Source organism: Amia ocellicauda, chromosome 1 (genome assembly GCF_036373705.1).
Source record: "Amia ocellicauda isolate fAmiCal2 chromosome 1, fAmiCal2.hap1, whole genome shotgun sequence".
NCBI classification, from domain to species: Eukaryota; Metazoa; Chordata; class Actinopteri; order Amiiformes; family Amiidae; genus Amia; species Amia ocellicauda.
Window position 1 is genome coordinate 53702447 of NC_089850.1, and position 288358 is coordinate 53990804.

Consider the following 288358-nt stretch of genomic DNA (forward strand, 5'->3'; position numbering starts at 1 on the left):
GGCCTGAGAAAATGGGGTTGTGCTTCTCCGGCTCCCATCTCACCTCACCCACATCCTCCAGCCACTGGACAAGACAGTGTTTGGTGAAGTCAAAAGTAGGGATGCCCCGATATGAAAATTCTGGGCCGATATCCAATATTCATATAATAATATCAGCCGATACTGATACCAATATTGTGTTATTATTTATTGACCTATTGAATGAGAGCAGGTCGGGGGGAACTGCATTGCAGTTCATGTGCGTCATTCATATTTTGTTAAAGCTACAAGAGTTGAACAAACTGAATGCTTAGTTAGACACAATAAAAGCAATACCATCAGACAGAAATTTCGGCCATTTTAATAGCCAATATAGTCATTTTTTGCCATTTCAGCCCGATACTGATCGGTGGTCAATCAATCAGTGCATCCCTAGTCAAAAGGTAATGGAGGAAAGAACTAATGCTGCCATTCCCATGCTAGCAGGGACAAAATTTGAAAGAAGGAATTCCCTGCGAAACTAGTTGTGATTTCCACGGCTCTCAAGCCAGAGAACATCATCAGTGGCTTTGAGAGCACTGAAATATTTCCTGTGAGCCAGAGAAGTATCCACAAATCATGCTCCTTTTTCTGAAGCACCTGTGCAGACTTCCACAGCCCCATCAGCCCCGGCCCCAACCCCAACAACCAGCACACCAGCAGAGCAAACTGCCTCTACAAGTGCAACAATTCCATGTGATGGAAATTAGTCTCAGATAATATAAAAATACATTTTTAATTGGTTAGGTTGGTTATTTGAGGTCTGAATTAAATAATTAAATAAAATGCTTAATCAATACAATTTGAAGAATCTACTGTTAAAACCCTTGTGGGCTTAAAGGGAACATATGTACCCTATAAGCTCATTCCAGACTTTTGACTTTTGCAATTAAATAAGTTAATTTAATTTAGTAAATTTATTAAAAAATCTACCACAAGTGTTTAGATGAGAGATGAATATTTGATTTAATACCCACTTTATTGGAAAGCAATTCACATATCTATAAGAAAACATGTACAACTTAGATTTTGGTGGGCGTAATTGGGTCACTTGTCAGACCATTGCCAAGGTAAAACAGTCAAGTATTGACAATTCGAAATCCATCAAGTGTTCAGATATTATATACGTAACATATTCTTCGAAATAGGTTTTTTTTATTGAATTGCTAAAGTCTGCATAATGGTATGCTCGCACTTTGTGTATTTCCAAGAATGAACAACTGAGTCATTAAGGTTTAATCTTTGCCTTGTGATGAAAGACAGCTCTTCAAGATTTCCCAGTCCTTCCAGGGACTGTCAGCATGCATCAGTGAATCCGACCACAACCATTCTTCTCTAACTTTGAAAAACTTTGAGTGCCTCAGCACTTATATGCCTTAGCTTGCCATTTTTCCATCTGATGTTACAAATCCATCACTCAATGCTAGCCAAAATATTTAGTTTAGAAGAAAAAAAGAGAGTGAAAAAAAACATTTGCAGCAAGTATGAGCAAGGTCATGTCACTACCAAAACAGATTCTATTTTCCTCCCATCCAAGCACCGCCCTCCATTCCCTTGTGTGCTTCTACTTAGTCTGGAATTGAGGAAGGGTTTAATAACCCATAGACATATTCCGAGGTAACATACAATTAACAACATATAAACATAATCAAAACGGGTTAAAACATCCCTACAAAATAAATACATTTAGCCACAATATAGAGCAAGCAAACTTCAATAGGAACCTGCATGTTAATTCGAATACTAGGCCTATTGCTTTCACAGCCTTTAGCATTAAAGACGTGTTCCCTTTCCACAGTTTAGTCTACAGTCCAAATGTCAGGTCAGCAATGAAAGGCTAAAATAATTCAGTCTGATCAGGAACCAACATTTAAAGGTTTTTAATATAGGGGTCTCAAACTACTATTTAATGTGCATTTCTCTCATTTGATTTTAATCATTATAATCTCGATTATAATCACATTATTTCATCCCTACTGCCTCCTCTCACCTGCACTGCTCACAGGTTGTTTGTGTGTCTGTTTTTATGTATATAAACATACATGCATTGCTTGTATTTTATCATTTTTTTAATAACCTCAATAAAGATAAATACTATCCAGCTGGCTGCTCTCTCCCACAACAACCCCATTCCTTGAATTGTATGCTTCAGTACAACTGGAAGGTAAATCCCCTGCAATGTGATTGAAAGACGGGAATCTTTAGCTGGAAAACTCAATGTCTGAGGTAGACCGTACATGTGAAAACAGGTCCGTAAAAAAAAAAAAAATGTGATTTATAATTTGTTAAGCATACATTTTACCCTTACCACTCTCAAAGGATTCCAATCCTATTTGTAAGCAACATTCCATGGTATAAACTAAAGCATTAATATATTTCACCTTCTTCAATTTAAAAGCCTGCGAAACAATACCTGGAGCTGGTATTGCCCATTTCCACTGACAAAAACAGTCAAAAGGACAAAGGGTAAGATTATTAAAAAATCAGCACAGTCTACTGTGAATCTACTGTGCAAATTCCAGAAAAGCCAGACACACCTGTCTCACAGTAAAAAATGTGGCCAGGCCTCTACAAATGTTTCAATGCCATCATAAAATACATCCTGATACACCCACCTGCACAAGGACAAGGCTTATTTATACCATCTTTGAGAGAGAGCGGTGAGTTAAAAGCATCAACAATTCTTGGATATTCAGAATCCAAAATGTTCAAATCAACTGATGAACTGTGAAACTCTATCATATTATATTAACTCTACTCTTACTCAGTGCAGGCCTCGCCTATATAATTTGGGAAAATACAAAATTTACAGAAGATGCCAAGTTATAATATCAGTGTCATCTGCCATATTATGACATAATATGACACGAAGGGTTCATCATGTTTGTTTTAACTGAACATCTGAGGTCTTTTACACAATGGGCCCTTGATTTGTACTTAAAGTCGTGAATAATATATAGGTAACATACAATATACAATTAACAGGTTATGCACAATCTACAGTTAAGTACTTAACAACTTTCAAACAATAGGTTGAAAATATCTTAAGATGTTGACTAGGGATGGGCAGTATACAATTTCCAAGGTATGATAACCGTTGGGGGGAAAAAACGTATACATTATGCAAATTAAGTCTCTATAGTATAAATCTAATATACTTAGAGAATAAATAAATATGTTCAACTTCACTCTACTGTCACATTAAAATATGAAACTTGCTATACTTTTACAGCTTTAAAGCCAGGGAGTGCCCCCTTTTTACTCTATTAACACATTCTGACTTTGCTTGAAAAAATCTTTTGCTGCAGGCCTTGTCTTTTTTTTATTTTTTATTAAGCAGACATTTTTTTAATACATCGGATTAATGTTACGTTGCATATAAATCTAACGTATAGAAAAGGTGTATTAATCAGTAAAGTGCGGGTTATTTGCAACGAACCCGAATTTTGAACTACTGTCATATTGCTTTAAAAACGAATCAGTTAATTAAAATATATATACACAAAAGACAATTCTATGGCAAGCCAAATTATCATTTACAGATATCTGTAATTCATTTAAAGATATCTTCAAATATTTAGAGATATCTCTAAATCATTTAAAGATATCTGCAAATCATTTAGAGATATCTTTAAATCATTTACAGATATCTCATTTAAAAGTACATTTAGAGATATCTTTAAATCATTTCAAGATATCTCTAAATGATTTGTAGATATCTCTAAATCATTTAAAGATATCTGCAAATCATTTAGAGGTATCTTCAAATGACTTCCTGTTCATTTAGAGATATCTGCAAATCATTTAGAGATATCTTCAAATCACTTCCTGTGGGTTATAATTATTGAAACGGGTTCGTAAATATATTTCATTATTAATAGGGATTCCATAAACCCAGAAACTCACGAAAATGTAAAAAATATATATATATAAATGTGCTGCCAATAAAACAATAAAACATACTACCAATAATAATAATAATAATAATAATAATAATAATAATAATAATAATAATAATAATAATAAACTCGGACCGGAATTTATTTCCGAATCTGCCGAACTTCTTGCCGCATCTTTTGCTTCATTTTAGATTCTCCCTCCCTCCGGATTTCACTTCCAGGTCTTTTTGGGAGGATTATCATTATGTTCTGTTAATGTTTAACAATTTTTCTCTATATTAAACATTAATCCGCCATGCCCTTATTGCTTAGTCCTTCTAGATTACCTTACTGTTTGACCACTACTTTTGGCTTAATAACAACTCTTTCCTCTGGGTGTTGACCTGTATTGTTATCCATATCCATATCCATATACATATAACCTACATATATAGAGAATTATACTAAGTCAATACCCAGGGTGAAAGAGTTGTTATTCAGACAGAAGTAATGGTCAATCAGTAGAAGGCAGTAGGCTCAGTCTGACAAGCAATTTCCCTTCAACAAAACACATCTGATGTTCATTTTGGAAGTGAAATGAAGGACATTTTATGTATTTCATTGAATTTCATGTCATTTTTGCAGACAGCAGATCAATGAAAATGATCATCAAACACCTCAGAAGTTATTCAAACATGGTTATTAATGACAATAAAGAATATATTAATTTATATAGATGACATAGATACATTATTGATATACAGGCCTATTACACAGATATAGAAAATAAATAGAATCCAGCTTGATATCCTTCATAATTTATTACGTTTTTTAGCAAAGAAAATACAAGCTGTGAGTCTTCAGGCATGGTTTACGGCAGTACCTGAAAGTGGATGGTTCGAAGCATGCTTGGTTTTTCCTGAGTACTTATAATTTTTATTGTTTTACTATTGTTATTATTTACATAGCCTTCATTGTCAATAACAAAAAGCAAATTTACTCAAGATGATGAGAAGCTGGAGACAGCTGGGAGTGTCATGCATGAAAGATAATGTGTCACAAGCCAAAGCACTGAGTATTATCTTTGGAAATCTTTATTTGACTACTATGTCCAGTGGACGAGGTGTTGAAAGATTTACAATCTGGTTGTCCTATTACAGTTACAGTTGCAGAAGGTTCAGTCTGTTGATTGTATGAGACTGTAAACATAGCATATTTATGTATCACTTTGATCACTAAAGACTATGTATGTTGGTTGGTAATTACTTTTTTGGGTAGGACAATATCTGCATTGCTTTTATGCTTTAATCAAATAATTGGTGTCACGCATAGCCTACATATACATATAAATATCCACATATATATTTTCTAAGTTGTCATTGTGGTTGTTGTTCTAATTAAATCCTAACAGAAAGCCATCAATCATATTTCATGTCAGTTGCTTTCTCTCTCTGTAAGTGATGAATGATGTTGCACAGGCACCCACATAAACACATTATATTCACAACAAAGGTATTCATCCAGATGCCTGCATTTTACCAGACACTCCGTTTCATTGGTTTGGTCACTGATTTGTATCGGTTTAACACAGGGGAATCACATTATTTTTTTAACGTGATCACATTTTGTACAGTGTTCTCAATCCCCGAAAACAACTGCAAAAAACGTTTGCAGACAAATGTATGGACAAACAGACAGTCAGCAGCTGTGTTTCAGAGCTCAATCAAACAGCCAGTAATAACTAGCTCTGGAATAACCTTCAGGGGAGTGTCCTTGTTTACATGTTTCTAAAAACCATTAAGATGTGCTAACATACAGTGAGGGAAAAAAGTATTTGATCCCCTGCTAATTTTGTATGTTTGCCCACTGACAAAGAAATGATCAGTCTATAATTTTAATGGTAGGTGTATTTTAACAGTGAGAGACAGAATAACAACAACAAAATCCAGAAAAACGCATTTCAAAAAAGTTTGATTTGCATTTTAATGAGGGAAATAAGTATTTGATCCCCTATCAATCAGCAAGATTTCTGGCTCCCAGGTGTCTTTTAAACAGGTAACGAGCTGAGATTAGGAGCTCTCTCTTAAAGGGACTGCTCCTAATCTCAGCTCGTTACCTGTATAAAAGACACCTGTCCACAGAAGCAATCAATCAATCAGATTCCAAACTCTCCACCATGGCCAAGACCAAAGAGCTGTCCAAGGATGTCAGGGACAAGATTGTAGACCTACACAAGGCTGGAATGGGCTACAAGACCATCGCCAAGCAGCTTGGTGAGAAGGTGACAACAGTTTGTGCGATTATTCGCAAATGGAAGAAACACAAAATAACTGTCAGTCTCCCTTGGTCTGGGGCTCCATGCAAGATCTCACCTCGTGGAGTTTCAATGATCATGAGAACGGTGAGGAATCAGCCCAGAACTACACGGGAGGATCTTGTTAATGATCTCAAGGCAGCTGGGACCATAGTCACCAAGAAAACAATTGGTAACACACTACGCCGTGAAGGACTGAAATCCTGCAGCGCCCGCAAGGTCCCCCTGCTCAAGAAAGCACATGTACAGGCCCGTCTGAAGTTTGCCAATGAACATCTGAACTGGGTGAAAGTGTTGTGGTCAGATGAGACCAAAATCAAGCTCTTTGGCATCAACTCAACTCGCTGTGTTTGGAGGAGGAGGAATGACCCCAAGAACACCATCCCCACCGTCAAACATGGAGGTGGAAACATTATGCTTTGGGGGTGTCTTTCTGCTAAGGGGACAGGACAACTGCACCGCATCAAAGGGACGATTGACGGGGCCATGTACTGTCAAATCTTGGGTGAGAACCTCCTTCCCTCAGCCAGGGCATTGAAAATGGGTCGTGGATGGGTATTCCAGCATGACAATGACCCAAAACACACAGCCAAGGCAACAAAGGAGTGGCTCAAGAAGAAGCACATTAAGGTCCTGGAGTGGCCTAGCCAGTCTCCAGACCTTAATCCCATAGAAAATGTGTGGAGGGAGCTGAAAGTTCGAGTTGCCAAACGTCAGCCTCGAAACCTTAATGACTTGGAGAGGATCTGCAAAGAGGAGTGGGACAAAATCCCTCCTCAGATGTGTGCAAACCTGGTGGCCAACTACAAGAAACGTATGACCTCTGTGATTGCCAACAAGGGTTTTGCCACCAAGTACTAAGTCGAAGGGGTCAAATACTTATTTCCCTCATTAACATGCAAATCAATTTATAACTTTTTTGAAATGCTTTTTTTTTATTTTTTTGTTGTTATTCTGTCTCTCACTGTTAAAATACACCTACCATTAAAATTATAGACTGATCATTTCTTTGTCAGTGGGCAAACGTACAAAATCAGCAGGGGATCAAATACTTTTTTCCCTCACTGTATGTGTTTCAACTGACATGAGAAAACTTGTACAAACATTTCCTGGTAGACAGTTAATACCCATGAAACAAACAAAACAAAACAAAACAATGAAAGGGGAGAGAAATAAGAAGACTAAGAAGAATATGAATTGTGTGCTGACAAAGAGAGAGGAGGAAGGCTGACTTGGAAGGAGGGATTCAGAGGCACTTTCAGACCGCTCTTCTTTTTAAAAACAGGCCCAGGCATGTCACCAAATTGCTTCAGCTTCTTTTGATATTAACATCATAAGAGGAAATTCATGTTTTTATATTATTCTTCATGAATTTAATTGAATGAGTTGAATGACAGACCAATTTATGTGCCTTATGGCTAAAGAGAAAAAAATGTTTTTATTGAACTTAGCAAATGTAATTGTGTTTATACTAGGGCTGTCAAAATTAACGCGTTAATAATGCATTAACGCAAATTCATTTTAATGGCACTAATTTTATTAACGCGTGATTAATGCAGCACACATTTTCTGTTTGACCAAGGGCCTAGCCCGTAGTTGGAGAAATGGAGATGCAGCCATAGCGAGCCATAGACAGGAAAGGATGCAGCAGCAAACAGAAATGGAGAAAGAAAAAGGTCTTCTGAACGGAAAATTCATATACAAAACGATGTCTGATGGTTCTGTCGACAAGACAAAAGTTGTCTGCATTTATTGTCGATGTGAATTAAGTTATCACCGCAGCACGTCGAGTTTAAAATATCACTTGATGGTGAAGCATACAACTGATGCAGAGAGCTCTCCTCCCCCTCGCCAAAGGCAGACCACACTAGATAATTTGCAGCTCACCAGATAATAGACTCACCACTGCGATTACTAAATGGGTGGCTACAGCATGTGGGCCAGTTAATATAGTGGAGGACGAGGGTCTACTTGAAATTATTCGCATCGCATCTAACGATCATACATATGAACTACCTTCGAGAGCCACCGTTACAAGCATGATTCACAACTTCTATGAGGAGGCGTTGAGACAGACAAACACGCTTGCGCTCACCAGAGACTACTGGACTTCCCTCAGTAACCATAGCTACCTGGGGGTCACAGCACATTATTTTGACACACACTGGAAACTTCGGTCACACGCTTTGACCGTTATGAAGACAGACGAGAGGCACTATGCTGATGTTTTGCTGAGCACTTTCTGCAAGTAGCCAGACAGTGGAACATTTAACTCAAAATTAGCACACTGACCACTGATAGTGCATGCAACATGATTGCAGCGGCCAGGCAGCTCCCGTTCCAGCATATGCCTTGCATTGCACACAGCCTCCACCGAGCTATCACAGTTTCGCTCCAGAACAGCCTGTTTGACAGCGCCTTGGCAAAATGCAGGAAGGTAGTGGGCCATTTCAAGCGTAGCCCAGCAAATGCAGCCCAGCTCGAACAGCAGCAAGTTGCACATCTTCAAAAGATAGAGTCACTCACACAGGAGGTGTCAACTAGATGGAACAGCACCTGGGAAATGATAAAGCGTGTTCAAAGAAATCAAGAACCATTGAGAGATGCACTGGCCCTACATGCAAGCAACATCAACATGCCAACAGCAGCTGAACTGGATAAACTGAAGAGGTTGGAGACTGTGCTGGAACACTGCAGGTAATTTATTGATCCTCTCATTTATTATGTTTGTTTCTCAGACAAAGTAAGGTTGTGTCAAAAGTGGGGATGTGTGTGTGTGTGTGTGTGTCAGTGAGAGTGAGAGATTGAAACACACACCTATAAATCATAAATAAATAGAAACTGATAATTGGATATTTTTTGTTTTTTCCAGAGCTGTATATGCATATATAACTAAGACAATTATATTGTTAGAGTGGATTTCTCTGTTGTTCTGACGTGTCTCTGACAGTGTGTTGTGTGTGTGTGTGTGTCAGTGAGAGTGAGAGATTGAAAGTGAGTGAGAGACTCATTATGTCTAACTAAAGTGCTTTTCTCTATCATTGCAGGTATGTGAGTGAACTTCTAGGTGGAGAGAAGTTTGTTTCTTGCTCAGTTGTGCTGCCTGCGTTGTGTCATCTATCACGTGTGATGGAGGTCTCAGAAGATGACCCAGCATACATGATTAAGTTTAAGGAAACTTTCACAACAGACATGGACAAACGGAAGGAAAAACCAACATCACATGGCTGAGGGTTGCAACAGCACTGGACCCTAGGTTTAAGGACCTCAAATGTCTGAGCAGGGCTGACAGAGCTGAGATGTGCCTTGCTCCAGGAGAGGGGGGAGGGGCTTGCACAGTGAGATAGACCAGTGACAACTGAGCCACCTAAGAAGAGATCATGTCTCATGTCTGTGCCAAAGTCTTCATCTAATGATGAAGAGGACTGTATTGAGAAATGTGTGGAGCGCTACAAGGCAGAGCCCTCTATTGGTATAGAGGACTGTCCCCTGCAGTGGTGGTCCAAACATGAAGGGGCACACAGTGAGATGGCCTACCTTGCACGCAGATACTTGCCACCTGCCACATCCATACCTTGTGAAAGATTGTTTTCACTCTCAGGGCATGTTGTTCAGAAAAAGCGAGCTGCCCTGTCATCTGAAAATGTAAACAGGCTTGTCTGTTTGAGCAACTGGCTCAGTGCAAAAAAAGAGAAGTTCTTTGAAAAAGATGTCTACCGTCTTTGAAGCATGTCTATGTTCTTGATGCTCTATGTTTAGAGTGGTTTCAGTAATAATAAATGTACATTTTGCATGTTCAGAAGTGAGCTGCCCTGTCGTGCGAAAATGTAAACAGGCTTGTGTAAGTAAATTGTTCAGTGCAAAGAAAGAGAATAATGGGAACCTGGTATTTCTATGTTATTTTTTTCATGTGTCTAATAGACATGAACAAGTTCTTTGAAAAACATCTATGACCTTTGAAGCATCCATATTTGTCCATGCCCATGTTGATTAGAGTATTAAAAACTTGAAAAGTATTAATTTAAGGTACATTTAGAACAGATAAAAATGTGCGATTAAGTTGCGATTAATCACGAGTTATCTCATGACAATCATGCGATTAATCGCGATTAAATATTTTAATCCATTGACAGCCCTAGTTCATACCTTTTCTTGAGTTCTGTGGTGCAAATAATACCCATCTAATTATTTAGATGAATGCAACTTTGTCCTGTGATGTCATTCTCTTGGGGGGGGGGGGGGAGTATAAGAGATTGAATCAAAATGTTTGAGCAAAAAGTGAATGTTGCAAAGTGGGGTCAATTACTGTAATTCTTTCTTCACAGCCAAGCAGAGAGTAACCCAATGTCATACCACTTTGAGATGCCAGAAGTGTCATGAGTAAGACTCAGATTCCAAGAATGGCAATGAACAAAAGACATTTAGCCATTAAGAGCTCAATAAAAACAATAATTGCTGATGCTGCTGTCATATGTGGCAAGTGCATCATTCCAAACAGGGCATGGAATGACAACTTGCATGTGTGTGGCATTTAATTGCAGGTTAATATAGTTTTTATACTGAAATTTAAACCAAAGAACATGTAATTTCAATGTCAACATACATGCAGAAGTAAATTCAGGCATACATGAATAAAATATATTCCTAACTACATGATGAATGAAAATGAAGAAGCCACATGGACATTCTTAGTGAAAAGAAGAAATGTAAAGAAGCTTGTTTTACATGAAAATGTAATAACCTCAATATTTGTTTTGAATCTTATGAATCTGCATTATGTAATATGATTGAAAAGGCACCTTACATGTGAAGACAATATGCTACAAGTTTTCCATATCCCTACCTACTTACTTTACATACTATCACTAATGCATAATACAAACATAATGTATTACTACTCTGATTAAAATCTATCTATAATACATATGCAGATTTTTTCATGTAAAAAGTACTGTCACATCCAAAGTATCTTCAGATACATTTAACTGTAGTTTGATGTTGGTGTGTTTAATTGAAGACTTTCCCAAAACAAAAACAAAAGTTACTTCAGCTATGAATGGTAGGCTATATTTTATTGTGACAGAAGAGGCATTTGCTCAATTTGCCTGGACTTGTCCATGCCTTCAGAGTTCAGTGAGCTTTCTGCCTCAAATTAACAAAGAGTCTTCCATTATTTTTTCATGTTTAACCACATAAATATTTTCTTTGCATATTTTTTAAAGAAAGCAAAAAATCTGTAGCCAAATAGCAGCCTAGTTTTATTTCTGTTGATTTTTGTTTTGATTTGGGTTTGGTTTTATACTTGAGTGCAGCAAAGGAGAGAAGAAAGACTACGTGTCTGCAAGTAGCAGATGAGAATCCAAATTGAAAGAACATATGAGTAGATAAAAATATTTAAAAACAAATCCCAGTGGATATTATGGTTCACTGGTATGGTTGTTGTGCTTTCATTTAATTGATAATGGTAAGCAAATTCTCTTGCCAACAAGAGTAGGATTTTTATGTTATTGCTATTTCATTTGCGTTTGATCAAGTCATCTACCTGAAGACATAGAAGAAGAATGCAATAAAGAGGAAAGCTTTGAAAAATGGTTATCTAACCTTGAGCCAAGGCAGATTCTTCCACTGAAATATTATATCACCGTTAGGGAATTTTATGAAAATGCACCAAAATAAAATGTAAAAGACAGAAATAAATCAGTGTATAAAAGTTTAAAGTAAACCCTTTATATATATATATATATATATATATATATATATATATATATATATATATATATATATATACACACCGATTAGCCATAACATTATGACCACCTGCCTAATATTGTGTAGGTCCCCCTTTTGCAGCCAAAACAGCCCTGACCTGTCGAGGCATGGACTCCACTAGACCTCTGAAGGTGTGCTGTGGTATCTGGCACCAAGACGTTGCAGCAGATCCTTTAAGTCCTGTAAGTTGCGACCTCCATGGATAGGACTTGTTTGTCCAGCACATCCCACAGATGCTCAATTGGATTGAGATTTGGAGGCAACTCCTTGAACTCACTGTTGTGTTCCTCAAACCATTCCTGACCATTTTTGCTTTGTGGTAGGGCGCATTATCCTGCTGAAAGAGGCCAATGCCATCAGGGAATACCGTTTCCATGAAAGGGTGTACATGGTCTGCAACAATGCTTAGGTAGGTGGTATGTCTCAAAGTAACATACCATCTACGCTGATGATGCCCAGATCTTCCAGTCTTTTCCCTCTTCTGACCCTCTCATCCCCTCATGCATCTCTTCCTGCTTGTCTGCCATATCCGCCTGGATGCACTCGCACCACCTCAAGCTCAACCTCTCCAAATCAGATCTCCTCTTTTTCCCCCACTCTTCCTCACCTTCTGCTGACCTCCCCATCTCGATCCCCTTGGAATCCACCACACTCTCTCCTTCTTCTTCCGCTAAAAATCTAGGAGTCACCCTTGATCCTGCGCTCTCCTTCTCCCAGCACATCACCACGCTGACGCGCACCTGCAGATTCTTCCTGAGCAACATACGCCGGATCCGTCCCTTCCTCACTGACTACTCAACTCAGCTACTCGTCCAGTCACTGGTCCTCTCCCACCTGGACTACTGCAACTCCCTCCTGGCCGGCCTGCCTGCATCTACTACCCGCCCACTCCAGCTCATCTAGAACTCTGTGGCTCGTCTGGTGTCTCTCTGCCACGATTCGTACACGCTACTCCACTGCTCCGCTCCCTCCACTGGCTCCCGATAGCGGCATGCATTCAGTTCAAGACTTTGACCCTCACCTACCGCTGTCTTGACCACACTGCACCAAGCTACCTTCAGTAACTCGTCTCTCCATACATCCCCTCCAGACCACTGCGCTCCTCCAGTGCCAGAAGGCTAACTCTGCCTCCTCTCCACTCTCCTTCCTTCCAGAGCCGCTCCTTCTCATGCCTGGCCCCTAAGTGGTGGAACGACCTGCCCACCGAAGTCAAACAGCAGAGTCCTTGACCTCATTCCGGCGCTTACTCAAGACGCATCTCTTCTGACAGCACTTGTAATATTAGTCCTCTATCCCTGCTAGATAGCACTTCAGCTTATTATGCTCCTCGCGTTCTTGATTGTTTTCCTCCTTGCTCCCTTTCCCGTAGCCCTCATCTGTAACCCTACATCTTGACAGAACTTAGCTTTCACCATCCAGGATGTAGGAAGTCTCTTACTGTACTTGTGTAAATTGTAATTGGAATTTGTAAAATGTATTATTTTGAAATGCTATGTTTTATCTAAGTTGAATTTGTAATGATTGATGCCTTGTACTTCTCTGTATTTTTGCACTTATGTTGTAAGTCGCCCTGGATAAGGGCGTCTGCCAAGAAATAAATAAAAAAAAAATAATAATAACAACCACATGAATTGCAGGACCCAAGGTATCCCAGCAGAACATTGTCCATAGTTCATTCTTCCCATAGTGCATCCTGGTGCACTGTGTCTCCAGGTAAGCAAAGCACACGCACCCAGCCATCCACGTGATGTAAAAGAAAATGTGATTATCAGACCAGGCCACCTTCTTCCATTGCTCCGTGGTCCAGTTCTGATGCTCACGTGCCCATTGTAGGTGCTTTCGGCAGTGGACAGGGGTCAGCATGGGCACCCTGACTGGTCTGCGGCTACGCAGCCCGATACGCAACAAACTGCAATGCACTGTGTGTTCTGACACCTTTCTATCAGAACCAGCATTAACTTTTTCAGCAATTTGAGCTACAGTAGCTCGTCTGTTGGATCGGACCACACGGGTCAGCCTTCGCTCCCCACGTGCATCAATGAGCCTTGGCCGCCCATGACCCTGTCGCTGGTTCACCGCTTTTCCTTCCTTGGACCACTTTTGATAGGTACTGACCACTGCAGACCGGGAACACCCCACAAGAGCTGCAGGTTTGGAGATGCTCTGACCCAGTCGTCTAGCCATCACAATTTGGCCCTTGTCAAAGTCGCTCAGATCCTTACGCTTGCCCATTTTTCCTGCTTGTAACACATCAACTTTGAGGAAAAAATGTTCACTTGCTGCCTAATATATCCCACCCACTGACAGGTGCCAGATTATCAGTGTTATCAGTGGTCATCTGATTGGTGTGTGTATATATATATATATATATATATATATATATATATATACATACATATATATATATACATATATACATACATACATATATATACATATATATATATATATACATACACATATATATATATATAATCCCAAAAAAAATACAAATAAATACATAGTAAATAACATATATTTGCAAATTTGTGGACATGTTTTTGTCAGTGGTGAATCCGGTAGCAAAAAGTCTGAAATGCTACACTACATTGTGTGTGTGTATATCACTACAATAACCATCACAATCACATCAGCCTATATCGACCCACTGCTGGATGAAGGCCTCTAAAAGATGATTCCACTTTCTTCGATCTGCAGCTTCTCTTTTCCATGTCACACCTGCAAAGTATATTATTTCATGTTCACATCTTTTATGTGGTCGTCTTCCAGGTCTCGTACTTTCAATGTGTGTAATTTAACTTCACTGAGTCCTGTTAGAGCACAACACGGTGTATTTTTCAAAATGTGAGCGAGAAAAACAAAACACCCACAGATCCGAGCGTGAATCACGTGGTCTGCTCACGCGCTTTGGAAACTGTCGCCAAGACGCGACTTTGGTTGTTAAGCTACGGGGTCCTTTGCTCACCCGTCATCGCAGGGGATGTTTAAGCCGTCCAAAAGCTGCCTGTAAAAAAACATAACTTTAAGCACATTTATGTCCCTCTAATTGGTTAAAGAATCGTATATATTTGTTCATCCACAAATGTTGTATAATTATGTAAAATATAGTAATAGTAACCACATATTATCCATTGCTCAGTGCATTTTCGTGCCGTGCATCTGGCGAGACGTGCGCAAGTCATCTGTTGTTGTGCTCGGGAGAGTGAAGTTTCCTACACAGGTTCGTTTTTCTACATTTTCCTTTACAAAATAACACATATGTGGCTCGTTATTCTCGTTATTCCGTGCATATAAAACTACAAAAAGTTACGTTCATTTATTGTTTAAAAGAAGCTTTATATTTTGGACATGACTTGACGGACATGACATGACCGTTTTTTTCCAGTTCAGAATTAAACACCAGTTACCTGTTGTGTACCTGATGGTTAACAAGTGGGAAGGAGTTGAAAAAACACAACTGAGTTAATCTCATATACAAAGCCAGACTGTGATTTAAGATATTTATGTTTGCCTAATATTTTGAATATTTTTCTTGTTAACAAAATAATCTAATGTCTGTAAATTACAATCTGATACTGTGTAGCATAAAGATAAATCTCTTATTTCTCACCATACGTTTAATATTTTCTGACTTTATAATGCTATAAAGCTAAAGAGTCTATGGCTTCAGTATTGCTTATTATTGTGTGTTTGTGTAGTGTGGTCCTGAGACCACTGGCTGTCAGTGCAAGACGCTAGTAAAGCAGTCCTTAATTAGACACACAGGTGTTTTAACTTTAATCATGACAGCTATAGATAGTACTGGTCCAGGGGTTAAACATTGCCTACATGATCTACAAGAATGTCGATGTGTACATAGTATATGCTGTAATACTTGTAAGAAATGGGAGCAGTTTGCTATAATTAAATACAAGCACTCGTTTAAGTTCCACAAGTGGGACGAATTTAACTTTAAATACTAGTAGTACATTTATAATAATTGAACTGCTGTGATGCACTACATTTCTCTTTCTACCAAGGTTGTGTTGAAAGTGCACTGCGGTCATGGAGAAGTATCATGTCTTGGAGATGATAGGAGAAGGCTCCTTCGGGCGCGTCTACAAAGGACGGAAGAAATACAGTGGCGAGGTACTCCTGTGCAAAACGGGTGTGTCTTGTGTGTCCAAAAACTAAAAGAGGACATCAGTGTGTTATGCTGTGTGTTGCACATTCCAAATTTTATCGAGCATTTATGTCTCATCACCATCGTTCCTGTATTATGAACACCACCACTATAGCCTATCCCAATTACTGCATAGCTCCAATCCCTGTGAGCGCCAGTGCAGTAGGCACCTCTAAATCCTGTTCTCTTTACTATGTTTTCTCATAGTTATTTACGTTTATTTCAGATATACCGATCAGCCATAAAATTATGACCACTGACAGGTGAAGTGAATAACACTGATAATCTCGTTATCATGGCATCTGTCAGTGGGTGGGATATATTAGGCAGCAAGTGAACATTTTGTCCTCAAAGTGTTAGAAGCAGAAAAAATGGGCAATCTGAGCGACTTTGACAAGGGCCAAATTGTGATGGCTAGATGACTGGGTCAGAGCATCTCCAAAACTCCAACTCTTGTGGGGTGTTCCTGGTCTGCAGTGGTCAGTACCTATCAAAAGTGGTCCAAGGAAGGAAAAGCGGTGAACCAGCGACAGGCTCATGGGCAGCCAAGGCTCATTGATGCACGTGGGGAGCGAAGGCTGACCCGTGTGGTCCGATCCAACAGATGAGCTACTGTAGCTCAAATTGCTGAAAAAGTTAATGCTGGTTCTGATAGGAAGGGGTCAGAACACACAGTGCATCGCAATTTGTTGCGTATGGGGCTGCATAGCTGCAGACCAGTCAGGGTGCCCATGCTGACCCCTGTCCACTGCCAAAAGCACCTACAATGGGCACGTGAGCATCAGAACTGTACCACGGAGCAATGGAAGAAGGTGGCATGGTCTGATGAGTCATGAGTTCAAGGTGTTGACTTGGCCTCCAAATTCCCCAGATCTCAATCAGCACACCTTCAGAGGTCTAGTGGAGTCCATGCCTCGACGGGTCAGGGCTGGTTGGCGGCAAAAGGGGGACCTACACAATATTAGGCAGGTGGTCATAATGTTATGGCTGATCAGTGTATATATCAATCATATTATTGTGCTGAGTTATGCAATGCGTTACTTCAATTAAGCAGAATTCAGGTATAATGAAAACCTGCTTCCAGAAATTAATTTCCTCCCCACACATAAGGTACCTTCAATGCGAACCAATACTGATTCTCTGGCGCATAGTCCTAAAACTTTAACATCAGGTTACATTTACTGACTGTTTTCAAAGCGATGAATAACAAACGCCCAAAGCTTAATAATAATTTGTATTTCACTTATTTGTTTTGTTAAGAGATCTATGTGACACTGCCCTGCTTCTTTGTGTTTGCATCTTCACAGTAAAGTTCCTCTGTTCCCAGGTGGTGGCTCTCAAGTTCATTCCCAAGGTAGGCCGCTCGGAGAAAGAGCTCTGCAGCCTCAAGAAGGAGATTGAGATCATGAGGGGGCTGAGGCACCCCAATGTCGTCCTGCTGCTGGACAGCTTTGAGACTAACAGGGAGGTAAGGCAGCCTCATTCTTACCACCCAGTTATTCGCATTTACCATTCCGCTGTTGTTTATTTTCATTTACTCTGTATCTTGCATCAAGACTGAGACCCCAACGGCAAGTGAAACCTCGCCAAGAAAAGCACTTAAAATATGCATGTCTTTCTCTAATTTACACTAATGGAATCTGGGACTACAGTTTTAGTTTAGTATAGCCTTGGTCAGTCAAGGACTAAGGCAAGTCTTTTTCCAGATTCACACTTGACCTGGGGCAAAAAATATAAGGCTCTGAAGCTGTGGTGGCAGGGAAAGTAGAGTTTCATGTACCTGGGGGCCCAGATGTAATTTAGTTATTTTTAGTGACATTAATGAACCATCTAAACACAAATGTCAACAGGGCCCCCTTTTAGGCACTGTTTTCACATAAGTGAATTATCTGATTTTCATCATATAAGAAAAATATTGTAAAACTATTTTAAATTAATGGGAAGTAATGCAATAGGATGATTGCTTGACAGATTGAGATCACATAGTAAAGTTGACAGTGAAATTCCCCACTTTATTGTGGCTTGACTGGTATGGTAATTCCATTAAATAAGAGCACTTTTGTTATATCTGTATGATGTTGAAAAGGAAAGCATTTTACGCATCAGATAAATATTTGAAGATCGAGACAGCGGTATTGCTGCAGCGATATGAGAACCTCATCTGCTTGTTACTTGCTGTATTTTTGTGTAATAAACTATCCGCTCTGTTTAAGTTCAATGAATGGTTCATTGGTTTGCAGTCAGTCATTCGATCAGATAGTCCAACAATAATACAATGGTGCGCTTTTGGACTTACAACATAGCCTTAGAATAGTTTCAATAAAGTGATGTTGATGTTATCCTGGCTTTTATTTGTATAAATTTGTGTTTTCTTAATATTAATTACATATGATTATTATTATTATTATTAGGGGGCCAAGCAACGAAGTTGCTGGAACCCTATTGTAATTGTTAGGATTATTAGGCTTCCATGCACAATGTGCTGCACGAAACTTGCAAGTGTTGTAGACACAACTTATACCTACAAATGCCGTGAAAACTACACGTGTCGGTCACATGGTGCCGCCGCCATGTTGCGATTAGAGGCGAAATTGTGAAATGCTACAAAAATCTTCTTCTCCAAAACCAACGGACACATGCATATGCCACTTCATACACATGTATACCTTAAGGCCTACTGTTACGCTTGTTCATCAGAAGTTGCTTGGTCTCACGCTTTGTCCGCCAGGCTGCGTTTTCTGATTCAAGCTTTGGTGCCTTCTACTCCATGCCACTTATACCCACTGTGCCACAAATTGGTATGCATGAGACTAGTACAGTGTTCTACCAAGGTTGTTAAAGGCGAGGTGCCCCAGTGGGTGCTGTGGGCCAATGAAAAAAAACGTATGCGCCGCTTCAGACAAGTTACACATTTCCTGGACACTGGAATGCAGTACGGACATGAAACTCTGCACATGTGTGTATGCCTCTGCCATGAAGAGAAAACCAGAAAATGAAGTTTGTGGGGTACACGGTTTAGCCGTAATGTTGGATTTAACATGAATCCACGTGCGAATATGAAAACGGTTACTACTCCAGAACGATAAAGCCCAGTGCCCTGAAACTGTGCATGTATTACATAGATACTGTAATCTATCAAATGTGCAAAAGGCAAGTGACTGCGTGCAAGAACATGGCAGCCACAAGCAAATGACTGAGCACGTATGCATAATACGTGTATTTATAAAAGCATGAAATTTGACCCCAAATAAAAACCATGAGCCATATTCAAAAACTCACCAAACTTGGCACAATTATAAATTACAATGTTATGCTTGATTGTGGTGAGTTTTGTCACCAACGGTGAAACGGCACACTGGTACCGATGTTGAAGGCCATGTCACATGCAGCAGTGAATATCTACAGAACAGTGAATCCTAAGGTGCTTAAATTTTCAGTGATTAACACTAGTACAAACCTCTGTCAAATCTGAAAAAGCCAAGTAGATTGGACAAGAAACATGGCTGCTATACACCAATGAAAATGACAGCCTCAACCATATACTGACATTCATTATGTAGCCCTCTACCTCGATTATGAGGACAAACATGGAAATTGCATTCTGTATCTTCAATGCAGAAAACCTGAAACATTCAAATGTCCATAAAACGCTTATACATGCATGAAAACTCACGAAACTCACAATGTGTTGTAGAAACCACTTATACCAACAAATGTTGTGAAAACTTCACATGCTGGTGGCATGGTGTTGCTAAATATTGTGATAGGAATCTAAATTGTGAAATGCAACAAAAATCTTCTTCTCCAAAACCTAATGACACATGCATATGCCACTTCATACACATGCAAACTTTATGCCACACTATTACGCTTGTTCATCAAAAGTTCCCCGGGCGCATGCTTTGTCCGCCATGTAGCATTCTCTGATTCCAGCTTTGGTGCCTTCTAATCCATGCCACTTATACCCACAAATTGGCATGCATGACACTAGTACAGAGTCCTACCAGGAGTGTTAAAGGCTAGTTGTTGCAGTGAAAACCATGGGTGCTGTGGGCCAATGAAATAAAATGTACGCGTCACTTCAGACAAGTATCACATTACCTCTACACTAGAATGCAGTATGCACATGAAACTCAGCACCTATGTCTATGTCTGTGCATTGAACATAAAACCTGAAAATTAAGTTTGTGAGGTACACGTTTAAGCCGCAATGTTGGATTTATCATGTGTCCATGTGCGAAAATGAAAACAGCTAGTACTCCGGAACCCTAAAGCCAAGTGCCATTAAACGTTGCATGTATTACATAGACACTGCTATCTACCATGTCTGCAAGAGGCAAGTGACTGTGTGCAACAACATGGCAGCCACAAGAAAATGACTGTGCACATATGCAAAATACACATCTTTATAAAAGCATGAAATTGATCCCAGAAAAACCTATCGGCAAAATTCATAAACTCAGCATATTGTGTTACAATACACTCACCTAAAGGATTATTAGGAACACCTGTTCAATTTCTCATTAATGCAATTATCTAACCAACCAATCACATGGCAGTTGCTTCAATGCATTAAGGGGTGTGGTCCTGGTCAAGACAATCTCCTGAACTCCAAACTGAATGTCTGAATGGGAAAGAAAGGTGATTTAAGCAATTTTGAGCGTGGCATGGTTGTTGGTGCCAGACGGGCCGGTCTGAGTATTTCACAATCTGCTCAGTTACTGGGATTTTCACGCACAACCATTTCTAGGCTTTACAAAGAATGGTGTGAAAAGGGAAAAACATCCAGTATGCGGCAGTCCTGTGGGCGAAAATGCCTTGTTGATGCTAGAGGTCAGAGGAGAATGGGCCGACTGATTTAAGCTGATAGAAGAGCAACTTTAACTGAAATAACCACTCGTTACAACCGAGGTATGCAGCAAAGCATTTGTGAAGCCACAACACGTACAACCTTGAGGCGGATGGGCTACAACAGCAGAAGACCCCACCGGGTACCACTCATCTCCACTACAAATAGGAAAAAGAGGCTACAATTTGCACAAGCTCACCAAAATTGGACAGTTGAAGACTGGAAAAATGTTGCCTGGTCTGATGAGTCTCGATTTCTGTTTAGACATTCAGATGGTAGAGTCAGAATTTGGCGTAAACAGAATGAGAACATGGATCCATCATGCCTTGTTACCACTGTGCAGGCTGGTGGTGGTGGTGTAATGGTGTGGGGGATGTTTTCTTGGCACACTTTAGGCCCCTTAGTGCCAATTGGGCATCGTTTAAATGCCACGGCCTACCTGAGCATTGTTTCTGACCATGTCCATCCCTTTATGACCACCATGTACCCATCCTCTGATGGCTACTTCCAGCAGGATGATGCACCATGTCACAAAGTTCGAATCATTTCAAATTGGTTTCTTGAACATGACAATGAGTTCACTGTACTAAACTGGCCCCCACAGTCACCAGATCTCAACCCAATAGAGCATCTTTGGGATGTGGTGGAACGGGAGCTTCGTGCCCTGGATGTGCATCCCACAAATCTCCATCAACTGCAAGATGCTATCCTATCAATATGGGCCAACATTTCTAAAGAATGCTTTCAGCACCTTGTTGAATCAATGCCACGTAGAATTAAGGCAGTTCTGAAGGCGAAAGGGGGTCAAACACAGTATTAGTATGGTGTTCCTAATAATCCTTTAGGTGAGTGTATGTCACTTATGACAGCAAATTTATTCAGAACTATAGCCTAATATAAGTAAATTGTCAGTGATAACACTAGTTGATGAAGCCAAGTTGATAGGACACAAAACCTGGCTGCTGTACACCAACCAAAATGACAGCTTCACGTCAGCCACATCATGACATTCCTTATGCAGACCTCTACCTCCATCATGTGGTCATACTTGGGAATTGCATTCTGCATCTTGAATGACTCAATGCAAACTTTACATATATCCTAGAATTAACTGACATTGAAATACACATTTCAAGTGACAAGAGATTGAAAACCTCAAATGTATACCACAGTGGATTAGAATTGAAAATTACACATTTAATAACACATGCATTAAAACTACAAAATCCCTGCTCATATCTGAAACCTACTGATACAACATGGAAGCCTTAAAAGTTGCATGCAACTTCTAGTTATTATTATTATTTTTCCGCTGTTTTTTTCAAAAACATATAAAACCCAAACCGCTCGACGAAAACTCATGAAACTTCATACAGTGATAGATGGCTATGTAGTGCTATGCCATATGCAATATGGAAGCCATATGTCACATGGTCTGGTGGCCATAGTGGCTTAAGTGACACATTGTGGAAAATCTATAAAAATCTTCTCCGAAACCGCAGACGGGACAGATGTGAAACTTGGTGCGTGATGTTATGTTATAGCCTATATTCAGATTTGTTCAAGACAAGTCGATAAGTCACATGGTTTGGCAGCCATATTGGATTGGCCAAGAATCTTCAAAGATCTTCTTCTCCGAAACGGTTGGTCCCATTGATACGGAATTTTCTACACGTGACCTTGGCTAGCTCCTCTATCAGATTTGTTCAAGGCAAGTTGATTGAAGAAACAAGATGGCCGCCATGAGCCAATCAAATTTCAGAGATGGTCAAGTTGGAAATAAATGCATATGGTGCAGTATGGAACTATGTTAGAATGTATTGGACTGTTTAATACTTGACAGGATTGATCCCATGAGCAATATGGTGGTCAATGGTCATTATTATTATTATTATACTTATTTTTTCTTCTCTTCCACCATAATATGTTCAAATCACTTTTGAATCGATGTCTAAAAAGTCACCAAACTTGGCATGGATGTAGGAGTCTATGGCATGGTCACTCGACCACAAAATGGCACCATCATGTAACAAGGTTTGGCAGCCATCTTGATTGTAGTCCAAACAAGAAATGTCAGTTTTCAAACATCGTTTTCTCAGGAACGGTAAAGAGTTGAGATATGAGACTTATAGTACATACTGCGCTAATGTTAGTAGTTGACTAATTAGTCAATTAGTGTTTACTAATTTATTATGATACCAGAGCTATTTATATTATAACTAATTTAATTAAAAATGATACATTTAAATCAAATCAGGGTAGTTGATTTTTTTAGATTAATACTGGCTTGTACTTTAACATATTTGACCACAAGGGGGGGAACTTGACCACGAAAACCGATTTTGTCAAAATGTGCCTTCATCTGATTTATATGATTAGGAGTCTGAAACCATACATTTCTTGACTGGAATCACCTGGAAGCCTCAATAGTATTATTATTATAATTGATCTGCCGTTATTTTCAAAAGCTTATAAAAACAATACACTTGATACAGTGATACACAGCTGTGTACAGTGTTGCCATATGCAATATGGAATCCATATGTGAGATGGGCTGGTGGCCAGTTTGCTTTAAGTGACACATTTTGGACAATTTTCAAATGTCTTCTGTGAAACCACAGGTACGATTGATGTGGAATTTTGTACACATGACTTGGGCTACATCCTCCATCAGATTTGTTAAAGGCAATATGATTGATGAAACGAGATGGTAGCCATGAGCCAATCAAATTTGAGGAATGTTTAAATTGCATAAGGTGTATAAATGAGTAAATGGTACTGTGTAGATGTGAACTTGGCCCCCTGCATTGCTGCTTGCAGCTATATTATTATTATTATTATTATTATTATTATTATTATTATTATTATTATATTAAACCATTACCAGAATAACCACAATAATTGATAAGGTAGTGTGGCACCGTTTGTGTGGGGTGGGGTTCCACAGTGCTGCGCTCAGTAGATAGGCGGGATACAGTCACACCAAGAGACAGCAGTCTGGTGCAAAGTGAAGTTATTACACTGCCAAAAGTCATTTCTTACTGCAAGATTATTTTTTAAAATGTCTTCCCTGAAGATCCATGGGCCAGTAGTTTTTTTCTTGGTGAATTCTTCTTGGCTCAAGAAATGTATTCTCATCCCTGGTTATGTCAATTCCTGTCAGAATTTACTTGCAACAAGACATTATTTATTGTGTCCAGAAATTATTCCAATGAAGCGAGTTACCCGATTCCTTGAAACGAGATTGGTTTCTTCTATCAAGAGAGAAAGTTCTTGCAACAAAAAATGATTTCTTGTGTTCAGAAATTATTCAAATTACTTTTTTTCCTGAAAAACAGTGCTTTCTTAAAACTTAAAACTAAGTTCAAAAGACTAAAATCAAAGGAACAAAATTGAGGATGCAAAACAAACACAAAAAACATCAATGGGATGTATTAAATTGAAGATTTCATTGATTGATCCATCAAAATACACATTTTTGATAATGTACATACTGGCGCAGCATCTCACTCTTTTTCAAGTCTGTTGGACCAAATAGTCCTCCAGAAAAGAAATTCCTTGCTTGTCGTCTTCTCTAGAGCAAAGAACAAACCTGTTACTCCAACATTAATACTATTTATTTTAAATAAGTGGCATGCATGCATGATTAAATTATGTAACTGTAAGATGTCACAATGTTACACTGCCAGACGAGGTACAGTATAAGACAGGGGTGGCTAACCCTGGTCCTTGAGAGCCGCAGGGTCTGCAGGTTTTTGTTTTATCCAGATCGTTAACTGCTTAATTGAACCAATTATGGGTCTTAATTAGGCAAAATGTCCCTGTGTTCAAGATATCCATTGATTGGTAATTAAGAGAGACCTGAAAATCCTGCAGGATTGCGGCTCTCCAGGACCAGGGTTAGCCACCCCTGGTATAAGATAAGTCCTCTCATGCAGTTTGTGTGAGCAGACGGCAAAGTTCATTCAACTTAAGGCTTATTTTATATGAGACACATTACACAAAACATTGTATCTATATTATTGAGTTGTTAATCCATAATAGGGCTAATATACTAATATGTTTACGTGCCATTATGGAGTTCTGCATTGGAACTAAATGTGTTACTTCCAATATCATTTTATGAAACAGAATTCAAATACACCATTTGTACATATAATTACATAACTCGCAACAACAATATCATATAAAAACACTTTCACGAAAATTAATAGGTTATTGACCTCTGTGTTATCCAATTATCTATTAGTGTTTTCCGTTTTTCGAAAAATTAATTCAAGCATGCGTTGGAAGTTAATTACTCCCAATAAGGTCTGCAATCACACTAAAGTCATTTTGACAGCATTTTGAGTGATCCAGTTGTGTAGAGATTCAGTGCACACACCTAATCGCTGATCGTTGACCCGCCATTGTCATTAGGTTTTATTTTATTGTTTTATATCTGGAAAAATAACTGTCTCACACGTGCTCTGAATGATGTGCGTGAACCTGTCCGGAGCATGGCGCAAGTGTGTTTCATTTGTTATGTTTTCGATGCTTTGACATTGAAAGTGCATGGGTCATATAAATAATATACACTCACATTAACCAAGTTTTCATAAAACGTGTGATATATAAACCAATGCCCCAAAAGTGACCACCACCGACTATTGATTGCCAAGGCACAAGTACAGAAACTGCAATTTTAACTTGATCCAAAATGCACATCCATCATTAGTATATAAGGAAACTTTACATATAGAACATTTTTCTCACGTTGATTTAACATTGATCTTTGTTTCGTTTTAAAAGTGTCAAATATTTTTTGTGTTTGTACTGACTTCTTTAAACATGCTTTCCTTTTATTTTTAACCCCTTGTTACATTTACAATCAAAATTATTAATTTTGAAGTAGATATTAGATTTGTATCCGGATGACTGAAACATTTACTGCAGTAAACTAGCTCTTATTGTTTATTGTGCTGCTGTTACTGTATGATGATTCTTGAAATGTGTATATTTAGTTTATTCTGTAAGTCACCCTTGGTAAGGCCATCTGCTAAGAAAAATAAATAAATAATAATAATAATTGAATAATATCACCTGGAACTGAAGGTACTGTTTTACGGTAGATTTTACTTGCTGTAAGAAATGACTACTGTAATTAAATTCAGTTTCTTACACCAAGAAAACACAAGCTGTTTTAACTTGTGTGAACTGATCGAAATAGATATGTTTTTCTTGTTACAAGAAAATTCTTCTTCTGGTAAGAATCTCAATAAATCTCCTTTGGTAAAATTCTCAGACGAAGCAAAATCAATATGTTTTCGCTTGTGCAGCTAGAATATCTAAGCATTTTTTCTTGTTACAAGAAAATTCTTCTTCTGTTAAAAATGTAAAGAAATCACTTTTGGTATCACTTTTTTGCTGGTGCATGAACTCAAAAGATAACCAAAACCCAAACATAAGCCTCGCTATTAGTTAAGCCTACCTCACCTCTTGAGGTCCCAGCACAAACACAGCAACCAGTCAAAATCACAAATCCTTAGTCCAAATGCGGAAGTTTATTAAGGTGTGCTGGATATCTGCCTAATGCCAGGCCAATCAGGGGAGTCCTGTGGATCAGCTGCTCCCCTAAACTGATTAAACCTGCAAGGCTTCTGGGGGATGAACCTCTGTCTTTATAGTTGGATTTTCCTGGTGGCCATTTTGTGCCACTCCTGACACTTCACCACGGTAGTTATTAAAGTACCAAGATCATTTGCCTTATACCTAACATTTTATTTAATTCTGACATAACCAAAACTAACATTAGCTTTAAATAACATTTCAAATTCTGTAATCATATGACTTTCTTTCAATAGGGCTGGAAAGTTGTTTTTATTCAACAAACCCTCATTTACTTTTTATGTTTGGTCTAGCTTTAATGCAAAAGGATGTTTCTAATGTATTGCACAACATAAATACGCTACTTACTCATTCTCCATCTCTTTTGCCCCGTGTGGTCTTTTGCAGGTGGTGGTAGTGATGGAGTATGCCGAAGGAGAGCTGTTCCAGATTCTTGAGGATGATGGGAGTTTACCTGAGAGTCAGGTGAGCAAACAGTGTGTGTGTTGGGGGGGGGGGCTGAGAAGGAACAAACCTAAAAATGGCTAAATAATCTGCAGCAAATAGTGAAGTTTTGTGAATATCGGGCGAATAAACTGGATTAACCATGAAACTCTTTTATCTGCAACATAAGCATTGCTTGACTATTTGCTGATGCACCACACATTGTCCTGTCTCCTGCTCCTGATAGAAAATATATTCCCTCACATGAACCCTCTCTGCCTCACCTGTAGGTGAATTTGGTCAAAGCCTAGTAGATACTCTTCCCACTCTTTCCTTTTTGTTGTTGACTGACTAAGACAAACTGCATGCCATTTCGCCTGCAGCTGAATTGCTGGTTGTTTGATCAGAGTGCTCTGATGGAGGCGATACTAAAGGACGAACATTCTTATGTTTTTTCAGGTGCGTGAGATAGCCTGCCAGCTGGTATCTGCGCTGTATTACCTACATTCTAACAGGATTCTTCACCGTGACATGAAACCACAGAATATCTTGCTGGGGAAGGGTGGTGTTGTCAAGCTGTGTGATTTTGGGTTTGTGTGTCTTCTGGCTGAGCGGTTTTGTTTTGCAGGGTCACAAGATCTGTTCGGAACTGAACTGGTCTTGGAAGATTTATTGGTGCATGAATACTGTAATGGTGTTCATAGATAATATATTTATTTTTACCCTTTTTATGTAGAGTCTCTCTCCACTAAGATGCTTGGAGGGTAAAGCAGGATATTGTCAGCTTTGGTCCAATAAAGTCAGAAGCAGCTTAACTTATGAAACCCATATCTGTGACATAGAAGGCCCGAGTCAAACATAATAATAGTAATTCTAACACTGCAAAGTGAGGTATAAGAAACACACAGGTGTTCCCTCTAAACGCACAGCACTGGTAACCATTAGATGTACGTTGACCCCCTGCTTTTCTGCCCCCTGCCAGATTCGCCCGGGCTATGAGCGTTTCCACTCTGGTGCTGACCTCCATCAAAGGCACTCCCCTGTACATGTCCCCCGAGCTGGTGGAGGAGAAGCCCTATGACCACACGGCCGACCTCTGGTCACTGGGCTGCATTCTGTACGAGCTCCACACGGGGGCGCCACCCTTCTATACCAATTCCATCTTCCACCTGGTGCAGCTGATCGTCAGGGATCCGGTGAAGTGGCCCGAGAGCATGAGCCCTGAATGCACGGTAGAGTACCACTGCTCGAGCACGTTGCAAAGTGATGTAAACCCTCAGTAAAAGTAGTACAGCATTAAGCCTCCCGTGGTGGGAGACCCGGTCTTTTGGTGTAGAGGGCTTAAGACTGTACTGTGCTGGAGCCGCTGCGGTGCGGAGCGCTCGTAGGGGCGCCGGTGGTGCACGGTTCGAATCCCGGGCGGGGAGCTGCATCGGCTACAACTGCACGTACACAGGCGCGATCGCAACCACAGTCCTGTTCACAGGCACACGCACGGCTGCCACGCCTGGTGTTCGCCTCACCTTGAATGATCGCAATCTTCTGCATATTATTTCGGGAACACCTCTGTATAGTCGCTGCATGCTACAGCTTGCAGTGATAACTCATTATTCACAACTCTGCACAACTGAGGGTGTTTTCCAGTATTTGGTATGATTCCTATGGAAGTCACAGTTCTTTTTCAATAAAAATTATCTGGGACACATTATTCCAGCATGGATATGATATTTATACTTGACCATGAAGTAAAAATAACACTTGTGATCCCAAAGGTACAAATTAAACTCCCCTAAACTGTTCCTACATTGAGAAGTCTATATACTTTTCGAGTTACCTGTGACTAATCTGTTCTGCTTATTCTTTGTACAGACATTGATTTTTAAAACATATCCATACATTGGCTGCTTGATTTCTGTTTCAGAGTTTCTTGAAAGGCTTATTGACTAAGGACCCCCAGAAAAGGCTATCTTGGCCGTTCCTGCTAAAGCACCCTTTCGTTACAGAGGGGGTCTTGGGTAAGTTTCTATGTTGCCTCTCCATATTGTCTCTGCCTGTCTTGTGTCCTTCCACTGCCCTCCCCAAATGTCTGACTTGCCTTGTTTTTTAGACTAGTCACATATGGTGTTTTTCTCCTCCTTGTGACTGTCCTTGGCGCAGTTCTGTCAGACTCGGGGTCAGACAATCCCCTCACAGAGCCTCCCAGTCCGGATGTGAAAGCTCTGAAGCTGCAGCAGATGAAGGAGAAGGCAGCGCCTCGCAGTGGAGAGGGGAGGTTACTGCGGAAGGCCAGAGAGCAGCAGGACCGAGGGAAGCAAAATAAACTGGTGAATTCTGCTACACGTGCATACATGTATACATATGAATAAGATACTGTTTTGCAAAAATACCTGAAAACAATGCTAACTTTTGGTTTTCTTATGTTTTCACCAGACTGAGTGTCTCGTGTTTGTTTTGATAATAATTATGAAATTATGTAATCTTTTATGTCTGCTAATTTATCATTTATTAGTGTGCATGTGGTTTAACACCATTGTCATCATTTTACTATAACCTTTACACTTCCCTGATGAGATTAACCCAATTTGGAGTCAGATTTTTGTTGTTGTTGGCAATCTAATTGAAGTAAATGGATAGTGTTTGACCATTATCGTTATATGTTCCCTTTTTAGGGTCTGTCTGCAAGTGCGCAGATGAGGAATATAAAAGAAGCTGATTCTGAAACAGCACGTATGCAGGCAGCCCCAGATCCAGGCACACCATCCAATAATAATCCTGACTGGACAGTGGATCAGACTGCTGTTCATCCAGCAGTCGAAGGGTATGTTATGTTACTTCATTGAACCCTTAATTAAAGTAATGATTTCCTTACATTTTTTAAATTGTGTAACTGATAAAAAGTTGGTTCCTTAACCACTTCAACACCATGCCGTACGCACGTACATCAAATGAAAAACCCTCACACATTACCATGCCGTACCTGCGTACATCAAGATTCTTATTCTATTTTATTAACGTCTTCTCAATCCAGTGTTTCAGGTTTCATTCCCAAAGGCAGTGCTCATACTGTACAATGTGTATTGAAACCGGGAAGGGCGATCATGTGATGTTTTTATAAAATGTCGTTAAGGTTGTACCTCTGCACATTCTAGAAGTCTTGTGTCTATTGCGACAACCCATTCACCTTTTACAGTATATAATGTAGATGAAGTTTTATATTTATATTATTGCTAGTTTTATTGTTAGTTGTACTTGTTTATTTGTAGTTTATGTAGTGTTTAGCAAAACCTATACAGTGCTGTGACAAAATACGTTTAGAAAACAGTGCTGAATACAAGGCAGTGAAGCAGCGTCTGTGGCAGCCAGATCCATCACAGTGCTGGACAAAACCCTGTAGCGCATTTGTAGAGCATCCTTCCAAGTTTATTGTATTGAACATTTCAGTAAATTGCACAGAGCAAGCAGGTGATGGCACAGGTTTTGATAGTGACTGAGATTTAGTTGATAATTTACTGTTAGTTTTTATAGCATTTCAGTGCATTATTTTCATTTGCATTTCAGTGTATTGTTTATTATTTTCATGAGTTCCAGTGTGTTGCGTATTATTTTTTATTTGCATTTCAGTGTTTTGTTTATTATGTTTATTTGCATTTTTGTGTATTAACTAAAAGGTTTTTTTATTGCATTTGCATTGTTTTCTTTGTTCAAACAAAACAAATCTTGTATTTATCTCTTTACTGAACATAGATATATAGTACACACATCGAAGGGTAAATGAAAAACACATTTTGGTAAAAATTGTTGTATTTCATTCATCATATATTTACATTTTAAAGCAATTTCAGGTGTTAAAACATTATCATTATTTTCAAAATCTGGTACCTAGGAAGGGGTTTCAATTTTTCATCTGGAGTTGAAGTGTTTAATAAGATAAGTTCCTTATACAATTGTATATACTTGACTTAATATACATACTATTAAAATAATGAAAAGGCTCTGATTTAGGAAATTATTAGTTAAATTAAGAGTTCAATTGAGAGCTCGGTTAGAACAAAAACCAGCAGGGCAGGGGGTCCTCCAGGGCCAGGGTTGAGAACCACTGAAATATTTGATCACAATACAGTGACGCTCCAGAATTAGTAACTCGAATATAACCGTAAAATGTTCATGAGGCGAGGGCTGTGAACCTATTTCCACCATTGTTAAATGCTTGAGAACAACCAAAATATATAATTGGGGTCTAATTGTTTCATGCCATTTAAAGAGGCCCAGGTGTGGATGCAGCTACAGTCTATCTCCATCTAGTGTCTCTGTTGAATAAGACAGGTGCAGAATAATTTCCAGGCATTGAAACAGAATTGGGAAAGACAACTGCAGTTGCACAGAAACGCCTCAGTGTGTCGCACTGTAACCAAATTGGAAGAGGCAAAAGAGGCCCTTCAGCTGAATGTTATTTTATTTTTATTTTTTCTCAAATGTGTTTTTCTCCAATACATTTACAGGGCACATTTTTTAGGCAGATTTACTAGATAATATTTAATACAAATGTAATCAAACTCACTTCTTTCTTGAGCTTTTGAAGATGACAGGTTTGGTTGAGAGGTCTTTTTCAAGTCTCTTTGGGGGATCAAGAACAGGTGACTTTGAGTTGAATCAGTGGCATTTAAGAGAGCTCTGAATGAATTAATTGGTGTGAAGAGCACCTTAGCAAATGCATGGGAACATGTCTGACAGCAGGGCGATCTGGTTATGTGTGTCACACTCACAGGGAAGGTCAGATCAGCAGAGATTTTGCTCGGGAGTTTCCTTCTGTAGAAGTGGGCCCCCGGCAGGTCACCCGGCGTGAGAGAGTCTTCAGGGACAGTCTGGGGTCAGTCAGGCTCGACACAGAGGTCAGTGCTGTTTTCTGCTCATTGCTCAAGGTCAGGGTCACAATGTCAAGTTCTTTACAAGTTCTTTAGTTGATTTAGTTATGTTTTTTTTTTATTATTTATTTGCAATTTCCTATTCAAAAGATCCTTTCCTGAGATTGGTTGTTTCAGACTTTATATAACTTGCTTAATGTGATCTAATGTAACAATTGTAAGTCACCGTGGATAAGAGTGTCTGCTAAGAAATCATAAGATTAGTTTGTTTTGAGGAAGATCCAGAAATGTATTGTTAAAAATGTATTTGTATAAACAAATATATACAGTACTGTGCAAAAGTTTTAAGCAGGTGTGAAAAAATGCAGTGAAGTAAGAATGCTTTCAAAAATAGACGTGTTACTGTATTATATTTATCAATTATCAATTAACAAAATGCAGTGAACAGAAGAAAAATCAACATCAATCTACATCAAATCAATATTTGGTGTGACCACCCTTTGCCTTCAAAACAGCATCAATTCTTCTAGGTACACTTGCACACAGTTTTTGAAGGAACTCGGCAGGTGGGTTGGCCCAAACATCTTGGAGAACTAACCACAGTTCTTCTGTGGATTTAGGCAGCCTCAGTTGCTTCTCTCTCTTCATGTAATCCCAGACAGACTCGATGTTGAGATCAGGGCTCTGTGTGGGCCCTACCATCACTTCCAGGACTCCTTGTTCTTCTTTACACTGAAGATAGTTCTTAATGACTGTCGCTGTATGTTTGGGGTCGTTGTCATGCTGCAGAATAAATCTGGCGCCAATCAGATGCCTCCCTGATGGTATTGCATGATGGATAAGTATCTGCCTGTACTTCTCAGCATTGAGGAGACCATTCATTCTGACCAAATCCCCAACTCCATTTCCAGAAATGTAGCCCCAAACTTGCAAGGAACCTCCACCATGCTTCACTGTTGCCTGCAGACACTCATTCATGTACCGCTCTCCAGCCCTTCATCGAACAAACTGCCTTCTGCTACAGCCAAATATTTCAAATGATGACTCATCCAGAGCACCTGCTTCCATTCTTACTTTACAGCATTTTTTCACACCTGCCTTAAACTTTTGCACAGTACTGTATATCCTCCACCCTATATACTACAATGCAACATTATCATTAAATCCTTTTTTTGTTTTTACTAAAATGACACAAGGTCTGTTTCATTTTATTTACAGTTTGACATTTCACACTAACAGTTTTAGTTTGACAAAATTTGTTGATGACATGTCTTGACCTGGGAAGAGATGGGGATATTAGTCTGAGAGAGACAGGTGAATGGGTGTTACACTGTTTAACAAAATAAAGATATAGATGCTAATAAAAGCTAAATATTTGGGTAATATATGAGTCTTTTTGTGGCAGAACATTGTGATGCATTCTAAAAAGTAACCTTGTTCTCCTACTGAGCAAGTGTTACACTGTTTCACCACTGTGTGACTCTCTAACCCCAGGAGGTGGATAGCGATGAGGAGTGGCAGCGGCTGGTTGACACCACAGAGCCAGGGAATCAATTAGACTTGGTCTCATACCCGGCCTTGATGCCCCGCCTGAAGGAAAGGCTGCTAGGCTCCAGAGCCCAGGTGAGAGATGGCTTTCTGTCACCTCAGCCACTGAGTGGTCCCTCTCCTTTTGTCTGTCTGATTGTGCGACTGGCTTTCTGTAAAGAACTAACTTCATTGTCATTGGCAGCATTTCCATGGAAAAGAAATGGCAGTTTTTTCCCCTCATGTTGTCTTGGCTGTACATTTGAGCGAATGTTGTGGTATGCAGTTCTGATTTATATAACGGCTGAATAACTAAATTAATCGTAATATACAGGAAAGGATATTTAAATGTCTGTCTAGTAATACAGGAAAAAGTAACTCCTGATATCAAGAGGAGAGTTTCATGAGTTTAAATGAAGATTCCTGCATTTGGGTTTGTGTATCTGTGTATCGGTATCAGGTTCTGTGTCTGCTTTTGTGTCTGTTAGCCCTTCTGAGCTTTTGAACATTTGAGCTTGAGAGCAAGCTTATGCAAAGTAAATAAAAGTAAACAGAGTAGGATTCCTGCATTTTAAGATTAGGGAAAGTGGTTGACCCTGCCCTTAGAGATACTTCGCTTTTGCTTTTGCTTTATCTAGAAAACATTTTCTTCCTCTTTGATGTATCTTGTGGGATACGTGCGATATGTGCACACTCCCTCATACAGCTTTTACTTGCGCAGCAAATTTTCAATTGTGTGCAACCTCAGCCATTCAGTGGACCTCTCATTTGCTCAGCTATTGGCTGGAATGCTGGAGGGGGCGTGCCGGATCCGTCCACCGCTCAGAGTTCTGGGTAACTTGCTGTTAGTGAACTCTGACCCTGCGCTTCTCAGCCATATGGTGAAGGAAATCGATCTACCTCATTTCCTACTGGATCTGATTATGGAAATCCTGAAGAACCCAGCAGTAAAGCAGGTTAGGAGTAAGCCTACTCTCTTTTATTATTATTCTGGGTGTCCATTCATTTATTTGCGCAAGCTTTTATCATATGGTGAAGGGTGGTTGAGATTTGGGTGGTAAAACACAGGGCTTACCTTTTCTTATTTTCACAGCAACCATGGTGTGTGACAGTGGTGGGAGACCTAATGGCTACATTGGGTGTGTACTGGGACAGACACTTCAACTTGGAAACAGCAGGACAAAGGTGCATTTAGAATACACAAGTGTATGGACTGAAAAGACAAAATCTGATCAAGAGTGCATACTCTATTTATGATGCCTCTAATTAAGTTTGTACAGCATCGTGTACTTCACAGTAGTAGCTCAGCAACCATCTGAACCATTTAAAGACCCTTTCCTCTATTCACTCAGGTTAGGAGATGGTGCTCAATTGCTCAGTGCAGTTCTGCTTCATCCTGACCTGGCTCCTTTAATGGTGAGTATCTTGTCCTATTTGCCCTGTGTGATTCTCTACCAGACTGCTATACTTCAGCTGATACACGTGGTTATTTACTAGAGATGTGTCTCTCTTTCTCAGCCTCTTGCTGCCTCCCTGCTGGCTCTGCTCTCCCATCACGGTGTTCCTCTGGAGCTCAACAGTGACCAGTTTGTGACCGCCATGGAAAAAGCTCTCTCCTCTCCAGTGGAGGTGCGTGTGCTACTAGAACTCCTTGCAATCTTCCAAGAGGTCTAGAAAGTGTCATTTAGGCACGAAGGCAAATGCATGGCTCACTGGAACAGTGAGCTAGGCACTCAAATTGGCTAGCTATAGTGCCAACCCTGATGTTACTAGCATTACTTTGTACCCCTACATTTGAAGTATGAGTTACATAGTACATTGAAATGAATGTGGATGAATGTAGGCCATCAGTGAAAGGGTTAAAGACAGATCCATGACGGAATGTAATGGCACGAGGTGAGTTTAATCTCATTTCTCAGAACGGCTGCCCGGAGGCATCACAATTTGCATTAGGCCAAATATACGGCTGAGTTTTTACTGAACAAGGTAGTTGAATATTTTCCATTCATGTGGGACTGGCGCTTTCTGAGTGGGTAATGACATGGAACGTTTCGGTTGACTGTACGGTCCAGATAACCCTATCACAAGAAAGTCAAAAGGGTGTGTGTGTGGTCTGCATGAGTAGATCAGTCTGTGTGCACTGACGAAAGTTCCACCCTAATGATTTCATTTGGAGATTTGATGAATCCTATGTGTCTGTAATTAATTGTGCTTCCCTGTCTCTCAGCTGCGTGTCCCTCTGCCCCGGGGCTGGGGACTTTATGATGGCCTCGTTACTCTGCTGTATCAGGCTATTTGTGAGGTCAGTTATCCAACACGTGCTGTATCATCCAACACCTGTATTCTATAACATCATCTCAAAGTGAGTCGTGGGACAAGAACAACCGAAGAGATACAAATTGGAAAGCACCACAAATTAAAGAAAATTGGCTCTGTTCTGGTGGCAACAAATAAGCCTTTTTGAGTCTCAATATTCTTTACTCAAGCAGCAACTTTCAGATATATTTTGATGCCTGAAGAGACCCTTCATCTGCTCATTACACGTACAGTTAGGTCCATAAATATTTGGACAGTGACACAATTGTCATAATTATGTCTCTGTACACCACCACAATGGATTTGAAAGGAAACAATTAAGATTTAAGTGTAGACTTTCATCTTTAATTTGAGGGTAGTTACATCCAAATTGGGTGAACGGTGTAGGAATTACATTCATTTTTATATGTGGTCCCCCCAATTTTAGGGGCTCAAAAGAATTTGGACAAACTAACATAATCATAAATTAAAGTGTGAGTTTCAATACTTTGTTGCAAATCCTTTGCAGTCAATGACTGCCTGTATTCTGGAACCCATAGACATCACCACAGGCTGGGTTTGTTCCCTGGTGATGCTCTGCCAGTCTTGTACTGTAGCTGTCTTTAGTTCCTGCTTGTTTGGGGCAACGCTTGGGGCGTTTTGCCTTCAGCAAATGACAAGCATGCTCAATTGGATTCAGGTCAGGTGATTGACTTGGCCATTGCAGAACATTCCACTTCTTCACCTTAAAAAGTCTTGGGTTGCTTTCGCAGTATGCTTCAGGTCATTGTCCATCTGCACTGTGAAGCGCCATCCAATGAGTTTTGAAGCATTTGGCTGAATCTGAGCAGATAATATAGCCCTAAACACTTCAGAATTCATCGTGCTGCTTTTGTCAGCAGTCACATCAATAAATACAAGGGAACCAGTTCCCTTGGCAGCCATACATGCCCATACCATAACATGCTTTACATTTTTAAATCTGCTTGAAGCCTTTGTTTATCTGTTGGTGTGATGCCCTGTTTTAACATTTGAATGCTGTTTCTCTCTCTCTGTCTCTCTGTGTGTCTGTGTAGGGTGATATCTATCCTGTACCTCAGTTTCTGGACTCTGCTCTGTGGCGCCTCCTATGGTTGAGAGTTGGTGCTGCGATGGAGGAGACAGCATCACAGTGGGACAGTTTTTCACTCACTGGTAAAAACTGGCCATTCTTTAGTCACTAATTATTAGTCAGATCTATTTTACTGTCGAAGTTTAATTTGACTGACAATAAAGTCTACATGGCTGAAAACAAATACATTAAGACATTCTTTATCAAGTTTTCCAAATCTAGCCTCTAATTCGATGGAACATACTCAATATTTTTGTAACCATTAAACTGCTTAACCCCTTTCTAATCCTCTCTTCTACCACAGGTTTGCAGGTCTTCCTGTCCCTCACTCTGTTTGTCTTCACCAGGGAGCCATACCGTTGTGTCCCTCTGTTGGCCAATAGCAACACAGTCTGTGTGCTCACCCTTGCCCAGCTTCTCACAGTTGATGGGTCTGCCCTTTCTTTCTTATTTTACATATACATGTAGTGCCTGTTAATTATTTTGATATTTTGTTTCAATTGATGGTTCCAACTTATTATTTTGCTTCTTATATTTTAAAGAACGAAAACGCTAATAAAATAAATAATAGGGTTTATTTTTTATTGTTAAAAAAAGTTAAAAAGTGTGTAAGTTCAAAATCACATTTCCCAGAGAAAAATATGACTCATTTTGTTTTATTATTACGATAACTCAAATTAAGACTGATTGTCCCCACAGTGCTTTGTTTGAGGATGGATCCTCTGCACAAACGGACACCCACTCTAGGGGTCAGTCTGCCTCCAGTGCAAACAGCGTGTCAGTGATGACGTGTCACCTGCTGTGTTTCCCATTCGCTCTCGATATCCCTGGCGAGACGGTGGAGGATCTCCTTCTGTCGTATCGCCGCTGCAATGTTGTGCCCCATCTGCTCCAGGTCAGTACTTCATAACTCTGTCATTCCAAGGACAACAAGGGACATCCTTTGGCAACTGAATCCAAAATGAAAAATAGACATTACCTCTTAATATGGACACAGTTGGAAGGTGGATAAAAAGAGAACAAATACCTTGTAATATTGAAGATGCTGACAAAGAAGTTAAATCTAAAAGGTAAGAAAGGAAAATGGAGTTTCTAAATGCTCTACATTACAGCTGTCAAACTCCCATCTCCTCAGTCCCAGTCCTTGATTATAGAGTGTTTTTCTTTCCTTCATGTATAATAAATGAATGGCATTGAGCAGTAGTGTAACAACAGCACTATGTTATTTGTTTCTCCCCCAGCTCTCTCTCTCACTCCCCCTCTCTCTCTTGGAGGTCCCGCTCTCTTTGCTTTGCCGTCTCCTTCTCAGCGACCCCCAGCACTGCATCCCACAGTTTATAGCAGCTGCAGAGGCCTGGGGCTTTTTCATTCCCTCCGCAAAGCCAGAACAGTGCGGTGCGAATGGCCTCGGAGGTAAAGCAGCAGACGGCAAGGAAAGCGGGGCCAAGGACAGCCACGACCAATCAGAAGCCAGGACGGCCAGCTCCCTCCTGGCGTCTTTCCTGCAATCGGAGGCCCTGTCAGGCTCTGCCGTGGAGCTGCTCTCCCTCGTTGGCCAAGCTGCTCGCTGCTCCCTCTGCCCTGAGCTACCTCAGCTCTACATCAACCCCTCGCTCTTGAGGATGGCCTTCAGACACCCCGACAACAGGGTCAGAGCCGCAACCTGCAGCCTCCTGGGAAATATCAGCCCACTGGCAGCCCACACCCCAGCTGGCCAACCGTTCCTCATGCTCTTCCAGGATCTCATCGGCCAGCTTCAGGACCAGTCACTGCAGGTCCGCAGGGCTGCCTGCAGGGCCGTGGGCAATTGGCTAGTTTTCATCGGGCAGGCGGGCGAACAGGCCAAAGCACTGATCGTGTCTGAAGCGCAGAAGGAGAATGGCCAGTCTGGAATGAAAGCCTACAGAGTGACTGGCGCAACAAAAGGCAGAGCAAAGGGAAACGGGAGTAAAGATCCAGCAGACGCCAAGTCAGGCAAAGCTTTGCCTTTTAGGGAGGGGGCCGACCCAGAGATGGAAAGATGGGCGGAGCTTTCCCGGGGGGCGGCGATGGTGCTGTTGCCTCTCCTGTCTGAAGCGGACCCTGTGATTCGCCGGCACTGCTGCGCTGCCCTGGGAAACCTGGCTGGCACCGGAGGGGGCGGGGCATTGCTATTGCAGTTCAACGGGCCCCGTCTACTCCTTCAGACAGCATGTACCGATTCCCACCCTGCTGTGCAACAGGCAGCCATCACTGCCCTCCGCTTCTTCAGCCAACATGACGCACTGCGGCAGGTGAGAGCTTTAGTATAGATTTCTGTCAAGGTATAGCAAATACAGATTTCATGTAGAAACAAGAGCATCACAATGTCATTTTTAGCACTGGCTAGTATCAAGTAGTTGTCAAAGCAAGTAGGTTTTTTTTTGTAGATTCATAACCCTTTTGTGTTCCCTCTCCTGTGGTTGTCACAGGCCCTGGTTTCTCTGGATGCTAGCGAGAAATTGCGCCATTTATCCCAGCATGCATCACACCAGCGCCACTGTCATTGGCTCATCAACAAGCTCCAGCCGCCAGTCAGTGCTTAACAGTGACAAGCTGCATTTCAAGAGAGGAAAAGTTTGTAAAACATTCAGATGGCATGTTTTTGAAGCATTTCCTATTGAGATCAATATTTTTTTTTTTATGAAGAGCATTATTTATTGGATCAATAGTACATGTTTTTACTTTTTTATGATTGTATGAGGTTTTCAATTTATATTGTAATTCTCGAAGCAAAAACTTTTTTTACTGTTATATTCAATAAAGTGATTATTTATGAATCTTACATGTCTGTGTTCCAAATATGTTCTATAAATGTAAACATTCAAGGGGGAAAGCATAATTAAAAATGTGAGCAAATCAGTCATTATTACATATATATAATTTATATTAATTGGTATCCATGTCCTATAATCTGTAGAGAGGAACATAAAAATAAATTGATTAAAGCAAATTAATGTTGGATTAATGTATGCAGCATTTGTTAATTAATGAGCTTTTGTTACCTCTTAAATAATAAGGTTTATCTGAACTGTTGTCGGGCATTGAGTGTATTTCCAATGAAGATGGTTGTGCAGATTAATATTATTGTTATATTATTAGATCTCATATGGCAGGCATTACCAGGAATAATGACTTATCAAAACAGGCAAATGTGGTTTGACATAAGAAAGTGTACAAACGAGAGGAGGCCATTCGCCCCATCATGCTCGTTTGGTGTCCATTAATAACTAAGTGATCCAAGGATCCTATCCAGTCTATTTTTGAATGTTCTCAAGTTTTCAGCTTCAACCACATCGCTGGGGAGTTTGTTCCAGATTTTGACGACTCTCTGTGTAAAGAAGTGTCTCCTGTTCTCTGTCTTGAATGCCTTGAAGCCCAATTTCCATGTGTGTCCACGGGTGCGTGTGTCCCTGCTGATCTGAAAAAGTTCCTCTGGTTTGATGTGGTCGATGCCTTTCATGATTTTGAAGACTTGGATCAAGTCCCCACGTAGTCTCCTCTGTTCCAGGGTGAAAAGGTTCAGTTCCTCAGTCTCTCAGTAGGACTTTCCCTTCAGACCTGGAATAAGTCTGGTTGCTCTTCTCTGAACTGCCTCTAGAGCAGCGATATCTTTCTTGAAGTGTGGAGCCAAGAACTGCACACAGTATCCAGATGAGCTCTAACTAGTGCATTGTACAGTCTGAACATTACTGCCCTTGTTCTCAATTCTGCAATTTTGACAATATACTCATGCGTTACTTCTAGTTCTATTCCTCCCATAGTGTAATTATAGTGGACATTTTTATTACCTGCATGTAATACCTTGCACTTGTCCACATTGAATTTCATCTGCCAGGTGTCAGCCAACAACTGAATAGTCCCTTTGAATCGCCTGTATTGCTGAGATTGCTGCCACCTATTTTAGTATCATCTGCATATAAACACCTCCTGCTCAACAAAGTCATTCAGTCCGGTCATTGTGCAGGTTGACTGCCAGACTTACATTTACACTGTGTAAGAAAGTTGAGATGAAGATTTTCCTCTTGCTTCTGGGTGAGTTTAGTTTTTTCTCATTTTATAAAATGTTTTTGTGGTTGTTATTTTGTTACCATGAAAATACCAATGCTTGTACAGGTGTTCTTGATTTTCAAAAGCATGTTCTAAAAGAGACATATCTCATTCATTTCTAATCTAATCTTTTTCTTTTATCCTTCTTTTAAGAAATGTGTAAATTCCTGAACTGTGCATCTCCCTTAAACTATAGTACATATTTATACACTTGCACTGAGACTTCCACTGCCAGTCAAAGGTTTTAGAACACTTCAATTTTTCCAGTTTTTATTGAAATGTATGCAGTTTAATGTCTCAATGTACTCTGAAATTAAAGCATAGAACAAATAATTAATTGTAGATAAAAAAATAAATAATTAAATCATTTTGTTTTACAAAATGTATCCCCTTAAGCTGACAAACCCCTCTGATACCCTTAAACGGGCACCAAATCCGTGTGCTTCTCTTTAATCCCATGTGTACTCTTCACTGTTGTGTTGTTTATCAAGTGTTTGGTATCCCATGAAAGCTGAGACTGTCAGCTTTCTAATGATGTGAAGCATTCTCTGTCTTTTTGGTTTGCCATTCTTAAATGGGGGGTGGGGTGATACTTGGTCTGAGTAGGAATACAAAATCTCTATAATATTGACAATTATGACATATTCTGGAACCAGACAGTCTACTGATCAAAACAAGACCATCCATGTTTTGGAAGAAACAACACACACCCATAGAGAGCTCACAATGTCAAGATGGAAAACTGTTTACAGTGTACTAATACACTACAATTTTACATAATTGAATCTGAATTTCTCTGTGTTTGACAGAACAGCAAATAATATATACCGTCAGGTTGTTCTGCAAAATAATGAATTTTAAATAAATATTTAAAACATTTAAAAATAGACTGGACTGTATCCTTGCATCACTTAGTTATTATTGGACACCAAACTAACACGATAGGCCGAATGGCCTCTTCTTGATTGTAAACTTTCTTATTTTCTTAAGTGAAAATATGGAAGACTTGTAATTTGCCAAGGTGAAAAACTGATACAGAAATATGCATTGTATTCATGTATATCCAATCAGTTGGGCACTGAGGGTCTCTGACTTGGAGAGGTATAAAGTATATTTATTATTATTATTAATATTATTATTTATTACACATTTAATTTCATTCTCAGTGCTCTTTACAAGTCATTGCCATGCAGCAAGAAGATATCATTGCATCAACAACACTAGAACTTGGTTTGATTCAAGAGGAAACTGTACCTCCTGCTTTACAGACCTGATTACTGTCACCGAGAGCAATAAAGACACGTTAATCCAATGTGCAACTACAGCAACCTGGACTGGATTATACTTGGTAAACAGCGACTGGAAGTGGGTTAATGGAGATGTAGTTGGAAATGTGGGTTGGGCGACCACTGAGCCAAATGGTCAAGGGTCTGAAGGCTGTGTGTGCTATGACGGCTCTGGCCTGAGAGATTACCCATGCACCAAACTAATGCAATCTCTTTGTTACGAAGGTTAGCTTTTCTATTTGTTCATTTCTATTTGTAACTCGTGGGTTTATAAGACACACATGTTTATATCACTTCTGCTGTTGTCCAAAACTGAAATATTCTCATTGAATGTGGTTGGCTGCATTAGATTTGGGATTTTTTTATCAGACTAGGAGAAGCATTTAAAGTAATTGCCATTTAATACCATAGAGTGCCCCTCACCTTTGGAATAGTCTGCCGATTCATATTAGATTATGTGATAGTATTGAGTCTTTTAAATCTCAGTTGAAGACTCATTTTTATTCTGTTGCTTATAACTGTTCGTAGATTTACTCTTATTGTCTTGACTTTTATTGACTTTTAAGTTTAACACTTTGGTCAACGTGTTGTTTTTAAATGTGCTATACAAATAAATGTGATTGATTGACTGATTGATAGAGTGCCATAGACAGGTTGCAAAGCCTGACTGATGTACCCAAATCACTTCATGTATGTGTTTAAGTGTACAGAAAGTGCATGCATGATGCATAAATATTTGTATAAACCATTTCATATGAGTTGAAGTCACCCACACATGGTCAGAAGATGTCCAGGGCAAGAGACTTGTTTCTCAGCCCCTTTGAATTTTGGCTTGTTTCAAAGATATTTATCTTAGCTGAACTTCTGCTGTCATCTATTTTTTTTCTTTTTCCTTGTTGTTCACTTAGATGATTACACTTTCCATGTGTCGGTAGCTGATGTTGCAGTTTCTTCTGTGTCTCTGAGCTGGGATCCAGTACCCGGTTCTATAGATCATTACAGTATAAATGTCACTGGAAGGAACAATGTGAGTTTCAAGACCTCTAATTCCTCCATTCCTGTCAAAGCCTTGCTGCCCGGAGGTCTGTACACAGCTACAGTCACACCAGTGCGATGTGGGCGACATCTCCAGTCAGCCAATGTGTCCTTCCACACAAGTAAGAGGATCACATAGTTTAGTTTTTCCCTTTAAACCACTAAAATGATGGCTTGTAACATCCAATTAATATTTGTGATCTAAAGGTTTTTGGCTTTGCTCTGAGAAAACCCATTCAATCTGCGTAATATAACTTTATCATTTGTAATAATTATTATCATCATATCATTATCATTGTACAGGAATGATTCTACTTTAATAACATAGTTACATTTAATAAAATAGGGATGAATATATAATATCCCCCAAAAGCAAGGCAATTTAGTGTCCATACCTAGGGACTAGCCAAATGTTTACAATAGCACAAGAAGTGAGTCTGGGGGGGAGCTGGACCAGTCCGAATGCATCAATGGTACATTTCTATGAATTAAACATGTAACGGAGACTTTCTTCTTTTGTTTTAGTGTACTTTCTATCCTGGATATAGTCCAAAATCCAATCCCGTTTCTAGTCTTTACTGTCATTTTTGGCAAACAATTATGAATACTTTGTGAATAGCTCTGCAAATCCATTTAAACATAGACATGTTTTACAAAATAAAACTAAATAATCTCTATATCTGTATATTATCTGAGGCTAATTTGCTTAAACAAATGAATGTATGTTGTTTATATCGATTATCTTTGCGATGGCTGTCGGAAATTCAAAACTAATATGCAAAGCCTGTGATGGTACAGCCACCAGTTCCACACCAGTACACAGTTGATGTCTCTGGAAGGCTTCTCCTGTCAGCTGTCTTTCTCTGCTGCAGCTCCCTCACCCCCTGGAGAGCTCAGAGCAGACCTGGTGGGGAATGACTCGGTGTCCCTGAGTTGGGGTCAGCCGGCCAACATGGCAGGGCTCCCTTACACCTACCTTGTCAGCTTCCTCAGCCTATTCTGGAGTCACCGGGGCTCTGGCACCAATCAATCTCCACCAATCAAAGTGCCATTCAAAACCTGAAGCCAGGCTCCCAATACATCTTTAATGTGTCTACCCTGCAGGACACTGGGTACATAAGTGAGCCTGTGATGCTGTCTGTCTACACAAGTAAGATTTTTGTTTTTCCCTGCATAAACAAATGACTCTAAAAGGCACGTACAAGTATGAGACATGAATGGTGACATAAAATGCATGAATAGTGGAGCCATACATTTGCAGTGTCTCACTGTATTTAAAGGTCTGCATTTCTCTCACAGGGGCCCAAGAGAAGAGCATGTTTCTGTCTTTCATCTGTACATCTGATCAAGATCTATGTAAAGAAATGGAAAAGGTACAAAATCAGGTCTGTTTCATATTGTACACACTATGGGTCAGGGAGCTGTGTGCACGTGAAAACAAATGAATGCCTTAAGCAGTATTATACATTCTGAGGCTTTTTGAGTAAAATGTCAGTTCTTATAATGCATATTGTTATACTGAATGTTATCGATCTATATATATGTAATTTTTAAATTTAGTTTATTTCTCATTTTAATTGTTACCAGTTAAGAGGTTGTATAATATGGGGGTCATGTTTCACCTATGAATGGAGAAGGAGAGACTACAGGGTGGGAGTAATTTCAGGGTTTCTTTTTAAATGATTCATGTGAAAGATTAGCGTGAGGAGATCTTAACAGGAATGGTCTGAATGTGTATTACAGGTGAAGGCCATTATTGTGAAGCAGCTGTCTGGAGTGTTTTGGAAACTGAAATGGAAAAAGTGTGGGGCAGCCAATTAGAGTGGGAGTTTAAAATTGTATCTGGGATCACAACATAGAGGAATGTCTTTGAAAAGCTAAAAGATTATCAAATTTTGATCTCAATTACATTTTATTTTATTTGTCTTGTTTCTATACAGTGGAAACATACATTAATGTATTTTTCTTGTTGTTCTTCATACAGGTGTACAGATTTGCCTCAATAAAAAACATCTTTAGTAGCTGCACTACACCTGCAAACCTGTAATCAATTAATATTTTATTTTAATAAACTTATATTACACTATAAACCAGCACCACGTATTAAAGCTTAAACACACAAATTCAATACTAAACCCCACATTTTAAATTGAAATCTTGCATCTAGTTACAAAACTGTACATTGCTTATAACCTACATTTAATATAAATAATAAATTCCATGAAAAAATATTGGAGTGATTTTTTATAATTTGTCAATGGTTATAGTAATATAAAGGACACTGCATTTCACACATTAATGTTACTTCCAGAGTGTGGAAATACCAACCCACATTTGAAAAATCACTGCAGGTTTACTGTTTTACAGTTCTTCAGCATTTTCTTTTTTTGTGTGTTGTAATAAAACTCTTTCTGGTTACATTGTTTTTAGTCCCATTTATATTTCCAAAGTACAGAAATTTACAGAAACTATATATATATATGGATGTTTTTCCCTTTTCACACCATTCTTTGTAAACCCTAGAAATGGTTGTGCGTGAAAATCCCAGTAACTGAGCAGATTGTGAAATACTCAGACCGGCCTGTCTGGCACCAACAACCATGCCACGCTCAAAATTGCTTAAATCACCTTTCTTTCCCATTCAGACATTCAGTTTGGAGTTCAGGAGATTGTCTTGACCAGGACCACACCCCTAAATGCATTGAAGCAACTGCCATGTGATTGGTTGGTTAGATAATTGCATTAATGAGAAATTGATATTGATAATGAGAAATTATATATATATTTTATTTATTATTCATTTATATGTGGCATTATGAAATAAATGTGCCTTGAAATAAATAAATGTGGCATTATGATATAAAAGTGCGTTGTATTTCAAGGCACTTTTATTTCATAATGCCACATTTCCATTTACTATATTCAAATGAATGGGGCATGGTTATCTCACAGATTCAGACCAAAGCAACAGCACCAGAACAGCACTGGATCTGTATGCAAGCTGCGCGGACAATACAGAAGACATCGGTGGCTCCGAGATGCCCTGCTATCCTTAGCACATCAAACTGAGCAACATACTTTATCGGCGGATACTATTTTGGCTCGTATTGAAGGCTTTTTTGAAATACTCGGGCGGATAAGTGCTCTTCAAGACATAGACATGGATGGATCCATCTAATTATTTATATATTTATATTTACATTTATTAATATATGTATTGTCTCATTTATTTATTTCAGGATTTATTTCATAGCCTTATTTATTTATGTATTTATTTATGTATGTATGTATTTAATATTGACTCAAATGGGATTCCATACTGCAGGAGCAGAGGGAAGGACTTCAATTAAACAAAGGATAAATATAGCACTACATGGCTATAGAACAGTATCAAAGCATAGGACAAAAAATATCTACCTGAAAATAATGGTTTACCTAGATCAATAATAATAATAATAATAATAATAATAATAATAATAATAATAATAATAATAATATTTCTTAGCAGATGCCCTTGGAGCAAGAGCAATACAAAGTGCAATAATACAGGTCAGTTCAAAGCATAATTCAATTTATAAATTCCAATTTACACAAGTGTATAGGAAAATATACAGTAAACAAAATATAAGTCCTACATCCTAGATTGTAAAAGTTCATAAGTGCAGACAAGGTGTGAAGTCATAGTTAAGAGCTAAGGGAAATAAACAGTATGAGTACTAGTAATGCTAAAACAAGAAGTATGACGAAAAGTTGTATAAGTGCAATTTTACACAAGAATAAACGACTAAATTTCAAGTACAGTCTGAAAACAGGACAAGCACAGACACACAAATACAAATGTCTTCTTTCATAGGGCACAACAAAGGAGGCAGGGCAAGTATTTTAGGTGGAAGCTCTGGCCGTTAAAGCCATTAAGAACTAAGTAATTAGCAGTGAAATATAGGAGACACGCACAAGATGAATTGCTCATCCAATGCGCTCTACTCTCACACCACCAAACCCACCACTGTTTTCATGGGACGCATGCGCGCAAGCTCCTTCGGGAACAGTAGGACTTCGCCGCCGCCAGAGGGAGCTGCACCGCCCATGAGCTGCAGGTAAGTTTTATCAATAAAATCTATATTTAGGTCTCTTCCCTGTGGGTTTCGGTTTTCTAGACTAAGGCAGAGGCAGTGCAACACCAGAGAGGAGGCACAATAATCTGAACCCAGAGTGGGTCTTGACATGGGCAGCAGCAAAGCTCAATCAACTAGAAGAGCAATTGATGCTCAAAACTTTTTTTTGTTTTGTTTTTTGTTTTGGTATTATTGTTTGACATTATTCTAGTCAAATACAATGAAATTGCTCAAAACAATCTAAGCTTGTTATATATAATGCAGTATAACACATTTGTTGTTTACATGTATTTTGCATGATTTATTGGTATATAACCTCTGCCATGTGTGACAATAGCATTATGTACATCACCAACCTGTTAGTTCATCAATAACATCAATTGCTGCAACTACATTATTTTCAACCTCTGTTTTTGCGTTATGGTCAACGGTCTCAGTTCTTGGTCAAGGTGGCTGAACATGGCTGTGTTGTGGGTGAAAGCTGTGCTGTTTAATGGGAGCTGGTGTATCCAGTATCAGACGCAGTTAAACATCATGAACAAACCAAGAATCATTACAGTGAACCATTGCAGGGAATAAAACAAGAACACACTTCCACTCGTCATAAGAGTGACATGAATAATGCAAAATACGGTCCATAATAAAAATGGATAATATGCAGCTTCAGCAGTGTGGTTTTGCGCTAGAATATCTTTAAATAATGTAAAGCTGGTTTATTGCATGTCAACACACTGGTCACTGTCACACGAAAACCAACTAACCGTTAATGCATCAACTATCACTGACCATACAATGCAAAGTGTGTGACAGCTGGACCACAAGTCATGGGTTATTTTTGTGATTCATTCGTTTACAGAGACGCTGTGCAGAACGCATGGCCAACAGTGTGGATGCACTGTGGTGCGCAAAACTGATTGCAGACCTTCTTAGCTGGATGTAGAAGTCCAATATCTCGCAACACATCTATCATACAATCAAAATGTATGAACACACCGAATCATGATCACCTTCCTATCCGACTTTCAGTGCAACATGTCCAGTACTCAGCTGTTCAGATGAATAAAACAATGTAATGGGACATCTTTGGAAACCGTGCATGCTTGCTTGTGTGAACTCGATGCATAGAGGATCTCTGCTGTTACTGTGGAAGTGGACCTGCAAAACATTGGATTGGCTCTTGAGTATCAGCGCCCTCTACAAAAACACCTTAGAAGTGTTAGCGAAACGGCTGCTTTAACATCTCCTAACTTTTAGTCAAGGTGTATTATAGTTTAAAGACTTCTGAATAATAATAATGGATATTGTTAATAGTAATACTAATAATATATTGAACAGCAACAAACTGCTTTTAATAGGAATTATCTACTGAAACCTAACATTTATTATTGACACACTTGTTTCCAATACAATAAAATGTTCAGACCTGATTACTACTAACATGACATCTCCATTCTCTTCCCAGCTGTGCTGCAGGAAGCCTAATTGTAAATTCATGCAAGTGTGTCCATCTCTGGAGTGGGATGCTGCAATACAGTGTAATACAGATGCAGCACGTGACTGATCCCTGGAAACCATGAGGTATCCCGGATATTAGACACTGCAGTTTGTCTTTTTTTCAGTTGTTGACTAAAGGGGCAGGGCTGGGGGGGGGGGGGTGGCAGCTCAGGCTCCTGTGGCAAGGACTCACGACACCATAAAAACACTGATTTCAGGCCAAAACTGACCCAAAAGGGTTACAGCAGTGGCCTCCAGATTCCTGTGGTTCAGGGTAAAGTACCGAGAAGTGACATTTGATTATTCAGCCATCCCACATTCACTGTTACAGGCACTCCCCCTGGCAGCCGCACCTCAAACTATCTGTCCTGTGAGGCTGTTAGCCAGTGCTGTGCGGTTTTATTGTGGGTGTTGGAAAACCTCACCCATCACCTAGCAGTTAGCAGCACCAGTGTTTCAACAGAGTCTAAGAACCTGTTTTCAGTATTTCACATTGAGGGAGCTAGGACATGATAAATAAATTTGTTTCTGTAACACTTGACACATTTTGCCAACCTCCAAATATTTTATTTATACATATCCTCTCACTGAGTCTCTTTACAAGAATGCTGGTTTGGAAAAGGGAAAGGGTATTTAATATATATGAAACCTCTGCCTCATTTTACTAGAGCAGACCAAGTATCCATAAGAGCTCTAAAAAAATCTTGTTCCACTGAGCCTTCATAATTACTATCAATACACCCATAATAAGGATGTGATGAAGACAGATTTAAATTAATAAAAAAGCCCATCAAACTTGGCTCTTTATAATAAAAAATAAAATACAAGACACATTCAGTAGTGCAGACAGAAGTCACTTTATTTAGATAACAGAAAGGACACAGCTTACACAAAGCAGAGATACGACGCAGAAAAGTTTAATCAGCTCCAGCACAAAAGTGGACTGATGGCGCCTCTCTTACCCTGTTGTAAAAAACTAACACGTGTGAAGCTGGACTATTTGTGAGAATTAGAAACCTCTTGCCACAAGCGCAGAGCAATGTGACGGGAACAAAACAGGATACATCAATGTAGAACTAGCTGATTGTACATCGCAGAGATGTTTCAAAGCAGAAGTTGAAAAGATGCAGCGTCCCTCTTTCTGCGCGAACGTCACATGAAGATAAAAGTTCTCGAAACCACATCACGACAAATCGAGCACCAGGTAAATTACAATTCTGCATGAGGATGTTTTAAATGGCTTCTATAGCATTCGTAAGAATAACAGGGAAAAAAAAAAGCCATAGGTTACGCAGCAGATGAAACAAAAGGGAAGGTGAGGCTAATCATTATTTGGGCTGCAATTTATCATAATATAGATGTTTCCAAAGCCAAATGTTCTGTAAACTGCTTTGGTTTGTACTCTGTTGCTGTAATGGAATCTTACTTCCTGCAGTATTTGTCACAACTAAACAGGACCTTTAATAGTCTCTTCAATTTCCCAGGAAAAAAATATTATTTGCATAGCACCAAACTAGCAGTCTACCATTCAAGCTCCATCCCAACATTAAAAGTGTCACTACAAAATGTCTAAATCAGCTGATAGCCATGCTGCATAGATCAATAAATTAAAATAAAAATCAATTTTCAATAAACCACTGGACGCTGCATCTTCAGAAGCAAAGCTACACTTCAGCACTTCACAAGCTACCACACAGAAATATAAAAACATTACCTGAAAAAGACCTAGAAATGTTTTGTTCATATATTTTTTCCTGACCATAGTTCTTAAAAAAAAACAGAAGTGTATTCAAACACAGTTGTGAAAATTATGAAGGAGTGATTGTTTTTCGCAGGTACAGCAGGTGGTAAAGCAGAGATTAAAAACGAGAGATAAAAAAAAAGAGGCATCAAATGGATGGGAGCTTTTTCCCCCCAGTAACAAACTGTCACTGTAAAAAAGAAAAGAAAAAAGCCCCCCTTAAAATGAAATGCATCAAGAAACATGGAACAGTCTTAAAGCTGGCCATAACGAAAGCTGCTGTGTAACAGTAGCTCAAGTTGCATTATTCAGAAAATGTGTTGCTATGGGCGGGAGTCATTTGTACCATGCAGAAAACAGTTGTGAACACTTTCCTCATTTTCCACATTCATCTTTGCATTACTGACATGCTCTCTAAATTTAACATGCATTGTCTACTTAAGCAGTAAAGTGTGTTTGAATAACAGTGAATAACTTTAAATGCTATTTTTACTTTTTGAGAGATTATACAAAGTATACAGTGCACATACATACACATAAACACACACACACACATTTATATATATATATATATATATATATATATATATATATATAAATGTTAACGTTTTTGTTAAGTTGCTGCCCAATGACTCAACAGAATGTTTTGTGTATTTTTGTACTTGCGTAAATTGTATGTTTTTTTTTTCCTGTAGTCCATAAATGGAGGAATAAGAAATGACCAATCATAAAGCAGTCAGCCAATCATGAAAATGAGTAATTTCAAGTTATTTCACCTGTAGGATTATGAGCTTCATAACTGCAACCCATTGGACAGAGAGCAGCCAATCAGCGGCACCCTGCTGAGAACATTAGTCATAGAACAACAAGACAAACAAAAACATTTACTCCTCTGGCAGAGTGAAGGATTCGAGGACCGTGTCACACACATTTCAGAATGACAAAGGTGACAAATATCACAGTGCTTGTGGACATGATCAGCTGGTCTTTTATTATGTATATAGAAGTAGATATTAGTGGATGACATCAACTGAAACGCTGCTAGATTTTCTTTGCAATGACAAAGAGAAAATAATCATCTAGTACTACAAAGAAAGAGGAAGAGACCTGTCAATGCTAATAAGATATATATATATATATATATATATATATATACACACACACACACACACACACTTAATTGTTTCTTTGATAGCTGGTTTTAAAAGAGGATAAAGAGTGGGACGTTGTTTGATGGACATCAGGCGCTGGGTTCATGCTTGAGGCGCTGGCTGCGGGCCTTGTAGACCTCGATGAGCAGGTCTTTGACATACTGGATCTCTCTCTCCACAGACTCGGCCTTGTCTCGCAGTTCTCGGTTCTTCCCCTCCAGCCCCCGGAGCTCCTCCTCCAGGCAGTCCAGCTCGGCTCTCTTGCGCTGGCGATATCTGCACAGGAAAGACCAAGGCCGGTGATGCAGCTCTGACACGCAAGCACTCAAGACAAATGCATGGCAGGTAACAGAAAGGAGTCAAAGAAGACCGCTGACCGGTCACGAAGAGGTAAGCATAGACGCACAAGGTGATGGTCTTAGTGCTGTGATGTCACTGAATGGTCAATGTGAAAAAAAGGCTTCGAAAGTTTAGGTCCGGTCAGTTATGGGGTGTTACAAATAAGTCCACCTCAGAGCCCAAGTATTTAATGGTCAGTAAATACAATTTTCCAAGTTCCTTCTTGTAAGTGCAGAGTTTTGGCACTGCCTGTCATTACTGGTTTGTGATTTTCAACATGACTTCCATTCATGCTCTAATTTGGACATGGATGTCACAAACTACACACAACGGACACATGCAAGACCCTCTTGTTGTCCCTTACCTGTGAGCTGCAGTCTTGTTCTGGTCTCTCTTCTTCTGCTTGCGTTCTCCGGTTGGGGCTTCAGGGGCAGTGTCTGGCTCTGGCTTAATGTGACAGGGCTCCTCTTGCTCCTCTCTGTCTGCTCTGTGGCTGGGAGATCCCCCCTCCACTCCATCCCCGTCTCCCCCCGGCACACACTCCCGGGACTCCTCTCCCAGGAAGCCGGGGAAGCAGAACCCATGGTGCTGCTCTCCTGCCTCTAAACCCCCTGCCCTCAAAGACTCGTCTGGCCTCTCCAGAAAGCTGCTATAGGCCTCCGCTGTGGCTGTGACCTCGAGAAAACATGGCTTGTCTTCCACCTCTACCAGCTCGCCGGCTCTACCGCGGTGCTGCACCTCCACCTCCATTCCATCTTCGCTGCCACTGACCTCCTTCAAACCATACAACAACTGGCCCTCTTTCTTGTGGGTCGCCTCCAGTGAACCACCAAGGCAAAACCCACCCACCACCTTATCTCCATCGGTAACATCTTCTGTGAAACAGTAATTCTCCTCCTCTTTCAGCAAGATGGTGCTTTCCCTAACTTCTACTGCACTACCCAGGCAATATTCCTCCCCACCCACCTTGTTGTCCCCTATAAAGCAGTAGCTGACTGCCACTTCTGGACTACCTGAGAGATTTCTTTTGCAACTCCAGATGCTATTCTCCAGTCCCTCGTCTACCCTTCCACTATCAGAAGATCTCTTTCGACTACTATGGCTGCCTGGACGACTGCAATTATATGGGACTGGTCTAGGCGTTTTGGGACGGCCAACTGGACCGCCGCAGAAGCTCAGCAGATCAAGCTCCCCAGTTGCCAATGTAACGAGCAGTGGGCTGGATTCTGACTGGCCCGAGTTGTAAGGGGTATAAGGCAAATGATAGTAAGACTGGGGGCTTGCTAGGAGAGATGCTTTGTCAGATTTTTCCAATTTCTCTGCTTTCTCCGATTCCGATTCAGACAGGAAGTAATCCTCCAGTTGTGCCAGCTCTTCCTGCAGCAGAGAGGTCATGACCTCCAGGTCAGAGGGTACCTGGACATCATGCTGGGGGGGTGAGGGAGGGAGGGAGGGGTTGGGTGAGGGAGAGGAGTGAGAGGGAGGGAGGTAAGAGGAGAAATCCACTTTTTCAGTCATCCAGTCGGTGAGACCATCGCCTACAAAAATGGGAAAATATCTTATTACATTCACAGCTTGGGGTAAAGATTTTTTTCTAGTGTTTTTCAATTTTGCTTTCTGACAAAAAACCTATACTGGCAAAAAACAAAATAACAAAATTCTGGTATCTAAATCCCAACATGCAAACTAATTAATTTAATCCTTACAAAACTAAACTGGCAAGTTTCCTGGTACAATCCTATGTCCGAAACAAACAATATTTAAAAGAGTAGATACTTACAAAGAGTAGCTTAAAAGAGAAGATACTATAGATGCCTTAGGCTACAAAGAATACGTGTTTATCATTTAACAAAACCTACAATCAAATGAAGTCAATGCATTACCAATACGTTTTTTCAAATTCGCTGCATCAGGAGAATCAGTATGCCGCAGTGGCGTTCGTACCTGCAATGCGCAAAACAAAAACCCGTCTCACCAAAACTCACCAATTAAGTGTTGGTTCTCAGCTGACTCCTCCCCCCTCCATCCCTGTGATTGGCTGATGCTAGCCTGTGAGGGAGAGAGAGCGAGGGGGTCTGTCGGGCAGACGGGGGGATTCATTTTCCAGTGAGGAGCTGATGTCGCCAACATTTCGTCTATTTCGATTTAAAATGCCAAACGGGTAAGATGCACCAGAGCTGAACTGTTGAGCCACGATGGACAGAGTGGGGGGAGCATTGTGAGACCTGAGAGTGAGAGAAAAAGAGTAGATTAATTAATTGGGGAGGGGGGGGGGGGGTTTGAGGGTTCCACTTCCCCATGTGGTTGACCAAATGGAAGAAAGTTGTTGATACCCATCTTCTTACATACCAGTATTCAGTAGACTATATGTTGAATGTACAACTTCAGAAATTTGAGTTTTAAAAGTTTTTGAAGTATGGTAGCTTTCACTCAATAAGCCAAAGACTTTTGACCTTGATCAATGTTCAATGTATGGTCTTATTTGAATTGACTGCAGTAGACTGCTTTTAAACTGACTAGTCCCACTTCCTATTATATTCCTCTCTCTGTAAATTAGATACTATTGGATAATGAGAAATAGTAGGAAACCAGAGCTGGAATAAAATATAGAAAATTAAACCATTCCAAGCAGCCATTGACACTGCATGCCATTAACTTTATTAGTACCCTCAAAAGGCATTACATTATGGTCTTGTCAGTCAACGGTTCACTGTGGAACCAAATCACAGAAGGTCAGTGTGCTCTTCACTTTCTTAAATTACTGATCGGGGGAATGAGGGGAGGGTTGAGGGAGGGCTGCTCCCAGTCCCAGAGAGATCCCGAATCATCTTCCCCACTCTCACACATTTAGGGCATCTTAACTCTTCCACAGCAAATCTGTCCAAACTGGATTTTCACGCAACTGCAGGAAGGTGTGATCAGAGCTCTCAGGTGGGGTGAGGTTTCATAAGGGATGTCACACCATTTCCCCCTGAGCACCAGTTAAGTTGTGGAGCCTCTTGCCTTTGCATACAAATCTCCAGTTCTAGCAGTAACTGGATGGGCTGTCAGACTGTAATAGTTGATCTCGGGTGCATGAGGCACTCCAAACTTTCTTTCCTTGAGGCTTTCTTTTCCCAGCTTCTGTAGCCCAAGCAAGAGCATGAGACTGAGCTCACTTTCTACAAGCACACGTCTATACATATAGACACAAACTGATACATAAAATCACAGAATTGCCAGAGTGGAAGCAAAGAGACAAAACAGCAACATACAGCGAACTGACAGTAGAGGGAAATTAACTTAAAATCAGCAACAAAGACAATAATAATAATAAAAACAACTCGGCAGAAGGAAATGAAGAAACTTAAAAGACAAACTACATACTCCAATAATATTCGTGTTATTATTGGCAATAGTATAATGATTTATGTTTATGGATTTGTATTAATAAAGATCTCAGTAGTAGGAAAGGGAAAGGTAGATTTTCTACTTTTTGTTCCCTTTCGTAACTGCCCTCTTACGCAAAAGTCTGACGCTGTGTAATTCGACACCGTGCACATCTGTACAGAGTGACACTGACAGCCAGGGGTTCATGACTTCCGTGCTTTCTTTACACACACACACACACACACACACACACACACACACACATTTAGGCTGTAATACATGGTAAGCCAAGACACCGGTGAGATCCTATAGATACAGACCAGAAACAGTAAAAGTACAAAGCCAGCTGCGTTTTAATGCCAACATCTGTAAACAACCCATTGTGACACTGTGCAGGGCGCACGCTGTGAGTTACACTGACCATGTGACAGCATCAGTAAAACGAGAACAACAATCGCCACCACAACAATAGTACTACAAGTTTGAAAACTTTTGCAAAACACAAAATCTTATCCAACAAATAAACCAAATCCAAACAAAACACAAAATGCACCACCTCATTCAACTGACTGGCTACATCAAACTCGGCTACTTTCTCACTCCAGTGTCTCCCGTTACTTGTATCTTGCTCGAGCAGAGCGCTCAGCACAGTTCAGAAACTTTTCCCCAGTTCGTACAAAGAAACACATGCATGGTCAAATATACTTACTCCATTCTTGCTGGAAGTTGTGTTAGTTTGTAAGGGTGCGTTGCAAAAGCAAAGCACGGTTCTCTCGGGCGACGATGCTTTCAAATTAAAAAGCCATTTTTTCCCACGGACAATCCGGGATAGTTTGGGAAGTGCTGTGCTGCGGTGCAGGGAGAAGCGCGGACTGAAACTTGTTTGAATGAAAGTAGCTCCTCACTCACGCCCAGCAACCCACCGCATCACCCGGGGTTTGCAGAACAGAGATCCCTCCGCCGTCACTGTCAGATGAGCGTATTTGGCGAGACGTGAGTGTGATGTTTGCATGCACACCGAAAAGGCGGTACTCGCCACAGAATGATGCAAATATTATTCAACTTGAAGCTAGATGCGACTCATCGTCCGTTCATTTTCTTACAAGCTGTCACTATCCTTAAACGATGTAGTCAGTGGCATGCAGTAGTAACAGACTGCTTGTGCAGCAAAACTAGGATGGGTGGAAGCGGTTCAGTTTGTCGTGCATTGGGAGCATTTTAAACGAAAGGGAATAAAAAACAAAAAAAACACCCACATCCCCACATCAAACAGAGAGGACTAGTTAACTTCCACAAGCGAGGAAGGACACCACATTTCACCCGGTAGAAACGTGACTCCTATTGCAGCCCTGTTGCATCAGCTCGCCCGGGACGGGAGCAGATTCGCTGGCTGTGGTTCGGCTGTCGCCCCGCCATTGGCTGGGCTGGAGGCGCTTGATTGGATGGCCAGTGACAGGCTTGGCTCCTCATGGGAGGCCCTGTCAGGAGGAAGATTAACCCACAGAGATAAACACATGTCTGAGCATTAACCCCTTCTGCCCACGTGTTTAAAGTAAATATACCCCAGTGAGAAGCACCTGGCTGTCCATTTATGTGCTATTATTACAGATGCTTAACATGTTTTGAATTGTGGAAAATTGTGCCACTTATTTTTACTTTACATACAAGCATATCTTATTTTTAGCAGTTGCCTAATTAGTGCAAATACAGTTGATGGAATTGAAAGATGTATTGGGATGACGGCTTTGGTGCTGCCAAATCTTTAAAGAAAGGAATAATAATATTAATTAAATAATAATATTGCAGAAGACATATTGTATCACACAGTAACAATAACACAAATTCACAAGACAAACACTGGTAAAGACTCAAATTTCAGTTCAGTTCAATGTTCAGTTGTCTGATCCCCATGTCTCATGTGTATAAGAACTTGCCTGGAGTTATGTAGATCTGGGATCAATTCCCAGCTTCCCCCTGCAGTGTCACAGTATGTTATATACACTGGTTTGTTTTGCATCTGCGGTGATTTAAGTATTTTTGACCGGGATCATATTGGCTGAGGTATAGTAACCTGAATTAGTTTGACTTCACTCTAACCCTCAAACCACAGGGAAATACCAAAGGAGAGATATGTAGAGTGAGTCATGCGGTTAATGCATATGTTTTATTCACTCAAAAACACTTGTTAATAAAATATTTTAATTATTCAATTAGGGAGATGTATTCTTGAAATACTTTAATCAATGTGCCAATGTTATGACATGTCAAATCTTACTTTAAGTGTTTGTTTGTTTGTTTGTTTCTGTTACCTCAGATTTGTATTGTGTGAAGGATTTTTGGCTTGAGTCTTCAGATTCAAGCCAGAAACGAGTCCCTCAGTTGCCAAGCACTTAGGGCTTTTTACTTCATTTAAGCTAAGGGCGCGATTTATCTTCGAGCATTTTCACACAAGCTATTTTTTTATTCCACGTGAATTTGAATAATTAATAAGGTCATGATGTAATTAGATTAGTAAATTACTAATACAAGTGTTTAAATTTTCATAGAAAATGACAGCACTACAGTGATTGTAAAAAAGTATTGCATCCAAATTGAATACTGCAACTCAGGACTGTCAGGTTCAAATTTCACTTCTGTGACACACAGTGGGTGCTTCACATGAAGAAATATTGTTACTCTTGACATTTGAGGAAGTTAATGAAACTAACTCAGATCACAGAATCTGCTTCTGTCCCATTATGTGCCATTTCAAGACAGTGGCAATTTTTACTTTGTGCTTCTCACAGGTGGGTAACATATGCTAACTTGTGGTTTCTTATCAGCTACAAGTGCACAACACATGTGTAGCAGAGGCATCTAGTTGCGCTCAGGTATATCTTATTATCTCAAAACTAACACTGTAGTCTGACTGGAGTTGCTATGCAAAGAATGTGCCCCCTCCTCTTCCTGAAAACCCAAAGCTGATTGAAGCAGCTACATCTTCCTGTTGCTATAGTAATAGTGAACACTGCCCCCTATTTTAAACATATTTTCTGGTTGCTGTTGCTATGGCATTTGCAAAGCATCCCTCTTTGTGTTTGTCATGTACCTTGCAACTTGGAGTTTTGTGCTGCAGGTTGTGTGCAAATCTCCCTTCTAAACCAACCTGCCACCACAAGTAACCTGGTTACATGAATCTGTTGGACAGAAATTACATTTAGTTCTTATCCATTGCGTAAGTTGAGACGGATAAACTTCCCATGCAATAGTGAAGCCCTGGTGTGCTTTTAGTTCAACACTGACTCTTCCAGCAGTTGGTGTTTAAACGCATAATTGAAAAACTTCAAAAGGGATAACTCCATTATTTATGAGGCTATTTTGTGAATTCTCTATGCCAATTCCCGAGTTCTATCACTGCACATTTAAAATATCCACATCAGTCTGCTGGCTTTATAAAAATAGATAAATAAATAACAACAATACATCAAATCATGGGTACATTGTATACCATACACTTCACTTAACTTCATTGCCGCATGATTCTCTTTGGCATTGAGAGATATAAGTATGTCTGTATGTGTGAAAGAGAGAGGGTACATGCATGAAAAACATTCCATTACCACCGTGAACCCCGTTTCCTGTCATTGTACCATACCGATTTCAGCACGGAAAACCTGCTAAACAATGTTTTTCTTTTTTCTTTTTTTTTTTTTGCCAATAACAAGTAAAGTCAGGCAGCTCTGTTCAGGATTTATTAATGCATAACCTGATGCAACAGTCTTGGCCACCCCAGTAATGGAGATGTAGACCTCTTTAAAGTTCACAGTGTCTCTGAGGAATGAGTTGAGTGCTCTCCCTCATCTCCAGCATAATTAGACCTTAGGGACCTGTCTGTGTAAAGTGAGAATAACACTGCCAGGGAATGATATGAGCCTTCACTGCTTGTTACTGCAAAGTGCCTCTGTTCTTTTCTCTTTCTTTTCAGAAATAATAATTGCATTATAAGATTTGGTAACATGGTACTTATAAGACACTGAATTAGTCCAGCTTTGTTTCTGTTGAAGCCTCAAGAAGAACCTTAAATAACTTCAGCTGATTAAGAATTAGGGATAAAGTCCATACTGTTATATAATCATGTTTGTACTTTGCACCATTACCATATCTCGGGTGGCTTTTGGAAAAACACTTTGGCAGAGAACATCATTTTACAGTGCTTCCCAGTGCTAGACCAAATCAAAACTTTCACCTGCCTGAATCGCAAACTACCAAGCTGTACCCTTAGCATGTATGGATTTATAAATAGTATAAAGTGGTTTCTAACAATAATATGCAATTCCCAGGTAGGTCAAAGTTTTGATTTGGTCTAGCCCTAGAATTGTTAACATGTATAGTGTATTCTTCTTTTTCACATATGCTTTTTAGTTGTTGCTTATTTTATTTTATATGAACGTTGAATCACAAGTCATGGCCAGGGAGCAAATGGGGGATTCACAAAAATAAATTGACACATTTAAAAAACAGTGTTGTCACCAAATCCTGCCTCACTTTTTAAAGTGATCTGGCTGATATACTTCTCTCTTTGTTTTTCATCTTGACAGGTGTTTAAACTGTATTGCTTATAAGTGACATGGAATCACTTTCAAGACGTCAAGATGAATTCATGCAGAGGATGCGTCCTGAAGGTTGGCATCTGTTTGACAAGCAGCTGGAAAAACTAGGAAGAGACTCCTGATGGACAGTAGCTTCTTCATGGGGATTTTCCTTGCTCAAATTCGAGACAACTCCTTAAAAGTCAGCCTCATACCTTTGATTATATATATATATACATATACACTTAAAAAAATATATATTTTTTTAAGTGTCAGAATGTGAGCAATGTGAATGTGAACAAACAAACAGGTTGGGTCAGCTGAGCAAACATTTGATGTCACTTGTATAATTTCCACCAGTAGATTTCTTAATCCTCGCCGTATCATGATTCAGTGTAAAGAGCATTGAGATAATGTTGGTGAAACAAAGGCCCACTTGTGAAATAAACACTGAATGTGGCAGATTACATGCCAAAACATTCCTCACACATTTGTGGTCACGACAGTTCCCCATTTACATGCAAGTTTTTTCTCAAACAATATAATTCATAATAAAATAATGTGATGTTTTATTTAAATATGAAAGAAAAAGAAATGTTGCACTCTATAGGATATGTTAAAATCATGGGCAGGGGCTTACCTGGTATGTTACGCATGCTGCACAGAGATGATGAAAGAGTAGGCTGCAACCATGTGTCTGGGATGCAGGTTGGCTTGCAGTTAAAACTATTAATGTTGTCATGAAGAAGAGGATAGTAATAATACAAATGTTATTACTATTATTGTAATGATTATGATCTAATAGCAGTGGAAGCAGTATGTAAAAAGCATTATGTGTAATAATTCCCATTATTGATTTTCTAAGGCTATATAAGCACGATAGCTACTGATGGTGAATGGGAAGGTACTTGATAAATCTTGTCAGAATTAGACACTCACACGACCTGTTCGAATCATATGATAAAGCAAACAAAAATAAAACATAATTGGCTGTATACCTAAAGCACTCTGTATTGTTTCTGGGTACACAATTAAAATTGCAAAAGGCTATATACGTAGATTTACAGTGGATTGCATAAGTATTCACTCCTTAAGGACTTTTTCACATTTTGTTATGTTACAATCTGGAATGAAAATTTGCTTAATTGGGATTCTCTCCCTTTGATTAACACCACATCCACAACACCTCGAAGGTGCAAAATATGTTTTATTGTGACACAAAATAAAAATTTAACATAAAAAACTTAAATATATTACTTGCATAAGTATTCACTACTTATGCACAAGTTAATACTTGGTAGAACCACCTTTGGCAACAACTACAGCTGCAAGTCGTTTTGGGTAAGTCTCTATCAGCTTTGCACATCTTGTAATTTTTGCCATTCTGCTTGGCACAATTGCTCAAGCACTCTCAAGTTTGATGGGCACTGTTGATAACTGCTACATTTAAGTCTTTCCACAGATTCTCAATTGGATTGAGATCTGAGCTTTGACTGGGCCATTCAAGGACACTCAGCTTCTTGTTTTTAAATCACTCCAGTGTAGCCCTGGCTGTGTGTTTTTGATCATTGTCTTGCTTTGTCTCTTGCAGACTGAAGCAGGTTTTCCTCAAAATGTTTCCTCCCATCTATCTTGACAAATTTCCCACTCCCTGCCGATGAAAAGCATCCCATAACATTAACATGATGCTGCCACCACCATGCTTTACATTGGGGATGGTGTTCTCAGGGAGATGAGAAGTGTTTTTTACTGCATTTAAGCTAAGGGCAAGATTTATCACAGGTCAATTTTGGTCTCATCCAACCAGTTGTTGAAGAATAAAGACTTCAGTTGAAATTTAGGTTCAGAGTTATCCAAATCACTTTATTGTTCAAGCAATCGCAAGGAGAAAAATCATGAAGTAATCTGACAGAGATTCCCCTGACAGTTCAAGATGTCTCTGCATGCAGGTGGGACCAAGAATCCAATAAGTATCCTCTCTTGTAGTGTCCCAGAAATACAGTTATACCAGACTGTTAGCAACAGTGATACAACCACACCCTATTATAACCCTTAATCGCACATATTCTATTATATATTATAGCCTTTAATCAACACCAATCAAGCACCCGCTTACACTTCGCCGAACATATCAGGTAACTGCATACACATAGCCTCACTGATGGGGGCGATTTTTGGATTCTGCTAATTTCTTTCACTGTACCGACAGGAGGGACTGAAGAACTTCATGTCTTTCCCTGTGTGCCTGTGTAAACAAGGTCACTGTCTCACCGTCTTACTGTTTGGTCTGATAAGAACCAGTTTTCACCAGCAATTTGGGCCTGATACATCACATGAGCCCCCCCATTACGTATGCCTAAATTTTACCCCAGTTTGACAAGACAGTTGTCAGGCAGAAACTGAATTTCCACTCATCACGGGACAGATATGCAGGCCCTGTTACCTTTCTCTCCTGTCTGGTCTGCATAAAAATGTCTGTACTATGTAAGTTGTCTAATTCAATCTCGAACACCCCTTCCGTTCAGCTGCTCTTATTAAATTCCTTTTGATTGACCATGCATCCCTCTCTCTCGATTATTTGGACTCTTCAATAACTAATGACATGTTGGTTTTGATTACAAGTGTATTTTTTCTGTATTATACATGTATACATTTTTATGTACTGTACATACAATTTTTTTAATACAAAAGATTGATTTTGTATAATAAGATGGAATAAATAAAATCAAGAAGAGAGTGGAAAGAGAGTGTTCTTTGATTGAGGAAGTAGAGGAGGTCTTGTTGCTATTGGACTGATTGGTCTGATCAGTGCTCACTTTATCATGTTTCTCCAAAGTATACTGACACTTCTGTCACACACTTTTTTCCTGTGCACTTTTGCAACAAGCACAATCATGCTTTGTTTGTGCATGAGACGTCATGAATGCTCACTCATAGCACAATTTAAACTTGAATGTAAATCCCCCATTGACTGACTGTAGTGTGTGGTGTGAAAGCTGTTTGCCAAATTTCTGGTGTAGTAATTTCATGGTTTCAGGCTACATTATTAACATCTCTGGTGTATAAGGCCCTGTCCAACCAGTTGTACTGTTTCTATAACTTTGTATTTCTAATAGTTGTAATGTTATATTTCTAATAGTACTGAGGTTTCAGGAATTGTATCTGTGTAACAGAAGCCCAGCGGGTTCAGCTTTAATTTGTTGACAATTAACAATAGCATTTATATTCGAGAAGAAAAAAAAAATGTAAATACCTGCAGAAAGTACACAACAACATACGTTTTGATGATTAAACATAAAGACTCTTTCAACTTATGCAACTGATCTTTTCAACTAATAAGGTACAGCTCTTTGCAGTATCAACAATGGCAGTGTTCAATGAAATGTGAACGTGTGAACGAACATGTCTGTTTCTTTTATCTTTCTTGCTCAGTGAATCAAAGGTGAACTTTCCAGAGAGAACATGTAAAGCTTCTGGCTAAGATATGCCTTTCATTGGTATTGATTATGAATGTCTGAGTTTGATGGGTAAGCCTTTAAAAATAATTTTCTCAAAAACATTTGGTTCCTCCCATTGGAGCAGCGTGAAAGCAATTCAAGTTTCTCTTTCAGAGCTCTACTTCCCTTTCTCAGGAGGCTTTCTGAGGTGAGTGGTTCAAGGCAGTAGCCGTCTCCCAGCCTGCGTGTGTGTGAGTCAGAGTTCTGCCTGCAGTTAAGGACACATTTATCTGGTAAGATGGAAACAGCTTTTAAAGTGAATATTAAACTGCATGAGTATTTGTATAGAACCTTTGGATGTTTGGGCCATCCATAATTAAATGTAAAACTTTCTAGGTCTTTCTAACTGGACTGTTTTGTTAGCTACATACTGAGGACAGCAGTAGCAGTTAGGACTCTGAAATGGAGGATCGTAAGTTCAATCCCAGGTGGGGGACACTGCTGCTGTACCCTTGAGCAAGGAGCTGTGCGTAGAATGCTCCAGTAATAACCCAGATGTATAAACAGGTAATGGTATGTTAAAATGGTATGTGATGTATTGTAACACCCTGGATAAGGGTGTCTGCTAATAAATATAATATCTAACGTATTGTCAGCCACACTAAACAATATATATTATTGTGTCTTTCTTTTTTATAAGAATAAAAAACTTCTACATACATTTATACTTAAAAATAACAAAACCTAAATCTAGGAACTACTGGGAAAGGTTATTTCTAAAAAGTGAAAACTATTAAAAACAATTAAATAAAAGAAAACCCACAACCCATTCTGATAGAAATTCCTCAGTACACTGTTATTCCAGCAACAATTTGAGTATTTAGCCTAACACTGTGATAATGCTCTGTAACAGATTCATTATTTGGTTATATGTGAACAGTACCTATTCAAGGCATAACAATGAATGCCCTTGACTTCCATTTACCTTGGGTTTAGTCCAAGTCGGTGGACTATGTATTATTATTATTATTATTATTATTATTATTATTATTATTATTATTATTATTATTATTATTATTATTTATTTCTTAGCAGATGTCCTCGTCCAGGGCAACTTACAATATATAAGAGCAGTACAAAAGTGCAATAATACAGTACATGCCCAAAAGTGTGTGGGGGGGGTGATTTCATCTTGTAAATCTTGTAAATAGCATCTATGAATGATTCCTCTGCCGACACCTGTGCCAGTGGTCCAAGTAAAACATTAACAGAAATAGAGGCACAGTCTATTAAATAATCTCCCAGCCTGTTGTACTGTAGGTCATGAATGTCTGAGATGGTTGCTACACCAGCTGACTTTCTATGAGATGAGCTCAGTAATTAAAATAATTATTGTTTTAAGGTAACTTTTTCTAAACTAGGAATATACTCCATTGACTAATTAGGGGTACTTTTCTTATCAAAGTCCTACACAAGTTTAAAACATTGTTTAATTCAAGTCCCCAGGATAAAAAAGAAAGTCATGCATGGGTTTTATCAAGAACATAAATGCTTCAGTTAGTTGTTTTGGTGGGTGGTATTTTCTTTAGGCCTGACATATTTTGACTATATAATTTCCTCTTTTAAGACTTTTAACTTAACAGTAAGAAAAATAAACTAACAAAAAGAAAAAGACAGCATGCTAACCAGATTTTAAGACTTTACTTAACATGACACATACAGGATAATTACATCCAAAGTATGTTTCTATTATTTCTCTCAGCATGTCTTGGGAGGCAGTATTTACTTCAAGAGCAGTAAAAACATTAATTATGATACATATATTGCAGAATGTGGGAAATACACGTAACCTAGGAATGGTGGCAAAGCCAGTATATATAAGTCAATTCCTCTTTGCTACAAAAAAAATCTCAGTCTGAAGAATTCACGGTTGAAAAAATACTTAACTACTGTTTCCATGTGTTAGGGAAACAAGTTTAGTTTCTTTTTGTTTTGCTTTTCCTTGAAACATGTGCACCACACACTACAGTGAATGGGGGATTTACATTCAAGTTTAAATTGTGCTATGAGCGTGCATTTATGACGTCTCATGCACAAACGAAGCATGATTGTGCTTGTTGCAAATGTAAAAAGAAAAGTTCTTCACATTGAAATTGTGTAGCCTATATGACGTTCTTCTTCTGCATGTAAAGTAAGCCTTGTCCGAAGTAAAGACATTGGAGTGCACCAAGCAAACAAATCTATTTTATTCTCTTAAAAGTTCCCCCCCCTGCAAGGAATTCAACCTGTTCATAACTTCATACTGTGAAAATACGATGGGGATCACTGGAGCGCTAAACTTGTTAATCTTTTACAGCAAAGAATCACCTCCTCCTCAAGTCTCCTCCTAAGTTTGGAGTTAAAAGAAAAACACAAAATTCTGAAACAAATATATTGCTCCTCTGGAAAAAGTTCACCAAAGGAAAACCAGCAACATTCCTGCAAGGGAAAATACGTCATGAACAGAAGCCTTATAGGAAGATGATCGCTTTAGCCATGAAGGGCCATAACACTTCAAGGGGATTCAATTCAGTTCTTGAAAATCCTGTAAGGAACTGACAATCCCAAAAAGGAAGAAAGAAAAATAATAACTTGACTCATAACAGAGAAGGATCTTCAATACAAGAGTGTTCAGGACCGATATTAGGACAAGTTCATAGCATCACACAAAAAGAGTTGTGTGTTTGGAATTGCTTACTGCAGTGTTGAATCTGGACCTCCATGAAGCGCCCTAATGAGGCCCTTGAATCAGAGAGGTGCCAGTCGCCAGTTGCCCAAAAGCGTTCTCTGGTTTGGTGCCATTCACAGCGCTTCACTTTTTCCACATTTTGTCATGTTATAGCCTTATTCCAAAATGGATTAAATTCATTATTTTCCTCATAATTCTACAACCAATACCCCATCATGACAACGTGAAAGAAGTTTGTTTTAAATCTTTGCAAATGTATTAAAAATAAAAAACAAAAAAAGCACATGTACATAAGTATTCACAGTCTTTGCTCAATACTTTGTTGAAGCACCTTTGGCACCAATTACAGCCTCAAGTCTTTTTGAGTATGATGCTACAAGCTTGGCACACCTATTTTTGGGCAGTTTCTCCCATTCTTCTTTGCAGGACCTCTCAAGCTCCATCAGGTTGGAAGGGGAGCATCGGTACACAGCCATTTTCAGACCTTTCCAGAGATGTTCAATTGGGTTCAAGTCTGGGCTCTGGCTGGGCCACTCAAGGACATTCACAGAGTTGTCCTGTATAGCCACTCCTTTGTTATCTTGGCTGTGTGCTTAGGGTCATTGTCCTGTTGGAAGATTAACCTTCACCCCAGTCTGAGGTCCAGAGCGCTCTGGAGCAGGTTTTCATTAAGGATATCTTTGTACATTGCTGCATTAATCTTTCCCTCGATCCTGACTAGTCTCCCAGTTCCTGCCGCTGAAAAACATCCCCACAGCATGATGCTGCCACCACCATGCTTCACTGTAGGGATGGTATTGGCCAGGTGATGAGCGGTGCCTGGTTTCCTCCAGACATGACGCTTGCCATTCAGGCCAAAGAGTTCAATCTTTGTTTCATCAGACCAGAGAATTTTGTTTCTCATGGTCTGAGAATCCTTCAGGTGCTTTTTGGCAAACTCCAGGCGGGCTGTCATGTGCCTTTTACTGAGGAGTGGCTTCCGTCTGGCCACTCTACCATACAGGCCTGATTGGTGGAGTGCTGCAGAGATGGTTGTTCTTCTGGAAGGTTCTCCTCTCTCCACAGAGACATGCTGGAGCTCTGTCAGAGTGACCATTGGGTTCTTGGTCACCTCCCTGACTAAGGCCCTTCTCCCCCGATCGCTCAGTTTGGCCAGGTGGACAGCTCTAGGAAGAGTCCTGGTGGTTCTAAACTTCTTCCATTTACAGATGATGGAGGCCACTGTGCTCATTGGGACCTTCAATGCTGCAGAAATTTGTCTGTACCCTTCCCCAGATCTGTGCCTCGATACAATCCTCTCGGAGGTCTACAGACAACTCCTTGGACTTCATGGCTTGGTTTGTGCTCTGACATGCACTGTTAACTGTGGGACCTTGTATAGACAGGTGTGTGCCTTTCCAAATCATGTCCAATCAACTGAATTTACCACAGGTGGACTCCAATCAAGTCCATCTCAAGGATGATCAGTGGAAACAGGATGCACCTGAGCTCAATTTTGAGTGTCATGGCAAAGGCTGTGAATACTTATGTACATGTGCTTTTTTTGTTTTTTATTTTTAATAAATTTGCAAAGATTTCAAACAAACTTCTTTCACGTTGTCATGATGGGGTATTGGTTGTAGAATTATGAGGAAAATAATGAATTTAATCAATTTTGGAATAAGGTTGTAACATGACAAAATGTGGAAAAAGTGAAGCGCTGTGAATACTTTCCGGATGCACTGTATAATGGGGGTATTTCTGGGGAAGTTCATTAACCATGAGCAAGTGTGACCATCCAGTGATATGAATGTTGTTTAAATGTAAACAAAACAATTGTACAAAGTGACAGTAATAATAAAAATGATACATTTATTTCAGGTTGATTCCTTATGCCATGGCTGTGTTGAATTGATGCTGCGATGCAATCATTCCTAAGCCCAGCTTTGGTTTGTGTTATTGTTCTTCTGAATGGATTGATGACAGGTAATTTGAATATTAGATCATACTCTGTTTTCTGAATACTATTACTACTAATTACTTATTAATAATCATTTTAAAATTGTACATTGCAGTTTGTTGACTGATACCTTTACAGAGCTCGTAGTTCACCAGTTACAGGGTTATGCTCAGTCTTTTGACCCAAAAGGGAGAACACAATACTGTAACTGTACCCACAAAGTTACTTCCCTTAAAAGTCACTTAAATTAAAGTTTAAACAGTAACCATACACATGTCCTGCCCCCCCCCCGGGCACAATGAAGCTGTGGAGTACATTCAGTCTTCATCTCTCCCTGTCCGTGTCTCTGCAGAGGGCAGTGAGGCAGTCATTGTGGCAGAGGTTTGGAAGTCAGCCGCACTGCCCTGTCACTTCCCCCATGGGAGCTTCTCCAGCAACAGCTGTACAGTCACTTGGAGCAGGAAGATCGGAGATGGAGTTAAGCACTCTGTCTATACCTTCCACAATGGGAAGAGCACCAGAGAGCACCAGACAGAGGCTTACAGAGGCAGGAGCTCAATCAATGAAAGCAAGCTGGCAGACGGAGATGCCACCCTCATTCTGAAGAATTTAAGCGTCCCAGACGAAGGGGAATATGAGTGTTTGGTGTTTATGAAGTCGAAAATGCAAAAGACAGTCATCGTACAACTTCGAGTAGCTGGTAAGCTGTATCCCAGTCTCGAAAGTGTATTTAATGCTGGTATGAATAGGAAGGAAGGGGCCCTCTGGTGTTACTGTTACTAAACTTGTTACTGTTATTATATTCTAAAATTGAAGGGAATTTGACTTTTTCAAGCTCTTCCTCATTCTTGTGCCCCTTTGTGTGCTCTCTCGCTCAGCCCCTTTCAGCCAGCCCTCAGTGTCCTGTGAGCACTCCTCTGGCCACAAGCCAGGTGAAGCAAAGGAATTTACCCTGTCCTGCAGCTCCGAAGGGGGATACCCAAAGGGACAGCTGCTGTGGATACTGGAGAACCAAACGCCCATCGACAGCAGCTTCTCTGTCCACTCCTCAGCGGACGCTGCGGGTCTCTTCGCTCTGCACAGCCAGCTCTCCATCTCCAGAGCACTCAGCAGAAACCTCAGCTGTGTCCTCCTGAACCCCAGCCTCCAGCAGAACCTGTCCACTCCAGCTGTGTGTGTCCCACCCACCACAGGTACCTGTGGCCTCTGCTAGCTATCAGATACTACTATCCTTACTATTACTGTCCATACACGGTGGGTTTAATCGTGGCGTTTCCTTCACACACACAGAAGAGGCCTAGTGTTTGTGTTGGTCAATTCAGCCATTCTGTTTTTCATTCCACCTTGAACTAATTATACCCCTCATTAAACCACTCCTCTTCATGGTATATTTTTACAGTTTAACATGGTCTTACTGGTGTAATTGTAGCATAGTTGTTCAGTGGTCTCCTTCACTGAGCTTCGCAGCGCACTAATAAATCATGGAATTGTACAGTAATCATGGTATTCCTATGGTCCCGTGTAGTAAAGCAATGTGAGGGCATGTTAAACCTGTAGGAAGCTCCTCTTAAACTATTCGATATCCATAGTAAAACCATGTTAAAAATGCAAACTTATCTGTGGTGAATTTGCATAGGGGTAATTAATGCAGTTGATAATGTAGATATCTGAAAACCTGCTAAATTTTTACCCTTGAGTACTGGACTTGAAAATCAGAGTTTTTATCTGGAGGGGTGTTGCACACGCAGTTATTATGAAATAACGGGTCTCAGTGAATTCCTGTACGAGAAGGTAATGCTGTAATGATGTCAGGGCAGTTTGTTTTGCACAGAGAGGGGAAATAACATGGGCTCTGTGCCTGCGGTGGAGCTTCAACACAAGAGTCTGTCCTGCTCACACTGCTGGCTGCAGTTAGCAAATAGTTGGAGATCCTTAGTGAGGAATGAAGCACTCACACATAGTTAATCTGTATGCTGAAAACATTGAATAGGCATCTTAAGAGTGTAATTCTATACTTGTGCTGCCATCTAGTGTGTACCTGCAGCAAAATACAATCATGTAAACTGGGTGCATGTAAGACATGAAGGAAGGATTTTCAAGGGATGACAAATCTTCTGTCCTGTGTGTAAATTTGAAGACGGCTACATTTAGATTCATACATTATGCAACTGGCCACCCTGGAAGATATTATGTTATGTAGGCTACATACACATGCATTTGCAACTTGATGTATTATCCTTTTTACATGTTGTTTCTCTTCTGTTTATATGCAGGAGAAATAAATGATGTGTAAGAGAGAGAGAGGGGTTGGGGCTGTTGTTTTCTTCACAACAAGCGAGAGTGTGGATGGACTGGGGGGCCAAGGAACGAATCGCAGTGCTTCTTTCATTTTGTGTGTTTGTTAGCCACATAAATACGCTTAAAACAGCAATTACAAATATTGAAATAAAATACAAAGTCCTGAGTGAAGTTAGATTCAAATTCCACTAACAGTAAGGGTTCTCCTGTGGAAGCCTTCCTCTATGGACATGGTCTTTAAAAGATAAATTAATTTTAATTTAATTCTCCCTTTGTTTTTTTACTAGAAGAAAGTATCCAAATGAAAGAGAGGCAGAGACTGGGAATCTTGGTGTCTGTCCTGGGTATTGTGTGCCTGTGTCTGCTGCCATTGGCGTGTACACAGGTCTCTGCTTGCATCCAGAAGAGCAATGGCCAATGACTTCTGCTTCTCAAAACCGGGGGATTTAATCACTGGACTGGGTCACTGCAAGACACCAGCTGAGCCTAAAGAAAGAGGATGTGGTGGGAGTCTCACTATGGATGTGGAACATCCTGAGGTCCTTGTTTAACATGTTTGTCCTGTTGAACACATTTAATGTGTTTCTCCTCGTGTTTCTCCTCGACAAAGCCGAACCAGACTGCCTTTGTTCCAAACCACACAGACCTCGTGCCGTGTGCTGTTATCTGAGCCCGAAGCCAGAGAGGCCTCTCTGCGACGAAGTTCAGATAAGTTTAACAGTTTGGAGTTCAGGATTCATGACATTTGAGAAATCAATTAGAAATGTTAATCTGTGATTCATAACTCTAGAATGTGTAATATCATTTAGTTTTCTTAAATATAAATGTGTGTTGCATTAAACTGTTTTGTTGATAATTTTAGAAATAAAATCTGTCAACGCCGAGAAATATCTTCACATTCCTGTTTAACTGTTTAGTCTCAAATTGACACAAGTTAATAGACACCAGATTATAGGTGGCCCTGCCTATCCTTAATCATTGAATAATAATCAGTTAAGGGAAATTGTGGTAACAAGTAATGATAGGATCTTTCTCGGCACCTAAACATAAATGAGACTGATATACACTCACCTAAAGGATTATTAGGAACACCTGTTCAATTTCTCATTAATGCAATTATCTAACCAACCAATCACATGGCAGTTGCTTCAATGCATTTAGGGGTGTGGTCCTGGTCAAGACAATCTCCTGAACTCCAAACTGAATGTCTGATTGGGAAAGAAAGGTGATTTAAGCAATTTTGAGCGTGGCATGGTTGTTGGTGCCAGACGGGCCGGTCTGAGTATTTCACAATCTGCTCAGTTACTGGGATTTTCACGCACAACCATTTCTAGGCTTTACAAAGAATGGTGTGAAAAGGGAAAAACATCCAGTATGCGGCAGTCCTGTGGGCGAAAATGCCTTGTTGATGCTAGAGGTCAGAGGAGAATGGGCCGACTGATTCAAGCTGATAGAAGAGCAACTTTGACTGAAATAACCACTCGTTACAACCGAGGTATGCAGCAAAGCATTTGTGAAGCCACAACACGTACAACCTTGAGGCGGATGGGCTACAACAGCAGAAGACCCCACCGGGTACCACTCATCTCCACTACAAATAGGAAAAAGAGGCTACAATTTGCACAAGCTCACCAAAATTGGACAGTTGAAGACTGGAAAAATGTTGCCTGGTCTGATGAGTCTCGATTTGTGTTGAGACATTCAGATGGTAGAGTCAGAATTTGGCGTAAACAGAATGAGAACATGGATCCATCATGCCTTGTTACCACTGTGCAGGCTGGTGGTGGTGGTGTAATGGTGTGGGGGATGTTTTCTTGGCACACTTTAGGCCCCTTAGTGCCAATTGGGCATCGTTTAAATGCCACGGCCTACCTGAGCATTGTTTCTGACCATGTCCATCCCTTTATGACCACCATGTACCCATCCTCTGATGGCTACTTCCAGCAGGATAATGCACCATGTCACAAAGGTCAAATCATTTCAAATTGGTTTCTTGAACATGACAATGAGTTCACTGTACTAAACTGGCCCCCACAGTCACCAGATCTCAACCCAATAGAGCATCTTTGGGATGTGGTGGAACGGGAGCTTCGTGCCCTGGATGTGCATCCCACAAATCTCCATCAACTGCAAGATGCTATCCTATCAATATGGGCCAACATTTCTAAAGAATGCTTTCAGCACCTTGTTGAATCAATGCCACGTAGAATTAAGGCAGTTCTGAATGCGAAAGGGGGTCAAACACAGTATTAGTATGGTGTTCCTAATAATCCTTTAGGTGAGTGTATATATAACGAGAAGTTACCTGACATAAATACTAACCTGCGTAGTTATTTAATGTCTGACTAACAATACTAATGAGAGACTCACCTTTGTCTTACTAACCGGTATTGTAGTCAATGTGTTTATAACCTTTTTTGTTTAACGATTTGTGTGTTATATGCGATCCCATGGTCTTTGATTTGGTCACGGAAGTGATTTGTCTTTGATTTGTTGATCTAGAGTTGAATTTTAATTAGTTTTTCCCTTTTGTATAATTAGTGTAGTGCTACATTTAGTCTTTGTTTTTGAATAAATTTGACAATTTATATCTTTGGAATTGGTGTCTGCGTCCAATTATTACAGAAATTGAGTTCTACAAGATTCCAGGATTTGTGACAAGTTGATACTATAAATTCACTTCTTTAATTGAAATGTATAAGTGTACCTTACGCTACATAGGCCTTGAAATATGTTGTACATCTTTAATTCCAGGCAAGAACTGGAGAACTCGGACATCTTAATTAGAAACATTTATTTCAGAATGTTTTTTTTTTTTTCCCCCAAGAACTACAAAGCATGTTAAAACAAGCAGCAATCTTTTTAAGAAGATAATAGTGGTTCACATTTCCACCAAAAGCCTATATAAGCCCATTACAGGAGAATAGTCAGATTCAGTTCTGTTTCAAGATTTTCATCTTAAATTAAATGACATTTGCATATCTGATCAATTCTAACAAGGTGCTTTTAGAACAGTCAATGGAATATCAACTTTGGTTGTTTTGTCATATCAACTGCAGCAGCAACCAATATCTAGACTGAAAGATCTCTGGTTTGTAGTGGCATGAATGTTTTTTTTATTTTTATTTTTTGTAATCAACAAATATCCATCAGATAAGTACAGTTTACTCAGAGCTGCAGGATTTTCTGTGTGAGTGTTTCCCAAACTTGTTCTGAGCCTCCTTCCCCACTCCCTGGCCAGGAATTCAACCACTAACTTTATGCAAGTTCCTGTAAATGTAACTGCATCTTTTCCAAATGTAATTTCCAGCAACACTCTGTCCCCCCCACCCCCTCGTCCTGTCAGGAGTTAAGCAGGGACTTTTATCCTTTACTTTTTCACAGGTGCTAAATTCCTCCTGCGAGTACTGAATGTATGCCTCTGGTGCTTGGGAAATGGGTTCAGCATCAGTATTAGCTCATGTTTCATTTTTGTATGGGGCAGGGTGCATTTTTTAGATCCTCAAACTGAAGAGCACTACAAACTTTACATGGACAGTAAATGGAAAACTTCGGAGTTGTTTTTTCAATTTTATAATTTCTGTATCTTTCTTTTACAGGTGCCAGAGTCTGTGCCTGGGTACAAATATGCTTCTGACATGCAACCTTACAAATGAACATTTGTTTCAGACCTGAAGTCACTTCACAAAATATGCTGATTCAAGGCTGAACAAGGCATGACCATAACATCACGTAGAAATTCCTGGATTCAGCCTCCCAGGTCTTTCATTGACTGGAAGTCAGTCTGCATATGTCATCTGGACTAACATTTTTCTGTATTATTATTATTATTATTATTATTATTATTATTATTATTATTATTATTATTATTATTTATTTCTTAGCATACGCCCCTTGTCCAAAATATCAGAGCAATACAAAGTGCAATAATACAGTGCAATACAGTACAATACAATACAATAATACATTGCAGTTCAGGCATAATACATTTTACAAATGTAGTATTTAGAATTTACACAAGTGTATAGGAGATACAGTAAGGACTATATAAGGTCTTACATCCTAGACTGTAAAAGCTGATAAGTGCCGACAACATGTTAAGTCAAAGTTAAGGCTAAGGGAGAGGGAGCATAGGGGAAATCAAAATGTGCTATCAAAAAAGTGCTATTAATGCAAAGGCATGACAAACTTTGTATAAGTGCAATCTTACAGGAGAATGAAAGACTAAATTACCAGTACAATACACAAGTACAGAATGCGTGCCGGTATCGGGAGCCAGTGGATGGAACGGAGCAGTGTCGTAGCGTGTGAATCGGGGGAAAAGAGAATACCAGACGAGCCGCAGAGTTCTGGATGAGCTGGAGCGGACGGGTAGTAGTTGCTGGCAGGCCAGTCAGGAGGGAGTTGCAGTAGTCCAGGTGGGAGAGGGAGGCCAGATTCGGCGTATGTTGCTCAGAAAGAATCTGCAGGTGCGTGTCAGCATGGTGATGTGCTGGGTGTAGGAGAGCGCAGGATCGAGGGTGACTCCTAGGGTCTTAGCGGAAGAAGAGGGTGAGAGTGTGGTGGATTCCAAGGGGATCGAGATGGAGAGATCAGCAGAAGGTGAGGAAGAGGGGGGGAAAGAGGAAATCAGATTATGAGAGGTTGAGCTTGAGGTGGTGCGAGTGCATCCAGGTGGAGATAGCAGACAAACAGGAAGAGATGCGAGAGGGTCAGAGGAGGGGAAAGACAGGAAGATCTGGGCATCATCTGCGTAAAAATGGTAAGAGAAACCATGGGATGCGATGAGGGGGCCCAGAAAGCGAGTGTGAACAGGAGCGGTCCCAGGACGGAGCCTTGGGGTACGCCTGTGAGGAGACGCCATGTCACTTGGTAGGTTCGGTCGTTGAGGTAGGAGGAGAACCAGGGGAGAGCAGTTCTAGAGATACCAAGGTCAGCGCGGCAGGAGAGGAGGATGGAGTGATCGACAGTGTAAAATGCTGCAGAGAGATCACGCTGCTTTACACCTGCAATTGTGAATAGTTTAATCACAAGAGTCACAAGAGACTTGTGCAAAGTGAGGATTCCAAAATCAAGCAATCTTTGTGTGGTGTAGTGCCCTTCCCAGTGTTACCTTTACACATTGGAATCAGCACAAGCTTTTGCAATGAAGACAAAAAGTAAAGTAAACCATTGGGCACAGGAGAGAAAAACCTAATACTACAGGATGACAGACTTATAGGAGAAAATACATCTCTGGGTGTCCCCAACATAAGGCCCAGGCCTACTAGTTGACTCCCCTCCAGGCACTGTATCTTATCAGAAGGACAATTAACAAAGGAGGCACCAGGAGTGCACTGAGTGCCTGTGGAACACCTTGTCCAGAAAGGTAAATATCTTTACCATCTCAAACCAGGCGGTCATGATAAACTGGATTGTACTGTCACAATCCTGATTAATCAGTTCAGTTTGAATTCAGTGGTGGATATAGTGGGAATGTTTACTTTGTCCATTGTCTAATCAGAGTGCTTAATTAGAGTAATTTAATTAAAGGTGCTGCCAAGATTTAAAAAAAAAAACTACAGTACAAGGAGGTTTGGAGTACTTTGTAGCAGTTTCAAGGAGGCAAGTTTCCATATAAGATCTCTGGATACAATTCCAGCTTTCTCCTCATCAAGTTATCATTAATCAAATTAGCAGTGCTCATGTTTTTATGTTTGAGCATATGCAAATCACCTAAAATGCTAATTTTCAACACAATATAGGGCTAAAACTACTTAGTAAACTTGTGGCTCTAAACAGGCAGTATGTAAGGTTGTCACTTTACCGGGGGGCATCGAAAAAAAAGCACCAAAAGTTTGTCTCCTTTACTTCTTTATGGAATTTGCTCTATCAGCTTGGTAAGTTTAGTATTGATCCATATATTCTTCTGGCTTGTTTCATTCCTAATGTCCCAACCCCCCACTTTCCCCAGGGAGTGGCACCCTAAGAAATATCACCTAACGATCACTTTAAATGTGGGACACCCCCCAGGGAAGATTAGCACTGCTATCACAAGCAATTTGAGAAGCATTGAAAACACACACCTTAAAAAAAAATCCACAAACTGGAAAGACCAGGTGGAAATAAGTAACAATGTTACAGAATATATTAATGACACATTTGTATATACAAAACAGAAAATGTGACAGATACTCTGTTGCATTACAGTTAGACATAACTGGGTTTGGCTCCTGTGTTTACTTCTGGATACATGTTTTTATGTGAATATGACAGTCATAACAATAACAATAATAAACTCTGCGGTAATGGATTTATAGGTCCAGGTCCTGAATGGTGTCAGACTTGTGAAATCAGCACATTCCCCATCCGCTGGACACAGGGGGGCGGAGCAGGGCGGAGGCAGCGCCACTGCAGGGACAGAGAGAGAGAGAGAGAGAGAGAGAGAGAGAGAGAGAGAGAGAGAGAGAGAGAGAGAGAGAGAGAGAGAGAGAGAGAGAGAGAGCAGTGGGAGGTGCAGCCCCATAAAAGCAAGGGTCCAGGCGCAAACTGGCCATCTCTGCTCGGACAGAGAGACCTGCGCGCTTCACCCGGTCTCCGCTCCTCTGCGCACCGCGGCACGGTCTTCAGGATGCTGGGCGCGCTGCTGCTGGCGGCGCTGGTTGCGCTGGTTGCGCACACTGCCTTATCAGAGCCGTGAGTGCCACTCTTGCGTTGGCTCACAATTAGTTGTAGTTGGGGTTTGGTTTGTTGGTGTTATTTTTGGGGTTTGGATTGTTGATGTTATTGTTTTATCTTCATCTTAACATGTTTTTCTTGCACGCATCATGTTTTGGGAAGAACTAATATCACTGCGTAGACTGGTGTTTATATATTAGGTGTGCATTTAGAACATACAAGCAAAATCAAATAAACAAACAGTTGCTTGCACACACATCGATCATACAACATGCTCTTAAACTAGAATTACAATGTCCTTTAAATGTTTCAAATGTAACTGGAATTCGCATACTTTTCAAATTTCTCATTAAGCTGTTTATTATCCGTATTTGTAAGTATATAAACCTGTTTGACCTATCTACTGTGTGCAATACAAAAGCACAATATCTGACATAAGTACTTGCACTGCACATTCCCTCGCCCACCTTCTTAAAAAATAGAATATGGTGATGCATCTTTAACAAACATTGGTCAATGCACTATACTTACCAATTTTGTTTTCCAATGTTTGTTCCAGACACGCAAAACAGCGTCAATTCCCGTTAAACTTTGCCTGACCTAGAAATCAATGCAGTGGCGCTCCAAAGTTTACTGTCCTAACTGGAAGCTTTATAGGCTGTGTCAGGGTTCAGCAATCTCTGAAAAAGACTGAATTGATAAATACCTAAAGTTTAATTAACAATGTTAGTGGTTATATATGTATATTTAAACAACCATGTAACCCTGTAATTTAAACTAAAATGAAAAAGTATATAGCATTTAAATACAATCCAATGTTTTGCACAACAGACAAGATTTCTGTTACAAATATCGTACCATAGATTCCTATGGTAGGAATAAGAGCAGTTTAAAGTAGTGTTGGATGTCTTTGACACCCTGTCTCTGTGTATATATCAAACCAGAGAGCTGGTGATGGCTCAGGGAGGCTTGGCTAGTATGACTACCCTAACGGCGTGTCGTCTGTGATGATGGTCATGTCTGGGTGTGGATCCCTCCTGATCCAGTGATAGCTTCACAGCCATCAGCAGCTCTGCAAAAGTCAAAGGAGGATGCATATTCCTGTTATTACATCGCCTAGTGTTTTAGTGGATTTGTCCTGCTTGATTCCTCTGGGCTTATGTCTCCTTTGCTTGATAACAGTTATGCTGACTTACAAAGTATAAAAATACAGCCTCTGAAAGTACTAATGGAGGAGGAGGAAGCATTTTTGAGCCTCACAGCTCTGGACAGACCATGAAACTCAGTGATGTAAAGTTTCCATAGGTTCTTCCTGCTAGGACATTGCTCGCTGATTGGCTTCTATATTACTATTATTAAAGTAATAAATATGTCTATAGCCACCTTTTTAAGTGTTCATTTTAAATTCAGTTTGCCGTAGCTGCTACAAATAAAAAAAAGTCCCCCCCGCCGCGCCCTTATGAAAAATACAACTAGTACCTGAGGCATGCATCAACAATGGCTATTGCACATTTAAAGACTATAATTACATTCATGGCTGGAGGTTAACAACGATGGTAGTGAGATCAGTCCTGGGAATTAACTTGTATCATCCCCATGGAGGACAGTTGCCAATAAATTATCTTAAGATCATAAGTACAGTCTGTCACTCAAATGAGCGAAACTACAACCTTTAATTATTACCTTAAAATGTATATATAAGAATACAGTGTTTTTTTGTTGTGTTTGTTCATAAAAAAAACAACACACAAAACAGATCAACTTAGATGCTCTCTCTCTCTGTCACTCTATCCATCTCTCTCTGATATACTCCATATCTGCTGTTATTGCTCCCTTGAAAGGGGTAGCTAATGGCGAAGAGCGAAACTCATTACTAGTCGAAACAGTCTTTTGAAAATAGCATCGATTGTTCCCGTGTTTTAATTGGTTGCTCTGTCATTCATCAGAGAGGGGGGCATATAGCCAAATATATTGCACTGGAATCAGTGGAGTGTGCCCATTCAGGGCTGAAACAAAAATACAATGTGCCCTGACTACAGAGCAGACTGTCACAAAGAGTGGGCAAACGAGAAGCCGATTTGCCAGTCCCTTTTCTTAGCTCTTAATTGTTTTTCTGGTAGTCAAATTTATTTAGCCTTCAAACGATTTTTTTCAAGTTAAGGCAGATGCTCAGATGTGTGTCATGATACCACACACTGATAGTTATGAAAACCACTTCCTTTTAGAAATGGTTAATTCCTATTATGGAGAAAACCCGTCAATATATATATATATATATATATATATATATATATATATATATATATATATAATCAGGTGCAGAGTAGTTGAGCTAAGGCTCAACAGAGCAAAAAGGAAAATAAAGCAACCCATTGAAATAAACTGGAACTAAAATATATATTTTATTAACACATGCACATGGACATTTTATTTTAGCCCACTTAAAACAATGGCATCTCACTTTGGCTCCACAGTGTGTTACACAACATGGGAATTTTATTCAAGAAAGAAAGGGAATCAAATTTGCATATTTATATAATCATCTTTGTTTCGGATTTTTTCCTTGGACACATTCCCTGCTGTGCTCTGTTGTAACCAGATTCTGTGTGAAAGTGTTTTGTGTGGCGTTCCCTGTGAGAGGGTCAGTCGAAATGCAGGGATTGATTGATTGAAGAGTGTGGTAATTGTGTGTGCCTGTATGAGTTCACGTGATTTTTCCATTTTAAGTAGTGACCGTGTTATATACAACATCTGGACATGAATTCGTCAACTAGCAAACATTGACCCAAAAATTTGGCCTGTGTCATGAAATTGAGCCTACTAGGAGTTGACTAATCGGCAGCATTACCCTCTAAGCTTGAATAGTCTGATCATTCTGCTTTCCACTTTGTCTGTATATTTTAAAGCCTGATTGATGTGCTAATTTAATCTATGATATAATAAGAATGAAGTAATGATTACATTAACTTTGACACTACTAAATTCATGCTGTAACATTTTAGGTTTTTGATGCTGAAGAGATTATTTTTATTGAGAATTGTTTGTTCTGTGTCATTGATTTAATCCCCACCCATCTCTCTCCCCTTCTCTTGTAGAATCTTCATGGTGACTTTAACCTCCCAGGCCATAGGGGGCTCCACAGAGACACTATGTGCCCAGCTACTCTATCCCAAGGGGTCCCTCTTATTCACCGTCACTCTGGAGACAGAAAGCAGTAACATCACTCTGCTGGAGGAGCAAGTGAAGGCGAAGGAGTTTTATCGATGCCTTCCCTTCCAGGTGAATTGAGAGTGCGCCACAGTCTCCCAGTTTAACCTGCCATTGTTGGGCCAAATGCACTGACTTGGGGAGCCACACCCCAATGAGTATGGTGATGCTTCTTCAGGCATCTTCTCCCCAGAGCTGCTAAAGTCTGAACCCCAACCCTAGCCAGCGGTAAAATCTCAAACAAGGCCAATACAAATCTACACCCAACTGAGAAAAGCATCCCTCACCTGAATGAAAGCCCAACTTTATTGTGGACTGTAACCCTAATCTGAGCCTGGACCAAAATGTAACCCTAATTCATTTTAGTGCATAGTTTTGCTCAATTACAGAAAATTATGCTCTGTAAACAGCCTACATTTAACTGTAAAACTGTTCTTACCTCCAGCTGTATCCCAAATTAAAATGTAACTCGGGGCCGGATTAAATCAAAACTTTGACCCACCCGCTAATAAAAACTACAAACCTTTACATCATAGCGGTTACATTTATGATTAGAAGTGGCATCTTACTAAAAACTGAGTACAGTTCTGTAGTTTTCTATTATTGCACTTATGTTTGTAAGTCACCCTGGATAAGGGCGTCTGACAAATAATAATAATAATAATAATAATAATAATAATAATAATAATAATAATAATAATAATTAGCGGGAGGGTCAAGGTTTTTATTTAATCTGGCCCTTGGACATATTTTTCTAATCTTTTGGATAAGCCAGATATGGCAGTTAATTTGCCTATTACCCAAATAGTAATTTTATGCTGAACTGTGATACTGCTCCAGTTTCAACTAAATAATCTATGTGTCTGTGAAGGTTGCCCTCAATAGCCCCTGAATCAATGCCCATCTGTTGATTCAGTGCAAGGCTGTTAAGTCAGAGCAGTTGAACTTTCTGCAAAAGAATTTAGGACTTGTCTGTTTTTTCAAAAAAGCTTTCCCGGCATAGGGATGTGATTTTAAAATGGTACTTTGTTACTAGTCTTATTGACTTTTTGTAATGACTCTGTATTCTTTACTTTTATCGCGGTGGTAACGGCTGACATTTAAGTAGAAAATGCAAGCTTTTGTTAACAAATACAAACCTAGAAAAACTGAATACAAAACAGTAAAAAAAAAAAAAAAATCTACCTGTAATAAAACAAGGTACTTTGCCTTTTGCTGTAAAAGTAAGAAATCTTGCTGTATTGTAGCAAAGTACCTGGAATTCCATAATGTTTGCAGTGAGTGCTCCAGCTTTCTGTAAGTCAACAAGTTCTACATTACTGAGGGTAGACTGTGGTCAATATTTAGTGAGTTCTACCTTGAATAACAAATATGAACATGTACTTTTGTTTGCAAAGCCCCAAAGAATATTGCAATCTGGCAATGATCCTGAAGAGTAACAGAAATATATCTGTGTAGGTGCGCAAGTAATTCATCTGCAGTGTTTACAGAACAGCAGAAAAATTGGCCTTGCGAAATGTTGTTTACCTGGGAGAGAACAATGCCCACTTTGACATTAGTTAAAATTGCTGCCTTACGAGAACAGAGAAACACTAACTACTACTTTATCCTTATGAGTATTAAAATGGTTCCAATTAATTGCTGTATCCTTTAATGGAGCTCAACTTCAAAATGAAATGAGAAGAAAATGCCAGATGTCTGAAGCAATTTAATTTAATTGTGTCATGTTTTCCATCTCGTTGCTCTCCCTCTCATCCTCCTGTTCTCTCACACCTAGGTGCCCTCAGTGACTGTTGATACTACTGTCACCATCCATGCCAGTGTCCAAGGAAATAAACTGCAGATGCACAACCAGACAAAGTTCCTCATTTCGCCCAACCGGCCAGTCACATTCATGCAGACAGACAAGCCGATCTACAAACCGGGACAGACGGGTAATGTCCACTTCCAATCCAATCCAATCCAATCCACTTCTTGTAGAGATCTGGGAGATTGTTCTCACACACAAAATGGCTCACACAGTCCATTATGGATGCCAGTGTTGTGGAATCCACAAATATCTCCGCCTCACGTTTCCAGTTAAACTTCATGACACAAACCAGTATTCATGATGAGTTTGCAGTAAATACTATGACATCATTAACCACTTTGCTGGACATTTTGTAGTAATGTTCCACACAGGCCACACACACAAATATTGTTTGGTTAAAAATAGTCTATCCATCTCTTGCACCCTGGTTTTCAGCTGTCCAGGCTCTTCCACAGTACACTGTTCGGGTGTGATGACATTACAACAACTTAAGTACAAGTTTAATAATTCAACACAAATGCTAAAAAGTATCTAAAAGCCCAGCTATGTTTGTATGTGTTTCCAATTAAAATGGGATGTTGAAGTGATTGAAAACCAGCATCAAAGTGTGTGATGAGCGATATAGTGACAAAATGGTATTCGAGGGTATTTTTTTTTTCTTGTAATCAGAGATTGTCTGTTTTCCTTAACTTGTCCAATATCCTGAAATCATTGTCCACAACAGGTTGTCCTCCAGTTTGTGTGAATACCTATAGCAGATCTCTAAGCAGACACTGATTCTGTTTGTGTTCCTTTTCAGTTAAATTCCGTATCGTCTCACTGGATACAAGTTTCTTGCCCATCAATCAAGTGGTAAGACAAAATTATTTGAATTGGTTTATGAAAAGGGATTGATGTCTCATTAGCCATCTCATATCTCAATGGCTGGTAAAATTACAGAGAAACATTTATTTTCTACTAATGCAGAACAATGGAATGACCGTTATTTAAAGTTTTGTAAATAGCAAGTATTTACAGACAAGGGAAAGGGACAGGAGTAATGGAAATGGGCAGAGCGGAAGAGAGGAAGTCATGGAAGGGTTTGAGGAAGAAAGGTGGGGGGAGAGAACTGAATGCAGGACTCGTCAGGAAGGGAAAAGGACCACAAGACAGCCAACTGGAAAGGGAAAGGGAGAAAAAAGAAAACTGTGGAAGAGGGGAACGCAACCGAGAGGGTTCAAATCACAAGCGGTCAGAGTTCAGTCAGATAGGCCTTGTTTGATCTGAAGGCCATAGCAAACAGCATCCCCAAGGCCTGGATTATGCAGAGATAAGTGGGAGTGGGTGGGTTGCAAAGGACAGAGGGGGGGGGACTGACTGTTATGCAATATGATATCAAGAGGAGCAGGCTGACGATCTCTTAACTTTCTTTTTTCTTTTATTTTTTCAGTTCCCCACTGTGGAACTTCAGGTAAGAGACAATGTTGCTCGAGCTTCTCTTAATCCCCCACCAACTCACACACACTAATAAATAAAACCAGTATATAGAGCACAGTCATTTCTGATTTCAATTTACAGGCAATATCTGACTTTGCATTAAATCGAGGATGTAAAGCAGCAAATTAGTGTGGTGAAATTATTGAGTAAATTCACTCATTATACTGCAATGTATTTTTCTTTCTGTGTCTGCAGTCCAACTGTGCAGTGTAAATCTGAAAAACAAGTCAAACATTAACTGGTGGTATGGTGAATGATTAATCAAGCATGATGTATTCAAAGCTCCCAGAGACAGACTATAGCGCTGTGCTGTCACTGAAATCCATGCACCTGTGAGAATGCCATTTTGAATTTGATTACACCATTAGTCATTTGCAATTGCAGGGTCTTGTAACATAATTGTCTTGTAATGAGATTGCAAGAGACCAGTGATACTGGTATCTGTGATAAGATCCGAACATCTGACAAATCTTCAAACCATTGTCTCCCTCCTCCCCAGGACCCCTCCTCAAACCGTATTGCCCAGTGGCTGAACAGATCCTCCACAACTGGGATTTTGGATTTCTCCCTCCCCATGAGTCCAGAGGCAATCCAAGGATCATACCATATATCAGCTTGGAATGAGAAAAATGAACAAATGGTTCATTTGTTTGAAATTAAAGAATATGGTTAGAGCACATACACGTCAGATGATTTGTTTCTTTTACTCTTCAAACCATTTCAGTTGCTCATTAAAGTGATAGCAATCATTGCATACCACATTATGTATTTACGAGAAGTACCAGTACACATGGAAAATGCAGTCCTCAGTGTGAAACCAGTTTGATACGTTCTCCTCTTTCTCAAATGACGTGTCAAAGTGGAATAATGAACGTCTGTAGCAGTTTGCCAAGTTTCTGTGGTGAATGAATACACCTCTCCACCTCTCGTCCTATTTTCCAGTTCAATGTATCAGTTGTGTGGGGTTTAGTGTTGAACACTTTGTTTCTAAAGTCTTCTACAGTTTCAGTTCTGAGAATCTGCAGGAAGAAAAGGCACCGAAATGGTTCAATGAATACAAAATATCACCGTAATACATACACTGTGTAATTGTTTTTTTAAATAAAAAGTAGTATTAAAAAATATACAAAAACACATTCATTTATTGATATATTTTTTTTCTTTGAGATTTCATAGGTTATCCTGATTATATTTGCACTTATGTTGTAAGTTGCCCTGGATAAGGGCCAAGAAATAAAAATAATAATAATAATCTCAGTGTTTGATTTATTTTACGTTTTGTTTTTTTAATGTTTCCTTTTTAATTGACATGCTGTTTTTTTTTCCATAGGTATAATTGTAAAACAGCTTTAACCCTAACTGTAATTGTCTGTTTTCCATTCAGTTCTACCCAAATATGAAGTTAAAGTCAACCTCCCCGCGTTCATAACCATTCTGGATACTGAGGCCCCCTTTAAAGTCTGTGGAAAGTAAGTGCAATGAGGCTTAACTAGAATCATTCAAATTCATCTTTCATTTCTAGAGCTACTAAAGTACACTGCCATCTTTCATGTCACAGTGAAGCTTAGGGAAACTACAGCAGAGTCCTTCTGTATTATAATATATGTAGTGATGTTGGATAGTATTTCCCTTTCTCTGTGTTCATGGTTTTCTTTTCTTTTTAGGTACACTTACGGGAAGCCAGTCCTAGGGAACGTAAGAGCGGAGGTTTGCAGAAAACCGTATCGGTATTACTGGTTGCCAAATGCAAACGAGATTTCCGATCTCTGCAAGAAGTTCGACCTCACTGTAAGTATCTCTGATGCACATATGGTGGCTGTACATGTTTTTCATGTGATATGAGCAATTGTTAGAGAAGTTTAGGGAAATTTAGACTGGAACAGACATGACATCATAGCACACGTATGTTTGTCAAGATGAGCCGCAAATGTAGCTGTTAACCTTAAATAGTTAATATCTATGAAAACTCTAGCCTAATACATCACCACATATTGCTTAGACTATTTAAATAAAATGTCCATCTGTTTTCTTAACCTTGTTTATGTACACGTTTGTAAACATATTCGCTTAACAGAATCCCTTATGTAAGCTTGCATTTCTAAAGGAGGGGGTGTTCTGTCCTCACACCTGTTGTCTGTTTGACATCAATCCCTGCTGCTAGGTCAGTGCCTTTCTCCAGAGCATGAGGCAGTGGAAGGAATTGTAAATGACATTTCATTCATCAACTGCAAGAGACCTCAAAAGACGGCAGTGTCTTCAGAACCACAAGCTGACTTTTTGAAAGGGATTTGCATCAGGGATTTTGGCTGTAGTTTGTAAATCTCCAGGATGTGAACAGCAAGAATAACTAGTTTGATTTAGAGATGCTTGACTGTTGCTAATTTGCTTCTGATCCTTTGCCTAGACTGACAAGACTGGCTGTGCCTCAGGAATAATTGATCTGTCAGGCTTTGCACTGAATAAAACTGGGTACCAAGATATTTTCGAACTGAAGAGTCAGCTGGAAGAAGATGGGACGGGTAATGCATACTGCAAAATGAACTTGTATTGTTTAACTTTTTTAACTTAATTGTCAATGACCCATCTTCAGAGTTTCTTTAACACTGATTCAACAGGGAGAAAATAGTAAAGATGCCAAATAAGATACAGGGTGGGTGAAAATTTGGTCTGCCACATTTCTGTTGGCTGAATCAGTATTTACTGAACTCTGAAACAATAATTGACACATAATTGAACTTGATGAATCTGCAAAAACTAAAATGTGTTCCCACTGAAGACTACAGCTGAAATCTTGCTGAGCGTGAGAAACCACTGTGTCCAGCCCAGGTCATTGTGATGTGTGCTTGTGTTGCTGTAACAGGAGTGATACTGGAGGGCAGTGGCAGTTCCACGTTCACCAGCGACGTCCTCAACATCAAGTTTGAAAATCTAGCAAAGGCCTTCATGCCAGGTATCCCCTTTGAAGGAAAGGTGAGAGCACAATGAATCTTTATAACTATTTCTGATTCTTTAATTTAACTTGGCTTAATAGTACACCATTGCCTAAAATATCACTTTATATTAAGGAACAACCTCTGGTACAGTTCTAACTATCGGTGGTAGGAGACTTATGCAGTTATTTTTGGTAATATAGTGTATGATCATATTGTATCTTCACAGATCAAGGTGACAAGGCCAGACTCCTCACCTGTCGCCAGTGAGCTCATTAAGTTGTCTGTGGGCCAGAATCCTGTTCCTGACACCATGAATCTAACTACAGACAGTGACGGATCCATCGATTTCTCCCTGGACACCTCATCTTGGAAGCTGGAGTCCATCAGCCTCTCGGTCAGTGTCTTGCTCAAACCCAAGGTCACTCCTTTGCCTTAGCTCCTTCTCTTTTTATTACTTTCTCTCGGCCCTTAAACTCCAAAACAGGATAAAGACATGTATACAGGAATGTAGCCATAAATGGAGAGAAATACAATTGTCTCGGATTCATGGAATTAAACAAGTAGGTACTTTCCTTTCATACCACTGCCCTGTAGTAATTAATCTGTATTTGGTTGCAGGCTAAGAGCAGCCAAGAAGTAAGCTATCCGTATGAGAGTGGAGTACGGCGCCCTATGTATGGGACTGCCTTTGCTCTGCTGAAGCCCTTTTATTCCAAGAGCAACAGCTTTTTGAAGATCCAGCAGGCCGACGGAGAGCTCTCCTGTGAGAAGGACGAGACAATCATAGCCCAGTATATCATCCAAGGGGAGGAGCTGAAAAATGGGCAGCATTTCATTGATTTCTTCTACCTGGTGAGTGCCTGCACTCCAGGTGGGATTGCCCTGCCTGCTGTGCGCTAAGGCCTATGTGTGTGTGGGGGGGATCTTTCTCATGTCTCCCATTGCCCTGATTTCATGCCACCCCCTCACCTTCTGCCTTCCACAGGTGATGTCCAAAGGAAGCCTGGTACGGCACGGCCGAGTGGAAGTGGTACTGAGTAAAGAAAAAGGTGAGGCTCCTTCCGTGTTGAATTATTCCTCACCTTTCATGTTCATAGCATAAGCAAATGAGACTGTGTGAGATGAGGCCACTAGGACACTTACTTCCTGTTGGTCAGCATTAGCTGCACAGCTGGGTGGTGTGTCCAGTGAGTTCTGTCACCTTTTTAAGACAAATCGCCAGATCCAGTTCCTTTTGACCTGCATGTTGGGAGCTGTTCTTTGAGCTCTTCCCAGCGTTCTGCAGCAGAGATGGCGTGAGCTGCTGAGCATCCTGTCCGGCCCCAGTGTCCTGAAACCGGAACCCTCTTCACATTCTTTGAAACTTCAGAAGCAGCACACTTGTCTACAGCTCTGTATTGACTGCTTTGAAGAGTGTCCATCACCTGCTCTTGAACTCAGAGTATTTGCTCACACTTGTGATTCCAGTGCAAATGGGGGAGCTGTCGTTCACACTGAAGAGGACTGAGGAACTTGCTCCTGTCGCCCAGGTTGTGGTGTACACCGTGCTGCCTGATGGAGAGGCAGTGGCTGACAGCTTTGACTTTGCTGTCCAGAAGTGCTTCAAGAACAAGGTGAACGTTGATGTGGAAAAAGCCTTTCTCGACTAAATGGCTCTGTATAAAAAATACATATTCCTGTGTAGTGTTTCTATCTCGAATCCATGCAAAGTTACTGTTACGCAGTTGAGAACCTGGGAAAATCCATCCCTTGCACGGTTTAACTCTGAAAGAAATAAACTTTAGTTTGATCTACTTCTATTTCCTGATGAGGCTTTGGGCCTTTCTACCAGTTTCATCTGTGTGTTGCATGTGCCATTGTAACTTTGGGCTGTGCTTTTTAGATGATTCTGTCTCTGATGTTCTTTACAGTAATTACCATAGCATGGACTCTGGATTTAATGTGCACAGAAACAGAAAATAATCTGTATATATTTGTAATTCTCATGACCGGCTGACCTCTGACTCTGTGTTTACAGGTATCTTTGAAGTTCTCCTCCTCTCAGGAGCTCCCTGGTGAGCACACCACCCTTGACCTCCAAGCCGAACCTGGGTCACTGTGTGCTCTGAGGGCCATCGATCAGAGCGTGCTGCTCCTGAAGGCCGAGCAGGAACTGAGTGTGGATTATGTAAGTGCCCCCCCATCCCCGATTGTGTTAAACATTTTAACAACAGGTTTGACAAGTGAAACAGAAAAAAAGTAATTTCACTTTCTAAAATGGTCTTTTTTCATTTGCTCACCATGTAATGGCTCTCTTCCTCTCTCTGACAGGTCTATGGACAGCTACCGGTGCAGAAAATGTCTGGGTATCCATACCGTGCAAATGAAGAAGACGTATATCAGTGCTTTCCTCGCCCTCTAGCTCTGCAGAAGCGCTCCCTTTTCATGCCTTACGATCCTAAATACGATGTGTATGGCATCTTCAGGGTAAGAGTGTCAACTGAAACATGGCACCAGCTCGAAACATTACCCCAGGCGCACTGTCAGCAAATCTCCAAACTTAAATAACAGAAACATCTTTCACATTTCTACACAGGGGAAATAAATTGGCTTTTTACACATTTTTTACTTAATTCAGTTTATTTGTGCAATGTGGTCATAGTTTGTGTATTTTGTTTCCTCTTTCTTGATCCTGTAAATCCTCCACCATGATTCCTCTCATTTCGAACCTCAGGACGTGGGTGTAAAGCTCCTGACTAACTCAGATGTGAAGAAACCTTTGGAATGTCTCTTTACTATGTGGCCTGAAATGCATTTTGCTGCAGCACCTGGACCTGCTCTTGGTGCGTGAATTTATTTTTAACATTTTTATCAGTCCTTGTGTCTTTTTGTGTCTTACAAACATAAACCAAGTTCTTAAAATATCCACAGTGCACTCTGTGATTACCGTTATATTAACAGAGCAAGACAACACAAAGAAACACCTCCGGAATCCTGTGTTTTAACTGGAAACAAAGAAAAAAAATATCTAACACAAAAGCTGCTTTGTGAATTGTGTATGCAACCTGGAAATCTTTTGGCCTCTGATGTTTATTGTATTTTGTCTTTCCCAGAAGACGCCTCCCCTATGGCCTTCCTGGACACTGTCCCACAATTAGGTAGTAGCCTACCAGAGAATTCAACTCCTAAGCAGACCGTCCGCACGTTCTTCCCCGAGACATGGATCTGGGACCTCGTTTCAGTTGGGTATGTTGCATTGGTGACCAAACAGATGCTTTTATCCCTAAATAATGTTGCATGTTTTTTTTCAATCTGGTACAAAGCTAGTAATCCTGGAAGACTCTGTTACAAGAATCAGTGTATAACATCCCTTGAGGGGAAGGTCACAATGCTGAGCTTCATACAAGGGAGGCCTTTTAATAACCTGGCCTATTTTGCTGGAGCATTTTTATTTGTTTTTGTAATTCCAAATAAACTCCCAGTTGGCATTTTAAATTACTCTTATGTCTCTGATTGTATTGTTTCAATAGAGAGTCTGGTTCCGTGCAGATCCTTCAGACTGTGCCGGACACCATCACCAAGTGGGAGGCAGGGGCATTCTGTACCTCCTCGCTGGGATTCGGCCTGTCTCCCTCCACTGACCTCACTGCCTTCCAGCCCTTCTTTGTGTCTCTGACCCTCCCTTATTCAGTCATCAGGGGGGAGGTGTTTGAGCTCAAAGCCACAGTCTTCAATTACCTGCCCGAATGCATCATGGTAAGGTTATGACATTGGTGCTGACGCTAGGTTTGTTTTTGTTGGTAGAGGCATTCCTAAAGTTTTGAACACAGCTTGAACACTGTGGTTTGCTTGGTGTTGAAGCCTCTAGTTTTGATTTACAGTCTCAGCATTACATCTGTTTTATTTTTCTTCTAACGTGCTCAACATTATTATTATGATTATTTCTTGGCAGACACCCTGATCTAAGGTGACTTGCAATCTACACAATTAACATCTTCAAGGCATTACAAAAGTGCAAGAATCCGTATCAAACAGTACAAAATACAATACGCTTACATCCTGGTACAATAAGCAAACAAATACAAACTTAATACAGTTAAGTCTTAGGTATGTGGTAAAGGGAGGGGTCGGCATAGAAGATGCAGAAAAAAATGCTAAAAATACATGCGTAAGCAGGCGCATAAGGAGGCAAGGTTTAATAAAGTGCATTATAGCAACAGTGCTGGGCAGCCCATTAGATTAGGCTGCTGTATTACAGGTACAGTCTGAACAGATGAGTCTTGAGTAATCGCCGAAAGGTGGTAGAGGACTAGGTGGGCCTGACTATTTTAACTGAAGCACTGAAACGCAAACAGTTTTTTAAATTTAGTTCAAGGCTCTCCTCTTAAACTGACATAAGTTACATCAGCTGGCATACTTCTAGAAGCTGTGATATCCAGTGGCTTATCGTGCTATGTCCCAGAAGAGGGATTTTGAAGAGCTTGTCACTTGCTGAAAATGGAGTGTTGCAACATGATGTCTCCGTAGTGCCCTTTGACTTGGTTTCTTATACCAAAAGCAAGAAATACCTTTTCTGTGTCTCAGTAGAATGAAGCCATTAAGAAATCTGGCTGTTCAATAGCCCTGATTAGCTCTGAATTGTCTGTGATGTGAGAGGCAAACAAATAAAAAGGCAAAAAGCTGGGAAGGGCAAGATTCAGAAGTCAAATTTTCCAGTGACTCCCTTTCTGTTGCCTGTTTTTGGTAATCTGGAGCTGACTAGTTTTTCCACCATGTCTTGCACAGGTGAAGGTCAGTCTTGCAGGGTCACAACAATTCAAAGCCCAGGACTGCAATGGCTGCCAGTACACTCTGTGCCTTTGTGCCGAAGAGAGCAAGACTTTCACATGGATGGTCACCCCCACTGCACTCGGTAAGACAAGCACTCCTGCCTTCCCTATTTGGGGGTGAAAAAAAATGTTCAGAGCAGCACAGTCTCGTGCTGTGGTGAAGTGCCTTCTCTAGGGTCATAGTTCAGACATCAGAGCCCAGGTCCAAGACCCTCCAGCAAATGGTAACCACCAAAAGCTTGCATCCCATCTCAAAGGCTGATAGATATAGAGAACCACATTTTTTAGCCAGTATTCACTGCAAAGTTATACAAGCCCATCTTCCCAGGTCTGCTGTTACAGGGCAACTGGAGGGTGGCCTGCAAACTGCCAGGGATTTGAGTTTTTCTTAATCCTCAGCGCATTATAAAGTGAAACAAGTTGTAAAAATTGGTCCATAGCTGAAGGCCTAGAGATACGTAACATCTTTGGGCATTCTTGCTAATTAGGCCTTTGTCCCAACTCCAGGTCAAGTGAACATTTCGGTGAGCGCAGAGGCTCTGCAGACGGAGGACCTGTGTGGTAACGAGGTGGCCACTGTGCCAGAGAGAGGGCGCATTGACACCGTGATCCAGTCACTCCTGGTGGAGGTAAGGAGCCCAGGCCTGGCCACCACAACCACGAAGGAACTCTGTTTCAAGGGGAAAGACGCCTATGACTTCAGTCATTTTGCTGAACCTGACACTCAAGTTCAACGGAATAAGTGAACAGATGGGGAAATACAAGCTGAAGTTGATAATTTTTGTTGCATTGCTGTATTTTTGTTTGTGACGTTTGAATGTTCTGTTATTATTGACGGAGGTTATCTAAGTGCTTTCGATGACAAAGCTGCTTTCTCTTTCTCTCTGACATCTAGGCTGAAGGAACCGAGCAAACAAAAAGCAACAATGCTCTTCTGTGTCCTGCAGGTGATCATTTTTATCTTTCTTTTTAACACTTGAGACCATGAGACCTGCCTTTTGTAAACGTGAGAAGCTCTACTTCAGACAACTCGATAATTGTGGACCATTGTTGAACACGGTTTAAAATCCTGTTGTCCACTGAGAGTTTGTAGACCCAGTAACACTGATCCGACACTTTCCAAGCCATCTGGGATTTTCCAGCACTGCACATTTTAGCCAATGACTGTCTTTTTCCTTGCAGTGTAGCGTGAGCTGGCCAGGCTTTCTAACTCAAGTCTATGTGTATCTTTGTTTTCCAGATGGCCCTGTGAAGGAACATATTTCCCTGAAGGTCCCAGACGTAATGGTGCAGGGATCAGCCAGAGCTTCACTGTCTGTGCTGGGTAAGACCTCTCTCCTTCATCCTGGTTGGAGGCATAGATGTGGGGCCTAGAGGGAGTCCTGGGAATGAAGTTGCCTTAATAACATAAAAACATAAAAGAGGGACATTGCTGATTTTTTTCACAGAAGATGAAAAGAAAAGAGCATCGAAAGAAACCAAAATAAGAAATGTCAATAGGCTGCAGTCATTCCAGAAAGAGGACTTACACAGAGAAGTAGAAATGCTAAACCAATAATGAACCAGCTGGATTCATAATGATGGCTTGGAGATATTTTCTCTTGAATATTGCAGTGAGGGCTGGCCCCCTTATCGCATAACAACATTTTCAAATTGGTTTACTTTTATGGGAATTAAAAAGCAACACCAGAAAAAATGGTACAAGTGTTGTATTGACATCAAGGCTCCCTGTGCTGCCCCTGTAGGAGACATCCTGGGCCGTGCCATGAAGAACCTAGACCGCCTGCTAGCCATGCCGTATGGCTGTGGAGAACAGAACATGCTCCTCTTCGCCCCCAACATCTACATCCTCAAATACCTGCAGAGCACTGGCCAGCTCACGGATCAGATCAAGAGCACTGCCATTCGCTACCTGGAAGGTGGTGAGTAGACAAGGGGCCACGAGGTTGAAGGTCATACAGGGGTTGCAGTGTAGTAGATGGACACAAGTCCTAACATTTATGAAGAGAGCCTCTAGACATTTTGCATGAAGCAGAGATCTTGACCTTTCTAGAGTGTTTATTTCCTAGGGGCATCCCAAGTTCAAAGGTCACATATCAAATGTCAAAAGCTTTGCTATGCTGATGAATGTTAGTGGGAAGCTACTGAATTTTGACCTTTACGTTTATAATCCTTGACATTACCAATCTGACAGTTCTGCTGTTTATAACTGTCATCTGACTGTTTGGATGGATTTTATAGACAGGTTAGAAAAATAAAACACTATTGTAACTCCTGATAATCTACAGGAGCACTACAGTCTGTGCGTAGGATTCCTTTGTGCTTATTTTCTTGTCTCTGTCCCTCAGGTTACCAGAGAGAGCTAAATTATAAGCACGACGACGGCTCCTACAGCGCATTTGGGAAAAGCGATGAATCGGGGAATACCTGGTCAGTGTATTCAGACAGACATGAACTGTTGACTGCAAGTCTTAACAGATAACCTGCCCACTTTATTCTCAGCCTCCAGTCAACACTTTCAGTTCCATATTAACCCTTTGAGGCTGGGGCTACAATCGCAGTTTAATGTCGGGAGCCACTTTCTTACAAATTATGAGTAAAAATTTGATGTGTTTGAAATTTTGTGGGCAGGTCAAAGTTTTGATCAACCCCCAACCTGTATTCTTCTTCATTCAGGCTGACCGCATTTGTGCTGAAGTCTTTTGGCAGTGCAAGGTCCTTCATCTTCATTGATCCCGCACACATCTCGGAGGCCAGGTCCTGGCTCAGTAAGCTCCAGATGGAGAACGGCTGCTTCCGGTCTGTGGGGAAACTCTTCCACAATGCCATGAAGGTGAGTCAGGGGCAAGAGAACTGGACAAACTGCTGGGGGGCGCACACGAGATGAGAGAAAGCATAGTTTTTACTGTGAGGTAGTCAAGTATTTGGTTTTACTTTAATAATCCAGTTCCACGTTTTCCGTATCACCATAAGCTTGAGTTGCAAAAGGCAGAATTCAATTGCCATTACCAGTAACTCTTTTCCTCTACATACCCTTTGCAAAGTGAAAACGCCATTAATGCAGTTCGTTTCGAAGAATAGATTCTGTGTACTTGTAATGATCAGGGAAACGGGAAGTAAAACACATTAACATTCATTCTCAGAACATTATCCTTCCCAGAAAAATAGAAAAAATACAAAATGGGGAGGATTGTTCTGTTGTATGACTCCTGCTTTATTGTTTAGGGTGGAGTGAGTGACGAGGTGACCTTGACGGCGTACATCACTGCTGCCATGCTGGAGCTGGACAACAACCTCACTGTATGTATATCCTCCTGTCTTGACGCTGCATTGCCTCAGCAGAGCCCCTAAAGGGGTTTGGACAGGTCTGCTGTGAAGGACACCTTTCTGCATTTCTTTTTACAGGATCCCGTTGTCCTCAAAGGTCTGTCCTGCCTGAGAACTGCCACGGAGAACCTTACCAGCACCTATGCCACGGCCCTGCTGTCTTACACGTTCACATTGGCTGGAGACGAGGCGATGAGGACCACACTTGTCAAGAAGCTGAATTCTCTGGCCAAGACTCAAAGTACTAGTGCCACCATATTTATATAGTTCATATAGACACCTTAGAATCATAGATTTCTCTGGACACACCTGCAAATGATGATAATTTTATTAACTGTAACAATAGTGATAATAGTAACAAAAATAATTTGCACAAAAGCCACTGCAGAACTGCAACCCCTGACATTTGTTCTGTGTGTTGTAGGTAGCAGTCTGCACTGGACACGCTCTGAAGTGGAAGATAAGAGTACGGTGGACTCTCTGGACGTAGAGATGACCTCCTATGTGCTGCTAGCCTTGCTCTCTGGTCCCACACTCCCAGACTTTGGCCTGGGCTACAGCTCCAGCATTGTCCGCTGGCTGGCACAGCAACAGAACCCATACGGTGGCTTCTCCTCCACACAGGTATTACCCCTGCCTCTCTGCATGTACCCCTCTTGCTGCCTGCTGCCTTCTCTCTCTCTCATTCAGAGACATGAGAACAGTGAAACATGCATGCAGTCAGAGAAGCTATCTGAGTCTTATCCTCCCTTCTCTTCCCAGGACACCGTGGTGGCTCTCCATGCACTGGCTCTGTATGGTGCCGTGACTTTCAGTCCAGAAGGCTCCAGCACTGTGACGGTGCGCTCAGCCGGAGGGTACCAGCGAGTTTTCAACATTGACAACACCAACCGCCTGCTGTACCAGGAGGAGGCGCTGCAGGAAATCCCTGGCGAGTACAGCCTGGAGGCCCAGGGCAAGAGCTGCGTGTTCGTACAGGTCAGTGCTGCTTGGATGGGGGATCACTGTGGTGCTCTGCAGGTATTTCTAATTCAGTATCCAGCAGATGTGACATGCAGTGGTTAGGAGTCTCATAAGAAATCTATATATTACAAAACAGATTGTGTATATTACATTTTCTATTACAAATGCCTCCATCTTTCTGCTTTCACTTTTTTTTGTGATAATAACAATTAACAACAAATGAAGGATGGGAACACTCAGATAGGATACATTGGAAAAGCTCTGCTGCTAGAGGAAGTGAACTCTGAAGAATGTTGCTTGAACCGATTAAAATGTGTTTGAGTGGATTCCATTGTTTTTTTGTTTTTTTTACTAATTCTGTGTATTTTTGTTTTGAGGGTCTACGCATGATCATAAGCAATTTAATGACCACAATACAAAACCTAAGGCTAATAAACTTTTTCCATCAGGAGTTGTTCCTAAAATGTATGATCACTTGGAAAAGATGGTAAACTGATGGTAAATCACTTTTAACCCCAGGGGCACCTCCTCTACCCTGCAATAAACCCAACAAACAAAATTCGAGGGAAGGGAAATCGTGGACAAATGCTAAGTCTGGCTTTTTTTTTTTTTCTCACATTTTTTCCCTGCCTCTCCCTTGCCTCTCAGATCGCCCTGCATTACAACATCCCTCCACCTCCTGACTTCTCAGCTTTTACCATTGCGGCGAAGGCGGAGGGCGTCTGCAATGGCACAGGAAATAGATCCCTGAATGTGTCTGTAGCTGTCAAGTGAGTACATACCCTTAACTTGAGGCCATTGTCCTTTGTGCTGGCTCTCACTGTGTTTCTCTCCACACGCTGCGGTCCTGTCAGCTGCTATTCATTTCCCTTAAGTATTCCAGGGGATCATTTACACAATGTATATTGAGCCAATTTATTTTCTTTATTTTCTTCTCTAAAGCTGTATCTATGTAATCTTGTAGTACAACGCTACTATGCAGTAATTTATATTGTCAAAGTGTTACAAAAAGAAAAACTGCTGTTCGTGCTCCAGTATTGATGTCTTGGTTGTGAATAGAGGCTGTAAGTGTTGGTTCCTTAGGATCCTTCAAGAATCAGCTAGATGAAATCCTTCATTAAATGGCAATAAGTAAATGTTTCTTCCTCCCTTCAGGTACAATGGCAAACGCGAGGAAACCAACATGGTGATCATTAATGTGAAGCTGCTGTCAGGATTCGTTCTGGACAAAGACAGTCTTGCATCTGTGAGTAATCGTTGTGCTTCTTTCTCATGAAGCTTGGTGTTTTTTCTGTGAATACTATTTCCTCTTGCCTTCCATTCTCCCTTCCTCCTGATTCCATGCTGGTGGCAAGATGTGGTTCCACCTTCTGATATACGGCACCGCTGTTAGTTATGGCAGAAGAAATATAGCAATTGTTTGGGATTAAATGTGCCATTGAAATGTATTCTCAATCATTCGTTTTGGACTGTGTGATTATTAAGCTTTGTGTTCGCAGAAACAATCTAGCTACTGAGGAAAGAGATTGCATCCTTTTATTTAAATATTGTATTCAACAGCAGATGTCATTTTATGTACCAAATTTTCCTGAGCAACACTTATTGTTTTGGTTAAACATCTTCATTTCAGTCCACTCATTTATTTTAAAAACAAACATAAAATTGACTTAGAAGCATGTTTTTATTATTTATTTATTTTATTTTGCTGTTGGAGTGTGGGTACCCATGACTATTGAATATAGTTCTTAATAAAATGCAAGTATAGCAACAGATTTGTTTTTCTACTTGTGTATTATTGGCAAAGTGTTGGAGATGTTTGAGTTCAGTTCCATTCCTTCTGAGGGTCTTTCTGACATAACTTCCCCCCCGCCCTCTTGCTTTGCAGCTGCGAAGTCAGCGTTTTGTCAAACGAATTGACACCGAAGAGGGACATGTTATCATCTACCTTGATGGGGTAAGTTCATGACCAAGCCTCTTATCTCTGAAATGATGACATCACAAAGCACTGGTAAAACTGCAGAATTCCCATCGGTCATTGGTTCCAATCATTAAACACCACATTGTTCCCCCAAAACCAGAAAACATGTTAATTACTTTCTAAACTGACAGATAGAATTAAGTAAAAGCAAGGGGCTCTTCAACGATACTGATTATTTTTGGTACTTATTATAGCGGAAACAGAATAATTTTCTATTGTGCGTCACAAAACGTCTGATTTGTGATTCCCTTCCCTGCAGCTGGTCAGGATGGCACCCCAGGTGTACTCCCTATCTATACTAGAGGACGTCCCTGTACGCAATCTAAAGCCTGCTGTTGTGAAAATCTATGACTATTACCAGACAAGTAAGTGGCAATGCAAACTAACACCTGGTCAATGTTGAAAGCTTTTTCTTGTCTGTTTAAATTTATTTTAAACCTTTTTTTTTTAAGGAAACTAGCTCCTCAGATTGGAGTAAAACACCTTCTATTTAAAAATAGCGAGGGTATATATTCACCAAAATTATGCTCCCAGTTCCGTGTCGACACAGCTGTAGTGGTTATCACAGACACATGCATTTCAAATACAGAATACCATGAGAGAGTTACAGTTATACATTACATTGACGATGGAAAAAAGGACTACTGTACATTTTTGTTGCTTGGAGAGATGTAAAAGGCAAGAACTGAGATTATGCTTCTGATCGATCCTTGATGATTTACTGACATTCTTCTGACCTGAATATAATTTTTACTATGTTAAATCTTTCCAAAACAGATTACAGTATCCATATCAACAGTTATTAATCTTCTAATGTTCTTTTCTTTACAGGTGATGCAGCCGTCAGTGCGTACAGCTCTCCTTGTGCTGAAGGTAAGTGAGCTGAAGGACACCTTGCAATCCTCTCACCAGAAAACGCACCATTTCAGCATCGCACACCTTTGGAATTTAAAATTGTTCAGATTAGTATATCTTTGCTGACCTACAGTATACATATAGCAAACCACCTTGTTTAAATAAAAGCCTTTCAACATGTCTCTGGAAACTTTTATGCTCTGTGGACCCCCTGACATAGACACTGCTATTGCCCCAGGTACAGAGTTTCATACGTTTTCCTCGGGGAAAAGGGAAAATCCATTAATATATTTCAGTGTGGGGACTCTACACTTCTGAATAATGAATAATAACAATGGATAAATAAAAGAGAATGGTATGTTTAGTTTCTTTTCTTCCTTTTTTCAGAAGACACAAAGAATCAAGTCTGAAGAAGGACTGGCATCTTTTTCTTGTTCATTATGATCTTCCCCCTTGATTGGAAAAGAGGATGAATTAAAATGCTTTTAGGTGCAAAAATGAAGTGTATATTTTCTTAGCTGGAATCCGTAATGCTGTATGCAAAACTGACACAGCACTTTTAATATAATCATTTTTTTAATGTTTACACAGATTTATTTTAACTGATTTGTCTATTGCCACTGTCTTAAAATCTTTATCAGCACTGTGAATAAAAGCCTGTTTTTCGGAGGGAAAGAATGTTCTCCGTTGCTTTTTTGCTGGCATTTACAATGATCGTGAATTTCAATGAATGTGGGTAGAGTCTGGTTGTATAAAGATATTGGTCAAGGCAAAATGCTTGTATATGGAATTGTTTGCACTGAAATGCAAACAAAGAAAAAATGGTGTGCAATCCCTGGACTTCAGGCTTTTGGAGTCTTCTGTCCAGTGTCCAGTGTAAAGAGCTATGAGTTTCACTCATCTATCTTACAGTTTATACCTCATTTCTCATTGCACTATTTCATCAAGCAAGACTCCATGTCAATTCCATTACCCTGCAAAGCATGTAGAGATACAATAAGGATTCAGATTGCATATAAGGTTCTTTCATCTAATGTTTTAGATACGTTTTTTTGTTTTGTTTTTCCCCTGCAATTATTTTTAAACAAGGTTAATTTCAACCACCTTTTAAAATGATTATATTTCTTGTGAGTTCAAAATTATAGAACTATTTTATTAAAGCAAACGTACTCCCAAAGCACAGTTAGAGCTGTGGCACGTCTGAGTGTTAGTGGCTTTCTATTTAAGGTAGGGGTTCAAATCCTAGGGAGGGTCATAAGCTGTGTAAATAAATATCGCTGACTAGGCTACTGTGTCATGTGTCAGGTCTGTCAGAAATGCTTTATATTCCAATAATATTGACTATTGTCCTTTGAAATGGCCCTCTCATTTTTAACACTATTTCTCTGCAAGTAAAATGTCTACTGAAAGCTGAAGATGTCCAAACATCACCCATGGAAGCCATTGGTCCTTTTATGTAATTGACATCATCTAAAGGAAAGAAAAACATAAAGGGGAAGAAAGTATTAACAATTTGGCTATAAGAGTCTGTGCTGCTTAAAGAAACAAGGGATCTACTTTAATTTATCTAGGTATAAATCCAGACAAAGCAAACCGAGGATTTAAAGCATTCTCTTAGCAGGTGAATTGGTTTCCCTCGTTTGTAGCAAATACTGATTCATCAATACAAACTTACACAGCTGTTCTTCAGTGTCAGTCACCTCAATCACTATCACCCTGTCACGCCCAGAAAACACCCTCAGAATAATTGTTTTATGCACCATGAACATTTACTAAAAGAACATTTTAAGAGGTAGATATAGATCTGTTTTGACTTTACTACTACTATTGGGTTTGAGATGGTGAAAGTTACTAACTTCTCTCCAGTATATTACATTGTAACCTAAAATAGAACCTGAATCAGAGCCTCGAGGAGGAATTAGGAGGGGAAGAAACCAGGCCTGTGATAACACTTCACAACATTAAATGGCTATTCAATAATCTTCTACATCATGGTAAAATAAACAAATTATTCTCTTTTTTTTCAATAAAAAAAGAGAGAATGTTCATGTACAAAAAGCTTGTGTGTTTATAGTTCACATTAATGCCACACTGATTTCTCCGTCTCCCCCACGCCTACCTGACACCTGCACACAGGGTGGACTGGCCCCTCTCTCTGGTTCAGAAGAGTGGAGTCCTATAATGAAAATGATTTCTGATGTATCTTAATAAAGCACTCATTATTCATTGTGTTTCTGACTCTTCCCCCTTTAAATAATGACAACAGTTCAATAAAAAACTACTGTAGTAAGTCAATAAAGGCTTTCCACATGTGTTACTCCAGCACAAAGAAAAATATATCCCTAATAAGATACCCATCATTAATTAACAAGATTATCAACAATTCTCATCAGGGTTGTTGTGGGAGAATAAGATGATAATGATATAAGACAGATTTAGTTTTCTCCCCAACAAGATTTGTTTTCATTCATTGATTGTTATAAAATACATTATTTGGAGTCTACTTCCAATGAAACAATTACTTATACAGTTATTTGAATTAAACTGAGTGCTTCACATTCATGCAAGAGTTAGTGAAAACAATGCGTGTAGCTGTGCAAAGTGTAGATGTGCAAATGCGAATATATAATTATTTTAAGTTTAAAGTGTTTCAGAAGATGGAATATACCAAATACAATGACAAATTGCATTTAGACTAATTTTAACTATTTCATATATTGTAGACTTTCAAAGAAAAATAGTTTATTCATCATATAAAAACCTGAGAAATACAAATTTCATTTTTTTGTGAAAGATGGCTCCATTACCATGGAAACAAAATCACCACAAGGGCATTGATTGGTTAATTTCAGTCACATGATGAGGTACATCCTGATATTTTGGTCAAGAAGGGCCCCAAAAGGACCCAAAATGGTTGGACCAACCTAAAGGCCAGCATCAAAATCGGTCAATCATTTTTTGGAAATAACACCTTTAAAAAATAGTGCAAATCACAAAGACACAAAATATATTAAAATCATTGTGTAAAATGCTCCAGAAGTCATGAAATGCATATTTGGTGTCCAGCACATGCCTGATTAAAACCTTGTCACAGCAATTTTTTGCATAATCAGACCTTAATGAGGCCACAATATTTAAATGTATCCACAACACGCATATTCTCCTCACTAATTATTTAACTTAGTTTGAAAAGTGCATATTCTCCTCCCTAATTATTTAAATCAGTTTAAAAAACACATATTCTCCCCCTAATTATTGAAACTCCACCTTATTACCTTTATAAGGCTCTCATTAAATACATTATTGTATCATCAGCCAATCAGAGGGCTTCTCAGGAACCTCATATTCGAATATATTTTAATACATCCATATTAATTCATGCAAATTAACCAAAGGACCCTGGAATTGTCTAAGGACACCTTCTCCTGTTTGAAAACTGTTAGCATTCAGAACAACAAAACATATCTAAACACAGTCTGGTTTAATACATATTTATTTAACAAATATACAGTGAATTATTAGAGCATTTTATGTCATTGGAAAAATTTGTTCAATCAGGCACTTTTGCAGCCAAAGGTATATAAGTAAGTGCCAAAAGTTTCTTCCCCATGCCTTGGAAGGGAGGTATGTATGTCTTATGGGTTACGCCACAATATCTATTGCTAAAATGTATATGCTTATATTTTTGTGCGTTTCCTCTTAGTGAGAATTTGAAATATCTGCAACATCCAAAGCTTTATTTGATAAATGAGACTCTTGGTGTAATCAATTAAAATTTTAGTACAAGTAATGGAAATTTCATGTTCACATCTATTTCTCACCAGAGTTGTGAAATCCTTCTGTAATGTGAGTCAGTGAACTGGAAACCAGTTACTTTCCATTTCAAGGTAAGTAACTCTCAATCTATGAAAGTCAACCCATTTTGAATGATTTTAAAATGTGTATATCTGGTTAATGAAACTGGACACTTCATTTAGGCTAGAATAGTTTCCACTTCCAACTGCCCTCTAAATCTGTACTGCCCAATTCACTATGGTGGAAAGCAGCCTCTGAATGCAGCTCCAGGTGTTTGTTTGGGGTGTGGTAGTTACCAAGGTCATTAGTACTAATTTGCATAACTGTCCAATTCCAAATCACAATATGTACACATTCCTTTTGAGAGGGATAATTCATACATTTGCAGTGTTCTATTAATTTGTACTTTCAATGCTCAATTTAATAACGTTTCTTTCCCAGGAAAGCTGCAGACTCCTGTACCGAAGTGGGCTGGTCAGCATGCTGTCCCCACATAGTGAGCACTGACCACTAATTAACTGTTTTCTTTAAATAAACCTCTTCCTGCTTTACTTAGGGACTGTGTAACTAGTCATGAAATAAAGGTTGTCCAGGCAGATGTTATGACTATGCCTTGGTTTACTGCAGAGTGAATTAAAGAATAGAGCAACTGCACCCATGCCTAATAAGGCTGATTTGGGGAAGCTGCAGTCAACCAAGCATACAGGTTACACATGTTGAGCAAGGAGTCCTAACATTCACGGTGACTGGCTAGTTCCCATTAATCATAAAGGTCATCTGCATGTTTTCCCCAGAGACCAATTATCCAATTTCTACTACGTTCAAGTATTACAATCCACTATTGGACAGGGATTACCAAACAGGCCTGGGAGGACCCCCTGCCTTATTGGTTGTTCCAGCTGAGCTCTTAATTACGCTAACCATACATTGCATTGTTGCAAGTATAATCTGGAACTAAAAACCGCAGGGCTTGGGGGGCTTCAGGATGGGTTTGGGAACCCCATTCAAAATTCCCTTCCTTTATCATCATATGCAGGTTGTACTGCAAATTTTTAAATTACCCATCTTGGTGCATGTAACTACTGCATAAATATCTTGTAACACAATTAGAGTTAAAGATTGAAGTCCACATAAAAATTATCATTTAACTTTAAAACTATAGCCACACTGACCAGTTCTAGTACTGAAAATTGTGTTAATCCAAATTCAACTCATACAGTGCATGGTTATAATAACAAGTCTTTTTCAATAAATGAATGTAAATTAGGACTTTATTAATAATCAATTTAAAGAAAGATGCTTTCACAAAACTATATTTCCAGATGGAAATGGGTGAGCATTCATGATCTGAATCCAGAATTTATTCCTCCTGATAAACTTTGGATGTTGAATGTTGGTGTTTCAGGACTTTGAAACAAAAAAATAGAAATTAAAGAAAAAACTAAGCAGACTCACCATTTCATTTTGAACAATGGCACCTTCACTATAGAGTCAATGATTGGTTAGTTTCAGTCACATGATGAGGTAAATCCTGATATTTTGGTCAAGAAGGGCCCCAAAAGGACCACAAATTGGTGGACCAACCTAAAGGCCAGCATCAAAATCGGTCAATCATTTTTGGAAATAACACCTTTAAAAAAAAATTGTACAAATCGCAAAGACACCAAATATATTAAAATAATTGTGTAAAATGCTCCAGAAGTCATGAAATGCATGTTTGGTGTCCAGCACATGCCTGATCAAAACCTTGTCACAGCAATGTTTTTGCATGATCAGGCCTTAATGAGCCAATAATAATTAAATGTTTGCACAACTTGCATATTCTCCTCCCTAATTATTTAAATCAAGCTAAACTCCACCTGTTTACCTTTATAAGGCTCATTGAATACATTTTTTTTCCATCAGCCAATCAGAGGGCTTCTCAGAAATTTCTTATTCTAATATATTTCAGCCAATCAGAGGCCGGACCATAACATATTATGCAAATAAAACAGGAAAAAAAAGACCCAGAAATTAATTAAGGAATCTTTGTCCTGCTTCAAAAATGTGGACAATAAGAAGTATAGTTACATTTAATTAGGATTTATTTATAAGATTTTTAGGGAAGTATTCCCTATTTGTGTTAGTATTGAGTTAAATCTCTCATTCTACTTAAAAACATTTAATCTTCATGATTCTAACCAAAGCATCCCATACATATTTACTGTAAACACAATGAATATACTAGATACAATTAATCTGAACTTCAAAAATTGTTTTATCCTCCTGAAAACTAAAGTCTGTTTCAGTGAACAATGCAAACATTAAAACTTTTTTTCCTATATATATGTTGCAAGAGGCTGTCTTTCAATCACTGGTTCATTGGGATAATGCTAGGAACAATGTACATTTGAACTAGATTCTCTGTGATGTGTATGTACTTATAGCTTCTTTAACTGTAAGACTACAGAGAAGAAAGGAATCTTTGGCCTAAATAAGTAAGTAAAAAGCACCCTGTGAACTGATGGTCAATAATTCTAAACCTGAGGCAAAATCATCTGGATAAACACTAAAGAGTAGTGACAGAAGCAAAAGAGACAAAGTTCTTTTTCAGATTTTTAATAGACCTGATAAAATCCATATTGTCCATACATAACAGCACTGCCTTTAGCAGAGTAGGTACCATAGACATGACATGGTCCAGGGTGATGAGGTGATGAAAGGATGAACAGTGTGGAGGCTGTGCATTGGGACCAGCTGTCTCTGTGCGAGTGTGAAGGGCTGGAAAGGTGGTGCCCCCCTGTGGCCGGCACAGCACACTGCATGAGGAGAGAGAGAGAGAGAGAGAGAGAGAGAGAGAGAGAGAGAGAGAGAGAGAGAGAGAAGAGGGACAGGAACAGACTCCCTGTACATCTTTCAGAGGGGAAGTCAGAGAGAGGCACTGGAATTCGTGCAAACGTAGTACAGAGCTACAACAAAACAATACCAAAATAATGCAAATAAATACTTCTGGTAATGCATCATGGCCATTTACAGCTTAAATAAGGAAGATTACACACATTTTGATTCTGACCATTCCACAACACTTTCACAATCCTTAAACACTTTAATTTGTCTACCTTTAATGAACTGGAAATGCACAAATTGTTCTGAACCTTTTTAACGGACTGAGTTTAAAGGCTTGTGAGTGTCAGACCAAAACAAGAACTGTCTTCAGAGCTCACCAGCAATGTAGTTTACAAAAACTACAATTACCAAGAGCGAGCCCCTTCTTCCTGTAATCTCAAATATGCATCTGCATACGCATCCAGGCAACGAGCGGCAGGAACAAAATAGAAGGTATTTATTCATTGCTTCTTTTATAACTGGTCTATTCCGCTCTGATCGAGTTAGTGATAACTTGAGTTAGTCAAGCACATGGTTATAAATTTGTATTCTGTTCTTCTTTCTTTTTGGAGACGAATTCATCTTGAATTCACAGGTTGATGAAGAATTAAAACTAGAAATACTCATTGGCTTTTTACACACAAAAAATCGAAACAGTCAAATGTCCCCAAAGGATTGTTTGAACAGAGAAATTGCAGGCTCTGGCTCGATTAAAATATTCTTTGCGCGCCGTGTAAAACACACTTATAAATGTACATATTTAGTCATATACTGTGAAGGTTGGTTTCAGTATTTAGGGGAAGGGTGGGAGTTAAACTGAACAAGCTGGACAAAGTCCCTTTATGCCCAGATCGTCATCTGTACCGCAGTGTGCTCGGGCCGTTAGGTACCACTGCTGATAAAACACAATCGAGGGGTAGATAGAGGTTTGATATTGCACTATTATTTTGATAGTAGTCCGAATATTTTTTAACCAAACCCAAGAAGCCCATATTTATCCCTCTGTTCAAAGTCGTCAACAGAATAACAATTTTACTATATAAAAAAAAAAAAAAAGAAATATATATTTATATACATACACATCATAATTCCAGCAAGCTTTCCACAAGTTTTACAGTCAAAAATTCCCTGGAGTGTTGAATATCAAGGCACAGATTTCCAAGAGGGTCCAGCAGAGATCTCTCCCGGGTGGTGACAACACAGTCCGGTACCATTCTGTCATCGTTTGATTGGGTCTGTGAAAAGAGCCGTGCACTACCCTACTGCTGCTCAGGCTGGCAGTGATAAGATGGAGGGACTGTGCCAGTTTGGGGGACTAAGTCTCTTTGTCTTGGGATGGCAACTTGGCACGCTGACCCTTTTTCTGTGTCAGGGTGTGCTTAATGTAAAGTGTGTGTGTGTGTGTGTGTGTGCACCCTGTGGGTATTTTTTACTCTTGGCAACATTTGCAGATTGACACAGTGTTCTCCGACACGCTAATCCGTTCAGTATTCCATAGGAGCCAATCTCCATACGTCAAAAAAACAGGACAGGGTAAATGGCACATCCCTGAGGTCGTGCCTGCTTTGGTAGATGTCATCGTCCTGCTTTTCAAACACACAGGATGTTTGTTTTGTTTGTTTGTTTTTATTCTCCCCCCCAGTAAAAACAGTTGGCTTTTATAAAAAAGAAAAAGATCAAAATTGAAATTGCAGGTTTGTGAACGATACGGTAAAACACAATGGAGTCCAAGATTTGGCAACAGATCAATTTTTGTGTTTTCTGTCTATCTGCCTAAACACCATCCAGATACTTGAGTATAATTGTCATTTGGCTATATCCCAGTTTTTGTATAAGAAAAAAAGTTTAAATAATTGATCACCAACAAACTTATAAAAGAAGAAAACAATACAAGAACACTGCCACTCAAAATGGGTCCTTTTCTTGAGACAGACCGTTACCGGATCAAACAGTATTTCTCCACTGGCACCAGGACCGAGGCCTAGCTTTTAGCCACAAAGCCTGGATTGCATTTTATTCTGTGAATTTGTGTGTGTGTGTTTCTTCAGCTTCCGTAACTGATTCTCCATTTTCGATCCAGGCAAGCCGATAGAAAAGGAGCATGGATGATTACAAAAAACAAGTCTCTAGTAATTCATTGTGTAAAGATAATATTAAAAATATATATAAAAAAAAAAAGACAACCCATCCAGAATTTGGCCCTGAATCTGAGAGCAGTGTTAAGTCACCGTCAGGTATCTCCCTGCTGAAACAGAATCCCCCGCTGGGCGTGCACTGGTTGACACTGGTTCGTACTGGGCTCCCCCCACTTCCGGCTCAGTTCATGAACTGCGTGTAACCCTCGGCGCCTGTTACAATGACGTCCATCCAGATGCGCATGGCCTCCGCAGAGGGGGCCACCATGTAGTAGAGTCTGTCGTGGGTCTTCACACAGAAGGTCAGCGAGGGGTTTGGGCTCTGAAATTGAGAGAACAAAGTGTCCATTAGCCCGGGCTCAAGCCACATTCGGCCCGAGCCTGTTCCCTGGTCAGCGTTACAATTCCACAGCTCATTTAACTTGGGTGGAGAAGTTAACTGCACGTGCAAATACAGTAGCAACCCAAACGTCTTCATCAAAAAATAAAAAACGAACAGTCCTTTGTTGCCTTAGTAACATGCCACTGTAGCTATTCATTAACTGCCAAATGCTTGTGCATTTCTGAACTTCTCTGTGGATGCAATACAGAGAGAGAGCGAGAGAGAGAGAGAGAGAGAGAGCGAGGATAAGCCAAACTGAAAGACTTCAGTTCCCAACACGCATTTTGCCAGTCTGCCCCGCAAGCCTGCTTGTAAGGAAGGACACATACATCACACCAGGTACCAACCGAGCGCCAGTCCGGCACACGCAGGTGGTGCAGACTTGGCAGCGGCCTGTTCTTACTGTACACTCTGAACCACAGCAATTTAAAAATCAGGACAACACAAAAGTCACAAACAAAACAAAAACACATGCTCTTGCATTTTAAATGATATATACACTCCTTTTTTGTAATAACAATGATTCATACATTTATCTTTGACTCTCTTTGAATTCCACAGCGAAACCTAGAGCATTCTCTCCTTTCAATAACACAGTAAACAAGTCGCAAACGCCAAGAAACATCACAGCACGCAAATGCACAGTTCACTCGTCACTATGACCCCGAGCTACACTGCCGGGAATGGTGTTTTACACACACCTCTCTCCGAAACTGAGGTGGGAGCAGCTCTGAGATCTGCCAAGGGAAACAGGTTAGACAGTGAAACTACAGAGAGATGTCACAGCCACCCACAGACAACACACTGCACACGCAACACAGCTAGCTCTACAGTATCAGAGAGTCGAGTCCCCACCAACTTAACCCAAGACTACAGCCTTCAATTAATTGTTGTGCGGTATTTAGCTGAGGAGGTACTGTCATATGCATGTGTCGTATTCCAAGCTACCATCTAAAAACACGACTGACATCCAAATTCGGAACTGACGCTTTCAACTAATTGAATAATTAATGTTGACTGAAAAAAAAAGGAAAAGCACACTACATTAGCAGAGAGCATTTAATATGAAATCCAATATGCTGTTGGGGTGGGATGCTTAATATTTATATTGCTTAATTTGTCATTCAGTCAAGCACAACATCAGTAAACTTGAAACTTACAGCACAACTTGTGGATCTAGACTGGAGTGTGTGGGGGAAGTGTGTTATTTTCCCCTGTCATTCACGACTGAAACACAGTGCAGCAAGAGCACGTCACCCTTTACCCACAGGTATACCGTTAATATGCCAGGTCTGATTCAACTAGCAGTAAGCCTCAAAAACAGCACTGATTAAGTCCTGGGGAATCTCGAAACCGTGCATGTATGGCGTTTCTAACATAGAAGGGTGGCATACGGAGAGCCACAGAGATGGCAAGGAAAGCCTGGGAAGCACAAGGCCTGGTTTAGGTTTCCCCTCATCCTAAAACCTTACTGACTAGTGCTTAATCCGAGAAGGGAAGCAATGTTCTATTTCTGATCTAACCAATACATTTAAAGGCTTTTGCCCACAGATGTAGATAGATATCCATCACAGAAGATATGACACACTGGACAGGGATGGACAGAAAAACACAAGACCTAAACAAGATCACAGTTTCAAAGCAATGCCAGCACATCACGTGTCCAAAATGGCCCAGAAAAAACGTCTTAAACGGGTTATAAATGGAGAGGAACACGAACTACAGAAAACACTATTCTGTGATTGTATTTCCTCCACGCAACGCTGGCTTTAAAATCTTTCCGTTTCTCCTCAATGGAAGAATCAGAACGTTTCTCCGGCGGACTGACTTATTGAGTGCGGCTTAGCATTGCTTTGTTATGTGCGGTCTTTCAGACAACGTGATACATACATTGGCCAAATTCAGGTTGAAAAATCCTTTCTGTGAAGCCAGGCAGTCAAGGTAATGAATGAATGAAGAGAGGAAAAAAACAAAAGAGATAAAGAATGATAGAAAGAAAGACACATAAATGAAAGCCATTATAAAAGGTAGTGATAAATTAAAAGCAGCACGGTAACAAAATAATGGTAATATGAAATAAAATATGCTTAACAAATTATGAACACAATTATGATAACAGTAATAAAATGTAAATACAGATTTCTAAAATGATTTGGAGAGTGGGCTGAATGACAATATTATACTTTCTGCATCATAACAGAAAACAGGAGACACTTCTTCACACAGAGAGTTGTCACAATCTGAACAAACTCCCCAGCGATGTGGCTGAAGCTGAAAATTTGGGAACATTTAAAAATAGACTGGATAGGATCCTTGGATCACTTAGTTACTAATGGACACCAAACGAGCATGATGGGTCAAATGGCCTCCTCTCGATTGTAAACTTTCGTATGTTCTTATAACTGTGAGAGAAGATTTAGGAATGCTTGGTTTTTAGGGACTAGTCATGTCCCGGATATATACATACTGGACATGAGATTTCTGACAATGCTGAACTGTAAATGCTCAAGTCTGATTGACAGGACCAGCCCAGCTTAAGCACAGGCCAAAAGGACACATTGATAAGACATACCTTAGTTGCACTGCGGAGGTGATCATAGTAAACTTCCTCAATGGCTTGGAAGTAGATGACGCCTTTCAGTTTGGTCTCATGTTTGTCTGGAGGGAGAGAGAAACACAGTCACTGTTAGGTCTACACTTCAAGGGCCAGGATAAATCAAATGACCAACAAACTACTAATATTAATCTCTATATGAGCTAAAATAAACCACGAATGAAGCAAAGACATACCTCCCACTCAAGACCTATCAATAAGCACCAGGCAGAAGGACTTCAAAGACCCGTCTCAACCTTACCTACGTAATAGGAGAATGTCCTCTTGAGGCGGTCGAAGACGAACCAGCGCTTCTTCCAGGACTTGATCTTGCCGCCCATCTTGACCAGGTACCCCTTGCACATCTTCTCGGTGAGGATGACCTGGTAGCAGGTGTCCACGCTGTGCCCCGAAGACTCTATGTGTGTGCGCAGGTCGAACTCCTCCTTGCGGATGGGCAGGTAGCGAGTCATGGGCCGGGCCTGAGCAGGGCAAGAGGTAACGGTGACGATTCGGGACAAACACCATGATATGGACTTCCTGAGATCTGGGAACACAGCTCTTGGCTTGGTGGCCAAGTCTTGCTACCAATCTTCCCTGGAATATTTCACATTATTGTCAGATCTTTTTTTTTTTTTTAATTAAATAATTTCCTGCTGGAAATAATCAATTAAAAACCTACCACATTTTAGGCTTGAACAGACTCCAAAACGTCAAGTTAGGCCCATGCAGTTCTAAAAGTGATTTAGGTCGCGTAGAAAAGCAACACGGAATTTACTGGGCACTGTAGCCACGCCTACTGACCTGAGAGAGGTTCTTCTCCCTCATCTTCACCTCCCTCTCCACCAGCTGCTGGCGATGCACTGTCTCGTCCTGTAGCCTCTTCTCAGCCTCCTCCCGCCGCCGCCGCTCCTCCTCCAGCATCTGCCTGCGTGCGACAGTCTCCCTCTCCTACACAGACAGAGAGAGAGAGAGGGGGGCGACAGTGAATCACAGCCCTTCTAATTTAGATCCCAATCCCTGAGACACCAGGAACCCCAACCCTCCAGCCTCCCCCTCAGCACACCCAAGCTGCCCAGGCAACTCACCCTGCTCTCAATGAGCCTGGCTTTCTCCAGCTGAGCTTCCTTCAACATCTTCTCCATCTCCTCAATCTTCAAGGCATCCATCCCACTGGCACTGTGGGGAAACGACAGAGAGAGAGGATGAGAACCGAGCTCCTTCGTTTAGCACAACCTTGCAACACCTTGGACGATGCTGCAAGAAAACGGCCTGTAAATAGCCTGTCACACAGATCTACAGCTGCAACAGAGATTAGATTCCCCTGCCTCTAAACACTATTTACTCCTGGAATTGATCTTTTACTGCCATATTAAGGCCTACCTATTGCAACATTTAAAAGTTATTTAAATTTTATTTCTCCATGTCTTACACAGTTAAGATTCAGAATTGTGCATAAGGCTATGTCTGAACTACATGTCCCTACACTCACTGAAGCCTCTCTATGCACATCATAAACTCACTCAGAAGTCATTCTTCCCACTAGTGGCTTTCGCATGCTATTCTGAGCTGCGCGTGTCCTCCTTGCAGCAGCTCCAGTGTGTGCTGAACAGACTGGTGACGGCCGTGACTGCGGTCATGTTGCCTCTCTGTTCAACTCAACGCTGACTTTTTCGTGGCATGCGAATCCCGCTGCGACACAAGTGCTTTTCCTCTAGCCATTCATTATTCAGCCTCGCTGTACTCATCTCAGACCAGATGTCGAAACTGAATTAGAAATGAAAACCAGTGCCGCTGTCCTCATGTTTACTTCCTCTTTACATCATTCGCTCTTATCTCCTCTTTGCCCCTCGCCCAAACAGATGGGTGGCTCTTCACACCATAAAAAAAGCCAGAGCCTCGACAGCTTGGAGACCATGACGCCACTTTCTGTACGTCGCTGTTTGTTTAGACAAGGAGAGCGTCAGGTTTCTTATCTCTCTGTGCTTCAATGCGTCAATGCAAACACCTAACCCCTCCCTGCACTTTCCATCTACAACATGCACAACTCTGTTATCGTAACTAGCACACAAGCATGCCCGTTCCTCATCTCTCATTCCCTCTCTGTCTCTCTCAAAGCATAGCTTTCAAACAGACACTGAGGACAAAATGAACCCTGGGTAACAATCAGCACTATTCTTTGTTTCTCTCTGAATAATAGTTTACGTCCACCCATTCTATGACATTTGTGATAAGTACAACTCCATTTCTGAGTCTGGGATGAATACTAAATATCCATAATACTTGGACTTGCTAAACAGTCAGTTAAAATTGAACAGCGATATTTTAATATGCCCAGTTCTTTGTGATGAAGATTTCATTGAATAAAACATTTATCTTGTTCTCCAGAAAAATTATGTGCTTTTTTTCCACCAAAGAGAGGTGTGATGTGGTTTCTGATGGGATTAACGTGCGATCTGAGTTCTCCCGTGGAAGCACAAGTCTTTTCCTATTTGCTTATTTCTCCTGTGAGTAATCGTACTCTAGAGTTAACAGATATTTTATTATTTAGGCCGTTGCAGATAGGAAACACTCTCTGTGGCCTAATTATTGCAATACATTCTGTGGCTAAATTACAGCCGTATCCAGCCTCCAGCACGACAATTAACCAAACCAAAATCCTCACAAATACAGGGAAAAGAGTGAAGACATCCTGTGCACTTCGCAAATTAAAGACACAGCCCTCTGGAATTTCCAACAGAAAGAGCAAGCGGGCAGACACTAAACTATAGAGCTCTCTGATTACCAGCAATTCAAGGATATTACCCTGCAAAACTGTTCACAATTACAAACTGACCAACCACAGACTATAGACCTTGCTGGCTCTTTGGTGCACAGCTGACCACACAATTAATAAAACAATAAAATAGCCTGAAGTTTGATCTTAACAGATTAAACATTATGGTCATATTCAAATCAGAATACCCTGCATGTACAAAGTACTCACTTCCAATACCTTCAACAAATCTCAGCAGAAAGACACAAACAGTGGGCAAAGATATCCCAGGTCCCAGATACCATAGGAACCGATTACAGCCTGTACTGTTCGTCACCTCACATCTGCAGAGGAATAGCTAATGCAGTAGGACAATTTGCCATTGTAAATTAAAAAAGCACAGCTGTGAAACAACCCTGTGTTGCCTCATTTGATTAAATCATAATTTGTCTACCAGTTAACTTGGACAAAAACATCAGTGAAATAAATAAGTAATCATCATTGTCACCCACATTATAGAACACAATCTGAGCTGGTTAGTTTGATATTAATATATAAACAATCAAAATCTGCTTGCATGTGGTGTGTTGCATTACTGCACCATAGACAGATGGCATAGATTTCAGAAACTATTGACTCCCTGTTTTGGAGATGTTAACTTTACTCCCAAATCCCAGACACGCCAGCAATCCACAACCCATCCAAAAAAAACATCTGAGCTTTCAGACACACACCCACATACATTGAACACCTCACGCACTTACACAAATTCCCACAAGTGCATTCAGGAATATGCTGCGTCTACTTTGTTATGCACCAAAATCCAGGCACTTTTCCCAATTAAAGGGAATGTTTCTAGAGACACATGCTGAGCAAACTCACTCACCTGGCAGCTACAATCCAGTCTGCACTAACTGACAAAACCATGTCATAAAAATCAAGCTTGGCTATAATAAGTGCTGGTCCCACCCTCTATGTTAGCTCACGGAGTGGTAAATTGGGAAAACAGGAATGAAATGCTTGGCAGAATAAAGAAGAGTTGCTTTGATTTCTGATTTCTCCTCCTTCCCTCTCCCTCTCCCCCACCCTCCTGCTCCCTCAGTTGTTCACTGTAATTTGCAGGTGGTGGAGGCATCCAAGGGATGGGATGGACTTAGTGATTAGAGAGTGACAGTCACCCAGACTGTGGTTTACAGTTTTGACAGAAGACCCGGACAATAATAGACAAGTCATTAGAGAAGATTAAGTGAATTATTTCGGGCTCCTCTTTGATCTGCTGAGAGTGTGGTGGGCAGGATGGGAGAATGCGGGAGTACAAGCTCTTCTCAACAGGAAAGCCCAGCTGTTCGTGTGTGGCACGTTTGGCAAGTAGGGCTGTTTGAATGGTATAGAGGAGTGTTCTTTGTAGTCTGTGCTAATGCAATTGACTGTTTGTGTGTTATGTGTTATTTTTGTATATGATTTTGTTGAGTATGTGTCTGTGTAAAAAACTGAATCAGTGTTTGAGGCTTTGATGCCAACAGGATTTTAAATACTACTTAGTTACAAATCTCCAACCATTTCTCGGATCAGAGCGATAACACCCATAGCAAACTGATTGGAGGATAATGGGAGACTAAATCCTGACAGCACAACTACACTCGACTACAGAAGAAAAATGGTTGATAATTGGATGTTACAATCCTTTATTTACCCCAAAAGATTCTCACTCTCCCAACTCAAAATGAACAACAACTAAATAAACCTCCCACTACAAGCGCTAGGGCACAGACCTGGACATGTTGTCTGGGGAGCAGGCGGAGTTGTTGCCTGTGGAGACGCTGGTGTCCATGCTGTCGGAGCTCTCCAGGCTCAGCGTGTCGTAGGGCCTCTCTCCCGCTGACGGGGGCTGGTGGTGCAGGATGGAATGATGCACCAGGGGCGGGGGGCCGGCCGAGGGGAAAGGGGCATTGAGCTGCGTTTGGGAGCCGTGCAGTGCATCCCACTGGCACTGCGCCTCCACTGCAGCCTTCTGCTTCAGCTCTGCCAGGCGCCGCCGCTGCTCCTCAATCACCTGCTGGCCTGAGGGAGGTAGAGAGAGCGAGAGGAGCAAAGCGGGCATCAGGACCAACCACACACACAGAAAGTGCACATCCGCACCTGCAACACACACAATGACTCGCACGCAGACAACAGCTGCTATTAAGCTCTATTAGCGGCACATTAACCATGTCAAACTGTGCATTAATCCACACTGAGGTGACAGGCGTCACCGCACAGCACACACTAAGCTAAATATTAACACTAACACAAACGCATGCAGCAAACAGTAACCCCAATGCTGTGTCCGCATGGACGAAATGGAATCAATCCATCTAAACACACTCACACAGACATGCCCAAAAAAACACCGCCACTCATGTATGTGTGTATCTCGTGGGTCAGCGAGCGCACTGACCCAAGCAACGCAAATGTCCAGTCAAACCAATTGCAAGTAGACCATCACCAAAGCCCTCAGAATACCAAGATGTAAAAAGTTAAAAACAATTGTATCGTAAGAAATGAAAACAAGCAGGAAACTATTTAATTGACTGTATGCTCATTTCATTTCGCTGTCACCCTGCAGTCCCATGCTGCTACTGAAAATGTTGGCACAGCACAACAGATCTATGCATGACAGTGAGGAAGGATGGTCACATAAGAGGAACACGTGCAAAGTCCCTTTCGGGCAAGTGATGTCTTTAACAGCGTAAAGTATTTCACTTGGAAAGGCTGGTCAAAAGAGAGGAGGATACCAACAACAACCCACTCCCAGGCTCTGGGTCTACCTGTGGGGGTGTCGCCGGTTTGGGGTGGCTCTGGGACAGTGGGCAGAGGCTCTGTGATACAGAGGAGGATGGCAGAGGAGGAACAGGCACGGACAGACAGACAGACAGACGGACAGAAAAACAACAGAACAGTTACATTGAAAGAAAGGCTGTAAGGAGGGACACTGACTAGGGCATATTGAAGAGAGATTGGTGGTTTGAAATTACAGGCATTATGGAAGTGTGGTTTCATCTGTGAGCTCAATAGATGGCACAGAATAAGAATATTGAAATAATCATAAAACTATTCCCATTTCAGCAGAGAGGTTTCCTTATAATTTATTCAACATACATCAACTTCCCCTGCCCTTTTCTTCGTGTTACATCTAATTCTGCACCCTTGATTTAAACCAAGATGTATGCAAAAATGTATGCTTTTTATGTAGATTCCTCAGATGTGAGATAAAGCCCATCAGACTCCCCAGTTGCAGCCCTCAACCCAATGAGTAGCTCAGAGCCCAGGGTTACCTTTCTGTTGCAGGGCCAGCTGTCTCTTGGTCTCTATGTCCTGCAGTGTGGCAGCTAGGTTCCTGGGAAGGCTGCCAGTATTGTTAGGAAGCAGCAGGGAACTCTGTTGGGGCGGGAGAAGACCACGGACACAGCGTGAAACACAGAGGAGGATACTGTTCAAACCAGGTGGAAACACAAGGTGTTCCTGGAGAAGAGAGGGTGAAGATCAGCCACAATGTCCTGTACCTTGGTGGGTGTGTTACGTCCCAGCGTGGCTGCGCTGTACTGCGGGGAGGAGCCATGGCCTGCCTTCGGGCGTGGAGCGTTCTGTCCACCATCACTGTCTAGCTTTGAGCGATAAACCTGGGGGTGACAGCACAGAGGTCAGAGGTCGTCCTGGCACTGGACAACTGGGGAACAGGCCCTTGGACTCGTCTGGAGATGTTCAGGACAAGAGCATTCTCAGGTCAATAGCATGATTTGGTCTGAGAACCACAGACTCGACTGGGCTTTCGTCAGAGCCCTTTGCTGGATGTAATCAGTCTCAGATTTCAAATTCCCAGATGTCTACCGACTATAAAGTATATTCATTCGAGTGTAATGTTTTTCTACTGATCAAGTGACGTCAGAGCTGATGTTAAGAAACACTGAGTGAGTGCTTTACAGAGCCCAAGACAGTTCTTCATTGTGAATTACCACCAAGCCCATCAGTCTACATCTATACACGCACGCGGCCCAAACATGGCAGATAAACAGACATGAAAACAAGTCACCACAAGGGGGCCATCTCTTAATAGATCTCATCCTGGAAGCTTTCACAAGAAAACCTCCAACCATTCCAACTGCCATAGAATTCAATGGGCTCGACTAATCAACTAAATTAACACAGACTCGGACAGAAAGGAAACGATATTTGTTTCAGCAATCTGAAACTGCCGATACTTTATAATTACTGGGAAAACTGAGAAAATCACAATGAATGGACGGCATGGGAGTGATGTGAAACTGCCAATGTGCAACGCTGTTTTAACTGTTCAGAAGGCCCCAAACATGGACCCAACCTGCAGGAAGGATGCAGAGGGAGAAATACACTTATTCAGAGGAAATCAGACCAAGAAAGAAACAGAGATAGAGTGAGAGAGGAGAAATGAAACAGATCACCCTTTAGAGTTTACCTGCACTGGCCTGCGAGCTGAGAAAGACTTAGCTGGAAGAGGAGGAGGGCAGAGTTGGTTAGCTGAGAGAGGAGCGGCCTCCCCAGCGGCCATGACCTCTTGGTACCACCGCTCTAAATCCAGAGCAGGGATCTGCGGCCTACTCCAGTCAGGCCGGGACTGCCGCCACACGAGAGACAGCGGCCAAGGAGAGATGGAGAGACAGGGAGGGACAAGCAAAGGGAGATAGAGAGAACACAAGATAGGGACAGAGACAGAAAGACCAGAAGAGGAAGAGAAGGGCAGAAGGTGTTGACGACACAGAGGAAGAGAGAATGAGAGAGAGAGAGAGAAATTGTGTTAATGAAGAAATTAAACCACAAATAATATCCACTTGGAAAAATGAAAAATGATTTGTAATGCACATGTGGTCGGCTTTTCTATTTGAAAGGCGGTAGAGGAATCAACATATCTAAAACTGTCTCAGATGCACTAAAAAACTTGACTTGCTGAGAGAGATTATGAATAACTCCCTGGATAACTTGATGTTCCGACATGTTTTCTGTTTACATCATGGCGAGCAATGACTGACTGTATTGTACTGTTATCTAATCACAATTGGACCTGCTCTGTGCTCAATACATCCATGTCTTTACACACATCGTTGATAACTGAGGAACAGGGACAACAAAAGATGTCTATTGTCAATTGTTTGTTTTTCTGCAGATACACGCAACAGCACTTAAACTTCGTTAAACTGGTTAAGTTAATCAGCTTTAATACAAACCAAGTAAGATGGTTACACTTCGAAAACACATGATGCAGAACCGAAGACTACGTTCAGCGTTAGACATTCAATTAAACGTATATTTTCACTGATGCATTGCCACAGAGCAGGGATTCACAAAGCACTGCATGCCATAGTGTTACTGAGCAGTTATTTTTGTAAAGTACCCCCTAGCAGTCTTATACCCCTGTTTCCACTGGCCATGTTGAGGTCGGGCTGTAACCGTGCACCTAAACTTCCATTCATTGTCGTGGGGTACAGCAGCTCTAGGAAGTGACTGTGAGACACGAAAGGTCAAAACGTAGTCTGGGACACTCGACACTCAGGATTTAGTGTTTTAAACTGGAGGCTGAATTACCTCTAACATTAAAGCGCAATAAACTTCAAGCTGAAATGTTTTTACGATATCTAATACAGTCTTATAGGATAAATTATACCAGATATTGAACCAATATATAAAAACAAATCACATCACTTAAAAATATGATTGTTAGAAAATTAAGTGTTCATTTTGAGGTATCTTTTTCCGTTTCATCTAGTTTATATTGTTTACCAGCACATCGTAAATAACCGTGTTACTTCTCCCTGTATCATGATCCGATTAACACTGCCAATATAGCTTAATTTAAAGAATCCAGATATTCTCCCTTATTATTTATCTCTGGGAGAATTAACTGCGTTGCATTATTAAATACATTGCACAAGGTTTTAAATATGTTCTGTGTAGCCACTACACATCTATATCATGAAATATATTTGTATTTGTATTTTTGCAGTTGGTAAAGCATCTATACTTGAATTACCATTAATGTATAGTATAGGACTTACAAATATGATTAAAATATACGCTTCTTCATACGACTGATCACATTAAAACTAGCCTCCGTTTTAAACATTTTAATAGTTTTAAGATTTAGTTTTACGTCAGGATTTTCAAGATCTTTTCTAACACTCTTAAATGTCTTTCTGCTCTAAGCTATTGATCCTGTGTGGCACTTTTCCACAGTAGATTAATAACTGCTCCAGAGGTGCAGCTGAGCCCTAGTGGAAACGCCCAGGACTTGAATGGCCACGCTGAGGTGTACCTAAATGTGGTTAGTGAAAACGGGGCTATAGAACAAAATGAACCTAGGTGCATATTTATACGATTTACAAAGCCGTGTGAATCCCGCCCTCATTGTACTTAAGTGGGAGGCACAGTGCCATATGAAGGAAGGTTCGTAGACACAGAACATACTTGGGATCCTCTCAGAAATGGGAGGGGCAAGGGGAGGGGACACACCTCAGCAGACAGAGAGAGGGAGGAGCCGTGAGAGGGGTTGCAAGAGAAGGCGGAGTCTGACAGAGCAGACTGGAATGGCGGGACGGGAGAGGTGGGGGAGGGCTCAACCTTCGGCATTCCAAAGATCTCTTTTAATTGGCTGACAGTGACGTACTCCTTCCCACGGGCACAAGTGAGGCAGGAAGCAATGGGAAAGAAAGCAGGGAGAGAGAGAGAGAGAGAGAGAGAGAGAGAACAAGATCAATGTTAACAGGAGGAAATTAGTGTCTGCAAAGTAAGCTGATTAAATAATGTTAAGAACAAATTTGATGGATTGTGGTCATTAAAAAAAGAAATTGGAGAGCTCTCAACTTTTTGTTGAGTAGGGTTTTACGAAATTAAGGAAGAAACAAAGACACATGTTCCCAGCATGGTACCTTTGTACCAAAACTCTTGACAGATGTTGACCGAGGTGTAATATAAAATGATTTTGAATAAATCAGAATGAATCCGCCTTGGACACACAACTCTTCACGTGTCAGTACAGAATAATAATACTTTGAAATACTCTGACTGTTACAGCAGTGTGCCGATGCAACTGTTACAAGTATGGGAAAAAAATTGTTACATTTGTTAATATTTCCTAAGCAGGCAGGCATGAGTTAGTGTAGCTGGAGGCTGGGCAAAGAGGGAGTAAGTAGATGTTCAACAGAGAGAGACAGAAAGTGCGAGAGAGAGAGAGAGAGAGAGCGAGAGATAGAGAGATGGGGGGCGGGGAGGTACCTCGCGGGCAGCTGGAGGTACGGCAAGCGAGAGGCAGTGCGGTGAAGCGGCGAGCTGGGCATCATGGCAACCACTCCCGTACATCTTATACACGTCAGAGAGCTTCATGTATTCCTGAGCACCCAGCCCGGGCCGTGCAGAGGATGAGAGGCAATCAGTTTGTTCGTTTTCACCCCTCACACCCACACCCACACACCCGACCACCACCAACTGACACACATCACTCTACCAAGACAAGTTGGAAGTGTGCAGAAACCCCATTTCCACCACCGGGGCCACACTAATGTCCCATATGTTTATAATGTTTAATAATGACTTGAAGATATAATGAGGATTTAAGTTTATTGTGTTGCTTTTTTAGTGCATGGATACTTTGTTTCAAGTCAACTGTGCATGTGGTGTACGGGGACAACGTGTGATTATAGCAGTCAAAATAGGAAGAGTGCACAATGACCCTTGGAACTGAACAGAGTCCCGAGCAGGTGAGCACCAACTTATCTTGGGACGTCTTTACAGACACACATGCAACAGGGAGAAGAGCGGGAAAGGACACTGGCATTGCTCAATAATCAATGACAATGACAGTTTTCAGGACACTGGCTCAAGGCAGCTAGGGAAATGCCTGAGGAGGATACTAAGTAAAACTGACTATAAGTCATTCCAGAAGATTCCATCTTTGCAGAGTTCAGCTCATGCTTCCAACACCACCAAAATTACTGAAATTGTGAAATCCAGTTGTGGATCCACAGGAGCTAAACAACATGCAAACTGAGGAGACCCCCACACTAACACACTCCCCCCAGACATGTCACAAAAACTCACAGGCTTTACAATCAATCATGCAAACAGTCACTGGCTGGTGGGCATTTCCCGTGTTTTTACATCAGACTGGAAGAAATCAACAAAGTCCTTTTTTTTCTTATCTCCAGAGTAATTAGTCCCCTTTGAATTACTGAAGCACAGAATAACAGTTAGAATAGTTTGAGATTACACTATCCTTATTGACTTAAAATCGGGAAGATACTGGCGCTTTGGATACCGGCTTTTGCTGATTTCCTCGAGTGAATGTCTTACAGCTTTTGCTCGAGAATGAGTGTCACACAGGAAATTGATAATGTACTGTGCAGCTCTTGATGAAGGTACATTACAGGCAGGGTATCAAGCTCTGTTCAAGAGTTACCAAATTCACAATCCAATCTAAAAACAAGGCTGCTACACTGCTGCGTGTTAGTAACCTCCACTCATCTTCTGAAAGAATGGGGAAAGAACAAGAACAACGAAACATCTCGTTGGAATTCTCTGATCTTCTCTGGCTCTGACTACACAACTATAGGATTGTACACTTATCATTTAGTACACAACAGCTACAATACAAACAACTTAAAAGACTTAAAACTTTGTCAGCCCTGTCTGTGTTATTGATAGTTTCGTGTTTGCCAGGTAGTGGTTTAAACAAAGGGGGGCGGGGGCAGTTGACAGGCTGCATGCAGTGACAGTTAGTTCAGTTACCTCTTGCGCCCTGCTGGGATAGATTGGGGCGGAAGAAGTGTGTAAATAAGAAGCAGCAGGTCGCCGAAGGGAATGCTGGGAGTGGACTTCTTCTAACAGGTCTGGCTCGCTGATATGAAGCACTTCCTGTTCAAGGTTTAAAAGTCAGGAAGTGGAATGGCCATGAATCTTCATTCTAAGGTGCTGCTATCAGCTGCATTGATTACGAGGCTTCATTGATGAAGCTTCATACAAATATACAGTCGGGAAATTAAATTATGTACACAGCCCTGTAGAAGGGAAGTAGCCCAGTGTAATTCACCATATTCCAAAATTTTGGAAGGTGCATCATGCTGGGGCACATGTAGGTATGTTAGATCCAGGTTAATCTGGCATGCTAACTCTGACAGCAGGCACAAACTACAGTATTAGAACAGAACATCTATATTTGGTTGCAGTCAGTGCAGGATCTGATTTTTATAAGTGTGTCAAGTCACATTAAACAACAAGAATAAGTACGAAACTCAAAGTGTATATTATTAATCATTCTTCAGTTTATGAAAAAACAAAGCATCGATCTTTGAAACGTAAGAAATGTAAGAAAAAAAACATGCCAGGAATGCAATGAAACAGAGCTCCGTGCTTTAAGTTCAATTAAAATGGAAATAGCTTCCGAGTCTGCCTCGATCTAGATCAAACGAGATATACACAGAAGAATCCAACAAATGAGCGGCCAATGGTTTTGTTGGAAGTTCAGAAGCCTATTACCCCCAAGTGTGTGCTTGAGTGAGTGTGAGTGGGTGTAATTTCTTATGCTGTCAGCAGAGGCCAGCAGGGAGCCGTTTCTCACCTCCTTCATGGTGCTGGAGCTCTTTGGGAAACTTCTCCCTCCGGTCAGTGTGAGATATCTCCTCTCCAGGGTAGTCAACCTCTCCTTCTCCTGTAGTCACAAGGCAGCAGGTGAAAGGAGGGCGGGGTGGGGGGTAGGGGTAGAGGTGGATTATATTGCGAGGATGCCCTCACAAAAAAACAAAAGAATTGCAAGTCTAGGCAAGGCAAGGATGACCAGTGATGATACTCTGCAGTACAGGGATAGTATGGTGACTATGCATTGAGGGGAAGATGGCAGGCTGATGGAAATAATGAGTAAGAGAAAGACAAGGAAAGAGGGTGAGAGAGGGAAAGAGGGTAAGAAAATGTTGAGAAGGTTTATGGACAGAGTAAGAGATCTAGGGCCTAGGGGAGGGGGCATACCTTGTGTAGCAGCTGTAGAGTGATGTTCCTGTCCTTGGCCAGCTTCTCGCACTCCTGGGCTGCCTGCAGTCCCAGCTGATTGGCCTGATTCTCAAGAGCTGCCACCTTCTCCTGGACATCAGAGGAAACAAGACTTTTACACAAGAGATCTCCAACTACTTTGGTTCTGGCAACACCTCCATTTGTATCAGGGAGCAGGATTTCTGATTTTGAATTGAAAGATCGTAGAGCACTGTCATTTCTTGAAGAGAACAGAAGACAGGGGGCAGACTAGCTGTATTTTACAGATTATTAACTGTACACATGCCAAAACGTAGCATTTCTAATAAACAGACTAGAGCATCAAAGTGTGCTTGAATTTGCTAGACCTACCTTTCTCTTGGCCACACTGTTGTGGTACTCCACCCGCTCCTGCAGTAGCTGCTGGCTGATGGTCTCCCTCTCCTCCTCCAAGCTGCTCTCTTTTTCCAGCTGCTGGAACTCCAGGTCCTCAAACCGCTTGGTTTCTGACTCCAGGGCATCTGCCTCCTACACCCATCCCACCACAGGAAGTGATAACAACCATGAGGATTTCTGCGTATCCATGGTTACCAGGTTCTTCACACAGAAAATAAAAACAGCCTTGTGCTATCCGGATGCAAAACATCAGCTTAGAAAACATAACCTTCTTCATAAGGGGGAGAGGATGCCCACAGAATGTTCTCAGTCACGTCAAGAGATACAACATATTGACTGTCATTCAATTTCTATAGCACCAGCTGTATGGCGCTATAGAAATCTCTCAAAGATACTGCACCTATACACTAGTGCTATGTGGCAGAAGGACATGCCATACACCTGCGCTAAGCTTTTTGATGAACTCCGTTGTCAGCTGAATTCAATCTAAATGTGTCTGCCTGTGGGTGCCCTTAGCTGACACACCGACAGGAAATCCACCTAGGAACTAGACGGTCAGCAAGAATAAATTCCCAAATTACTATTCTTATAATACTAAGGACCTTGACATCAGGTCCCTATGAGGTTGCATTGTGCACAGCTGAAAGGGAAAACAGTCACATGACCGGAGCACAAAGTCACCACTCCATCTGCGGGCGCTGCTGGGGACTCGAGTGCTTGTTAAGCAGCACACTCCACTGGCTCGTCCGGGGCTGATTCTGAACGACACATCCACTTGTCACTTCTCGAGGGCCTCCCAATTAGGCAAATGAAGCACAAGAATGGGTCTCCGCAGGGCAGCAGCCCCACAGCTTCCAGTTTAATGTGACAGGAGAATGGCCTTATTGACATTGGTTAACATGACAGAAATAATCTCTGGTAGAGGAGTGTCTCTCAAGATTTAGAAGATCGAGATTTTTTTCCTTATTAAAAAAAACATGATTGTTGGGGTACGTATATTACTGCTACAAACACAATTGGATTAATTTGAATAGTTGTTTCAGCTGCAAAGGTTATAAAATAAATGACTTGTCAGGAAGATGAGTCTGTCAGTTAAGATGTATTTATACACTCATGAGAACTACTGAAGAAAAACTACATCATAATTAGAAGTCACTGAAAGGGCACCTAACTGAGCTTACACTGCACACTCAGAGAGCACAGGATCTTGAAATGACTGAAGGAGCTTCAATCCATTTGTTTTGACAAATGCACCTGAAAGCACACATTTCAGAACGCATCTCTATCTCAGAGAATGTAAACAACATTCCTCTCCACACCGGTCTCGGTCTGTTCTGAACCGGCGCTGCATTGACCATTTGCTACTTCCAATTATGCCTATTTGCCTTTTCTTTAGTTGAAAACACAGAAACAACTTTTTTTTATAACAAGCAATAAAAGACGGAATAAGCTCGTTTCCCCCTAATGTTCCCACAGATGACACCTGAAAAACACGCCGCAAAGATGAAAAGTGAGAAAATGTAAAAGACAGCAAAAGGAGGAAATCACGAGACCCTGTAAGTAGCTAATTTTACAGATTAGTAAGCTGTTATTGTTAAAGGAGCTGTTAGAGTTACAATGTAGTTACAAGCATATTTTGGAAGGAGAAAAGTCAATGAAGAAAGGAAGAAAAAAAAAACACCATTCAAATAACCAAAAGACAGCACCATTCTCAGAGGCTATAGTCATGCAGAGGAACTTGGAGCCCTCATGCCATTGGCCCAGGGTGTATCCCAGAGTGCACCACCTTACCCACGAGCAGCCTGAATGACCTTCAACCCCACCTTTGTTCTTAAGCGACGAAGGAGACAGGAACATTACAGATTGGAGAGGGAGGGGGAGCAGTCAGAGAAAACCCAGCAGTAGCCTATTACTGTGTTGTGGAAGCGGTCATGATACTTTTAACTCTCGCTATGTTTGATTTAAATGGGGCGTTTGTAATTTCTTAAAGGTGCCACTTCTTAACGGAGAATGCCATGTGCTATATGTAACACGGACAGGTTGGGTAGAATTAGGAATGCTATTGTTCTCTTAGGATCAAATTCCCATTAGGGGGGGAAGATCATTAGCAATATCAAAGGGATTCATTTATTTGAAAAATAGAACTGCCATTTTGAACAAACAAGCACAATCAGTGCACCCAGCACTACATTCCTTGCATAATTTTCTGGTGCGGTGTAGAAAACTATATATATTCACAGTTCTGCTGGACACTAATTCTCTGTACTTAATATCTGGTTATTGGCAGGACATAAAAGATGTTAGAAATATCCATGTCATCTACTGCTGGGAATTCCTCTGGAAGCGTGGAGTGGGAAAGAGCCGAAGCCGCCGGGCTGCGGGACTCTGTGGTGTGCAGAGGGCAGGAGAGGAGGCTGGGTGGTGTGGGACAGATGCGGGTGTTGCTGCCGTAACTCTGCTTCTGGTTCTGTAGTCTGTGAAGGACTGACCCTTTTGAGCTGCTCCTGTAACTGCTCCCTCAGTGACTCAGGGCAGTTATGCAGCTGGCTCTTCAACTCATTGTATGCATCCTGGAGCCTCTCCAGGGCCGCGCGCTCGGCGTCAACATTTGCCCTTTCCTAAAAAAACACATACGATCCGGGGAGGAAAAGAGAGAGAGAGAAAAAAAAAACACACTGCTCAAATCCACGCCATGCAAAAGCTCTAAAGGTTAGAGATCACGACAGTGGATAAGCCAGAGAGAAGGTGGAGGGGGGAGCGTTTAGATGAATCTTCCCCATTTTATTTGATTCTATATTTTAGGCACTATCATGAATTTGGGACCAGGAGCCTCTATGGCCGGAACAGACTTCTCATTCCTTGGCATTTCTCTGCGGGGAATGCGTAAGCGTCGTTCAGTAAGACACAAGGCACTGCCTTATGCAACAACATGAAACGGCACACTCGTTTTCATGGCTGAACTGTAATTCCATACCATCAAAATTACTATTTTGGGTCTGATACAATCACTGTGCCTGGTTACGATCAATGGCGTTGTGTTTGTGAGTAACGTGCAAGATTTCTCTAATTTAAGCAGATCAGATACTTTATACTCTTTATAGTGTGCACATGTCTGAATTCAGAGCATCTACACAGTTCTGTATTCATGCTTCATGTGGTGCAGAGATGTACAGTTTAGACATTTAAATTTTAATATTGTAATAAAGAGATGTTGTACAAAACTGATAGATGTTGATTTTGGACACCTAATTTATCAAGATCTATATTTATACAGCTCAAAATACGCATTCAAATCAAAATGACAGAATGCATTTGTGTGTGATGTAAACATTAATCCATACACATTTTATGTATTTGCACTCTAATTGATTATGGGTTATAATTCCAGAAGACGTACACTTGGTGCATTGACTTGCTGTTGTCAGAAAACCTTGACAGATTCCTGTCTGGGCGGCTGAATACCATTAATCCCGTTTTGTTGCCTATGCCAGCCAGGATGAAGATTTATAACAATCTTGAGGCTTCAGTGCGAGTCTCAATACAAGGTGATTTATGAGATGCAAGACACAAATATAATAAGTGCTGTAACACTTGAGACAGCACCAGTGGGCTGCTTTGTTTAAAACTTAGCAAAATAATCGATAACATCTGCTTGTGTTATTATTGAGAGAACTTCAGGCAGAGCATGCACTGGTACATGTGGTAAATTGATTTGTGTTGGTCATTAAAGAACCACTTAGCAATGTGCAAGCAGTGGGGGAGTGATTTTAGCGAGGAGATGAGATGTGTTGACACAAAAGCAATCTTTTGCTCATCGTGCGAAGCACCACCATTTAAAGCCTGTGCATTCTTAGCCCCATATCTCAGTTACCTATTGGTCCTGAATATGATCTTAAGGATTTAAAGAGGGTCAGGAGCTGAACTTTAGCTATCCTCTTCTGCTGAGGTGTAGGAAGGTGGCAGAGGGCAAAGGCGGGGTATGGGTGGGGGGGTAGAAAGCAGTGTGGGGTGGAAGTGACCTCAACATTTTTAATCACACCTTGCTCTGGCTACACCGCTGCATATGAACAATGGCAAAGTGAGGGAAAAAAAAAAAACATTTCTGTGAGAAGGTATTATCACAGTTGCATGTTTATTTGTTGGTTTGGGCTTCAGTTAGGAGTTTTTGGCATGTTTCACCTTAGGCAGAAGCCACAGACCCACTCACACTCTCTCTTGCATCCCCCAGGCTGCCAAGGACCTTCTCTCCCTTCCCCCACATCAGACACATTATATTTCCTTCTTTTGCAACTCTCAACTGTCTGTGCAGAAGCCTAACATCCTGCTGCTCGAGTCTGTAGCATCGAGCTCAACTCGGGCTTCAGACATACTGCATTGTTTCCAGCTAGTTTCATTAGTCTGTCTATGGCTCCATGGTTGTGCTTAAAAGAAACTAATGTCTCTTAGCACAGAGAACATCCCCCTGAGCTCCCCTATATCATCTATGAGGATAAAGTCAATAAGGGCGTTTCTTTCTGGCACTTAAAATGAAGGACAAATTTCAAATTCAATTAAGGGCTTTACCCATCATGAATATTGCCCAATGCCTCTTTCAGCACCAGGCATTGAAAGGCATGAAGATGCATATGGAGACACAGACATAAAACTGGATTGGACTGGTCTCCAGCAAGACTAAAAAGCCAGAGCCCCCCTAAAAATCAGCGTTACTTCTACAAAGCTACCCACCCAGTCCCTCGGGCACACCCTAGTCAGAAAGCTCCCCCACCAAACCCAGAGAAGCAAGCCACGAGAGGGAGGGACACACTGTTAATGCACAGCACTGACATGACACGAGTATTTAAGGACCCCAGACATTCTCACATGCATTGCAATGCTGCCCCAACAGTTCAATTTCTGATTTCCTAATTAGATGTTAACAGGGCTCCCTTTCATCTTGCCCACTCATGCCACTGATCTAAGTCACTGCCCAAGTTAGAGAACTGCCATGGCCAGTGCTCGCTGCCACCCGTTCCTCCCAGCACGCCCCCCTCAAGTTTGGTTCACATTGGGGATTGCTGTGACTTCATCCTTTTAAACTATGCTGTAAACCAGTTACAGACCAAAATGCATCTGTGCCAGTTTCTGTAAAGCTGTCCCACTAAAATGTAAGTTGTGGGATGTTGCCCAAATCAAATACAAAAAAACAAAATACAATAAAATAAACAAGTATATGTGGGAAAGAAAGAAGGTCCTATGTCTGCAGCTGGAGCTGGCTGAAGCAGTGAGAGCAGATTAGGGGGTTAATACAGTGTTAGTGGAGTCAAGCGGCAGAGAAGCCCTGACCAGAAGCACAGAAGACCAGAAAAGAGAGGTGGAAATGAAAGGATCCCCGATCGACTCGTGCACCGGCTGTCCCTTCAACCCAAAACAGACCGCCCCGACACTGCCCCAACCCCCCCACATGCCCACCCTGCTAGACTCCCCTACGCAACCCCAGCTGGGGTTGCTGCCATGTTGGACAGTGCGATACTACTCACCTCGTTTGAAAACCCAAATGGAAACAAATTCATAAAATGAAGCAGGGAAAAATTCCCGATACAGTACTGTTCCAAGTTCTTTGCAGTATATAAAAGTCCATTACAAGATGTATGCTGCTCAAATGAATCACTGAAACAGTACCAAGGTATACTTGTTATATGAGGTGACCAAAGTAACTTTGGTTGCACAGTCTTAGGTGCCATCTTGTTAATGCCATGCCTTAAGAAATGTCAGAAACCAGTAGAGGCTGTTCAGTCCATTGAGGCTCATTTCCAGCTATGAAAACTGTTGTGATACACAGTCGAGCTGCAGGGGCTGGGAACTCTGGGGACTTCAGCTTCAGAGCAAACAGTGAGGGACTGACAGACACCAATAGATTCCAGAGCTAGCTATCTAAAACACCACCACCACCACCACCACCCTCACACACACAGACGAACACACCACAGTCCCTCGCAGGGATGGACCATGGAAAATCGACATGTTGAGTGTCAGAGAACTGAAAATCTGCAGAAAAATCTCAGAACAGAAGGAGGTGAATGACAAGTAAATGAAAAATGTATTGCAATTCTCCTGTCTACAGTGGACATGCAAGTGAAAGTGCTGTGCGAGGGAGTGAGTGGTGAGCAGAGATTGGGGAATGTCCATGTATGATGTCTATCTACACAGGGGTCTCCCAGAGCCAGCAGAGGATGCAGCCAGCCCTGTATCCTCCTACACACCCCTGCAACCCACCAAACCCCACAAAGAATGATCCACTCTCCTGCCAATACCACATTACATTGGGAGTCCATACATGGCTGGCAATTCATTCACACTTCTCTGGTTTCCCAATAAATGGATCTGGACTCCTCCAACTCCAACTTTGTCATACATTTCCACATTTGTGCCAAACCACTGGCAGAACAAGCACAAGGAGACTATGACATTTTTCTCATGAGAAGGGTGTCATTTGGAACATATTTCTCTGAAAGGAAAATACCCCAAAGGAAATAATGTATACCCCATTAATATCCAACTCAGAGCTTTAGTTCAAAACTCCAAGGGGAGTTGACTTTCCCAAATAAAGTATTGAATGATTTGAGCTAAAAGCACCATGGGAGCTGACAGGATTAAGAAAGAGCCCCTCTTCTCTTGGCACTCACCACAGGAGCTCTGCTAACCAAGTGTGTTTGTGAAACCATGCCTCCATATTCGATCACAGGGTATATATTTTCTGCTACAGATTTAATTGCTTGGGACAAAGGATATATTCACCAGTGCCCCATTTGTTTGCCTTAAAGACAGACCAGTTCTCACTGCTGTAAACTGTATGAAAACATCCATATCCTACATACCACAGACAGCTACACAGATATAACATTTTCACTACCACATTACTGCTCTCCCAAACTAAAGGTACATACGTTTCTCTTCGGGAGACGAATGCAGATGATTACCTTGCACGTTCAAAGAGTGTGACGTTGAGGAACAGATTCATGAAAGCAGGAAGTGAGTGTCTGGAGAGATAAACTACTGGTGATGCCATTGTGATGTCTTCCATGCAGCTACTGGGGTGATGGCTGTGCAGTGCTTGTGCCTGTCTGTGTAAGGTGTAAGAGCTGAAGAGCAGAAGGTTCAGCATCACTGAGGGAAAAGCTTGTTTGTGCGCTGCTTGGAGAGGTGGGAGGGGGATGTGGACATGCCCTGTCGCTGTTGTTTGGGAATTCAGGTGTGTGTGGATGCAGTGAAGAAGCAGGGCTGAACTTGTGCCCAGGCCCAAGGAGGACAGTGCGGTGTGGTGGCGTGTCCGCATCCCTGCGAGAGGGGTACCTTGTCTTTCTCCCTCTGGATGGCACTCTCCAGCTCGCTCAGTTTGTGCTGTAGCTGCTGGATGATGTCCTGCTCCGCCTCCATCTGCTCCAGCTCCGCCTGCCGCTCCCCGTGCAGTAGAGCGCGCTCCATCTCCGCCTGCGAAGGGGGGAGAGCACTTGTCAAACACAACCCCCGATTGTACCAAGTCTGTGATATCCCTGGGGTCCGTTGCCTGGTGTTCCACAGGGCTCTGCGTTTCACCGTCGACAAGCCACCAAAGGGACACATAGCTCTGTAGGGTTTAATCTTAATACAACCTTAAGAAAAGTAAATGGAGGGAGGTAAGGAAGCAGTGAGTTCACAATATGCTGCTCTAACCTCTTGTTTGGACTCCTGCAGCTGCTGCTCCAGCTCGGTGATGCGCGTCTTGAGTTCATCCACCCGGGCCAGAATCCGAACCCGCTCCTCCTCCAGGTAACCCAGCTCCTGCCTGCCAGCACTTCCGCCCCCCAAGGTGTCTTCGTGCTGTGGGACAGAGAGGAAGAGTGAGAGAGAGGACCTGGACTCGGGTGGAACAGGCCTTCGGCACAGGAGTGACCAAAGTCTAAAGGTTCATTCAAAAATCTCCTGTGGAACCGTTTAATAATGTTATGGATTGTATTTTGTTTTTATCGGCAGAACAGGCTTAATGCTAGTCTCAGGGCCCACATTGGGATGGGGTGAGGGTGAGGGGAAGGATACACACTCTGGGTGGTCTGCAACACTCCTGTTACTTTGCTATTTATTTAATCCGTACATATGCAAACAAATGAAAAAATAACCATGTATTTACTAACAGATTGCCTGTAATAAGGGGTTGAGGAAACACACAAGAAACACTAAGGAATTTACTTCTACACTGGAAGCATTTTTTTCTGCAAATTTCATCCCAATTAAATTTGGGGACTCCCAGAGGCTTTTCACCACTGTGTGTGGTAAAGGTTAACCTGTTTGTGCAACAAAAACAATTCCTCAAACAGAAAGTGCTGGACTAAATAATTTCACAGGGAACAAAACTAATCATCGGCACGGACAGCTGAAATGAAAAAGGGTCTAACCTCTTGGTGCGTGCTCTCCGTGCTGCTGCACTCCTCTTTCAGGTTCTCCTCATCGCTCTCTCTCTGTCTGTGTGCCCCGCGGTGTGCCATAGAGCCCCCTGTGTCCATGGACGGTCGTCTGCCACTTCCATCGCCTGGCCCAATGCCAGGGAAACCCATCCTGCCAATCTCAGCCCCGGGAGCTACGTCCCCCTTGTTGTACTCCGCGCACAGGTTCAGGATGGTCTCCAGGCGCTGGCGTTCCTAGAGAAGGAAACGCCCCGACAGCATGGTTAGCAAACTCAGGAAGGAGCCCACCAGGGAACCCAAAGGTGCTTATGTTCATCAAAATAGCTTAGGAAAAAAAAAAAAAAAAAAAGACAACTGCGATACAGTAAATATGCTCATGTTGTTTTATTTTCCACAGAAGAAAGTGGTGCATGGAAATAAACAGTTTTGTTAAGAAGCAGCTGAGTTCAATCCATTACGTTTTTCCTGTTTAGAATCAGAGTTATCAGTGTGGGATCCAGTCTTTATCAACTTTCTCTTCCGCCCTGTGCAACAGGGACAGGCTGTTTACTGAGCACAAGGGCAGCACTGTGTAATGCAGCTAAAATACACACACACTCACATTACGGAGGAAATAGTATTCCCACTGTGGACCACTAAGTCATTTCATATTTTGTTGCAGGTTAACGTTATTTTAACTCCTGATGTCTCTCAATGCAAACGTTCTTAAAATAAACCAACAAAGACGCAGACACCCAGCACCTGCTCTTTGCCAAGACACGCAAGCTTCCACGTTCTGGAATGGCTCTCACTGTTGTTCAATGGTGGTTATATTTCTGTCCCTGCATTATCACCCCACACAGGATGAACCTGCACACCTAAAAATGGGTTGATGCTCATAAAAGGTTTCTGTGGCTCACGCTATGCTCCGTCTCATGCTGCGAAACCCATGTGCAGGGGCTTCCTCTTGCCCCTCTGTGACAGAACCCTCATCCAGGCTCGGACAACCTCTGCTCCTCCACTGCTCTATGCAGCCGGTACAGATCGGAGCTCCCCACCCGAGATTCGAATCGTGCACCACTGGAGCTCCTCCGAGCGCTCCGCACCACGGCGACTCCAGCACAGTACAGCGTTAAGCCCGGGTCTCCCAAATGAGTCGCATTACACTTGCACAGATAAGATGGACGAGTTGTGTCAAGCTGAGCAGTGGTTTACTGATACACACCAGTACCTTGAGGTCTAACTGCTAAACCAGTTCATAGCCTAAGGCAGGCAAAATACATATCTGTACATGTCTTCAGAGGAGATGCACTGCATGACCAGAAGGTAAAGACAGAAAGGCTTGAAGCCAGCTTAAATCTTTATTGTTTGCTCATGGGGGAACACACAAAGCCATTCCCATCCCACCCCCATTTAAAAAAAACATAGTGCTGTAAATTTATACTTCTCTCCCTCAAAACAAAGACATTTGCAAATGACTTGATCAACTGGCTTGCTGGTCTTCAGCCCCCATTCTGACTCTCACAGATGTCGCCGTTCTGAATAGCGGCAGCTGCCCATCCTCAGTGCCCTGCCATCACAGCTCAATGGGAAGACAGTGCACTCTGACCTCCTGCGGACCTTTCAACCCCCTGTGCCAACTGTTGCCCCTCTCGCCTCTCACCAGCAGATGATGTGGCTCCGCTCTGAAGCCCACAGGAGACCCCAACTATTTGACTGCCAGCTAAAAATGGAAGGCATTCTTCTTTCCGTTTCTGATTAGGTCAAAATGTTTGTAGTGGTATTAACAACTATTGTTGTTTTATTATGTTATAAATCCTTATTGTGGTGTACAAGAAATGCTCCGAATCTCAGGGCATTGCTCTGTGGAGGCCTTCGCCTTAAATAACCTATACGGATAGAAACATGCAGATAATTTAAACATTCTAAAACCATAACCCAGCAGGCACACATTTAAATAGGCCTGCTCAAATAAGAAAGATGAGGCCTGGGATTTAAAATTACCATAAAAATCAAAAATTGGGACAATACAAAGCCTTATAATTATCACTTTTAACAGCCCCATTCATTTTGTATTCAAATTACAAAGCTGGAGCAAACCACAATTCTGTATTATGATATAATAAAACAATAAAAAACAAAACAAAATGCTTATGAAGCAATTAAGTTAAATTAAATAAAAACTATATGCAGTCCATAAATCAAATTACTGAAACAAAATCGTAAATCCTCCCAGTGCTCTTTTAAACTGTTTCTAATGAGAACCACATCTTTGCTGGATATATTTTTTCTGGTCTACCGAGTATTATTTCTGTGCTCATCTGTGTTTCTGTGTCGAGGCTATCAGACACCTGGAAGGCTGGGCCCGTGTATTTACACAGTGATTAAGTCTCAGTTCTGCCCATGCCTGTGTGTGAGGGGGAAATTCCTGATCGCAGTCAGCCGGCCCTGCAATTATACGTCTCTGTGCTGTGTGACTCATGACATCAGAGTGGAGGGCAGGAGTGACACACCGCGCTCACGTCGGGCAAAACAAAAGAGGGTCACACATCAGTAAAATACAGTTAATCCAGCAGTGGTGCAAAAAGGATTAAAAAAGAAAAATCTGCAAATTCTAATTGATCACAAAAGCCAGAGAGTGTCAGTTTCTTTTCCTTCATGAAAAGCCACAAGGACGAAATAGAGTGCAATTTAAAACAGTCCCTTCCTAGCACCATTCTATAATAATTACACCCATTAATTTGAAAGGAAAAGTAGTATCACTACTATGTTTCAAAACTGGCAATGAACGTCAAAGCAGTACAACAGACTCAACGTAAACAGTTCTTCCATACTGTAGCCCTGTATTACTGTAAAAATAAGCAATACCGATCTCTGCAGCAGTCTCAAACAAAAATACATGAGCACAACAAAGACATTGACCTACTGAGCACTAGAAGGCCAAACACTGAGCTTCTGAGCACATTACAGCCTGGCACCCTAACTACAGGTCAATTGATTCACTGCAATCCTGCACTGCAACCATCATTTGCCTTTGAAGTCTGATTTCTGAAACAAAGTCCTCCATCCAGTCATCAAATCCCTCCTTTCATCAGATTCTGTTGCAGGATCTAACACGGCACGACCCCCCAGGCTACAGAAATTACATGTCTGAGTCTCCGCCACAAAGATGCATAAACAAAAGACTCCAGTCTCCATGGGTTTCAGCTCTTCACTTCGCATGAGCTGCTCCTCGACAGAGCCAGTCAGTCTGAACTGAGAGACGGTTTCTTCATACTGTCACCAAACACTTTCCTTCATAAGTCCCTCAACAGATTCAAACTGAACCAGCGCCACCACGTATCTATGGAAAATCATTTCCCTAAATAGCAAACCTGTACACTATATAAATAGGAGAAACACAATCCTCTGAATATTTTATTTGCTACCAGACAAAAAGGCGGCTCCAGAATTGTTTTAGCACTGTTGTCCCTGCAAACTGATCCCTTTGAATGTCAGAGAACTGGGTGTAAATCAGAGAGGAAGCATCTAATAGGCAGAACATTAAGGTATCCAGTGTGACAGGACATGACAGTTCACGCTTGGGTTTATTTATTTATATAATAATTTTAACTTAAAAGTGTTTCCCTTCTGAGAAGATATATTTTTGATGCAAAACAAATTTCAAACCTATTAAAAAAATTAAAACCTTATTGAACACACACAATCCTGGGGGACCCTCCTTTCCTCAAGTTTCCAATCTGTTGTGAGACATTTGCAGAGCAGTGCCTAGTGTTCAAGAGCTCCAGGATTCAAGGAACTGTAAGGAAATCTCATTAGAAGTGTCCCCAGGGGCAGAGGAACAGCTGACAGAGGAAGGGAAACAAACAATTTTGACTGTAATCCACAGACAAACAAACCAGCACAGCCAGTTGGGCCCAGAGGAGGATTCATATCACTCAAACCGTATCTTGCAGCTCCAACCCTTTGATCGTGAAGGAGAAACTTACATGCCTGGTCATTAGTTTCTTTTTATGGTTCCAATGAAAACATCAAGTAACCGAGAAAAAAAAAAAAAAACTCACACCCATTGCTTTCCGCGCTGCAGCCCACGTCCTTTAACCACTGCAGCCCCAAACACACAGCCTTTCAGATGGCAGAACATACTTTTTTATTTTAAATATGCAAATTGTTTCTAGTATAACTTGTAGAAGCAACAGAAACAAACAAACAAGCCCTGTCACTTGTTACAGTAACAACAGTTTCTGAAAATCTCTTTAACAGTTTGCAGTTAATTAACATGGGACCACTAATCCAGAACATGCCCAATTGCCTGCTTTTCAGTAACTCATTGAATTTAAGAGCTCGACTGCTGACATCCTACAGACAAACAGAATTTATAAAGAGCCAGAGAGGAGCTCTGCCTCCCTCTTATAATACACTTCAAAGAAAAGCGGAGAAAAACACACACACAAAGCAGGATATATTCACGTCCATATATTGAACCCAAAACAGACAAAATAATTCCATACTTACACGCATTCCGTCTCACAGATGTTAAACAAAGTGAGGTTTGGAAGGACTTTGGCCTCTTGCTTAGACAACTGCACATGCACAAAGGCAGGCTAACCACACAAACACACGCGCACACACTCTCTCACTCACACATACAGATGAATAAACACACTAGTTTGCATTAGACCCACCCTTCACACCGCTTCCCACTGCCAACCTGTCTGAAATCAGGCACCGTGCCTCTGACGGAGAATAAGAGAGAGGGGTACTTTATTGCACCTTTATCTCCAAAATAATAAACCTTCCACCTGCCAGGATTTTAGCAGCCAACATTCTTTGCCTTTTACGTGTATTTCCTGTTCTCCGTCATTCCGGAAGGGCTAGGGGAATGTTTACTAATGGGTCAATTAACTTTAAGATATTTGTTTACCCGTGAAAGCATTTAAGAGCCAAGTCTCAATTTCCAAGTGTTTTTTAGGCAACACAGCAGAATTGCACTTTAAAACACACTCATACTCCTATAAATAATATTAGAATGATCTAATTAAAATCAAAGTCTATTTTTAAAAAGGCAGAATGGACAAGGGCTTTGTTCTTTCAGAGAGCTCCGACCTCTGCACATTACAGGCCAAGGCATAATCAGGCTTTGGTAAATTAGGATCTTTAAAATCTTACACACAGCGTTACTGCACTGTGCACTGTTACATGCGGTTCAGCACACGCCATTACAGATCAGAACCAAAAAAAAAAGGGGAACACAGCCAGCTTTCAAAGATTCTTTGATTAAATTGTTTGACTGGTTGTTAAGCTCTCTGGAAGAGCGACCAAGTATTCTTGCTTGAGGCATGAACACAAAAGGTATCCATTAAAAGAAAGGCATAGCAAGATAATAAAAAATAGACTGAGTAACATTACAGCTGCTTATGCTGCAAAGCAGTGTGTAGCCTAAATGGTAAATGGTGGGAAGAAATAATGGTAGAAAGAACCACAAACATCTCAATCCAATCATATTCCCTCCAGTCGACTTTTACACCTCTCTGAACTGCCAACACAGCACTTCACAGGGTAAAGACATGGGTGAGCAAAACCACTATTCCCTAAAATAACCTGCGATGAGGTATGGTCTGTGGAGTAGGGTGATGCCATGACAAAACCTCTCTGACACAGTTCCCCAGACAGAAAAACAAGTCTAGTGCAGACGGGCTAAATAGCTCCATGTACAGAAGTACAGAAACTAATATCTGATAAGCAGAGGGCGTGTGAATTCAAAATGGCACCTTTGATTTGTCTTTGGTTGCTTTAAGACCTCAATCATTTTACTGTGCCAAAATTAAAAACAAGTCTGTGGCTCATAGCCATATGTGTAGTTTGCCTTGTTGAGGAATTATTATTAATTATTTATTCTGATTTTAATACATAATCCAAACAGGGCCACAACCTTTTTATACAAATTATTCCACTCAAAGGATATAATACAAGTTCCAGTGTCTGCTTTTTCCGTAATATAATATTAAGCACGATAACCATAAGGGCAGTTGTCATCAGCGCATGATAACCAAGTCAGTCTATACAGAAAATTAAAAATTAAAAAATTAATCTGTAACACTTTTATCACAGTGAAACTGATTTAAATGATGGCTACTGTTTTGAAGAAAAATAAAACATTTGCTGTAATGTTAAAACAATGTTTTATGAACAAATTTTGTTTAGTTAAAATGAAACTTGTTTCCAGCGTTGACAGGGAATTAGTTTACCTGCTAAATTGTATATAACTTGGATAGATTAACAGCAAATTAAAGAACACTTTTCAGACATTTTTTCATGGGGTTGGACTGAATGAATGTCATCCCTATTTTAAAGGTTCACTTGCAAAGCCAGTTGAGAGCATTGATTGCTTTGAATGTATAGCTGCTCACAGCACAGCAATGTATAAATAAACTGTAAGAAACTGTCCCTCATGGATACATCACAGCACATAACCGTGTGGTTGTGGCCTCAAAATATAAATGGATTCCACAGGGTCTGATACCAAAGTGTATAAAAGCAAATTTGATTCTAAAAAAGATAGTTACATTGGTTGGATTCTGTTCCCAGTTAAAGTAAAGACCACAGATCTTTCCAGCAGATTGCAACAGAGACTCACTTGTAATTTATTTATGTGAATATTTATTTAGCATCTATCCAGTAGATGTCACTGGGCCTGATTTATTCATGATTTTAAGTAGGAAAGTGGGTTGGGGGCAGTGGATAATATCCTGCAATCAAAAAAAACAAGTAGAAGACTTGGTCTGGGAGACAAGTAAAAGGGTGCTGGTGAAATGCCACGAGCTGTAGTTTTAGGTGTTGAGGCGGTCAGGTCAGATGGGAGGGTTATAGTGCTCCTGAAGTCCATGTGAAAAGCCGAGTTCACACAGACTCCTCACAGCAACGCCATTCCTCACATTCCAGCAGGGGTGAGACAGAACAGGGAGCAAAGTCTATCGGCCACGCCTCCCCGGGGATAAACACTCTGCTGCTCTCTCTCGCTCGCTCTCCGTCTCCCCATCTCGATCTTACTCACCTCGTCTCCGGCTCTCTTTTTCACTTTCCTCATCAGTTAGTCACCCTGTCTCGGTGTCTCTGTCTCGCACGCTCACTGTCTCTTGCTCTCTTCCTATTTCTACCTCGGTTACTCACTCTCTCGCCACGTCTCTCTCGGCTACAGTCACTGTCTCTCACCCTCTCTGTTCAAACTGCTCTCAGCTCCTGCTCTAACAGACTGTTCTCATTTTATATCCTAGCTTTCTGAATCTCTCCTTTGTTTGCAGCCATCCAGGGTATTGACAGGACTATTTGAGCCACAAAAGCTGGTGACATGGGCTCTGCTCCTCTTACTGCCACATTTAAATGGGCTTTTGTATTCTATTACCATTAATGGCTCCTATCTGGCTAATGACCTGTTATGCACTGCATAGATCCGACAATCTGCACATGACTGTTGAATTGCTCTGCCCAGCTGCTGCCCCAGTGAACTCCACATGTATTGTATTGTATTGAATGTGTTACACTGCACTGACTGCCTTTCAGAATTGCTTCCTGGCTCATGTAAACTGTAGCGTACAATTAAACCTGAACCGAACTTTGCAACTGTTTTACACGTCAAATTTTTCAATACTTTTCTTTCCTGTTAAAATTGCATTGTATGTGCTTACTGAAAACCGTTGCAGGTTTTCTCAGATAAATAATAACGATTCTTATTATTCTTATTATATAAAACAAAACAACTTCACATCTGTTTATTATTCCATTGCCTTCATTTTCAGCCCCGAGAGAGAATTATTTAAGGAGAATCTCCGCTTTAAAGCACAACTCAGCTGTTTTATTCTGCTGTTCCCCACAAGCTAACTTCTCATTCTCCTCTTTTCATCTTCCTGACCTCATTCTGCAAAATCTCCAGAGGGTAGGGAAAAAAACAAAACAAAAAACACTACAGAGAAGCCAAAATCAAGTTTGAGGACAAGCTTGCAACCAGCCGAATTGCATTAAACCAAAGCCCTTAGGTACACTGCTTGGGTAAATGGGACTCTTTCCGTTTGTTTGTGTGGGAGTATATGAATGTGTGTGTGTGTGTGTGTGTGTGTGTGTGTGTGTGTATGTGTGTGTGTGTGTGTACAGCAATAATTTCTGCTTTCAGAGCTTAGTTAGATTTAAAAACATTTGTTTCAGGGGTAAAATATGGATCATAAAATAAACATATAAGCTATTATTAGACATCAACAAAGAGGCCAACAATTGTGTGTTTATTCCCATGATTCTAAAGTACATCAGTAACATAATTATCATCCATGGGGGTTCATAATACCAAGGAGAGGCTGCAGTTAATGACCAAGAGAAAAAAAACAGCCCTCTATAAATATCTCCCCGTAAAGAGCGCTGCGCTGCCAAACTGAAGAGCAGACAGGCCAACAGCCCCTTTCCCAGGCTGGATCGTTGGGAAGACATTCCCCTTTGGCTCCGCTGTCCCTGAGCCCCTGCAGAATGCTGTTAATGAGAACCAGGACACTCATGCTGCAAACACCCAGACATGAGGGCCCAGACCGGAGGTAGCCACATACCTTATCATTCAAATCTACATCCATTGCAAGTTCCTCACTTCAGAAATGTTTATGACACTTTAGTAATTCTAGCTATACATGTTAGACATGACACATGACAAATATAATATCAGAGTATAGGCCAGACATGAGGGCCCAGACTGGAGGCAGCCACATACTTTATCTTTCAAATTCACATCCATTGCAAGATTTTTACTCAACCAGCCTATAGATGTTTAGCTCAACTGACAATTAATCTGGATTACTTAATTAAGGAACTTTCCCTGGGATTGACTGATAGGTCTGGTATTTAACTAGCCTTGGCCTAGTCGACACTGCAAGGGTTTAAATGTTGTTGTTTGGTCTCTTGATAGGGGAGTGAATTTAACGTATAAAGATTCAACTGGACCACAATGTACAATCAATGTACAATTGATCAGTCACATATGGCTATGCTGCATCACACCGCAAAATTCCTCACTCAATAAATGTTTTGTTCTTTAGAAAATAGTTTCAGAATGCAACAAACCAGAATTCCATAAAAGTCTGCTTTGATTTCATTGTAAAGCCAAAAGTATTTGCTTATGTGTACTGTCTGTGTGGTGTCCAGTGTGAATCAAATCCTTAAAGACAAGCTGATGTGATGTATGATTGTGGTTTTCTTTCCAACTTAAAAGACTTAGCAAAAACCAAATCAGCAAACGCTCCCTGACAACACCTTAAGAAGTTAGAGCAAAGATAACAGCAAGCAAAACCTTAAGCACACACCAAAGCAGAGTAAAGAATAGCATGTAGCTCTTGTGAGAGACGTCTTAGTTACCTTCTCAAGAGAGGTTGAGTCCCTCAATAGAGATGGGTTCTGCTGGACCAGAGACAGTAAGCAGAGCAGGGCCTGGTCCCTGGGGTCGCTGCTTCCGAGCGGCACGGACCTCGTCCGGCTGCACATTCTTCTACGATTCATGGCGAGACTAACACACTGCCCTCTCAGCACACACTCACTCACAACTGTATGAGGGGAGCACCAGAGCCACTCTCGCTCGCCCTGCCTGCTCTGGCCGTTCTTTTCTTTAAGGCACAGCTGTTCCCAGACTCTGTGTCCGGCCACCACTTCAGAATAGACTTCTCCTGACCCAGGAGGTCTCTCTAACGTCCACCAGCTGACCGTCTCCCTGACGACGGAATGCCACCCAGGGACCGAGAGGGAGGCCCATAACGTAAAGGAGGTGGGGTTACCTCAGATGAGTGGGTGGGTCTTCTCTCACAGGGGAGGGGCCCCCCAAGAAGAGGACCAGCTGTTCGGGAACATCAAACTGTGCCACTAAAAGCAGGCTGCATTCACTGCCGCCCATTCATACATAATATCAGCTCTCCCAGGTAAAACAGGCTATGGAAAAAAACATAAGCACCAGGCCCTGGAACAGAGGAGACTACGTGGAGACTTGATCCAAGTCTTCAAAATCATGAAGGGCATCAACCACATCAAACCAGAGGAGCTTTTCCAGATCAGCAGGGACACACGCACCCGGGGACACAAATGGAAATTGGGCTTCAAGGCATTCAAGACAGAAAACAGGAGACACTTCTTCACACAGAGAGTTGTCACAATCTGGAACAAACTCCCCAGCGATGTGGTAGAAGCTGAAAGTTTGGGAACATTTAAAAATAGACTGGATAGGATCCTTGGATCACTCAGTTATTAATGGACACCAAACAAGCATGATGGGTCGAATGGCCTCCTCTCGTTTGTAAACTTTCTTATGTTCTTATGGTTTAACCACAGCACACACATCTTTCATTCAAGCTTCAGTGAAATAATATGATATTTCAACCATGCTTTGCAGTTTCACACCGTGTCTGTGCCATATCGAAATAGCTACAATTCCTATCCCAAATATACTGTACATTGAATAGACAGCAGCCTATATCTTTTATATCTGGGTTCAGTGCCTTTGCACTATCTGCAGCAGGGATCTTTATTATTGTAAAGGTGTACTGTAAGAATATACCTGACAGAGGGGCATCGCAGGGATAGGCGGTTCGTGATTCTTTTGAGCTCTCCAATTACAACGAGACTCAGCTCACTGTCAAATCTCTGGCCTGGATTAGAGGCAGCACTCTGGGCCCTAGCGTCTCTGAAAAGCCGCCCCAGTCAGGGCCCTTAACACTTCCCATATGCAACAGAAATACTGTATAAAGAAACATGACAAGAAAGTACATTTCCGATATATGTCGCACAATGTACTTTTGAGAACCTATTAGAATGCCTTCCAAAACAAAATTTAAATGAATATGAATGAATATATTTATACTTAATTTAATTTACAGGTTTATGACACTTTAGTGTTAATGTTAATCTAAAATGTAATTTCAGAGTATAGGCCTACGTCTATTCCTCATTGTACAACACTGTTTCTCAAGCCAGGCTTATGTGACTTGATGTGGTTAAAAGTAAAAATGCAGCCCATAACCACCACACTACATCTATGTTTGTAGATACCGTGGGAAAACAAACATAAAATAAATTTTAAAAAACAAGACGGGGGCAGGTTATTGTAATGCATGTAAAATTGAAAGTGCTGGTTGTTTTTTCAGCCCTGGACAGATTTATTACTGTGATGGTTAGAGATATATTACATTGATTTTGAAATGGCTCCCATGTGACCTGATCTTTAAACAAAGCAGACCTGAGGAAAACATTAAAAAAAAAAAAAACATCAGCTGATCTGGGAGTTAAATGGGCCTGATCAAGAAATTAAATCTCTGGAAGAAACAATCTTTCCATATGGTAAATTGTTTTAATACAAACCAGAGAGAGAGAAAAACATAATAGTCCAATTAATTTAGAAAAGAAAATCTATCACTTAGTACTTGGCAAACTCCTGGACCATTCAGACCATTTATAACTAACTGATAGATTAATGTTTCCTTCTGCCCCTTTTATGCCATCAGAGCAGGCTTTTCATATAAAAATTAGATTAAATTAATAAAACCCATTAACTTCTGATAAAACATGGTACGTGATTTTTTTAAACAACAAACTCCTATAATCACTCCATCGTGATTAGGCTATATGTTTTGTAATTGATCCCTAAATGGCTTTGGTTTTAATCTAAAAAATACATTATAAAAAAAACTGAAAGTTGCCACCTCAGTTCGCCAATATACTGTAGTCACCTTATTCATCACATTGCATATGCGCACCATAGAAAATAGGCATTTTTTTTTTTATAAAATCAAAGCTCTCCAGCTGAAGGATAACCATTTTGATTAAGAGTCGCCCTCTTGTGGATATCAGCTTAATTTACAGAGGGAATGTACAGTACAGTAATACTTGTTACACACTTTCTTGTCTGCTGCTTCACAGCTACTTTTGTGTTTTTCAATCAGGTGTAACATTTTACTGACCTTCAAAAAATGTTATGTTGAAAAGTCTGTGTTTTCTGTCTGTGTCTGTGCATTCACTCTGGTGCACAGCAATAAAATACTGAACAAGAAACCTTCCCATATTCTGGAGTGCAACACGGAGATTAAGTGCATTGCATTTTAAACAAAGAACAATATGTTCCGCAGAAACGGAAATAACAATAAAGAGTAGCCAAAATAATTCAAGTCACACCTGTACAGCGAAGTGTCTGAGATTGCAGAGAGCCATCTGTTTAAATAGCCCAAGAACAAACCCAGTACTTCACACTCCAAACAATAATACAAGCAGAACTATTTCAATCTCACAGGAGGACAGAAGAACTAGCTACCTGTAATTTCTCCGCTTGTGAAAGGGGGAAAGAAATTGCTTCTCGGACAGAAGACGCACCTTGGGATCAGTCAGATACACATACAGCACGTACATGAACATAGCATGCTTGACAAACACCAGGCCAGGGGAAAAGTTGCATGAAAAGATGCCAGACGGGCATACTTAGATAATGTACACACTATATAAGCTTGTGCACAAATACTGCAAGACACTGCCAGTAAAGTCTGTGAATTATTTTTATCATCGCTTCATCAAGGTATCTAAGCACACTAAACACAAATGAACCTGTTGAAATAAAATACATATATAAAATGACTATTATATAAAAATTGCTTGCAATTAAACAGGAAAACTAAAATGAAATGTACTGCTCTAGCTTCTACTTTCAATTATTCCTAATGAAACACTTGCTTTTTGCTGCACAGTGTCATTATTATCTTAGTTCCACAACTTTTCAGCACCAATACACAAACTCTGTTTCCAAGTCCAGGCACCAGGCTTTCTTCTGTACCTGTCTGTTGGCCGTCTGTTTAGCGAGGTACTGTATATTTGCACAGTGAGCTAGTAATCAGCAGAACCTCTCCTGCTATATTTATGCCCCTTGCCTACGGACAATCTTTCAACACCTGCTTTTGTGTGCAGTGTTTGCCATGAAATATCCTTTAACATAAACGTCAGAGGGAAAAAAAGGAAACGTATGATCAGAAAAAGAAAGGAGAGAGATGACAAGGACAGATATAGGAGAGCCTGAATGACTAAATATGGCCTCGATTTTTTTTTTTTATCTATTAATGTGAAGGACAAAGGTGGAAAAACTTAACTGAGACAAAAACGGAGGCAAAGTAAAATAGTCAAGGACACAAAGGGAAAAGAGAGGGAGTTTGAAGAGCAGAATGGAAATCAGGGGTGGGGGGAATTGGGCACTTGATACACAATACCAAGGTTACCTCACAGTCAGTGATTAGCTTGTCAATCACAGGGCTCCAGGGATTCAGAATGGTTTGTCTTCCTGTCAGTTCACGCGATAAACTCCCCTAGAGTCACCCACACACACATACAAAGACAGCACCAGCCACACGGACACACATACGTCCACACGCATCCATCACCACAGCCCTGGCCTGACTGCTTCCTGCCCAGTCCTGAAATAAACTCTCATCCTGTGTGAGAGCACTATGTTAACCCTGTGTGGGGCTGCAGAACTTTCTCTTTCTTTTTCTTATGTGCAGTTTTTGTATAGTTTGGGACCACAGTTTCCCCAGTTGGCATAGTGATTCAAGTTAAAACAAGCTACGATTCTATATACTGGACCATCTGACAAGTGAAATGATAAATGTGTGCGCATGAGGGGGAGTTAATTTCTTTCGGCGTGTTCTGCATTCTTTGTGACAATGTTCATGGGCAGGCCAAACTTGCATGTTCCCAGTATGGAGTAATGGAAGGGTGATGTCATTGTTTGAACTCTTAATACAGCAAGTGGGCCATTTCTCATCAAGCACTGGCATGTCTGGGGCTCACAGTGCCCTAAGTGTGTGTGACTCTGTACCATCTACTGCATGTTTGTGGATCCTGTGTTAATACAATTCATTATAATACAATTCAGGACACTGTAACTGAAATGTTTTCAGATATTCTTGCAAGCTGTAAACCAGCACTGATTGTATAACTTTTTTTCCTAGTTAACACACAACTTGCAGGCCTGAGAGAGGTCTCTAATGTTATTAATGGACATTTACTTATCTCAGGTCAGCCATAGGCATTACAAAGCAGCTCACATATCTGAAATCTGAAAGCCTCCTTCTCCCAGCTTCAGACTGGTCTAGGACGTATGCTTGGTGACTCAGGTGTACATGGACATACACACTGTGACTGCAGTGTGGCGAGCCTGCCTGGCATTGTGCCCTTGGAAGCCCTCTGCCAGCCAGGAGTTGTGAGCTCTGGGAACAGCGCTACACCGTGACGTTCTTATAAATAGCAAGAGTGTGGTCATCTTGTCCAGTTGGACAGCTGCAGGGGTAATTGTTGGCTAGGGGCAGGCTTTGAAAGTGACACATGCTCTGCTGTTAGGTAAATATAGCCCAGACACTGCCAGTGCCTGCAAGTTGGCAGCTCCTACAACCCCTATGGAGATCTATGCCGGCCTGTCACTCACAGCAGCCCTTGCCAGGCTGTCTGCCAACACAGTGCTAAGGCACCGGGCAGCTCCTCTGTCTACACAGGGAACGGGCTGCACAGCGAGAGCCACGTAATTCCTCTGTCACGTTTATAGCCCTCCCCCCCCACAGGATGGACACTGAATCCTGCCAGCCAAGTGTCTTTTGTTGTTTGGTTCAAAAGGAAGAGTTATGTTGCATTGTACATTGTACTCAAAGCCCTCTGGGACTCATAGGCCATAGGTCAGAGAATCAGAGAATGAGGACACTCCTGATAGGCTACCCCAGACCTTATGATCACATAGGCCATAGCTGATAGGCCGATTATTTCCCTGTTGACGGGCAGAGTGATCTCCTTCCTGGGAAAGAAACTAAAGTTGTCAAGAATTGCACTGTATCAGAGAAGAGAGTGGCAGGGCGAGGATTATGCCAAGTCTGTTTTGGCTGGCATGGGGTGGCATTTCCCCTAGGAAGCTATCTGGATTAGTAAACAGAAGCCAGGTATTTCAAATCTAGGACTCCCAGGCCTCACTGCCCCCTCCCACCTAGGATTATCCTGGGATGGAATGGAGCTTTCATGTTCCTCATGGCAGGTCACCCCTGGAGTGAACAAAGACACACACACACACTCACAAGCTGCCCACCAAAAATAAGTCAACATTTGCATACCCTGCTGGCAGACAAATCGGAACCACTACAGTGCAAAATGCTTTGTTAATAGGTTAACAAGGATCATTAGAGTAAAGGTGAGCACCTACAGCATGTCCAGCTAATAATGCATTGATTGTATTAAAGTGTGTGCAAACCTCCAGTTGCTGCAGTCTATAGGCCAATCCGGCTAATTATGTTTCAGCAGTGCACTGATTATAGCCCAATCTGACCCATTATCGGTACAGAAGAACATAATGCAATGAGTTGAATAGCCACAACTGGTTCAGGACTGTTCACTAAAGCAGCCTTCAGAGCACTCCACTTGCCTCTAATTGGGGTTAATGATCCTAATTTGGAATTGCACTGCCCTGTCAGTACCTTTTCACAATGACTTATTTCTTAGCAGCTCAGTCATTTCTATGAGGTATTTTTCCAAACAATTTGTTTTCACTATTTCCCACTATGACCTTCTCACGGGAAAAGCTGCCTTCAACGTACTCAGAAGCTGGGATTCAAGGATGGGTCTGACACAAACGCGGCGAGGAAGAGCTCCACACACTTTCCCTGGTAAACATTGTCTCCTTGAAAGGGTTGCATTCTTTGATGCTGCTTTTCACCGTGTTTATGTCTACAAACACAACATCAAAATACACTGCGTTTAGGAAGCAGCTTTCAGTGTAACACAAGAAAACCTGGTCGGAGATTTTCTTAAATCCTAAGAAAGATTAGATTTAACCATATTGATGTTCATTTGCAGTTTCCATACAGCCTAAGAGACAACAATGGTTTGCACATAACACACAAACTTGTTTCAAGAGAACAAGGTGTATTTTGTGCAGTGTGAGCTTGAGTGTGGGTAGATAGGCTTAAGGGTTAATTCAGCAGCCTGTAGAGGGACCACTGAGCAGACAGCAGGTCACTGGCAGGAAGGCACATTTCCATATAAAGGGAAAGGGAAGCTCGGTCTTTAGTCCAAAGTGCAGCCAGCGTGTGTAACTGCCACAGAGGAGTAGGACGACTTGAAATGCGTCCTTTGTTTCCGAGCACCTTTCATGTAAAGGCAAGTGTCTCCGACGCTCTGTTTGCCTGACAGCTGAACTGCGACGCCCTTGCCCTTCCTCCTCCCCTTTAATAGTGCCAACAAACAAAGTGTCGCCATGGAAACTCAGCGCTGCAATGTTTTGCAACAGTCTCTCTTTTATAAGTATATGTATATATGATTTATTATTTTTTCCACGTCTGCTACGTACAATCTGGCTGAGTTACAGGAGAATAACAGACAGATGGCACTTCACCATCCACCACCCCATGCTCTCAAAAACTATTTCTCTATTCTTCCGCCCTGAATATGAAATGCACTTTTATACCTTTGGCAAGCTAAAGGGAAGCTCATTTTCCCTCAGCTTTCTTGTACAGAGCAGAGAGCATAATTAATCTGAACAGCTCTATTTTGTTTGTGTATTGAAATGAAAGCGATGACACATAAAACTGGACTCAATATCCCAACACTGCCCACATGTGCAGCTAGACTCAACCTAGCTTCTTTGGTCTTCTTTAGCACCCTTTGACCACAGAGCATGGCAGACATTCTTTGGGTACCCAAGTACCTTACAGGAAGGGCGATGAGGGGATGATGGGGGCCCCTAGCTTGCAGGAGGTGTCAGTACACTCACCAGTCTCTCCATTTCCTGTTCGCGGAGCCTCTCCTCCCGCTGGCGGCGATGGTACTCCAGCAGCTCGTCCTCGTTGTCGCTGATCTCGGTGATGCTGTTTTTGCGCTCGCGCAGACCCGGGTGCGATGGCCGCAGATCCCCCGTGCCCCCCGACATCTTCCGGTGTCCGCGGGGGCTGGGCTGCGGAGAGGAGCCCGGCAGAGCGCCCAAGCTGAAGGCCGGAGAGAGGGCGTTTCCGTAGCTGGCCTTCCGCACTCCCCCATCCACAGGCATGCCACCTTGATGGAGGCCGGAGGTTGGGGAGGGGCTGCGTGCTCGCACCCCTCTGGACCCGAATGTCTCATCGGGGGGGGATCCAGCTTTGCGTCGCAGCCTGGGGCTCTCTGGGATGTCCCGCATCAACTTCCCTGAGGGGCTGTCAGGCATGCGCAGTGAGGGGGAGGACCCGGGGAGGGCAGACACCCCAGGAAGGACTGCAATCCCCCGGCGCGACAGGGAAGGGCTGAGTGGGGGGAGCTCACGCATGCTGCTGACACTGCCCCCGTTACTGTCTGGGTTCCTGCGACCCAGACGGGGGCTGTCCGGGGGCTGCAGAATCCGCGGTTGCTGCTGTAGCTGTTGCCCACCCTGGATGATGTGGACTATGGGGTCCAGGGGGGGCTGAAAGGCCCGAGGTATTTGGGATAGCTGTCTGGAGGGGCTGGAGGTCAGGGAGCGGTCGACAGCGCTCTGTTCCCTGAAAGGACTTGGGGGCCGCTCCTGAATCAGGGTGCCCGTCTTTGTCCGGGGGCTCGATGGAGCCGGGGAAGAGGAGGCGTTGTGAAACTTGGTGGTCAGTCTGGGGCTGCTTGGGACTGCATTCCTTCCGGCGGTGCTGAAATCTCCTGGACCACTGGACACAGAAACTGAAGGCAATCCGTGTGTCATTCTTGGGCTCTCTGTCCCTCTTGCCCCGGGACTGTCCTGGCCCATTCCCCTGCGAGACAGCGTGGGACTTTGGGGGGCTTCCAGGAGACCCCTTCTCTGGAGGCGAGGACTCTCAGCCACCCTCTGCATCCCAGTGCTGCGCGGTTCCATGCCAGTGTAACTTGGCAGTATAGTCCGGGGCTGAGGTATGGGCGGCTGGACGGTGTGGTTGTAGCTGGAGGATCGGACAGGCACGGGAGGCAGAGAGGGACCTGGCTGGTCTTGGCCGCTGCCAGGCGAGGGGCTTGTGTAGCTGCCGCTGCTGGCAGCAGAAGGGGAGGAGAGAGGTGAAAACGGAGGGGAGGCATTCTCATAGCTGGAGCCTACGGACATGGCCCCGGGACTCATGGGTGGGGAAAGCAAGTACCTCCCCCCACCATTCACCATGGGCGACACAGGGGATTGTGGGATGGGGTTGCTGGAGGTGGAGGGCTTTTTCTGCTCGGAGGAGGAAGAAGGATGCGGTTCGTCCATGACTAAGGAGTCCATGATGTCCTGGAGATCCTTCTCAATGGAGCTGACCAGAGCACTGTGTTCAGGGCGTGACCTCTCTCGGGGGTTAGCGTGGGGCTCAGCCAGGCCTGACTGGTGGTTCCCATTGACTAGGCTGTCTGCTTCTGAAAGAGAAAACAAGAAACACCATCATCACCTAAATTACTTATTCCAAACTGATAAAGTGCACTGCAGGATCAAAAGGAAAGCCCTTACACAATACACCATGGTATGACAACAACTGGTAACCTGCCCTTAATTGAAACTTACCATTGTCATTTGCTGTTAGAAAGTACGAGTATTGGAAGACACACAAGAGAACAATATGTATATTAAATATATTAAATACATAACTAATTCCTACCAGAATACTACATCGCTGTACATCAGGACAAGCTCGGATTTCTCATTGAAAGTATATTTTGTTGTAAAGTTAAACGGGGTGGGTGGAGTTAAGGGGTTGTTATGCTGCACAAAATTTCATTTTAAGTAGGTGTGTCCAGAAAAGGTTAGGAAACAGTGGTTTGGAAGGTTATATAGTGTCATGCATATAGTGTTTACGCATCCTAGAGTAAGTGAATATCTGTCAGACATCTGTAGTGTGACTGTGTATTTAGTATGCATAGCCTATGCTGCTTTAACTGTATGATGTTTTGTGTGACTAAACCACTATTTGCAGCCTTTATTATATTTGCACACAATTTACCCACCATGCACCATGTGCATTATTTAATAGTTTCTTCTAAAATGCATTTCATATGAAGAGACAGTAATCGAGGTTATAATCCAACAACAAAGAAGTTGATAAATAGAACAATATATGCACACAAATTGTGGCTTTCCACTATGATGAATTACCCCCCAAAACAAGGACTAAACAACTTTAGAAGCCATTGTAGGGCTCCTCGAAAACACCAGAGAAAGACAGACGCAATTAACTTCAACACAAAATTGTATTTCGATGCAAGGGCGAGAGTATGAAGCAGGCTGTGGCAGCTATTCTTTTCGTGGCTGGAGTCAGGTGTGGGAACATTTCTGACAATTTCTGCACCTCTCTTTAATTCTTTCTTCAGGGGCTGCATTGTGGGGCTCATTGTGCCTCCTACACACTGGCTGGAAAGGCTGCACTCGATGGTTTTATTCTTTCCAATGATTAGCACCCCTGCAGCTGAAACACCCCAGTGTAAGGCAGAGCGCACTCCCTACAGCATGTTATTGTTTTCAGCCTCGACCGCTACAGTTAAATCCTGCAGGGAAGTGAAGCTGCTGCTAAATATGGTCCTAAATTTAAACTGCAGTTTAACTACAATTATGGTAGACGTAATTTCCTACCGGGCAGTGCTGGACTGACCAGGAGAGCATAAACAGAAGAGAGAGACGTGCAGGAGTACGCTTTTAACAAATAGACATCTGCAAAATATAGCAATTTAACCCAATTACAGAAAGGCATGACAGACAGAACTGGATATCACAGCACTATTACAGATAATTCAGTAATGACATTCATGCACCTTGCTGTCCAGTGGGGTAGGCGCAGTTTTGGGAATCAGAGAGCAGGGCCAGGCGCGCTTATTGTCACTCCCTGCACAGCTGAAAGTCAGACAGAGGGATTTGCTGGGCTTATTAAAAATAGATGGATTTAGAGCAGGGCCCTGTGTGCTTCTCTGCCAGCAAAAAATCTGAAGCGAAAGTTTGGTCATGAGGTTAAAGAAAAATGTAGGTGAAATCTGGACTTATCAATGTAAGGTGATAACACACACAAGTATACATACATGCCACACACACGTGAATGCATAAGGCTGATTTGCATTCTAAACGAACTCATTTCTGCCTTTTCAATCGGATACATAGTATGTGGTAACATGACTGTTTAGTCTGTAGGATGTTTCATTAAAGACCATTTTATATTTTCACACACACACAAATACAAATATATTTGAAATCTATGAATAATGACACCAATTTGTTCTGTTTGTTTAAAAGGGATCTCACGCAGTTAACGGTGTCCTCATTACAAAACGCTGTCTTATGGGACCCCTCACAAATAATGCAAACACTTTCCTCAGTTAAGTCAGCTGAACCGAACAAGCAGCATTTAGTACAACAACAACCAGCGCTTTATTCGTTTTGGAAGAGGCTCGATATTTTTTCCAGAGATGTGGTTAATGCATTATTATTGTGATTAATAATACTATTAATAATAATATACTCAACAGCAACATATCATTCGGACTTGTGAATATAGCTTACTAACCGCCCTTTTGTCCCATTTGATAATTACTTCCAGTGTGTACACATACACATACACTATATTAACATATATAGGCAGTCTATTAATAAGGCATTTTTGTTTTCTAATCGCAAATGGAAACGCCAATTATTTGGAACATGTATTAAAACACTAGGTTGATCCGGACAGAAAAACGAAAGCTTTTCCTACTCACATTTGAGGATAAGCTTGTAAAGAAACTGCCGTTTGCAGAGCAACATCAGGTCTGTCCGAAACCCCGAGTAGCGCTCTCCGGCTGCGGGCGCCCTGCTGCTCTCGTACGGTGGCCCTGAGGTGCAAAAATGAGGCACCGCCGGTCCCGGTCCCTCCCGGCGAGGCGGCGCGACTCCCCTGCCCAGATGCGAGCGCCCGGCTGCGGCTCCGGCTGCGCTCACTGCCCCCTGCCTGCCCTGTCCACGGTGCTGATGCGACGGGCTGCTCTGTCTCTAGCTGGGGGCGGGCATAACCACCGCTTTCTTTCTTTTTTAAAGACACACCGGCATTTTTTCTGCTGGCAGGCTGTTTACACTTTATGCACTGGAGCTCCAATAAAGATGAGCAATTCAGTACCAAAAACGTGTAAATGTACCATAATTATACCCTATGAATTAGCGGAAAGATGCATATTGACCGCTTTTCAGTGCGCAAGGAGCTGTGGGGGTGTTTGATAGCCTGTGGGGTCTGTATAGGAGCAGGGGCTGGTTTGGACCATATCCCAGTACGTGGGCTGGCCATGGCTCCCAGAAGGAGAAACTGTTTCAAATCATACTTAATCTTAAAGGCACATCATTGAAGAGTTATTTCAAGTGTAGGAACTACAGAAAACACATGCACAGACAATCAAACAAACAAATAACCCAAATTAAAGACAATCAAGAACCAGGCTTCAATATACCAGACACACTAACGCACACTGTAAATGTGCATATCCATATTTAATACATGCAAGCAAATAACATAAATATGTTACATAAGTTAAAATATTATTCAGCCCCTTTCTCTCTCACGCACTTACACACACACACACCGAAGTGTTACCAAAAGTCAAACACAGAGAAGAAGAAAGATGGACAGAGAGAAAAAGAGATAGGTGGTGGTGGAGAATTAAAACATAAAAACAGCTACATTAACACAAGTGACAGGAGAAAGGCAGCTGAAGACACTTCAATATGGAAATAAAGACAGTGACAGACAGACATAGAACAGTGGGGCCAAGGGACAGGGAGCGGGGGGAGGGGGATATGAATGGAGGAAGGGGATGACTTAGAGAGGAGTATAAATAGAAACCACAGGAGACAGTTGTCAACTGAAGATGAGCCATGTGTACACTGGCAGACACAAAGATGCGTCGAATAAAAATGAGCAAAGAACTACTGCAGGGACAAAGAGTGATGCATCTGACACAGTGACAGTGATGGTGCAGGGGTGCCCACTGGGGGTCATGCCCTCTCATTCATGTGCCACAAGACTTCGCTCAGCCACCACATCCGTATATTTTGTGTCGGAGGACTTTCTCTTTCAAAGTATTCCGTTTTTTAATGTAAGAGTCAGTTTGTGAGGTAGTTAAATGCACTGTACACTTCTTCCAGCCACTGCCCTTAAATGCTCTCCATCTCTCTTTTCTCCACCTCCTACAGTGGGGGAAAAAAGTATTTGATCCCCTGCTGATTTTGTACGTTTGCCCACTGACAAAGAAATGATCAGTCTATAATTTTAATGGTAGGTGTATTTTAACAGTGAGAGACAGAATAACAACAACAAAAATCCAGAAAAACGCATTTCAAAAAAGTTATACATTGATTTTCATGTTAATGAGGGAAATAAGTATTCGACCCCTTCGACTTAGTACTTGTTGGCAAAACCCGTGTTGGCAATCACAGAGGTCAGACGTTTCTTGTAGTTGGCCACCAGGTTTGCACACATCTCAGGAGGGATTTTGTCCCACTCCTCTTTGCAGATCCTCTCCAAGTCATTAAGGTTTCGAGGCTGACGTTTGGCAACTCGAACCTTCAGCTCCCTCCACAGATTTTCTATGGGATTAAGGTCTGGAGACTGGCTAGGCCACTCCAGGACCTTAATGTGCTTCTTCTTGAGCCACTCCTTTGTTGCCTTGGTTGTGTGTTTTGGGTCATTGTCATGCTGGAATACCCATCCATGACCCATTTTCAATGCCCTGGGTGAGGGAAGGAGGTTCTCACCCAAGATTTGACGGTACATGGCCCCGTCCATCGTCCCTTTGATGCGGTGCAGTTGTCCTGTCCCCTTAGCAGAAAAACACCCCCAAAGCATAATGTTTCCACCTCCATGTTTGACGGTAGGGATGGTGTTCTTGGGGTCATAGGCAGCATTCCTCCTCCTCCAAACACGGCGAGTTGAGTTGATGACAAAGAGCTCGATTTTGGTCTCATCTGACCACAACACTTTCACCCAGTTCTGCTCTGAATCATTCAGATGTTGGCAAACTTCAGACGGGCCTGTACATGTGCTTTCTTGAGCAGGGGGACCTTGCAGGTGCTGCAGGATTTCAGTCCTTCATGGCGTAGTATGTTACCAATTGTTTTCTTGGTGACTATGGTCCCAGCTGCCTTGAGATCATTAACAAGATCCTCCCGTGTAGTTCTGGGCTGATTCCTCACCGTTCTCATGATCATTGAAACTCCACGAGGTGAGATCTTGCATGGAGCCCCAGACCGAGGGAGACTGACAGTTATTTTGTGTTTCTTCCATTTGCGAATAATCGCACCAACTGTTGTCACCTTCTCACCAAGCTGCTTGGCGATGGTCTTATAGCCCATTCCAGCCTTGTGTAGGTCTACAATCTTGTCCCTGACAACCTTGGACAGCTCTTTGGTCTTGGCCATGGTGGAAAGTTTGGAATCTGATTGATTGATTGCTTCTGTGGACAGGTGTCTTTTATACAGGTAATGAGCTGAGATTAGGAGCACTCCCTTCAAGAGAGTGCTCCTAATCTCAGCTTGTTACCTGTATAAAAGACACCTGGGAGCCAGAAATCTTGCGGATTGATAGGGGATCAAATACTTATTTCCCTCATTAACATGCAAATCAATTTATAACTTTTTTGAAATGCGTTTTTCTGGATTTTTTTGCTGTTATTCTGTCTCTCACTGTTAAAATACACCTACCATTAAAATTATAGACTGATCATTTCTTTGTCAGTGGGCAAACGTACAAAATCAGCAGGGGATCAAATACTTTTTTCCCTCACTGTAAGTCCCTGCCTCTCAGAGAGCAGCTGGTCTCCCTCCCTCCCTCTCTCTCTATCCTGCCACGTGGAAATGAGATGTCTTTTAATTACCATCAACAACTGAAGACTCCAGCACGCTCTTTAATTACCATGTTGAAAACTGACATCATTAAGGTGCTCACATTTCTTTTCCATTTAGAAATGGAGCTGTGATTTTAGGCTGGCAGTGTGATGTGTTGTGTGTGTGTGAGAGAGAGAGAGAGAGAGAGAGAGAGAGTGTCATTGGGAAAGGTGTGAGATTGGTGTCTGGGGTTTATCAGCAGTTTGCCTGCATTCCTTTCAATGTTTGGCCCTGGAAGCAAAAAGGCACTGAAAAGAAGCCCAACAAGAAGACTCTTGCAAGGCATGGTACAGCGCAGGACATTAGGAATGAATATTAGAAACATGTTCTAATTCAGGGATGCCTCTACATGCTTATTTCTGGGGATAGGGGGTAACAATTCCCAACTCTCTGAGCCCATTCAGCAAACAGGCACGATGAATTCAATGGCTCTGCTCTAAGAGACTGTTTTGCATGTAATGGTCATAAAAGATGCATGCTGGGAATTTAAGCTCAGGGGTGTTCTGTTCTAGTTGTTCTACTTTAAATCCGGAAACAGAAAGGGAATAGGCCTGACCCCCTACTCTCTCTGTAAGGGATACAGGACTAGCACTGCAGCAACATTACTAATTTAAAACCATTTCGACACCTAAACAGCAGCTCCATTCTTTGTTCTCAAGCTCCATAATGAAAACTCAAACAAAGTTGTTGTTTCTTACAAATATCAACTCCTTCCATTTCTTCCAGGAATTATAGATCTGCCGTTTGTGCTGTGGATCTGTGGTGAGAAAAGATGCAGATATCTACCCTGCACAGTTTTTGGAGAAAGCCTGCAAACCACCTACATCTCTCCTGCATTAGTACAGAAGTTGCAGCAAATTGATTTAACCAGGTGAATCACAACTGGCGATTTCAGTTAGGGATGGTATAAATAAACAATAATTGGAGATTCTGATTATTATTTTTTAAAGCATCTGGAAAACAATACTCTTGTCACCCAAGAATAGAAAATCAAAGGAGAACAAGCTCCGAATACATTTAAACCAATGCAATAAAGAAATTGGCATGGAAACCAATTCATTTCCCCAAGTCTCCATGGTGACCGTTACCTGTGTGGATTCTGTAGGGCCCAGCGGTCCCCTGCCCATTTCCTGGCAACATACTCTTCATCCTGAAGGCCTCCTCTGGGTGGTTGAAACGGAAAAAGGCGGACTGGCCAAAACACAGCATACACCCTGCAGAGGAGAGGGACAAGAGGTGGATTAGACTTCCAGGATCTTCCTCCAACACTGCAACTGGAATTGAATTAATCACGGAATGGAATTGAAGGCTAAGGAAATACTTCAGACACAATCACCAGAATCCGTGCTGTTCCCAGTGACCCAACAAGGGTCTACTCCAGCTGTTACAGCTTGTCATTTCCTGCAGCTGAGTTCTTTGTAACTCTCAACCAATTTGTGTTGTTTTTTGTTTTTTTTTCATTAAATTGTGGCTTGTTGTAAAACACAAACAGGTATTGACCACAGCAAGAACCAAAAAAAAAGAAATTACTTCAACCATGCTCCTCCCTGTACGTCATATTGCTCCATTGAGTTAACAATGTGACAAGCTAAGGAAATCCTGCTTCTGAAATTCTGACTGATGCTTGAGTAGCTGTAAATATAGAGGCTGTGGGCACTGACTTGCTCTCTTTTGCAAAAAAAACACAAAACCAAAACAGACCTCTAAAGCAGCTAAAAAAAAACATTGGTTCAACTTAATCCATATTGATCTGCCCACAATCTTTGCTGGCGATTGTATTTGCGCTTACTGGGGATAAGTCTGTATAGGACTGGGTGTTCCCTTTGCGATGTCTTTGTAAAGAGAATCAATTATTGCTAGAAGTGAACTTGTTGAGGCACTGCTTGAGCACTTGTGATTGGAGTCAGCTGGGAGTTGTTGTTTTTTTAGTTTTTTTCCCCCAATATCAATAGGACGTGAATGTATATTCCCTGAGGAAAGGAAGAGAGAGAGAGACATGACCCAGCAAGATTATCACTCACCACTTTGTCATCTCAGTAAATAACAGCTTGGCTTTCTGAAGCAAAAATGTAGCCTTGGGCAACTGTAACACGCCCTCGCTTTCATCCCAAGAACTACAAATAACCTGCTGTCAGGCGTCAGTTTAAGAAATGCTGAGATCCTTCGCACCGTTGTGTTATAAATGCATAAATAGACCAGTCTCTCTTCTCCTGTTGAGATGAAACTGAACACACACGCACACACGCAGATATAACCCTTAGCTCTGTTTTAAACCAGCAGTATGGAACGTGGTTTTTAATTTAAAGCTTGAGGCATTTGGATGAAAAGAGTGTATCAAAATTCACAGCAGAGGCAATTTAACATACAGTTCTGTATCCTTTAAAGTATCACGTCGTGCCCCATAAATTGAGCCTTGCAGATGATGATATATTATGAACCCTCGGTCATGGGTCATGCGGAAAACATTTCAGGAAGAATGCTCCCGCTGTAAAAACAGTGTAACAGCTGTCCTTTTTTCCAGGTCCTCCTAACGATGACTGTTTTCATCACAGCGTCTGACAGGACACAGCATGTACCGCTGTGAGCAAGAAAACAATGAGCGTACAAAGCCGGTCTTTATCAAAATGAAAAAAACAAACACACAGAGGGAAAACATGCTTTCCAGAATGTACAGTAAATGTGAAGAAGGCCCATTCTGATTACTGCATTATTTTCATTGAAAGGGGTGTTACACTGAAAATAAACATCGTCACCGAACTAAGATTCGCGGCATTGTTCGTCCTCTTTAATACATCTATAGACATTCATGAGCAAACTAATAATACATAAATAAATACATCATGCACACTATCAATCTCTACACATTTTGAAAAGGCCCTTATGGCAAAGAAACAAGATTTGAAGTAGGTCGTGAATGTTCAGGTGAAAAGCAGCCCAGGATATGTTCAGCTTCAACTGCATTCTGACTCCACGTCTTATCTGGTCTGTGCTCGGCAACACTGATGTGGTGGTGCTGCCCTTCTCATAACCCCCAGTCCGTGAAAAAGGTTACACTGGAGGGATATCCCTGCAGCTGTTATAACACTCTCACTTTGTAATTCTCTCCTGCTACCCTCTCCTTAAGATCTAAACTATAGACATCTGTTCTCTCTGGTTTATCCCTTGCCTTCCCACCGTTCATAAAACCACTCCGATGCTTGCTTTTACATAACTGCTCAAAAATCCTGTTTTATGTATTCTTGTTTGTAATGCTTTTGTTTCCTGTGTATGCTATCAAAGTCCTGTAAATCCCTGAAAAGGTGATTTTTTATCTGTCATTTATCTTTATGTCATTCATTTTTTAGTTGTTAATGTTTTCATTGTGCTTCCTTCATCACTTGTAGCTCTTTGACTGTTCTTCAACTGCTACACTTCTTGTAGCATGACTCTTTTTGACTTATTGACCTTGAAACTGTGAAACTGTGAAACAGATTCAGAGAGAAACTCTACAATAATGCAGTCACCATCCTGAAGGATTTAAGATTAAAAAACAGTAATGAAAAGTATTATTCAACGACAACAAAGTTATTACCAGCTTTTTTAGTCTTGTGCAATCTAAGTTGAGTTAATCGTGAGCATTTAACTCTGGAATGGCTAATATACAGCCGGAAAAAAGTAAGAGACCACTGCACAATTATCAGTTTCTCTGGTTTTACTATGGATAGGTACGTGTTTGGGTAAAATTAACATTTTTGTTTTATTCTATAAACTACTGACAACATTTCTCCCAAATTCCAAATAGAGCTATGAATGGAATGGAATGGCTGCCATATATGTAGAGATGCTGATTTAAGAAAAATGTGCAGTGGTCTCTAATTTTTTTCTATAGCTGTATATTTGATGATTTACTATGGGAATTGCTGCTATCAAACAGTCTCCAGGTGAGTAAGGGTTAAAAAAATCAGTTATTTTAGTGCGAAATTAATTCAAGCAGAGAGTAAACATTAAGTAAGTCAGGAGCAGCAGTTGATATGACTGCTCGTGCTGCATTAAAAGATTGCTATTAATTACTCACCTTTGAAAATAATCTCAGTGTTTAGCAGAGTTGAGACCTAGCTGTTGCCAAAGGCGGGGAAATGTCTCAGCACACTGTCAGCGTGCCGAGTTAATCTAACTGTGATTCACTGGGCCAGAAGGACGGCCTCACCCTGCTATTAACTGGAGCTGGCAGCAAAAGCAGACTGGAATATACAGTGCTTTACTGGCGAGGAAGTGGAATCAGATAAGAGTTTTAGAACCTGAAGAGAAAACGCATCAGCCTGGTTAACTCCCATAGCGGGTGCTTCTGTGGTTTAATGCATTGAGTCAGGCTGGAAGGTAATGGCTTAGGCTCGCTGAAAATTGCTAAGGGACTGAGAGTGGAAGGCGTAAACCACACTGAGATAGCGGTGATAGATGAAGGAGTGTTTATTGTTATTACTATTACTATTTTTATACCTCATGTTCTTATCATTATTATTATTATTATGATTACCACCACCTGGTATTCAAAATGTATCAAGAAATTACAAGCAGTGCACAAGAGACCCAAGAAAAAAAATGGAGTGCTTTGAAAACCCTAACAATGAAAACAGGCACTGGGCGAGGGTTAAACGCTGGGAACAGAGCAGCACTTTTGTGAGCTGGTATACAGCTCTGGAAAAAATTAAGAGGCCACTGCAAAATGATCAGTTTCTCTGGTTTTACTATTTATAAGTATGTGTTTCGGTAAAATTAACATTTTTTGTTTTATTCTATCAACTACTGGCAACATTTCTCCCAAATTCCAAATAAAAATATGAATGGAATGGAATGGCTGCCATACATGTAGAGATGCTGATTTAAGAAAAAATGCAGTGGTCTCTTAATTTTTCCCAGAGCTGTATTTACAGTCTACAAAAGCCGGGTTGCAAGCAGAAGCACAAAGCCTCCGTTCAGCTGGGGGCGGGAAGTGAAGGAGCGACGAAGAGAAAGTGGCTTTTTCTGCCGTCTGCACTCCCGTCACCCGCGGACGGCCCATTGGCTCCTGGGATATTTATAGCTCTGCTCTTTTTCTCTGGGATACATCGATTGCATTTCGTTTACATGACAAACTGCCCCTTTTGTGTAGCATGACTTGCAGATCACAACAGCAGTAGGTCTCATGCGTGGGCTGCTCTTTGGGCCTCCAGCGATTGTAAACAGACCCGGCTGAAAGATAAAGGATCAGATCCACGCATGATCCTAACAGCTGAATCCTGCCACGTGAACAATGAATGCTGAGCGCTGTCAGCCTACGGAGCTAATGACTGAGGTATGCAGAGAGGAAAGCACGGTGGAGCACAGTAATGAGGGAAATAATACAGAGCCCTGGCAAACAGATAAGAAAGTCCAGGCAAGAAACACATGCTTCTGTGAGACCGTACAACTAATCAATACATTTCACATGCATGGTAAAAATACACAAAATTAAGCATTACGAATATATTAAAAGAGTACTCGACCTATCTCACGTTTCCTACGTAAGGCTAAACACAGGGTTGGGGTCAATTCCAGTTATTCCATTCCAGTTCCGTTCGTAATTCCCGTTTCAGTTCAACTGCTATTCCAGTAGAGCCTCTTATGTCAATGGCAAGAAGAATTGGAATTGGAATTTGGAACAGTCGAACAAACATGCACTTGACTTAAAAAAAGAAGCTCACCTTCACCCAAAGAGTAAACCAGGAATGAGTTTCCTTGACCAGAGCGGAGAACAACTGAAGAACAAGACGACCTTCAACTTTATCAGCCAAGAGGGAAGCGAGACTGAATATATCAGAAATCTTTGTTTACGTCTGGTGACAGGAGCCCAGGGGGCTGAGGGGCACATAGTTAATGGCTAAAGAACTGCCAGGGGAGGGGATAACGTGTGTGCTGGCAGACAGATCTGCAGGACCAGAGAAGGAGTAAGTGAGCCAATATGAGCTTAGTGAGATACCGAGGGAGGGGGAAGTCAGATTGGAGAGATGCTTAGAGTTAAGGGTCTGGGAGGCAAGAGCCAAAATATGGCTATCGACTTAGATAGGGCTTGGGGATAGGGGATGAGATAGAGAATATCTGTTGTCCTACACAAATATGCAACACAAACTGGCTTATCTTAGGAACACATTGTGAAGATTGAGGTGCACGATGACTGAGACTCATGGATACACAAGTCTTCAATCTTAACCTTGGCTCCCAGGTCATCCTCCCCTTACCGCCCTGACTACACCGTCCTCCTCTTTACAAACGATTAGGGCACATCAATTCAGTTCTTAAACTAGGCTGTTTAATGTGATGGATGTCCAGGCCCTTGAAAGCTGGGCTGCAACTGGATTTATGGAGTACAGTGTGGTAGGCATTACCATATGGCCTAAAGCGAAACAAAGACAGGCCGAGGCACACTGCACTCATGCATCATCGCCGAGAGGTTTGGATAATTCACTTGGCCGTCTTTATAAATAATAGAACCGGGACCACAGTACTAAAATATCCGACACTTGTAATAGCTTGCAATAAATCAGTGAAAAGTTATCTTTGTGACGAGGAGATGCACTGCATTTCCCTACAGGAAGTGGAAGCGCCAGTTTAGAGTGACAAATGAACACTTTTCAGATCCCCTGAGGATACACAATCAATAAAATGTGTGATTAAATTTAATTATAGACATTTTTATGTGCACTCCAATGTACTGATGGTCAAAGCCAGCAGAAGCCTTCATATGTGCCCCATTACATTTACGTATGGCCAGCAATGTTAACTGAAGATATCAAAGTGGTCTTTCTACTCATAGCTAAAGTTGAAAGGAAAATTCTCTCTAGTTATGGCATGATAAGCTTAATTCCTTAGCTTCCCCAAAAAAGGAAATAAAGCCTTTCTAGTGGTTTATGCATTCCCCGGTGAGGAGAAATTACTTCCCTTCCAACGATTTCTCCAGGAGGAAGGCATAGAAGGCCGTGAAGCAGAGACAAGATCACACCACTATCCTGTTTCTGTAAGATAGCGGACACCGCCCTCCGCCCCATCTCAGGAAAACACAGGGGAGAGAGGCTTAAAGAAAATGAGATTACAGCAATTTTTTAAAAGAGGAGGAAAGGGATGGCATTCCTCCTTGCCCTGAAGGCAAGAGCACATTTCCACCGGTTGTATACAGTTTCTTTTGTAAGTGGAAGCCAAGCGATGCATCATCTGTCCTCGGTCTATCCTGTCCATGGGACCCTCTTGATCAAGGAACAGGAGGTTGGATGCTACCAACTGTTTCAGCTGGTAAACTTACCCATTCACAATACAGCACGGGCTATAGCCTGCAGGATTGCAATCAAAGCCAAGCCATTGCCCCAAAAGACGTCTTGTATTCCAAAGGGGCAATGCATAGGTGAGCACTTTGTCACAGAGATTTAGCGGTGTTGACTCATCTTGCCCGAGCTTAACCTTTTTTCCTGTCCAGATACCTGTAGTACTGCCTTTTATCAGTAAGGGATATACAAGTACTCTAACAGACAAGAATACCCTTAGGATACTGGTGTGAATGGAAACAAGAATTGGTGAAGCACGATTTGAAAGGAACACTATTTATTTTTTTGTCTATTTTTTTGGGTAGGTATGAAACAGGAACAATCACTGATGATTTTAGGATCATACAAATAAATTAATCAATACATAAATAAAGTATGTATAAAATACGTAAAAATCTAAACATATAATGTCTATTTACCAAAAGATTTACAAGTGTGTCTAGCAAGGGAAAACAAAACAAAAAAACAAACAAAAAAAACAGAACATGTTACAGTTATGGCTATTATATAAAATTGTTGGAACTGGAAGCGGTGTTAAACTGAAGGTCAGAGGATTCATTCAGTTTGTAAATATCCAAAATGCCACCCATAACATGACAGCAGCTTAATTTGAAAATGAGAATTCACAAGCCAGCAACTCGCTCTTAAGGGTTGACCTAAATTGGGTGGAGACAAAAGAGTTCACAAAATAAATAATATGGTGCTTGCTTTTTACAAATGGGAAAATATTTTTCAGAGAGTGCCAAATACAGACATTCATTCTGGTTAAGCTTGTTAGGCTTGTTGAATTCAGTCGTGGGGGAAAAAAGGTTTCCTTACATTCTTCAGAACTCACCAGATTCAATTTAATTTCTTGTTATCACAGCTTGCCTCGCTTTCACTCCTGAATCAAGTCGTCAATAAAATCAATTTCCAGAGCTTCACTTCTGCATGTACTCTACAATGTGCAGAATAGAAAGTTGTGCAATAATTCAAATGCACAAAAAAAAATATATATATATATTTAGAGAAGCAATTTGAAATTTCCGCTGTTATCTAATGTCTAATATGATCACATTTGATTTAACCTGAAAACAAGGAAATACCTCTCTATGTGGTATAACAGTCCAACCACCATTGTCAAACTCCTTGAAACAGGATGCACTCTGAAAGGGGATGGACCCACTACATCATTCAAGTCTGCTCCCTGTTAGTACAGACAAGGTGAAGTCTGAGAGTACGAGGAATTAGCTGGAAGTGATACAGTGCCATTTTAATCAACCAGATCAATCTCTTAATAGGAGTCAATTAGCATCACTCCCAAGAAACCTTTCCTTCCGGTCACCTCCCTCCCCCACACAACGCTCCCTTCCTTCTCACTGCCGACTGTCGTTACAGCTAAACCACACACAGGAACGAACTACATGTCCGGTAATGAACTCCTCTCCTTCACTACTGAACACTGTCCCCAACCCTCCCAAGCCAAGCTCAAAAAGCAGAAGCAATTACACAGTTTCTCAAAACCTTTACCTTTTGGAATTTGTTTCCTACATCCCTGCTGCTGAAACCTGACCCACTCACTGTACTCACCCTGCTTTGCCTGCCAGGAGGAACCACCTTCCTCACCTGCTCCTCACAGACTACTGCTCAAATTGCACATCACGCACAGACAGACCGACCCTTGCTGCTCCAGTTTTTGTTACCTAGCCAAAGGTATACTGTGTACCAGCAAGCAAGAGCGCAGAGACGCTTGAGTTACTGACAGATTAACAGTATTATTGTAAAAGTTAGACATTCATGGATTACAAGTTGCTTACATTATTGTCAATCAAGTACCTCTGGAAACATTTCCTTCATACCTACTGATCCAGTGTAAAATATTGCACAGGAAACAGCAGGTAGTTGAGAAATAGCACATCAAAAGGGAGTCTTTGCACATTACAAGCCAAAAAGAGATATATGGCTTTAATATCTTGTCAGACAGTCAATGAAATGAAGTTGACTAGAAGAGCAGATCTTTTTATTTTGATAGATGGACGGATGGATAGGCGGACACAGTACTGTGGGGGGGTGGGGCACATAACGCATCACAGAGAATATCGCATTGTGACTTCAGGGTATTATATTTTTGGCTGTTATCTGAAGTGTGGATGTGAAGGATGCTGAGGTGTCTATTCACCCGAGCTGGAGAGACAGCTCCCGTTCCCTGGACTCATCACTATAGAGATCAATGCAACCCAGCTGGGAGTTGGACTGCATTTTTCCTCTGGCTCAGACTGTTCTGAAAAACCTTCCATTATCATCATATCCTGGTGAATGAAGATGGAGCGTAACTGGAAATGGTCTTTCTTGTGAGACCAGCAAGGTCTGAATAAAGTCTCATTTTACGTTAAGTAACATCCAAGCACGGGCCAGGTTTGTCACTTGGATCTGGACTGTATATCTGATTTGGACAAATAACAAATGTAAAGATTCTGCATCCTTTTGTTATTTCAGTCTGGAAATAACTTCGTAGGAAGCACTGACTTGCATTTCTTTCACCTTGCTAATATTTAGTGGTTTTCCAGCTCCGGCCACCATCCCCCCAAAGAGACCGGAGGTGTTTAATTAAGTGCTGTGGGATGCACAGCAATTTCTCACATGGACACACTAATGTGACAGAGCACCATCCCCCCACCTCTCTCTCCCTCAAGCCCCACAGGACAACAGAAAGAATCCCCTCGTGAATATTCATGTCTCACACATATGCGTGGCCCTGGGACCCTGGGGCTGACATTGAGAGGGGGGGAGGGGGCAACACAACCTGCCTGCCTGTGCATCATCGAGCATTGGGACTAGAAGAAAATTCCCCAAACTGTCTCAAATTCATGAGCGAAGGGGGGAAAATAATTGCGGTATCTCCTTTTTATTTTTAGATTTTTGCCAGAGAAATTATCTTCTTCCAGTACAGAATGCAGAAAGCAGTGTTGACGTTACAGAGAGGAAACAAAATACCTAATGTGGTTGACAAAGGTAACACATTTATGTAGGATTTGGAGCTAAACAAGCACTGTTTGTGGTGACAGCTAGACCGTGGAATAACTAAACTTGGTCCAATTGCTCCTTCACCCAAACATGTTGCTGCTATCTCACATCTCCCTTAGATGGCAGCTCTTTTGGCGAGTGACCCCTGACCCCTGAAATTGATTTTGTCCTGTCTGGGTCTTGCCCGATACAGGACGACCACAGGAATGAAATATGGCTCTCCAGAGCCCTCGGTAGGATTCAGGAGATACAGCTCTGCTGAATTGAACAGGGTTCTCAGGAAGGCTGCAATCAGATTTACATTCATGCAAAACCAAGTTCCTGCTTTCCTCAGATTCCAAAGCATGTGACACAGAACATGGACTTGAGCTATTGCTGTCTCTGCTGTTAGGGATGGGCCAGTGGAAACGGACACTGCAAGTTTCCCTGTTCCCAGTAATATTGGAGTTTGATACGACAACAACGACAAATGCAATGCCCAATATCGAAGGCACTCAGAGACCTGCTTTATTTTATAGAATGTATACTTTTATTTGCAATACATTTAGCTTCGCACAAAAGGCAGGCTGACATGCCTCTGGAAGGATTCCCTGGGCAATTTTGGCACCATTAACTCCCACTAAAGCAGGGTACCCCTAAAACAAAGGGATTCCTTAACTCTTCAGCCAGTTGCCAAGGCACCGCTAGTTTACTACAGTTAATCACCTCACCCTGGGGCCAGAACACGTTGCTCAGCTCAGGAACACTGAAAGAAACACAGACTGGCAGCAAGTGTTTCAACATTGCCTGATTCCAAAGACTTTCCGTAAGGGATGTAAAAAGCCCTCTTTGCTGGTCTGGTATTACAAAGACCTTAAGTATTTTGGGTTTGTTTATTGGTTTGTTTTTGAAGAAGCATCTTAAGAAACATAATAAAAGAAACCAATTTTAAAAAGTTCTCAAACAATAAAAAAAGATAAAGCTCACAGCCTATCATTTCAAAATTAAATAACGAACAGATAATTTAATAAAAAGAAAACAAAAAAAGTTTATGCATTCCGTGCTGCATTACAAATTTAATCTGAAGGGCAAATGCCAATTTGTTTTTTCTACATACGGTGTACGTGGTTATGTTTGTCTTTTGGCATGCAATTTCTTTCCTTCGACAGGCTGATGGAGGAGGAAATTAAGTTATATACCCAGATCTGGCATATCCCAGATGCCCAGATCCGATTCCTCGCATTTCAGTGTGTCTCACAATTTCCTGCGGCTTTGTTATCTGAAACAGCTAATATTAAAGATGGGAGTAAGACTATACTAGAAAACTGAATTAAAGCTAGCACAGTTCAACTGTCAATCATAACTGGAAAACACAACAAACATACACACGCAAAAAAAAACTATGACAAGTAAAGCCATTTTTTAAAAATCTATAAAGACCACACAGCTAACTGCAATCTATTTTCAAATTAAAGTATGTACAGTAAGCATATTTGTATGTATATCAGTCAAGAGATGCATCCAGAAATTTTAGCAAATGCTTCTCTTGTTGTCATTTTATATATTTAACATTTTCTATAAATTCACTTTCAGTGTTGTTTGAGGTCCAGTGGTGTATTCACAAAAGTATGCGTGTGTGTGTGTATAAATATATATAAGAGAGAGAGAGAGAGAGAAAGAAAGAAAGAAAGAGAGAACAGAAGAAATAATGTCTGCGGCAGGTAAAAGGAGAAATGCATGTAGGCAGAATCCGGGAAGGAAAGAGTTAATTCTGAACTGGTTTCTTCTGCTTGCCTGGAGTAGAGTTACACACAGGGTTTCCTTTATCTTCCTTAACAAATAACTTAAGACAATCCATCCGGTGTTAATGTGCATCACTGAAACAGATGGTGGCGTTTCCCTAAACACAGGCTGCACATGTGGCTGCGTGGACAGCAGGTTCAGGTCAAACTTGAATAGGTCACCCAAGTGCCCTAAAGAATGGTGGGCGGAAAAAAAACCAAGCGTAGCTCAACCAAAGTCTGTATCAGGACAGAGCCCTATTGTGAGGATGCAGACGTAAATGCAGGCAAAGCACTGATTGTTTTTCTTCTTCATAAACACAGTCATCGTTGTAGCTTTACTGACAAAAGAGACACAGACAACCGTCCCATGGTCACTCTGGCCAGGAATAGAAGTCTAATAATATACGGTCATCCTGTAACTCTGCCAAAGTTAAACGACATCTTTCCACGGTCATAGTGAGTTGTGTGCCACACGATTGGTATTCTCCTTATTTATCCGTCTATGTTTATTACTGTTTACTTGGAGGTACCTGCATGGTTTTAAGAAAGAGGACAGAAAATGAGACCCATAGCTGCCCTTGAGTGGGATTCAGATTAAATCCTTTCAGAGAGGGAAGATCCGTAATTTAACTCTCCTGCCAGGGTTTAAGTCTACATGGCAGACTGTGTACTTTACTGACAATTATTCTGTTTTCTGCTGATAGTCCTGTACTGATTTGGGCAGCTTGTCTTTACTGAAATTACAAGCAGTCTTCTGGTTGCTTCCCCCAGGTCCTCTTTTTGACCACATGAAGTCTGGCACATTCATCTCAGTGGGACCCCCAAGATAAAAAGGATGTTTTTTTCTTGCTTTTATTCTATGGTCATCCAAATAGTTTCTCACAGACAGATGTGAATCAGACATGCGAGATGTGGTGGGTCAGTAATGTGCCAGTTAGTGAAAAATGTGTTGCAAAGAACAGTGTGGAGTAACAGGGAAGGCTTGTTTTCAAATCGAAACAATGTGTTTTGTAAATACAGACTGCTTAATAAAAAAAATGTATTGTTTCATAATTTGTTTATTTAAACACCAGATTATTTTATTTGCAACAGTGTGTGCGTTGTATTAGCTGAAGGAAAATGATTAAATACATTTCAATCACTTCATCTGAAAGTTTTAACTCAACTTTTAAAGAATCATCTCTCTTTTTTTCCAATAAGCTATTTGACCATAGAAGTAACTTAATATTTTGAAGGGTGACATATTGTTCCAACAACATCTATCTTTGTGGCCATGAACTAAATAACATTACTAGAATGCATTAACTCATCCAAAAGTAAGCTACTCACACCCTAAAACCATAATACAATCTTTGCAGAACATTCAGATCCAAAAGGTAATCGCCTTCATATGATTCACACTCTCCAGTCTGAGTCTGCAACTTTAATGTAGCCCCGAGCTGCAGTCTTGTCTGAACAGTGATGTCTAAAGAATGTTTATCCAGTTTTTATAACATACCACAATTACTAAAGCATTATCTAAAATTAAGTATCAAGTATCGCTCTGCCACATTACAGCTAGGCCATACAGATACATAACAATTGCTGAAACTATATAGTCCCCTAATTATATCCCTATTCTGTGAAAAGGTCTATGCTCTAATTTAGGTACAGCAGTACTGACACGTTATGTGTGCATGTATGTATGTATGTATTTGCATATTATCAGACACCCCGCCTGCATACATACATGTTAAATCTTGTATTAATCACGCTGAACATACAAATTCTCCAGATACCATAGACTCTGTAGAAAACTGTAGTGTTAATATATGGCATTTAAAAGTTATTTGTCTGGCAGACGAAAAGTATTTTTAGTGAATCTGACAATGCAAGACGTGGCAAAGCGTACTTAATACAAAAAGAATGAGCTTTCATAAATGTATATGGCACTAGGCTTTAAAACCGATACTACATATTTAGAAGGTAATGAGACGTTATACACTTACTTGATTCAAATCCAGATTATTCAATGCATTGAATCCACAGCACAGCAGTCGCCCCTTTGTAGCAAAACCCACATGCGTTTGCTTTTTAGCAATGAATGATTGCAGAGAAGGCTGGCACTGCGGGCACTGCGGGCACTGCCCAGACAGCGGCTACACGATGCTTATTCTGTCATAATTCATTCTCCATGGAGGTCTTTCTGCGTGAAAATAACGCGTCTGTTCACCCGGCTCACTGTAATAAACTCGCAAGATATAGTCCTGCAGTGATTTGTATAATCCAGAAAGGTTGCCGTTGCAAACAACCTTGTAAGCAGTCCTGAAATAGATCCCACATTTATTTTTTAAGAGGGCATACTACAAACAAGTGCCCAGATGTATAGATTCACAGGAATACGGGTTACCAGTATTGCCAGTAAGTAGGATTGCGCGTTTGATGGTTATCCCGGGTTTCAATGAAAAAGGCGCTGTGTTCCCTACAAAGTCTGATTAAAAAGTAGATGGAAACGCGTCTCTGCCGGTGTGTTACTGAAGCCCGGCAGCTGTCCCACACCGAGGCGGCTAAAATAAAACGGGGAGGCGGCGGACCTGTCGGATTGGATGCCGGGGATGTGTGCAGCCTGACTCGCAGTTGCGCAGAGCAATCGGGGCTCGGCATGAAAGGCATGGATAGCTTTAAGATCAAGGGAGGTTGGGCAGGGATTCAGTTACAGGCGGACCCCCTCCTCCCTGGTCTCACCAAGTGCTCTCCATCCAGAGCGCAATTATTTGTTTTAAAGGTACATCATGTAAAACAGTGTCTCCCCTTGGGTCTTCTACTAAAGATATGAACGCTGTCCTACATTGCGGGTTGTCACAGGGCATTTCAAATTCACCACTTCAGCATTTGGAGATAAACGAATTCAAAGACCCGGTTTCTGCTGAAAATATCAAGTACTTTTTTTGTTTTTAAATGTATTGTTATATTTATGTGAATGTATTCCCTGCACACAACCAAGTTTGACTCACTTTAACCTCCCTGTCTCCCGACTAAGTGCTTTTCTCAGACAAAGGACAGACTGCGTGTGGAGACCATTGTTCTTGCCTGAGTGCATTATGGTTAACAAATGTAGGCTGTGTCAAACAGGGAGGCGGGACACGGTTTTTTAAATGATGATAGATCTGGCTTCATGGATTTGCATGTACAAGAAAGTTACATGCACGAACATAAAAAAAGACTAGTTGATCTAAAAGCATTGCATAAGCTATTGTGAAATTCACCTATCAAACCAATTCCTGCAAGCTAAAAGCATATTCGAATTCTTTGATTGCTATATACGAGTTTGATACTTTGTGGTCATTTGTTTTTATTATCATTGCTGAATAGAAAATAGAAAATCTAAATTAGCATTAAATTATATTGGTACACAGAGATAAAATAAGGGCACTCAGTAGTGCAGAATTGATGCCGTTTTCCTGCCAACAATACCCACTTGCTATGAACACAGACCAGAAGGAGTTCATTCTTAAAAGCCCCCATCCACACAGACAGATGCACGTATATTCAGACATAAGAACATAAGAAAGTTTACAAACAAGAGGAGGCCATTCGACCCATCGTGCTCATTTGGTGTCCATTAATAACTAAGTGATCCAAGGATCCTATCCAGTCTATTTTTAAAGGTTCCCAAATTTTCAGCTTCAACCACGTCACTGGGGAGTTTGTTCCAGATTGTGACGACTCTCTGTGTGAAGAAGTGTCTCCTGTTTTCCGTTTTGAATGCACTATTTGTGGCAGAAATGTGGCCCAGCCCCTTTGGCCAATCAAAACTTCAAGTTCCTGCAAACCAGTATCCAACAGATAAAGCAAAGGGAATGGGGGTTATGGGGAATCTCTTGGAAATGTAGACAAGATGGCTGGTTACCATGGAAATCCTTTTATGTTTTGTTTTTTAGTTACTGATGGCAGGACTCTGGCAAGTCACAAGTATTTTAAGTATATTAAGGACAGGAATATGGCTTTATCCCTTTATCCTTTATCCCTTAATAGCTCAGTGCAGGAAATCCAATGGCCTGCAGATTTATGCAAATGTGTTCTTCTGCAGTGTTTAAAAACTTCAACTGAATGGGACAGATCAACCAGATGGAAATAAAAAAGGATATAACCTGGACTTCTAAAACAGTAGCACGATAGATTGTGTCAAGGTAATATATAAACACTGAACTGAATATATATTTTCAACACTGAATCTGGTAATTTGGTTTGAGGTTCAAGACTTACAGTTCAAAAGTCAAACTTGCAAAGGATATCTTTCCTGTTTCAAAGAAAGAAGATAATTCCTGGGATCGTATCAAAACTGCAAAGTACGGGGAACAAAACACTGAAATAGCCCACAGTCCCTTGTGATAATAGAGTGAGCTTTATCACCTACCTCCGGAAGTGATCTGAATTATCCTTACATACAAAAGTGTCTTTCGGTATCAAAGCCTACTTTTCTCTCCCAGGCTCGGTTCTAATCTGGGCAGTTTAACCAGCTGGCCCTGACATATCATGAGAGAGAAATAAAGGCAATAAGGCAGTGAATGTAGACCAAAGTGAATCAAAACCGGGAAAGGATTTGCCAAAGTGCCAAAGTGAATAGAACAGAGTGTGCTGAAAAAGTAAAGTATGTAGTTACACTTGTTAAGAGGGGATACGTTTCTCTTTAGTTTAGCCCTCCTCTGGCTCCCCACCGTGACCCTGGCAGAGCTTTTGCCATGGAAACAGCACCAGCAGCTTTTGAATCAATCTCCCAGTCGCAGTAGGAGTAATGGTCAGACTCCCCATGTTTTTTCATGGGGATAGTATCGACTAGCTGTCCTGAGCAATCGGGAAAACTACCCATCAAACCCAGGTCTCAATCGATACATTGCTGTAGGTATACACAATCCCCCTTCTGGGAATGTGTGCTGAAGAGGGCAGCATACCATGGGATCTCATTCTGCTGTATCGACAAGGTTCTGTTCTGTACACTACAACAAGTGTGTTTTATGCTTTGTTAACAATGGCTTGGAAAAGAGACTCCTTCTTTATTTCTCTGTTGGCTGTTGTCATTCTAACTCTACTCGGGAGTGTTAACACTGGAGTTAGTGTGTCTTTTTGGCTCCATGTCAAAGAGCCTATTGTGCGACTGTGGGAGTGGGAAGAGTAGAAGTGAGAGGGAAGGGTGTGGATGAAGGGAGGGACAGTCCGAAGGTGTGCGACTGGACTTTAAGCGCTAAAGCTCAGAGAGTCAGTAGGATCTGATTCAGCCTGGACATGGGGTGAATCTCTAGCGCTGAACCTGGCTTATGGGTACAGTCTGTTACTTCAAGTGTATTTCATTTGGTGACTGTTGCCAACCAAAAGTCTGAGGTCACAGCGACCGGCCTCATTTCCGGAGCAGTAATGATGGTCTTAAATGACACTGGAGCACAGGAGAGAAGGGCTACAAACGCACTTCCAACCAGCTGTTGATTCACTCTACAAGCCCCGGCCCCCAACTCCAGGCGAGACATCAGAAGCCATTCAACTCCACGGTGAGAGGAGGAGGAGGAGGAGGCATTTTCTGGGAGAAGGATTGAAGGATTAAATATAGCTGCCAGCGTGCTCAGATTTCCAATGGAATCCAGGCTCCTGCCTCCAAGCCTGGTGTATCGAGGTTTGGTCAGGAGGGCCTCACTGTCTGGGGTGGCACTGTGTGACTGGATATGCAGGAATGTATGTTTGTATATATATAGTTAGCACAGATATATTTGCCCCGATGCCAAAATACAGAACTGTAGAAGTTTTCTAATATGCAGATTCTCTCTCTCCCTCTCTTGACTCCCTGGTTGCTGTAAACTAGCTCCACCCTACAGCATAGCAGCTTAGCGACCCCCTCAACTAAATCTTAATGGGTGGCCAGCTCACATGGAGTCTGGTTACTGGTAAAAGCTAATATTTCCTTTCTGCAGAGTGACATTCCCTCTATTTCCACCCGATGCGCTGGCTTATGTGCTGGGAGTTAGGAGCGCCGAGCAACATTCCCCCTCTAGTCAGTGTAATAGGCTGAATTCATCCAGGTTGCAACCAACTCAACAGGGACTTTTGGCCGAGCTGGATTTTATTTCCCATGGCCTCTGCATTGTGATCGAAGACTTGGCTTTTAAAATAGCTTTGCCCTATCTCAAAGCTGGCGTGGCATTTTTATTTAAAGAAGTGCTGCAGCAGAGAAATCAATTCATACGAGTAATAAAGCAAGAGGGGTAAAAGATGCAGAATGTCAATATCAATATTTCTGTGCACACCTGAATTGCCCATGACTGCTGAGATGTGGGGTTTTGTTGCAAGAGAGAACTTGAACTTGGCTTCACAGTCAAGTACAGCAAACTGATGGAGTGACTGTACATCACAGAAAACAAACATTTAATACCTGAATAAAAAGTAAATCCCTTTCCTGTAAATTATGCTCTTCAGACCGATGTAGTACAAGTAATCTAACAGGAATAGAAAGTGAAGCAAGATTTATCTAGCAATCGTTCTTTAACTCATATATTGATGTGTAACACAGGAACATTGTTTTTTATGACTCTACATAAGACCAAAGTAAGCAGCTACAGCCCTCGGTTCCCTTGATGAGGCATGCTCCACATCAGACACGGATTATGATGTAAAAATGTCCTCTGCCAAGATAAGGCAGCTCTGGTTTATAGCAGAAGCTACAGAAATAACCTTGAAGAAATCAAATGGAATCTCACGTATGCTTGTAGGTGTGTTTGCCAAATCCTAGCATATGCTCAGAGCAGTGTATTGAGATCTACACACTCCTGACATAACCACTAAAACAGCTGACGACAAGGAAATGTACACAGCCCGTCATTGAATTCACACTTTAAGCCTAATTAATTCGTTCCAATCACAATTTACCACATGGGAATATACAAAGCCTTGCACTAATGGGAATAGATTCAATTTTCTCTTATCAACCCCCACACAAAAAACCCCACTAAGAAATAAAGCTTCTCCTGAGCTGCATCCTGTTGCTGGGCAGTCAGTCAAGCCTGGCATGCACACAGCCACTCCTCTGTTGGGCAGTGTTGTGTCAGTGCAGACACAGTAGTGCCTGGCTGTGTTGGCAGGCACTGGCAGGCTGGCAGAGCGCGCTGCCAGGAGTGGCCTGGGACGCTGTCTCTCTCTGCTGCTGATTCACAGACAATGACCCACATTCCCAAGGCTGCAGTGGCCTGGGGAGCAAATCCCCTCTGTGGCTTCTGACCAGGCGATCAGCCTGAGCAACACACGGCAAGGCACTGGGCAAGTCTGCAGAGTTAATTTGATAAAAGCGAAACCTTTCAAAAGTTGGCAAATAGAAGTAGCATGTCTATATGTATGCATGAATTTATGTATTCATTAGTCATTTATTGTTACTGCTGGGAATGTATGCTTCAAGGACAGGAATATCAGTCCAGAGCGGTGAACTGAAATCCGTGGTCAACCAAACTGAAAGTAGCACATGCATGATGGCAGCAGGCGATGGTTTCATACCTTGTGTGAGGCGGAAAGGTTTGGTGACGGGGAGGCCGTCGATGGCACAGAGGTTCCCGCAGGGGTGCAGGGTGATCACCCCGCCGTTGTTCTCAATGTAGCAATGCTGTCCTGCAATTCCGGGGCCCTGGATGCTGATGTCAGTCGCTGCGCTGCCCACAGTGGTCCTACCTGCGGAGAGGGCACCTTCATCTATGTTGTTCCCAAATAGCACATGCAACATTCTCCCCCTAACATTTGTCTGTCTCAGCACCTCTCCACTCAGTTACACACCTTAGATGGTGGTCCAAAACAAATAAAGCATTCTTATCATTGCAGGATTGTAGAAGAGAGCTCTTACACTCACCTAAAGGATTATTAGGAACACCATACTAATACTGTGTTTGACCCCCTTTTGCCTTCAGAACTGCCTTAATTCTACGTGGCATTGATTCAACAAGGTGCTGAAAGCATTCTTTAGAAATGTTGGCCCATATTGATAGGATAGCATCTTGCAGTTGATGGAGATTTGTGGGATGCACATCCAGGGCACGAAGCTCCCGTTCCACCACATCCCAAATATGCTCTATTGGGTTGAGATCTGGTGACTGTGGGGGCCAGTTTAGTACAGTGAACTCATTGTCATGTTCAAGAAACCAATTTGAAATGATTCGACCTTTGTGACATGGTGCATTATCCTGCTGGAAGTAGCCATCAGAGGATGGGTACATGGTGGTCATAATGGGATGGACATGGTCAGAAACAATGCTCAGGTAGGCCGTGGCATTTAAACGATGCGCAATTGGCACTAAGGGGCCTAAAGTGTGCCAAGAAAACATCCCCCACACCATTACACCACCACCACCAGCCTGCACAGTGGTAACAAGGCATGATGGATCCATGTTCTCATTCTGTTTACACCAAATTCTGACTCTACCATCTGAATGTCTCAACAGAAATCGAGACTCATCAGACCAGGCAACATTTTTCTAGTCTTCAACTGTCCAATTTTGGTGAGCTTGTGCAAATTGTAGCCTCTTTTTCCTATTTGTAGTAGAGATGAGTGGTACCCGGTGGGGTCTTCTGCTGTTGTAGCCCATCCGCCTCAAGGTTGTACGTGTTGTGGCTTCACAAATGCTTTGCTGCATACCTCGGTTGTAACGAGTGGTTATTTCAGTCAAAGTTGCTCTTCTATCAGCTTGAATCAGTCGGCCCATTCTCCACTGACCTCTAGCATCAACAAGGCATTTTCGCCCACAGGACTGCCGCATACTGGATGTTTTTCCCTTTTCACACCATTCTTTGTAAACCCTAGAAATGGTTGTGCGTGAAAATCCCAGTAACTGAGCAGATTGTGAAATACTCAGACCGGCCCGTCTGGCACCAACAACCATGCCACGCTCAAAATTGCTTAAATCACCTTTCTTTCCCATTCAGACATTCAGTTTGGAGTTCAGGAGATTGTCTTGACCAGGACCACACCCCTAAATGCATTGAAGCAACTGCCATGTGATTGGTTGGTTAGATAATTGCATTAATGAGAAATTGAACAGGTGTTCCTAATAATCCTTTAGGTGAGTGTATAAGGTGAAGCATTTAGATAAATTACATATAAACAGCAGTCAAACTGGATTTTTCCTACTTTCTTGTACCATTTCAGAGCTGTAAACAGAAACACCATGGTAGTGGTAGCATATTGCTGGTCTTCTTCCCACTCACTTGCATTAAGATTGATCTCTGTAGTAATACAGTAATGTAGTAGTACAGGCGGAATTTAATCAATATAATGATGGTGGGATTTTTTTAATACAGAGATGATTTGATTGGCAAAACTGCATTCAAGGTAAATCATGGAGTTTCCAAGAAAGTCTGAGAGAGGTAAGAGTTGGAGGCCACTGGGATTAGAAAGCAGTGGGCTGACTTCGTCTGTAGTTCGAGTTCAAACCTGAATGAAGGGCTAAGCAAGGGCAAGGACAATTCTAGCTTCATCTAGCAGTAAATCACAGAACCAGAGTCATATAGACATATTTTGTCTCAGTCAGGAAAACCCCAACCCCCCACCCCACCCCCTCAGGCCTGCCCAAAACTGCATCCCTCATTTCCATTGAAATTCAAGATAAGAGAGAAACCACTTGGAATGTCACACTGGGATGTTAAAAGCCTCTCCCCATCGCTCTTTAAGAACACATCAAACGGCCAAATTCTTCTCAGATTCCTCATGAGGCCGTCTGACAAGCCCGAGACAGACAGTGGGGGATGGATGAGGGGCACTGAATGAAAAAAAATGACCCTCCTCCCTCCACCTCCACGTACATACACACACGGGATAAAGGGGCTGACAACCAGGTCAACTCCAGGCCCTTTATCTCGAAGGACAGGGGTCATGAACTTTGACAGCTCTCAGCCCTCTATCTGTGTACTATTAAAGTGAGCACGGAGTGGAAGCTTCTGTTTCCAGAGCTCTGAGGCTCAGATCTCCCTGCGCTCTGCCGCCCTAAAGCCAACGGGAAGCGAGTGCAGCAAACGGTGATGCAATAGCTTCTGCTTCTGCTTCGAGTTAAGTGCCACTCTGTATTCAGACCTCTGAGGCTGACGCACTGTGTTCAATATTATCAACTGCCCGAAAGTCCTCTATTTGTCATTCTTAGGATGATGAGAATACGGCTTGACGTGTACCCGTCTGACCTCTCTATCCTGCTCCACTAGCATGGGGGCTTTCATTTCATTATTTTACCCCCCCTTCATTTAGACTCATTTAACCATGTTACCGCTGATGCGCTGAACGGGCGTTCTTGAAATGTTATCATGGATCTTCCCCATTAAACACAGGTTCCGCTCTGTGTAACAAACTTGCCCTTGGGCAGAATTTCTGTTTTCGGCAATTATCCGCATTTTGCCTTTTGTTACCATGGCGACTCTGGGGCTGTGCCACGGCGCTTACCTTCTGGCAGGGGCAGCAGCGTGATGGCGGTGCTGAGGCGGCCACTTCCCAGGCTGACCAAATGGGGGCGCTCTGCCTGGACTTTCAGCCCCTTCCCTGTCTCAATAAGGTCCAATGGAGTGCTCTGTGAAATGAGCAGAAACAGACTTCACATTCCTGTATCAAAGCCGAGAAAGATTCACACGTCTGCACTCATGAAGATGAAAATGAAAACGACTGCAATGACTAGAGAGTGTGTTGCAATTGAAGGAAATGGAGGACACTGCAATGCTGTGAGAGCATTTGAAAATCAACAGCAGCTGAGCACAGAATTCCAAGCGTTTCTGTTGCTGTGTGGTGATCAGTTTATCCCCAGTCAGTGTGTGTCTCTGTTGTCCTTGCTCTAGGTTATGTCCCTTTGGAGCTTTAGGGCGCCTCATTGTTGGAGAGGGACTCTTTCTTTCAGTGCCACTTGGTACCCCTGGCTACCCATTTCCACTGCCTCCTCACAGCAGCAGATCAGTGCCCACCATCACGCACTCCATTACCCTTGTACGGGCACCTGCTCGGTCCTCAGACATCTCTTTCACTTTAGTCGATCACTGGTTCTCCAGCCAAGAGACCTCTGGATACCTCTGTTGTAGTGAATATGTACAGTTGTACAATGTTGCTGTTCTGTGTTCTGTCAGATTTCATGAAACTGAAGGGGGGATGTGTGTGTGTATTTGCTTGCCCTATATCTAGCAGCCCTCCTACCCTTCACAGGCTGCTATCTATCTACAGATAGGAAGAGCAAGAAGGATGGAAGAGTTGTCATGGCAACTGAATTCAATGGGAAACGCAGATCTGGTTTGATATGGGAATGTTGTGTGTGTCTGGGTGAATTAGAGAGGGGGTTGGGATGGAGCTGGAGGATTAAAAAAGAAACATCTTAATTATATCCATTCACACTGCAAGTCTATGTTTATTAAAAATAATAATAATCATAAACTACTGTCCATACTATCTTCTATCTACTATCTTCGTTTTGGCAGTACCATTTACAGTTTATGGGAAACCGTTTTGGCTGTACTGCCTTGAAGTTACTAAGCTCTAACTCATTATTTCAGCTTGCCCCTGCTAGTCCAGCAGTTCTATCTTTGAGGTTGCTGAGTCTACACCATGTCCCAAAGCCACAGTGGGCCAAACCCTCAATGACATCATGCAGTGTTTGCTTGGGGGTTTCAGGGTTAGATCTGCCCTTCATTGCTTTCACTAGGAGTGTTCCACTCCTTACCAGACCTACTGCTCACACTAATAGTTCACCTCATCTCATTACTCTTGTGCTTCTACCTCTAGGCCACACCATGTGTACCATTGATCCTGTGGCTCCAACCACTTGGCTGAGCTTTCCTCCCAGACCGACACACACGACCTCCTTCATCTTAAACCACACTCTTCTTTGGGTGGCTGCCCGTGGCTCTCAAAAATAGGATTATCTGGATTAAATTAAGCCAATCAGTTTAGCCCACAGAGAGCTAATGGGATTTAGATAAAGACAATGGCATCGTGGCGGGCCTTGGAAAAAATAATCTGAAATTTAGCAGTGACAGGAGGTTAAAGGTGATGACGGCATGAGTGTTTTATATATATATATATATATATATGCAACCTTGATTGTTTCCACCAACGTTATACAGAAAACACGACAGCATGTCTGAAATTTTACTGATTACCTCTTTGTTTTCCATTTGATCGCAAAAGATATTTGATGCTGGGGTTCATCAAACAGTTGCCTTACTGAAGGAACTCTGCTCTGTTCAGATCCAACACATTTTTTGGCTAGCCTCTGATGCTTTCTGGCAGATCCGTTTTAAGGTGCACCTCACCACTGAATCAACACTCGTGAAGACTGATTCGCAACCATCTTCGGCTGACCTCTCCTACTCTGTTGCTTTCAATGAACCTAACCTGAGGACTGTACCAGGCCTTTGAAGATGCCGAGGTGACATTTCCTGTTGTCTACAACACACTACATAGGCCAAGTGAAGAAGGCTTTGTTAAAGGTGTCAGCAAAACAAAGTAAAAATACAAAGACACATCAGAATAGTTTCCGAATGTTTCAAATGTTTTTTCTGAGCTGTCCCTTTGACTTCTCTTCTATAGGCTGCTTTCTTTTCTTTACCGGTCTCTGAGCTCACTGGGCTGAGTGACCATCACAGAGACCGTCTCTCTCACACTGGGCACACAGGGAATGAGACCTCAGGGCCACCCAACAGAAACCACCTCCATCCTGATCTGGGAAATTAACCCTTCACACTGCAAGTACCGCCACTGCGCTGAGCAGTAAAAAACAGGTCACTAAAACCTACGGTGTGCTTTTATTCAGTAAACCCACCTCTTCATTCACAAATACCATTGTAATGATTTCTTGTTTCCTGTGTATGGATTTCACCCCTCTCCTTCTTATTTCTGCCTGGCATCTTCTGACTTTTGCTGTGTGGTGTAAAAAACAGCTGACTGTCTTTAACCTTTACTATATCACCTTGTGTTTACTGTTGTTCTGGAAGGCTCTGTTATGCTGTGTTTGTTTTACCTTTCAACCTCACGTTCGCTATCAGAATCCAGATCAAGGGCACTGTGCCATCGAACACTTATGCAACAAACCAAAAAACACTTGTTAAAAACAGTAGTGTACATAGTAATACAGTGCAAAGGGGATTTATCGCTTCTACTTATATCTTAATTTTAGACCAATGGATTTAAATTGTTATCCATAGAAGAAATGACAGTGTCCAAGAGTGAAAAAGAAAGCACTGAAGAAGAAAGAGCTGAGATGGACAATAAAATGGGCACAAAGAATAGCAGAGTAATTTGCTCATGGAGGCTGGCACTTAAACATCGCTTCAGTGAAGGAAAGTCTGAATATGATTCAGTATAAGGCTTCCTTTATTAGAAGAATGTCCACTAGATTAGTGTGATGCTGGCTCTTTTGCTCTCTAATCCTACAGGTTTTTAAAGGTATCTTAAAATCTCCAGGGGTTACATTCCTGAGAGCTGTGGTCATTTTAAAGCACTTAAGTCAATGATTGATTCAATTAAGTCATTAAGTAGATAGAATACCAGAAGATCTAAAGGCCCTCCAGGACCAGGAGAGAATATCAAGACATAAGATCTGTAGCATTCAGAGACTAGCTCTGCAGAACCACTTGATGACTGAAGAAAGGCTTGGCTCCAAAGGCTGCCTCTATTCATGCCCTGTTGTGTCCAGGTCAGGTGCTGACGATGTTTTGAAGGGCTTGTCCAAGCTTACCTGTAAGACCTGATGGGTCTGTCGCCCACGTTCCGGCAAGTTTCGGTTTAAACTGTCCATGGTAACCGTGTTGTCAGTCACTCCTTCACTATCATGGGGATCCTGGGAAGACAGACAAAACCAGTTGATTACCCTTTGCATACGATCAGATATATTCTCCAAGTCTTTATCTCATCATAGGCCACAAGCACCGAGAAGCCTGCCAGGTTCTTTTGTTTCTTCAGATTTTTGTATAATAAAACAAACATTTGGTGATGTATTCCTTTATTTTCTTTACTGAGACCTCCAAGAGCCACCATGACCATGGGGGACTGGTTAAACACACAATTGCTAATGAATAATGAGTTGCTTTATTATTACTGCAAATATCCTAATTAGGATTAGGATTAGGACACTTGTCACTAGTGACTCATGATCTGAGCATTATTTACAGTGACTTATCTGATATAATTATTATTAATCAACACATGTTTTGATTAAGACCTGATGAAGGAAACTGACAATAAATGTGTGTCTTAAATTTTGTATGCTTTCCTGTCTGAGGACACACTCTACATGGTAAAAGAAGCAACATCAAAATATTGCATTTGATGGGAGTTCTGGAGACAAGGTGCAGTCGTTGACAAATGGATGCTGTGATTATATATACTGTATATAATAAATATAAATAAATATTATTTTACCCAAATATTTGGTCCCAGTGCAAACAGTAAGAGGATGTAAGCCAGTTTCTCAGCTGCACGTAACTTATTACACACAGCTGTGTGAAAGGCATGCACTGTGTGTGCAGAAGAAACTCTTCTGTCCTAAGATTGGGTGTCTTTGTCTGTAGGTGGCATTTCTCTGTTCACCTCTCCTCACAATCCCAGCAGACTCTGGGGAAAGTTTTGCTAATTGTGCCTTGAACAGAATGTCAATTCACCATTGATGCTCCATTTCTCAAACTCTTCTTCAGGTTCTGTTTATCTATGCAATATTAACTATAGTTTTTTTAGAGAAATAATTAATTAAATATTATTTACAATAAAAACTAATCAGAATAATGTTATATCATAAGCTTAGCTTGGACTCACAGTTTGCCAGCTAGCAAAATCTATATTTTAAATTAAAACAAAAACATTCTTATTGAAATGTAAGTGTCTAGGGATATGAGTATGAACCCAAACTGTAAGCCCAACCATCACCCCTAACTCCATATAATTGTGAGCATGCATATGTCCCTGTTGATAAAGACACTTGGACCTGTACTTTTGCCTCTCATTTTCCCAAAGAGGAATAATCTGGCTGTCAGACTGTTGGACAATGGGTCGGTCTCCCCGTGACTGGAAAGTCCTTTGGCTAGAGGTCCCTCTTCCCCCACTGAATAATTCTTATCAGTTATTCTCCTTTCAGTCTCAATCTCCTCTCCATCTGCCCCGCTGGCGTTTCTGCCACTGAGTCACTCCCTGATTCAGCCCCTGTTTACACACGGTGATGAAAGGGTATCTAAAGCAGATGCTGCCGATTGCCCGGTGGATGACAGCCAGAGACAGCGGACAACGCAGACAGTGGCACACTCTGGACCAAGACAGTCACTGGCTCAGACAAACACACAACATCTGACCACATCCTCTACCATATCTCTGTCTAAGTAGGTCCTGAGACAGCACTTTCCTCCTAGATTGAAATTCTGTTTCTGTTCTGTTTGTTGTTATTCAGAGGTTTTGTCTGCAGGATAGGTGGATCAAAAGCAAATTGCTGGCTATAGTCACTCCCCCTGCTATATTTATATTGTACACAGACTACATGTACACATATATTATATACAATATATAGCTAACAGAGAGGAATAAAACAACCTGATTTATTACTTACTCCAACAAAGAGCATGGAGCAAATGTATCTGTTCCTGTGATTTCAACATATCACTCAGTTTAATGTATAGTGTTTCATAGGAGTGTGCGTACAATGCTAATGTATGGTTTTACATGTACTGCCATCAACCCAGAAAAAGCTCTCACCGGACAGCAGTTGGCTACATTGGGTCATTAGGTATTGATGGCTACCTTTCCGTACATAATTAGGACTGGATTCGTACAGAATTAGAACTGGAATAATGCACAACACAATACAGTTCTCCTGCTCTATTTTAAAAACTTGCAATAGGAAGTTTGCGAACATTTGGTCACTTGATTACAACCTAGCCTAGTCTAAAGCCTGTTTCCAAAACCAAGCTCTTCTCAGTACTTTACCACTCTTGACATTCACAATGCAGAGGCAATGCGTGTGTGTGTGTGTGTGTGTGTGTGTGTGTATATATATCATAGGCTGCTTATTACCATGTACATTTAAGTCACTATTGTATTTCTTATAAGTATTTCTTACCGCCACTGCTTCCAAGTTTAAAACAAAACTGTTTTAAAATGTGACCATATTGCCACTGTAACTGTACACAGGCTTAAACATGATTCCCTACGGAATTCAAATTAAAGGAGCTTAAAACCGAAATCCCCCACATGACACCTCTCACACTAACTCCCACTAAACCCAGTAACGTGCAGCCATTTGAAGTAGTTTACCCATTATTTCAATACAACTTATTTCCAAATATGCAGCCACACAGTAAACGTGGCACATCCTGTTTCAATGAGAAAATGTCATGTGTGGAAAAATACCTTCATAACGTGAACAAAGTGCCCACAACAAAGCTCAATTCAATAAAACCGGCGAATTAAGCTAAGATAGCCAGACAGCACTAATGAATACCTCTGAAAAGCTACGCACTTTGCCTGCCTTCAGTTTCTTATTCTGTAAATGGTATTTGTCAAAGGTTTTTATTAATATATATATACACTGTAATGTAAGTACAGATTACCTGTCTCCAGTTATCCGACAATGAGAGTGTCTCCATAGTTAACCTCTCCAGTCTTTTGGATCATCAAATGAGAGAGACAATGACAGAGACGGTCAACTATATAATCAGTATATAGTTCAGTTCTTTCTGGGGCCTCCTTAAGCCACTTATCCCCTCGACAGTATCCACAAGTAAGGCTGTGCAGAAACTCCACACTGTGTAGGGCTGTTGCTCACTGTCTTTCTATCCCCTCTCTCTTACTCTCTCTCTTTTGCTCCAGTATTGGATACCTGCTCCTTTGCAGCAGCCCGACTTGCTCCTTCTTGCTAAACTTAACTAAGCCTCACATTCCTGCCCTGAAGCCAATACCCCTGATAACACAGCAAGAGAGCAGGGGATAGATGGAGGGAGGGAGGAAAGAGAGAGGGGGTGAGAGAGTTGGGAACGGTTCAAGAGAGAAAACAGCAAGAAAGAAAGAAAAAAAAAAAGGAAGAAGCATGCAAAACAACCAAGCGAAACCAACATAATTGACAAAACATTTGCAAAATGCAGTACTGCCCATCTGGAATGCAGAACTTTTTCCAGTATTGTGGATACATTGTTGTTTTAGACTTGCAGCTTCAACTCAGAACTGGGACCGAGTGTGTATTTAAATGCACAAATCATAAACTGTTTTGACAGGTGGGTTAGTACATTTTTGCCCAAGGGGTCAGTTTACGTTGCTTTAACTGATTCCTGTGTAAATGTGTCCATGTTTTACACAACATACAGGGTGTCCTGTTAATGTATACTTTCAGAGTCAATCCTGCATTCTTTCAGGCTGAAAACAGCTGCATCCAACATTATTAACCACTACACTGTTCAGTCGATAAAATGTACATTGAGTATGGAAGGTGTGGAAGCTTAAACACATGTTGTAAATATTAGACGTTTCCCATTTAAACTTAACAAAACAGGCAAAGTCATGGGGGATACCATTCCTCACTTTTAGACAGTGCATTAATATAAAGCTTCCCCCATTAAAATACTTTGCAAGGGTAAATAAATCTCTGCTTCATCTGCACTGAGCCGTGAACAACTGGGCTCTCCCTGTGCCCAGACTACCCTCACCAAGAGCAAAGGATAAAGGAGAGAGAAAATATGCAAGGCATCAAACTAGCTCCCACATACTAGTCCAGCACACCCAGATTACGAACGAAGCAATGCAGAGGGAAGCAAGTTTTTTGCTGTGGTATAAAGAGGGTATTGTTTCTGTGTAGCAGAAGCAGAACTTTCTTCATGCTTGTGTGTGTGTGTGTGTTTTTGTTTTGTTTTCCATCGGGAAGATTAAGATAGTCTAGACAGGATGGAAGAGCAGGGAAGAAAAGAAAAGTGGGCATCTCGGCTGGCTTGTCTAAAAAGCATGACAGGTTAGCTGCAATGACCACACAGTTTTTGGAAATGCCAAAATATAGAAGTCGGTTAGAAGCTGTTTTCCAATTGGAACAGCTGAATTGTTAGCCAAGATCTATGCCACGTCTCCTTTGAAGAACATCAGAGTACATCCAGAACTAGAGCCTGCCTTTCGGCCAGTTACTGCTCCCTTTTCAAGGCTTTTGAAGGGTTTTAACTATTTTGTGTCATTTATCGATATGGATTTTTATGAGAAAGTGAACCAGATCCAGTACTGAGGGATTGTAATGGAGGCTGTATTTAAAGTTCAGAGGTCAGGGCTCCAGGGGCAAATAGATTTGACCTCAAGCCCCCAGTAACTGAAGGGAGCCTGTTTCCACCACATGAGAAGAAAAAGGCTGCTCTAATTTTGTTCCCTTCCTAAACTGACCTCAGTATTAGCTTCAGGTGATGTGCCATGTTCCTCTTGATATAATCTATTCATGTTCCAATCCGCAAAACTGCTTCTACAGATCTTGCAGGGTCTTCACAACTTTTCTTGTGTGCAGCACGTACAGTATTTGTCTTCTTTCTCTTTTTTTGGAAGTCCTTGAACTAATGAACTCCATTGTCTCTCACATTATAAATAGGCAAGATCCCTCTGTAAAACTAAAAACAAGTCCTCCGAGGCACAAAATCCATTGACACCTTTCCCAGTGAAACTTGACTCTGAAGAAGATAAACACTGGCACAATCTCAAACGAAATGTATACTGTATCCGGAGTCTGGATTGTATGTTGTGGAAGACACCTCAGGTTAAATTATTGTGGCGCTGTACTGTGATTGCTGTGCCATGGATGGGGGGTAGAAGAGGGGATGAGTATAGACAGATGGAAAAAATAGTAGGATGTTTCTTTAGCTGGTTATCTGCCTCTGCCAGCTGCCAGCTTGGGTGATTTACCTTAACCTTGGAATTCTACCCCCCTGTTAAATCCTATGTGGTGTGGTATCAGATTTAAGGAATAATTAACCCACATAATCCTCAGGTCGCCCATTCTTCCATCAACCCCCCTCCAACAGAGCTGCCAAAGTACTCGGTATTTAAACATGCACGCGAAGGAAATGCACAGGGTTAGTAACAAGTCGCATAAACGATCGCATTGACCGGATCGTGATGGTATTCTGTACATTACACTCGATCATCATTCATGCTTTGAACACATCTCAAGCAGGTTTCCGCTAAACGTATAGAACACAGATGGGTCAAAGAGGTTGGGTTTGCAAAGAGAGGTCCCAAAAGGAAATTAACCTCCCACATTTATATGATTCATATTCATAAGCCCTGGAAGAAAGCTAGGACTGTGTCATTAAACACATTTCCTTCTTGGGAAGGCGTCTGAGGCTTATTGGGTGCCATTCTGCCGTTAATACCTTATGCCTGTTCCTCAGCAATTCTTCTTGAAAAAAGTGCTTTCCCATTAGGATTCTGCTTCTCGCCCGGTGATGACAGTCTTCTAAGAAATGTATCATTAAAAGAAAAGAAAAAGAGAGAGAGAGAGAGAGAGAGAGAGAGAGAGAGACAGAGAGCGAAAAGCACTGGATGTTCTGTGCAAGGAACAGATTAGTTCCAGCAGCATTCACAGCACACATAGCAGCACCGAGCAACAGTTAATACCAGCTCCCAGCAGGAAGCAGAGAGGATCCAGATAAACAGTTAGCATTCCTCTGCAACATATGATTATCACATCAGTTACACCCTGCAAAATGGCTTTCCACTGGAGAAAAAGACAAGGCCAGCCACACATCTAACTCATGAATATACGACGGGAACAAGAACAGCTACAGACACGACAACTTCCCTTCACAGGCCGGCTAGGGCACAGGAATTCGGAGGACAGGTGCCGGGCTGTGACCTGCTGGAAGGGACTGCACTGATGGACTGAAGTTAATGATGGTATTAAACGGCAACAGCTTGACCCGAAGCAGCCCACAGCGGGAGGCAAGCAGAAACAAACGTGCTTCGTGCTCTAAATACATATTCAGACTGCAGATGAATTTCTCACTGTCACACAGCCCCCCCAAAAAAACAGCGAACAGCCTATACTGCCTGTGAAGTGAGATCACCCAATAGCCACCTCTCCCAGATGACTGGAAGCTTGAAGTTCATTCATGTTACATTGTGTCAGTGTTCTTCTCTGGAGCACAGTGGGATTACGGAAGCAATCTGGAACACATCACGTCAGTTTCACAGCTGATGTAGTTTCAGGTTGGCAGATTATCTTGTAGAGATGCGTGACACCACATGCTGCTGCAACAGCACTTTTACGATAACCATAGCCATTTACATAACGAAATGAACAGAATGAAAAGGCATGACCGTTACTGGCTATAGGCAGTCGCTGTACGCTGAATGTGTTTTTTAATGCACACTTGCAGGCAGTAAACAAACTAAAATTGTGCCATGTTCTACAGTGACATTGACAATGTTTCCCAGAAAGGCATTCAGAGCCATTGGGAAAAATCACAAACCTACAACTGGCTGACTGATTGCATCACTTGGCCTTGCAGGAGCAGATGTCTCAGGGTCTGTTGTTGATAGGTTTAATTTAAGTCAGCAAAGCTTTCAGTGATGCTAGAAACTGTTGGTCCTTTAATTCCAGCAAGGGAACCCAACTGAGGACGTGTGACCAGACTAGACTGCCATCATGTCAGCGGGTGACAAGGCAAGAGGATACATTTAGGACAAGTGACACAGTACCATCCTCAGTAACTGAATAATTTTGAGTGGAGCACTGCTGGGGAGAGTTGTATGGGATTAAAGATTTATGTAAAAACCCTTAATGAAGCCTATATTTAATAATTTCCTTACAACTGATGCATCTGCTATAAATCTGCTAATGAAAAGAGAATAATCCTTAAGAGCAGGAGATTTGAAGGCTTCAATACAATAAACCGAACCCAAATGTTCAAATGTCACGCCTCAAAGATTGGAAAGACACTGGAAACAAACATGGCAGTCAGTGCCAAAACCTAGTACAATAAAATGATAAGAATCACCTAATAAAATGATAATTACCTGAAGGATAGGAAATACAGATTGTTTTGTCTCTGTCTCTGTCTCTCTCTGTCTCTCTCTGTCTCTCCCACCACACAGCCTCATTCCAGATCTGCCCACCCTTGCACTGACAGCTGGCTTTTGGAGTAAGGAGATGAGGGGGGAGGATAATGCCCTCCACTCCTCAAAATGTCTTCTGAAACCACTGGTGCAAACACTCCCACAAACCACTGCACCCCGCCCTGGCCCAGACCTAGTTGTAATGACAGAATGTGTTGCTGGTCCTCCCCAGATGTCCAGGCAACTTCAATGCCATAGCAAGTCACTGAAAATTCACACGAGTCTTTCACTCTTTTGAACACAGAGTGTAGTTTTTCTGAGGTTTAGATATCGGACACACAGCCCTTCCAGTCAAGGGGGATCTTGCTCAGTGAACCAGGGAAAGCCAAGCTAAGACACCACTTGGCCCCAGATGAGATCCTGACATCCTACACCAGGGACAGCCACCTTCCACTCTGCTACAGTTGTGAATTAATTTAATTCCTAGATCTAGAAACCATTCTCTTACAGTATATGTCCAAATGCTTTGTTATTGTGCTTCCATTGAAACCACATCTGCCAACTGTTTCCACTAGTTGGTCGGCCTCCCTTTGCAGCACATTCCTTTCCTTTTTCCAAAGATGGGGAAGTGTGAACATTCTCAGATCATGATATTAGTACCAAGGGGGGGGGTCCCCTGTGACATAACGTCCTGCCACCTGGAATTGTGAGCTCACTTATTGTGCTCTGTCAACAGCTGATTACAGGGCAGTGGCTGACAGAGCTTTGTAATTAGACTAATTATTAGGATGTGTGAACCATCCCACCCTCAGGAGACTGGGCACAAAAGCAAAGAAGATGATATGAGAGAGAGAGAGAGAGAGAGAGAGAGAGAGAGAGAGAGAGAAGGGGAGAGATAAATGGGTCCAAAAATTGGATCAAATGAGTGACGAAGATGAGTGGCATCAGCGTCAATGTTCTAAGGTGGCTTTGCCGCAGAAAGCTGAGGTTAGAGTGTCTTACTATTCATTATCAACATTACAGTTCTGGAGAGCTGACAAATTGGAGAGCTGCAAAGTGGTTTAGTTATCTTCATTAACATGGCAGTTGTGGAGGACTGTGTAATTCGTTTTTTTTTTTTTTTTTTTTCAAGTTGGAGACGAGAATGGTGTGTTTTTGTCTTAGCGTATAGGGCTTGAATTGAGTTCTCTGCTTATTTGTTTTTAAAGGAGATAAGAGTTAAGAGTTGGGGTCTGAAGGCATGGGCTGAACGTCCTTGAGCTGTTTCTCTACCTTTCGGGAACTTTAATGGGCAGCTTCCTGTTCAGACTTGGCATTGTCGCAAACACAAAAGGTATTTTCCTCTGTGTTATCAGGCACAATTTGAGGTGGTGTGCCGAGCTATTTATAATAGCCTGTGTTTCAGTAGTTCTTTGGTTTGCTGGAACAATGACAGTTATTTATAAGGCTAACTAGTAGGCACAAAGAAACAATGGAGGCAGAAATCCAGGACTGCATTCTCAATGCACATGGGTACAGCGAGCCTAATAGGCAATTTAAATAAAACTGCTCTGTTGATTTTTCCAAACTGAGGAATTTGACTGCTTCTGCTATCTGTGATGAGGTACAACAGCACTGTGTCCAAGGTTTTATTTTTTTAATAACAAGAATCTTATTCTCAAAGGTTTAATGGAAAAATAAAAAAATAAAAAAATAAAAAATAATAATAATATATATGTGTGTGTGTATTATATTCATAAGTGTCATAATTTCCTTAAAAAGGCTTCTGCCCTCACAATTTCTAAAAGTCTGCTATGACCAATAGCACAGCACAACCCACGCCAGGCCGCAGAGGAAACAGACCAGGAAAGAAAGAAACAGAGTGAAAAGAAACGATAAACAAACACAAAGAGGCTGTAACCAAAGGGATGGACCACAAAGTGGCTCTCGTTTCTAAAAATGTTTTTCCTTCCCGGCCTATAGAGCAGGGGTGTTTCCTGAGGCCCAAGCAGGGGGCAGGCCTATGGGGACCAGAGAAGATATTGACTGTCGCTCCGTATCGGAAACTCTTCCATGATCTCTGTCTGTGTTGCAGGAAATGAAGCTAAGAGATCCTGACAAGCGGACAAACAAAAATCCAAAAGGGGAATAGCCACAAGGAAACTGGCTCACCAACTGGATGCTAAAAGAGGATTTATCCATTACAAAGCACTTTTCATTAAATGAACAGGAATAACAAGACTTATTATGTTGCTGGGTCATAGATCAATGAGACGCCTCTACAAAGCACTTACACATGTTGCAAACAAAGACATTAAAATATAATCAAGTTGTTTGTTTGAAATTTGAATTGTATTTTGATATGTGTAAATCCACCCCCTTCCTCCTTACTACCAGTATCAGACAGGTGTTTGAAACAGATGTCTAGGGTTGCTTGCTTTAAGAAAAAGAAAAAAACTATTGGGAAATTCAACATAGGTTGTATGGGATTACATCTTAAAGTGTATTTAATTACTTCAGTTTCTACTTCCTTGTATATCTATTATAGGCTATGCTATGGTTTAGCGAAAATAATCTTACTTAAGCTAAGGTTTACAGCCTTCCTTCTGAACTATTGCAAGATCATTTTGAGAGATCCTATAATTGGATTTATTAGTGTGCCAAAAAAGCTAACTGACCAAAGAAATTAGCCATTTTTATATTGTAGCATGGATGTCCACCTTTTCATGTTATTGGCCTCAAACATATTTTTGACACACACAGCAATAACCTCGTAAAGCCAGACATTTTGTTTCCCTGTGCTTGTGAATACGAAACATTCCAAAATAGTTTCATATTTTAATAATTCAAACAGTGGTATTCTGTACTTTTTTGTACACGAGATTAGGCCAATTATTTTTATTCTACCTTTACTTATTTCTCGCTTACACTGCTGACCATCAAACTTTAATTAAAGGACTAACGTGTTAATCTCTCCCTTTAATCATCCAGATTTCAATTATAGTTACCTACATTTTCATCATACTTTCCAGGGTGGTTCTGCCAAAAAAAAAGCAATATTGGAAGAATCACTTAATATCCCGGGGTCTCAGAAAAACGGTGAGTTTCTTGAAATGATTGACTGAATGAAAAGCAGCATTAGAAAACAGGCTCTCATGTTTAAAACCTCTTTCTGATTGACGCCACCTGTTTTAATTATGTTGGACAACTTATGCGGTTGTGTTTCTCCTTTGTGCGACAGAAGAGATAAGCAGAAGCCTGAATCGGTGCCCAAAAAGCACTCTAAGCACATAGTATTATTCTAAGCAGAGATCAATACGATTAAGACTACAAAATGATTTCAGAGCTACAGTACAGTGTGCAGAATAATCACATCAAACGCGTTCTTATTGCCAGAAAGTCCCAAGTATTACATTCACTGCAGGTTGGGAACAGAGTCAAAGGTCCCTGTAGGTAAAATACAGGAATCTGATTATGACATGCAGACGGAGAGCTTATTATCTGTCTCCTCATCCTAACTCCTTAACGTTCCCTAGCTATTGCAGGGGAACTCTATGCCAATCTTTTCACCTTGAGTGCAATTTTTTTTTCTTTCAATTTTTCTGCAAGGAGAACTGCATCCTTGTCTCGTTACTTTTGATGTTTCCTGGCCGACACTGCCTGGCAAATCCACAGTGCCCACCCTCGAAGGTGAGCTTGTGTTTCAGAATAAAAAGCAGACATACAGGACGTGTGAGTACAGAGAATGAGGCAACGTCAAGTATGGAAATGCTGTTCTGCTTCTCACTTAGAGTACAAGACTGAGATGGAGAGTCAATTCGGCAATGCACGATTTAATCATTTCCAAAGAAATCCCACAACCGAAATCTAACCTAGCCTGTTATTAGTTCTACAGTTTTTCTGAAATTATTCTGGACTTATTCCCACTAAACCATAAGTTGGCTACCCTCTCCTTTTTTGAAAGGGTTATAACATAAGCAAGGCCCTTCCCAGCCAGTTTGCTTCAAATAAAATGAAGGTCAAACACTTATCAACAGCCTTTCTGTCATCGGTCCCCTCCCCATGTTACAGAACTGGGGACTCTGTGTAGGTGTGTCTGTCTGTTCAAAGCTTTACTCCTCTGACAAATTCTGGCTCAGCTTTTTGTACAGCTTCCAAACACAAGGATCTCCATTGAAATCCTCAGACACAGACAAAGAAAAATAAAATAATAATTCTAGTGCCCCCCGACACACTCTCTTTCCCACATCTCTCCTCTCAGGCCCAGGTGCTCCGACGTTGTGTTCACATTGTCCTCTATGGACACCATTATAAAATCACAAGCTCCCTAAGTTGCAGCCTCTTTACATCACAAACTCTGCATCATTAGTCCCAGTGGAGGGTGACTCATTCCCTCTCTGGCCCTCATTTTTCCTTCATCGTCAGGATCATTAGCTGTGAGCCTGGCAACAGAGTACAACAAAAAAAAAAAAAAAACACCAACAGCCCCCTGTGATTAAGATATTCCAGCTCTCCGTCTGCTGGCTAAAACGTTCCATTGACTTTGGTTGCTTGTTTCCAACACAGAAAATGTATCAGGAATTCCAGCCTTGAAACAAAACAAAAGACCCTGTTTTCCCAGTTCTGAACTGGTCCTGCCAACACAACACACCTCCGCTCACCTCTGCACTGGAGGGCCAGCAGCCTACTGGGAGGACAGTCTGTGGTTGTTTTAAAAAATACTCAGTTTATTGCATGTCTTTAGAGACAGACAATGGAGACAAACTATATACTTAACCATGACCTCAATTATGATAAATAAATAATAATGAGCTAAAAATGTACAGGAAATGTACTCTTAAGTTAGTCAGTTATCTCAAAATCTCTGGAAGCTCTTTTTTTAAGCAACAGCCAGCTTTATATTTTCTTTAAGGTTTAAAAACTTACAGGAGGCTGTATAAAATCCAGATTTTTGTGAATGCCTATCCAGTTTTAAGGATTTGTCACATTCTTCCTTGTTGCAATCTCTCAGTTTCACCAGGAGGGAAATACCATTCGGAGCTCAGAAGGGAAACCTTTAACCTGCTTTTCTAGAGCATCGGATGAACATCTCTCGCTTTTGTGCCTCAAACATCCCTTTGTCCTGGAATAATGATCTGCTGAGTCTGCTCCTGACATCGAGCCATCTAGCTGTGAACATCATTCCCAAAACAGCTGGTGAAAGGAATGGAAATTCACACCCTCACTAAAAACAGCACCGCAAGAAGAATCGTTCTCATGCAGGCAGGAAACGAACATCGCACCACACTGAGCTCACACTGCACCAATGCTGGGGCAACTCTATTTATAACGGATGGTGTAAAGTGGATGTGGAATAATGCCTCACTTCTTGTATTTACCAATATTTTCTTAATTAATAAACCAAGCAAAGCCTACATAGCTGCAATGTCAGCAAGCAGTTACTGTCTAAAACCATATGAATAACCGGTATATAAATATAAGCTACACCAAGGACACATCATAACTGTCAGGCACCTTTAGTCACATCTACCTTCATGTGCTAATTATGTTCCTCACTGATTGAAGCAAGTGTTTTTCAATGCTATAGAAAATCACTGCAGGCGATATTAGCTCACACACTCATCCCCACTGCCCCTTTTACCTCTCGAACAATCTGGATCTTGGTTTTCAGCATGGAAGCCAGCAGCACTCTCACACTAGGGTTAGCTGGTGCAAACATCTGCTCCATCTCAGTGTTGGGCTCCTCTGGCAGTGTGTAGAACAGCCATGGATGTAAGGAATCGGTCAGGACTCCCAGACAGCAAGCAATCAAGATCCGGAGGCTTTTGTTTTCTTAAAGCAAAGCTTCCCCTATAGGCAGCACTAGAAGTCTTGGCCTTGACTTATATACAAATTCCAGTAGGTATCACTGAGCCCAGATTTAAAACACCAGCTTGTTCGCTGCGGAGTACAAGTGACCTAGCAGTACCAGGCACCAGATTTTCTATATTTACACCAGTACCAGGTGACCCCAGAGAGGCCTGCCAGGAAGTGTAATATCCTGGCCAAGTTCACCCTTCCTTTGTGCCAGTTTGTTACAGCACAAACAACATCAACCTCTCTGCCCAAAATCCGTAGGCAGTGCTTTCAACTCCAGATGGCTTATACAATCCCAGACAGAGGAACAGGAGAGCCAAAGGTTGAGATCCAGAAAGCGAGCGGCAGCACAGCCAGGCAGTGAGACAGAGATCAAAAGGGCTGGTCTTCTCCAAGTAAAGAGAGACTTTCTTTCTTTCTTTCTTTCTTTCTTTCTTTCTTTCTTTCTTTAACAAATCCTGGATTCAACCAGCAAATTCAATAAAGGTAATTCCTCCAGTGTAGTACTATAGGTCCCTGGTCATCACCTCTCCTTGTCCTACCTCTCTCTGGAGCACGAGTGTTCACAAGATCCAGCTAGACTACAGAGCGATGTTGGCAGTTCTCTGTTGGCATGGCCCTCAGACCCTGTTTAATGGCCAGCCCAGCCCAGACCGTGTCTTACAGGAGGACGAGAGTTTCCAGAGAGCCGGGGCTGGTGCTGATTATCAGCCGTGTTCGGGACAGTGTGGGGAGAACTGGGTGTGTGTCGTGTGTGCAGGCTCCCACTGAGGAGGGGGTGGCGGGGGAGGATACTGGGAGGAAACGACACTGATGGAAATCCCTTTGCCTCATGGAATCGGTTCCAAACAACCTCCTTCCTCCCTCCGTCCGTCCCTCCCTCTCTCGCTCTCTCCTTCTCGTCCTGCCCCACTGCTGCTCTCTCCCCCTATCCCGCTCCCTCTTCCTCTGCAGCCTCCTTTTCTCAGTCCAAGTTCAATCTGACCTCTGTCCCGTATTACATAAAAATCTGAAGAAATACATCACAGCCGTGTTGATGGAGACATAAGTGCAGATAAAGAGGTTTCTTTGTTTCTAGTTTCCACACTATTAGCCAGAAAAATTGTCCCCCAGATGAGCAGTCAGTTTGAACAGGTGCCCTGTTTTACAGTCCCACACACTACAACTGTGAGAGTCGGTGTAATAACATGACTCCTACTGCCAGCCACACCGATCTGTTCCCACAGTAACACATCTACAATAACACCTATTTTTTTCTTTTTGGATCAATATCTACAGCCAGTTACAGAAGAGCATCCTATATTATGTTTTGTTTTCTTCTGAAATACAGAGCACCAAATACCTTTTAACCTTATGAAATTGAACACAAGCACCTAAGAAATGCATCTTTCACTTCCCAAAATCTCATAAGTTATAGAGCCTGTTGTTGCATAAACTGTCCTATATATGGAATATCAATGCTATGTATTTGTGCATGTTACATTAGTACTGGTAAAATTCTCAGTATGTAAAGTAAGAATCAATAAATGTTCATATGCTCTCATTTAATGCCAGACACCCACAGAAACATCATACACACACACACACACACACACACACACACACACACACTGTTTCCCTGTACAGATGTTGCAGCTGTTGTCTTTGCTGTCCGCTCGACATTCCCAGCACTTTGTGAGCAGGACAGTACAGCTGTGGGAGGACCCCCCCCAACCCCGGCCCCTGCGTCAGTGAAACAATTCATTCCATTAACTCAAGAAACCAATCTGGAAAACATTAGTGCTGTATACTCATTGTTATGGTGATTTACAGCAAACAAGTACAAGACTGAATTTCACACCTCCCTTCACTCAAAACTGTAATAATTCAGCTCAAAAAAGAAAGTAGGGTGACATCTTCTGAAGAAAAAAAAAAGTGAATACATAAAAAAAAATTGAGAGGATTACATCCAGAAATGTTTCACTGACCCTAAGTCTTCAAAACAGGACCCATTAATATGATGGCTTACAAAATACTAAACGAGAGCTCTGAAAACAGCGTTAATTGACCCTTGTGTTTTCTACCCTGCCCTGTATTAGTCTAAGAAAGGACATTTAGTAAGAGCACAGCAGCTACAATGTGTTTACACAGTCACCATGTTAATTGGCAGTCACGGAAATAGCAAACCTTGGCATTGTGCACGAGCAATGAAACGAGTGCCGATTTTGTCACTGTCACCTTCTCAAACAGAGCTGAGCTAACAAGGACTCAATTCAGTACGGGTGGAGAGTGACATTAATTTGAGTTCAAATTATCAGAGTTCTCTTTATCTCTCTCTCTCTCTCTCTCTCTCTCTCAATAGCCCCCACTGTTTCAGAGAGGCAGTGGAAAGGGCTAACGTGGCACTGCCTTGACTTGCAATGGGGATGCAGTCTGCTCTGGCAGAGGCTGCTGCAGCAGGAACTGTGAAACAGCCTCAGGGAAAGGGACACAATCTCAGGCCTGTATATTCAATTTAGGTTTATAAACGTTGCGTTTATCTGGCCCTGACTTTTCTTTTGCCCCCACTGATGTACCTCTTAGACCTGCTAATGCAAAAGCAGTCAGTCAGAGGAAAGTTTTTGTAGTCGTTTAAATGGGCAACCCTGGGCAACAAGAAGCAAGAAGCATGCAGAAACCTGTGTGTGTGGAAACTTGGTCTTAAACATTGTGCGGACAGGCCAAATACAGATGGTCCTGCTGAAGGCTAATGTTTATACAGCAGATACAAAAGCACTGGAGTAGTCTGTTTGCAAGAGCAATTCTTTCATATATATACAGTACTGTGCAAAAGTTTTAGGCAGGTGTGAAAAAATGCTGTAATGTAAGAATGCTTTCAAAATAGATGTTAATAGATTATATTTATCAATTAACAAAATGCAAAGTGAGTGAACAGATGAAAAAGCTACATCAAATCAATATTTGGTGTGACCACCCTTTGCCTTCAAAACAGCATCAATTCTTCTAGGTACACTTGCACACAGTTTTTGAAGGAACTTGGTTGGTGGGTTGGCCCAAACATCTTGGAGAACTAACCACAGTTCTTCTGTGGATTTAGGCAGCCTCAGTTGCTTCTCTCTCTTCATGTAATCCCAGACAGACTCACTGATGTTGAGATCAGGGCTGTGTGGGGGCCACGCCATCACTTCCAGGACTCCTTGTTCTTCTTTACGCTAGTTAGTAAGATAAGATAAGTAAGATAGTTCTTAATGACTGTCACTGTATGTTTGGGGTCGTTGTCATGCTGCAGAATAAATGTAGGGCCAATCAGATGCCTCCCTGATGGTATTGCATGATGGATAAGTATCTGCCTGTACTTCTCAGTATTGAGGAGACCATTCATTCTGACCAAATCCCCAACTCCATTTGCAGAAATGCAGCCCCAAACTTGCAAAGAACCTCCACCATGCTTCACTGTTGCCTGCAGACACTCATTCGTGTACCGCTCTCCAGCCCTTCAGCGAACAAACTGTCTTCTGCTACAGCCAAATATTTCACATTTTGACTCATCAGTCCAGAGCACCTGCTGCTATTTTTCTGCTCCCCAGTTCCTGTGTTTTCATGCATAGTTGAGTCGCTTGGCCTTGTTGCCCCATTGGAGGTATGGCTTTTTGGCTGCAAGTTTTCCATCAAGGCCACGTCTGAGCAGACTTCTCCGGACAGTAGATGGGTGTACCAGGGTCCCACTGTTTTCTGCCAATTCTGAGCTGATGGCACTGCTGGACATCTTCCGATTGTGAAGGGAAGTAAGCATGATGTGTCTCATCTGCTGCAGTAAGTTTCCTTGGCTGACCTCTGCGTCTACGTTCCTCAGCGTTGCCCGTTTCTTTGTGCTTCTTCAAAAGAGCTTGGACAGCACATCTGGAAACCCCTGTCTGCCTTGAAATATCTGTATGGGAGAGACCTTGTTGATGCAGTATAACTACCTTGTGTCTTGTTGCTGTGCTCAGTCTTGCCATGGTGTTTGACTTTTGACAGTAAACTGTCTTCAGCAACCTCACCATGTTAGCTGAGTTTGGCTGTTCCTCACCCAGTTTTATTCCTCCTACACAGCTGTTTCTGTTTCAGTTAATGATTGTGTTTCAACCTACATATTGAATTGATGATCATGGTAAAATTGTTTAATCATACACCCGACTATATGCCTACAAAATCCCCGACTTTGTGCAAGTGTACCCAGAAGAATTGATGCTGTTTTGAAGGCAAAGGGTGGTCACACCAAATATGGATTTAATGTAGATTTTTCTTCTGTTCACTCACTTTGCATTTTGTTAATTGATAAATATAATCTATTAACATGTCTATTTTTAAAAGCATTCTTACTTTACAGCATTTTTTCACACCTGCCTTAAACTTTTGCACAGTACTGTGTATATATATATATTCCCAGGGAAAGCCAGGGAAATTAATAGCTAGCTGATAAGAATACAGTACACTACCGATACTGTAACTGAGAGACCCCAGATCAACATGGTGATTGGTGCATTGTACATTGCGTTCCTCTGGTCTGTTGAAAGACAATATCTGTGGTTCACTGTCCCCACCCATCACATCACAGCAGCCCCCGCTGCCCACAGCACGCAGAGCCCCAGCCAGCTGACAGTCAGTGCTGCAAACTGTCTCCCTCTCTGACATCTTTTGAATCAGATACAGCAAACTAACTATAACCAACTAACCAGCTAGTTGCTGCAAGCAAGGGTTAACCACAAAGATGCTTTCAATCGACTAGAAAAAGGGGAAATAAAACAGACGACACAACAAAAACAACTCCACACTGAAAGAGCACTAAGCAAAGTAAAGCAAAGCTTTTTTTTCATTCATACTATACAATTACCTACCTGCAAGAGAGCAAGGAGGATAGACTGAATAGCTTCCACTCACTTGTACCCTTCCTAACCTCCTTTTAAAAAATCCATCATGCTTTAAATTTGGTGATCATACACTAGGTTCACCATGTGTTGAATTGACAAGGCAATTACAATCCCTGGCTACCAGATGGCACTATAGGCCAAGTAAAGTACATCTCACATTCAAATATTGGCATCCAGCAGGGGAACAAGTCTTGAGACGAAAGGGGAAAAAGCATTGTAGTAAACAGCGTAATAGACTAACTAGAAAATTGCATCCAAACAAGATTAAACATTGTACATTACCTGCTCAGACCAGAACAGTCTGTTTCCAACCACTACAGAGGTTAGAGAAAAACATCCATTGATTTTTTTAAAGGAGCAGTCCCAGACCATCCACGGGCTGACACGCTAGTCCATGTCTGTCATTAATCAGAAACAAAGCAAAAAAAATAAAATCAGGAATGAAATCCCAGCTGGAGAGATGACTGTCCTGTGTTGTGTGCTTTGTGGTCTACCCAGTGTCTGTGAATCTCTCCCTGCACTCGTTCTCACACCACACCGAGAACAGCAGCCCTGCAGCAGAGCCAGGAAGATGAAGCGCACACTGCTGCCCCTGGGTCACTTGAGCCCTGCGGCCTATCTGTCTCTGTCTCCGTCTCCCTCTCTGTCCGTCTCCCTCTCTGGCCGAAAGACAGAGGGGTCTGAGGATCTCACTCCCTCCGTCCCTCTCTCTATGCCTCTCTGTGGCTGCCCCTCCTAACTGGACACAAGGCGGCCTTTATTCTGCGCTGAAGAAATCCCCACTTGTTCCTCTGGTGTGCAGAAATGCGAGCTCACCCTGCCAGCATGCCAGTGGGTTTGCAGAGGGGTGGGGGAAGCGAGTCGGGTGGGAGCAGCTCTTAAATATCAGCAGTTCCACTGGCTTGGAGCAAAAAAATTAATAAAAAAAATAGTATTTTCTTCAATGACAACGTGTCACACAAAGAGACTTGGAAGGTAACCACTAAACACCAGATTTCTGAACTGTCCCACAGAGTCCCTGAGTAGAGTCTTTATTTTGTATTTTCCCCTCAGCGTTAGTCCATTTGACCCGTTGTGACTCCTTCCAGTGTCTGTCCTTAGTGAAATCTGGGAAGCGTTTTTTGTGTTGTTTTTTTTCCTTTTACAACCATTCAGTCCATGGCTTACATTTGCGTTTGTTTGGCCTTTGAAGCTGAAGTGCTTATTTGCCTTTTGGGTCTCCTGTTTTTAATTCAGCTCTTCAGCACACACAATCCAAACACAGGTCTTTCTTTCAGCACATGTCTCCCCGGTTCTGGCTCTCTTGTTCTCTTGTTCTCTTGCACTCACACTCTCTCACTCTCTCTCTCTCTCTCTCTCTCTCTCTCTCTCTCTCTCTCTCTCTCTCTCAGCAGCTCTTGTCTCATCTCCCTCACTACTCTACCAATCCAGACTTCACTCCAGTGTCAGTGCTTCCCAGGAATAGGAGGAGCATCCCTTACTGTGAAAGCAGTCTGCTGGACAGGAAAACAATTCAATAAATAAAGAAGATATAAAGAAAACAACCACAGTGATATTTTATGATTCTGGAGGAGAAGAAGAAGAAGAAAAAAAACAGAAAAAGTCTGGCATGCCAAAGACCAAAGGGATTATATATATATATATATATATATATATATATATATATATATATATATATATATATATATATATATAATGAAATTGCAGGCTGCTGCTGTTCTTGGCGGTGCAGCCCGAGCTGTCATAATTGGTTCAAGCTGCCATGGGTTTGGTCCAGTTTGGCAGTGCACCACACTACTTCTGCATTACAGAAAAAAAAAATATATATAAAACAACACACATTCACTGCACCCCCCGAAGGGGAAAATGGTATTTTCCATTTCAGCCCCTGCTGGATAATGTGTGGGATGTACCAAGTGCTGGACTTGGGTGAAAAAATGCAGAACCCCCCCCCTCCCATACACACACACTCCGCCCTTAGGAGCAGCGTGCAGAAATAACCCAACACGTGTTCCTAGCATTGGGACTCTGAGTCTCTTACTTCTTGTTCCTCACAGAGCACTCGTGGAACCTGCGCAAATGCTGACAGACACCTGGACTGTGTCTCTTGAGGTGATGGACAGACAGGCGGACAGATTTCTGGGTAACAATTGATCCCAATTAAGCTGTCTGACATAACGAGGTCAATGACAGACACCAGCTATAGATTATTTGAATGCAAATGCCCTACAGTGAGACACACACATTGTCCCTCTCAATGAAGGACAGACAGAATGAATAGCAAACGTGGCAATCATTGAGAGAGACATTGAAAGCCATCATGTCATTTTTTAAAGAGGAATATATGATTATTTATTAGTGGAATTTATATATTTAAAAAACACATGTGCTCTATTAAATGCAAAGATTGGAAGCTTTATTGAAATATTCGCTTACAAAGCGAGAAGAGAAAGCAAATTCACATAGATCCTGTCTTTAGCTCTGCGTGGTCAATTCACTTTTCTGCTCCAAGTATCTATTAAGTGTAATTACCAATCCCACACAGACATTTCAGTGCCACCCCAATATGCAGACCGCATGAAATGAGGGCAAGAGCAAAGTGAGAAGAACAGAAAGATAAACTGCACAATGAGAGAGAAAAGGGGGGGGGGATCCATAGTGGTTCATTGAGAGAATGAAGAACACTAGTGGAGAGGAGGTTAAAATCCCCTGTGCTTTCCAGACAGAAATTCTTCACTGCAAACTTTATGCACAGACCTGACAGTTATTTTAACTGGAGGGAACGAAATAAATCTGGCAGGTCTGAGGAGTAACTGCTGTCCTTCCTGTTAAGACAATAAACTCTGACCAAAAGCTCGCAGTAGCCCAGCAGTCTGGACAGCTTTGCAAGGGCTGTCAGTAACCGCCGAGTGGGCTGTCTCACTTTGTTCAACATCGTTCAGGAGCAGAAGAAGGAAAACGCACTGACAGCAAAAGGCAGCTACTGCTGCACTCTAATGGGAAACATGTTTCCCTCTGCCTGTTATCTGTGCTGCTACAAACTCTAAGGGGCTCCAGCTAACAGAACAAAAATGTTCATTAAAAAGATGAAAGCTCGCCAGCGTATGGGGTTTGACTCCTGGTGCTGATTAGCACATGGCTCATTAAAGCTCTCACTGATGGGATGGGGTTTTATCTTATTCTATCAGTCTACGTTGTCTCAGTGAGGGTATTTCTGGGCAACATGAGCGCCTGACAAATCTCCATATTTGTAGGTCACACTCCCTGATGTATTACGGGCTTGGATTAGCAAGCAAAACAAAACAAGAACATGAAATATAACTATAAACACATATAAACAAACAGATATTGAGGCAGACTTTGAATTGTGCAACCTGAAGGTATATATGTGGAAGTGGAACAAAATATTTGCGAGCAATTTCTAATTTTTGATTCACTTTGGAATCCCTTTCCCCGTCGCATCAGAAATCTCCACCGGTGCAAGTTCCCCGAGATCAGGACTAGTCTGCTTATGATAATCGGAGATAAGCTTTTATTAATGCTGCTCCACTTAAAGGAGTGATCCGTGGCTTTAGCTGACAATCGCAGGAATAGAAAATTACACTGCATACGTTTCAAAAACCCTGCGATGCTTACATTTGCACCGTGGGGGTAAAAATAACCTGACTTCACACTGCTGGGTCTGTGGTTTGGTGAGGGACTCATTTGTGGTAGGAATTTCAACAATTAAAAATGAACCATCTGCTGTTTTAGTTTCAGGCTACTATTTTTAAATGAAAATAATTTACACCCTAGGCAACACATATATAAAGAACATGTGTCACATTCAGAAAATAATGCATCGTTAGGGTCTAGTAAGAAAAGAAAGAAACAGCACACAAACAAGAAACTGAGCACCGGCCCTTGGTGATGCTGGATGCTGGATGTTCAGTTTCTATCTATTCCCCCTCAGGGTAGTTTCTGCCCAGCGAGGGGCAGAGTGAGGGAGTCTATCACAGTGAACAGATTGGGAGAGCCCGGCCTGCAGTTCGCCCGTCAGCCCCGTCTCTCCCATCGTGTGCAGCGCCAGATCAGCCTGTGTTGTGTGTAGGGGGTTGTCATGGTGAGCGATTGGAGATTGGAAAGGATTACGATCTTCAGGAAGCAGGGAATGACATCCTTGGAAAGATGGCAGGGGATGGGGAAGAAGGGAGAGGGGGAGTATTCAAACTGAATTCTAGTTTACTTTAAAAGCCACCATTTTCCACAGTTTTTTAAATTGTTTGTTGATATATTTTCTTAATTTAACAAGCGTGACGGTTTTGAAAAAAAAAAATCGGAAGCTCTGGCTGTGTTCAGGGGTGTTTCTACAAGAGAAACATGACCCCAGAGTCAGAGTCGGAGGGGGGAGGGGGACTGGAGTTTTATGACAGAACGGCTGTAATTAAGAAGCGGTTGTACTTTTTTTCTTTTCTTCACAATATAAAAAATACCAAAAAAGTGACGGCCATCTGGATCCCAAATGTAGTGGGAGTGCCACATGTATTTTCCTGCCAGACTGGCACTCCAGCTGACACACAACCTGTACCCACAGGGGCGTTCAGACTCACTCTCTGCCAGTGAAGCGCTGGGCTCTCACTCCCTACCGTTAATGCCCTTCCAAAACTGCCAAGTGATGACAAAGCGACTCCGTTGTACTCAGTAAAAAGGACAAGAAACGTTCTGCACTACTGAAACAGAACTGGGTACATAATATTGCAGTGCTGGTACCACCCTGTTTTTATAAGGTCAGTGCTGAGACTCATTCATGGGGGACTGAAGCAAGCCTGTTGTTAAGAAGTGCATGAAAAGGCCAGCAGTTGTTGTTTTAGTCTGTGCATTCCTGCCAGAAAAGCCATAAGAGCTCATATATGATTATTAATATGTATGAATTTAGCTGATGCCTTTATACACTGTTATGACATGGAAAATAAATCAAACAGATCATGATGGTCCCACTGGAAGTGCATGTAGCTTTGTCTGAATTGTTCTGTGCCAGACAGTGACACAAACAGACTGTCCTGGATTGCAGGCATACATTCCAGGATGTAAAAACTAAAATTAATCTCCATATTATTATTATTTCTGTTTGAAAGAACCAGCTGCTGATGGGAAAGCCAAAAGTGACACAATATTCAGTTTGAATCGCTTAGATTCCAATCAAATCTCCTTTATCTCCAGTTTTAGTTACTTTTTAACTATATAAATCAGAATTCAGTTCTCATGCATTGGCAGTCTCCCCCAAGTGTTTCCTGACAGCTGTAGCGAAGAAATCATAGCATATTGAAGACTGCAATCATTGGGACATTTGCAATGGGGCACTGCTTCCCCCTGCTGGGATAAAATGGAATTTGCTACTCTTCCTAGAGGAAATCAAATAGAAACTGATTTCATGAAACCTGATTTCATTACATGGGAGTAATGGATCAAGAAAAGGAGATGCTTACAGAGCAGAACTGAAGAAGCCGACACTGTTTTCTCGCTCACTCAGTGTAAGGCCATAAGGATCCCTCACAGCACAATGCTAATGAAATCATAAAAGTGTTTACAGTCACTAGCAATAAAAGGTCTTGTAGTAGGTGTAGGGTAAGCTGAAAATCATCCGTATTAAAAACCTGTGATAAAATGTAATGCAATGAAATAAAACAGCTTTTTTAAATCTTCAGAAATACAGCTTTATGACCCTGCACTACAGAGTGGCACAAATCATTCTTATACTGTTTGCAATCAATTGTCTGCACACAGGAGTCCAAATAAACCAAATTCAAAATCTTTAGACGTTAGAGACTTGACACTTCAGATATGTTCTACTCTGGTGATCAGAATCCAATGAACTGAATTCAGAAGAACATATAGACCACACAAATACTTTCAACTCGGGTTATCTGAAAAATATCTGATATGCAGTGCTGAACATAAATGCAAATGTAGTACTAGAAGAAAAACACTCCATCGGCAGCAGTTTCTCTCAATTCCTCTCTCTGTCTCTCTGTCTGGGATCTCTTGAGCAAAAAACATGTGCTAAAGGTCATTCCCTTGCACTCACAAGCAACAACTACCCAGAGAGTGAAACAACAACAAACATTTAATCTTGCATCTGTGGGTCTGTTGACACAAACCTCAGATAGCATGTGCTCTCAACAAATAACCGACCTTGCTTCTAAAGCTTGGGAATCCAACACGTGGACAAGAAAAGACAGGGGCCGAGGTTCACAGAAGACAGCAGGTTCACCTAGCGGTAAATACATGTAAAAGTGGAATTTGGATGGTCTTGTTTTATTGATATTATATTATGATTATGATATAATGGTATGAGTGTGTGTGTGGTGGTAGGATACGGCAATGTCCGCCTCTCTGCAGCGCAGTGTTTCAGATCTACAATGTAATGAATGCAAGTGGCCGGCTGTTGGGTTGCTGTTCATCGGGCACTAGGCTCTCACACATATCAGGGGCTTGTCTGTGTACAGGGTCCAGGAAAGGACATTCCTGCAGGGCCCTCAGCATCTCAGAATGCACCCAATTTCCTGTGGGGCTGCTCTAAGGATATAAAGGGTTGGAGGGGGGTGCAGCCACTGCAAAGTGGCAGGGCATCCTTAACCATCTGCCAGCACATGCCAACCAGGAAGGCACAAGAAAGGGTCTGGGGGTGAGGAATGTCACCGCTTTCCGCCTACACAGGCATCCGTTAAAAGAAACAGGTTCCTGCAAAAAGCTAGAGGGTTCCTTTTGAAGACGTGTCTGTTTTCCCTGAGCTGCACTGGCATGTTTGCAGATGGTTCAGAAAAGAGACAGGAAAAAAGCCAGTTAGAAAGCAATGATTGTGAGCTCATCATTTTCCTACTGGCCTGGAATAAACACAAGGGGCGTTTCCTATTCTGTTTAAGATTTTGTATAGTTTTTGGTTTTAGATGGCTGTGTGTGTGTGTGTGTGTGTGTGTGTGTGTGTGTGTGTGTGTGTGTGTGTGTGTGTGTGTGTGTGTGAATAACGTAAAGAAAATTAAACATATATGATAATATTAGGCTAGTTCTTCCCCTGGAGCCTTACAAATATTGATTTCCATTCTTCATCTATAACTCTGTGTCTGAAATCCCAAGAAGGGTTTCTAAATACATGCAATGCCCTTGATTTAGACAGTGACCACAAAACAGATACTGTTTTGCAGGCAGCTGTGGTCTTGTAGGACAGGAGGGAAGTAGAAATCCGAAACAGGTCTCAATTTCCACCCTGCTGCACATACAGGCTAAATCACTGATGTTATAATGCCTGGCAACGACAGAAACTAGCTTCCATTGCCTTGTATTCCTCATTTTACCAGCTGTAGGTACTTACATGAATCTTTCATGCTGGTTATTGTGACACATTCTGACTACATGTGCTCAGCCTCACAGGACATCTTAAAACAGGCATTTTTCCAGTGCTTGTACAACTTGTCAAGCTTGAAATGGATGAAAATACTGTATGAATGAAATGATTCCCTTCCTTGTGCAGCACGTCAAAAGAACTGCCCTTAAAAGTTACGGTTTGTCTGCATTGTTCAAACTACTGAAGGCAACAATCATCGTGCAGTGACCCCCCACTGATCTCATACAATACAAATCCGGGCCTCTCAGAGGAAAGAAAAAAAAAACTCATTCTGTTGGCACAACACGCTCCATGAACACATAATGCAAATGGTCTCGGTGTCAGAGAGTAACCACATGGCTAAGAAGAGCAGTCTGTTAGGTTTGATTCTAGACTAGGTAAATCACACATCCATTCAAAGGGCCATGAATTGAAAGCCCATTTGGATGAGGTAATGAAATAACCTCAGTATCCAAAATAAATATTTTTCGAGGCCTGCTGCTGTTTCAGACTGACTTGGAACAGCATCACAAAATACCAAACTTGATTTGATTTATCGAGAAAAGACAACATACATGAGCCACAGAGTCCCGTCTGTACAAAAAATAAGACAGGGCTGGGTTTTCTCTAACATGGTACAATAAGCGCATTCAACACAAAATTGCTGTGCATTAAGAAGGAAGTAAAGTCAACATTTTAAGCCCCAGCTACATCAAAGACACTTACTAAAATATGTTCTCATTTTATAGAAGATGAGATATGCTAAATAAGATACTAACAGAAGCTTGAAATAATTAAAAATCTGAGGAATGCCTTTCATTTAATCATAAAAATGTGTATGTATAAACTCGTCTGAAAGCTATATAAAGAACAGGGCATGAAAGAAACCAATCAAAGCATCTTACTCCAACTACAAACAGCTTATTATCTGGACAGCAGTTCACTGGAAACATTGCTTCTGTCTCTTAGAAAAGTATGCCCTGACAGGGATGTTTTTATTTGACTGAGTTCTTAGTTTATCCTTGGGTTATGCCTGGACGTATTTTGTGATACGTCAAGTCAGGCAAGAATGCAGGAACACAGATTAAAACACTTTCAAAACCATGCCTTCCCATAAAGAAACCAGTAGAATTGTAAATAACTACAAGACAGCTCTGTCAAAAGAGGACGTACCTTAAATCTGACCTTCTTAATCATCATTGTCTCTCCCTTGTGACGTGAACTTGTCCCCTTTGCACACTGTAAGTTGTGGAGTAGTGTAAGGTTGTCTTTACTACACTGTCCACAAAAATAAGTGTGGTCGTCTTTGGAGCAAACAGCTCATATGTTCAAAACTGGAGGAAAAAAAAATCCTTCTAAATTACAACTTATATAACTACATCTATAAGTGATACAAAGAAAATAAACAAGGCACAATATCTTCCAGAAATGCCAAACTTAAAGATAACGGTTCATTTTGATTACAAAGTAAACTAAAACCATTGGAGTGACCTCTTAAATTCAAATCCAGAGCGTTTCATGCAAAGGAAAACAAAGCCAATAAATCAGACATCATAAAGGGGACCTCTGTCTTCATTCGGCAGGGCTGCTGTGTTGAGTCTATTGTCTGTGTCCTTGCAGTCTCTCTCCGATATGGAGACACCTCACAAAGCCTGCCACAGAACCCAGCCGCCTACCCATTCACTCTTTAGACACACCCCCCACAGGAAGAACAGCAGCCAGAAGGAACACCCCCTACACCCCCTACACCCCCCACCTCCATACCCTCCCTGCCCCATAAGCGGGATGGCCCAGCAGGCCTGGGAAAGGGAAACTGTGGCTGATATTGTGCCCCAACCCTCTGTCACTGTCCCTTATGTCTCTGCTGCCCATCTGTGTGTCAGAAAGCCCTTCTTCGAGAATCCCTGTGCTTTATATTTGTATTAATATTATTTATAAATGTCTCTCTCTATTTTCTGGGCTCGCCAAATACAACCCCCACCCTCTTCCACTCTCTCTTCCACTCCACTGCAATCAAAGTGTAAAAGAGGTCAGAGCAGAATTAATCCACACTCTCTCTCCCACTCTCACACATCCTTCACAGATGAGTTGTAACAGCCCAGTCAGCTCCACCCTCCCAGGGTTTGAATACAAAATCTCTTTATAAAATTTAAAGATCTAAAGATTTATTTTGCAGATTCAATCAGAGCTGAAATATGTCTAGCAGAAAAAGATTAATCCTACTGTGACATGGCCTAAATATCACCACTGTGGGGATGTGTGCAATGCAATGGGGAAACTGTGATGGCAGTTGTAAAAAAGAAAGTAATCTGAATTTAAATACAGTTCAGACCATATAATACATGGTACAATGAGATATATTCCCTTGTATATTTCTAGAAAGTACATTCACCTGCTTTAAGCTGAAAACCTCTCATCCAACAGTTTTAAAGGCACACATTAGGTGCTAGCAATGGATCTTAAAACTATAGTTGTCTTGCTGCTTTTAAATACTGCTGACATAAGTTATTGTCAATGCACTCTACAGATAGGATGCTAAGGATAGGATGGTAAGTAGATCGTCAGTCTAAAGCTCACAAACACATCAGAAGTGAGGTATCTGTATGAATACACATTTAACCCTTCATTTTCTAAATTGCTTCTTAAAGAAGATATAAATTAAACAAGGGAGGGAGGAGGAGGGGTGGGGGTTCATACTGTTTGTTATAAATCCAGCCCCTTGCCCACTGCTCTGATGTTCGTGAGTTTGAAGCATCTCAGAACCTTCTTCCCCAGGAGACCATAACGAATATCACACACTGTGGATTAATAAAAACACTGGCTCCATCTATCTTGATTAAGCACTGACCAACATTCAAGAGCTGGTTAATTACTTTTTGTTTTTGTTTTCAACCACGCTTTCTGGGCTTTTCTGTAGTCCAGAATAGTCTATTGAACTATGAAGACGTATAAGTAGTTTTGCTTGTACCGAGGAGTTAGGCGTTTTCTCGGGGTTAATTTTACCTCAAAGTTCGGTCTGATTTTATAGGTGAGATCAGTGTAGCTCTGCCACAGTGCCAGTTAACTCCTCTGAGCTTCTGACTGGCCAAGGAGCTCCTTTCGAATTCTTAATCAAGTCCTTCTGTTTTGTTCTAATCAGCTCCTGAAAAACAATATAATTTGTTTATCATCCAAGATGGGCAGCTTCCCCTCCATATCAGTGCTCACAACTAAAAACATCACACAAATTAACTTTATCATGAAGAGCACTTTCAAGCAATAACTTACAATAAATACCCTTGCAGATATAAGGCCAGTCGTTCCATCACACAAACACTGTTAACAACACAGACTGGACTCCAATCCGGTTTACTTGCTTTGACGCCGAGCACTAGTTTGGGGGACCTGTCAATAGTTACTAACAAGCAACAGGATGCACCCAAACTAGAGACAGAATACTAAGAAGGGATGGGTAAAAAAATAAGTGCTTAAAGCTATGTAGAAATGAACTTTGAGAAAGTCTGCTCAACACACTCAGGGTTTGAATTGAGAACAAATACAAGCAAGTGGCAGCACGTTTCTACCCTTGTTGAGATTGCTGTCAGATCTAAAGGCACGCTGCATGAAGGAACAGCACTATGAGCCCATCTTACCTGCCATGTGCTGGTGTCCAGCATCAGTCCAGTTCCCCGCCCAGGGATGTGTGCCCCGCTCTTCTACCTTGCTCAGCCCAGCACACATGGGCAGCTGTGGGCACTTCAGTAAACAGGCACCCTCTGTGCCTCTCTCTCCCTCTTTCGGTGTCTCTGTTGTTCAGCTCTCCCAGAATCCCACAGCACGCCACTGTCCCCCTCTATCTCTCTGCTTTTGAACAGCCAGGCGTGAAGACCCCATTCCACCCCCCCTCCACACACACACACACACACACACACACACAAATATCTCTGTCTCTGTATCCAAAAACAAATTCTCCTCTACTTTTCTTAAAAATCCACCAGATGTATTCATGTGAGGGGGGGGCTATAAACTTCACTGTTACCTGCCACTCCCAGCACAGCACGATAATAATAGCAACAATGAAATGGCACAGTTCCGGAGGCTCACTGATTCTGCTAACAGGATTAGAAGAAGGGACTCTTTGTTATTCACATGGATGAGGATTGCGTTTTTTGGCAAGAGTAAAGCCACACTCACATTGCTGCACCACTGCCACCGAGCCTGAACTCCACAGGCCTGTGGCTCTGCTGCACACACCCCCTCCTCCCGATTCACAACCGGGTGATGTGGATTGTGTCATGACCCCTGACTGGTTGCGTTTCCACGTCCTGGTGTTTAGTTGGGGGAGATGCACAAGTGACAGCCTCTAATTAGGTCTCAATTGGACACTAGAAATCAGTTTTAAAAATACTCTCTGTATTTATATAGTACAATAAAGATTTAAAATAAGTATACACACAACTACACACACTTAATACAAAAGTAAAAAAAACTTTATTTCCAAAAGGAGAGCAATTAATTTAGTTTCCATAAGACAGAAAATAATTGAAAATTCCCTCCTACAGATACAGCTGATTTTATGTGGCCGATCCGTGCGGTCTGTCAGGTATATCAACCTAATAATAATAATGGAGGCCAAGCCACACACACCTGCTACATGTAATCTACACCGGTAACACTACAAATACAGGCAACACAACTCCTAACAAGATAACCAATTTGTTTTAAACTATTTTATATTTTCCCAATATGTGCCAATTATGTGTATTCAGGAAGAGCACAGGGGCTAAATTAAATAAAACTAGGCCCCGATGATCCAGTTCACTAGTTCCATGACAAGTCCAGTTTCCGGGGAGGAGTCACGTGCTGATTGGGGATCATCACTCAGATCTTCAGGGACCGAAGAGCTGCTTGAATTTCAGAAAATGTTCACAAAGCTCCCATTGGTTCATTAGCTTAAATGGTCAATTCTTAAATACAGACACCATGGCAACCATTTCAACAAATTACTTCAGCTGGAGATAAATAGCTTTAACACACACTCAAAAATGTATCAAAAAGATAAGGGGGTTATCTAGCCCCTCCCTCACAGATACAGTTCAATGGCCTCAAGCTGCAGAAATCAATATAAAAGCCCTTCAGTGGCATTCATCAGCTGCTTTGCAGATCGCTTGCTAATCATCATCAAGCGCTGCCACAAGGCACTATTCAAATCAGCCGTGGAGCAGGTGTGCTCAGCACACAGCCGGTCTCCTTCAACTGCTGCAAAGGTAGCAGCGCTGATAATGTGAAGGAACCCAATCCTGATAGAAATAAACACAGTGACAAGTCAGTAAGTAGTGCACACAAACATGTATAAAGTATATCTTCCAAGATATGAAAATCTTCCACGAGTTCCACGTTAAATTAGAGCCGGGTACTGCAAAACCACTTTACTGTTGGCATTTCATACAACTGCCCTCACTTAATTAAAACCTTAATTGAAAATACAATTTGCATCATTAGACGTAGTTTAACTTACAAAAAGTTGGAAAATACAGGTGCGTACATACTTTAATATTGAACTTGACATCTTGCAATCATTCAACTTATTAAAAAACTCTGATTAGACCAATTATTCATTCAATTAAGGCAACAAGATCTCCAGTGGAACAAAATCTAGCAGGGAACTGGGTCCCCAGGAACAGGGTTAGGAATCACTGTATTCGAATCTCTGTTCAAGACCAATGGTTTTCTGAATGAAGAAAACTTACAGAGAAAGAAAATGAAGAAAACATAATTTTGACTTGCAAACTGGGACTGCCCAAGCACAACATGGCAATAAAACACATCCAGACACAGTGAAGTTGTATAATACACTTTAATTGATTAAAGATTTTTTCTTTGTCTTTTTATTTTTACACTGGAATGTTATTTGTAATTCCCCTTTCTATTCTGTTTACAGGGTTACAAAACGGCATCAAATGTACCTTCCACCTTCCACCTCCCGTACCCCCACCCACCCACCCCACCCCGAAAATTCCAAGAATACAAACGAAAAGTAAAACAAATATTCCTTTTTTTTTTTTCATTTTCTTTTTTCTCTCTTCAAACTAGATTGACAATCAGGGCTAAAAGTCAGTACGTGACAAGTAACAAAGCGATTGAGTCAGGACCAATAGATTCATTGACATTCAATTATATGACGTGGGCTGTGGGGGGGGGAGGGTTTCAGGGCATGGTGGATTTGACATTTCCTCTTAAAACTCAAGCTGGTGCCTTCTACGTATGTACAGTCAAGGGCCTGGGTTGTTCATGAGACAATCTGCTGAAGAAGTGTATATTGCAATGATTAAATCACAATCCACAACCCTGGTTGGACCTTGAATTCCAAGAAATTTGAACTCGCCAAAAAAAACATAAAACATCCAAGCTGTGTGTAGATCCTATTTAAAACTACCATTTAGACAATTGCCCTCCAATGTCATGGACAGCAGATTCTCAGTCTGGAGCAGAATCACAAGGTCTGTCAAGCTACTAAGCCCACCAAGACTGGTGCAGAAGACATTATTACATTGCCAAAATGCTGCAGATGCAAATTATTTTCTTCTCTCCTTTATTCCAAGATTCCACAAGTCACACCAGACAAGGTACACAAAGCACCACCATGCGGTTCACTGTCAAGAGCTCTGAAACACTACATAGGTTGCTTGCTGAAGGTGCCAGCCATGCCACATCACAACCAGACGACCTGAAACCTGAACCAGGTAAGAACGTATGCGTTTGTGGAACTGTACAGAGAGTCCAGTTGTTGTGGGACACAGAGCCCACAAGACATAGGACTGAGAACTGCAATTAAAAAAAAAAAAAAAAAAAAAATTGATATAGGCAAATTCTGCAGTCAGTCTTCAGGTTAGTTTTTGTTTTAAATACCATTTCCCAAGTCAAAGAAAACTAGCACTTTAGCAAGACAGAAATAGTAGGGCTTAGCAGTTAGTTGCGGGAGTGGGAAAAAGAAAACTATACTTTGTACAACAGTCTTGATTAAAAAAAGTTTCTACTACCGTGATGCAACTGCGGGAAGAGTGACCAACAAACTTGACAGTTCCTGCAGGTTACTTGGAAGTTCCCATAATTATCTTTATAGAAAGCAAGGTGCTGGGCAGGAGTAAACACTCCACAACTGTTGGTTTCCGACTGTGCAAAACTAAAAAGGGTTACACTTCAAAGGAGGGCTGTAGACATGAATCACATGACAATCACATTGTTTGCAAAGGAAATACGTTAGCCAAGTATGCTGCAACGGTTTTAATAGAGTGTTACAATTCACTGCTCAATAAACAGCGCTCCCTTATTCATTCTATCAACGGCCTGTTTGGCTCACATTCAACTCACTTACTGAAATGCATTTTTAATTTAATGGCTACCGTTTCAAAAGTGCTCCTGATTATAGTAAACCTGGGATCTTAAATATACCATAACAGATCTGGCTGGTCAAAAAGCACACTTAATTATTTTGAGCACCCTGGATGTTTTTGTTTGGTCTCCTTAAAATGTCTGCAGAAAAGTTTTAAACATATTCAGTTTAGTCTCCCTTGTGCTTTTCATACCCTAGGTCACCAAGCAAGCTGGGTTCAGATGCCTCACTATTAAATTTAAAAGAAGAATGATTATACTGCATAAACAAACAGTGCTGTGGCAAAGATCCCAGTTATACATTAACGCCTATCAATGCCACATAATATTTGGGCAAAACAAAAACAAAATAAAAAAAAACAAAAAACAAACCTCAATTCATTTAGTGTTTCACCTGGGAACAGTAATGCTGCTGGAGACGAACTACCCCTCCTTGGGCAATGAGACGAAAGTGCAGCAACCCGAGCCTATCTTGTCACCACATACCATGCAGTCCTGTCCTTTTAAACTGCACACGTGCATTTCTTCCCAGGATACTGAAACAAAAGGAAGTCCTGCACTTCATTTCCAAAGACATGAAGCTTTATAAAGGGGGAACAATGATAGGCCTTCGATTACCAGAACAACATTCCTTTTGATTTGTAAATCTTCTCTTGGTTTCAACAGCACCACTCGAGGTGAAGACTGCCAGACTGCCCCCCGACACCTTCCTCCCCTCAGCACCACCAGCCCCCCCCTAGCCCCCACACCAGTTACCTCTCTTGGTATTTTGTGTCACCATTTTCCTTTGCTGATGCAGCACATCTTTTTGCTTGCTGTTCGGTTTAATCATTTTTTATATATATATATATATATAGTTTTTTTTATATATAAAGGTATAAATACACCAAATACTGCACACCATGGCAAAGAGGGCTTGGTAGGGTTGTGTCCCAGGTTGATGTACTTGTATTTGGACTGTTACACAGGCGGACAGGCGAGTTTCAATTTCTTCATTTTTTTTGTTTCATTTTTTTTTTGTCATTTTGTTTTCTCCTCTCTCACTTTCTCGTGGATTATTTTTTCTTTTCTATTTCGGGTTGGGTTTGTTTTTACAGTATTTCATACTTGTCGACCACAAACGACGTTTCTGTGGAGAACCTGACAGGGCTGTCTCCATCTACTTGGGTGACTTTGGAGACCTGGGAGGGAAAGAGGGGGGAAATAAATCAATCAATCAATGAAATGGATTTAGATTAGACAAGGAAAATTAAGGAAAATTCACATTGCCATTTCCTCTAGATTGGGAATCTAGTTTACACAGGATTCTCTTATGAGAGCATTTATTGATTAAAATAGTATAGAATAGAACAAATGCCAAGTAAAGCCTGCGTCTCATGCATGCTAAATACCTCCTTTTCAGAAACAAGCCGATAGAAACTGTTGTCATGTTTTTCCACCAGCCAGACAAAAATACACATTTTCAACATCTTTATTTTGGGAGGAATAGTGCCCTGGACAGCCGGGGTCCAGGCTGAAGCTCACCTGTATGTCGCAGTAGTTGCGTTTGGACACGAAGGAGACGTTGACAGGGAAGAAGTCATTGGGCTGCCCTGCAATGCTGAACTCTAAGCTGCCCGTCTTGTTCTTGGCGTCAATGACGGGCAGACACCACTCCAGCACGTTCCGCCGCCCATCGTAACGATACTCGCCGTCCAGGTCACCGATCACCGGGGCGCCAACACCCGAGCTGAAGGGTTGACACAAACACACACTCAATTCTGCTCCGTAATCCGAGGGACGACCAACACTCGCAAACCTCCCAGACTTGTGATCACACAAGCGTACACGCTGTGCTTGTGCCCAGTTCTTGCATGCATAGGTGCGTGTGCGTGTTCAGGAGTATACTCACGGTACAGGGATGGAGATGACGACATCGTTGAGCTCCAGAGCCTCCTCTTGCAGCTCGTACTCAATATTCACATCACAGCCATTTCCGCTCTCTGACGGCCAGCAGTTTACTGCAGAGAGAGAAAGAGAGGGCGATGAGATGAGATCGGTGCTCAGGAAGAGCATGAGCACTGTAATGCATCACGGAAGACAGCTATTGTGTTTGCAATGTGTGTGCAGGACTCAACTCTATAGGGACCACTGGGGTTCTGCTACAGACAGAGCAGAGACAGGGGTAACAGAGTGCAATATCAGCAGACTTGAGCTGCAAAAACAGTCCATGCCTTAGATCGGATGGGTCACACTTGGAATGCATTACGCATTCATCGCTAAACACACTGAAGGGTCTCTGCGGGCAGTGAGAGTACTGGTAGGTAGCGGATCCCTCAGCCTGCAGTCAATGTTGTGAGCCTCAGTCCGGTGCAGCTGTGCAGCGAGTGCAATGACGATTACAGTTATTAGTGCTTCCTGCTGCCAAACTCTACCCCCCCAGCACCCTTATAAAATAGACACTGCCCTGAGGGGAACACCATGCTTTGGACATGGTGGACAAAGGAGTTTATTATTTAAAAGAAAATGTAGCTATTTTATGACTAACTGGGGTGTTGTAATAGAATGGAAAACAACTGAAGGATTCATACAACTTTTAGCCAAGTTAAGCCCAAGATTCACTTGCGTTTTCTCTTCCCTTTGCGTCAGCTGTTGCTTTATGTCAAGGCTGTCGAGTTTAAAGAAGTGCAGCTCGGCCCCCCGATGAGGGCATGCATGCATGCTTGTTTTATAAAGGGTTCTGGCACTGCACTAATGCCTTGCTATGCGAGCACAACACTAAGCATTGGCCTCTTCCAGCATCTCCCACAATTACATCAATTCACCCTCAGAAACTGACCCCCCACCGGACCAGATCCTAACCGACAAAAGTCAAGGATTTTTGTGCAGAATTTAAACTAGTCTATATTTTTATAGCTCCCAATTTAGTGTGTTGACCTTGAGCATGGATTTAAACAGCAGTGTTGGAGTCAATTTCAACACCCTTTTTCAGACCTAAATCCAATTATTTTAACCACTGACAGAATAGGCTCTATTGGAACTGAAAGAGGAATTACAAACAGAATAGGAATTGAAAAATTGTGAATGACCCCAACCATGTTGAACTTAATTTAAAAAAAAAAAAAAGTTCCATTAGGAGAACCCTGAAGTTTGCAGCTTTAAAAGGCATTTCCAACGGCACCAGGCCGTACTCACTGGTGAGGGGAATGAGGGACTCGTCTGTGGTCTGTAGCCTCCACTTCAGCACACCCACGTCGTTATTGAGGGGAAAGGACTTCTCCGGGTTCTTCAGGCCGATCACAGAGTCTGCTGTGAAGAGCTTCTTGTCCACATTGGGGTGAGTCTGTCAAAAGCAAAGGAGACAGCAGTGAGACCGGCAGTGAAAGCAGGTACAAGACAGACAAATACGGACAATGATACAGCTCCAGACAGGAGGCCTGTATCCACGCTGACCGACCTGCAGCTGCAGTCCCTTCTTGTCGTTGTTGTTGACGTACAGGCGGATGCGGCCGTTCTTGTCCTCAGACACACGCAGGGTGATCATGCCCAGGATCTCCATGTTCTGCAGCCCCCCGTCCCTCCCAGAAGTGAGCAAGATCTTCTCCTCCACCCTCATGTGCACGCTGAGAGGACAGAGACATGGACAGACAGTGAGAGAGGGTGGTCAGCCCATGCAGGAGCAGAGGGAGATGGGACACAAAGACCGCGAACTCTTACAAAGGGAGGGAAGAGGGAAACGTCCTATTTTTAGAATGGCTTGGATCCGAGAACAGAAACAAAACAGTATTATAAAATACGGCTGGTATTTTAGGTTTATATATTTTTAAAAGACAAAAAATCTAAAAATAAAAAATTGGACATACTGAGGTGTGCCTGAATAGTTTTCCGAAGTACAATAATACATTGCTTAACACGTGGGTTATGTTCTTGAATTATACTGGTATATCAAAACTTTGTTGGGGAAATCGGCCTCTGAAACCTATGTATATTATGTAAAACTTAATGTTAAACATAAGCTAGTATAGTAGATATATACTATCAGAAAAAGTAGTATATACAGTATATACCATCAAACTGCTTTTATTTATAGCTATTGTACATATACAAAACAAATTTGAAAAATGTAATACAGTGCTGTATAAAAAAAGGAAAGTTGTTCTGTTTGTGAAGGGTGTGTTACACTAGCCACAACGCCACAGTGAGGCTGAGCCGGAGAGAAACACGAGCGGGTGTGGGGCGTCATCTCAGCCACACATAGATCTGTGCTGTGTTTTTCACATCACCGAAATCTTCCGCTTCACTGTGGATAAACTAAACTCGACCCGGTATTGTATAAAACGGGTGTTTAAATACAAATCGTGTATAATCAAAAACTCAACTAAACCCGTTACACAAGGGATTACTGTACCCATTATTTTACATTTACAACAGAAGTCAAGAGCGGCCAATTTTGAGATGTAGGTTCCTTTACCTCTCCATGTTGATGGGAGGAGGCAGTGCTTTGGATGCCTCTGAGGGTCTCTTTCCTGAGCTGGGCAGGATGATGTTCTCCCCTTCTGACTTCAGCTTGTCCACAAAGTTATCCACCTCCTTCCCCCTCGCCCCCAGCTTCAGAGCCTTGCTGGCTCCACTCGACCTGTCGCAGAATAAATCCCAACAGCAGCATTAGTAAAACCAATTCATTAATCATGTAATCTTTAAACAAAGGAGACTTAACCAAAGGGACTAGAGTAAAGAGACACAGGGGTGACATTATGCTCCCTTTTCCCATTACCCATGGTGCAGTGCGTATACCTGATAGGTGTGGGCGCCACCTTGGGCTTCTCTGGCTCGATGAGCGTGTCTGTGATAATGTTGGCCGAGTTACTGCCAGTCATGCCGGAGCTGCCGAAGCCCCCGAAGCCTGGGGCCTTCTTGCCAGAGCGCTCGGCATCGCGGCGTGCCTGCTGCAGCTCCTTGGCCTTGCGCCGCATCTCTGCCTTTGCCTCACGCTCCTGGGTCTGAAACAAGCAGAGAGAGGGAGAAGGGGGTGAACATCAACAGAAATGGCAGGCTGAGGACCCAAGTCCCATTGTGAAAGGCCAGTCCTGTTGACGTAGGTTCAACTGACCTGAAGGACACCTTAACCCAGTGGTTCCCAAACCGGTCCTGGTGGACCCCCTACCCTGCTGGTTTTTGTTCCAACCGAGCTCTCAATTACTTAATTGAACCCTTAATTGAACTAATAATTTCCTAACTCAGAGACTTTTAATTATTTTAAACAGTAGGGGTTTTAAGTTAAGTATAGAATTATATTTAAAAACGTATTGAAGAAACAACTATTTTCTTACACAATTTAAAAAGTAAAATCTAAGCAGACTGTTACTTCAATTAAAGTTCAATTAAGTAATTGAGAGCTCGGTTGGAACAAAAACCAGCAGGGTAGGGGGTCCCCCAGGACCGGTTTTGGAACCACTGCCTTAACCAAAGCTTTCGATGTGTATAAAGTCGAATCAAGAAATCCCTTGGTTGAGTTGCTTAATTGATTAATTACCCCAATGTGCTCCCAGTGTTTAGAAACTGGTGATTTAAGGTGACCTATAAGATGAAGAGGATAGGGACTCTCCAAGACCAGGGTTGGAGACCATTGATTTATATATATATATTCTGAGCATGAACTTAAACGCTAGACATGGAAGGGTGATGGATATGCTCAAAATACTCCCCATCACATTTATTTTAATTTGCAGTTTTCCCACAAAGCCTCATTCTGTGGCTTCACTAACTACAGCCTGACATTTGAATAGTTTGAAATACAACTGTGAAAAAATGATTTGCATTTGAGCCAGGTGGTCTGCTGCTAGACTGTTCAGCAGCTGCAGAGGAGCTGGGCCGGGCCGGACCGGGCTCAGACAGGTCGGGGGGAGGGGTGCACTGGTTTTCCTCACCTCTCTCACTGCGCGGAACACCTTCTCCTCGTGCGAGTCCATCTCGGTGAAGGTGCGGATCTGCGCCAGGTTCACATTCTCACGGTAACCCAGCGCCACAATCTCATCGAAGGCAAAGATGAGGTCGAAACAGTGCTCCGAGATCTCCCCCTCCTCCAGCACGCGGCAGTACTCGGGGATCTGGGCACAGAGAAAGCAGAGATCACCATTTACACACTTGGATCTACGACAACTTTAAGACAGATTGTATATAAAAGGATTATAGGAGTATAAATCAATAACTAAAAAGTACTAAACCTATCAATTTACTGAGTTACAATCTCATATGTAAGAAGTCAAGCTAATACTAGACTAGACCCTCCAGAAGACAGTTTCAAGTTACCAATGAAGCATCAGAGTACTGCACAATCCAACTGCACACCAAAAGAGGAGTTTATAAAAGAAGACATGCAGCCAACTGTCACTGGATTCTTTGTGAGAAACTAAATTCCAGGTCATTTTTAATTTTGTTTCACCAGACATCTGCACAGCAACAGAAGGCAAGTGTGAAAGTTTATAACCATTTACTCCTTTAACTTATTTCAAAATGCTTAGTCATAACTAGGACCCTGCGTTTTGGCTTTTTAAACTGTATTTCAGTCATGCAAAAGGTAGGGCCCTTAATAAAAAATCATTCAAGAGACATCTTCGAGGATATGAACCTTTGAACAGAAATACCGGGCTACCAAGTCTCACACACCACTGTTACATAAACGGTGGGCTGGGGGTCTCGGGTGAGGCTCGTCTTACCACGCGAGAGAAGAGGCGCAGCGTCTCTAGGTCCTCCAGGATGTTGCTGTTTTTGGTGGTGATGAGCACCATGTAGAGCTTCTCCAGGGGCTGGTAGACATAGCGCACACTCTCCGTCTCAACAAAAGTGTGCTGCTTGCCCGTGTTCATCAGCTTGGGGAACGCAGCCAGAAGCCCCTCGATGCGCGTTCGGGTCATCTCCACAAACTGCCGCGACACGATGGCCTTGCCGGCCTTGGTGCACACCGCCGCTGCCAACAGCACCTGGGAGAAGATACTCCTAGCATTAGCTGAAGGCCTTTCAATACCTGTGGCCGGCAGCACAAAACACCTTAAAATTTTCAATACCTTGACTATTAAATAAATGTGTTTTTTGGCATATTGACTTCAATTACTAGGCGCCCCTTTGCAACACCCTCTTAAACACTTAAGTAGGAGTCTAAGAGGAAGCTCAAATTGTTTTATCCCACTGGACATACAGCTCCAGACCAGTAACCTTTACATTCTATATATAAATACACAGCAGAGTATAAAATTATTCAGACACCATGCAACGTTTTGAGCAATCCAAGGCACTACTAGAACATAAGCAAACACTGGGCGAAAAACGTAGAAAAACGTGGATTTAAAATACAATAAATAAATACATGAATAAAGCCTGCTTGCATTTACTCCTCTGCTTCATAGGCACAGTTTCGCACCAGAGCTCATAAAACTTGATCAAACAGCTATTAAGTCGCATTCTTGTTTGCATGTGCAGCCAGTGTTATTACAGTCAATAATCCCCGCTTGCCTTCTCACTGAACGGTTTCCCCTTAGGCAGAACACGGACACTGCTAAAGGCAGACTGAATTCCACGAGTCTGCATCGCCATCAATGCCATTAAATAGGAACATCAACTTTGAAGCAATAAAACCATTTTTAGTGCCGTTATCGATCCCGCACCTTCACTGCAGTGCACTGAGACAGAGCTCAGGGTAAACAGTGGCACGAGCCACTAGATTCAGGGTGGCAGTGGTCACATCTGTTTCCAGGGATACTACATCTCAATTACCTCAGGGGGAAAAACAACTTCACCTCAGAGCTTTTATTTATTACCAGCATAAACCACACACTAACAATGCAGCAGATTATCATTATTATTTTTTGCCATCGGTATGAAAGTGCATGACCATTGAAGAAAGCAGAAGGTGTGCATTACATGAGCACAAATAATAATAGGTTTGTGCCTTGGGACAAAATGCTTAGTTCTTATTGAATTGTTTCACTTTCAACACACAATGAGATCTGTTTAAACCAACATGAAACAAGAGAATGAAAAATGTATTCTTCCCTTATTTAAGTTTATAATTCTCATCTGTTGATGGAAAGACTTGAAATTAGATATTGCAATGCCTTTTTAAAGCTAAGATAATTCTCCCATTTACTAATTTGTGGAGTTCGAACAAGTTAATTATGGCCAATCTGTATACTGTGCTGCAGAAATACAGACATAAAATAAATCTTCAGTATAACTTAAGTTGAAATGGAAAACTTGTTTATCCATGCACTGCAATAGATGGCAATGGTAAGATCATTTTTTATGGGAAGGAACACTGTGGATTTGTAGTTAAAATAAGTAATATATTAAGCCAAACCAAAAAACAAAGTGCCCATGTAATGCCATGAAACATTATATTACATTAAAACTGAAATTATATTAAGAACTTCTGATTGATATTGATGTATACTGTATGTATAATTTAGAGGTGAAATTTAAATTAATTTGTGGGTTTCAAAAGGAGACAGGAAACAGTATTTTGTCTTCAGTTCATATATTTGGCAACTTCAACAGATTGGGCAGGGTGGACTCCTTCTGAACACTGAACTGATTGGATAATAAAATATGATTTTCTTTCCAATAAAGAGGGCCAGCCTGGAAGATCTGAAACACATGAAAGGTGAGCTTCTATGAAAATAAACTAATTTTACTAAAAAAAGTAAAGGACAAAAACAAGTTTCATTTTTTTCTTCAAAAGACATCTGTAACCCCGAGGACAAAAACAAAAACAATGCACAAACCTGTCCTTAATACAAACTGCATGAGGAACTAGCAGGCCCCATACTGGGAACACACCCACCGTCTATTTACTACAGGACTGCTCTAAACTGGTCATCAACACTCAATACTCCCTAGGGTCCAGCATGATTTTAAATATCCTTTCTTTTCAGTTGAGCAAAGATGTGACACTGCCAGACCTTTGTTTATCATACGAACTTGCTCAAAATGTACCCTTGTGCCGAGAAGCGTCTGATATTTAAATCCCTGGCCACTCCACCAAGTACAGGTCCTTCGAGCTTTTATCCAAACACTGCTAATGCATTAGTCCGAGACATTTCAGAATCAGGTAAACAGAAGTTTTGACAGCGGACACTGGATGTCTGATAATGGGATAAAGACCTTTTAAACCCTCTGTACAAAGTGAGGTTGGAGGGTCTAAATGAGGAATTTCAAATTACTAATCCTATTCTTGGTTCAAATGAGACATGACCTGGGTTATCAAACAGCCATTTAGAGATGTCTGTTACCACTGTGAAAACATTTTCTAATTGTAAAATGTATTTTTAAGTTACCTGGCTGGAAATGCAGGTAGATATACAAGACCATTAGATAAGTCCGTTTTAAAGCAACTAAAAACCATAATGATGCTGGGTCAGCATGTATTATTTGTAGTCAATATGTTGGTTTGTCATTGCAATGTGCAGATCCGTGTCAAAAAGTCTATAATGTGAAGGTAAAAGAAAAGGGACGAGCGGAACAAGAGATACTGTGAATCACATTGATTAGTTATATGATCTGTAGTGTATTATTCACTCTGCTGCAGTATTGGGTATTCAGATAAAGTCACTTGACAGGTATGATGTGTCCGAGTCAATCAAACCCTGTGAGCTCTGAGATACACTATATTTACGTGTATATTCTGTGCTTGCGATTATTTTGAGGTCAATAAACTGATTCAATGAATTGGATTATTTACAACTGTATTGCACTGAATGGGAAGTTGAGCAACATCATTAATGGCAGGTTACGTATATTTTATAAAATGTCATTGTATACGATTGACAACAGGCTACTGCATTACGTCAGACTCTACACATTTAGGTTTAATTCATTTCAATTGCAAGGTCTGCTGTCTGACACGTCCCCCGGCCTACCTCCAAGGCGGACCACTCAATCGGGACCGGTTACGACCCCATGCATCACGAATTATTTCACCATTAGTTATTTAACAAGACTGCAATAACTGTATGTATAGCCAACTTAATCATTGCCATCGCGGCCTACAACTGCAGTGTATTCCTACCTAGAGAGACACACAAACCTCACTCCATTGCCGTTACCCAGCCGTCCTTAACGCAGACACGTCAATAATTAAAACAGCATCGAACACATCCATCTGCCTTCAGTTATACTGTATCGTTATTAGCCTCTGGACAGAGTAATACTGTGAGCGGACAGTGGCCTCCGCCGGGATGTGTGTTTATTTCCTCCGACTGCGTCTCCGCCAAGCAAGCCGGAACAAGACACGGCTGATGTCCCTACATTTTTGTACAAGACTGAGGGGGGAAACAAAGCCCGTCGGAAAGGTGCGATGCTCACCATTTTCGCTACGTGTGATCGTTAACGTGCTTAAATTCCCGGTGGCGGTGGTGCCGTTGATTTTCAGCCTCTGTAGCGCCAACAATGTAGTCCCGGGTCCGCAGTTGCTCGCTGGCGTCTCCCTGCCCGCAGCTCCAATATGGCAGCTCAGAGCCACGTCTCCAACCGGAAGCAGCTAGTCGGCGGGTCAAAGGTCACGGCGCTGAACTGCACATGTGGAAGAGGCGACATCAGCGGCTGCGGCGTCAACTTACCTGTTCGTGTGTCGTGTCCTGCTCATCTTTGGTTTTGAGTTCAGTTACTAGGTGGAAGGTGGATCAGGTATACAAGTGCAATATCAGTCGCCATTAAAACATATGAAAAAACAAAACTACTATCTTTGAGTCTTGATGTTATTCGAAACACTTTGTTAAACCATTCAGATACGAACCGGGCAACGATTCTGTAGCACTTTTTTCTTGATCTGATGCAGTGTTTTCAGTTTTCTGCAATTGTAGACTGTCATATTAAATCGTGTTCCCAAATGAAGTATTGCCACCTAATTATAGCATGCCCAACACAATGAGCTAAATAAAAGTATACTCCTATTGTATTTATGCGCTGTATTCCAACAATAGCAGACTTTAAACGCCCTATGCCGTGTACCTAGTGAAGGAAATATGGCACATCGTTTTTCGACATCTTTATAAAACACACAATAAATTTCAGTACCAGTTTCAATGTTTCAATGTGTACATGAAAATCAATGACAATATTGTACATCACTAGAGTGGACGCAAGAGCTCGCAGGATCTTAAGTTTTTAATGCACAAAAATACACAAATCTTTGTACACTCAGGGTTTTGATCTCCTGAGATAATATTTAGGTAACTGCAAACCAGTACCACGTCACTAAGCAATCTCTTCCGATATTCACTCAGTTGTTACTGCTGTTACAAAACTAACCTCGTTATTATTATAATAGTGCAAATGCAAATAGTACGGCGCTCTGACGCGCATGCGCACTGGTGCGCCTTCTGAGTGACGGAAGTGTCATTCCCTGTAGGTCAGAGGAAAGAAGGCGGTCAGCGGCATTTCATTCAGTGCCTTCATCTCTATTTCTGATTACCAGTCGCAGTACATGCGGAATTGCTGAATTGAACATATGCAACATCTTCCCGTTTTGACCATTAACATCGGCGGATAGAGCGACATGTCGGCAGAGGGAAGTGCACAGGTGAGGTTTCTGTGAACTACACGCGTGTGAACCTGATTGTCTCCAGAGCCCGCCCTAGCAGAGCGCTGATTGGTCATTGGTTGCACTGGCGTGTGCTTTTCTGCTCTCCTATTGGTGTAGAGCAATGAAAGTCATCGATTGTGGGCGGGGCACACGGAGACGCAGGATCGGTTGAATGGCGGAACACGTTTTAAAGTGATAACATATGTAATCTAGTTTTCAAAGAAACGAAACGGGAGGAATTAGTGATAACCAGATGGCTGTTGTGGCGATAAACTAAGCGTGACATATATATGTGATTTGCTAATTGATCTAGTTTGTACATTTCGTAATGACCGTTAAAGAATGTACAAATTGATCAGTAAATATACGTTTAATCTGGCTACGAAACAGATCACCGAAATTATAGGATATACATCAAGTTTAAGTCTAGCAACTGTAATGAAAAGCGATATTTTGCAAGATAATCACTACAAGAAATGCACTGAATTGTTCTCAAACTCAACTCGCTAAGAAGTGAAGACAGAAAACTGACCGTTTTGATAACTAAATAAGATGCATGTCAAAACAGCAGCATTCACTATTTTCTGTTTAATAAACGTTTTCTGGTCAATACAAATTTGATAACAGAATAACAATTACCATCATCATAGATATCCCAGAGTGGGGGTGCCGGTTATTGATGTTATATCTACAACAGCACATATTATTAGAGCCATGCAGGACGAAACTAAACAGCCTTGACACCATTAAACAAAGCTACACATTATAACACACACCAAAGCAGCAGCACACATCAGCTTAGCGTGACCTTGTTTACCGTGCATGGTCCTGTGCAGTTGCTTTTTTATGCAGTTTATATGATTTGTACCATATCTGTCACTAAGCCTGCACAGGTAACTGTGAAGTCTGCTCTCTGTTTCAATACATTGCACATCCTTCACTCATCCCATATGCATACATTGTGTACAGTCTGCACATTGGGATCAATTACGTGGTACATTACAATAATTAATTGTATGGCTGGTGAATTCAATGCATATGACCTTAAACAGGCAATTGGAGGTAGAATTTTTTTTTCGTATAATTTCCCTTTGATTAAGTAAGCTTGTCTCTGTTCGTAAATAGGTTTGGCTTGATAAGATGCTATTTTGAGGTACAATTATCCTGTAATCTTGTGGTTTATGGATAACACAGATAAGGGATCATATTGCATTATACTTTTTGTAAGTGGGGAAAAAATACAATTTTTGTTGATGAATGGTACAGCATTAATGGTTGTATTATAAGTAGGATTTAGGATAGAATGAGCAGCTGGCTAGTGTTTTATGCAAACTACTCCCCAGGTGTATGGCTGAAGAAATTAAAATTATATAAATTACAAATATATATATATATATATATATATATATAGAGAGAGAGAGATGATGTGTGTGTATGTGTGTTTAAATAAATTATTATAAAAGGTTAGAGAGGTTGTTGGTCTGCAGTGCTGCAGTGTACAAAAATGTTTAAATGAAGAAGAATATTTCTGATGTATACTATATTAACATTGGCATCTCCCAACATAGATCTGCTATTGAGAGACTGAAATCACAGTGTCAGTCAATATTCTATGTTTTGTGAAACAAACAGCAGTTTGATACAAACAGGCAGTGCTGTACAATGGGCTCCTCTTGTTAATTAGTTTATAATGTGACCACCATACTTTAAATGAGTCATAACACTTCAAGTTTTCTCCCTTGAGAAAGGATGAAGATTACCCCTCCACACACACACTCAACACACACACACACACACATTTCCAGATTACAATGTACAGATGCTCAAATGGTTCCTCTGTGTTGCTGCCCCTCCCTGGGGCTGCTTTCCCCAACGGCCACCATGAATTGGCAGTACTGTGTTATCAGTGGGAGCCAGGGGGTGGGGGGCGGAGGGCCCATAAAGACACCCGGCAAGTCTAGTCTCTCTCCAGGAAGACCTCCTCTCTGCAGCACTCTTCTGTGAGCAGGATAGCCATTCACAGCTGTAATTTTTAAGCACAGGAAAGTGTAACCAATTTTAAAAAAACACGACTTAAATCATAGAGAACTATGGAAAACGGGCCTTACAAATACTTTAAGGTAAGTCAGATCAGCTGTGCTATTTCAATTTCTGGTTGGTTTGTCTTTATGAATGATTGAAAACCAGTATTGTGCACCTACAGCATGCAAATCCATTTTTAAATGTAATTCCAGTGCTGAGTAAGTTGCATCAGCTCTCTTAAGCTTCATTGGAATGGCCCGTGTGATGTCAAAAGCTACAAATAGTGTGTAACTTTTCTTTTAATCTTCACTTTTCAGTTTTTATTCTTCTGTTAAGCTGTGATGCTCAGTTAATTTTATTACATAACTGGAAACAAACGAGATTTGCTGTCCATATGGCTTTCAGATGTGCCAAGTGTTTTTAGAGTCATATTAGCTTTGCTTTAAAGTGGATCTTGTCTTGGTCTTTCTCTGCAGGATGGGAATGGAAGAATCAGCCGAGTTATACGTGTTGGAACCAGGAAGAGCCAGGTATGGCTTTTATCATATCCATTTTATTTGATCAGGCCTATAAATAGATCTGAATTTTGGGGTTAAATTGATTGTGTGAAGTGCCTTGAAACATGTGTTTGTATATATGTGGTGTTGTATACATTGGGATTGATTTACTGCTACATTTCAAAATACATTCTCTTAAAAAAATGTTTTATGTGAATGACATTTATAACCCCTAAAGAAAGGGAGGGAGAGAGAAAGCATGGGATGGAGGGTGGGGCAGAGTTAATCATCCTTCCTGCACTGTCTCTGTAGATAGCATGAACAGACACAGAGACTGATATCTGTTACAATTGATGCTCCCTAGAGAAATATAGTGTTATCTTATGGTATTTCCTGCTCACAGCATCTTACAACTCTGTCAAACTATATAATCTAGACATTACCTTACAATTAATGTTTAATATGTTTTTATAATAGTCTGCGGTAAACCAATATTTGGGTGCAAGGGATGGGATTAGGGTAGTGTCAGGTGGGATTTTCAACTTTTATATAAAATATATTAAATGTTATTATATTTATTATATATATATTAAATATGTTTTACAGACGTTTAACATTAAAAATAAAAAATGAAATCCATAATTCTGGGCATAGCAGTCAACCATAAGCTCTTTCTTAGGCCTGAACATGTTTTATGATTCATATCTTAAGATGAAGGACCAGAGAACGTAGGAATGGTTTTAGAATTGTGGCTTTACTAATCAATATGTTGTGAAAGACTGACATGGACAATTTTTGACATTTAATGTTTGTGATTGCTGTTTTTCAGCTGGCACGCATTCAGACGGACAGTGTGGCCGACATGCTGAAGAAACTGTACCCTGAGCTTCAGCTGGAGATCGGTGAGAAAGCCAACTCTCACACGGCAGAGACGCACAGAATCCCACATACATTAGAGCCAATTCCCATGGATTTGGAAATTTGATAATCCGATGAGCCTCCCAGATTTGATAACAAATGTATTCTTAATATGTAAGATTATAAGGATATGATTTATATTAGACATGTTTTTTTATTAGTGAGAGATGAGGTTGTATATAAACCTTCATGTTTGGGAAGGCACATTTTAATGACAGGGCTCTGTACATATAGATATGGGCACAAATGTGTCCTATTTATGAATGGATGTGTAGGTACAAATGACTGGTTGAGGAAATTCAGTATTTCCCAATTTGACCGTAGTAATTATTTCTGTCTGTGGCTTTAAGCATCAACTATTAATCAGACCAGTGCGCCGAAAGCCAAGTCAGACTGTTCTGGACTTCCACCAGCGCACTCTCTCACTCTCAATTAACAAGAGGAAGTCTGTGTGCTTCATAATGAAGCTAATTGTGCTGAGGAGGCTGAACCACAGGCTGTACTGCTATCTTTTGTCTCTCGCTGTGACTGCCCGCGTTATCCATCAGGCCCTGGGAGATGCATTACCGCAAGTGTGAAGAAGAGACGTAATATTTTCTTGAGAGTAAAAGTAAAAAAACAGATAGAGAAAATCTGCAGCCAAACAGCCCTGATTTAAAGGCTCATGTTTTATTGGTAAGGTGCCTTTGAAACAAAATATTCACAATGTATCCATGCCCTATATAGTCTGTTGTTTGCCTAAGCCATGTCAGTCAAATGAGACCAGATTGAAAGATCTTTGGCCGGTGTGCTTCTGTGAAGGGAATCCAATTTGTCTTTAGATTCTTCCTGATCATCAGACCGATTTAAAAAAGGAAAATAGTGCTGCTTAAATCATGCTTCCATCATAAAGCCTAAGAGAAGTCATTCGGTTGCAAAATGCTTCATTGCCATTTTCATCTTTTCTTTTTCATCAGTTGCCATGTCAACAACTGGGGACAAAATCCTGGACACGGCTCTGTCGAAGGTGAGCAACTCTGTGATGCAAGATCCCTCTGTGGAAACGGAGGGGGTTCCGATCATGCTGTTATTATTATTCACAGTAGTAGTAGCTGTGTGTTAAGGTACAACCACTTCACCAGAAGTAAACCCTTCCGGATCCCTGGACTAGGATAACCCCTGGACTAGGATAACCCAGTGCCATCAGTGCAGGATGGTGCATCCTCCGCAGGAGATGAGCTCGGGAAGAAAAAAGTCACAGACACAATGCCAGATCGTTTGTCTTCAGTTTATTTCTGCCACAGCACACAGTTTTATACATGTCAGAAGTCCGTTTCGGGGCAGGACATATTACAGATTTAATTGCTTGGCAGACATGGAATGTGTCCGATATTATATCCCCTAACACACTCGAAAGTTTCGGTTGACATATCTGCACGGTTTGCCTAGCAGTAGATAACGTGGGACTATATTATTTCTGGTTTGTCTGAAGAGCAGCATGTATATTGTTTATGTGGTCAGCTCTGAGCTGTTCCTCAAAATATAATATAAATATAGGGAGATTGTGGTTTGACATTTCCAAGATAGAGTCGAGGGAAAGGCCGTGAGTTCAAGTGTCTAGACTTTCACAGAAATAGTTATGCACGAGTATGTTATTTATGTTATTTCTGCAATAATGACAAATTTCAGCCCCCCTTGGCACAGCAACATTTCCAGTGAGATATGTCAATGTCAAATGTGCAGCATCTGTTCTAATCTAATCCTACAATCAGAATACAATACAATGAGTTACATGGTTACAGTAAGTTAAATGATCAGTATGCCTACCTAATATCAGAACAAAGCTTAATAATTCCTAACAGTTAGTAGAATATGTTATATAAAAATCCTTGTATTCTTCTCCCAACATGCAGAGTATTATACAGTGGGTATATACAATACATAGGGGGCAATTTTACCCCAACACTGTGCCTGTAGCATCCCTGGTTTTAATAGACAGGAATTGGCATGATTTAATTAGAAATCACACCAAAATCACTGAACATCTATAGGGACATTAAAAGAGATTGGGGTGCCAGGAAAAACGGCTGATGTCAGCTTCTCTTTAGAATTTAGCTGTTGTAATATCTTCTATCTAGTCTATCTCGATAGTCTAGCCCGAGAGGCAGCATGGGTTGTGCATTGACAGTTATATTTGTAATCGATAGAACTGTAGAATTAGTTTTTTCCCTCACTATGTGTAAATAATTAATACAAACCAGGGTGTTTTCAAATTCACCAAAATAGCTTTATCACAAAAGATTGAAATCCGTCTTTTTCTGAGTTTTTGCCAGTTTCTTAAGAAGCACGTGGTTTTATAGTTGTGAAACATGTTCCCCAATTTCTGAGCTTCCGATCTTATGTGTTTCAGATAGGAGAAAAGAGCCTCTTCACGAAGGAGTTGGAGAATGCCCTGGAGAAGAACGAGTAAGTATTTTTTTACTGGGCACTTTTCCCAGTAGAGTTTGTCAATGCCTGCATGTCTACCAGTTGATAGGACAGAGTGGCGCCCTCTGTTGTTGAAGTCCTGAAACACAGTCCTGTAGGGCTTCTCTATAGCTTGGGTGCTTTCCTGACAGAGCCATGGTATAGTACTGTGCCATTCAATTGAAGTCGTGTAGTAGATAAATTTAATAACAAATAAATAATGAAGAATAAACTTCTCATTTGGTGTTACATCAATAGGTTCCCATTGTATTACATCAGTAGGTTACCTACCCCATTTTAGGGCCAAGCAACAGCCTGAACCTCAACCCTAGCCAACATCAAAACTTCGCTCAAGCAAATCTATAGATGATTCAGTCAGACATATAGAAAAGCAACCCCAACTTTAACGAAAGCCTATGTTTATTTGGGACTCTGACCCTAATCCTAGGCCGGACCTAACCCTAATTTTGTTGTTAAATTGAAGTCCATAATTTTGCTGAATTACTCAAAATGGTGCTCCCTAAACAGCTAAATTGCTCTGTCAAATGTTTTCATTTTGTATTTTGCCTTTGATCTTTTAGTTTTGATCACGACATTTTACTTAAGCATCCAAATCTTCAGACAATACAGCTATGACAATGAATTGTTGATTGTGTACGTGTTGCCCACAGGGTAGACCTGGTTGTACATTCCCTGAAGGACCTGCCCACGACTCTGCCGCCAGGCTTCACCATTGGCGCTGTGCTGAAGTGAGTACCTACATTTCCCAAACACCTGCCGCAACAATGGAGCTATGACATGTTTGTGTCTTAGAGCCCATCGCTGAATATCCTACCTAACATTTTTGTATGATTTTATTGTTTTTGTTTCCATGTCAAGTTATCATACAGAATTTTATAGATATGTATAGTTGACGGTACCAATGGTACAAGATTGACTAATTCCAAGTACGTATGTCGACATTTACATTTTAATATAGATGCATAATATTACATGCACACTCTGATGGATAACTATGTCTTTTTAGGCGGGAAAACCCCCAGGATGCCGTGGTTCTGCACCCAAAGAACGCAGGGAAAACCCTGGATTCGCTCCCAGAGAAGAGGTAACCCAACTTGGTCTGAAAGAGAATCAGGACTGAGGTCTCAAAATACTGTTAAGGCCTGAGAAGGCTGAGTGCAGGACAGTGACCCAGTCGAAGTTGGAATGAGTAACAGGCGGGAAAAACAAGAAATTAAGAGTTTCACTGTGTTATTATTATTTTTTATTATTATTTTATTTCTTGGCAGACGCCCTTATCCAGGGTGACTTACAAAACGTGTTAGTCGAGAGCACTACATTGTAGTATTTACCTTACAGGCAAATATAATATTAGTTTTCTGATGCCAAACTGCAACTTAAAAAAGCAGCTCAACATTCATTTCAATCAATTTGTTTGATTTCACCATAATTAGGCTTTACAAGTTTGCAAGGTACAAATGGATGTATTTACTGTCCCTAATTTTAAGACTATTACATTATATTTCCTACATGTCTGTAAGGTTTTAACCCTGACTTTCTCTCTCTCCCCACAGTGTGATTGGGACGAGCTCACTGCGTCGTGCTGCGCAGCTGAAGAAGAGGTTTCCCCACCTGCAGTTCAAAGATATTGTATCCTTCCCAGAGTCCCCTGCGAGGGCCGCTCATTCCCCGAGCTTCATCTTCAGGTCCTCTAATAACACATTGGCAGAAACATACCAGCTAAATAACAATAGAAAAACAACAACACAATCCTACAGCTTATAGCTCTACATCAGAATAACCCTTCGGTTCGAAATGATTAGCAGTTTCAAAGTCAGGTTTAAGTGTGTGCGTCTATGTGTGTGTCTGTATTCTTGTCCTTAACCCCTCGTGTGCCAGCGGGGGAACCTGAACACACGTCTGAAGAAGCTCGATGAGAAGGACGACTTCTCCGCCATCATCCTCGCTGCAGCCGGCCTGCAGAGAATGGGCTGGGAGAAACGGCTGGGCCAGGTACCACAGGCCCACAGAGGCACCTCTCACTGTAACTTCTCTTATTTACTTACCTGCTCAGCTTATTTAATTATAGAGCTACTACTATAACAACTTTGTGACTTGTTTTCTTTACATCATACAGTTATTAGTTTACACCAGTTATTTTCTATTCCGATAAGAAAATAAAACTGCTGTTTTTACTTTCCTTTCTGTATTTTGTGAAATTTGATATTTGTCTGAGGTTTTTTTTTGTGAATATATCTTTTTAATGTTGACTCCAAATCACCTTTTCTTTCTGTGTTGTTTGCAGCTGCTCAGTCCTGAAGATTGCATGTACGCCGTTGGCCAGGTTGGTGAATTATTTATCTCCCCCAAGAAAAGAAAAAAGGTTTTAATCCATTAGTTGGCTTTTAAATGCTTTGTCAAGTTGTTTATAGAATGATAGAATGCAAAAAAGACAAACTATTGTGATCATTGTTTAAGATTACTACACTGATACAACTACAGTTTCACTATAGCACAGTTGTTTGTTTTCTTTACAGTCATATCACTTATTTGTTTATTATACTTTTATTTATGTATTCAATTAAAATATCACGAGCAAATCCCTAGTGTCAGAGCCGGAAGAGAACTTAATTAAGCATATCCTAAAAACCTCAATCAGTTACAGACATTCAGTTTCTTACGCCCTGCTTCTGTGGGTAGCGTCTGATAAACCAGCTGCCACTGTAATTCACCCTAGAGCTGACTGCAGCTGTTGCCATGCAGTGCGTTACTCCCCCCACTGGATGTCTCCTGTGCAGCCTTTATCAGGGTGTGTTTGCGGTGAAGAGACTGTTACATGTAGCCTGTGGAGAGACACTATTATCAGTGAGTGGCGGGCAGAGAGCTTGATGCCGTCACCGTACTGAATCAGCTCTAGCGAGATGACATTGAGGTGTTCGTTGATCGTTGCTCTCACGCCCTGCTGTGTGTGGCTGTTGGCAGGGGGCTCTGGCCGTGGAGGTGCGAGCGAAGGACAGAGATATCCTGGACATGGTGTCTGTGCTGCACCACCCCGACACCGTGCTGCGCTGCATGGCGGAGAGGGCGTTCCTGAGACACCTGGTAACTCACTGCCCTGCCCTGCCCTGCAGAAGCACATCACTGAGTCCCTGCACTCCTTATAATGATATATTATACTCTATATGAATAGAAATATAGTTAAGGAGAGTTGATCCGCTCCATGCTGCACTACACTCACTGAATCACAGAGAACCGTAACTGTAGTATTTTGCACTCTGCCAGGTAGTCCTCACTCAAGTGAAACTTTATCATTTTTGAAGATGGATGGATGGATAGACAGTCAGACAAACAACTGGGGTTATGTTTCGAAGCTCTTACAGCTCTCTCTCTCTTTCTGTCTCTCTCTCTCAGGAAGGAGGCTGCAGTGTGCCGGTAGCTGTGCACACTGAAGTGAAGGACTCTCAGGTAATGGTTCTGTTGCCAGAAATTAAAACGTGTATATATATAAATAAATACATAATGGCACAATGTCTCTTTATATAAATTCAACTTTAAAATGTACTGAACCCGGCTTTATTCTTTTAAAATGTTGTATTTTGACCTGGTATTTCCACCGGTTATATTTTTATGTAACTTTCACCCAAAAAAAGAAAAAAAGTGGAACTCTTGTGATGATATCAATTCCAGGGGTCTTTTTCCTTTTTCTCAGTCCGAGACTACAGGGTAAGGGGAGCTGCTTAAGATAATGGGCGGTGAATTGAAACTTGTGTGTGAATGTGAGTTGTGCGTTATTACAGCTGTACATGACGGGCGGGGTCTACAGTCTGGACGGCTCCGAAAGCCTGAAGGAGACCATGCAGACCAGCATCGCTTCAGACAACCAGGTGGGTCCCCTCCTCCCTGTGGGTGTGGACAGGGCATGATTATCTGTTCTGCAAATGTATTGTCTTGTCTGTGAGCTGGTGTCTCTTTTCCAACACTGAGACTTTGGAAATGCACAGGAAGTCAGACGTGTGTTTTGCTTCAAACTTAGCATTAGTTACCGATCCATGGCCATACCAGTGGCACCCGTTAACTGTGAAACCAAAAAACCTGCTGAAGGAACTCCATCTCCACATTACACCCCAAGATACCTCTAATGAACAGTCAGGTGCAGAGGACAAAGAAATGGCAGGCGCTCATTGATATAAACTATCGGCCCCTCTGTGTACATCTTTGCCCGTGCTCCGTCAGTGCTGGAGTTGTGACTCTTGCTCTCTCTGGTCTCGCTGCAGGTAGAGGACAGGGCAGATGACAGTGCCCAGCGGGTTGGCATCACAGCGCTGAACGTCGCTGGCGTGGCGCAGGACGCGGCGGAGCGGCTGGGCACGGACCTGGCCAAGCTGCTGCTGAGCAAAGGGGCCAAGGAGATCCTGACAGTCGCCAGGCAGCTTAATGATGCCCGGTAACCCCCTCTGCTTGGGGTCGGGGCTACATCACAACTCCTGGCCAGCGCACACAACGGGGGGCTAGAGTCAGAGACCACACACGCGAGCAGACCTGATAAGCAACACCTCACTCCACTTCATAAAGCTTTAACTATCTCACTTAGTTGACTCCTTTTTTATCCTGATGAGGAGGAAAGAAAAAACAAACACTTAAAACACTTCTTTAACTTAACAAAAGTAAATTAAATGTGCAGTTTTTATTTTAATTTTACACCACAGTGTGTGTTTTGTTTTTTTCTTTTCTTCTTTAAATAAAAAGGGCTGGTAAATGTAGCCCCAGTCTTCTGGTTTTAGTTTAATCAGGGCCCTCCAGTACTGCGCTCACAATTTGTCACAGCTGTCATTTGTTCCCATGACAGATGATGAAACATGCAGGATTATAGCCCTCCATGGCATATCTCCTACAGCAGAAGCATTGTTTTTAAATTATTATTATTATTAATAAAGTTAATTAGTAGTAGATATATGTAGTCTATATTTATCATGAATACTCTTGTATTATGAGAAAAAAAATCCTTTAGCAAAGTCAGTAGCTACTGGTTTTGGTAAGATGTATAAGAACGTCTCCTGAAGCTACTGTAAACAGAATGTGTGTGTATATAAAGTACAATGATATATAATTTCCAAAGAGATACCTAAGCAAGTGTCCCTGATTTTGGGAATGTTATAAACCTTCCACCCTTGACACTAGTCCATAGACATGTATTCATAATTTCCTACATTAGCCACAATGCATTTTGTAAATTAAGTGACTACTAACCAATGCCTTGCAAAGGTAGGCCTTTACTTTTTTTCTTCTTTTGCAAAAACTCATGCTAATGTTGGAGTTTGCATCTCAAATGAGTTTAAATGTTCAGATTTGTGAAAAGTTAGTCAATGATAGTGTTGGTTGGAGCCTTCAGTTTTATAGGTGAAAATGTTTACATACTGCAAAATGAAAGCTCCCTCATATCAAAATATATATATATTTTTTTTCTTTTAAGATACCACTTACTATCCACTGGAATAAAGATACAGTGAAAAAAGTGTCAATTTTAATGTTAAATGTATTCCATTATACTTAACACATTGCTGTAGGTTTTCAAAAGAAGTGGTTTCAATGAGTGTGAAATGTATAATTTTGTATTTTCTTCAGTTTGCAATACAGGTCGAGGAAAGGTTAACAGTATTATATCTCTGCAGATACTATGTGCCTTATAAAGAAAAATGCCACAGATATTTTGAATGGTAAATCAGCCATACTTGTAATAAGCATAACTTAATTACAATTATATGCATCGTGGATCTCTAGGAGTAGAAATAAAAAGTTTTTCTGCCTTCACAAGTTTGTTTGGATTGTATTATTTTTTTTCCATTAGTACAGATGTCAAAGGTTTTATTAAATGCTCTGAAAACATTAAAAGGACTTTTACTTCCCTGAAGCACAGTACACTACAAGCTCACTGAGCACTGGCCCCTTGCCACTGGAGTTGGCAGTACTCACTCATTATCAGTACTTCCTCCAGTATAGGATCACACTGAGCCAGAGCTGCAGCATAGGGCACAAGGCTGGACACACCCCAGACAAGATGCCAGGCATCACACCCAGGGCAATTTAAAGCAGCCAATCTTTGTGATGTGGGAGGAAACCAAACCAACCAGAGAAACTCGCATGGACTCAGGGAGAACAAGACGACTCCCCACAGGCAGACACCCAAGGTCGGGATCAAACCCGGTCCCAACAGCTGTGAAGCACCAGTGTAGACCACTAGGCCACCATCCTTGCTGGCAGTGTTAGGTTTGCACAATTCACTTCAAGTTGAATGTTACAATGCCTTAATTAAAACACATTTAGATCACATTCTCTACTGCCACCACAATGCAAGATGTTAAAATGAGAACAATTACCAGTGACAGTTGGCAGGTGTTCATTAAACAAAAGCTCTTTTACAACATCTGTACCAGTTATCTGTGAAGTGTTTTTGTTTTACCCAATTCTTAAAGGAAACACCTGTAGACTGGCCATTTAACAGATAGTGTGGAGGGGGACTGCAAACCTGCCCTGCATCTTAAACAGGTCCGAGATTCATTCAGAACAAAACACTGTCTGTATTGGTTATCCTCCTTGATTGGCTTTTAATTACTTGTTACACATTACAATGTAATAGTTTTGTAATTAACAAAACAGTATAGAACTTGGGATACAATTAAACTTGGCAGAATATGTGCATGTGACACAAATGATACCAGGGTTCTTATGTTATGTCTTCCCCCTCCCTAAGTTAGTTTAAATCAAATGTACTATATTTTTTAATCTTATGAGTATTTTTCTTACGCAATCATGTTACTAAGGGATTGTTATTCACAAAATAAGTTAATTAGAAATTAAATCAAGAACGCGCAGCTGCCAATTAGTGCAATTACTCAGTCAATGTTTGCTTGTGTGCTTATTTGGCTTCTCCATTTTGCAGCTTTGGTTCTGGTCACCTTTTATATAGCAGTTAGGGAATACAGGTTGTTATTAGGCCAGAATAATGGATAGCTAACGGTAGACCCAGGTCTGAAATATTGAGATCCCTTTACATAGGGATTCCTATACATACTGGCGATTTCGAAAGTACAACCGTATATGGGGATTAAATTGTGACAAATATAGGCTGGAATACAATAAAATAAATAACCGTTGGAAAAAGATTGATACTACTTACCAAAACGTATTGTATTTTCCTGCAAAGTTTAGTGCACATGTCTATGGTTTAAACTAGCATGGAGGGCCAACATATGATGATCACAGCTGAAGTTAATCAGATACTAGATTGGGGTGGATTTCAATATTTACACGTTTAAAAAATAAAACCACCTGATTTGACTAGAGTAGTATATACAGACTTAGTCTTTTTTACCTTTTCGGTTTAGATTTGGCCTTAACATCCACATGGGCACGGCTTAAGAGCAGGATGAACCTGGCGGGGATGCGTCCAGACCGGCACCCACAAAACCAATTATAAATGACATCGTGGTCACGGAAACTAGCCTCCCCCAGTCACCGATAATGGAGAATTAAATAAAAGCCATCGATTTGGCCAAAACATGCAATTTCGTCAAGTCGTATAAAGCATAATTAGAAAGACATGCGCGCTGACTGCAGTTTTTAAACCCGTTACAAACCAACTCAAGCACTGAATGACCAGGTCAAGAGGCTGGAGAGGAAACCGCTCTTTGCAGTGAGGAGGCGGGTGGCCCTGAAAAGGGCCTTTGGGTTGTGAATCGAGGTCGCCGTGGTCGAGGTTGGGTGTTTGAACGCGTCAGTCCTCCGGGTCACGTCTCCCGCCGAGCCTAGTACTCTTGCGACTGCTGCGAGCCCTTCTTGCCCGCCTTCCCAGTGCTCGGGGCGGCCTGGCCGGTCTTCTTGGGCAGCAGCACGGCCTGGATGTTGGGCAGCACGCCGCCCTGGGCGATGGTGACGCCGCCCAGCAGTTTGTTGAGCTCCTCGTCGTTGCGGACGGCGAGCTGCAGGTGGCGGGGGATGATGCGGGTCTTCTTGTTGTCCCGGGCGGCGTTGCCGGCCAGCTCCAGGATCTCGGCGGTCAGGTACTCCAGCACGGCGGCCAGATAGACCGGGGCTCCGGCGCCGACGCGCTCAGCATAGTTGCCCTTGCGCAGCAGTCTGTGGACGCGGCCGACGGGGAACTGCAGGCCCGCTCTAGAGCTACGGGACTTGGCCTTAGCACGGGCTTTCCCGCCGGTTTTGCCTCTTCCAGACATGATTGAGATTGAAAAGGATTTGCCTGTTAATTAGAATTAGAATTAGAGGTAAATTACCTGTAACTTCAAGTTTAACTGAATGAATGGAGCTAAAACGGCGACTTTTATCCTCGCCCTGAGTCCCCGCTTCCGAGACCCGCCCTCCGATGCTATTGGTCGCGGGTTCAATATGGTCATTTGATTGGTTGCGCGATGAGGCGGGCTCTGGATTTTGCTAAGGTTATTGGTCAGTGAAAAGAAATGCATAATGAGTTTCAAACAGTGAACCAATGGGAAGCCGTTACATCACAACTCTCACAGATTGGTTACTGATGTCGGATGTCTGCAGTTACTGGGTATTTCACATGTCCATCATTTTCAAAGGTACAGCCCGCCACTTTAAACCAATACCCGATATTCCCTCGAAATTTAAAATTAAGTATGATTTTGGCGGCTATCTGATGTCCTATGAAATATTATAATCAAATAAAAGCTTTACATTCGTTCATGTGTAATTATTTAATCATGTCACTCAAGTGCAGTCTGTTGGATTATTAAAATACATAGCCTACGTCTCCATACAAACAAAACATTTGGGAAATACATGCAAAATTAGATCAATCAGTGTAATGAATCTACAGCATTTTCAATTTGAATGTTGATATTCATGAGATTTCCCAGAACATTCTAATATTTACAATGAAACCAATGCATTTGCAATATTTATAGTCTAACCCGAATCTTTTAGCTTTCAAAGTTATATTACAAACTAACACTATGAGATGGATTTATTATATAGGTGTTCAGTAAGATTATTCGTAGATCTGTAGTGTCTGTTCGTGTTGCAGAAAATGCAATGCAGAGAATAAATAGGAGGATATGACACAAATAAAATATCCCTCTGGACACGTGGTTTAAGTCAATATAGTAAACAAAGACAGCCAACAGGTAGCTGCATTGATACTGGTCTTAAATGGGCGATCCGGAGTTGTACGTGTATGAACATGCATCAGAGAGGAATGACATGTGTACTACAATACCGAAGCTTTTAAATATTAGTATTATGTTTTAGTGTTTTACTGCTTCACTGCAGAGGAAGGAGTCTCGTCTCCTGCATGTTGTATGTGAAGAGATCAGATTGCAGCCCCTCCCCCGTTAGCAATGCCACACTGTGACAAGTTGCATTTAAAAGCATCCCCAATGACCCATTTGCACTGGGGCGATCTGTTTTACATATGATACTCACTTCATAGGCACACACACACACACACACACACACACACACACACAAAGATCAACCAATCTCTATCGATGTATCTGAAGTTATGTTTCTTATGACTGCGTAAAGCATGTGCATAAGAAAGAGGCCAAGTTTTATGTGGCTAATTAAACAAAATAACGACAATAAATATTGGAATTCAGATTTAGGGTATTACTCCAATCAGCTTAATTGTCTCTGTGCGATATTCTGGAATATTCAAGAAAACCAAAATGGTCTGCTCATGTATGCAGGTATGACTAAGATTGAAGTCACAAACACATAATGAATCAGCACTGATCACACACACCCCCACACACGCCAAAACCATAAATAAAGAAAAGACTTGATCCTTCATCAATTTTGTAGTTTATTTATAATAAGTTAACAAGTGAAATCCATCACACAGTAATGTAAACCTGAATCCAAACATTTAAAAAGTTAAATAATGTCCTTCATCGCTTTTTGTATGTGTAGTAGTAATAATAATAGTAATAAGTACAGTAACAATTGTAATAATAACAATAATCATAATAATAAGAACAGTTATAATTTAGTATTATTGTTTCTCTTACATGATTCCCTAAACTTACAAACTACTACAATATTAGGGAAAGCAGCTCTCATTTCAGCAGGTAAAAGGATTCTCCCAGCAGCACACAAGAGGAACCATACAGTGCAGGTGAAACAGTAACAAGCAAAGTAGTCAGGGTTTGTATTTGTATTTTTAGGCAAGCTTTTACGGGGAAGTCAGGGTCACCGATCAGCTCACAAAAGTGCCTAGTGCAGCTGCTGTGAAGGTACTACGAGTGGAGGCTTCTTCTGGCTCTGAATTGGTACTAGAGCTGTGCTGGGGGGAGAGATGTGCATGGCTCTGCAGTGCTTACTGACAGACACCAGAAAGGCAGAGGGAGGATGCTCTTGCCACGACACACACGAGGAGCGGAGAACACGAGCCAGGCTCGGGCTGGAGAAAGCACAGAAACTCAGAGGAGGGGGGAAGGGCAGCCAGGACAGGACTGAAGGACTATGCAGAAAGGGTATTCGGGGTGTGAGGTACTGACAAAAGGCTGCTCTGTCACGTCTGAGAGGGACTGATAGGGGAGCAGTGGCTGGATCAACAGCATTAAGAAATTGGCAGGGGTGGGGGTGGGGGTGGTCCTGGAATTGAGTGGAAAAGGCCTGTGAGGCAGCTCATCAGCAACCATTGATTGTAAGGTACCTAAAAAAAGCTGTAAGACTGCAGAATTAGGATATCACCAGCTCTGATTGAGCAGCAGGAAGGAGTGTGTGTGATGAGGGTTTAGTCCTGACAGATATGTAGGCAAAGTTCACTGGAAGAATGTGGGCTTTTTTCCACAATTTGATGGAATTGCAACTGCTTTTTAGCTTCAGTCTCGGCACCTGAAACGGACAGCACACAAGCATGGTGAGAGCGCACATGAGTTTCGACTCTCACGGGGATTGAACGCAGCTGCAGAGTGCAGGCCTCTGTGGTTAGTTTGCAACGTTTGCACGTCAGATGTGACAGTTAAATAGGCGACATGAAGGAAAACAAGCAGTGCTGTGATCCTTCCCTGACTCACTCCAGCCTGTTCCCAGAAGCTTTCAGCACATCCTGCCGCAGATGTATCCTTTTTCCCAACTTTACAGGGGAGAAGCATCTTTAGCAACATGAATCATCTCAATAGTAACTACAGAACAGCACTTTCACCCTGTTTTTTTGCTTGTAAACCGTTTTTGTAAACCTCTACATATACACCTCCTGGCATAATTACTTCTATGCATAAAATTAATGTAACCACCCAAAAAAACATATATATACACACACATATGTTTTTCAGTTTTCTCAGGTTAGTTTCCAACAAAAAACAAAGACAAATAATGAAACCAACAGTCCATATTTGGGGGGAAAATATAATTTGAAGGTCTATAGAGATGTAGATTTTATTCTTTGTGGTGGGTTTAATGAAGTTTGGTGAAGATTGATTGATTGGAGCACAATTCATACCCAACAAACTGGGTTTGCTAAAGCTTAGCTCCAGTATAATGAGTTTTTATGAGAGAAAAATATAAATATACAGTATATGTACATACATGTTTGTTTATAAAAACAAACAGCAGCTCATTCTCATATTCAAAACCTATGCTAGCATTATGATCTGGTTTATATACGAAGCATATTGTTAGTCTACAACTTCAAAAATAAACAACTTCAACTCATAGGGTCTTACAATTTGCGATCAACAAACTCTAAAACTAGTTAAACTGAACTAAGCATTTTGAGTAGAGTTATACAGTGCTCTTTAGGAATCGCTAAAATTAATCTCACAGCAGGATAGCGAAGCCTGAAGATTTACCTTTTTAGAAACAGATAGCAGGATTGTGATCAGTGGCACAGTTTTTTTTTTTTTTTTTTTTTTTTAAAGGTACAAATAAACATTGATTCATTTATACCCTACAGTGTGCAAGAAAAGTGCAGGAATTGCAACTTAAAGGTAAAAAACCCATCATAATTAGAACCTGTATAAATCTTGTAGCACAGCCCTGCTCCTGTTTGGTAATTTGGTTTAAGTTTTTTTCCAGGAAAGATTTCCCTGTTGTTCCTTTTCAGATTTACTAGCCTGTCTGGGATATGTAGCACTGAACAGCAGTCCAAGTTCACTGCCTATGGTTCCAGTGATTTCACCAATATAAGGAACGATATGAGATAGTGTTATGTTAATGCCCTTAAAGCTACAGTTTGCTCAATTTGATTGTTTCCTTACAATCATTACATTACTGCAGCAAACTGTATGGTCACCTCAAAATATGTTTTTCCCTTTTTCTGAGAGAAAAAAAAAAACTCTCAGTGATTTGCAACAGAGACACATTGTATACACCAACAAACAGAATCAAAAAGTAAAGGTGGTGTTTCCATCTGAAATCTACAGGGGAATGAAACAGATGGAGTTCAACACATTTCTATTGCACAACAAGATTCACTATTCATTGACTGACCTTTGGGGGAAATTTAGTGTTAATCAAATGTGCTATAAAATGCCCAGCATTGTTTTATCAACAAAGAAAAAAACAACAACAAATGAACAAACAAACAAGAGAAAATGAAAACAAATAAACACCCTCAACCGGACCACCAGTAACCAAAGTTTAGCCACCATCACCATAGTCACACCATTAGCTGCCTGTAAATTCCCTATACTCAATATGTAGCTCAAACACATCCCCCCCAATTACCCTTTGCACACAGTTGTCCCCAGAGAGAATGCATTCCACACCAGCAGGACAATCAGCACCTATTATTCGGCCCAATAGATATGCAGGAAGCTAAACAGTCACAAAGTCTCTCCGGGCCATTACCAGTTCCAGATCAGCCTATTTTCCTGAAGTGCAGCACGGTGTCATGTGCCCCTCACCCAGGGAGCATCCATCCAGGATTTTGTTCTCGGCTCCACTAAACCTCGTATGCGTGTCGATATAAGCCCATCTGGCCAGCTCAAGTGTAAATGTGCCGAGATTCAGATCAGAATCTCCTCACACAGAGAGAGATCGTCAGGATGGCATATTGCTCTCGCTGGCCCCCCTCTGTGAAATGGACTCTGTTTTCCATTATTTCTTTGAAGACACCATGGATATCTGAACAGGAATAATAGTGTGAAAAAAATATGAAGAGAAAAGACAAATCTCCCTAACCCCAAGTGGTGATTTTCTTCAGATTTGGCTTTCCTCTTTTTGAAGCTACACAGCAACAATAGACGATCCTGTATCCATGGCAGGCCCGATCCTTGTACAAGCAGTGGGGTCAGTAGTGCAAAGCTCACCCAGGTCACTGTACATCTCAGTGCTGCATTCCTCCTGCTGTGACACACAGATGGGTTTCACTCGAACAACTGTGGGCCGCAGGCATTAGGAGTCCATTAACCCCCAGGAAATACTGTAAGTGCATTCCATAGTCATACTGCAGATCTTGTGCACAGCAGCTTTGCGTCTACATGACTACATTATTACAGCTCAGCCAGGGTAGAATATAGCTGCAATTCCAGGTTAAAAATAGTTGTTTCAATCAAGTAAAGAGATGAACTCGAAATGTGTACCATGATAATGCAAAAATATACAGGGAGATTAAGACATAATGCTTAAAGAGAGTTTAAAAAATAGACAGATGTTTTGTTTTGTTCTTCCCCCCATCATTTTCATTAGTGCAAAAAATATCTGCCTACTTTCAAAATCCCTTGTAGTATCCATTCTATGATATGGCATTGGCCACACTTCGCAGTGCTAAAAAAGAACAGGGTCTGGCTTTGGAAATATTCAGCAATTTTGGTTAGGGAGAGCCTCGCTGCGCAGGAATTCAGTGCTGCACCACCTACACTGTCCTTCAGATCCATCGCTCCTGCTGCAGGGAGCCAGAGAATCCCAGGAGATTCAGACTGGCAGTGAAGATTTCCTTCTTCCTTGTTTCCAGATTAATGTCTTCAGAGGATCCTGCACAGTTTGGGATGTGCGTGGGTTTGTACACGATAGGTGTTCCACAGGGGTCAATCCTGGGTACAGGGTCCTTGCACTTAGCCGAGTAGCACGCCCTCGCCCTCCTGCTGATGCCCCGCTCAGTTCTCCCCGCCGGCCGCCCCTCCGTTGGCACTGGCCTTGTTCTTGGATTTGGAGCGGAAGGAGAAGCGTTTGATGAGGCGCCGCGAGAAGCTGCCCGACTTCTTGCGCACAGCCGAGCCGTTGCCCAGGTTGGAGACGTCCTCGTGTGATTGGCTGAGGCTCGGGTTCTTCTGACGATGTCGCCGGCGGAAGAGGAGTTTGGTACCACTTCGCAGGAACCCCACTGGAGCCGGCCGGGACACAGCGATGGGAAAAGGAGGAGAACAGTTTCAATACAGAATTCAAAAGGAGGAACCTGTGCTTTTCAGCATTTGGCAATAAACCTTTAAATTGCTAAGTACATGGAAAATGGCTATTTGTTTTGTGATCCATAAGACTGCTGTAGAGACTGTTTAACCCCAGTAAGTGACTGTGAAGAAATGGTTTCCCTTTTTCAAATGCAGTATTAGATTTTAACAAACACAAAAACCACTCAGAGGTAGAAAGAAAGACCTATGTACCTTTGTGGTCTTTGAGGCTGCGCGTCTCCAGCGCCCCAGTTGAGCCAGTCTCTGACTCTACATCATCTACGGAGGGCCTCTCCGAGATGTCTGAGCGCGTGGTCTCGTCGGGATCCGGCTGCATTGTGGCCTGGGAGCTGGTGGCAGAGTGGTTGGAGGCTCCGTGGCAGGCCTCCCCGTGGAGGGCTGCATCCATCGATGCCGCGTAGCCGATCGACAGAGCCGCATCGTCCTCCGCAATCGGAACCTGAGGCACAGAGACAAACCCAGGCCCGTTAACAAAAAAACACGCAACCTGTTCTATCTCACGTTTTTTGGGGGGAAAGAGTAAGTGTAAACTGCCTAAATGGACTCCTGAAACATTTACTTAATTGTTTTTTTTTGTCTTTCTAGGAAAACAATTGCCTAAACCTAGTGGTGTGGTAAATGTTTTAACAGTTTGACATGTTCATGAGGGAAAATACGGCTAAACAAGAAACTGTATATTCTAGTTTGTTTGTTTTACAGTATTCATGAAGGATTTCACTCTGTAGGAGTCATATTTCTTCTCCTGACGTCCAGCCTGACCTTGGACACTCCTGATATGATGAGTGTACTCCTCTTGGTGGGCGTTTTCTTCACAGCCTTGCTGGCCGACTCTGTCAGCTGTCTGATTGCGGTCTCGGCCACGGGGTCCAGCCCGTTGGAGAGGTGGCTGTCTGCTGTCAAACACAGGGCACAAAGCCTTATAAAGGTTACCTGGGCTATATGCAGAGGGAAATCATGCTAAAGCATAGGGAGGCATAGTAAACCATTAACCAAATCATGGAGAACCATGGCAAAGCAAGGTAAATGTATGGTATAACCAAGGTAAAACCAATGGGGGAGGGGGAGCCACATTGATATGCAAATTGCCTTAAGGGCTGATGTGAGCTAATTACCCATCATCCCCAGCATGAACAAGAGCTGGGAACCAAATGCTCCAGAGTGTGTATGCCAAGGTCAGCTTTCCTCTGGCTTACACTGTTCACAGTAACTGTGCATGTTTATAAATCATTATTGCCCCCCAGGACATAATAGAAGAGTGTATTTTGGGGGAAGGCTGCAATTAGCAGTAAGTCAATTATTACAGCTGGTAGTAGGAGAGACCCCGGTGTCCCGGATGCTGTCTGCAAGGACTGTGGGCTTCTTCTCGGTCACCTCCACCTTGGAAGGGGAGCAGGAGGGTGAGTCTGGAGGGAAAGACATGGAGGGGGTTAGGGTTGTGAGCTCTGGACACACAGGGCCACTTCCACTGCACTTCCGGAGGGAAACTTTTTTAACCTAACATTTGTTTAGCAGAAAAGCACCCAGTGTTGTGTAGAAAAAGAATGTGCCAGCTCTGCTCCGCTCGGTTTTCTCGGCCCCACTGCAGGTCTTACCCAGCTTGCAGTCCAGCTTGGGCCGTGATTGGATGGTGGTAACTGTGGTGACAATAGTCCCGTCGGGCATGATGGTGCGGTCCATCTCCACCTTCTTGGTGGGGGTGAGGGAGGGGCGCAGCGGAGCGGCACACTGCCAGCTGCGGGGCTCAGTGGGATCCAGGTACGCCAGCTGCACAGGGATGAGGTCATTGGGTCAGACAGAGACATTTGCAGAGACAGACAGACAGATTAACAATGGGCATAATGAAGTCCTTCAGGGCCATCGTTATACACGTCTTTTTAGAACTAAACTAAAAGTTTTGATGTTAACAAACCTGTTCAGAGGTGTGCTAAAGACATAAGGATTCATAACATCAGTGTATATAAAGGAGAATTAACCCATTGCGGTCCTATGTCGGACTGGATCCGACATTGTAAAAATGCGGTTGCGGTCCTGGGTCAGACGCAGTCCAACATCTCTTTTAACAAGTCTTTTGCATAGAAAAAGCAGATTCTCTTCCGGAAAAAGCAGAGCACAGGCTTCAGCAGCCTTTGAAACATCGGGATAAGTTGGAAAACACTCGAAAGGCTCTCACTGCAGGCTAAACATGACCGCATCAGTATCACAGAGTCAGAAAACAACTGTTACAGATGTTAGAATAAGCAGACAGTGAAGTAAATAGTTATTTAGATGGAGGCAGAAATTAGACTATATGCTTATGCAAAACCTGGAGCAGAAAGCCTGTCTACACCCAGATGAATGCTTCAAGAAGTATCATACATGGCAAAAACACAGATAGACCATTGAGCATTGCATATAGTTTTTAAGTGATTGTTTGTTATTGCATATTTGTGTATTTTACGTATTTCTCTTTCTTTTTGTTTTCAAACCTTGCCACAGTTGTAAATATTGATGTAAAACATTGCTTAAAAAATGTTTGCACTATTTTCAAATTTGGAATAATACTGCTTTGTGCATTGTTTTTTGCAAACAAAGTGAAGTTATTTCAACTTGAACAACACATGAACTGTTATTTTTTTCACAAAAATAAATTGCATCTGAGCAGCCTGACAGCTGCAAAATAACTGGACTGCAAAAGGTTAAAGGTTTGTGATGGTCTTTAGTGATGTTTGTTTGTTGTGTCTTAGATGGCGTGTGCCTGTTTGTCAATGTGCATGTGTGTGTATGTGTGTGTGTGTGTGTGAGTGCATGAGTGTGCAAGTGCGTGCGTGTAAGTGAGCGTATGTGAGTGCATGAATGTGCGAGTGCGTGAGTGCGTGAGTGCGTGAGTGCGTGAGTGCGTGAGTGCGTGAGTGCGTGAGTGTGCATGAGTGAGTTAGTGTGCGAGTGTTCTTAATTTGCATACCTCTAGGGAGATACTGCCAGTGGAGGTCATTGCCAGACCTGGACTGATTGACAGGACCTGCCGACCAACAGGAGTCCTCTGAGGGATGTCCAAGGGGAGAGAGGCCTGGCCGGGCAGGAACTCTGCAGGACAGATAAACAGGAAGAGGAACTCTCCAGATCACCCGAGTGAGGAGCGGGGGACACAAAACAAAACCCAAATGAAAGGTGCAACTGCCTGACCATAAATCCTGGAGGAGAATACGTTTAATTTTTTTTCTGTCCACAAGAGGTCACTCAGTCGTTGCAAATGCACCTTGTTGACACTCAAGCTTTGTCCCCTTATGCAGTATTTGAAAATCAGACATGGTGCTGATGACGACTTTAAAGGCAGGCAGTGACAGCAATTAAGGATATGGGTGATCAGAAAGACATGCGAGTAAAGATAATACCTACAGCCAAACTAAAAATGTTTAACCTTGCTGAAATTACAACATTATACACATAGATTTTAATGAAAGAGACATACGTTCCCCTCTGCTGCTTCTTTCTACCAGTCTGAGTCTCAGCTCCTTGCTGCTAGGGCCCAGATCCCTGTGAAGACAGAGCAGCACAACATCACACACAGCATGACACAACACCCTGCACTGCACGGCACCCTGTATGAACATTACACAGGTGCACAACCAGGGCAATCAGCCTGAGAACCACTGGCTGATCTATTTCTATACAACTGTATTTTCCTTTTGCCATTTACTTTTCAGTCATGTTACTGTGTATGGTTTTATAGCATTGAGATGCTCTCGGCCATGCCTGTAAATAAAGCTATGAAACGGATGATGATGGGGGAAGTCTTACAGTGTGACATCCTCGCTCCACTCCAGCTTGGATCCTGGACTTGAAGGAGGGGACAGGAAGCGTGTCCTCCTCTGCTGGGCAGGGTGGTCCAGCTCCAGGGCACAGCACAGCTCTCCCCAGCCTACACACACAGACAGAGACGCATTTATCTCCTACAAACACGTCACCTCCTTGTCTGAGTTGAAAAAAACACTGCACTGAATTTCCTTACTCCCTGCTACCAGACGTAAATGTTCCGCATTGACTGTAGTCAGAAAACGGGGCCTAAACCTTTCCTCTGTGCAAATAATCTGTCTTTCTGATGAGATTTCACAACTGAGGCTTTATTCACAAAGAATAGGGTGTCCGGGTTCATTTCCAATTGATACATTCTCACATCTGGCCTACCTATGTGGCTTGCTGTGTAATTAAACTGGCCAAGTAATTTTGTGTACCAGTCCAGTGAGTGGTGGACTTCAGAGGAGGAGGAACCGAGTCTTCTACTACCTATAAATTATAAAGTTATTATTATTATTATTATTTGTTCGTAGTAGCAGTTGAATTGCAGTGTTGGAGATCCCCGACTCACCTCCTCTTCCTGCTCCACTGATACTGCTGGCCCTGAGCTGTCGGACTAGGAGCCGGCACAGAGGGGTTTCCGTGGAGGGGGTGTGGACACCCCTGACCAGACGCTCTCCAGGGGCCTGGGGCAGGAGAGAGAGGGGGAGGGGCGGGGCATAGAGGTCAGAACACAGTGACAGCTCCCACTACAGTTCAATCCCACTGCTCCCACCTCTCCATATACATAGACCCAAGACATGGCTTAAGTCATAGCCCTGCACTGTCAGGCTTCACTCCCAGCAGTGAGATTATTACTAATAAACATGCTCGCACCAATGAAATTGAAGTATTTAAAAAACAGTTCTCATATAAATATGTTCATCATGTTCATTTTAGTACATGCAGGCGAGAGCAGGCAAGTGTCTCACCACAGGGCTGGAGACGCAGGCCTTGAGGTTGACGATCATGGCTGGCTGTGTGCTGACGATGGTGTCTTTCACCAGCTCAGCAATGGTGCCGGTGTCCACCTTCCCATCACTCTCCTGGGCAACAGACAGCACAGGCACACCCTTACATTGGTTCCCCCGGCAGCCAACACATGGTATTCATATTGCCTGCTATGGGGCTGAAGAGCAAGTTAAAGCAAAGATGCAACTAGCCCAGGACTGACTGTGAGAGGATAATGTTGCCTACTTCAATGGGAAGGGATGTGAGAAGAGATTAAAAAAAAAAAGAGAGTAAAAAAAATGTTTGAAAATAGAGTAAAAGAGAAACTGCAGTTCCTCCTCATTGCAAACAATTAGGCAGCTTGCTGTTGAAACTCTACCACGCTGAAGCAAAAGACTCAGCTCAGCTAAATGTAGACACTGATCAATAAAACTGTCTGAAGTATCTCTGGTCCGAGCCAGAGTCGCTGGTTAATAAAATAACATAATAAACACAACATAATCTATGCCCTTTCTTGGGTCTTTAGAAAGATTCAGATTCAGTAGTACACAGGGAAATCCAGGCCATAGAAATAAATGTTTTATTATCAGGATGTTTTCAGGAGGACACAGGGCTGTGGCTGTCATTTAACCCACCTCCCGTTGCACCTTTCGTGGTGTGATGGTGAGGGAGAGCAGGGGGTGCTCAGAGAAAGACCAGGAGACCAGAAGGCCTTCTTCCTCAATCTCTTCTAGGCAGACCACCAACTGAAGGTGAAGAGAGAGGGAGAGAAAGAGAGGTCATGCTAGCTTGTCAAATCACTTATTTAATTTCCATTTTCAATACAAAATTTGTTTCAGTATGATCTGCCTACAGGAGATTATCCATTCTGAGTGATTATGTCAAAAATGGCATTCAAAAATTGACAGTATCTTCATCTCTCCTGTAAAATGCTTCACACATACCATCTCTTCAACACACCCACGCCCAATGCAAAACCTACTCATTTGTGTTACCTGAGCATGCATGGGCGCCATGTTGACCTGGTATGTATCCATGGAAACAGCAGCGGGGGACTGCTGGGTGACCGTCACTGGGAAAGTCACTGAGTCGACAACGCAGTGGCACTCTAACACCTAAAAGAAGGAGAGGCTCAGTACAGTGATACAGATTGCACAGAAAACACAGTATCCGACATCAAATGTCACACCGAGTCTTGTTCAAATAAAGTAGATTGTATTTGAAAATCGGGTAAATTTCCCCAAACTTTTCAGAGAAAGATGACAGTTTAGTAGCGCAGACAACACAGCAGACTCACCATACTGTGTTCTGATTGATCTGTGCAGGTCACATGACTGATGGAGGCAGAGGTGGGAAGTTGCAGACTGTCCTCAAAGTTAATCTGTATGGAGCTCTGAGGAAAAGATAGAAGGTTTGTCAAAAGTTGTCCATTTTTTTATTTATTAGCAGGGACCTTTGTCCATAATTTAGTTTTAGGAGCTGCAGGGTCTAATTGAGCCTGTAAACATCCATGAGGGCCACTGAATCGCTGCTATTATTCAGTAACATAGTGGGTAATTCAGCAGTGACATTGGTTCACAATGCACACTGTATTGCAGTTGTGTTTCGGTAACTCTGTTGGTTTGTAATGCAATGCAGTAACGTGCACAGGACTTTAAGAGGGCAGGGGCTCGCCAGGGGGAGGGGGACTGGCGAAGTGCCAACCATGGTGGGGAGGGGCTGATGAAGTGCGCCGACCAGGAGGGTGAACACACTCATTTTGTCAACTTGTCAAAGTGATCACTTTCTCTCTGCCTCATGGGATGGAGGAGCAGGATATTGCCCGTTCACTCAGGACATCCCTCCTGCACACACATATACACACACAAACGCAGCCCCCTCAGGCTCTCACTCGCTTGCCATCTCATTGTCCCTGTGCCAGTGGATTAGTAGCACTGTTCAAAGATCTCATTGGGCAGCTTTAATCAGCTAATATACTCGGCTCAGAAGGTCTGAAATCCCATTATCGTGACATACACTCGCCATCCCTTTACTTCAATCCTCAAACTTCTGGAAGTAGGGCTATTCTCGGATGGAAAGGATATGAATAAACGTAAGGCTAACCCCATCAAAGGAAGGACCGTACAACAGCACATGAAAACCAAGGCCAAATTCATGTGTGCGCTTGGAGGCTAACTTCTGTTTCCAATCCTTTTCCAAATCAGAATTGGAAAGACAAAATGCATTTTTCAGATGCTCATTCTCTTATTTAGGTTACTAACAATGAATAGTCTTTGTTGATATAATACTCATCAGTTTCTCTTCCCCTTAGTCATAGTTATTCAATATTAACACCAAAACATATGCGCACACACATATACATAAATGCAGGGCTATGCTAGCCAAGAACACTCTTTGCTCCAGTTATTTGTGATAGTATCAGCTGAGAAAAATATGCTTATTTTCTAATTTTGCAATACAACTCTACAGTCTGACTTTGCTTAATGCAAATAGGCTTCCAGGTATATTTGCATGAGTCAGAGCCAATCGATTGCAAAACCACAGAGCTCCTTTCATGACAATGGACTAACAAAAACAAACATGCCTTCAATAGTTTGACTTTGGGGAATGTCTTCCTATAATGCCTGAACTGCACTGTATTATTGCTCTGATATTTTGTAAGTCACCCTGGACAAGAGCGTCTGCTAAGAAATAAATAATAATACTAATACTAATAATAATGAAGTGCGATTTCTTGGTTACCGTATATTGTCATAACACTGCAGAGGTAGAACATCATGTTGCTTAATAGACTGGTTTGAGCTAGTCAGCCTGTCAGCGCAGCAGCAAAGAAAGTGCTGTTCACACACAAAGGGCATTCAGCATTTAAGACTCTGTGTGGGATGCCAATTTCCATAGAAAGTCACACATTTGCAAAAGTGGAAATCAGGCTGAACACAATTCACCGAAAGCACGAATTGAATATAAACAAATCAGGTAAGCCTGCATGGTACATTTATGGGAACCAGGATCTTCTCTAATTCCTGGAACATTGCCCAGCACTGCATCACCCCCTGCAAACCCCCCAGCGCTGTCAACTACACGATTACAAGCACAGAAGCTCTCCAAGCCCCACTTACACCTCACCCACTTAGGACCCAGCACAGCAACACCGTGCTATCCCACAGAGGTTACAAACACATCCCTGTAAACATGCATGACAAATTGCTGTTTGCGTTTTTCAAACTCTCCACTGAATTGCTGCAGACTAATTGGCATGATGAAAAATGTTTACTGCTGACGATCACTCCTTTTGTGTCTGCTTTTGCACTGGTCCAGGAAGACCCACTCACTCAGCAAAGCAATAAAAAATAAAATAAAAATCTAACCCAACATTGTAAGGATCACTCCGTGTTCAGTGTACAGGAAAATGGACAGCTCTGACTGAAAATCATATTCTCCTAATAACATACTCTCCTGTGGCAATAAATAAAGCTATCTGTGGCAATAAATAATGTCACTGAGTAACTAAACACTCTGGTCTCTGATCTCTCTCCTGCTGCCATTGTGACACCACAGCAAGTTCATACAGTGAGAGCGTCACTGCTGTCCTAGCTTCTTGTCTGTATAGGGGGGTTGGGATGTCTCGAGGGTGTTTGTGGAGCATGGCTTATGAAGGACAGAGATGGTGTCAGACTTTGTTCATCAGCAGTACCCTGCCTGGAACCCCCCTCGCTGCAGATTGCGAGGGGCAGCTGGACGCACCAAAAATATCCCTCCCCCGAAGGCAGCAACAACCAAACCAGAGCTTTCTCCAAGTGTATGCGTCTGTGACTGTGTGTGTGTGCATGCGTGTGTGTGTGTGTGTGTCTGTGACTGTGTGTGTGTGAGACTGAAAGTGAAAGAGTATTCTAATGCAATAGAAACTGTTTTTACATATACCTCACACTTATTCTGCTCAGACTTACTGATTGAAACCCCAAAAGGCAAGTGATGCAGCAAATTTCAGCAGACAGGCCAAGACCATCAGTAATGGAATACACACCTATTGTCATTCTTTCTTTTTTCTTTCACTCTCTCTCTCTCACACACACACGGAATTCAAATATAGGTACTCTCACACAGGGAGCAGCAACTACCATAAGCCTTATTACTAACACCTCCCAAAAAAAAAGATACACCAGCCACATACTTCTTCCTGAATTATCAAAAAGTTAGAAACCCACCTCTATAGGTAGCTATTAATTATCACAAAATGCGGTCTTATTCTTCTACATATTTCCCCTTCATAATTACAGAGTAGGTGTTTGGTAAATGCTTTGCACTGCATTGTCTCATGAGCACATACAATTAGATGTCTTCTACCGTTGTAACAACCTTCTCACACAGAATCAGTGCATTCACCTTTCACATTTCCTCACGTTGCATAGCAATTTTCAACCGATAACATTACATTTTTTTCCGTCAGTTAGAATTTCCTCAATGTTCACGAACCAGAAGTGGCACGTGTCACACATGAAGCAAACTCTTCATTTGGTCAGGAGCTTTACTGAGACAAGCCTTGAACCTCAGCAGCTACCCCCAAGCAAGACCATATAGGTTTGCACTGGTACATACTGTAGCAGGGCAGGCACGTAATACAGGGAGATCTCTGTTTACTCAGTTCACCGTAAGAACACCAGGGTGAGATGTGTCCTCCTGCGCAGTTATAAATAGAGCCTGTGCTTATTTGCTAATGAACTGATCAAACCTTTATTTGTCAGTGTGTGTGCTGCCGGATTGCATGGATAATACGTATGTGACAGTGGATGTGGGTCTCTGGGCAGAAGCTAGTGAGCACAATGGAATGCAGTGCGGCAGGCTTAAAAGATTCTCTTTGTTTTTTGTTTTTTTTTACTGCAAAATTACAATCCTGCCCATCACTCAAGGCACACGCACTGTAATTTACTGTGCCCGCTTGAGGAAAGACTGACATGCATGCCTGGGAACATCTGCAAACCCATTTCCATGTTTCAGCGTCAGCATGTAGCCTTGTAATTATACCCTTGCTCTCGTCCTCATGCTGTTAATTGGGTGCTCACTGAGCCCTGATTGCTGTATAGCTCTGTGCCTCCTGTTATGTTGGTCTCCCTAAACGAATGCACCAGCAGTGGAAGTCAACAGCAATTCCCATCCTCAGGCTGGTCAATGTCAAACAGCTGAATTGAGTAAAGGAAACTCGAACAAGAAAATCCACAGCTTTAAATGACACTTTGTATGCTGTATATTTTTGTATAGTGTGTGTGTGTGTGTGTGTGTGTGTGTGTGTGTGTATGCACGGACAGAGGGCGTCCTTCTGTGTATAATACCACACGTTAACCAGCTGTGCCACAGCCGTCTGCCAAATCCCTGGGATTAGAGGGACAAAAAGCTTCTTAGCGCCCTTGCAAATCAGCGCCTGTGCACTTGGGAAGAACCAGGATGTGAAGACAGAGACCGGGAGGCTGTGGCTGACAAGCCCAAACCCCTCAGCCCACAGCAGACAATAAATACATTTCACTTCTGCAACTTAGGCTTTCCATACATAGGAATACATAGGTTTACCAATAATTGTGATTCTTTCTTGTGTACATTGTTCTTTGAAATCCCTGCTTGGAAATGCAATCATAATTTGGCCTTGACTATGATTGTTATTTTGTATTACTAGTAATAGCATTAGTAGTAGTAGTAGCAGAAACAGTAATTAAGCGTTTTAATGGGTTGGCAAATGAAGCCATTTTACATCACCCATTCAAAAAGACATGTGAAGTAATTCGGCACACACCTTATACATTTGTTTTTCAATCTGTATTTCAAATGAAGGTACATCTCGCTGACTAGGTAGTCATGTAATCTCCAACCTAATTCTCCCTAGTCATAACTAGCTTGTCAGTCCCCTGGAGAAAGCAAACTCAGACATAAAAACTTTTTTCATTTTCATGTTCTCAAAAATGATGAAAAATTCCATTCCTCCATTTTTTTCCCATATGAAAGTTGTGGTTTCCCATTTCCCTCTTGTTCTAATGAGGAAGGAAATGGGGCACTGGCATTTCTGTATGTATAACGAGAAAGAGGTCCAGACAGCCTGTAAAAATCCGCTGCTCAAAAGTGCCAGATCTTTGCCTGCTGTTGTGTTGTTTCCCTGGTGATTGGCAACTCCAGTGCTCATTGGTGTAATTCAGTTCAAAGGCATGACCTATAAAATAACAACATGCTTTTATAATACTTAACTGGCCCCTTGACCTTTCCCTTTTTGTTACTCATTCGTTCTCTCAGGATGCCCCTGGGAAGTTTTGTCTTTGAAGAGGCATTGTTGGTGAGTCAGTACCATACAAGCTGAGAGAGGCTTTCTAAAAGGCATGTACTTGTAGATTTCAAAGAAACGTAATTTCCTGTAGTTTGCTGTACTCTTAGCAGTAGGTTTACGTGTAGCTGGTACGAGTGCTGAGCTGCAGTGTGTGCAGCAGCAGGGGTGCATTTGTGTAAAAAAAAAAAAATGTATGCATTTGTGCAGCTCTTTGAATGTAGTGAAGACGTTGAACGTGGAGGGGAAGAGGGGAAGAAATGCATACAACGAAAGGTCAATTGATCATGGAGAGCTGTCAACAGAGACAGCCAGGTCAGCCATTCTGGAGGGAAAGGAGCCAGAAAGAGGGGGAGAGCGAAAGAGAGAAAGAGGTGGGCGAGTGACAACGTAGGAGGAGAAAACCACGTGTGCACAAAATTCAGAAACTGCAGAGTTAAGCGAGGTAAAAAAAATATAGCTGTTGTAAACCTGATGGCCTGAGACTGACATGAAAGTAATCACTTGTAATTTATGCAAGATCTAAACTTCAACCTGCACCGCAGTGTAACACATCACAACATTATGTAAATGATCAAATCTCGGCAAGTGTGTATATATGGCTTGCTACACAGAACATTCCATTGAAAAGAAATGCAAACATTTGTTGTCATTTTACATTTTTCACAGCACAAGCCTGTGCTGGTTATTAGTGGCTTGGCAGGTGTGGCAAATAGACAACCATACAGTGAATGATACCAAAATACTCCTGCCAGAATACATTAGTTTTGGTGTTTGATGACTGACAGAGGTGAAAAGGTTTATTTGTGCTCTGAGTTTATGTTCTAGAGTGGTCCTTCCTCAAGAACAATCAAAGTTCAAACACTTTAATTCACGAATTTCCTGAAAGTCCGGTTATTCAAGTCCAAGGTATGCAAGTACAGTAAACTCACAGAAGATTGTAGATCCCTCAGGTAATCTGGAAAAGAGTGTCTTGCTTAGGGGTCTGTGGCTATGTGCTTTAAACAATGTAAGTGAGGCTTTCCTTTACCTTTTCCTTGCTGTGCTCTTTGAGTTTAGGTGCACAAAACATTTGAAAATAATATGCTACTTAAGGGAAAAGCTGCCATTTTTAATACTTAGGTTACCTAGTTACCTAGATACAAGACCCTCTCTGAAGATCCTGATGCAGTGACTGACCAAATCATTCAGGATCATAGACGGATCACACAAAAAGACCAAACTACTGCCAAAACTGAGTAGGAATGCATGTGTTATAATGAATTTACTGAGTTTTAATTCCAGACCAAATCCAACTAATACTGGGTTGTTCAACTGGTGAAGTGAGCATACAGGAACATTACGCATTATCACGCATCACAGATTACCAAAATACTAAGAACAAGACAGGCTTTTCAAACAAAATACAACCATATCTGATTGTAAGTAAAAGACTCTTTCTTTATCTGAGTTACTTGAGCTGGGTCAGAGTAGATTCCATTACAAACCACATTCCTCTCTGTGCAAACACCTTTCATCACTGATTTAAACCTTTGGAACTTCACAAGCCATCAGCGAACAGTTAAAAACAAATACACGTGACCCACTGTAACTTGTACTAATGGTAATATTATGGTATGTTTGGTTGGGTTAATTAACTGTGTATGTTAATTTAAAAAAATGCCCACTGTTTCCTTAAGCAAGTAGAGTGCAGAAAGTAATTATAACAGACAAATGTATTATGGGAGACAAACAGTTCATTCTAACTATGAGTTCAACATAAACCAACAATTATGTTTCTATTTTTCATATGGCATATGTAGTGATTAGGTACATTTACACACAGTAACTATATTGTCTAGGTAGCGTCAGTTTATTTTGATTGTGAGTATACTGTATGAGTACACTGTATGTAATGTACCCATACACACAGTCTAGGATTACAAAAAAACACAAAACAAATATAGGAATGCATTTTTCAACAGACCATACCCACGGTACATACAAAGACACAGCTACTGACCCACGTCTTTAATTTGTCCTAGCTATCTCAGGCCTGTATCAGATAGTTCCTGGAGGTTGACAGTCACTGAGTTCTGCCTGTATTTCCTTCTACCCCGCCCTCCCTCATGATGTCTATTGTAAAAGACACTGACATCAAATATATCAGACATCTCTGTGTGGACCAGTGAGATCAATAGATAAAGATCTTAAGCCTACAACTAAAAGACACTGCAGGCCTTGGTGACTAGATTTTGACACCCCTGGTTCAGCTTCAGTTGCCAGGATGTACTATTCAAGCTGCCCCCTGAATAAATAAAAATAAACCGAAAACCAGATTAAACAACTTGGCCTTCTTTTATATACATTTCTTGGATGTTCGTAATCAAACTGAAGAGAAGTCCGCTGGGGAAAACTTACTTCGAAATAACTGACTACGACCCTCTGAAAATGGAGCTGTGAAGCAAAAGGTTGTGATCTGGAAGACCAAATGTCAAAGGGAGCCGAAAGGTAGTGCCGCAGCTGTGGGATTTGCAGGGCTGTGGCAACAGAGAGCGATGTACTGAAACCTGGTCATTAATTCTGATAATAATAAGAGCACAGAGGAGTTTCGGAAGCGAGCAAAAAATACATTCTCACTCCAAACTGAAACAGTCAGCGGTCACACCAAATAAACAGGCATGATGTAGCATGGGGGAAAACAGCTGATTCAGCCAAGTCCCATATTCAACATTTTCTACAGAAACGTCAAGCGTTCCTTCTCGGGCGCTGAAAGGCCTCAATTGGCTTCGCTCAGTTACACAAAACGATCACGAGACAGCACAGAGTAATGCTGCTAAACTGGGGGTTCTCTTTAAATGCCTTTTCTTTTTCTCTGATCTGCTATGGTTGTTGCCAGTGGAATGTGAAATTTCAAGCTAGATAACAGTGTGATCTGCCCTCCCTCTGACACACACTGATTCTAGGTTACAGAATTAGCACAACAATTAGCAGAGAGAGAGAGAGAGAGAGTGGGGAAGAGCAAAAAAGAAAGACACACACACAGAGGGACAGCCAGTCTGTGGCTGGGCTATCTCTGCGGTGTCGTTATGAGTCTCCAAGTCCCGATGCTCCAGGTCACACATGTAGAAACAGTATCATGTTGACATCTGACACCAGAGTGTGGAACTGTGTGCACGCTGTCAGGCTCAAACATGCGTGAGGAGAACGTGTGCACATGGGAAGCACGCCAGCTCTGCCATCTCCACAGACGAGCAGCACTGATAATCAGCCGGGAGGCAGCTGTGTAGTGGAGTTCAGGCCAAGCTCTTCCCTCACTCCTATCTGCTTGAGTCACACAACAGCTCCTGCACAGGGAGGTCACACTGTGCAGCTGGGCAACCAGCACCAGTGACTCTGCAGCCAAAGTAATTTTCTGTTTTCTTGAAAAAGAGCAACAATATGTTTTCCATGCAATGTATACAAAACCCAACATACAGCTATAGGGGTTTGATCATGTGTGGCCAATGAGCATGTACCTCTGCAGCAGCACAAAGAATGATCTTTAATACTGCACTGGAGAGCTTGTGCCCTCAGAAATGTACACACGCCGACATACAAAAACGTTTGGGTCCGACCATAATGAGAACCTAGAAGAATTGGAGGTAAAAGCACTAGCGAGATCATTATTGTGCTTTGCAAACAGGATCAAAAGGACCCACTACAGACACTTTTCTTGCAAACTTAGACAGGAACATAAGCAAATCAAACAAAAAATACACAAACAATGGACACACTTGCATTAACACATACACATTTTCAAAAGGAAGCAAGTCAAGTCAATCATAAAGTGCACTGATTTGAGAGAACCATCCCACTTAACAAATGTCTAGTGCATCATAATGTGCACAGAGCTGTATTGTACACTTGGAACTGGAGACAAGCGCACAGTATGTGTCACATCTGAAATGCCCCGCTACGTGTTTGTGTGTGTGTGTCCGTTCTGATCACAGTGTGTTCCAGTCCTGCAGACAAGGGGTGCTGGAAACCTGGCCGGGCAGTTTTATTTCATGTCCGCAGGGCACCTCATCTCTGCTTTGTACTGAGAGATCAAATGCAAGGGAACAAAAAAAGAAGAGACCTTTAAGAAAAAAAGCTGCTCTGACCGCCTCAGGAGGTAGGTACAGCGCAGGGCCTGGAAGGGGCAGGGTTCTGGAAGGGACAAGCAAATACCAGTGTGGCACTGCGCATGAGTGTTTGTATGCAAGCATGCGTGAGTAAAAATAATCCGTGTGGTTTCTACTTTCTATATGTTGTCAGGGAGGCAACCTTTTAAGTGTGTAATGTATTCTGTAGACAACAACTTCAGCAGAGAACACAAGAGTGTGTGTATTTCTTATTTCTTTGGTACAAGTGTGTTTTAGATTACAAGTAATCTGCAGGTTAGTATGTTTTGAAGTTCAATTGAAAATCAATGAAGGAGACCAGATTGCCAAGTAATTGTGTGTATTGATTGGCCGTGTAAGTCAGGCTCTTACCATAACGCCACTGCTCCTGCTACCACTGGGGAGCTGTGTTGGTTGGGTTTACACTGGATAGTACATTTGAAAGTTATATAAGGACCTGCCAATCCCACACGTCATGCTCTCTACCTCCCACCACTCCTGCACCGAGGGTCTCTGAATGAGAGCTTCAGCGCCCACACACACGCTGTTACACACTCTCTCAGTACAGCACTGCTTCCCTGTGCTGTCACAAGATACATACCACACACCTACAGTCAAAGACAATAGTGTGCAGATCCCTCACTACTAAATGAGACTGCAAACTGCAGTGGTAGAATCCCAATTGCTCAATGTGACTCTGTTAGTTTAATAAGTCCATGATTTTAGTATTAAAATATGGTCATTATAAAGGTCACACAAATATCTTATATGTGGGTTCTTTATATTGACCATATTATACAGGACACAAACAAATGAGGGTTTGGCTTAAGTTGCACAGCAGTTCTCAACCAGTGGTGAAAAATGTTTTGTCATCATCCTCAAATATGGTGAATTTAAATAGACTCACCCCATTCCGACACGCTTGCTCATTGAGCGCTTGAACCCAGGTCCTTTGCCAGTTCTCCCGGAAGGACTTGAATGCGAACAGTGAAGACAGCAAGCCCTTCACCCCAGCATCACTCGCTCCTCCACTGCCGGCTCCTCCATCTCTCCCAAAGCCTAGCTTTAGCAGGGATCCCCACACACCCCTGGCTCGGAGCTGGTACTGCGATGGGCTTGGCAGTGCCACAGAGATGCCACCACTTGCCGACCTGTCCTGGGTTCCCACACTTTGACTCCTGCCACCCAGTAGTCCTCTGGAATACTGCACCAGCCAGGCCAGTACTGTCAACAAGGAGGCTAAGAAGAGGGACACCAAAATCCACCAGCTGATATCTTGAAATGTCACCATTGCCATCCTTAATGTCAAATGATACCCTGACAATATTGCAGAATACACTGATAAAGAATCTTCATTCAAAGAGCAAAATCAGCATAAAAAAACCCAACCTTTTATCCGACTGCGCTGCTGTGATCCTACACTAGTGCTTGTAATACTTACAACAAATATAATAATATATTACATAGACGTAATGCATCAGTCATTCAATGTAAGATTGTTAAATATAATAGCCTAAAAGGCAATATTGTTTTTTAAAAAATACTTTGGCATCTGGACGGAAAGCTCTACACTCCGGATTATGACGAGTTAAATCAAATACATGGACTTTATGGATAAAGGGATATGCATGTACACACACATTATTATTATTATTATATTTGCTAACTTCCCAACACATCTAGTTACAGACAGATTGCCTGAAAGATGCTCTGGTCACTTCTGCAATAAATTAATAAGTACACAGAAAAAAATCGGAGAGCCCCTGTCGTCATTTATATGTAAAGCCCTGGGCTTAAAGTCTTCAATGCATTGTTACAGCGATAAATGCATTGTGAAATGGTTGCAATGAAATAAATCGCTCCTCTCTCTCCAGGTGCTCTGGTCCAGGTGGATACACGTCGCTCACATCGCTCCTGTTAACTGGTTACATCCCAGTCATTTCCATATTCCCATCATACTCAGACCCAGTCCCTCAGTTGTGTAATGTGCCATCGATGCAGACAATTTGCGTAGCTGCTTGTTTGCCGACAGTGTTAAGTTACTTTGTATCACTATTTGTATCAATATGATTTCCACCCGTGCTGTTTCTGTTAGCAGTGCTACAATTAGAGACTGTATCGTTAGTGCCTATAATGCAATACAACTAGCTCTGCAATTAAAACACTATTATCAACAAAGCAAAACGTTTTTCCCGTGCAAGCTGATTTTATTTCTTCTTTTTTTGTAATCCCTTTCCACAGTTAAGTAGCAAAGAGAGGCTGCTGTCGCAACAAGACAGTGGCAATGATGCAGATGCACAATAATGATCCCAAATGCGTTTGCCTGATTCCTCCCTCTTCTTCTTCCTTTCGATCCACCAGCGAGGCAGCTACAAGGTGAAGTCGTTAACTTCTCTCAGTATTATTGTGATATTGTTGCCCATTTGCACGAAATACAGACAGTTTCGATTCCCAGGCTCGATGCTGCGAACAGTACTCTCGGAATAGCGACAGAACCCCCCCAGCAGCCACAGCGCCACCGGGCATGCGCAGTAACGCCGCGCTGTCAAATCCCCGCACAACAGCAGAGCGCGCAGCAGTTAAAGTGGCAGGCACGCTTTCGCCACGCTTGCTAAACCAGTGACACAATCCTGCCTAAAGGAGTTTTGTAGGACACCCACATATAGGTGGTACGAGACATCTGCTCCCAGGTTATTACCGGTTGCACAAATGGTACCCGTCTTGTAGAAACGTGTTGGATACACTCCCCGAAAACAATCACTTAGAATGAATCCTGACGCATTGCCTGGTGTTTTCAATCAGCACGGATTAGTTCCCCAGAAGCAAAAGATAGACGTTCACATTTTCCCAGGGAAATCAGTGCATTTGACACATAGAAGTAAAATGTGTTGGTGTGATCAGTTTGATTACATTGGCATTAGGCTTATTGCTGGAAAACAATATGCAATATGCACGTCCAGACTTGCAGCCTCCCTTTTAACGCTTTAACGTGTGTGTGTGTGTGTGTGTGTGTGTGTGTGTGTGTGTTTGGAGGGGGTCATGAGTGGTCACGGAAAATGAATAAATTGGACACTTCAGGACAGAATAGGAATCTGAAGTTGCCCTTATACTGAGATACATCAATTCCCAAATAATTAACGTTAGTCTGTTGGTCGCCCTGTGTTATGCATAGTTCACTGATACAGATGGCTAAATAAAATCGCAAATATTTGCATAAAGCTTTTGTTTGGCCTTTTCGGTTTTTTAGTTTATATCCGTGGGTGTTTACAGTAAGTTTAGTTTATAGCATGATGTAACACATATAATACAAAAATAAAAATGTTATGTGTGTGTGTGTGTGTGTGTGTGTGTGTGTAAATACAGCTGTTGGTCTTAACATGGTTGATGCGCTGTGACAAGGATGTTTTTATGGACAGTTGGCGCCGTGTTGGCACTTCTGTATTTGTCCAGCGCTGTTTGTGTCCACACTGTAATAGTCAGAGTGGTTATGGCCTCATTGTAGCGCAGAATTCCGCAGATCTGCAGAATCCCACCGCTCCAATTGGTGGAGCTGCGCAGATCGGCGCAGAACTGCGGACATCTGCGCTGCACGATTGCTGCCATTATCTGCGCTGCCAGTGGACACGCGTCACTTTGTTTCGCTGTAATGTAATGTGCTCACAGCTAAGAATGATCTATCTATTATCGCGATACCCTTCTACTCTTATATTAGAATGATTCGTGCGGTCTTTCTCATGCAATATCACCAGCAGGTGCCAGTAGAGTCACAGAAATACCGACTGTATTGGAAACCGCAAAGTACACGTACTACATTTCTACATTACTGAAACGTTGGGTTGTAGTACGTATAGTACGGGTAGTATGCGGTCTCGAAGACTTCCGCCGCAGTGCACCACCAAATGTGTCCGTCGACGGCAGCGGAGTAGCATAACAAGGACTGACATACTTACAAGCACAATTGCACAGTAACAAGCAACCAAGACTTGTGTGTGTTGGAGTTTAATGATATTCTGCACTAAAACACATTCCGACCAGGACCATTTGGCCTGTAAAACACGTCAATGCAAACCGGAAAGCCCGTCAGCAGGGCAGCGGTCCCCGGGCTCGACCAGGAACAAGGGCAGCCGGAGCACCGAGCACAGGATGGCAACTTGCTCTGTAAACCGGAATGGTCCTTTTAAAGCAAAAATACATTAGGCACCGTCAATGGCATACTAACGTGTTATTTTTAATAGCGGTTTGAAAACTGGGTATCAATATCAGTTTTATTTTAATTCTTATCTGAAGATATAGAGACGTGTGCATAGGTTGTTAGACTTAGGTTACTTAAAACGCACCGAATACAGTATTCTGCTAACAGCTATCCAGTAAAAAAATGTCAACTTTTAAAATGACGGCTACTGAACAACATCTAAACACGTTGAGATGAGGCTTGCTGAGACGGTCATACACTAGCTAGGTAATTATAGATGTAGTTTCCGTTGTTTGTTTGTTAAAGTGGACGGTTTCGCTCGGCTGGTATCGACAGTGTGACGGAGTCCAGGGAAGCGCAATTTGACACATTGGTTGAGCTCTCTCTGATATACGATGCTGTCTTCTGCGAAAATTGCCCCGCTGCCCACCTTCCCTCTTCTCATCAACTTCTGCATGTCCGCGTTGGGGTTTTTCGCTGCCCTTAAGCTGATACCCGCCTTCAAGGACCATTTTATCTCGGCCAGGCTGTACGGCATGGATCTGAACAAGACCTCCAAGAAGGAGATGTGAGTTCCAACTCTGACGTCACTAAAATCGTTACTTGCTTGCACGGTCTGTAACTCCTCGCTGATTGCTGGTTGTTTGCCTGTCTTTGCCCTCAGCCCCGAGTCTCAGGGAGTCATCAGTGGCACAGTGTTCCTCATCATCCTCTTCTGCTTCATCCCTGTGCCCTTCCTCGGCTGCTTTGTGGAGGAGCAGTGCCAAGGCTTCCCGCACAACGAGGTGAGAGTCCCTGGGGGTGCACCTTGGCTGGGTGTGGAGATCCTCCAGTCAGAGTGGTGTGTGTTGGGGGTGCCAGCTGCCACAAGCATTTCGTTTTGACAATGGGACATAATCATATTTAAGACTGGACCTTTGCTTGATTGCTAAAGATGTATTGTATGTCCAATGAAAAAACAGAGTTTGCTCAACAACGTTTTTTTTGCTGTCGAAGACAATGTTTTACGTGGTATGTGAGATCATCTTTCGTCACAGTGTATTTAACAGACAGGCACCACATTGCATTATGGGAGTGTGATTGTGCCACCCACACCTGTGAAACCTTCTCAAACACTGCTGCTGGACCTAGGTCATTTTGCTTGGTGTGCACAAGAGCGGTGGTGTGTTTCGAGATGATGTGCGTGGGAAGAGGGCTGGTCCCACTGCCGGAGTAGAGAGCGCTGCTCTGGGTCCTGTCTAACTCCCATACCCCCCTCTTCTGGTTAGTTTGTGCAGCTGATCGGCGCTCTCCTGGCCATCTGCTGCATGATCTTCCTGGGCTTCGCGGACGACGTGCTCAACCTGCGCTGGCGCCACAAGCTGCTGCTGCCCACCATGGCCTCCCTGCCCCTGCTCATGGTCTACTTCACCAACTTTGGGAACACCGTCATCGTGGTGCCCAAGCCCTTCCGTGCCCTGCTGGGCTTGCACCTTGACCTGGGTGAGTACAGAAGTCAAAGAGGTAGACGCACAAAAACTATACAACAAACACAAAGGTTATTGAAAGAATTGCTATTCCTGTTAGTAGGAGTCATTCGAATTGGTATGTAAATATACATAACCTGCCCGTTCTTTCCACAGGCATCCTCTACTATGTCTACATGGGAATGCTGGCTGTGTTTTGCACAAATGCCATCAACATCCTGGCAGGGATCAATGGCATCGAATCTGGCCAAGCCCTCTTCATCTCCGGTTCCATCATCGTCTTCAACCTGGTGGAGCTGAGTGGTGAGGGACTGGGGGGGGGGGGGGGGCAGCTGCAAGTGTGTCAAGAAACTTGAAGAATCCCCTACTTTTAAATGCAGAAAGCTTTAATTAATTCCAGTGTTGTCACTGCTGGGAAATCATTCCCAATAACTTAAGTTTTAAAGTATGCTAACGCTATCAAGTAAAAGGTTTATATCTACGTTTATTTTTATTTGTAATCTGAGTTGTGGGATTTCAGGAATATTGGTACAGTGGAAATAAATCAGTTTAATAAAGCTCCTTGACTGAACTGCAATTAGATACATTTCTGTCTTTGTTTTTTTCCCAGGGGACTTCAAAGATGACCATGTTTTCTCCTTGTACTTCATGATTCCTTTCTTCTTCACTACACTGGCCCTCTTCTATCACAACTGGTGAGACACTGTCCATTTTAATTTTCAAATGTCTCCATTGGTGTCACAAACGTGCATATTTGTATGACAGAGTTAACAAAGGTAAAGCACTGGGGGACTTTAGAATGTATAAAGCACAAGACTGCACTGTTTTGCAAGGAGAGAATGATACAGGATTATAAATACTTTGAGATGTTTTCCAAAATCTCTAAAGGAAATGAACAGGATTGACATGGATCTGCAAACAATTCAAATCAAACATAGAGAGTAGACAGTTGAGGGACATCCATTTTGAAACCTGCTGAGTACCGTATGTTAGGGAGGGCTTCAGCATTCATGTATATTTTTTTCTTTTCAGAATGTGGTCTACTGTGGTCTAATACAATATCACGCCCTCTTCCTCCCTGTCTGCTACCAGGTACCCCTCCTCTGTGTTTGTGGGAGACACCTTCTGTTACTTTGCAGGGATGACCTTCGCCGTGGTGGGCATCCTGGGCCACTTCAGCAAAACCATGCTGCTATTCTTCATCCCCCAGGTGCTCAACTTCCTGTACTCCCTGCCGCAGCTCTTCCATGTGGTGCCCTGCCCTCGACACCGCCTGCCCAGGTATACCTGTGCCCCCCCAGGACACCCCCTCTTTGACTACATTCCTCAAATGGGAACTACCCAGTTCCCATTTGTTCCTTGAGATCAGAAGCTACAGCTCTGTGGGTTGCTCTTTAAAACAGGTTTTAAATCAGTTGGGGGCACTAACTGCAGCTGTTGCGCTCCCTCGAATTTAGGTCTAGTTAACATCAAGAATGCAGAAATGCTTTCCTTTTTAGTCCAAACTGAAAACGTATTGCTTTGAATGAGCTTCTACACACAGTGAGGGAAAAAAGTATTTGATCCCCTGCTGATTTTGTACGTCAGCAGGGGGACCTTGCAGGTGCTGCAGGATTTCAGTCCTTGACGGCGTAGTGTGTTACCAATTGTTTTCTTGGTGACTATGGTCCCAGCTGCCTTGAGATCATTAACAAGATCCTCCCGTGTAGTTCTGGGCTGATTCCTCACCGTTCTCATGATCATTGAAACTCCACGAGGTGAGATCTTGCATGGAGCCCCAGACCGAGGGAGACTGACAGTTATTTTGTGTTTCTTCCATTTGCGAATAATCGCACCAACTGTTGTCACCTTCTCACCAAGCTGCTTGGCGATGGTCTTGTAGCCCATTCCAGCCTTGTGTAGGTCTACAATCTTGTCCCTGACATCCTTGGACAGCTCTTTGGTCTTGGCCATGGTGGAGAGTTTGGAATCTGATTGATTGCTTCTGTGAACAGGTGTCTTTTATACAGGTAACGAGCTGAGATTAGGAGCAGTCCCTTTAAGAGAGTGCTCCTAATCTCAGCTCGTTACCTGTATAAAAGACACCTGGGAGCCAGAAATCTTGCTGATTGAACTTTTTTGAAATGCGTTTTTCTGGATTTTTTTGTTGTTATTCTGTCACTGTTAAAATACATCTACCATTTCTTTGTCAGTGGGCAAATGTACAAAATCAGCAGGGGATCAAATACTTTTTTCCCTCACTGTAATTAGCTTGTAACCTCCTCTGTTTTCCATGATTTGTATTCCTGGACAGAAATTAATTTATTTTGCCTTACTCGCCTGCACTGGTGTAAGCTTTTCCAGAGCTGTTTGATTCCTGAACCTCACTCCTGTTGAGAACAGGTGTGATTCTTTTATAGGCCTTTATAAAAACAACAACTGTACATAAAACATATTTTGTGTTTCTTCCTTTCCCTGCCTGAAATCTGAAGATTGAATCCTGAAACAGGGAAGCTGGGAATGAGCTACTCCAAATTCAAAAGGAAGGACCTGTCCAAGCTAGGAGACCTCATTCTGAAGGTACCCAGTGTGTCGATTATGAATATATCAAAGACTTTTTTTCTCTCTCTCTCTCTCACTCGTTCTTGGAATGAGACCCGAGGGCCAGAGGCATCACACCCACAATGTTTGCTGGAGATGTAAAGCTGTCAAGTAGGCACGGCCCCAGAGTATGCCATATTGACAAAGTAATTCCGAGGAATGTGCTCCTGGCTCAACAGTGAGACAAATTAACGAGGTGTGTTGCGTACTCAGAACACAAGGCACGTTTTTACACAATGTGTGAAAGAGAGGGGTCTGGGGAGATATCCGTGTGGTTCAGGGTAACTCTAAAGAAATGGCGTTATCTTTGCTGGATGTTCCAGAATCTCTGCGCGTGCGTGATTGTTCCCAGAGTCCGGCACGGTTTGCTTGTACTGCAGTTGCCCTGTGTGTCCTGCAGGGGGCGGAGGTGGTGCGGCTGATGGAGGTGCACAGAGGTGTCGAGGGAGAGGACGAGTTCATAGAGTGCAACAACATGACGCTCATCAATCTGGTGCTGAAAGTGCTGGGCCCGACGCACGAGAGGACGCTGACTGTAATCATGCTGCTGATACAGGTTAGGCAGGGGCTGGGATACATCTGAGCTTCATCGGGCTGTCTGTCTCTTTCTAGCCAACCATACATGCATTTACCCAGTCTTTATTTACTTACCAGTATAAATATTCTCTCCCAGTCTTGGAGTCTTTCCAAAGTTAATATTTATGTTTCTCTGACCTTCACAGGTGCTGGGAAGCATGATTGCCTTCGGGATTCGCTATCACCTGGTACGCCTCTTCTATGACGTCTAGGCTTGCCACACCCAGAGGATGCTGGGAAACAAAGAGCAGTCATAATCCACCTGAGAATGTCCTCTATCCATTTTCAGTTTTAATCCCGTAATTGTCGTCTACTGTGAAAATCTGAATGTAATTTTTTGTTTGTCTTACATTTTGTGGGATGGTAGATCTCCTTTTCTGTTCGGGTGATGGGGTGCTGTCCTTTAATGTTTAGTTTTGTTTGTTTCGTGTACAAGTTCACACAGACGGAGGAAGAAATTGAGAACAATGGTTTTCAGTTGATCGTATAATTTCCAGTTCGACACGTGCATAAACGAAGGTAGATGCAGATTTCAGCCCCAAACTGTTGGAAGCTGAGAAGTGGAATAAAAGTGAAAATGGACTTTTGTGCCTGTCTTTCTGAAGTAATGACTCTGTGATTCAGTGTGCTGTGCATCTGGGTCTGTGTCAGTCTTCAGTGTTAATCAGGACAGGGTGATGCCAGCTGTGGGTATCTTTCTCTACACTGCTCCATGGTAAACATAATCAGGTGGGCCATAACCTTTGAGGACTGTATTAGATTGGCAGGTTGGACTGTTTTCCTTGTGGCCGCCACAATTTAGCACAAGCCCCCTGTTTCAAACAGTCCTCAAAGAAGAGACATGCCTGGGTAACATGATAAGGAGACAACTTACTCTCCCCAGGTCTCCTCTGTCACTATATGATTTTTGAATTGTGGGGAGAACAGGTGGAAAAGCAGAAGCTGACACATTTACAAACCAAATAGAAATCAAGTTCATCCACTTCAAAACACTGTACATGAGAAGAGCATGTTTTTTAAAGAACCAAGTGAGGAAAGGTACACCTGTCTCTCAAAATATAAGCAAAAGATCAAACCTTGCCTTTCTTCATGGAGAAATATGTGCAATGTGCTCTTCTCATCAGCATTACCGATTTTTTGCTACTGCTAGTGCATTTGTAAGCATTGTAGGTCTTAAAGACTTAAAAACGGGACCTCGGCCTGCTTATTTTAGAATACCAAATACAGATCTTGGACCTTTTTTTTTGTTTGGTCCTATCTGTTCTACTGAATGAGATAATTTCTACTTAGATGTGTTCTTTGATTAACAGAATCTTCTGTAAAACCCCTTACAATGGCTTATGTACTTTGCTCACACTTGTTACATGCTTCCCATACAATTCATGAAGGAATTAATAAAATCATTTTTTTTCCATGAAGCTTGTTCTCTATGGACTCTCCTTGCTGTAATTATTGCTGAAAGTCAACTCTTGATGATGTCTTGGAACCTTTATCAGACAAGTAATGCCTGCTTAAGTTGTTGAGATCCTCCATCATCACGCACAACAAATATGATTGAATGGAAATAAATAAGCATGTATTGTCTCACATCTTCCCAGGCTTACAGCGCTGGGCACTTCTGTAGCTAATTGTCAGCTATAACTTGTACATTTCCTATTGATGACTTTTCACTTAAAAAGCACAATATACATTTTTGTATTATGGCGATGATGAGGATTAGTTGAGAATGATATTTAAACCATTAACCACACATGTATTTGAAAATTGAAATAACTGGCAACAGACATTTGCTCAGGTGCTACACTGATGGAAGAGGATGCAATGCTTGTTACTCATGAGCTGATGAGTACAAGTAGTTGCAGAACCGTGCACAACAATAATAATCATCACATCATCAGTGTGTTGGATGGCTTCTTAGCCAGGGCTCCCTTGTTTTCTAAAAGGTAAATGGGTTACCTTCTCTAATAATGATAAACCAGACTCTTCTTGTTAGGCAAACATCTTGTGAAATTGCAAAGTCAAAGTCACACTTCTATTTAAACAGTACTAGTCATTAAATAAATAAAAGTTATTTGATGAATATCCAACAATATCTGACTGGTACTTTGAGAGGTATGTCAAGGCTTGTTACAGTGATCATGCACATGATTATGAATATGATGACCGTAGGCTTTTACAATGTTGTCAAGGAACTCAGAAATGTCCACGCAGAGCAGTCGGACAGATATGTTTGATTATATTGAATTATATTTTTTACTTAATTGCAAAAGTCTACTCGTCTACTCACTCGCATAGATAATGGGAGATGTAAATGAAGTCCTGTGTATTATCTTAATTTTATGCTTTCTACAATTTAAATATTATTAGGGTCACCATAAATATGCAAATATTAAATGGATTATCACAGAAACTTTGTCTTGGAAACGTGTAACCTGATGATACTGATTAAATTCACTCCAGAATTGAATCTCTGTACGTGAAAATTAAATAGTATTTGAGAAGTATTTAAATTAAAGTGAAATTAGTTGCTAGTTTTATATTGATATGATGTGGAATAGCTGACAAAGAATTTGCTTACCTTTGTTTTTATTTAAGATATATATTTGTATTCCATGACCAAATTTGATGAAGTCTAAACCCCAGGCACTCTTAAAATTGAAGAATTATATTACACAATTCTTTATTGATACTAAATACCCATAAGAGGAATGCTACAAAAACATAAATAAATACATGTAACAAAAAAATCTGTGTTCATGTATGTGTCTTTTGCAGTGATGAGAGTGCTAACTTCCTTTCAAAGTATTGTCTTGTTACTTGAGTGGGCTGTGATCAAGAGCTTGTGAAAGGGGTTTCCTCAGGCGTCAGAATCCAATTAATGAACCCAATTCATTTTACAGAGGTTGAGCAATACCTTGCAGTACCATAGCTGGTCCACAGGAAGGAGCCCCAAACGTGATCTTAAGTGTGCATCTTATTGAAATTCGTACTATTTACAATTCTGGCACATAAATATATTGCTTTATGTCTTTTGTTGTTTTTTAAATTAATTAATTTGATGCCACCTGCATACATTATAGTTTAAATTGTTATTTTAAATACCAGGTTTGTTTTAATTGGTTATTTGTGCAATGCAACATATATGCAATAGATCTTAGAATAATCACTATATAATACAATTTAAATACATTGCATAGTGCTATATTTTGTATTATACTTTTTAATTCTTTGGACACTCTCATTCTGTTTATTTGTTTTCTCTTCCTTTTGCTTTGAAACATATTTTGGCAGAATGAAGGGGTTCTATCACAATTATAGTCATCTACCGCTTTTGGCGTCTCATTTTATAATGAATAATGAACGCCATCATCGAAATGAAGAGGAACGCATGCGCGCTGCTGTCGGTTTCCTCCCGGAACCATCTCACCCGCGGACCAGCTTTCCTTCTTTCTGGCGCACTCTATTGGGGTCTGTGTCTGTCTTATCCAATCAAGTATAAAATAAAAATACAAATAATACTCTTTCAAATGCTTAATCGTATTTATCTCAAAGCATTTCGGTGCCTGGGGATTCACTGAAGATTGGCAGAAGTGGGCGGAGGTAGGAGTGTTTCTATATTGACAATCTTCGACAGAGTTTAGCTTGTTGCTTTGTATTTCTGTTCATTATCACAGTAGGCATTTTAACATTTAAGTGCATCACAGAGTAGTTCAGTATCCCCTGTTTCATAAATATCTACAGTAGTGTTACATAACGCAATGGGGTCAGGAGATGTTCCTGTTTTTCTGTATTTAAGCATTTTTAAAGTTATTACAATATACTTCGCTGGGAACTATTTTGGGTTGTTCAAAGATTGCAAGGTGGTTTAACACTGTAATGCAAAGATGCAAAATATTGCATTGTGTATGAATATAAATCGGGTGATCTATAGATACTGACAAGCATAAGTATGTAATAACTGGGCTTGTGAGGTAGAATACATTGATTCAGTTGCCACTGCAGACCAGAAGTGTTTGACAGTGTCTTGAGCTTTAACAAAAAACAACAACAACAACAAACAAACAAACAAACCCATTGTCCTCTTATTGATCTGTCCTTCATGACCTTAAACCTGGATACACACAAATACCCACTGGCTAAAGAGCTTGATGGTTAATTTTAGTGATCAGCAGAGCCTAGGGGACATCAGTCATCGTCTGGAGCATTTTAAATCTGAACGGTTTTGATGTGCAGGTGCATGTAATCCCCCAGATGTGATGGCTCCGGCGAAGCGTGCCAGGAGAGAGGCGGTGGAACTGCGCTGCGAGTGGGGGCCCTGTCAGGACACTTTCCCCGGTATGCAAGAATTCTGCCAACATGTGGGAGAACATCTGGAATCTCTGCAGCTGGATGCCGAGGAGAGCGACACACTGGGTGAGTGAGGAGAGAGAGTGCACTGTGGCTATTTGTTGTAGCAGATTTTACCTGGATCTTACTTGAAGAAGATTATTTGTATGCAGTGGAATCATAATGCTGTTATTATTTTTTAAATTAATTTTAATAAAGCTGCAACAAGTAAGCTTTGAAAAGGTTAAAAAACAACAACAGTACAACATGTATCGGTCTGTTTTCACTAGCAGGTACAACAATCAGCCATAACATTATGACCACCTGCCTAATATTGTGTAGGTCCCCCTTTTGCCACCAAAACTGCCCTGACCCGTCGAGGCATGGACTCCACTAGACCTCTGAAGGTGTGCTGTGGTATCTGGCACCAAGACGTTAGCAGCAGATCCTTTAAGTCCTGTAAGTTGCGAGGTGGGACCTCCATGGATTGGACTTGTTTGTCCAGCACATCCCACAGATGCTCGATTGGATTGAGATCTGGGGAATTTGTAGGCCAAGTCAACACCTTGAACTCGTGATTCATCAGACCAGGCCACCTTCTTCCATTGCTCCGTGGTCCAGTTCTGATGCTCACGTGCCCATTGTAGGCATTTTCGGCAGTGGACAGGGGTTAGCATGGGCACCCTGACTGGTCTTAGATCCTTACGCTTGCCCATTTTTCCTGCTTCTAACACATCAACTTTGAGTACAGAATGTTCACTTGCTGCCTAATATATCCCACCCACTGACAGGTGCCATGATAACGAGATGATCAGTGTTACTCACTTCACCTGTCAGTGGTCATAATGTTATGGCTGATCGGTGTATGTTTCCACTCAAATGTTTGGGATTGTCTGTGTTTGTGTGTGTGTGTTCCAGAGGAGCAGAGCTGCTTGTGGCAGGACTGCGGCTTCTGCTCGGTGGACAGCCCCGGGGAGCTGGTACGCCACGTCTACTTCCACTGCTACCACACCAAGCTGAAGCAGTGGGGCCAGAGCGTCCTGCAAGGCCAGCCCGACCTGGGCACCTGTACTCTGGACCTGCAGAACCGCAACATCGTGCCAGACATTCAAGAGAACTTCCTGTGTCAATGGGAGCACTGTGAGGTAAGGCCCCTGAAGGGGGATATGTCTGTGAGGTGGGATAGCGGAAGTAAAGTCTGCCTGCTGTTGGCGAGTGTCGGCGCTCCGGGTGACGCTGTGCGTTCTCTCCGTTCCACAGCAGGCCTCCTTTGAGAACCCTGAGTGGTTTTACCGGCATGTGGAAATGCATGGCTTGTGCATGGAGCTCAAATCCAACGGCAAGGAGGAACCAGCCATGCACTGTGGATGGAAGGGTAAGAGAGAAGGAGGGAAGGGATCTGGGAAGGACCGTAGACCAGCGGAATGAGAGCGAGAGCGAAAGATATTGTGGATTATTAAGTTAAAAAATTAGAAGAAACTCGCAAAGATTCTTCCTTTACTGTCCACTGTCAGTCTCTGCTGCCAAGGGATAGGAGCGAGAAGAAGCAGGGAATGGAGGGAAGGAAGTTGGGGATGTAAAAATTGAGATGGAAAAAGAGACTTGGGGATATGAATGTATATATTATATTATATTAAATGTGGCAAAATTAACAGAGATAATCTTATGCTGTCTGTCTGTGTTTGTCTCTTTTAGAGTGTGAGGCCACCTTTAAGGGCCGCTTCAAGCTGCGGGAGCACCTGCGTAGCCATACGCAGGAGAAGGTGGTTGCGTGCCCCACCTGCGGAGGAATGTTCGCCAACAATACCAAGTTCTTCGACCACATCCGCCGACAGACCACCATCGAGGGTGAGCCAGGGGCCGGGACCGGGGATGTGTGTGTGTTGGCACTTACTGTCTTGCCAAAACCTGGAAGATTGATTGTAAAGATGCATTTAAAAAAACGGTCAAGGTAAATGGTTTGTCCTGCTGACATTGAGCTTTGTTGATCAAGAGCTCAACTTCTTTGACCCTTCAGTGAACAGATGTTTGTGTTGAACAAGAAATAGTGGTCTGAGAGCTGAAGGCCACTATCTTTGTTCATGAAACAAATCAGATTCTGAAGATACTTGAGTTTGTTCCTGTTAGTCCCTTTAGTCTACTTGTTGTCTCAATCCCTAATCTCTCCTGGATCTTCCTCTTCTACATCTCCCTCTACTCCTCTGCACTCTGTCATCTCATCCTCTTCTATTTTCTCTGTATTCATCGCTTTCTGTGTGTCTGTCTTTCCTGTCAGGCCAGCGGTTTCAGTGCTCTCACTGCTCCAAGCGTTTTGCCACCGAGAGGCTCCTTCGGGACCACATGAGGAACCATGGTGAGTGCTTTGCCACATTTGCTAAACTCCAGGTTCCGAGATTCATTTAAACTTTGGATCAGTAATGGTGAATCCTAGTGCTGATGTACTACAGGGTCTTCTGGTATTCGTTCCTCCCAAATTTCTAGCAACTGCAACAAATGCAATTCTTCTTACTGCCCGTAAAAGGTGATGCAGATTTTACAATGGCTGTGGTCATATGTGCAGCTCTGACAGTTTTTTCTTCCTCCCTGGCAGTAAACCATTACAAGTGTCCCCTGTGTGACATGACCTGTCCATCCCCCTCCTCGCTCAGGAACCACATCAAGTTCAGGCACAGCAACGAGAAGCCTTACAGCTGCGAGTATTGCGAATACAGGTACAGGGAGCCGCCTCAGCACGAGCTTGCGATTTTTTTTAAAATCTTGATTCCTTTGTTGCACACTGGAAATGTCAAGGGCCTTGTGTCTTAATTGCAAAATGTCAGGAAAGTTATGTGTCATGGTTTTCTATAAAAACATGTATATAGCCTGAACCCTCCATTTCAACATTCAGGGAGCAATTTGAGCACTGAGTACAGTTTCATGACCAAAGGGATAACTCATTGGCGGTAGTAAAGGAAACAAAAGTGTACATGCAGTGTCTTTAAAAAGGCTAGAACTGGAATGCTTATTTGTGTCCCCGCTGTGTTTGTGTCTCCAGCTGCAAGAACCTGATCGACCTGCGGAAGCACCTGGACACGCACAGCAGCGAGCCGGCCTACCGCTGCGAATTCCACGACTGCGGCTTCTCCACCCGCTCCCTGTACTCCATCAAGACCCACTACAAGAAAGTGCATGAGGTGAGTTTTGTGATTGTAGGGAGGAACGTCTCCCACAGCCATTGAGTCTCCTAGTACCAACAAACTGGAGAGAGAAGGCCTGAATGCTGCAAAACTGCTAGGCAGAAAAAACACACATCTGTCCCAGTCTCTCAGCTGATTTATAACTGGCATAATGGGAAATTAACAGTGATGGAAGAGAATTGGTGGATTGGTATTCGAAGATCATGAAACCAATAAAAAGGTGCATGTTTTATACCAGGAGTGTTGAAACGGAGGTAAATCAATTGTGTTCACTTGTCTGTCCCACTCAGGGGGACCTGATCCCTCGGTACAAGTGTCACGTGTGTGAGAAGTGCTTCACCCGGGGCAACAACCTCACCTCCCACCTGAGGAAGAAACACCAGTTCAAATGGCCCTCGGGGCACCCCAGGTTCAGGTACGACCCTCGACACCCGTCCGCTCATATACAGACACTGCCAGCCGTGCTTGGTGACACACTGGGATGCGTGGATTGAGGCGCACACAGACCTGACTCATGGGAATGTGCGTTGAAACGTTGTGATGAAATTGTGTGTCGCTGATGTCCCCCTCTTCCTCAGGTATAAGGAGCACGAGGACGGGTTCATGCGCCTGCAGCTCATCCGCTACGAGAGCGTGGAGCTGACCGAGCAGCTGATGAAGGAGCGCCAGGATGGACAGGCGGACGGTGTGGGCGGACAGACGGACTGCCTGGTGCTGGGGGTGGAAGAGGAGGAGGCAGGGGAGGGCGGCGGTGACGGGGCAGGAGGAGGACAGGAGGCGGGGAGTCTGACGGGGATCGTGCTGGAGGGCGGAGACGGAACAGGGGTGGAGGGCGGTGCCGGGACACTGAGCCCTGTCATCCAGGTGGAGAGCAGGACCAACGAGCTGGGGGAGAGTGAGATGGTGTATTATGTGCTGACCAGCAGCCCCGCGCAGGCCGCCCCACTCCCTGCCTGCGGCAATCCCCAGGCCATGGTCAGTGTGGACACGGACACGGAGGCGGGGCAGGGGACGCAGGATGGGGACAGTGTGATGATGCAGCTGCAGGATACAGCGCAACAGCTGGGGATGGAAGTGGTGTAGAAGACGTGCTCTCTGGGTTAGGTCACCATTCGGCCTCGAAGGAGTAAAAACGTGAAAGCCTATCAGACCCTGAGAAAAGCCTGGAACTGCCATCTCCGACAGTATTGCTCATTTCATCTGCAGAGCTATGAGACGCAAAGCTTAATTAATCCAGCTTCCAACATACCAGTTCACAATTATTTATTTTCTATTCTATTTTTGTATTATTTTTTTAAAACAGATTATAAAAAAATATATAATTGAAGCATTTATTCTCCAGTGAGAGGTGTAAGTCGCCACCTTGTTTGCAAGTGCTTTTTGTGCTGTCAGAAAAATCAAACCATGCAAGTGTAGCTTTTGGCAGCTTTTTGTGGGAGTCTTTTTGCTTGTCAGCTCTGTACAGTTCATGCCACGAATGTGGTTTGGTTTACCTCTGCTACAGTGCAGGCCCACCAGCTGGCACTCCTTCTGACATCAGCGCTGCTTAAGAAACGCCAACAAATTGTTTACAGTCGGAGCACAATTAGCAGTGTGGGAGCCTTGGCTGTTACCTGTCACGGCTCTGTCGTGTCTACAGTAGCCTCAGTCACGTAATGAAATTATGGTATGGGAGAACTTGTTTGCTGTGGAAGTCCAGCTCCGTGACGTGTAAGAATGTCTTCATACATGTTTTAAAGCTTTATCTTGGAGCTGTCTCCTCTTAGTCATTAAGACCATTAAAATGGAGGTAGGGAGTTTCTCAGGATGTAGCATTTATTTATTTCCTCAACAGGCTTTTTCCCCCTTGTTGTAAAGCAAAGTTTTTTGAGCAAGTGGTCCAATAGGTTAAAAATAGCTGGGTTGTAGGAACCTATATATTGAATGTATTATAAATATCCATTATAGACTTTTTAAAACTTAATAGGAGTGTGTATTACATTCTTATTTATGATTCTCAGAATGAAGGGTTACTGTTAAGTTTTATATTGGTTATTTTGCAACATTACCTGCACTTGCTAACAATGGGATACCATATATTTACATAGATCTAAGCAGAGGGAATTGATCAGGAGAGTTTGCGACTTATTAAACCATAAGTGATGTGTGTTTTTGCTGGGAATGTAAATGTTTTTTTTTTTTTTGTAATGCAACTTTGCAGCTGAACTGCAAGTTTTTATTGAACATGAGGTTTGGATTGTAATTCTAAATGCCGTTACAAATAAAATGACTGGCAGCCTATGAATGCAACAGGGGATAAATATTAAATTTGAATAATGTTGAAAAAGGTTGCTAGTTTGGTATGTAGGTATACCTTGAAACTTCAGGGAGTATTGATTAGGCTATGTTTTCATTCAGGAAATTATTTGACTTAATTTAATAACTGATTTAATTTACAACGGCTCACTTGTCTCCCAGGAGATGCTCAGCACAAGCATTAGGACTTTGGTTTACTCTGAATTTTCAGCATTGAAAAGTTATATCCTCCATCTGTATTGGCTGTTATTATGTAACTCCCCCTCCAAGACATTTTAAATATAAAATGTATAACCAAAGACCAAGGTGACTTACTGTCCTGCCACAGTGTCACGTTGCAGGAACACTGGACAGCCTCTAGAGGTCAGGCCTGTGTCTCGACCCTGAGCCGCAGTGTGCTGAGCAACAGTGTGGTGCCACTGAATGTTTGAAAAGTCAGGCACAAGAAAAATCTAATCATAAATAAGTAATCGGAGTAAACCTATCACTTTTTCCACTGCAATATGTTCCTGACAAAATTAAAGAAAGATAGTGCTTTATTGTATTGTATCAGTAGGCTCCCTATCTGGCTTAAACTTTGCAATCTTTACTTTATACAGTCAGGGATAACAATCACCTAAATAAGAGGAATCTTTTTTGTGAACTGTGAGATTGTATTTAATTGCCAAATGGAGAGACTCGACGCAATGCATAACTTTTGCCCCTGATTTGAAACTCATCACTGGAAATTTGTCTAATTTAAGAAATCACACAAGAAAAATCAAATATTAAATGTATCATCAGAATTACCCAATTCTGTACATCGGCCAGGATTGCACAGTAAGAGTTGCACAAAATGTAATGTTTCTTAAGCTGTTCTGTGTTGGGAAACACTGTTTTGCAGCACAGAGCTCAACTAAGTGCTTATAAAATAGGCTGTGTGTGAGATTCAGCCTACAGTGAGGAGCATGGTCAGTATAATCTATTGTGCTACACTATAAGGGTCCCAAAAATACACATACCATTCCACTGTCAGAGATTTAACTCCTGCAGGCATTACGGTCTGTTAACTACTTCTGATTTACCACAGCTGACATGCAAAGTTGAGCCGTTATTGTGAAGGAGAATAGCAGAGATAAGCTACTTGGGGTTAGGATAATGAATCTTTGGTTATGTTAACTGTTGATATTTTACTTGTCACCCAAGATAGGCTTCATCTGTATGCAACCTTTTGGGGGATTGTTTGTTTGAAATGTTTGTCCTTTTTTACATAATAAATTATTGCTCAAACAGATTGCTTTACTGTTCTGCATCAATATTACAAATATTGCTGAACAATTCTCCCTAGTTAACTTGCCAGTAATAGGAAACGTTGCCCTTATATTCATTAAGCATCGTCTACCACACTGAGCTAATTTCACTTTTTTATATGAATGCAAAATAAACCTATATTTACTATGTTACAGCCCTTCCCCCCAGAAAAAATGAAAAACAAGGTGACTCATAAGTTAGTGTTGTGGATCTATATATATTCATGTATTCAACCTTCCATCTGTTTTCTTTTTAGAGAAGGCAAAATTGTGTGGAGTCATTAATGTGAATGATTTGAAGTTGAATATGCATACATGAATTGCCACGGATAGCTAAACATGTCAGCAGGGCACTTTCCAGCATGTTGGCTAATCTTCTTCATGAATGTCAGGCACATGCACTTGGACCACTGACCTACTCCTGATTGACAGCCAGGGGGGCGTCTCCTTCCAGCATTCAGTCTGAAACTGCGGTCATAATAATGAACAAGCACGTTTATCTTAGGGATATATTATATTCTTTGTTTCTTTGAAAAGTAAGAAGATGGTGATTCAGCATCCTAATTCTCCAGTGTTGTTTTCACCCACCATTATTATTTCTCAGCAATTTCATTCCCTTCTCCCCAGGTCTTTGCTTTCTCCCTGGCGATCTCTGCTCTTTATCTGCCTTTAACAGATTAGTGGAGCTGCCTGGAGATTTAGGGCAATAAGCACTAGGCTTCCACTCACAATCCCCTGCTTGTCAACTGTGGACAAATCTGTTCCAGCGGACTCTCACTGCTATTTACTGGTAATGGTTATAACCAGCAAGCAGGAACTGACCGAGACGGAAAGGTCATCACAGAAATGTTCGATCCTTCTTGTTCTCACTGGGGTCCATATGTGTTAAGTATAACCCAATTTTGATAAACAGAAAGTAAGTAGATGCTACAAGTGCACTCTGCCACTAAAAGAGCTGCCTTCACCATTGAAAGTCCAGAACTACCATTGAAGATGGCCACTGCATGTCACTCTGCCAACTGGATTTCTGTGATGTGAGGGTGAAGAACTGGAGAATAAAGAGAGCAAGAGAGAAAAGAAGAGTGCAACTGAGTGGAGGCAAGAAGTGGAAGAGCTGCAGAGAAGGAGCAGCAGTGATCTTGGATATTGGGGCTGTGGGAGATGGACTAAGGGTAGACTACAGCTCAACAGACAGGCGTTATGAAACTGGGGCTGCTCCTCCTGCTGTTGGGGTCCTCGCTGGGGGTGTTCACACAGGTGCCAGTACAGGAGCAGCTGGAGGAGGAAGAGGAAGGGAGCAATGGTAAGACCATAAGATGTATTTCTCTGTAATATTTTATAAAGAAGACCACAAGAATGTCTACAGACAGTTCTACATAATGTGTCCTGCTAGCCAGGAGTCTGGATAAATGTTATTTTTTGTTAATTAAAACATAAACTTATGTGGCTTGACGTTTCGATGTGTTTTGTGTGTACTCCAGACCTGACAGAGAGAGAGCTGGACACTTACTGGTCCGGCACAGCCCCTTTGTGTCTGGGGGGATGTCGGGGGAAGCACCAAGAGCTAAGGAGGGATCGCTGTGGAGATGCCAGTTGCTGCTGGGTGGGGTACAAGTCACTGTGTCGAGGTAGGAGAAGCTCCTTCTTGCCAATCCTACGCTAATATATTTGGCTGTAAAGACTGGCTGCCAAGTTCTGCAGTGCATACAATATCAATACAGTATACAGATCTTTTTATTGGGTTAGTGGCTCCTATTGATTCATTTTGCAGTGCACCAACCCCTATGATAATTAAGTTAGCACTGTGTTTTTGAGTCCATCCCAACCACTTTGGCCTGCATATCTCCCTAGCAGCCCACTTCTATGTTCCTTTTCTCATCTCTTTTCTCTTTCCGGCTCCCTGAGTGCACTCTGTCTCACTCTGCCCAGTTCTCATGCTTTACGTCTCTGGATCCAGGGCTATTGAGATGCCTTACCCTCTCTGCCTCCCTCTGCCCTCTTTGACTGCAGATGTGAGAGAAGTTTCTCCTCAGTCCTGTCAATCTCTCTAGTCCTTATGACTCACAGTGTGCTGCTCATGGCTCTACTGTCTGTGCTGTCAGATGTCAGGCAGGGGGGGAAAGGGCTGCAGTCCAAGGCTTCTGCATAGAAGTTGCTGCTAATTTGAGGTCACTTCAGGCCTTACTTTGTGCCAGCAGGCTCTTTGCTTCTTTTATCAGCACAAGTTGTTGTTCTTCTATACTTGAGAATCCTGGAATGTGTTGCCAAAGCCTGAGCCAGCCACAGCTTTAAATATTATTCTGAGACTAGCACCAAGGCTTGCAAACTGTCACATGGTTGGATTTTTGAAGTTGCCCATATGTGCAACAGAGATGGTGTGCTACAATCATGCCCTCCCGTCAAGCTGTCCCCTTGCCCTAGACCAGTGGAGCCCAAACATGGTCCTGGAGGGCCCCTATCCAGTAGTTTTGTCAGTCACCCTAAATCGCTAATTTCGATAGATTGGGAACATGTGGAAGTTCTTCATCTATTAAGCAATTAAATTGTTAAATTAAGGGAATTCTGGTCATTGAGTGCTGAAAGGGGTAGTTCGTTTTTATTTTACCAAATCTCTACCTAACTTAATTGCACAAATCACCTTCATAATTGATCACATTGAAATGGTTCCAGGTGTTAAGAAATTGATAATTGAAGGTCACCTTTAAAACCTGTCAAATAGGGGCCCTCCAGGACCGTGTTTGGGCTCCATTGGTCTAGGGCAAGGGGACAGCTTGATGGGAGGGCATGATTGTAGCACACCATCTCTGTTGCACATAAGGACAACTTCAAAAATCCAACCATGTGACAGTTTGCAAGACTTGGTCCTAGTCTCAGAATAATGTTGGACTGGGCAGCACTGCCCTAGATGCCCCCAAACAGAGCCTGACCATGCAAGGGACAATGTCAGATAATGCAACCCACCCCCCCCCCCCAACTTAGCTTTTCCTTTTAGCATCCAGTGACTCAACTAGACCCTGCATCATTTCTTCTCATATACTTTACAGGGGCTCCCTGGGCAAGTGGGGTTCACCTTCTGATCTTCTGACTGGGTTCCTGTCTCTGTCTCTTTCTCTGCCAGTGAACTGTGGAAAGCCCGATGCTGACTTCAACGCATTGGTCTTCGGGAACGACTGGTGGGTGGGCTCGGTGGTGAGATACACCTGTCGCCCTGGGTTTCTGCTGATTGGGGACCCTGCCCGTGCCTGCCAGTCTGACGGCAAATGGACCCCCAAACCAACCTGCCTCCGTGAGTACCAGAAAACCCAGAATGCACGTCTCCTATGCGTCTGACAGCACTAGCTTGTATGGCAGCCCTTTTGCTTTTGAGTTTCACCGATTGTGATCTGAGGTTTTAGTCGGCACCCCTGGGAATTCACTTGTGTATTATTTTATGTTTACTGTACTGTAAAACTTGAGTAAAGGCGTCTGCCAGGAGGAACAAATAACACTCAATCATTCTTTCTCCCTCTCTTGTCCCTGCAGGAATCTGTCTGCGCGGGCGTCTGGAGATCAACGAGAAGGACATCGATGGCAGCTGCTCCTCCACCTGCTCAGCCAAGACCCACTTCGGCTCTCTGAACCACGGCTGTGTCAAGATCGACAACTGTGTCACCAAGCAGTCGGGCTGGAAGCGCTGGTTCGTGCGCTGTGACTATTGCGATTGCGACTGCTTTGTCCCCTGCTGTAAGTGTCTGGACCTCATTTAGGCTGGCACAACCTGCACCTCTTAACTTTTGGACACAATGATTACAGTCTCCTGCATAATGACTATAAAGAATATGTAGATTCTGACATGCATAACATCACACTTCTCTACAGTTCCTTAAGTCATACCCCAGTCATTTTTGTGACAGGTGTTTAACAGTAGAAAGGTACCTCTGTTTTAAAGATATCTACTCTCAGGATTGGTAACTACGATGAGACAAATAACAGGTATACGCAGATGTTTATGTTGGAAGCTTCTATTTGATATCTAAATGAGTCCTCAGTCCACTGGGTTAGTTAACCGTAAGTGCAGATTTTTAAAATGATTTTAATTTATATTCTCTGCTTTCCTTCCTTTTCTCTGAAGAGCATTTTTATTTTTTCACTTTATTTTTCTTTTTCTTTCAGCTTCGTCTGGCTAGGGGGGTTTAAACAGCCCTGAGTCTCCCAGGACAAGGACAAATATGAAATTTTGTGGTGCATGAAAAGGTAAAAGTGTTTCAGAAATTAAAGTACAAAAGCAGCGAGAAACTGAATCTTTATTAAAAAAAAATGAAAACAAAGAAGAAAAAAGAGCTCTGTGTACACGGGAGCAATAGATATGCCTTGGGTTACTTGCCTGTTGTTTGTTTCCTGGTGGCTTCATTTCACAGAAACTGGTTCGGGTGGCACATTTCACAAGTCGGTGCTTTTAATGTTACCCAGCCCAAAATTCCACTAATGAACCCTCTGCTCCTGAGCTCAGTGCTGCGCTGCTTTGAAAGGACTGACCCTAAAGGACACAAGAAAGAGTTTTCGCAGCTCAGCCTTAATGGATGTTTGTGGCCCATTGATGGGGAAGAGCAGGCCACCTTGGAAGACCTATGTGATCCCCCTCTTGGACCCCCAGGGCCTATGGAATCTCCTGCTTTTCAGAATGTGGGCTTATTTCAAAGCGCTTTGATGACATGGGATCATGAAGATTTTTTGACTGAACGGCAGGTCCCTGAATCCCATCTCCCACCAAAACAAATATACAAGAGCACAGGGAATCTGTTAGGCCGCCCATCGAGGGCTCAGCACACAGGCAAAGGGCTGCGTTGCCCTAAGTCAGGGGGGCTGTCCTTATTCCTGGAGTTTGTGTTCCAGCGATCACTTGATTTTAAATCGGCAGGATTAGGGATCTGCTTTTAGTCCACCTGTTGACTCAATCTGTCCAGGATGAGCAGGGAGAGGAACTAAGCCTTAATCTCATTACAGACACAGAGAGGAAGAGGGGGCAGGGAGACCCACCGGCCCTCGCATGAATCACCATTTCCAAAAACAGCTACCCCAGCCCCAGCCTATACTGGGACACCATGCAATATATTTGAGTCCAGCATTGTTTTATAGTTCTGCTCTGATTTGCGGATGTGTAGATCTGTGTTTAATCTCTGTATATTGGATTCATGTACTGCAGGCCAGGGTTGTCTGAAAACAGTTTTCTGCAATTCCATAGCTTCACTGTCCTGCCCTGTTTTGACTTGTAAATTCCTCGATAAAGAAAGAAAGGAAACGTACCAACATCTTTTAAGACTTGGATTTATGTGGTTTGTTCTTTAGCCATGTGCAGAGGACTGTTCAATAGACTGTTTGTCCTTCAGAAAGATTTGTGATAAATTGAATAGTTTTTTCTGTGCATGTAAAGTCAAAAGCTGTTCACTCTTTCTGAGATTCACAGTAAACCATGGATGTAAAACATTGCTGTAAAGTTTACAATTACCAGTGCTGGAATAAATTTATAAAAAATCGCATGAACTTAAATCTCAAATATCTGGTCAATTCCTTTTATAAAATTAGATGAAAAATATGAAATTATTTTCATGACCCCACAGAGACCCTGTCTTTCAGGCACTTAGGACTGTACTGCTGTGGTTTCATTACTAATGAACCATAACTTATTATTATTATTCTTTCTCTGTTCCAAGCGGGGAATTACCTTAGTTTTAATACTTATTTGTGAAGGAACAATGTAAGTTTTCCTTTGTTAATATTTTGGCTATTTGCTCTTTTTCTTCACACAAGTGCAGTTGAAATAGCAAAAAGTGTAGTAATACAGACACCAATAATCCTGCTGGAAAATGGTGTTCAAAAGAATGCAAGCCACAGATCTTTCAAGATTTTTCAGTCCTTGACTTAGTTCACTGTGTGAACGTCCTCAAAGAAACAGTTGTTTGCAAAGAAACTATTTAAAATATATGTATGCAATTTTATCATGGAAACTAAGCAAAGTATAAAGAAAATACTCCAACTATTTCACCATTGGAAAAAATACAAATTAAAACCTGTGTTATGTGTGCATGGACACTAAATACTTAAGGAGAAAATAAAAATAGGGTCCTACTTATTGGATAAGAAAGTGTCCCTCAAACTGAATGTCTATATCATATTGGTGGTTATAAGATAAGATAAATTACTGTTTTGGGAACAAACACAAAAAGCACTATCAGAAATGCATTTTCTTTAATTTAAGTATATCAGAACTCAATTATATTTTTAAGTGCTTTACACTTCCCTGTCAAGTCAACAGACACAATGGGAGGACAAGTGTAGGACAACAAAAAATGATAATTATCTTCAAAATCTTTCTTCTGATTCACATTCAGTTAAGCAATTGAAACCAGTCATTTTAATTCTTGGTTGCCTTTCCGGAGTGACATCACAGGAGTGAAGTATAGACAATTCTGATCATTTTTGGTGCAACTTTTAATTATGTCTTGCACGTTTTATGGAACCTCGAGGAGCCCCTGGACCAACGTCATAGCCTCCAGGTGCATTTTTATACAGGGAACAGTAAGATGAGCACATATCAGATCATTGTTTGTCAGTGTGGTTTAACAAAGAGGAATGCTAGCCCTCAACTTTCCCAGAACAAATAGAGTGACATCAACAAGATTGTCTTCAGTATAATTTTATTTCACTTCAGAACAGTAACTGATAAAATCAAGGCAGTTACAAAATAAGTGTTGAGAAAAGTAATTTGTCAGCATTGAGGAAAGTGGATAGATGGATAGGTACATAGATATCGATACTCCAGTTAATTCAATAGGTGGTGAAGTTAAAGATGACAGTTTCATTGGGATCTGGGATGTAACACCCGACACCTGTGAAGACAAGGGTGAAAGGGGAGGAGGAGAAAGAAAACATTGTTCATTGTCAAGAGAAATGTTTTATTTCTACAACTTTATTGTGTGTATTTTGGATGGCAGAGACATAGGTGCAAGCGGTAACTCAGTACTGCTGATTGCCAGTAGATGTAGAGAGAAAGACAGAGACAGAAAGAGGACAGAGCCATAGACAGGGTGTCAGTGTGAGATCTTGCAGGGCTACACGACCAATATGTGTTTACAGGTTCAGCACAGCAAACTGCATGGACAGTCTCTCTCAGCAGGGTTAGTGTGACTCACCCACATCCAGGGCAGTGCCATCGGTCTTCAGCAGCTGCCAGTAAGTGTGATCAGTGTTGCATCCAGCCACTCCGTTCACACTGACCAGGAAGGGGCCGTAGTTAGAGTCCTCTCTGATGTCAAAACTGCAGGAGAACAT

The 288358-nt window shown here is 41.8% G+C and overlaps 13 protein-coding genes across 29 annotated transcripts in view; 7 read left to right on the forward strand and 6 right to left on the reverse strand.

Annotated features, from left to right (window-relative positions):
* Window positions 1-15104: 15104 nt before the first annotated feature.
* stk36 (serine/threonine kinase 36 (fused homolog, Drosophila)) lies at window positions 15105-39618 on the forward strand. Its single transcript, XM_066708732.1, has 21 exons — window positions 15105-15199; window positions 15999-16107; window positions 17469-17609; window positions 26985-27062; window positions 27480-27610; window positions 28003-28252; window positions 28942-29035; window positions 29178-29344; window positions 29690-29838; window positions 31786-31909; window positions 33377-33505; window positions 34186-34365; window positions 34503-34594; window positions 34762-34825; window positions 34928-35038; window positions 35637-35711; window positions 36781-36898; window positions 37120-37246; window positions 37515-37710; window positions 38057-39088; window positions 39266-39618. The coding sequence occupies exons 2-21, from the start codon at window positions 16024-16026 to the stop codon at window positions 39377-39379; spliced, it is 3456 nt and encodes a 1151-aa protein (XP_066564829.1). The 5' UTR covers window positions 15105-15199; window positions 15999-16023; the 3' UTR covers window positions 39380-39618.
* A 10033-nt stretch (window positions 39619-49651) lies between these two features.
* atf5a (activating transcription factor 5a) lies at window positions 49652-56317 on the reverse strand. Its single transcript, XM_066708745.1, has 4 exons — window positions 56123-56317; window positions 54030-54269; window positions 52409-53582; window positions 49652-51981 (listed from the first exon to the last, which is right to left on the reverse strand). Exons 2-4 carry the CDS (start codon window positions 54172-54174, stop codon window positions 51795-51797), a joined length of 1506 nt encoding a protein of 501 aa, XP_066564842.1. The 5' UTR covers window positions 54175-54269; window positions 56123-56317; the 3' UTR covers window positions 49652-51794.
* A 7051-nt stretch (window positions 56318-63368) lies between these two features.
* Window positions 63369-71918, forward strand: LOC136752991 (CD276 antigen). Of its 2 annotated transcripts, none has more exons than XM_066708767.1 (6): window positions 63369-63508; window positions 63593-63711; window positions 68007-68111; window positions 68438-68785; window positions 68964-69278; window positions 70674-71918. In XM_066708767.1, exons 3-6 carry the CDS (start codon window positions 68048-68050, stop codon window positions 70802-70804), a joined length of 858 nt encoding a protein of 285 aa, XP_066564864.1. In that variant the 5' UTR covers window positions 63369-63508; window positions 63593-63711; window positions 68007-68047; the 3' UTR covers window positions 70805-71918. The 2 variants fall into 2 exon arrangements, with proteins under 2 accessions (XP_066564864.1, XP_066564855.1); XM_066708758.1 differs by having other exon boundaries at window positions 70671-71914.
* Window positions 71919-76856: 4938 nt separating this feature from the next.
* LOC136753005 (alpha-2-macroglobulin) lies at window positions 76857-99075 on the forward strand. 2 transcript variants are annotated; one of them, XM_066708779.1, is made up of 36 exons: window positions 76857-77058; window positions 80136-80319; window positions 82025-82181; window positions 82857-82909; window positions 83487-83507; window positions 84033-84201; window positions 84918-85002; window positions 85198-85321; window positions 85938-86052; window positions 86394-86503; window positions 86693-86860; window positions 87085-87318; window positions 87452-87515; window positions 87934-88079; window positions 88484-88633; window positions 88777-88932; window positions 89180-89288; window positions 89559-89691; window positions 89976-90201; window positions 91231-91357; window positions 91782-91903; window positions 92170-92221; window positions 92515-92598; window positions 93020-93196; window positions 93623-93704; window positions 93951-94107; window positions 94500-94574; window positions 94680-94842; window positions 95026-95225; window positions 95364-95579; window positions 96213-96334; window positions 96720-96810; window positions 97450-97518; window positions 97802-97907; window positions 98374-98415; window positions 98785-99075. In XM_066708779.1, exons 1-36 carry the CDS (start codon window positions 76994-76996, stop codon window positions 98805-98807), a joined length of 4377 nt encoding a protein of 1458 aa, XP_066564876.1. In that variant the 5' UTR covers window positions 76857-76993; the 3' UTR covers window positions 98808-99075. The 2 variants fall into 2 exon arrangements, with proteins under 2 accessions (XP_066564876.1, XP_066564885.1); XM_066708788.1 differs by having other exon boundaries at window positions 89562-89691.
* A 5699-nt stretch (window positions 99076-104774) lies between these two features.
* On the reverse strand, window positions 104775-200208 carry LOC136753018 (pleckstrin homology-like domain family B member 1). 12 transcript variants are annotated; one of them, XM_066708796.1, is made up of 28 exons: window positions 199690-200208; window positions 181365-181466; window positions 178094-178217; window positions 175174-175344; window positions 156677-156802; window positions 148536-150118; window positions 131750-131992; window positions 131031-131177; window positions 130671-130808; window positions 125831-125959; window positions 123318-123473; window positions 122946-123056; window positions 122542-122631; window positions 121713-121838; window positions 120204-120317; window positions 119442-119597; window positions 117394-117552; window positions 116465-116581; window positions 116237-116339; window positions 115730-115780; window positions 114695-114983; window positions 111256-111346; window positions 110972-111118; window positions 110430-110649; window positions 110147-110232; window positions 109465-109494; window positions 108276-108311; window positions 104775-107514 (listed from the first exon to the last, which is right to left on the reverse strand). In XM_066708796.1, the coding sequence occupies exons 1-28, from the start codon at window positions 199777-199779 to the stop codon at window positions 107374-107376; spliced, it is 5076 nt and encodes a 1691-aa protein (XP_066564893.1). In that variant the 5' UTR covers window positions 199780-200208; the 3' UTR covers window positions 104775-107373. The 12 variants fall into 12 exon arrangements, with proteins under 12 accessions (XP_066564893.1, XP_066564902.1, XP_066564919.1 ...); XM_066708805.1 differs by lacking the exon at window positions 199690-200208 and adding an exon at window positions 194304-195248; XM_066708822.1 differs by lacking the exon at window positions 199690-200208 and adding an exon at window positions 184219-184665.
* A 12376-nt stretch (window positions 200209-212584) lies between these two features.
* arcn1a (archain 1a) lies at window positions 212585-224637 on the reverse strand. Its single transcript, XM_066708917.1, has 10 exons — window positions 224474-224637; window positions 220834-221097; window positions 220045-220224; window positions 218912-219117; window positions 218589-218753; window positions 217575-217740; window positions 217313-217460; window positions 216030-216138; window positions 215663-215867; window positions 212585-215319 (listed from the first exon to the last, which is right to left on the reverse strand). The coding sequence occupies exons 1-10, from the start codon at window positions 224474-224476 to the stop codon at window positions 215230-215232; spliced, it is 1536 nt and encodes a 511-aa protein (XP_066565014.1). The 5' UTR covers window positions 224477-224637; the 3' UTR covers window positions 212585-215229.
* Window positions 224638-225475: 838 nt separating this feature from the next.
* hmbsa (hydroxymethylbilane synthase a) lies at window positions 225476-237385 on the forward strand. Of its 2 annotated transcripts, none has more exons than XM_066708939.1 (14): window positions 225476-225689; window positions 228191-228244; window positions 229041-229113; window positions 230086-230135; window positions 231519-231574; window positions 232246-232323; window positions 232602-232679; window positions 233149-233224; window positions 233474-233587; window positions 233880-233918; window positions 234557-234676; window positions 234986-235039; window positions 235372-235458; window positions 235849-237385. In XM_066708939.1, exons 1-14 carry the CDS (start codon window positions 225666-225668, stop codon window positions 236020-236022), a joined length of 1077 nt encoding a protein of 358 aa, XP_066565036.1. In that variant the 5' UTR covers window positions 225476-225665; the 3' UTR covers window positions 236023-237385. The 2 variants fall into 2 exon arrangements, with proteins under 2 accessions (XP_066565036.1, XP_066565027.1); XM_066708930.1 differs by lacking the exon at window positions 225476-225689 and adding an exon at window positions 227654-227812.
* A 1890-nt stretch (window positions 237386-239275) lies between these two features.
* Window positions 239276-239921, reverse strand: h2ax (H2A.X variant histone). Its single transcript, XM_066708952.1, has one exon. The coding sequence runs from the start codon at window positions 239803-239805 to the stop codon at window positions 239377-239379; it is 429 nt and encodes a 142-aa protein (XP_066565049.1). The 5' UTR covers window positions 239806-239921; the 3' UTR covers window positions 239276-239376.
* Window positions 239922-241401: 1480 nt separating this feature from the next.
* On the reverse strand, window positions 241402-263675 carry c2cd2l (c2cd2 like). Of its 2 annotated transcripts, none has more exons than XM_066708905.1 (14): window positions 262058-263675; window positions 252023-252118; window positions 251721-251840; window positions 251361-251471; window positions 250707-250820; window positions 250307-250421; window positions 249739-249859; window positions 249410-249474; window positions 248903-249024; window positions 247554-247725; window positions 247263-247364; window positions 246721-246851; window positions 246154-246400; window positions 241402-245876 (listed from the first exon to the last, which is right to left on the reverse strand). In XM_066708905.1, exons 1-14 carry the CDS (start codon window positions 262445-262447, stop codon window positions 245650-245652), a joined length of 2133 nt encoding a protein of 710 aa, XP_066565002.1. In that variant the 5' UTR covers window positions 262448-263675; the 3' UTR covers window positions 241402-245649. The 2 variants fall into 2 exon arrangements, with proteins under 2 accessions (XP_066565002.1, XP_066564993.1); XM_066708896.1 differs by having other exon boundaries at window positions 246721-246854.
* A 1359-nt stretch (window positions 263676-265034) lies between these two features.
* dpagt1 (dolichyl-phosphate (UDP-N-acetylglucosamine) N-acetylglucosaminephosphotransferase 1 (GlcNAc-1-P transferase)) lies at window positions 265035-271382 on the forward strand. Its single transcript, XM_066708962.1, has 9 exons — window positions 265035-265910; window positions 266007-266127; window positions 266611-266824; window positions 266965-267111; window positions 267419-267503; window positions 267901-268089; window positions 269280-269367; window positions 269789-269944; window positions 270111-271382. Exons 1-9 carry the CDS (start codon window positions 265738-265740, stop codon window positions 270174-270176), a joined length of 1239 nt encoding a protein of 412 aa, XP_066565059.1. The 5' UTR covers window positions 265035-265737; the 3' UTR covers window positions 270177-271382.
* Window positions 271383-273372: 1990 nt separating this feature from the next.
* hinfp (histone H4 transcription factor) lies at window positions 273373-279746 on the forward strand. Of its 2 annotated transcripts, none has more exons than XM_066708975.1 (10): window positions 273373-273564; window positions 274198-274377; window positions 275209-275435; window positions 275551-275665; window positions 275986-276138; window positions 276566-276643; window positions 276881-277001; window positions 277325-277463; window positions 277757-277881; window positions 278045-279746. In XM_066708975.1, exons 2-10 carry the CDS (start codon window positions 274221-274223, stop codon window positions 278547-278549), a joined length of 1620 nt encoding a protein of 539 aa, XP_066565072.1. In that variant the 5' UTR covers window positions 273373-273564; window positions 274198-274220; the 3' UTR covers window positions 278550-279746. The 2 variants fall into 2 exon arrangements, with proteins under 2 accessions (XP_066565072.1, XP_066565078.1); XM_066708981.1 differs by having other exon boundaries at window positions 274216-274377.
* Window positions 279747-281825: 2079 nt separating this feature from the next.
* Window positions 281826-285300, forward strand: LOC136753137 (complement receptor type 1). The gene is made up of 5 exons (XM_066708995.1): window positions 281826-282353; window positions 282532-282678; window positions 284169-284336; window positions 284573-284773; window positions 285203-285300. The coding sequence occupies exons 1-5, from the start codon at window positions 282251-282253 to the stop codon at window positions 285214-285216; spliced, it is 633 nt and encodes a 210-aa protein (XP_066565092.1). The 5' UTR covers window positions 281826-282250; the 3' UTR covers window positions 285217-285300.
* Window positions 285301-287707: 2407 nt separating this feature from the next.
* Window positions 287708-288358, reverse strand: part of LOC136753145 (transcobalamin-1) — a 2142-nt gene continuing 1491 nt past the window's right edge. The window contains exons 3-4 of the mRNA XM_066709008.1: window positions 288220-288344; window positions 287708-287916 (exon numbers count right to left, since the gene is read on the reverse strand). Of these exons, the coding sequence (XP_066565105.1) occupies window positions 287855-287916; window positions 288220-288344 (187 nt within the window). The 3' untranslated portion in view covers window positions 287708-287854. The remainder of the gene's footprint in view (window positions 287917-288219; window positions 288345-288358) is intronic.

What these genes read in the sequence shown, in the direction of transcription:
- LOC136753018 (XM_066708796.1), bottom strand. Translation starts at nt 199,779, where the DNA reads ATGGTCTGGGACTGCTCCTTTAAAAAAATCAATGGATGTTTTTCTCTA. An exon ending in AGACCCATCAGGTCTTACAG is followed by an intron (nt 178,218 to 181,364) that starts GTAAGCTTGGAC and finishes CTCATTTCACAG; the next exon opens with AGCACTCCATTGGACCTTAT. An exon ending in GGGAGAAGAACCTCTCTCAG is followed by an intron (nt 110,650 to 110,971) that starts GTCAGTAGGCGT and finishes TGCCCTGCTCAG; the next exon opens with GCCCGGCCCATGACTCGCTA.
- hinfp (XM_066708975.1), top strand. Translation starts at nt 274,221, where the DNA reads ATGGCTCCGGCGAAGCGTGCCAGGAGAGAGGCGGTGGAACTGCGCTGC. An exon ending in CGAGGAGAGCGACACACTGG is followed by an intron (nt 274,378 to 275,208) that starts GTGAGTGAGGAG and finishes TGTGTGTTCCAG; the next exon opens with AGGAGCAGAGCTGCTTGTGG. An exon ending in TCGGGGCACCCCAGGTTCAG is followed by an intron (nt 277,882 to 278,044) that starts GTACGACCCTCG and finishes CCTCTTCCTCAG; the next exon opens with GTATAAGGAGCACGAGGACG.
- LOC136753005 (XM_066708779.1), top strand. Translation starts at nt 76,994, where the DNA reads ATGCTGGGCGCGCTGCTGCTGGCGGCGCTGGTTGCGCTGGTTGCGCAC. An exon ending in AATGTGTCTGTAGCTGTCAA is followed by an intron (nt 96,335 to 96,719) that starts GTGAGTACATAC and finishes TCCTCCCTTCAG; the next exon opens with GTACAATGGCAAACGCGAGG. An exon ending in ACAAAGACAGTCTTGCATCT is followed by an intron (nt 96,811 to 97,449) that starts GTGAGTAATCGT and finishes CTTGCTTTGCAG; the next exon opens with CTGCGAAGTCAGCGTTTTGT.
- LOC136753137 (XM_066708995.1), top strand. Translation starts at nt 282,251, where the DNA reads ATGAAACTGGGGCTGCTCCTCCTGCTGTTGGGGTCCTCGCTGGGGGTG. An exon ending in GGAAGAGGAAGGGAGCAATG is followed by an intron (nt 282,354 to 282,531) that starts GTAAGACCATAA and finishes TGTGTACTCCAG; the next exon opens with ACCTGACAGAGAGAGAGCTG. An exon ending in GTACAAGTCACTGTGTCGAG is followed by an intron (nt 282,679 to 284,168) that starts GTAGGAGAAGCT and finishes TTTCTCTGCCAG; the next exon opens with TGAACTGTGGAAAGCCCGAT.
- h2ax (XM_066708952.1), bottom strand. Translation starts at nt 239,805, where the DNA reads ATGTCTGGAAGAGGCAAAACCGGCGGGAAAGCCCGTGCTAAGGCCAAG.
- stk36 (XM_066708732.1), top strand. Translation starts at nt 16,024, where the DNA reads ATGGAGAAGTATCATGTCTTGGAGATGATAGGAGAAGGCTCCTTCGGG. An exon ending in GTCAAGCTGTGTGATTTTGG is followed by an intron (nt 27,611 to 28,002) that starts GTTTGTGTGTCT and finishes GCCCCCTGCCAG; the next exon opens with ATTCGCCCGGGCTATGAGCG. An exon ending in CTGACCTGGCTCCTTTAATG is followed by an intron (nt 34,826 to 34,927) that starts GTGAGTATCTTG and finishes TCTCTTTCTCAG; the next exon opens with CCTCTTGCTGCCTCCCTGCT.
- dpagt1 (XM_066708962.1), top strand. Translation starts at nt 265,738, where the DNA reads ATGCTGTCTTCTGCGAAAATTGCCCCGCTGCCCACCTTCCCTCTTCTC. An exon ending in GGGCTTGCACCTTGACCTGG is followed by an intron (nt 266,825 to 266,964) that starts GTGAGTACAGAA and finishes TTCTTTCCACAG; the next exon opens with GCATCCTCTACTATGTCTAC. An exon ending in TAATCATGCTGCTGATACAG is followed by an intron (nt 269,945 to 270,110) that starts GTTAGGCAGGGG and finishes TGACCTTCACAG; the next exon opens with GTGCTGGGAAGCATGATTGC.
- c2cd2l (XM_066708896.1), bottom strand. Translation starts at nt 262,447, where the DNA reads ATGGCAATGGTGACATTTCAAGATATCAGCTGGTGGATTTTGGTGTCC. An exon ending in CAAGCTGGACTGCAAGCTGG is followed by an intron (nt 247,365 to 247,553) that starts GTAAGACCTGCA and finishes CTTTCCCTCCAG; the next exon opens with ACTCACCCTCCTGCTCCCCT. An exon ending in TCATATCAGGAGTGTCCAAG is followed by an intron (nt 246,401 to 246,720) that starts GTCAGGCTGGAC and finishes TCTGTGCCTCAG; the next exon opens with GTTCCGATTGCGGAGGACGA.
- atf5a (XM_066708745.1), bottom strand. Translation starts at nt 54,174, where the DNA reads ATGTTGGCGACATCAGCTCCTCACTGGAAAATGAATCCCCCCGTCTGC. An exon ending in TGAGAACCAACACTTAATTG is followed by an intron (nt 53,583 to 54,029) that starts GTGAGTTTTGGT and finishes CCATTTTTGTAG; the next exon opens with GCGATGGTCTCACCGACTGG. An exon ending in AACAAGACTGCAGCTCACAG is followed by an intron (nt 51,982 to 52,408) that starts GTAAGGGACAAC and finishes TTTCCTGTGCAG; the next exon opens with ATATCGCCAGCGCAAGAGAG.
- LOC136752991 (XM_066708758.1), top strand. Translation starts at nt 68,048, where the DNA reads ATGCAATCATTCCTAAGCCCAGCTTTGGTTTGTGTTATTGTTCTTCTG. An exon ending in TCTGAATGGATTGATGACAG is followed by an intron (nt 68,112 to 68,437) that starts GTAATTTGAATA and finishes GTGTCTCTGCAG; the next exon opens with AGGGCAGTGAGGCAGTCATT. An exon ending in GTGTGTCCCACCCACCACAG is followed by an intron (nt 69,279 to 70,670) that starts GTACCTGTGGCC and finishes TTTTTTTACTAG; the next exon opens with AAGAAAGTATCCAAATGAAA.
- arcn1a (XM_066708917.1), bottom strand. An exon ending in CCTCCCATCAACATGGAGAG is followed by an intron (nt 217,741 to 218,588) that starts GTAAAGGAACCT and finishes CTGTCCTCTCAG; the next exon opens with CGTGCACATGAGGGTGGAGG. An exon ending in GTCATCTCCATCCCTGTACC is followed by an intron (nt 215,868 to 216,029) that starts GTGAGTATACTC and finishes TCAACCCTTCAG; the next exon opens with CTCGGGTGTTGGCGCCCCGG.
- hmbsa (XM_066708930.1), top strand. Translation starts at nt 227,783, where the DNA reads ATGGAAAACGGGCCTTACAAATACTTTAAG. An exon ending in TGAGCTTCAGCTGGAGATCG is followed by an intron (nt 229,114 to 230,085) that starts GTGAGAAAGCCA and finishes CTTTTTCATCAG; the next exon opens with TTGCCATGTCAACAACTGGG. An exon ending in GCATCGCTTCAGACAACCAG is followed by an intron (nt 235,459 to 235,848) that starts GTGGGTCCCCTC and finishes GTCTCGCTGCAG; the next exon opens with GTAGAGGACAGGGCAGATGA.